At 35.9% G+C, this 234,540-nt stretch overlaps 10 protein-coding genes across 13 annotated transcripts; 4 read left to right on the top strand and 6 right to left on the bottom strand.

Annotated features, from left to right (window-relative positions):
- Positions 1–557: 557 nt before the first annotated feature.
- LOC140152643 (uncharacterized) lies at positions 558–13,249 on the bottom strand. 2 transcript variants are annotated; one of them, XM_072175068.1, is made up of 5 exons: positions 12,940–13,249; positions 10,644–10,742; positions 3,575–3,673; positions 3,009–3,110; positions 558–2,431 (listed from the first exon to the last, which is right to left on the bottom strand). In XM_072175068.1, the coding sequence occupies exons 1-5, from the start codon at positions 13,009–13,011 to the stop codon at positions 2,363–2,365; spliced, it is 441 nt and encodes a 146-aa protein (XP_072031169.1). In that variant the 5' UTR covers positions 13,012–13,249; the 3' UTR covers positions 558–2,362. The 2 variants fall into 2 exon arrangements, with proteins under 2 accessions (XP_072031169.1, XP_072031170.1); XM_072175069.1 differs by lacking the exon at positions 12,940–13,249 and adding an exon at positions 12,639–12,817.
- Positions 13,250–28,055: 14,806 nt separating this feature from the next.
- On the top strand, positions 28,056–63,941 carry LOC140152642 (reticulon-1-A-like). Of its 2 annotated transcripts, XM_072175066.1 has the most exons (8): positions 28,056–28,761; positions 32,017–32,052; positions 51,290–51,497; positions 52,215–52,353; positions 54,029–54,098; positions 54,823–54,869; positions 56,533–56,591; positions 58,526–63,941. In XM_072175066.1, exons 1-8 carry the CDS (start codon positions 28,242–28,244, stop codon positions 58,566–58,568), a joined length of 1,122 nt encoding a protein of 373 aa, XP_072031167.1. In that variant the 5' UTR covers positions 28,056–28,241; the 3' UTR covers positions 58,569–63,941. The 2 variants fall into 2 exon arrangements, with proteins under 2 accessions (XP_072031167.1, XP_072031168.1); XM_072175067.1 differs by lacking the exon at positions 32,017–32,052.
- Positions 63,942–67,305: 3,364 nt separating this feature from the next.
- On the top strand, positions 67,306–79,254 carry LOC140152640 (isoaspartyl peptidase/L-asparaginase-like). The gene is given in 8 exon segments (XM_072175063.1): positions 67,306–67,608; positions 68,808–69,031; positions 70,045–70,187; positions 74,970–75,136; positions 76,369–76,499; positions 76,845–76,880; positions 76,883–76,921; positions 77,765–79,254. Coding segments are annotated over 8 exon segments (984 nt in total). The 5' UTR covers positions 67,306–67,582; the 3' UTR covers positions 77,983–79,254.
- Positions 79,255–80,972: 1,718 nt separating this feature from the next.
- LOC140152641 (isoaspartyl peptidase/L-asparaginase-like) lies at positions 80,973–87,125 on the top strand. Its single transcript, XM_072175064.1, has 7 exons — positions 80,973–81,114; positions 81,866–82,085; positions 83,431–83,573; positions 84,032–84,153; positions 84,823–84,956; positions 85,469–85,579; positions 86,224–87,125. The coding sequence occupies exons 2-7, from the start codon at positions 81,872–81,874 to the stop codon at positions 86,445–86,447; spliced, it is 948 nt and encodes a 315-aa protein (XP_072031165.1). The 5' UTR covers positions 80,973–81,114; positions 81,866–81,871; the 3' UTR covers positions 86,448–87,125.
- A 4,493-nt stretch (positions 87,126–91,618) lies between these two features.
- Positions 91,619–98,593, bottom strand: LOC140152639 (isoaspartyl peptidase/L-asparaginase-like). The gene is made up of 6 exons (XM_072175062.1): positions 98,040–98,593; positions 97,607–97,749; positions 96,253–96,413; positions 95,232–95,371; positions 94,947–95,057; positions 91,619–92,607 (listed from the first exon to the last, which is right to left on the bottom strand). The coding sequence occupies exons 1-6, from the start codon at positions 98,242–98,244 to the stop codon at positions 92,390–92,392; spliced, it is 978 nt and encodes a 325-aa protein (XP_072031163.1). The 5' UTR covers positions 98,245–98,593; the 3' UTR covers positions 91,619–92,389.
- A 1,853-nt stretch (positions 98,594–100,446) lies between these two features.
- On the top strand, positions 100,447–110,565 carry LOC140152637 (putative hydroxypyruvate isomerase). The gene is made up of 8 exons (XM_072175061.1): positions 100,447–100,750; positions 101,736–101,844; positions 102,868–102,988; positions 103,498–103,576; positions 105,176–105,225; positions 105,681–105,750; positions 106,481–106,615; positions 108,206–110,565. Exons 1-8 carry the CDS (start codon positions 100,516–100,518, stop codon positions 108,247–108,249), a joined length of 843 nt encoding a protein of 280 aa, XP_072031162.1. The 5' UTR covers positions 100,447–100,515; the 3' UTR covers positions 108,250–110,565.
- A 10,723-nt stretch (positions 110,566–121,288) lies between these two features.
- On the bottom strand, positions 121,289–160,965 carry LOC140152636 (DNA-binding protein RFX2-like). The gene is given in 17 exon segments (XM_072175060.1): positions 121,289–128,071; positions 129,271–129,354; positions 129,646–129,794; positions 131,951–132,159; positions 132,709–132,858; positions 134,155–134,252; positions 134,947–135,110; positions 135,770–135,855; positions 136,817–137,057; positions 137,682–137,801; positions 138,329–138,456; positions 138,458–138,478; positions 138,480–138,512; positions 139,555–139,870; positions 141,731–141,893; positions 142,551–142,725; positions 160,813–160,965. Coding segments are annotated over 16 exon segments (2,157 nt in total). The 5' UTR covers positions 142,714–142,725; positions 160,813–160,965; the 3' UTR covers positions 121,289–128,039.
- A 19,213-nt stretch (positions 160,966–180,178) lies between these two features.
- On the bottom strand, positions 180,179–189,554 carry LOC140152635 (mechanosensory protein 2-like). The gene is given in 8 exon segments (XM_072175059.1): positions 180,179–180,750; positions 180,753–180,876; positions 183,623–183,701; positions 184,502–184,608; positions 185,294–185,446; positions 186,060–186,215; positions 186,752–186,876; positions 189,401–189,554. Coding segments are annotated over 8 exon segments (867 nt in total). The 5' UTR covers positions 189,459–189,554; the 3' UTR covers positions 180,179–180,685.
- A 2,655-nt stretch (positions 189,555–192,209) lies between these two features.
- Positions 192,210–206,542, bottom strand: LOC140152634 (band 7 protein AGAP004871-like). Its single transcript, XM_072175058.1, has 7 exons — positions 206,346–206,542; positions 203,092–203,231; positions 199,959–200,114; positions 198,623–198,775; positions 197,291–197,397; positions 195,302–195,380; positions 192,210–194,385 (listed from the first exon to the last, which is right to left on the bottom strand). Exons 1-7 carry the CDS (start codon positions 206,395–206,397, stop codon positions 194,179–194,181), a joined length of 894 nt encoding a protein of 297 aa, XP_072031159.1. The 5' UTR covers positions 206,398–206,542; the 3' UTR covers positions 192,210–194,178.
- Positions 206,543–213,619: 7,077 nt separating this feature from the next.
- On the bottom strand, positions 213,620–234,153 carry LOC140152632 (nucleoporin NDC1-like). 2 transcript variants are annotated; one of them, XM_072175055.1, is made up of 14 exons: positions 233,965–234,153; positions 225,781–225,901; positions 224,736–224,837; positions 222,230–222,462; positions 221,838–221,903; positions 221,542–221,650; positions 220,506–220,684; positions 219,680–219,854; positions 218,879–219,037; positions 218,108–218,326; positions 217,172–217,351; positions 216,459–216,559; positions 215,410–215,582; positions 213,620–214,624 (listed from the first exon to the last, which is right to left on the bottom strand). In XM_072175055.1, exons 1-14 carry the CDS (start codon positions 233,995–233,997, stop codon positions 214,561–214,563), a joined length of 1,914 nt encoding a protein of 637 aa, XP_072031156.1. In that variant the 5' UTR covers positions 233,998–234,153; the 3' UTR covers positions 213,620–214,560. The 2 variants fall into 2 exon arrangements, with proteins under 2 accessions (XP_072031156.1, XP_072031157.1); XM_072175056.1 differs by having other exon boundaries at positions 221,542–221,647.
- Between the last annotated feature and the right edge of the window lie 387 nt (positions 234,154–234,540).

Below are 234,540 nucleotides of genomic sequence, written 5' to 3'. Positions count from 1 at the left end.
GTTTCTTTTTTCCCTTTAGATAGCAAAACAACCATGGTTGGGTTAGGGTTTAATAAGAATAGTCAGCCGGGCTGAAGGAGATTAATATTGCTGATAAATCTAAAATCTCTGTTTTGATTGGTAATACTCAGATGATTGTACCAGGCAACCCACACTGCCCTTAAGCTTCCACAGGGAGTGTGAATTCCAAGTTACCTGAGAGAATTATTCCATTTGAAATCTACATCCCCTGTGCATGTCTTTCATAGGGGATGTTTGTATTTCAACTGGAAAAGCCCATTGAGAAAGAAAGAAAAACACCACTGTTATTTTGATATACTGCAAGTATTGTTACTGATATGGGGCTATTGTTGTCTGTTTTGAAACAAAACTAGGTATGTTTATAGTGCTGCCACTTCATCGATAATACCTCATGGACAGGTAGCGTTAATGATATTGTCCCTTTAAAACAAATACTGTATGAAAGCATGAAACTAGAATCGTGACTTTGTCAGCATTTACAGATGATCAAGAGCAACTGAGCATACAAGAAAAATCTATATCAATATTATCAAGTGATAGTTGCCTTCTGTTAAAAATACATGGGGTTTTAGTGTAAAACTTTAATTGTATTTAATCCATGCTTTCTTGGATATTAAACAATAAACATAAACATATAATATCACTTAAGGGGTACTACACCCCTGCCCAATTTTGTGCCTATTTTTGCATTTTTCTCAAAAATTATAGCGCATTGGTGACAAGTAAGATATGTATATTATAGGGCAAGGACTACAACTACTGCACTGGAAATTTATTTCAGCACAGACAACAGTTGTGGAGTTACGGTCAAAAATGAGGGAAAACCAATATTTGATCATTAAATCAATAACTACTTGCCTTGAGTTGCTGAATTTTCAGTGCAGTAGTTGTAGTCCTTGCCCGTATAATATACACATCTTACTTGTCACCTATGCGCTATAATTTTGAGAAAATGCAAAAATAGGCGCACAATTGGCAGGGGTGTAGTACCCCCTTAACAGTATTACAATATTAAATGATGAAACAGTGTAGTATTGGCTAAGGACAGAATCTATCTTTTTTCCAAGATCTAGAGACATGAAAAGCGAGGGTGTTAGTTAGCCACCCGTCCGGCGGCGTCCGCCCGTCATTTTGGACAGACAGTTTGCTACTGAGACAGGCAAACCAGCAGACAAAATCAATGGCTGCGACATATGCTTAATTCTACAAATAATGCTTGAATATTAAGCTCTGTGAACAATAAATGAATGCTATATCAATAGCTATATGAACTGACTGAACCCACAGAAGGGGCAGAGGTCTGGTTTATGTTTTCAGGGTCAAATTTTGGACTGGCAGTTTAGGTAAAAATACGGGCACTTGTCAAATGCTAGCTATTAGACCCTATGTACACTGAACCATACAACCTACATTTCCAGGGCCTCCCTCAGCCAGCCTAGACTCCTCTACTACTACAAAGACACTTGCTTCCGGTTCTATTCCTGGCAATTGTTCTCCTTGTGCCTGAAGCAAATTCATCATGTTCAATGCCAACTTTAATATATGGATATCAACCCTCCAACCTGTATTTTGAGAAACATTCATTCACACCATCACGTAGCCAATGTTTGGAAATAAAGTCCTGTATTCTGAGAGAATGTTTTCCCACAACCTTTGACTTTTATAAAGCAGGGTAGCACATTATACCATCTGCCCAGAAAACTGCCACCATGATGCCATTTGATGGGTTGTCAGGGATGCACATGGCAGCCATTTCATATCCCAGATAATGCATCTCTGACTTCCACACTCACAAGATACATTTTGTCATGCAATTGTAACAAAATAATATAGAATGTAATAGCTGCTTCATGCAAAATGCCTTCTTGATAAAACCACAAGCCACCATATTAAAGGTGGTGATTTCCTGCATCATACTCCTGGTGTTATCGTAACACATATTTGGATATGTGACCCAATCTGACCCAAATCAGGCCAAAGTTGGAAATTTTGAAAAAATTGAGTTACTATTAAATACATTAAATTTGCTCAGTACATACAATTACTGATGTTGAATCCCCAGGTCTCTTGAATACTTGGTGGCAAAGTTATGAACCTTTTATATGTTAATTTTCTTATGTTTTTTATTGTTTATTCTCACTTTTCAGGTTCATTATTTCCAACTTAACCAGATTGGACCAGCTCTGGTCACATATATAATATCAATTCAGGAAATGTTCATTGATGAAACACAAATGGCAGCTACCACGTGTGTACACAATGTCCTTGCAACGCAGTCACACAAACTTTCCATTTGTACCTAGTTATCTTATCAAATATTTGATAGTGTCATTTGTGTCAATCAAATTGTCATTTGTCTTAGTAAGCCGTGTTTATGATGAGCTGCGTGGTCTGTATAACACATGAAATGCTGCAAGGAAAAGAAAAAAGAGAATTAAACACATTTTTTGTCGAGCAAGTTTGATTTTTTTTTGTCTATTTGATTGAAGTTTGTTACAAGTGTGTAGCAACCATCAGAAATTAATCAATACAGTGAATAATTGAACTAATAAGGTAACTTAGGAACTTAAAGGAGGATTTCGTGATCCTAGCATCCTCTTTTTATGACATTTTTCAGTAGATATCCACAAAAAAAGCTTATTCCCAAAATTTCAGTTGATTCTGATTTTGCGTTTGTGAGTTATGCATGATTATGTGTATTACACTGCTCCATAGACAATGTGTTGTAATTTCGTTCTGGTATACCAGAACGAAATTCAAATTTCACGATATCTTTGATAAACGAATTAATCTGCAAGAAATATTTTGTACACAAACATTATGTAGCCAGAGGTTTCCAGTGATATAAAAATCTCAACTTTTTTTGAGAAAAGTGGGGGGGATGAGGCTGTGGATCACGAAATGCCCTTTTAAGCATATTTTGTTTCTGCTTCCCATATTTCTTAGGTATTTAACCAAATTTTAAGATTCTCTCACAACAAACTTACCACGTCTGTAGATCGTTTGTCTGCTTGTAATTCTACTAATTTCTGACATGTCTGCCAGTGTCTATTCTCAGCTGCACACATTAATGGAGTCATACCATCAAACTGCAGGAAAAATATATATAGGCAATTCAATTTTGTTTGGTATATTGTGAGGTTTGTGCCACAATTTCACCCAATAACCCCTTATTAAAGGCAGTGGCATAGCTTTCTTAGCCTTTTCTTTTTGACATGGGGGGGGGGGGGAGGAGTGGGGTTGGAAAATCTTAAAGTAAAGTGAATCTAGACCCCGGGATAATATGCAGGGTGTAAAATTAAAGACACATGGTATGTTTAGAATCGAAATACTTCAAAAGGTAAAGCATTTTATTCAGTGTTTAGTTGCAGAGTTGTGTAAAGTATTCAGCAACCCTCTAAAACTACGTAGGCCTAACTACCAAATTACCAAACACTTGATTTCTATCCAGTCCTGGTATAGAGTAGGCTGCACAGATTTACACCCATTCCTTGGACCCCCCCCCCCCCCTATACATCTGAAATAACATTAACAAGAGAATGTGAACACTTACCCGACCTCTTAAGTTGACATTGGCTTTATTCTGAATTAGGATTTCACATGTTGGAGTATGCCCATTGGCTGCTGCATAATGTAATGGAGCTTTCCCATTCTGTTGAAATAAGAAGACAGGAATTTAATTTCATCCAACTTTTTTTTTTCAAGAGCATTAATAGGCTGTACACAGCCAGGGAGCACAGCACCCTTGAAATAAATTGACAAAAAGATCCTTTTTAAGGAAATATGACAAATGTACCCATGAAGGTCCAAATTAAGACAAATTAACAACACTTTTTATGTAACTGTTCAAAGCAGAACATGAAAAAGTCAATTTTACCAAACATCGGGTAATTTTACAAAAAATATGGTTATTTTCAGAAATTAGCCAATGTGAGGTGAAATGTTGCTGAACATTGGGTAAAAGACCTTACCCAACCCATGAGGGTTGTTCATATGGTATCCAGCAGTCGAGTAAAATGACACGTTTATACACTTAGTAGTTAAAGGCTTAATGTACGATTTCCTTCAAATTTTAAATTTGTCATTATATACTCAAAATGCTGAAATAATACTAGTAATAATTATCGAGAATGGTTTCTGTCCATTTTGAGCTGAAATAACGAGGTAATGTGAAAGAAACACTGCTTGTTATTTTGGCCGTTTAACACGCAGTTCTATGGGAAGACATAAAGTCATAATTCTTAAAATTATGACTTTATGTCGAACTTTGCTCTGTTTACCTACAAACACAACACATTTGGCTGATTCCATTTAGGTGCAAGTTGTGACATGTGTAAACATTACAAATATGCCAAAAAATCAGATTTGAAAAAAATTAACCAAATTCATATTATAAGATCGTACATTATGACTTTAAATGCTGGGTACCATATAACAATCCTCATGGGTTATGTAAGGTTTTGTAATTAGGAAAAAGTGCCGTTTTACCCAACCACTGGGTATCACCACAAACAATCCTCATGACTTGGGTAAAATGTTTCCCAACATTGAGTAAATTGAAAATAACCCATTGTTGGGTAAAATGTTTTACCCAACATGTTTTTACCCAGTGTTATAAATAGCAAATGATTTTTACAACATTGGGTATAGATCGTTTGGACTCATCCTGTATTATTTTGAATACTGTGTTAAGACTAATGTGCCTGAACTTTCAGTTAGTCAAGAGCAAGAATATTCTGTACACAGACCCAGGATACACATATATACCACCACCCTAAAGGCCTTTTAAAATATACGATTTTTGTTAATTTTAATTGGTTTTTTCTTTGCCAAATATTATAAAATATTATTAATATTATTAACAATTATTGTCAAGAATGTTTTCTGGTAATTTTAAGCCAAAGTAATGAGGTGAAGTGAGCAAAAACTCACTATCTTAACTGTGGTGCTCTATATTTATGTTATCTTATTAGTATGACTTTAATTAAAACATGCTCTGTTGTATAAAAAAAAACACGATGTAATTGGCTGCATCCAATGTAAGTTGGGACATGTAAACATTACAAATATTCTAAAATATTTGAAAAGATCGAACATTATGAGGCCCCACATGTCACTAGGTGAAAATTGCCCAAAGTTGTCAAAAATTGTCAAAATAGTTAAAGTTACTCAAGTTTCACAAACTTGCTTAAAAATCGCGTAAATTTAATCAAAGCTTCACAAAGTTGCAGGTTCCATCGTCAAACGTGTAATTTAAATGGGATTATTTTGAAATTTTAAAACGCTTGAAATATCACAAACAAATAGGCATATGTTCAGCGGGATGTTCAGATGTTAATAAATAACATCAATACAAGCTAGAACCGTTGGGGTTCTATAATGAACCCCTACAAAACTAACCGAGTACATGCGTTTTTTTTTTTTTGGGGGGGGGTTTGGGGCGCCAAACGACCGTGAAAAAAATTGGGTCAACCTTTCCGGGCTGTTAAGGAAGGGGCGGCAAAATTGTTTCTTCTTCAGCCCCCGGGGTTGGGGCGGCCACGGTACGCCACTGGAGTATATGGAAAATGCCCGGGGAAAATGCCGCATAACGTATAAATCCGACCATCATGCCACTCTGAGAACTCGTCTCAGATGCCACTCGCCGCCTGCAAAGTTGCTTAATATTTTCTCCAAATTTCATAAAGTTGCTAAAACATATTCAAAATTGCCTGCAGTTGCTGAAAACACACTCAAAAGTTTTCAAAATTACTTAAAATTGCTCCACCCTGCGCACACCTGCGTAAAGTCAGCGCGGGTTGCACTATAGATATAAGTTGCCAAAAATCGCCTTCAGCTTTGGGCTATTTTACATTTCATGTTGTGAAATGTCAGACGTTTTTGGACAATTTGGACAACTTTGGGCAATTTCCCCTGTGACATTGTGGCTTTAAATGAAATGATAACTGTTACATTATAACAAAAGTTGTATGTACAGATTTTTTTACAGACGTTTACTGTATACAATATGGTATATGCTTAGGTCACATAAAGTAGGTGACATTTAGGCCCTATTTCATTCCCTACAATCCCATAGGGATGATGAGGTGACATTTACATTGTCTCCAACACGGAGGTATGCCAACTGAGAAAACTTATGGTCCATAAGGGAATAGTGACGTGAATCTATTCCTTGAAGCCTGATGTCATTAAGCCTAACAAGAACTGTCTTTAAAAAAGACAACGCGGATATAAGGAGCGTGGAATATAAGATGAATAGAACGGACTTATGTACTCCTGAATGCAACACTTATGATATTACCAGTGATGACACATGAACAGGGCTTGGAGGTCATTTTAACGCTTGAATCATATTAAAATATGATTCAAGCGTATCAACACTTTCTGACATACACTATAGGCTGGATTGACAAAAAGATCCTTTTTAAGGAAATATGACAAATGTACCCATGAAGGTCCAAATTAAGACAAATTAACAACACTTTTTATGTAACTGTTCAAAGCAGAACATGAAAAAGTCAATTTTACCAAACATCGGGTAATTTTACAAAAAATATGGTTATTTTCAGAAATTAGCCAATGTGAGGTGAAATGTTGCTGAACATTGGGTAAAAGACCTTACCCAACCCATGAGGGTTGTTCATATGGTATCCAGCAGTCGAGTAAAATGACACGTTTATACACTTAGTAGTTAAAGGCTTAAGGGGTCGAGCTGTATTGTCTCAAATATCTCCGAAATGGGAGAAAACTGCAATGTTTGCTGTGAAATTTTGCCTAGCAATATCTATCTCAGGTGCAAATTTAATGGTGCACATGAAAGATTGAAGTCTTTAGATTAATATTTTAGCAATCTTAATATTATTAGTTGATAGGAAATTCTTCAAATATGCCTGTACATATAACGACGCATAACAGCCCACGCAGTTTTTTATAGGTGAACTCTTTTCGAGCAGTCCGTGTTGGACGATGACCCTATCTTTTTGCTGAGGTATTTACAGGACCTTGAAATAAGAATTATGATAGATATTTGTGACTTCGGAATGCGACGAAGGCATGTTCGAAGCTCGTCAACATACAAACTTGTACCTGATTTTACAGTCTCGTCGACCACTGTCTGGCGCATGTTATTTTGTTACTCTAAATTCAACAAAATTCCATTTTTAGGCAAAAAGACTTCTGGAGATACCATCCTGCATGTCCGTGTTCGATTTATGGTAATACAATTAACCAATTTTGAAATATCAATATTTTCAGATTCACGGAAGCCATATTTTGTACATTTTCGACAGTAACGAGTTAACGCCAATTTTGGTAGGGGGCCTACAAGTTTGTCAGTTTTGCCGAAGTTATTTATCCGGTTAACTAACGAATATCAAGGTTCATAGGCGAGCTAATAGCGCTATGTTATTATATTACTTTTACTTACGATCTTCATAATGATTCCATTTGAGAACGAATATAACTCCTTATAGGTCTTCAACTTTGTCTTCACACGACTAGCCATATTTTATGGAGTGTTGCCAGGCAAGTCAAAAGCAAATTGGGACAAATCGGCACTAAATATGGCCCGTAACTACATCAACATATCACCCAAATGTCCATGTTATTTAGGGTACAATGTTAATGTAAATACATTGTAATATACAATTTTAAAACATTGTTGAAAATGTTCTAACATGCGTATGCGCGATTCTTTCTCCCGTTTGAGTTTTAATGTATACCTAGTATAAGATATTGACAGTCAATTCATAAGAAGCCCAAAGTTAATACTAACACTGCAGCGCTGGCAATACGACCAATTCTGTAAAACGATATGACAAGAATCGTTCCGCTTGATTTATCAGGTCTATAAAGGTGACAAAGGAACAGGTCTCTAGTTTGATTCCACAACCATTCAAACCGATCTCATGTTTTATTGTATTATCATGTATTAAAATGAGGATGGCTATGTCATAAATGGACCGGAACAATATAACCGTATACTACCACCTGTGTTGAAGGACAGTTCTGAGATACAGGGTGTTCCAGAATGATCTATACCGTGTTTGAAAAATTAATCAACAGTGTATTTAATTTTAGTACCGGTACATGGAATACAATAGAGAGCTTGCGAAATGACGTTACTTTAACTTTAACTTTAACGTCTAGAGGATTACAGAGGATTATGTATTCAAAACCACCTTGGTTTTGAATACATAATCCTCTATAATCCTCTAGACGTTAAAGTTAAAGTTAAAGTAACGTCATTTCGCAAGCTCTAATGACATAAATGTCACCTACTTATTGTGTTACTTTCATTTCAAAAACTTGATTCGTTTTGGCGTGATATTGATATTCTTAAAACTGGACAAAATTGCACGTGTGTAACTTACAGCACAGGCTTCATAAGCACCAGACATTGACCTGCTTTATCACTATCGCCCAGACGTAGACGTACTTTGCAATATAGTGTAGAAATCATTCAGTTGTCAAAGGAGATACACCAAATTTGGCACAAATGTAGAGCTTGAAACACTGAATAATTCTTAATATTGATTTAAGTGACCTTTTTCATGTGTTTTCAATATTAGTCCCGATATTTGTGCTGAATTTTAAAAAAAAATTTTACGATCAATTTTACGCCAAAAAATGTAATTCTTATAGAGGGTATAACTTGTTTAAGAAAAACTTGCTGCAAATGTAATCTTCACCTTTTCCTAGTTGTGTGTTTGCCAATAGGGACATAAATACATGCTGTGGCACAAGGACGAATCTTCTCTATAATATTTTTATAATAGGCCCCTAAATCAATCTCTGCCGGCATTTCAAATGATGAAACTCATACACCACAATCATTATTTTCGAAACTGCCGCCAAAGACGACACATGCAGTATTAGGTCAATCAAGCTTAACAAATCCTTTATACCATGCATGCTAGTAAACGATAGATCATAACAAAATTAGCTGCAAAACTTTTTCCAAATAACTTTGTGCTGAACGGTTACTTCATTATTTTCATAATAGATTGTATTGTCAAAACTTAAACTTCACCATTGTACGCAATATTCGGTAATTTATTTTAGAAACATTCGATCTTTAAAATCTTAAATTACCAAGAAAGCTAAATATATGTAATATTTAGAACTCAAAACAATACGACTGATAACAATGCTACCTACAAAATTCAACTTTCCCGGTATGGATCTTTCTGGGACACCCATGCAGCTTAAGATGACAGCGAGACAGGTTTCTCTAGATCGATTACACGGCCATTCATACCTATTACCTGTTTTAGGAACAAACCAAAAATCGATAACGTCTTATAAACGAAACCAGTTTCGTTTAAGGGGTAGGGGGTAAAAATACTCGATTACGTTTGTACAAAAACATCGGTCTGAAGAATGTGTCATTATTATTATTATGTCAAAATTTCCAACATTTCATTATTACGTTTCTGGCATGGAGGAGGGGTCGGCTGAGAAACGAAACTAGTTACGTTTATTGGACGGCATCGATCTTTTGGTTTGTTCCCTTATTGTAACCTTATAGAAGCCATACTTTTCACGCCGTACTGATTACCCTCTGTACGGAATGTTACATCACAATCTTGATCGACTTGACAACAGGCACACCCCGGTACAAATAATTGTAAATGGTGGAAAGTCGTATTTATGACAAAATGATTAAAAAGTGATACTTTTAGGTATTATTCTGTTAGTTTCTGTTTGGCAAATCATAAATACTCACGTGTTTTGGTCAAAATGGCAATAATCTTTTTTCTACCCCTACCCACCTGAAATAGCTAAACACAACCCTTAATGTACGATTTCACATTTTACATTTCATGTTGTGAAATGTCAGACGTTTTTGGACAATTTGGACAACTTTGGGCAATTTCCCCTGTGACATTGTGGCTTTAAATGAAATGATAACTGTTACATTATAACAAAAGTTGTATGTACAGATTTTTTTACAGTCGTTTACTGTATACAATATGGTATATGCTTAGGTCACATAAAGTAGGTGACATTTAGGCCCTATTTCATTCCCTACAATCCCATAGGGATGATGAGGTGACATTTACATTGTCTCCAACACGGAGGTATGCCAACTGAGAAAACTTATGGTCCATAAGGGAATAGTGACGTGAATCTATTCCTTGAAGCCTGATGTCATTAAGCCTAACAAGAACTGTCTTTAAAAAAGACAACGCGGATATAAGGAGCGTGGAATATAAGATGAATAGAACGGACTTATGTACTCCTGAATGCAACACTTATGATATTACCAGTGATGGCACATGAACAGGGCTTGGAGGTCATTTTAACGCTTGAATCATATTAAAATATGATTCAAGCGTATCAACACTTTCTGACATACACTATAGGCTGGATTTGCCAGTAGGCCCTATGTTGATTTCAGGCTTCACACCCAGTCAGTTTTCTTTTCGAGTCATGTACAAGTTGCTCCAAAGAGCCGGGCCGAAGAGTAGGCCTACTTTGAGTAATGCTCTCTATAGTTTTTCATTTTATCAGCCCTATCTCATTTCGGATAATTGAAGTACTGCGTGATTGAAATACTGCAGAAGTTCAAATAATCCTGAGAAAAAAATCCTATTTCAAATACATTATGTGACACTTACCCAATCGGTCCTATTAGGATCAACAGATGACTTGGATAACAATTTTTGACACTCTTTTGTATCCCCCTTTTTTGCATAATCAATTAACATGGTTGACATCTAGAGAACAAATCAAAGACAAAGAACACACATTATTAATAAGATTGAACTAACAAAATTCCATGAAATTCGGAGGAACAGTGGTCGTCACAGTAACCATAGAGTCCACTCAATATTCGAATACTTTAAACAATAACATATGAAAATGGCTATTATTCTCTTATATGCATCTACGCACAGTTTCCATCTCGATACACCCAAGTACACAGATATTTCCAAGCAGTTTGTGTTAGGCCTATATACTACACGGTTGAGTGCGTGGAATCATAAGAGCTGTGTGAGATTTAGTGGAAAATAGGCATGTGTGATTGGATTTTGTCAAAACCACAAGTGTTACCTAACACTTCCCCCTAAAAACACTTTTTTCATTAACGCAATTCAATGTTTATAGCAAGACGTATGTGGTAAATCTGTTGAAAACAACCTATCCAAGCACATTTTTTGACCAAAATGTAGGTTTTAAAAGTCCAAACCTCAAGCGTTTCTTACAATATTTTTCAAATGTTATGTCATTAAAATGGCATTTCGTGATCCGCAGCATCATCCCTCCACTTTTCTCAAAAAAAGTTGAGATTTTTATACCACTGGAAACTTCTGGCTACATAATGTTTATGTACACAAATTTCTTGCAGATTAATTCGTTTAGCAAAAATATCGTCAAATTTGAATTACGTTCTAGTACCAGAACGAAATTACTGTCTATGGAGATGTGTAATACACATAATCATGCATAATTCGCAAACGCAGAATCGGAATCAACTGAAATTTGGAAATAAGCTTTTTTCATGGATATCTACTGAAAAATGTCATAAAAAGAGGATGCTAGGATCACGAAATGCTCCTTTAAATAAAAGAGCACACTTATATTGTCCATATACGGTACTAGCTGCATTTCAATGAGCAATGGCCAAATCTTGTGCAAAAATTACTTTTTTCGCCTGTTTTGTCATAGTGCCTATACGCTTGTAAATTCAATGAACTATGACTTTGCTAAAGAGCGCTTTAGTTTCAAATTGATATGGTATCATGTATCTGACTTATTCGTGACCCAATATGTTTAATGTCATTTTTATTTTCTATAGCCGGAGAAGTCTCAGTTTCTAACGAATGTTTGTTGACGTAAACAGTATACACCATTGCATCGAGTATTTGGGGAATGGTACAAATTGCTACCAAAAAGATGCCCTGGATTGAATAACGAATGCATGTTGATGATGTTGAATGCATTTAACATCGAATAAAAAAAACCTGAACCAGCATAAAGCGAATAGGAGCATGAGATGAAATGGTGTCATTGGTATCATGAAGTCTTGAAAAGAGAGAGAGAGAGGAGATGAGAAATTGGAAAAAAGAGAGACAGCAAATTTAAGCGCGCTTCGCGTGAATTTGTTCCAATGTAAACCATATTTTGACCATTTAAGCTTCAATATGTTATATTTATACGTTTCATGATCCTTTCTTAGCTCATCAAGAAATTCGTGCCCCTGCATGGTTGCTCAAGTTCTGTATACGCGCCTGCACTTCACGCCCCATGCGCATGGCTTATGTAATAACTCTAGAAGCACAAGACCTATGGAAATTATAAATGCGACTGTTGGCTTCCTTGACTCATTTCTAGAACAATATAATTATGAAGTATACACTCATAGTTTTTAGTTGCATATTTATATGGCTAAAACTGGAAAAACATGGCACCTGCAACCACTCCAAAATTCGACCAATTTGTCATAATTTGTACACACACACCGTAATTTTTTGCCAGTCTTCAAGTAAATCGGTCCCGGAAAGTTTGTACTCGACGCGTCACTTTGCCGTTCGTTTCAGTTTGTTAAGGCTCAAACGATTGAATTTTAAACGTCTTTCAAATTTAACAAAATAAATGCAAACATATCTTACCTTTTCTGCCTTTTATCAATACTAAATACCGACTGTTTAAATAGTTTAGTCCCGACGCCGGCCGCTCGCTCCGTTCACAACTTCAGATATAATATGCTATACTCGCGCACTGCCTGTTTTTGCACTAGGCCTACAGTATGACTAGGCAATGTGAATGTGATTTATACCAAATCCGTTACTTAAATGGCATTATGTGGTGGTTTACCCGGAGGTTTACTAACTTGCTGGTTGAACTTTTGTACGATAAACTGCCTTCACCTAGAGGTCGAAGTGTAAAATTTATCATAATAAACTGACTTACCTTATATTTAGTATCCGACAGTATCGGATGAGCAGGCTCCTTATTTGGAATTTTCTTAACAATAGTATCCATCTTACAGTTTTATTTTAATTATCAGCGTGTGGTGCATCTGAATCGAAATTTTATACTCATGACTAGGTTTTGACTTCTATAATATGCCATCTGATTTGTGTATTTTATCGTGGTCAAAGTCCAAATCTGCCTGAGTTTATTCAGCAATTCCAGATCAGCTGAGCTGATTGAGTATTCATGCGCCTGTTCAATAATAAACCAACAGTCGAGTCAGAATAAAAGTTTGCACGAACTTGAGTTCAAGTTGAACTTTTATGAATTTAAGTGATGATGGAAATAGTTTCATAGTCTGTATTATTTACAGTTTTCATAACGTTGGTTGATGACGGATGGAGGGGGTGAACACAAAACGTTAAAGTTTAGTTCTCCAAAACAATACACACACAAAACCAAAAAAAAACCGTTTACAATAACACACAGAACAAAACAAAAAACCGTTTAAATGTCGAGTTATATTAGGTTACATATTCGGTTTTAATAACATTCAAAACATGTTTTCAAACTTGCACAAATGTTGCTTCAAAAGTTATTCACGATATCTAGGCCTAGTTGTTTTTTCATAACCAGGGTGCAATTCTTCACAAATTGGGTCAAAATCACCAAGAAGTCCTTAATAAAAACTTTTTTCTGCAGTCCGCGTCGTCATGTGGGTTGATTCGGTATGGTTACAGGTAACTATATGTAAACTTATAAACGGTTCAATTTGAGATAAATTTGCCTTTTTGGAACAGATAAAACAACATAATGCAAACTCCGTAGACAGGAAATAGTCAACGTTGCCATGACAGCCGAGTAATGGAATAACAACTTCCGATTGGTTGTTGTTGGAACTTTTATATTATATGACAACTCCTTCCGTCCACTCAAAACAATTTTTGATTGTAAAAATGTAAGCAACTACAAACTGCACGTGCCCCAATCAATTGCAAAAATTAGAGAATCCCATAGGAAAATTGCCGAAAAACGGTCAGTGCCCCCTCCCCCATTCATGGTCGGTGCCCCCCCCCCCTACCGCCCCCGCAATGTGATGACCCACGCTATACGCCATGGAGTAACCTACCAGTGGATGCGTAAGTATTAACATTTAGGGCGGAGGGGGAGTCGAGGGACGAGCTAACGCGCGTCAAATTTCAATTGGAGACCATTTTGACCAAAATAAGGGGACTAATTTGGCCTCACATCTTATGGGTGAGAAATTTAGGAACGGGCTTGCGAAATTTCCGGGAAGGCTCAGGGCCCCGTATCTTATGATGTAATAAATGAGAAGTCGAACACACTGTGTAGATGGGAACGGGCTCGGGAAATTCCCTGGATGGACCCTGTATCTCGCGGGTAATTTGGAGACTATCTATGTCAAAAAAAATTATGGCGAAAAAAAAAGACATGCCTTGTAAAGATTTGGGGCCTCCCGGAATTTCACGGGCCCCTGCTTAAATCCTCACCCGCGTATACGGGGCCTCTCTCAAGAATTTTCCGGGCTCATTACTAAATTTCTCACCCATAAGATATGGGGCCAAATTAATTCCTTGTAAGATATAGGGCCCTTCATGAATTTCCCGGGCCCCTGGTTAAATTCCTCACTCGTAAGATACGGGCACCTCTCAGGAATTTCCTGAGCCTTTTCCCACACACACTGTGGCCCAACTGTGACTCAGAGAGAAGTGGACCCAAATTACTTCCTCGTAAGATACGGGGCCCTCCCGGACCCATTCCTAAATTCATCACCCATAAGATATGGGGCCAAATTAATCCCTTGTAAGATATGGAGCCTTCCGGGCTCATCCTTTTGCCCGGGAACTTCCTCGCCCTTAAGATACGGGGTCTCTTTCGAGAATATCCCGATCCCATTCCTAAATTTCTCACTCATAAGATATGGGGCCAAATCAATTCCTCGTATAAGATATGGGCCCTCCAGGATTTTCCCGGGCTCCTGCTTAAATTCCTCATCCGTAATACATGCGCGTATTTTGGGGGGGGGGCTTTGGGGGCAAATTTTGTGAACAAATTGTACTATACATGAAAATGTTTTGCTTTTGGGGCGGTAGCGCCTATAAATCCTTTTTTTTTTTTTTTTTTTTTTTACTTTTTCAAACGACCGTAAAAAAATTGGGGCAACCTTTTCGAGGAAGGGGCGGCAAAATTGGATTTTCTTCAGCGCCCCCCCCCCCCCACACACGGGGAAGGGGCGGCCACGGTACACCACTGTAATACGGGTCCCCTCTCGGGAATTTCCCGAGCCCTTTGTGGCCCAACTTCTCAGAGAGAAGTGAACGCAAATTACTTCCCCGTATACCGGGCCCATTTCTACTCGCCCATAAGATACGGGGCCCCTCTGGGGGAATTTCCTGAACCCTCTCCCACACGCACAAAGTGTGGCCCAACTTCTCACAGAGAAGTTAACGCAAATTTATTCCACGTAAGATGATGGGCCCCTCCTCCCATCAAGGATATCCTGAGACTGTCCTCCCAAATACTGAAATACTTGCACACCCCGTGTGGCTCACTTGTAACCAGTGGCGTATAGATTTCTTTTTGACATTGCGGGGATGGGGTTGGAAACAATTTCGTGAAGTTTATGAATCCCGGGCGGGGGGGGGGGGGGGTCTTCGAAAAAAAACATTACGGGGATGTGCCACGCAGACAATCGGATGCTAACTTTATCTATGCCTACTTTTTGCTGTTTTTGCCACCCATCATCAGTATACCAATTTTTCACAAAATCCCCCAGGATCTACGCTTGTAACATGGAGGTTAACCTTAATTTACTTCCTGTGATATGGGTTCTCTCTTCTCAGAATTTCTCCGAGTCCATTTTCACGCACGGCTTAATCTTGACATAACATAAATGTATCGCCCGGCAAGCTACAGAACCCCTTTTCCATGGATTTCCTATCCATATACCCGAATGCTCCCGAGAAGTTGGTGTGAATTTTTAATTGCATCTACTTCCTTGGTCAGCAAGTGGCTCTCTCTTCCCGGTAATTTGCTCATGCCCAAAGCTCCCATTATGCATAATTTTTATTACAATTAACTTAAAACTAAATATGATTAACTGAAATTAATTAACTTTCTCAATGAGTGATATCTATAAGGCCAAAACTGCACAATTTTGCGCGCTTCACGCGCATTGGCCAATCAAATCTAGCAAAATTCACCTTCATTTTGTTCTAAACTAGTCTACGCGCTGCGCGCACAAATGTTCCAGTAATACCGGAACAATATATGTTCCCCCCTATTACTAGACTGGCCCCCAGTCTCGGTTCGGTTCCATCTTTGGATAATGTAACAATAAATAATTACATAATGCCCTATGAAAAAAAAGTCCTGTAACCCCCCCTTATTTTCTTCAATGCCAAAAACCCATTCCTCTTCATCCACAAATCGACGCCACTAATTACACCCACCACAGTCAACCATGCAGCAATATAGACCCTCCCTCGGGTCCGTGGAGAACGACTGGTAATGTATACAAGCATTAAAAATCAACCCAATAGCGCTCAATGGACTTTCGCGTTCACTTATAATACGAGTATATTTCTATATTGCATTGAAGAAAATAAGGGGGGGAGTTGGCATTTTTTTTCATAGGGCATTACGTAATTATTTATTGTTACATTATCCAGAGATGGAACCGAACCGAGACTGGGGTCGGAATCAGCGCTCAATGGACTTTCGCGTTCACTTATAATACGACTACGAGTATATTTCTATATTGCATTGAAGAAAATAAGGGGGGAGTTGGCATTTTTTTTCATAGGGCATTACGTAATTATTTATTGTTACATTATCCAGAGATGGAACCGAACCGAGACTGGGGTCAGTCTAGCAGCAATATAGAAATATACTCGTATTATACGTGAACGCGAAAGTCCATTGGGTTGATTTTTAATGCTATGTAATCTACATTACCAGTCGTTCTCCATGGACCCGAGGGAGGGTCTACCCTATTACTTGTGTGCTTCCTCTGCCACTGAATGTGTGTTGTGATGAAAATAAAACTGAAGCTGAACTGTACTACTACTACTCAAGGCCTCGCACTGCTCCTTGTCCATGGCCCCGAGACTCTTGCTATTATTATATACGCCCCTACATAAACCTAAAACCTAAGATGACTTCATCAATGAGTGCCATCTACCTAAGATGACTTCATCCATTATATTGCGCTATCAATATTAATAGCCACTATGGCTTCATCAATAAATGCTACTATCTTGACTAGACATGAGGAGGCCCTTCATCTATAAGCAATGAACGTTCACAACCTAAGATGACTTCCTCAATGAGCGATGTCTAGATCTATAAGATGACTTAATCAATTAGCGCTATCTACCTAAGATGACAAAATGAACACCATCAACCTAAGATGACCTCATCAATGCAATGAGTGCTATCTACCTAAGATTACTTCATCAATGCAATGAGTGCTATCTACCTAAGATGACTTCGTCAATGCAATGAGTGCTATCTACCTAAGATGACTTCATCAATGCAACGAGTGCAATCTACCTAAGATGAATTCATCAATGCAATGAGTGCTATCTACCTAAGATGACTTCGTCAATGCAATGCATTACTCGTTGACTGCCGAAAAAACGCCCAATAAAGACTTAGTCACCGGACCGCGTCGGCCAGTTAAAGTACATGCCCTATCACACCACTCCACACCATACATAAATTCTCCCAGTCACATTTCCCAAATATGAAATTAAAAAAGTCAAATTTTAATTTACTTCTTTTAAAGTTTGGCAGAGGCGGGGTTCGAACTCACGGCGCAACGCTTAGTACTCTATGAGCCTAGCGCCTTAGACCACTCGACCACTTGTCTTGTTGTTATTTAATTTGAAACTTATTTAAAAATATAATCGCTACCACGTGACAAGCAAAGACAGAAAACGTATTATATTTTGGAATTTTATCATTAATGTGTATTATAATAGAGCTACCATTATTTATATTGTTGAATTCTCAAGCGCATCATTTCGAATTGAGTTTTATTCCTAAAGCCCGATACTGACTCCACCTGTACATTTTAATTTCATCGCGGGATGCTGAGATGTTTGAAAAGCATCGCAGCATCGCATACCGCTGCGAAGTGGAGTCAGGATCGGGCTTAATTCGAACCACCAGCATCCATGGTTCGATGTAGAGAGTCTTTCCTATTCAGAGGAAATATTGCAATTACACACCTTATTGCCTTTTAACAATAACCAATGACACTAGCACGTAATTCCAGTCAAGCACCAATCTTTAATCCTATTGTTGAAGAGGATAATAAGCTTATACTTATGTATAGCATTCGTAAAAAAGCTTAAGTCTTTGTTTGCTTTGGTTAAGTCCTGTTCAAGTGGTGGATTAACCAACAATTAACAATGAGAGTACATTCCTGAACCTCGTTCAGTTGGCGATGATTTGAAGTGACCGCCAATTATGACCATTTGATATTTAATAGGGGCCTACCAGCAATGTGGAAAAAAAGAAATAATGTAGTGCCAAAATAATGTACCCTTTTACGGAAGGAGCAAAGTTTAACAAGTTACAACTCCGCTTCTGCAGTACGAATGTCAGCGGCGAATGTCAGGTTATTATTTCCCAGTCTTGAAACAAAATTGCAGGCAGAGGTGGGCATCGATCTCGGTACCTCCCGGTTAAAAAGCACTGTGCAAAACCACTAAGCCAACTAAATATCTGTCGTGAGATGCTTGACATTAATCTTTGATATTGCTGAATGGAACAAATCGCGGAATTAAATCAGTAATAAAAGAAGTAGATTCTTATTTAGCGGCCAAATTGGATAAAAGGGGAAATATTTGTCCCTGCTCTAAAGAAAATATAGGTTAGAAAATTATCAAATAAATTTAAATTAAAAATTGAGACTTTATATTTATTTATTTCACAAGGCGGCATTTTCATAGACAAACACTGTATACGCTAAAAACTTGACCCTCATTACTAGATGATGGCATAGCTCAGTGTTAGAGCATCAGACTTGTAATGTCAATATCGTTGGTTCGAATCCGCCTGCCAGCAATGGTTATTATGATTTTAATGCTACGCTACAATTTGTTCAATTTTTTTCATTTATTTATTTATTTATTCATTCATTCATTCATTCATACATTCATTCATTTATTTAAATAATTTGATATATTTGAAAGGGGTATTTGAGCAATTTGAAATTTTTACCCCCGTATAATCCTATGGGGTCATTTTGAACCCACCCTCCCAAATTGCCAAAACCTATGAGTTTAAATCATACATAATGATCAGTACGTCAATCATGAGTGAACACCGGTTGGTCACTGCATTTATTTGGGAATGGGTAGGCACTGCAGCTTGATTCACCATCCACAACATGATAATGTGTGCACATGCTACATTATATACACTTGTAGGCCTATGTTGTTGTTGGTGTATAAGTAATGGGCCTTGCAATTGAAATGCCTCAAGCTTTTAATCCGATATGCAGATTATCTATTTGTTTTCATGAATTGGAAGACATTCTTTGATGTATTACTGAGCTCAATGATCTGAAATTACTGGAGTGTGAGGTCAGCATAGTATTTTATTAACAGAAAGTATAGAGGCCCTGCATGAAATTATCGATTGGCTCCAAACAAAGGATTTGAGCTGGTGTCCTTCACCGTAGTTATGGCGGAGTGCAGTCCATTCAATCAAATGTTGTCATCAACCTATTTGATTGCAATCATGCTTTTGTTGAATGCATTTGAGTAGTCCGCCATATTTGCGGGATGATATGTCACATGCAACATGATGCAGTCATGTCTACAGTAGAATTCATCTCGACCTTTGCAGGACTTAACCCCATTAAAAGCTATTAAACCAAGATAACACTCATTGAAACAGCTCAACTGATTAAATCGGATCTTCTCTGGTTGTGCACAAGTGACTGTTTTCATGTGCGATATCGCAATAAAGCTGGTATTCATAGCTTCAGTTGGGTAACCGATTATAAAGGAAACGAAAGGAAACAATGTTATGTGTGGCTTTGTTCACGAAATCAGACAATGGCGTGCTTTTTGTAAACCAGCATTCTTGAAAATGAGCAACATAATGATTTTTGACTTAACACGGTTTGGAAATAATTTCTTCATATTTTTGGTGTTATCTGTCGTTTACATGTCCTTCCTAAAACACAAAAGTACGACCCTCTCCAAACACCTAAATTAGCTAAAAATTTAGGACATGTTACAAAACTATATTGTCTAGAATTTTAGAAGAGTACTTTTAATATTGGCCGGTTATTTTTTTTTCTTTTACGTTAACTAGGCAATGTACTATTACCTATAACATTAACTAAAACACCAAAGTACGAATATTTCCAAACATCTAAATTAGCTAAAATTTAGGACATGTTAAAAACTATATTTTCTAGAACTTTAGAAGAGTACTTTTAATATTGGCCGGTTATTTTTCACACAGCGACGTTAACTAGTCATATCCCCATACTGTTAACGTAGGGCTATTTGTAAAGGTCACGCGTCAATGGGAAAGAGCACTGTGTATTGTGTATAGGAAAACGGACAGTAACTGCAGTATGAGGCCTCTATTCTCCAAATTCATTTCCTAATGTATGTGAGAATGATACAATAATGACATGATGAACATAGTCATTGATGCATCAGTTTTAAAATAGACTAGGCGGTTACCATATTTGGCGGTTCTCGGCTGGGCGCGATTACCAGGCTGATGGTGACATGTCCATATGACAGTTTTTACAAATTTGACCTCAGATGACCCCTGGCGACCCCAAAATGACCTTCCAAAAATTTGGCTCTAAATGTTGACTGTACCCACCAAGTTTCATTCCCATACGACAGTTTTAGTAATTTGACCTCAGATGACCCCTGGGTGACCTTGGATGACCCCAAAATGATCTAAACTTATAACTCTAAATGTTGACTGTACCCACCAAGTTTCATGCCCATATATGAGTTTTTACTAATTTGACCTCAGATGACCCGTGGTGACCCTGGATGACCCCAAAATGACCTTCAAAAAATGTTGTTTTAAATGTTGACTGTACCTACCAAGTTTCATGCCCATACGACACTTTTTAGTAATTTGACCTCAGATGACCCCTGGGAGCGGACCCCGGTGTCAGATGACTTTAAAACGAACATAAACATCTTCTTGACAGGACAGAACTACACCCACCCACCGAGTTTGAGCCCCGTACGACCTAGTTTCATGCCCATATGACAGTTTTAGTCATTTTACCTCAAATGACCCCTGGGAGGGGCCCCGGGGTCGGATGACTTAACGAACATGAACATCTTCTTGCCAGGACAGAACTACACCCACCTACCCACCGAGTTTGAGTCCCGTAGGACCTAGTTTCATGCCCATATGGCAGTTTTTAGTCATTTGACCTCAAATGACCCCTTGGAGGGGGCCCCGGGGTCGGATGACTTAACGAACATAAACTTCTTCTTGCCAGGACAGAACTACACCCACCCACCGAGTTTGAGCCCCCTACGACCTACGACGGCCTCACATTAGCAGACACAGACAAAACCTAAATCTACAGAATATATCCATTACTCGTCTCGAAAGAGCTCAAAATAAATAACTTAGAAAATTTTCTTGATGTCCTTTAACATGTTTCCACAGTTAACCATCGTTAGCCATGGATATCTATGCTGTAGAACTGACCAGTGACTAAGTCCGATTTATTGGGACGTTTATCGACCATCAACGAGTAATGGAGTGCTATCTACCTAAGATGACTTCGTCAATGCAATGAGTGCTATCTACCTAAGATGACTTTGTCAATGCAATGAGTGCTATCTACCTAAGATGACTTTGTTAATGCAATGAGTGCTATCTACCTAAGATGACTTCATCAATGCAATGAGTGCTATCTACCTAAGATGACTTCATCAATGCAATGAGTGCTATCTACCTAAGATGACTTTGTCAATGCAATGAGTGCTATCTACCTAAGATGACTTCGTTAATGCAATGAGTGCTATCTACCTAAGATGACTTCATCAATGCAATGAGCGCTATCTACCTAAGATGACTTCATCAATGCAATGAGTTACCTTAGTGATAGATCTCATATAACTGGTGTAAATGGGTCAAAGTCTAATGACCAAAGAAGTTCTTGTGGAATTCCACAAGGCTCGATACTTGGGCCGTTATTGTTTATTTTATATGTCAATGAACTGCCTAAATATGTTAATGTAAAGGTGAGCATGTATGCTGACGATACAGCAATTTATTATTCTTCAAAAGATGTTAATGATATTGTTAGAATACTAAATAATGATTTAAATAATGTTGACAACTGGCTTGCAAGTAACAAATTGAGTCTTAATGTTGACAAAACCCACTTTATGTTAATTGGTACTCCACAAAAACTTGCAAATTTATGTAATGATGATCTTAATGTGAACATAAAAGGAACCCGTCTTCAAAGGGTTAATCATTGTAAACACCTTGGCATTGAAGTTGATGATAAACTGTTATGGAACAATCAGATTGACCAAGTGAGAAAGAAAGTTTTAACTGGTTTGTATTTTCTAAGGAGAGCCGCTAATTTTATCCCCAAACACCATCAGTGTCTACTTTATAAAAGCATTGTTGCCACTCACTTTGACTATTGCAATGTTGTTTGGGGAAGATGTAACAAAACCCTTAGTAATAAACTTCAAGTCTTACAAAACAGAGCAGCAAACATTATTACAGGTGTAAGTAGATATGAGTCAAGTACAGAAGCTTTAAATGTTTTAAACTGGAAAAGTCTTGAAGGAAAGTTATACATAAACAAAGCAGTTACAATGCATAAAATTGTAAACAATCAAGCACCAAAATATCTGTGCAATAGATTTGTTAAAAAAGAAACTTGTTATAACACCAGAAATAAAGATGTTTTTATCATGGATAAGCCAAATACTGAATATAAGAAGCGTAGCTTTAGTTATAGAGGTGCTCAACTGTGGAACTCGATTGATGACAATGCTAGAAGCATGTGCAATGTGAAACATTTTAAACAACTTATTTCTTAATATTTGTGAATAATTTATCATTTTGTATATTTTATATTGTTTAATATCTGTATTATTTATGTAATAGTGATCTTGATGATGTGTTTTAATAAGTTAAATTTAATTTGTATATAAATCGTATATGATGTATGGATCTTGGGTATGGATGATGTGTGTTGAGGGGATGAAAGGGTTTAACAATATGCTTGGTGAGTTGGGGTGTGCGTGTATGTAAGTGAGGGGTGAGTGGAGTGTATGTTGTTTCATGGTGGGAATATATATTTGTGCTTGTATGAAGATGAACGTATGTGCTATACTTTTATAGTATTTTATATTAATATGAAATTTCTGTATTTGTGCAATAGTGGGCCTGCAAATTATCACGATGTGTTTTAATAATTTATTTCCTAATAATATTTTTGAATAATTTATCATTTTGTATGTTTTTGTGCAATAGTGGTGTTGATGATGTATTTTAATAATTTAAATATAACTTGTACATAAATCATATTATAACGTTTTATTGTGAAAGATGTATGGAGGATGTGTGTTGAGAGGGTGAGAGAGGAGTGCATGTGAGAGTGTGACTGTATGAGGAAGAATGCAGGGTTACTATTTTATTTATTATATATATTTTGTCTTTTAGTAAAAGATCGTATTAATTCTAGTTTTTAGTCTATGTACACTAATATATTATATTTTAAATTAACTTGTGTTTGTTAGTAATATTTTTAATATCCACACGGACATGTGGAAGAACAATACTGTATTGAACATGTTTTTACCGTGTATAAATAAAGCTATTATTATTATTATTATTATTATAATGAGTGCTATCTACCTAAGATGACTTCATCAATGCAATGAGTGCTATCTACCTAAGATGACTTCGTCAATGCAATGAGTGCTATCTACCTAAGATGACTTCATCAGTGCAATGAGTGCTATCTACCTAAGATGACTTCGTCAATGCAATGAGTGCTATCTACCTAAGATGACTTCATCAGTGCAATGAGTGCTATCTACCTAAGATGAATTCATCAATGCAATGAGTGCTATCTACCTAAGATGACTTCGTCAATGCAATGAGTGCTATCTACCTAAGATGACTTCATCAATGCAATGAGTGCTATCTACCTAAGATGACTTCGTCAATGCAATGAGTGCTATCTACCTAAGATGACTCCGTCAATGCAATGAGTGCTATCTACCTAAGATGACTTCATCAGTGCAATGAGTGCTATCTACCTAAGATGAATTCATCAATGCAATGAGTGCTATCTACCTAAGATGACTTCGTCAATGCAATGAGTGCTATCTACCTAAGATGACTTCATCAATGCAATGAGTGCTATCTACCTAAGATGACTTCATCAATGCAATGAGTGCTATCTACCTAAGATGACTTCGTCAATGCAATGAGTGCTATCTACCTAAGATGACTTCATCAATGCAATGAGTGCTATCTACCTAAAATGACTTCGTTAATGCAATGAGTGCTATCTACCTAAGATGACTTCGTTAATGCAATGAGTGCTATCTACCTAAGATGACTTCGTCAATGCAATGACTGCTATCTACCTAAGATGACTTCATCAGTGCAATGAGTGCTATCTACCTAAGATGAATTCATCAATGCAATGAGTGCTATCTACCTAAGATGACTTCGTCAATGCAATGAGTGCTATCTACCTAAGATGACTTCATCAATGCAATGAGTGCTATCTACCTAAGATGACTTCGTCAATGCAATGAGTGCTATCTACCTAAGATGACTTCATCAATGCAATGAGTGCTATCTACCTAAGATGACTTCGTTAATGCAATGAGTGCTATCTACCTAAGATGACTTCGTTAATGCAATGAGTGCTATGTACCTAAGATGACTTCGTTAATGCAATGAGTGCTATCTACCTAAGATGACTTCATCAGTGCAATGAGTGCTATCTACCTAAGATGACTTCGTCAATGCAATGAGTGCTATCTACCTAAGATGACTTCATCAATGCAATGAGTGCTATCTACCTAAGATGACTTCGTCAATGCAATGAGTGCTATCTACCTAAGATGACTTCATCAATGCAATGAGTGCTATCTACCTAAAATGACTTCGTTAATGCAATGAGTGCTATCTACCTAAGATGACTTCGTTAATGCAATGAGTGCTATCTACCTAAGATGACTTCGTCAATGCAATGACTGCTATCTACCTAAGATGACTTCGTCAATGCCATGAGTGCTATCTACCTAAGATGACTTCGTCAATGCAATGAGTGCTATCTATACCTAAGATGACTCCGTCAATGCAATGAGTGCTATCTACCTAAGATGACTTCGTCAATGCAATGAGTGCTATCTACCTAAGATGACTTCATCAATGCAACGAGTGCAATCTACCTAAGATGAATTCATCAATGCAATGAGTGCTATCTACCTAAGATGACTTCGTCAATGCAATGAGTGCTATCTACCTAAGATGACTTCGTCAATTGCAATGAGTGCTATCTACCTAAGATGACTTTGTCAATGCAATGAGTGCTATCTACCTAAGATGACTTCGTTAATGCAATGAGTGCTATCTACCTAAGATGACTTCATCAATGCAATGAGTGCTATCTACCTAAGATGACTTCATCAATGCAATGAGTGCTATCTACCTAAGATGACTTCATCAATGCAATACGTACAATCTACCTAAGATGAATTCATCAATGCAATGAGTGCTATCTACCTAAGATGACTTCGTCAATGCAATGAGTGCTATCTACCTAAGATGACTTCATCAAGGCAATGAGTGCTATCTACCTAAGATGACTTCGTTAATGCAATGAGTGCTATCTACCTAAGATGACTTCGTTAATGCAATGCGTGCTATCTACCTAAGATGACTTCGTCAATGCAATGAGTGCTATCTACCTAAGATGACTTCGTCAATGCAATGAGTGCTATCTACCTAAGATGACTTCATCAATGCAATGAGTGCTATCTACCTAAGATGACTTCGTTAATGCAATGAGTGCTATCTACCTAAGATGACTTCGTTAATGCAATGCGTGCTATCTACCTAAGATGACTTCGTCAATGCAATGAGTGCTATCTACCTAAGATGACTTCGTCAATGCAATGAGTGCTATCTACCTAAGATGACTCCGTCAATGCAATGAGTGCTATCTACCTAAGATGACTTCGTCAATGCAATGAGTGCTATCTACCTAAGATGACTTCGTCAATGCAATGAGTGCTATCTACCTAAGATGACTTCGTCAATGCAATGAGTGCTATCTACCTAAGATGACTTCGTCAATGCAATGAGTGCTATCTACCTAAGATGACTTCGTCAATGCAATTAGTGCTATCTACCTAAGATGACTTCGTCAATGCAATTAGTGCTATCTACCTAAGATGACTTCGTCAATGCAATGAGTGTTATCTACCTAAGATGACTTCGTCAATGCAATGAGTGCTGTCTACCTAAGATGACTTCATCAATGCAACGAGTGCTATCTACCTAAGATGACTTCATCAGTGCAATGAGTGTTAACTACCTAATGGATGACCTCATCAATGCAATGAGTGCTATCTACCTAAGATGACTTCGTCAATGAGTGTCATCTCAAGATGATTTCATCCATTATATTGCGCGATCAATATTAATAGCCACTATGACTTCATCAATAAATGCAACTATCTTGACTAGACATGAGGGGGCCCTTCATCTTTAAGCAATGAATGTCCACAACCTAAGATGACTTCCTCAGTGAGTGATATCTATCAGATGACTTCGTCAATGAAGTGATTGAACTACAGGGTGTCAAAAAAAACCCAAAAAACAGAACCCTCATTGCACCCTCTTTTTCTCCAATTTTGAAAAAGTTGATTAAATATATTTTGGTATGTAAAGAAACCTTGAATCGTTAACCAAAACAAGTATTTCAATGTTTATTTTTCTAAGTTCCCTGAACTTGAATTCAGAAGTTGGCATTACTTACATCAACGCAACTACGCAACGACTTACATCAACTTTTTAAGGGGCTGTGCAATAATTATTTTCCCCCCCGGGGGGGTAAAATTTTCGAACGGCCCGCCAAAAATCGCTTGCCCCCCTCTCGGCCTGCCAATAATCGCTTGCCCCCCTCTCGGCCCGCCAAAAAATCTTTGCCCCCCCCCTTACACATGCCAAATTTTGGGATCCCAATTTTCAAACCTTAAATGGTCTAGATATATGTTGCGAGCGCAGCGAGCAGGAAAATTTGCATATTAAAGCGTTTCCGTACTGTTTTCCTAAGCCTTTTTATAGCATTTTATTTAAAAGGCGCCCCATGAATAATGTGCCAAAAATCGCTTGCCCCCCCCTCTCGGCCTGCCAAAAAGCGCTTGCCCCCCCCTTTCGGCTCGCCAAAAATTTCTTGCCCCCCCAATTTTACCCTCCCCAGGGCTCATAATTATTGCACAGCCCCTAAGTAATGCCAACAAAGTTGATTAGGCCTAGTTGACGGAACTTTTGAGCTTTTCAGCATTTTTAAGTTCGGATAACTAAAATGAATTTTGTTTTGGCAACTTTTACACTATTTTTGAGTTGTCCAAACTTACTCCTTTTGAATTGCGCCAACAAGGCGAACAAGTCATTTCTATGAGTGTACCGGCTCAGATCGGAGTGTTATCTATTTAAATAACTTCATCAGTTAGCGCTATCTACCTAAGATAACCGTGAGTGCTAAGAAAGATGAATTCGTCAATGAGTGCATGCCAGGCTATATTTATGACTTCGTCAAAATCGCGTAAATAAGATGATTTCAGCTATACGTTTTGCGATGACCATCAACCTCATTTATGAATATGAGTGCTGTCTAAAATGAGAAAGCCAACACGACCACCGAAAGAGATTTCTTGGTACCGTACTTGAACATGTGTTCATTGCCCAGACTGTTGAACTTGTTGTGTGGCAGATTGGAAACAGATCCTGATTCAGTCCCTGCAGTCCTTGGAAAAATGAAATAGCGCCCTCTTTTTGTGACCTGTGACCGGCAATCCCATTACGTCATTTTCCTCCGGTGTTGCAAGAAAGCTCGCCATTTTCAAGAGAATCTGTGGATTGTAAATCAGATTTCCAATGTTTAGATGATTTCTGCTGTGTGATCTTCATTCTGCACTGCAAATCTAGAGATACTTCAACTTGAAGAAGCAAGGAACACTAGTAATCGTATACAATAATAAGCAAATATGGCAGATTTGCAGGAGTTTGAGCCGGACACAACCCAAAATGATTATGATAATGATTTTGAAAGATTGGATGCCAATGATAGTGACAAGGCAATAGCAGGTGAGAATCCGGAGGAAGACCTGTATTCAGCAGACCCAGAGCCCCCTTCCCAACCCAGCATACCTACAGGAGATTTACTTGGTGGTTTTGGTATGGGTGAAGCACCACAAAGCGACCCTGTGCCCGATATGGGTGGTTTCGATTCTGGGTTTGGTGCCCCCATTCCCGAAGCAGAGCCTACGCCTGCATTCCCTGACAGTACAGAACCCGACTTGCCCGAGGGGGATTTGTTTGGAATAGGTATCAAATCCAGCAGTGAACCAGCCTATACAGAACCTGAACCAGCCCAACCAGAGCCAGAAGAACCTGCTGCCCCTGTGGCAGCTCCGCAACCCGAGCCCAGCATGCCCAGTGAGCCTGAGGCTGAGACGTCATCGGCACCTCAAGAATCTTCAGAGTCAGACACGACCCCAGCATTAGGTAAATTTATATTACTAGTGACAAAATTAAAACTAAACACTGAATTTGTTGTAAAATTATTAACACAATTTACAATCTGTCTGAACTACTGTGTCTCCTTTTCATGATTCATGATGCGAGCAAACACGAGCTTCTGATACTGTTTAAATTTCATTACAGTAACAGCAGCTCGCATTGCTTGTGAAGTTGTGACATACTTTCTAAACACTCATGATATCATGATTTTAACCAATTTGTTTTTTAATCGTATCGTACTAATTTTAACCCATTTTTGTTGAGAATTCTAATGTAGTGATAGCACTAGTAAACAATGTTACACAGCCCATAATCAAACCATTTTCAGACAACCAACCATCCAAACAACCATCCTCATGTCTTGTACAACATTTATACGCCTTGCTTGGGTCGTGTCTCTATAACCCCATATTTTTGTCATTGGGCAAGGATGGTGTACTAATGATGCATTGCAGTGATGTGTCTTCTACTGTGTTCAGATTGAATGGACAATTTTTTTCAGAAGACATCAACTGGGAAATTGCGAATACTGGAATTGATGCGAATCATGCTTCCTCATCATCAGGGCTGTAGTAAGGTTGATAATATTGGGGCGGCTATCAGTTTAACTTAAGAATTGGGGCATCAAAAGTTCTTGGACCGATGCTAAAATATGTTTATTTTTTTATTTTTTTAACAAATCCCCTGGACAAATTCATCAACATGTGGGATATGGCCATGCAGGGACTGCTTTTTGAGAATAGTTAGAGCAATAATTGCTCTCTACTGCTCTCCTTAAATCTGATATATATAGGAGAGTGATTTTTAACTTAGTTGACTATTCTCTCCTTATAAATGCTCTAGAAACAGGCTCTCTCCTTGAAGGCTCCAGAAAAGTTATTTAATGCTCTCCTGCAAATTCCAAAATTCTGACATTCACAATGTCTTTGGTTTGGGAAGTTGGTTCCACTGTGAAAATATATTTTTGGGAAAAGTGCATGCACTTTCTTTTAGTAAGTTGACATTCACATTCCAAAAGAAATAGGATATTATGGACAAGTAAATAGGGCAGTCAGAGCATACATTGTAGACTCTGAAAATGTCTGAAACTTGGAACTAGCCTGGTTTGACATTTTGAATTTTACATAATTTATCAAAAGATTTTTCAGATTGAAGAAACAGTAACATAAACAAGTTGAAGTTTTTCACATGACTAAACTACCAAGAGGATATTATGCACACTATAGGCCTACACACCTTCACTTGTTTGTTAACATTTTTGTCGCAATCATAATGGATAATGTACAAAAGTATGGTACCGTATGCCTACCTGCCAGTACCTGGGGCCCAATTCCTTCATTAGATAATGATCATGCATTCAGTCTGTCTGACATTTTCTTGCACTGAACTCTTGAAAATATAGAATTAGTTGAATTACTTTGCTTCATCTTGACATTGGTTCATGGTTATAAATTTCATAAACATGCTGCTAACACCATCTTGACATAATTGTCAAATCTATATCATTTCATCATACATGTCATAATATTTAGATGATTATGTAAGTAAAGCCAATTCTTCACTATTAAAATAGCACACCGCCACTAATGTGCCCAATACATACAGTAATTATAAGTCAGACCATGAACAGTAAGCCTACCATTCTTTTGAATGAAAATCTATTTATTATGATGAGAGCTATTGTATTCACTGACCCAAAAAATGCCATAAACCATCTCATTTTCAAGAGACCACATCCATACATGTATAATGAGGTATTAGTAATTCTGGACATAATAATAACCACTTCACAATCACATACACATGTATTTCAATTGATATTCTTAAACTTGAAGAGATACATGTAAGTGCCACACCCAGTCCAAAATCAATGTAACACATTGTTGAGTATGTTAGGAGCTATTTTGTACATGCAGGAGATGTACTACATACAATACATCTTCTCAAGTCATTCAAGTTCAAGCCATGAACAACAGGTCTATTTTATAGATACATCAAGTTGTCACTTACATAGTTCAAGCCATGAACAACTCAGATGTACCTAGAGTAGGGTTGCCAAACCCGCGATTTGGTAGCCCAATTGGGCGACTTTTGAAGATTTTTCCCGCGACTTCTGACAATTTCCTGTCCCATAGAAACCAATGGTTAAGAAAAAAATTGGGCGACTTTTCAACATTGGCTCCCGCGACTTCCAATAGTTTCATGTCCCATAGAAACCAATGGTAAAGTGAACAATTGGGCGACTTTTCGATTATTTGACCCGCGATTCGGGCTGAAATCTTTTTGCAACCCTGACCTAGAGTGGATCCAACCTATATTGGAGGTAATTTCAGATTGTTTTGCCTGTAGATTTAAGGGGGTACTACACCCCTCTATAAATTTGTGTATATTTTTGCATTTTTCTCAAAAACTAATCACACACTGGTAACAAAAGTTATGTATATTATTGGGGCAAGGAATCCAATTACTACACTGGAATTTCAGTGACCCAAGGCAAGTGGTTCGTTATTTATGATACGAAATAAGGTACCGCTATGATGTACCTCATTTCCTATCATATATACGGAACCGCTTGTCTTGAGTCACTGAAATTTCAGTGTAGTAATTGGATTCCTTGCCCCAATAATATATACATAACTTTTGTTACCAGTGTGTTATTATTTTTGAGAAAAATGCAAAAATAGTCTAAATTACCACAAGTGTAGTACCCCTTAAAATGTATAATTTTCCAGTTTTTTTTTTGTTTTGTTTTTTTTTGGTGTTTTAAGACTACATTGTATGAACAATGACTTGAATTTTGGCATATGTCTCAGCTGCCGCACACATTGTTATGCGCTGGTTTTTTTGCAGTGTGCATTAGTCTTAGAATTCAGAAATTGGCCAATTATTTTTTGGTCTTCTTGATTTGTGGTTTTTTTTACAAACATTTTATTATGAAAATATATTTTTAACACAAATTTATATAAGCTTGAAAGTTTGAATATCTCAAGCAAGCTCTCAAAACATTTGATAAGTTATTCAAAAGATATGACTTACAGTTTCTGTGAATGTTCAGTTATATTCAAATATCCCCTTATCTAAAGTTTGAATTAATGGCTTTATTTACACATTCATCAGTTTCATATAAATTGCATAATTCTCTGCTCTAACTATTATTATAGCAAGCAAACTGCATTATGTTACCGTTATTTAAGCAAGTTAACCCAAATTGTTCGTTTGCATGGTGTTTCTCCCTCACAGGTGCCTTGGTTGATTTCTCCAAGCTTGATCCGAGAGGTATAGTTTTAAGTTTCCATTTTATTTTCATGTCTGCTGCTACTGTCATATTTTTCTGCTGTGTTACACATTTTTCAACTTCGCTTTCAAGATAGTAGATAAGTCTTGTACATTTTGTATCTTGTAGCAAGCATATCACTCACTCATTCTTTAAGAAATTGACTTTTTGGCCCCATCTCAATTATGTATGTTTTTCCAAAGTGTGGACAGTCCTTGTGCTTTATGTTTGTAAAAAAGTGTGGTTTACATGTAGTTTTTAGGTTTTTTCCCCTTTTGTAATTATAGGAACCCCTTCTTTCTTAAAAAGAAATCATATTTTAAATCCATTGATTACTCAACGTCTATTTGGAGCCTCTATTTGGAGCCGAGTTTGTGTACATGTTTTGTGGGAAGGGGTATATGGTGTACCTGGTACATGTACATTGTATGTTGGTAAATGTGATGCGAAAATATCATGTCATGCCAATGTGTTGTGAATTTGTGGCTGTGTTTATTGTATTATGTACAATGCTTAAAATGTTTCAAAGAAAAATGAGAGGAACAAAGGAGTATAACATGTATGATCACCTAGATGCAGTTGGTCATTTTTGAAATAGATGGGGGCACCTGGGGCAAATGCTCATCAGTCTCAGATCATAAGCTATTTTCTAAAAGTTTTAGTACAACATCCTTGTGCGTGATGTAATGTGTTAGTGAACATCTGTCATTTTGGATTTTTTCGTTGAATAAGGACATTTTTAAGTAGCTAATGAATCCATGATATCACTTTGTTTCTGTTGATCAGCTCCCTTAAACATATTGTTTGGGCACCCTGATATTGCATTTTTTAGTTTGTCAATGAATTGTCCATAAATTAATTAATTGAAAAAGGTATTTTGAGGCTTGGCTCAAAATTTTACATCAATTATTTTAAACATTTTTTTTTATCTTAAAACTTAATAGTTTGTACACCTGCCAGGCTAATTACTTCTAGCTTAATTTGCATGCATGTTAAGTAGGCTAAAGTTTGTTCGGCTCATAATAGGGGGAAAATTAGACCCATAACATTTTAAAGAGAATAATTGTTGCCGATTATAAGCCGAACTAACTTAAAGTACAGTCAGCACAATAAATAAGGTAGCAGTTCATAAATCTTATCCTTAAGTTAATAAGTTAATAGCGAAGCTTAAAAGGGCATTTCATGATCCACAGCCTCATCCCCCCACTTTTCTAAAAAAAGTTGAGATTTTTATACCACTAGAACTCTCTGGCTACATAATATTTATGTACCAAATACATGTATTTCTTGCAGGTAAATTCGTTTAGCAAAAATATCGCCAAATTTGAATTTTTATTCTGGTATACCAGAACGAAATTACAACAGTAGCCTATGGAGCAGTGTAATACACATAATCATACATAACTCACAAACAGTGTTCGAAATAAGCACAAATCCTCTTGTCCTCTTGTCCAAAAATCACTGGGGACAACCAAATTGAGCTATGTACTTATCCCCTGGACAACCACTATATTTTACCTCCAAAAGTATGACACATTTTGGGGACAACCAAAATGTTTTGAGGACAAGCAAAATTTATGCTTTAGTTGTCCTCGGGACAACCTCCATATTTTCCTTATTTCGAACACTGCTCACAAACGCAAAATCGGAATCAACTGAAATTTTGGAAATAAGCTTTTGTCGTGGATATCTACTGAAAAATGATTTAATAAGAGGATGCTAGGATCACGAAATCCTCCTTTAAGTGAGGGTCAGTTCAAACAAAAATCAAGGGGATCATAATAATCCCCAATGAGATAAATGTACTGTTCCTCAGTACAAGGACATTCCTTGTATTCAGAATGCAATTTGATGTTTCTAATGTGCTCTCATGTCCCATAAAAAATACTGTGCTTGAACATTTGCATCACATTTTGTATGAGGGTTTGGGAGGATACAGTGCAATGAGCTGAAATCACAAGATTTAATATTCAAGGTTTTTTTTCTCCAAATTTGTGGCCTGCTTTGTACTTTTGGGATAAAGTTCTTCTCATTGGGGATTTTTCTGCCCATAAGACGGTTTGAGGATTTTCCATCCAGAGGGTCTCTGGCTAAGACAGTGCAGTCACTGATTATCTCAAATTAAAGAAAACATCCTTTCTGGCAATATGGTTACCTTGACTTTCACTTAGACTATCAGGTCATGACTATAAGGTCATGTTTCATGTGCTGCTACCTTATTATTAATATGCTGAATGTAGATAATAAATGAAAGTGGAATATGTTAGGCAAAAGACATAGATTTGTAGGAACACACAAAACAATTTTTAACATGCAGGAAGCTTCATGCTTAGTTTGGTGTAGTGTTAAATTTCATTACCGATAATTATGTTTCAACCATCTAGTAGTGTGTTAGGCTATCTTAATCAAATCATGTGTCTCAAAACTTGTGAGAAATTGAAAACATAATGCGGAATGCGGTGTTTTTTACTGTATTTTTTTTTTAATTAAAATTTTTTTATGTGTCAGTACAAGATTTCTGACTTGAAGCTTTTTGTGCAAAAAATATCCAATGTTGTAAATGTTGGAATAGCAGACAAAAAAGTCACTGCTACAAACTATTATTCTTCTCTTTTATTATTTTTGTGTCCAAAGTTTGCGAAAAAATCTAAAACTTTCATCAAATACGAATTTGAGTTTTATTTTTGCCTTTTTGTTTAAAAAAAGGCAATAATAAAAAAGATAAAAAAAAATCAATTTATGCACACCATTTTACTAACACGCGCGGCAGCTTTGAGACACAGGATTTAATTATGATGGCCTTAGATGATGTGCTGATTTACCTGTGCATTAATTGCTTGATGAACAGACTCCATCAACTCTTTTCAGATCAACTGGATCAATGAGTCACTGATCTGAGTGGTTGCTAATTATAGTAGTATTTGAACCAATCAAATAACACAAATTAGATTGCAATCGATAAGGCGGCATGTGCAGCTAAACAGCTCTCTTTAAATATTTTGAATGTTGTATTCTGAATTGAGTAAGGGATGAAATCAAAACTTGACCAGCGGTGGACCGCCGGTTTCGTCCGGTTCTGTTCGGTTTCTATTCCAAACAATGGAAACCGGGCGGAACCGGCAGCCAACCGCTGGTCGAGTTTTGATTTCATCTCTAAGTGTATATGGGTGAACAATATGGTGAACAGATTGATCAAGAAGGGGTTAGTATAAGGCCTACTAGATGCACTTCATGATTAGGTCATGGACCAACTAATTTATAATTTGGGCGCAAATTAACATTTGACAATGGGTAGAGAAATCTTAAATCCCCGTATTGTCGCAATGTGTTTGTAAGTTGGATTTTTTCCTATGATCATACGGGGATGTGCCATAAACAAAGGTAGCATTTTCGGCCTTTTGGTAACCAATGACCCTTTTCTAGGCCAATTTTGGTATGTGGAGGGGTTCTTTTTTCCAATTTTTCTCATTTTTTCCCCAAATATTGGGTCAGTCCATCTCAAATCACCTAATGGGTTGGCTGGTCATCCCCTCAGATTTTGTTTAAAATCACTTATATCATAGCTCTATGTGCCAAATGAACACATTTCAAACGGTAGGTCTCTACTCCTTGTCGTTTCCGAGAACCGGCCTATTAAAAATTGGGTCAGACCCCCCCTTTTTGCTCACGCGCGTCGCGACGTTAATTTTCTTCCGAGTTTAGACATCCATATCTTCCATAAGGGGTAAGCTACAGGGCTACAAAATTGGAATCTAGGGTGTCTTTGACCCAAATAACAAGATTCTGGACTCAAAAGAAATGTACCTCACCCCCATATGCTGATACAGACATCTAAAAAGGCATTTTCGTGATGACGCACATGACAAATTCCCATTTTTGACCCCCCCCCTCCTCTTCATACCAGATGCCAGACATCATCTATTTTGCCTTTTAGTAGGCAATATAGGTTCAGGTGTGACCCCCTATAGCAGGGTATACCACTCGTTGGCTTAATAACAATTTCACAGGGGCTCAAAGATGACTCCTCAGCCAAAAGGTTCGTGACCCCATTTGACCTTGTGGGAAATAATCCACCATAACCAAACTCACACAAATTCAAAATACTTGCATGATGTTCCTCTGTACCAGAAATCGTAGTGGTGTCAAGCCATCTTCATGGTTAAAAGAGTGTTTGAATCGCTCATTAAAATACACAGTAAATTGATGAACTGATGCATTCTGGGTATTAGAACATTAATGTCAATTACTGTGTATTTCAATGCGATCTCCAAACAGTCATTTAACCATGAAGATGGCTTGACACCACTAAGATATTTGGTACAGAGGAACATCATGCAAATGTTGTAAATATGTGTGAGTTTGGTTATGGTGGATTATTTCCCACAAGGTCAAATGGGGTCACGCAATGAGGGGGGTCTTTTGGCTGAGGAGTCATCTTTGAGCCCCTGTGAAATTTTTATTAAGCCAATGAGTGGACTACCCTGCTATAGGGGGTCACACCTGAACCTGTATTGCCTAGTAAAGGCAAACTAGATGATGTCTGACATCTAGTATGAAGAGGAGGGGGTGGGGGTCAAAAATGGGAATTTGTCATGTGCGTCAGCACGAACATATATTTTTAGATGTCTATATCAGCAAATGGGGGTGAGATAAAGTTTAAAGTCCAGAATCTGGTTATTTGGGTCAAAGACACCCTAAATTCCAATTTGTAGCCTGTAGCTTACCCCTAGGGGAAGATATGGATGTCTAAACTCGGAAGAAAATTAACGTCGCGACACGCGTGAGCAAAAAAGGGGGGTCTGACCCAATTTTCAATAGGCCGGTTCTCGGAAACGATAAGGAGTAGAGACCTACCGTTTGAAATGTGTTCATTTGGCACATTGGGCTATGATATAAGTGATTTTAAACAAAATCTGAGAGGGTGACCAGACAGCCTTTTGTGAAAACTAGGTGATTTGAGATGGACTGACCCTATTGTCCAATTTTGCCTCACTTATAGCCAAAATTGTGAAATTTTCTGCAAATTTTGGAAAAAAGTTGTTAAAACAATTTGTGTTAAATTTGGCCAAATATTCTGACTTCTGTTTACTGATGGGTCCACTTTAAAATTACCAGCGGCTCACCCCTACCCAAACCAAACCAAACTTGAGTACCTCCCGAGGTGAAGGCAGTTTAAATAGGGGGAGGGGGAGATTTTTGCTGGCCAAAACAGGTGGGGGAAAGCAATTTCTGTCAGGTCAAGAGGGTCCAAGCACTTTTTGAGGCACATTTAAAAGAAGTACATTCATGCCAAATGTTACAATGTAATAACAATTTTCAAATTTGGTTCCATAAAAAGTGGCATGCTGGGAGGAGCAAGCAAGTTTGGCACATAGGAAGATGGACAAGCAATTTTAGGCACGCCATTTGAAACTGTTACTCATTTTAGTGATTTTACTTTGCTCACGACAAGACCCCTTCACCCATGGACTTAGTTGATATTTTTTACCCAACAAAATTCACCATTATGAGTGTTAATTTTTAAGTAAAATTTAACGAAATTTGATGAAAAATTATTGTTTATAGAGCTCCCTAATAATTTAACTGAAATTTAACTTGGGAGAGTCCATGTACATGTATGTACCATGTGAACTGTAGTCTTAAATCTTGTTCTTGATTCTGGCTGAACCCAAGTATTAAATGTATACACACCATTACATGAACATAAAAGTAAATGTCATCACTTTCAATAGACCTGGGTGAGTACACAACTAATGCTTGTCTTTCAAATAAACTCATCTAGCAGATATTCAAAAACAACATATCTGATAACAATAAAAGTCAATGCCATTTCCCCAAATTGTTTTGAATTTCTGTGCCAAATAAGGAGTGATTCAGCCTATGTCATCGTGTTATGCTTTAAATACTAGTTGGATCAAGTCAAGTCCACCATTCTGACTAATCATGATACAGCAAACATGAAAAAGAAGAAAATCTGTATGAAACAACAGTCACTAAGATATTTTAATATTAAATTATTTATTCATTATTTAGCTGTTGATTTAATCTCATCAGAATGATGAGCTGGTGATTTTAGTCATTTAGACTCTGGATGAAGTCTAAGAGATAATGTGTACAGTTTCATTAAAATATTAATACCAAATCATACAGCTGAATTAATTTGTAATGATACGCACACACATCTAGTTTTAAACAAAAAGAAAATACATAATTTTGCTTTAACATTTCTTCAAAAATTTATATCTTTTTGTAAATTGTTTACATTTGAAAATGAATTACTTAGCCGTTGATTTCAAATTGAACCAGACTGATGAGTTAATAATATTAGTACCGTAATGGTCCGAGTATAGTCCCATGTTCGAGTATAATCCCACCCCCATTTTTGAAAAATTTCAGAAATTGTAAAAAAAAAAAAAATTTTTTTTTTTTTTTTTTTTTTTTTTTTTTTAAGTTTTTTTTTTCCGGTTTTGGAGTGTCCCTGGACCTAGACCTAGATGCTAGGATCATTCAGGGTTGACCTAAAAAAAAAAAAAAAAAAAAAAAAATTTCAAGATATTTTGTATTTTTAATATGAAAATTGATACTTTGTTTTCATGTCATACTCTATTAATGATTTCAAAATGCATTCAAATTCAATGCATTTTGAAATCATTAATAGAGTATGACATGAATACAAATTATCAATTTTCATATTAAAATACAAAATATCTTGAAATTTTTTTTTTTTTTTTTTTTTTAGGTCAACCATGAATGATCCTAGCATCTAGGTCTAGGTCCAGGGACACTCCAAACCGAAAAACTAAACTTTAAAAAAAATTGAAATTGAGTATAATCCCACCCCCAATTGTGAAAAATTTTCACATAAAAAACGGGTGGGACTATACTCGGACCAATACGGTAATTTATTTAGACCCTGAATGAATTAGGTTTGACTAGAGTTTCCAAACTCACATAGAATCAGCTGTAAGATAAATATATTAGAAATGATACTTAAATGCACATCCAGTTTTTTCAAAAACACCAATTTTTGGAAATTTCTTTAAATCTATACAAACAGCATCATAAGGTGTAAGTAATGATAAATTGTCAATGATACCAAGCATTATATTTCATATCTTGGATGTTAAAAACAAGTCAAGCATATGGTATTATTATAGGTGGCGATGCACACATCCATCCATCTCGCTGTGGGGAGTGTACACTGCTGTGTTGAACAGCCATCCAAGCAGGCAAAACTAGCAGCATCTGATTGTAGACATACTAGTCAGCCGTGCTGGCCAAGCCTTTTCTTAGCGCACATTTAAGCGCACACAGCAGCATCCCTGTACTAGTAGTACACTCCCTGCACTGTGAGTGAAGTGACTCACTCCATGTAGAAATGAGAGCTATATTAGTATGGCATTTTGTTTTACTATATTTTGTGATGTAATCAAATTTTTTAAGAGTGATGAAATACAAACATTGTACTTCTTCATTAAGAACAAAATGCAAAGATGAATATTTGGAAAAGAATTGTGTGACAGTCTGTGTTGCTGAAGTAAGTTGATGATGCATGTGAATTTATCTTGGTGGCCAAAATTACATGTTAATCCGGTAGTGAAATATTGATGGATAAAAGCGGTTGGCCAGCTGGAAAGAAGCGATTGTTTCTTGTAACAAAACGGTTTTTAGTTTTTAATGAACAGCTGATGAAATGGGAGCAAGTCAGTTAATCAGATACGATAACATCCTCTTCCGTATTTACCACTGAATCCGGAAGGTTGAAAACGACTTAACACGAGTAGATGGATGGATGAATGAGCCTCCTACTCCCATTGACGGTAATAAAAGCCAGGAATCCTATTTCATATTATACATTGCACCCCAGGCATGCTAGTTGTGTACAACACATCAAGAAGGATATAGACAAGCAAGACAAACTATAATTTTAATGTTGGGGCCTAGCTACACTGTATCTAAAGAACAGCTTGTGTTTTTGCTTTTCGTTCATGTATATGTGGGTACACGGAGCACTGCTGCACTCTGTTCCACAACTGTTATAGCGCAAAGATAAATTTAAGCAGGCAATTTATTTACACGTCCCTTGAAACAAAGTGATTTATTATAATATGAAGAGGCTTTTATCACAGATATCAATATTTCACTGCTGCAAGAATGTTGAAAACAATCTTCTGAAAGTAGAATTCTGAACTAAAGACCTCCCCTTCGTGTTCATAATTCTTGATTTGCGTGATTAACAAAAAAAATAATTACAATTTCTACAAGCTGTCATCAATGGAGCAAGTAATTCATTAAATATTTACCCGTGGGCTGGCAGGGTACTTAAGTAGGTCATATGTGTGTTTATTCTTATCCTATTCTGTATTGGTGTTTAATGTACATGATGTTCAGTAATGAGCTTAAATATTTCAAATGATGTACATAAATTTAGATGAGGTTATGATCTAGAAAACTTAATTAGGAGATAAAAGTTGAGAGTGATAAGATGTGATTGTGGCTCATCAATTGGTGGTAATTATGGACCCAATCAATGACCCATATTGCACTTCATGTGTAGCTACATTTAGATACATGGTTTGAGAATGAGCAGGGTACAGCAGCAAATCATACAGAAATGGGAGAGATACTATCTAGGTAAATGAAATATGATGAAAGATGCAGTTAGATGCTACAAATGTGCCATGGATACATGTTCAGTGTTAGGCTAGCAACTTGACATTTTTGGTGTTCATAATAATTCTAGCTTATAAATACATATCTTGAAACATTGATTACAAAATGTCTCATTGATTAGAAGAGTTACAGTCACATAAATCAGTACAGTACCATTGATTTCTTATCAATCTTGCTGTCGGTAATGTTAGCTACAGTTCACAGTCTCTGTGGCTAATTATGACTATTAATTTATCATGTTTACTCATAGAAAACTGCTTCATAAAAAGAAATAACGTTCAGGTCTGCCTCTTCGTTGGTGCATCAGTGGAGACAGTCTTAGCATTGAGATATAGTTATTACATTACAATGTACATTATTACACAATGTAGTTTTCCCTGATTTTGTATGTACTCGGCCTCAAATACCCATCATAGTTTAGCAACATGTGCTCATTGTGCTGTCACCACATAAAGGAACCTTAGTTCCTCCTCATTTATATAGCAATAGCAACAAAAAAGTAAAGTTGGAATAATACTTGTGCAGAACCTGTATTTTGAAATCAGAATTTGCACCAATTTAATCTAATATTGCAGGGCTTACATACCGCATAAGATCATTGCGATTTACAGAAATTAGTCTATTAATTACCAAAAGACTAATTTTTCAAATCCAATATTTGAATTGATACTGTGATATTATTTTTTATCAAAAGACAACTTTTTGCCATGAAGAAATTCAATGTTGCTAATTCACCAAAAGACCCTTTTAGTGAAATTTGTAAGAAGAAAGATTATCAAAATTGCAACAAGACAATTTCAAAATGGTAATCATGTAAGAGTGGGACAGTAAGACGTATAGGAATATGTTGTGCAAACTGTGTGGGTGGTGAAAAGATCACGGTGGCTCTCGATTAGACAGATAACACACAAGAAATAGAAATTGATGGACAGAATTAGTATAAGCTTCAACTGTTTACAATGGTAAGATATGCTAAATGTAAACATTTTGAAAGCATGTATATGCATATTTGGTAGAGCTTGTTTGGCCATCAGTTTGACATGCAAGCAATGTCTTCTCTCATTTTGAATTTGGAGAAATTAAGGGCATACTTAATGGAATACAACCTTAAAAGGGTTGCAGAAGGGTTGACAGGTGTACAAATACATTGCCTGGTGGGGAGGTGTAAAATGATTATTATATCAATTTCAACTACTGATTTTCAAAGGAATTTGAAAATCTTAAAATCCATATTAGGCATATTGATTTTTAGGATGTATATGATTAAAATAATTATTGGATTTTGTGGACATATTTTCAACACAAATGTTTGTAACATAAAAATGATGTGTGGATCGCAAAACGGGGAGAGAAAGAAAGAGAGAGAGAGAGAGAGAGAGAGGTGTGACAAGAGAGAATTGAATGATAGGATCATTGGAGAATACCCAGAAAAAAAGAAATAACAGATAACTGGCTGATTTACATAAATTTAAGCTTATCAAACAAACAAACAAACAAGTAAACAAAAGTTACAATAGTATTGATTAAAAAAGCAAATGGTGTAAGTCTTTCTGGTTTTTGTGCATATTGTAGACTTTTACTCATCCAGCAACCAGGTAATTATACAACATATTACAAATGGAGAGCAAAATTGAAATGCATGCGGAGTAGCAAAAATCACAGATTCAAAGAACCCGAGAGAATTGAGCTCTCAGCGACAAACATATTTTGCCAAGTAGCGCTATTCCATCTGAATGTGCTGCAGTTCTCTATCATCAAATTTTACAATGTTCAAGTCATGTTACAATTAAACAAGAATGTTTATAGAATATATTGGTTGGCAGTGCTAGTGCAACAGATGAAATGCAACTTAGTACATTGTATGATGTAACAGATTAAAGCTGTGTGTCTGCCTTGACATTGACCACGAATGCTTTATACTCTTATCAATGTGCAGGATATATTAATAGGCGTGCATATTGTGCGTACACATCCATATGTGTGTGCTCGCTAGATAGCTTGGTAGCTCATACGCCAGGTATACATACATGCTCAGACTTGCTATAATTGATGAGTGTGTGTGTGTGCACAGTATATTGATGTACATGCACAGGCAATGTCTTGAGTCCTAATGAATATTTGACGTTTTTGTTTTTATGGAAAAAAACAATGCGCTAGTAGGGGAAAATGTTGCCATATGATTACAAAATGACATTTTCGATGTACACAGTTATATTCTGATCACTCAGTCGCTATTTCTTTTAAAAGATGGTTTCCAATATTGCATTATTTTTATCGTTCCAAACACAGACATTATACTCATGCCACATTCCAGAAATTGGCTATTAATAGGCGGTATTTGAAATTAATGATCTGAGTGAATGTTATGTGGACAGGTGTTTGATGTCATTAGGAGATATGAAGCGATTCTATAGACTGTTGCTAACCACCTGTGTACAGTGGTTTTAAAACATTGTACAATTTAAACTCTGTGTTCATGATCAAATTTGACATGGATTAAGACACGCAATACATGAGAACCGCTTTACCATAAACCAAAAATTTGTTTAGTGGTAAGCAGGGTGGTAAGTTAATTGCTTTTACGTCTTTTGGCAGCAATCTTGAAATGTACATGTACCGGCCTACCTATTGAAAAACGTACATTGTATATACAACATTTAGATCAAGAATGGCAGGCCTACTTAATTGCCTGTCTGAGGTGATTTAGTCTAGTTTATAATTTTAATAATGTTCATGTTCAGTTAGGTGATTAGTCTAGTTTCAGCATAATGTTTATCATTTGAAAATTTTGCTACAAATACATTAAAACGTTCCCAAGCATACATGTAAGTAATTCTATTTTTTAGTAAATATATTAAAGCCATAATGCACAATTTCCATCAAATTTTAATGATGTTATTCTTTACCCACAATGCTGGGGGTGAAATAGAATTTTAATATTTAATAGTAAATAACTGTCAGGAAGGGTGGATAGGGTTCCTGCCCATTTTAAGCCCAAAGAATGAGGTATTGTGTGAGAAAACAAACTGCTTTCCGCTGTATGTATGTTGAAAATGTTGTTGTTATTGTTAACCTACATTTAATTGTACAAACACAACAAATTTGGCTTATCCATTTAGGTAGAAGTTGGGACATACATGTATGTAAACATTACAAATATAGCAACAACAAAAAATCAGGATTGAAAAAAAAGTAACCAATTTCATATTAGAAGATCTTACATTATGTCTTAAATCATTTGTTGTTGTCAACTCAGTGTAGCCATAATGTCATTTAAATGATTGATTAACCTTCCTTAATAAGGTGATACACTTATGTACTGAGAATGATATTTAAGACAATTAAGGTAAAATTTCACGATTATCTTGAGACATGTTAATGGTCCTAAGGCAGCATAAAATTACTTATTTGGTTCTTTTTCAGAGGGTTTTCATGAATCGCCCAGGATAGGTGTTTTTTTTTTTGCAATGCAAAAATGGCATTGCTAGCAGTTGTGTTCCTTACCAGTATTATCAAAATGATGTTGTTTGTTTTTTCATTTGTCATGTTGTTGGTGTGTGTGTTATTTGTTTGTGGTATGTGTGTTCAATGTTACTCTTTTACAAATAATTTTTGTCTTTCAGATGTGTAAAAAGATAAGTATATCATATTCAAACATAGTGTTAAATTTGGTAAATTGTGTAAAGAAATAATTGATGTTTTTAAATTTTGTAAAATCAATTTGTAAAATAACTCTGAGCTGCATAGTTTTGTAAAATTGACAAGAAGTGTTTTTAATGCATGAAATGTGTTATATTCAGATATTTTGCTCTATTCTTTGTTATTCTTCTGCCGCACACACAAATAAAACAGGAAATAAGGGTTGGTGAAAAATTTATCTGTGTTTTGAAATATTTTGCACCATAGATCTTCATGCACAACCAGTTTATAAATTAAATACAAGTTTTCAACAACTTGAAAAAGGCAAATTAATGTGTTATCGTTCATATGTAAATTTTACAAATAAAAATTGGACATTTCCAAATTCTACTGGTTTTACATGGAAAAATTATTATAAAGTTTTATTTTAACCATCAAATTACAGGGGTAAATATTATTTTCGTAAACATTTCGAGTCAGATGGACATTTTGGAATGGTGACACATTACAGTACATCAACCCTAGAATTAATTGAATTTTTAATTGATTGGAGTAATTACATCCAATGATTTGAATATTTACCCCTATCCACAATGATTTGAGAACCCATCAATTATTTTGCATATTAATGGTTCAGTTAACAAGAGTTTGTGTTATTTACTTCTATTTATTCACCCATCACATTATTGGAAAATATGGGCGTATCCAGAGGTGCAAACAAAAAATTCTTCAGAATGTCAGGATCTGGGGTCTCATAAACACATTTTCGTTCCAAGCAATGGGGTCAAGATAATGTCAATATGTAGTCTTCCTCTTTCCAAAGAATCACAATGGAAAAGAAAAAAAAAGACCTTCCAGGGACCTGCATGTAAAATCTACCAGTTTCTGGATACGACCCAAGAAAACATTCAGTGTGCTGCAATGATGCTAACCCCACCTTAGTTTACAGCAAGAAAACAATTAGTGAAGTGATCAAAATGTTCAGTTGAAAGTAGTGCATGTGTTGATATAGTCTCCTCCGCAGCCAGTTTGGTTACGCTCCCTCCACACAAACAGTCTGCCAATTGCCACTTATAACGCCGTTTCTGATTAGCTACACGATTGTAGCCGTAGAGCTGTACATACGGGAACTTGATTGACCTCAGTCAAGCTGGCGAGATGGCGGGTCAAACTTGCTCATGAATAATAAAGTAGCCGTCTAGCCGATCGACCAATTGAAAGCTTTGTTTGACGTCAAGCTGGGTGACGTCGGCAGAAAACCGTTAGCGAATCAAAAAGGACCAGTTCAAGTGATCATTGGCAGACTGTTTGTGTGGAGGGAGCGGAACCAAACTGGCTGCTGTGGAGACTAGTGTTGATAAATATATTGGTGTATTGATGTGATGTGTATTAATGGTAGATGTTTTCATAAAGTTATGTATAATAAATACAATGTTTTTGTTCAGTTCTAAAGGGCAATTTTGATTCTCAGTTCATTCCATGCTGTTGCCAAATTAGTTTGCTCTTTTCACCATTGATAAAATTATAACATGCAGACTTGACAGAAATCCATTTCTAGAGTTTTCCACGAAAGCATAGAAACTTGGTACATTCTTCCCATGAAGAATATGCCCTCAAGTTGCTTGGTTTGGGAGCAATTTTCTTTAAAAAATTATTTCAAGGAAATGTATCAAATTTACAAATACAGGATTGAAATTTGCGAAAAGTCAATGGTAACCAATAAATTTTGGAATGTTGCAAAATCCAAGCTCACACAGGTGAACAAGAACTTGAATGCCTGCATAGAACTACATGTATTTCATATTAATCCATTGGTGATAATGTGTTGTAGTGAAAGGTTTGTGTAGTCACTTAAGTGGATGTTGTGTTTTTGAGTCAAAATAGCATTTATGTGTTCTCTTGTGCCCAAAACGTGACATTGTTTACTTGGTTAACTTACTCACATTTGAAGTTTGTCAACACACTTACTGAAAACTGTAGTCAGGATGAGAGTCATTTTTCTCATTCTTGTTTTTAATAAATAAAATAGTAATGGAAACAATACATCATTATTCAGCATGTATAGAAGATAGAATAACTATTATAATGGGAAATGTGAATCCACTCATGGTAAATGAGGGGCATTTGCTAGGTTATCCTCCATCCCATTCATATAATGTACTACACATCATAGACCCATTGTACACAGACACTAGTGATGGGATCCTCATGACGGTCATCAATCACATCCTCCATGTTGATGCAATTACTGTGAAACAAAAAAACATATATATGCGGCGGCACTTTTGTAAGCATTAAAATTTGACAAGCATTAAAGCAGGGATTGAATGTTTCCAGTCAATGTAACTCTCCCTTTGAAGGTTTAGTTACGATAATACAGAGTACAGACACTGTGAAATTATGTGTGTGGCCTCTTTCACAAATATACACTTGTGAAAGTGAGCTTGCAGTGGAAATTAAATGTTTCACACTATGTAGAAATGAAAAGCCAACCTGACACTGATAGTGTTGCAAGTCGCAAACCAAAGCCATTAGAATTTACCTCCAACCGAGGTCCGCAGTGTCTGGTCACAGTGATAAATACTAGCTAGACTACCAGGTCACTCAGAGTATACATGATAAGTTAATAGGTATTAACTAAGCACTGTTTGCTATCTACTGAAGATAGCAGGTTCAAGGCAGGTTGTGAAGTGCTATCTACTGAAGACAGGTGCATGTGAGACCTATCCAGTGTTCAATATGAATGTTATTTCATGCATACTAGTATTGTTGTGGTTCATGATTTGTGACCCTCATACTTTCCTATCCTATAAATGACAGATGTACATGCACAGACACATTTAAACAGAAGTTCACACAATGTAATCAGCACATGTTCACCATGGCTGACAAATCTGGAACCAGTCGTAATATTGACAGCTATTTATTTTCAAGCATGGAATGTTGCACAGGATCTATCTTCAGTAGATAGCACAGTGATGTTTACCATATGAACTATGAATACTCATTGCTACTGTACAGACTATCATATTCATAAGCAACTCGATTGAATTACAACCCTTAAATTAGTTTACACAATTTATCAAGGATGTTTTTTAAGCAATGAAACATTTATTGCTTTCAATTTAAATTGCAAGTACATCGAAATATGTATTTTTGAGTGATGAAATCTTTCACTTAGTTAGTTTTGTGTTCTCCAGTATTTTTCAGTTAATCAATAATTGCTCAACCTATTTTTATAGCCTAAGTAAACATACATGCATATCATTAAAGCTTGATCGCATCCTTAAAATAAAATCGCAAAATAAGCCATGGAGAGAAAATTATTTCTCCCGGAGGCTACACAGCATCCTCCATATTAATAATGGAAGTAATCCAATTAATTATTTATGATTAAGCACAAAATGTGCAGCTGTAATGGTGGCATGATGGAGCTATTACTCTGGTTAATCATGACAAAATTAAATAGTAATGCTGCCTAGAATTGTAGCTACAGATAGCCCGAATTTTAGCTGAAATTAAACATGTATGACATAGCTATGGCACATTGTGCATGATGACCTCCCCATTTCAAATCCATAGTTCCATAATCCATAGGTTAGGAAAGCAGTACAAATTAATGTGAATTGGGAAAAAACAAATAAAATGGGTGAAAGCATTTTTGTTTTCTATGTCCAATCCATACTGCATTTTGATAGGTGCAACAAATTATCAATTTGGTCTCACTCCCACAGTTCTTAAAAACATTTCATGTCACCCAGGCATAATGACTGTGAGGATTTAATATGTACTACAATTGAAATCCATGCACCCATCTTCTCTGGGAAGACATGCAAACCACACTCCCTGCATGGAATATTAAGGTCATGTCTTCCATGGGATGAATGTGTAGCCCAATGTAGCAGCCATTTTAGTTTAGGCTCTGATGTAGATGTACTATGTGATTCATGACATTGTTATTGATCGCATCTTTGTATGATGGATATTGACCTATAGGCTATAATTGCATCATAACAGTGCGTGAATACATCACACAGTGAATAAGTAATTAGGTTGTTTCAAGTATTTAGGGATGAGTGAACTCAAGTAGGATGTTTGCATTATTTATTATGTGTGATAGTTTAATTTTGATATTAAGGTCAGGTCGACAGTACATGCTCATATGTTGGGGCACTGTTCTTTAACCTCAATATGCTTTTACAAGCAAAGAATGACCTTTGGATGTTTTGGGTACAAACTCTCATACTCCAAAATTTGAGGTCAAATGTGGAGAAATAATAATAGTTGAACACAGATAGTCTGCAAATAGACCGTTTGGCTTTTGGTATTAGATGTAGGTGGATAAATAACCACATATTTTTTTATCCCCCTGGCTTTACAAAGGGATTTGCAGGTTGTTCAAGTACTTGTAGAAGGACATGTTAATATACAATATACATAGAACACAAAGAAAGCAAACAAGCAAGCAAAATGCATACAATGTACATATAGATTTACAAGGTTGATCAAATAACATGTTAAGGGGGTACTACACCCCTCGATAAATATTGTGTCTATTTTTGCATTTTTCTCAAAAACTAATAACACAGTGGTAACAAAAGTTATGTATATTATAGGGGCAAGGAATCCAATTACTACACTGGAATTTCAGTGACCCAAGACAAGCGGTTTGTTATTTATGATCAGAAATAAGGTACCGCTAGGATGTACCTCGTTTCCTATCATATATACTGAACCGCTTGTCTTGAGTCACTGAAATTTCAGTGTAGTAATTGGATACCTTGCCCCAATAATATACATAACTTTTGTTACCAGTGTGTACTTAATTTCTAAGAAAAATGCAAAAATAGTCACAAATTTACCACATGGGTGTAGTGCCACCTTAAGGCTGTCCCAGCATAACTCATGTGGGCATTCAGACCTTAATCCTATCACTTCAATGTTAGTATTTTATAATACACTTCAAATAGAAAATTATAGGGACATGTTAATACATGGAACACAAAGAAAGAAAATAAGCGATAAAAATGCATATACATTGATCCACAAGTTTGATCAAATCATGTGCTGCTATCTACCTATTCCAACCATAGCTTGTCTCATGTGAACATTCAGATGCTTCAATCCTCTCTCTTGAATGTTAAATTCATACTTATAGAATTAAAATTATATTCACTGTTTATTGTTCCTTTCTTTAGTTCTATCATGTGTTTGCATTCACATTTGTACTTGTGATGTGTTTACTGTACTACATTAACTATAATCTATTCTCACTTTTTTAGTTCACATTTCTAGCAAATATTTTCCAATTCTATCAGCTGTTTGAAGTCACATTCATTGTGATATCATTTCACTATATAGTCATATTAATTATTCATATCCTACCAGACAATCCAGCATCTCATCTTACTGATATATGCAAATTATGCTACCTTGATATGCATGATAATTTCAAGTATTTTGAAGTGAAAAAGCAACAATCTCGATCATTCTTACACATTTTGTGCATGGTGTGTACCCACTGTTGATGATATTCGTGATAATAGATATTCCCAACTACCTGGAACCTAATAACATAAAATGTAGACCTTTCCCATGTTTCAAGATAGTTGCATGTTGTCATGCATATCATGAGCCCTCATCAGTTGTTTTCATTTTCACCTCATCAGTTCTGTTGTATGTACAAGATAGCATCAGACGTGAATATATTTAGATTGTGTTGATCTATCCAATTCAAGTATATGTACATTTATTTGACATTATTTTCTTTCTAACATACAACTATATCTGTAGTGATGAATAACTGCAACATACAATTCTTAAATAAATTCTGAAACCATTTTAACAGCAAAGCTGATAGAAAAGAAGTTTAGTATAGAAGTAGGATTTATCTTCATTGTGAGTTCTACAGCTTTCATTCTGTAATTAGCAATAAACAGATTAAATGTTACATATTACAATCTCTAGAGCTCCTAAAAATGTATGTTAAAGGGGCAATGCAGCAACATATGGAAGCAAAGCTCCTTAGTCCTTCAAGAAATACACATCTAGGTTATATAGGAAACCATATCAATAACAGGTATTGCGCACTGGCAAGTAGAAAACGTCACAGAAATTGGGGACTCCCCAGGGCTCTTAACAACGATCTAGACTAAATAACTTGAAGACATGCAAGTATCTTGAGATACATTATACGCTTGTAGCAAACAACTTGAGTAGATAGATAGTAGTGAATACTGTTTTGATGGTATGCGGGCACCTTGTGTGGATTAGCTAGCTTTAGTAGCTTAGGGTGTGCCTTTGTGATATGTAATATAGCTAGCTCAAACACAAGTTGCACGACCCAGTCACTTTTATCACCAATGATAATCTGCATATATATTCCTTTTGTTCTGTACACAGATGTCACAGATCAACTGACTACAAACCCAATCTTTAAATCATATCACTTCACTAACGATGCAATATTCATCAGTTATTAGCTCATCGCTTGTTTGTTATTGAAGCCACAGCCCTGTTAGGCGTACAAATTTGATTACAAAGCTCCAGAATACGTTAGACTTGGCATTATCAGGCGCTAATACTGATGTCACAGGAAGCTGCCAAATTGCATGTGTTCCGTCTCTAGCGGTCATGAACCGCTTTGCACGTGCAGACAATTGAATTTGGCTGTGGCGATGAAGGAAGTAAACAAAAAAATAAGACTACTAGTGTCACCTTTAGTATCTGTGATTGATAAAGAAAGATCTGAATCACTTTTTTGTGAGGGTACATTGTAGCTTGATGAATATTGTTTCAAGAATACCTTGTAAAGTGATATGACCAGCTTTGTTATAGGCTCTAATATCCCAGTCTGAATTTGTTTACTGTATATCACTTACTATCAAAAAGATTATCCAATATAATTTTCTTAACTTTCTCTTATAGTGGTGGACCTTCTGTACTGGCGAGATGTGAAGAAGTCTGGTGTAGTATTCGGTGGTATCCTGTTTGTCCTTATTGCGTTAAGCTTATGCTCGTTCATCAGTGTGGTGGCTTATTTACTCTTGGCGGCCATGACTGTTACCATTAGTTTCCGTGTTTACAAGTCTGTCATGCAAGCTGTGCAGAAAACGGGAGATGGCAATCCTTTCAAGTAAGATACATGTGGACTTGTCTGAATGTTAATTGAATATATAAAAAGCAAAGTGTTTCTTTGGGATCAAAACTCATTTAGATGGGATTTTAATATTGCAGCTACATGTAGGGTATCCCTTGTTCTTCAGTCTGGGTCTGAACAACAATGAAAATCATGCTACATGTATTACTAAGAGGCTAAGAGCCCAGAAAACGTCAGACGCAGGGGCCAAACATGGCTCTTGAATAGTTTGACTATTTCAATAATTTGGATATGTAATGATCCAAAATGTGCTACATGCAATTGTGTGGATTAAATGTTGTGCAGCAACAATGTTTAAAAAGAGAGAGTTAGACTTTGCACAAAATTTCATTTCAAGCATTTATCAAACAAGGAACCTTGCACTAATACTCAGGAGAGCATGAAACCAGTGAAATTTGTGAATGTGGTCACAGAAGAGGTTTCCCCTTGTTGCTTGTGATCGCATTACAATCCTATTAGGACATGAATAGTGTGTGTGTGTGTGTGTGTCTGCTTGATGTCAATACCATATTACGATTGATAGAAACAAACTCATCAACATGCCATATCCTGGTATCCATGCTTTTCGACTCAAGAATATTGAATCCATTGATCAGTTTTGAAGCCAAATGTTACTTCTGCTCAAACAGATTTTTTTTACCAACAAAATTGATAAGTCATTGTGCTAATGATGATGATTTGTTGTTTTGACAGAGCTTATTTGGACATGGATCTTACCCTTAACAAAGATCAAGTGGAATGCTACTCATCCAAGGCGGTGGAGAAGATCAATGCTCATTTGCGCTGTCTGCGACATCTGCTACTTGTGGAAGACTTGGTAGATTCTATCAAGGTGAGTAGAGGGTGAACAAACAGATATTTTCATAGGATATGACTTATCTTGACAATTGTAGAAAATGCCAGGTCTGGATAAGGTGGGGAATTTGGGAACCCCATTCCTGGGAAATGTTAAGAGTTTAGAGGGAAATACATTATAACAAACTGAATGGAAATCCTGTCTGCTCTAGAGGGAAATGTTGAGTTTATGTTGCTGGGATTTTTTTCCAGCCCTGGAAAATGCTAATAAGATTGGGATAATAATAGGTGCAAAGTGTATGATCCAACTAAGGAAAGATGCGGCCCTTAAAGCAGTGTGTTGGCTAGCCACCTGTCATTTTGGATGGGGAGGTCTCCCCTGTGATGGGAAAATTAACAGGTACTAAATTTTACATGTATGTGTACAAAAACAACTCTACATGTATGTATAGTTGTTGGTTTATTCAACTCAGAAATAGATCAGATTCCTAAATGAAGGTCATATAGCAACACATGTATATTTGATCTCATTGAGCCTCTAGAGAGCTACTGTAGCTTGTTTAATGTTGAATGTCAAACTTTAGGAGAACAATCAGTGCTGGCAAAATCTCAACTTGTTGCCAATTCATTGCCTATGCCCATTGATTGTTAATTGCAGAACATAATTAGTATCTTGAGTGCTAACAGAATTGTGAGACACATGGGATTAACCAGCTCACTTAAATCCACTTGTTTAGCACCCAATGCCCTTCATAATAATGTGCAAATGTCTAGTTTTGGTAGTCAAGATGGTTTCAGTTTCCCTGTTAAAAAATGAAGAAAAAAAAGAAATAGAAAGAAGAAAATGGTAATAATGGCTTTTGTTACTTCAAGCACAGAGTTATAGAACCTCATTAGTTTATTTCTATGCAATGTCACATGTAGCATTCATGTAATGCATTATTTTACTAGTGGGCATGTTGAGAGACCTTGAGATGGAAGAAGTTATCTGTCATTTGAAATAGGATGGGGGTTACATTATGCTTCTTGAACCCCAAGGAGGGTATTATGGTACAATGCATTATTCACTGCAATATATTGTATGTGAAATGATCCAACCAGGTTTAAGGTGGCAATTGTGAAATTGAATTACCGTATTCGTCCGAGTATAGTCCCACGTTCGAGTATAGTCGCACACGACCATTTTCGAAAAATTCCAGAAATTGTAAAAAAAAAAAATTCAATGCATTTTGATATCATTAATAGAGTATGACATGAATACAAATTATCAATTTTCATATTTAAAATACAAAATATCTTGAATTTTTTTTTTTTTTAGGTCAACCATGAATGACCCTAGCATTCAGGTCTAGGTCCAGGGACACTCCAAAACTGAAATAAATAACTTAATTTTTTTTTTTTTTTTTTTTTTTTTTTTTTTTTTTGAAATTCGAGTATTATCCCACCCCCCAATTGTGAAAAATGTCCACCTAAAAAACGGGTGGGACTATACTCGGACCAATACGGTACATGCAAAAATAGGTAGTAAAGCAATAAAATGCAGAAGAAAGTTGGTGATGATGATACCTTGCCTCCTTTGGCCAGGTTGGGTCAGATTGTGTCACATATGTTGTGTGCTATCCCACTAGAGTTGTAGAGATAATTACTAGCTCTACAACACTAATTATTCCAATCAGACATGTGTATAATTTGCTTTAATTTGTTTACTACAGTTTGCAGTTGTTTTGTGGTTGTTGACATACGTTGGTGCATGGTTTAATGGGCTTACACTCATCATTTTAGGTAAGTTAACAATGCATTCAGATCAGTCTAAATCAACTGGAAAAGAAGTTTTCATGCTTCACAAGCCCCAGGGTATAAATGTTCATGCTTTTCACGTTCTTCTAAGCTTGTACAAAATTTAGTATGTGAAACTGTTTCCGAAGTGTGTAGGTAATGTAGAAAACTTGAAATTATCAAAACTCAAAACAAGGCAAACCTTACAAACAATTAATCGTACATGTATCTATAAAATAATATGAAAATATATATGCAAGATATGGTTTAAAACAGAAACAAAAAATATTGATCAGTAAACTATTTCTCACATGATAAATTTGTTTAAAACATGTCAAGAGCATTTTGTTATTTCTAGAAAGGTTCCTTTGAACAGCTCTGACACATGCGAATGTAATTGAACGAAGACTCTGATATTAAAAATAGCCAATTCTAGGCTATAGTGAGATATATTTCTGGTATTAATTTTCATGATTTCTGCGGTTTTGAGCAATTTTGTGTTTTATATTTTATTTGTGGTTTCAAAGACATACTTTGAACCCTTCAGTGTAGTAATATTTCTGTAGCATTTTAATTTACTGCCATTAAAGTAACAACAACAGGAGTGAAAATATAGATACTGTAAATATTTCTAGCTATACGGTACATGTATGTAAAAAACACGTTATCAACTTCAGTTTGAATCAAACCTCGGAGGATAACAAAACTGTGTATCTGTTGTTTCTTGCAGCATTCATCTCACTATTCTCTTTCCCAATTGTCTATGAAAAATATCAGGTAAGTGGCTTGTATTCATGACAGTTTATTCACAAGGGTTGCAACTTAGTAGCCCAATTAGGTGACTTCCCCACATCTTTTGAACATTTTCAACATTGGGTCCTGTGAGTTCCGGTAATTTTCCTGTCCCATAGAAACCAATGATCAAAGCCATAGTGTGCAATTTCCATAAAAATAGATTTTTTGTCACAAATGTTAGGTTTTAGTATCAGAAGTAAATGTCTTCTGTTAATTTTGAGCGGAACAAACGAGGGGAAAAAACACCAAAAGGTATTAGGTTCCATCGCTTAACCTAATCCTATAATGTTGTCAATTTGTGTATGATCCATCTAGATCAGCTAAATAAACATCACATAGATTCACAAAAGGATGCTTAAATAAGATGTATAAGACACATAGCAAGAGATGCATAGTCAGGGGTTCACACGACTATAGACTAAGATTTTTCATGGTACTATAATATTATCAGTGTGTCTGACAGTTGGAGAAAAAACTCGGGAGATTCCCGACGTTTATATAAAAACTTAAATTTTAATCAAGCAAACAACACATATGTAATTGATGCACTTCAGGCTTAGTCTTGCACAGGGTGTTTAAGTACACCATTGGTATAATTTACAATAGGGCAAATCGCACATTGCTTTATGAGAAAACTTGGGTGACTTTTGAGTTAGTTGACCTATGATTAGGGCAGAAATTGTGGCAACCCCCCTGTTTACTCAAATAAAAACATAGGATATGATGAAGGAAATTGGTAAAAAATATCAAAATGGAGTAAAATTGGAATGATGCAAATTATGCTTAACATATCAAAGCTGCAAAACAGTAGGAGATAGTTGATGAAAAATGGATATAAAAAGGTGCTGGAAGGATTACCCCAAATTTGCTCATAAACATGACATGGAGAGTATAGGGAATAATGCACTCATCATTTATTGTTGATGAAAAATGGATATAAAAAGGTGCTGGAAGGATTACCCCAAATTTGCTCATAAACATGACATGGAGAGTATAGGGAATAATGCACTCATCATTTATTCCATCTGCTTCCCACCCACTCAATATACAGGTAGGACTAGACTAGAAAACTATAGATCTACTGAGCATTGAAATCTTACTGCAGGAAGGTTGAGATATTACTGATGAGAAGCTTAGCTAAGATAGGAATTGGATTCATGCATATTTGTCTTTACACAATAGATACAGACTTGTTGACTCTTATTGTGCCAATTTGACAGACATGGCCTATATATTTTATTGTGTCATCAGTGACGCATTTGGTTGAGCTGAGGGGTTTGCCCTGCCTGTCTCTAATGTTTCTATATTGAGCATCTGTTTGACAGCGTGGGTGTAACAGGGAATGTTGAAATCAGTATTATCTAGATACTACACATTTTGGGAAATCACGTTTTTGTATAAATTATGTGAAGCATGGAATTAAAATTTTCTTTACATTTGTAGAAATACCCAGGTGTGAAAGTAACATTTGACAGAAATCAGATTGGGGGAATGAGTGGAATAGGGAGCCTACATGGTTATAGTAATTTGTGATGAGCTTGTCACTATATTGAAAGTCTCGTACAGTGTATGTCAGTTGCCTTGTGTTGGAAGTTGATTCAATGCTAATTGTCTCATATCCTCTTGATAATATTTTGTTTGACAGACCCAGATTGATGAGGCAGTTGGTAAGGCACAGACACAAATCAATGAAAAAATGACTACGTAAGTAATAAAACCACAGCTTCCAGACAATGCATATATTGTCGGTGTTTTAGGGTAGAGAACTCAATAAGAAACCAACACACCGGTGCTTGAATGGAATGGTCATGACGAGGTTAGCTCAAGAGGAAGTCTAGCAGAGACATGTCACAATTAATCAGTTGTGTGCCTCACTAGGCTATTCAGTGTGGGAGAGGACCATCTGTGGGGAAAAACAATTTGTTTCTTGACATCATAGTAAGGCATGACAACATTCTTTCAAACAAACTGGCAAAACATTGATGGTCAATCTGCTTTTTGGGGCAGACTTGTTCCTGGAATTAAATTTCAGGGGAAAGTTTTAAAAGAAATACACCAATAAATATTTCTTTTTATTCGTTAGTTAAAAATATCTGGAGGCAATTGATAATAACTCCTGGTATGATGAGATTATTTCAGATTTAAATATTCCACCCAATGATCTGCTACAAAAGCACTAGATTGGGATGCCTAAACAGTTCAAGATTAAGAATGTCCACAGGGGTGCTAAAATGGGCTATTCCAGACACCCCCTATGGAAGACATGACCTCAATTGAGAATTTCAAATGAGGCTATCTGAATGGGTAATTCTATTTGAAATCTACACTCCCTGTATGGGAGATTAAAGTCAAGTCTTCCATAGGTGGTAAAATAAATACCCTTTATAACTCAAGATTTGTGGTTAACTTTTTGTGATGTGTTTACCTGATCACAAGTGAGTCAGCTTGGCTTGAATTGTTTTTAAAATAAATTGATATTGTTGTTAAATTCTCACCTCCTACTCTTAAAGCACCTGTGAAGTACGAGGCAACGGTTTATGTAGTAGACATGGTTACGCACTGATATAATCTGTAATTTACATGAATGACAGACAGGAGACTCCCTCTTGATGATTAAAATGGTATGAACTGAGTCTGCAGGATAGTTTTCTGTGTATATTTAACTCATTAGCCATGCATTCTTTCTTTTTAAAGAAATGGAAAGATAAATCTAGGGTAGTGGCAAAAAATAATGGCTTAAAATAAATAGGTATTACGACATGCAGGGTTGTAGCGAGCCAAATTTTAGTGCCGGCTAAAATTAAGAGAAAATTGAATCAGAATGCCAATTACTTGATGGTAATGGCATTTGACAGCTGTTTTGAGGACAATTTGTCATTTTTGTGCTGGTGGGCAAGACCCATAATTCCCTTGAGTGTCAGTCGGTCAGGCTGAGTACCGGTTACTGCCGACCAGCACCGACCACAGTTTTAATTGTTATAATGGAATAACTTGTTTTCCGATTTCCTACAGCAACATCAAATATCTTCTTTGAGTGTGACACCGTTTAAAAAACAAGATTTGGCAGTCTAATTTAAACCGGGTGCCCGGACATTATTGAGCCTATTGTAGAAATTTACTATAATTGAAGATTTTGATGTTTCAAATTTTGAACAATTAAAACAATAAATTTAATTAACTGCTCATTACATTTGAATTTGGTATGCCCTTTTAAAGTTGCAATATTATTACCTTTATGATTGCCTCATCTGAATACCAGTAATGGCCTGTCTAGACCATATTCAACTGATAGAGAATATATACATCACATGTAGATACTGGCTCTTGTGATACATTGGGGTTTTTTTTTTTTTTTAAACTCAATTTCATTGGAAATTTCTGAATGCTCAATACTTTTCCATTTGAAAATGAAACACTTACAGGGGAGTTGTGAGTTTGAATCATTAGGTCACATTTCAAGAAGGTCATAGCGGTCATTCCATCAAAGAAGGCTGTAGTTATAAAACAGCTGACAATTTTGGAAGTAGATATTTGCATTCAGATCAAATGTTTAAATTTGATATATATGGAATTATGGACTACCAATTGATACAGATGAATTTTCATACATTTTGTTCATTTTTGTTGACTACCTACAGTATCAAAACCAAGATCCCATGGCTCAAGAAGAAAGAGGACTAAAAACAACATGCAGCCGGCCACTCCCTGAATTTGCAGCTGGCTGATAACTCTACTACTGCTTCATTGCTCCAAGATGTTGGTTGGTTGGTTGGTGTGTGTATGTAATGTGTGGTCATCACTCTGTGCAAAGATTTAAAAAAAAAACTTCAGTCAGTCAAGTTCTGTCCACAAGCCATGATAAATAAAAATTGCTTAAAATATAAATGGAAACAAGATAACAATTTGTACATTCATTGATGTATTGACTTATGTATCTCTTCTTTTGGTCCAATGTGTTCTTTGAATCGGGAGTCTCGCATATTGTTGGATGATTGGTAAAGACGGTATAGACCGTTGGATGTTTATGGACCATTTTGGTGCAATATGTAATCCTGTTATGCATTGAATTCAATTTTGTACTTTTTCCTTTCTTTTTCGTAAGTTTTAATTAAAAACATTTAGTTACAAGTTTTGTGTCTGTATGTCTTCTGGACAGATTGCAAACATGAAATCAGTGTGATGAGGTTTAAACACAAACAAAAGAAAACTCAAGCCAAGATAGTGAGAGGATGGAATGAAAGGTTTGATTCCTTGTCAATGACAGCAATGTTGAACATGCATGATTATGAATAGAAAAGAACTGAAATATTTCCCAATGTTGAGCTGCTTGAAAGCGGAAGGTCCAGCATTAAATCCTTAATGTATTCTCTTATATTCTTGTCAATATAACTGCTACTCAAAGAGTTAAGCAATATACAGTACTGTTAACAAAATGATTAGCATCAAACTCTTTGTAACAGAAGAGGTTGGCTGATATCCAACATAGTTTGCAATCTGTCTGAGGACTTTAAAGAGGTGATGACTTTAAAAAGGTGATGACTTTTCTCAAGAGGTTTCTCAGCTTCCTGTTTTGACTTCAGAGTGCTCATCTCATTAAAAGGGCATTTCACACAGGGTAGAAAGATACATTGCCATCCTGGTTTTTCACGTAATTTATTATTACTGATGATAAACATGTCGGTGTGCTCCAGACCCCCATGGTATACATTGGCTATAGTGTTATTTGGTATTATCCCTATATGTGTGTCATTACGTTGGCAATCTTGTACATGTTATTCATAGTGCACTAACATACTCTGGTTGTTTGTGTCAGGTGGTGAAGGTGTGCATACAGTACAATGACTTTGTACAGTAGATATCATGTTGACTGATAATCAGTAATACTATGACAATCTAACAATGTATGACACATTGACACATTGATCTGAATAGCAGAGAGATTGGTCGGGTTTTTGCAGGTGCGATCTAACAAATGACGATTGTGGCAGAAAACCCATGTTTTCTAATAAGTTTTCAGGATACATGATTAACTGATGCAAAAAAGCTGTGGGTTTTCATTAGAGTCCATTCTTGAGAGAATTGCCATTCGTAAAAATTGTGCCATTTTATAGGAGTTTTACCAAGTTGTTTGTGCATATGCAAAAACATCTGAATTGCTGTAGCCTATGTTGCCAGGGTGGAAAATATAAAGAGAGCAGAATTACAGAATCCTGTATACAGACTTAAAGCTACACACATACATATACAAATATGGATGTGCAATGTTAATGTTTAGCTTTGATACAGGAATCCTTTTGTTATTATCAAAGTAGGAATACTTTTGTTATTTGTAATTTATTTGTACATTATCCAATTCATATTTGATTCATGCATAACAGGTTGTATTTTTAGGGCCGTATAAACTTAAAACTAACTTAACATAATACCATATCATAAAGTGTACCAAAAATACTGTATATTATTGACATGATAGTTATAGCGATTACAGGTCTTCAATATATCATTGAAGTTAATGAACGACAATGCCATTTTCTTACATTTTCTTTTTCATGCATTTATATATCATATAGTGGGAGGAAATATCCATGTTTAGTGCATGACACAGTAACCAGCATCAATGTTCATATAAGTGTATTATGCATTTTTTTCAATAAACATTGTTAAACTACCAAATCACATTATGTGTAATGTTATAAATAACCTTCTTTGCAGGAATATGATAAACAATTTGAAATGTTTTCTATATTTGCATATGTACCATACTTTTTAGAAATTAAACCAGAAAGATATGTTCCCAAGAACCTAATGTTGATACTATCCATGCAGGAATGAGGTTGTAAAGATTATTAACTAATAAGTAGGTGAAATCATTCCCTCTGTGAGCTCAAGTTATGAATATGAAGCCTTGGTTTCTACTCAGTCTCAACAAGCAGTGATGTCACTTTTCAGGAAATTAACTGATTTCAGGAAATTTTAAACAAATTTACTGATTTCAGGAAATTTTAAACAAATTTACTGATTTCAGGAAATTTTAAACAAATCCACTGATTTCAGGAAATTTTTGCTCTACCCTTCTTGTGCAAAAGGATAGGGAAAAGTGAATTTTCAGGATTTTTCAGGAATTTTTGACAACACCAAGTCCAAGTGGCATCTTTGACGAAGGGACAATCAAGTGGATTCATAGCTCAATTTCTATGACTCAAGTCCTTGGCAAAATGCCACAAAGTTGGTGTTAGACATACAAATGCCCCATGCTAACATCTTGTGGAGCACGACTGGGTATAACCCAATGAGTAGGACCCATCCACGTATTCAGTCAAAATCGGATGATCACAGTAAATGGCTATTTATTAGCAAACAACAGAGAATGATGAAAGCAACTATACTTGACCTGCCCAACTCACTTGGTAGTGCTTTAATGATGGTGTAGATCACATAGGCAACAGGTAGGGTGTTGTTAAGACTATGGCTTTTGGATTTGTATTTTAGAGAATGGCATGTGGATATGGGTACTTGAATATGGCATGACTACATCCCACAGAGCTGAAAATGGATTTTGTTTTGCATTTCTCTCTTTTGCTTTTAACGATCAAAATATTGATAAAATATTGACAAGGACCACAATTTAGGAAGCCTTCACCAATGAAAAGGTGATTAAAAAAGGAGGAAAGTAATTCTTCAGCTTTGAAAGTGAAGTCCCATTTTGGTGGGAATACTGTTGTTCTTATAGATGAAAATACACAGGATGGTGGTATACCCTGTTACTTGTTTTGAAGAAAAGCTAGTTAATAGCTAGCTAAAAAGTAAAGCAAGCACCAGCATCTTTGTTATTTTGCCAATAATTATGTAATAAGTCCCATTGTTTCTAGTCAAAACATATTTGCACATTCAAAAGAATAGCTTTCTGTTTACAAATAAGTTAATCAGGAACTTATTTTAGCTTATGTTTTGACAGGAAAACAGTGATCATTATTAAGGGGCCATTTCATCTTGAGTAAAACAAAGCCAATTTTGCCTATCCACAGTGAATTTGATAATAAGACGCCAATTTTTCTGCACGTAACCATGGAGACAGACTAGATGACAGCAACACATAGTCAGTATTATGGAGTCAGTTTAGTCATTAGTTGTCTAGTCATTAATCAATATTAGTCTAGTGATGTACATTTTATTGCACATAGCCTATCTTTTTGGTATGTTCATATTTGGTGAAAAATAATGCCTGTATAAAAGAAATTCTTTCCTTTTGATCTTTGAAACCAATTTGTTTTTGTTATAGTGTGACGCTGTAAGAAATTCTTGTATTATATATTGCACTTTTTTGTGAACTTGTATGGATGTACAGAACCAAGTTATATTGGAAAATGTGGCAGTATAAAAAATGTGTCAAAATATGATGTAATATGTACGTTTTTTTTGTTTACTTTACTTTGAGTCCAAAATTTGTATTTACAGAATGTTTGTGTGTAAAAGTGTGCTTATCTCAAAATCGGTTGTGTTTCTAGAGAGCTTACCATATCTTTTCAAAGAGATTAACTGGTAGCTTTCAATGTTATGGATTTCAGATTTGAGGCAAATTTTCTGCAAATCAAATTTGGTCTTTAAGTAATCAGTATCTACTCAGAATAATGAATGTTTGTTTGTTTGACGTAGTGTAATAACAGAATTTTTCAGATTGACCTAATCTTTGAATCTGACTGGGTTCGGTATACAACCAATGCAAAAGTCAAACATGAAAGTGGTGCTTTTCCGTAAATGGACGTAGACACATAGGTCTGAATTGTCATAGAAGAATGGGATTGTATGTCTCCACACTGTCAAGAAACCAACTTTGCCCTATTATAGGAAAAATAATATTATATATTTATTAATTCAGGATTAATTTCAAAGATTGTCAATACATTGCAAGTTCCCAAAACCATTTAAAGTCTCTGAACCCATCATTGCATTTTTTGCTGGATTTGGAGATTTGCTATGTGTTATGAGAATTTGCATGATATTTTAAATCATTGGGAAAATTGTACAGACTGTTTTTTTCCTTTCTTTTCTTTTTTTTTTTTTTTCCTTTCTTTTCTCTTTTTTTTTTTTTGGTGATCGGTAAACAAGTTTTCAGGTTGAGGTCACTTTTTAAAGTCGGGTGAAGGACTTTGCTCCCTGTAAGATGTAGATTTGACTAGTTTGTCACTAAATGGACCACCCTTGGGTATATGTCACCCCTTCACATGTTAAATCCGTGATAACAACTGCAGTGCAATCGTACAACTGAAATTTGTTTTCAAGTACTAATTGAATGGTTAATTTTGATAAAATGAATCATCTTAGATTCTGCAGTTTCCTGGTCTGCAAAGGGGATATTGCATATTCTACCTATCAACTCGCTAATTTTAAGTTTCATTCGTTAATAATTGCTGTATCGTTTATTTCTAAGTCTTTAAGATTCAGATGATGTATTATGTGTACATGTATGTGTGTATATCATGAACCATGAAAACCACCCCTGTTCATAATATTTTTTTTTCTGTTTTTTTGTTTGTTTTAAAAAAAAGTTCAGTAAATGAACTAAAAATACCAAAAATGATTACAAATACTGAATGTAAGTAGCGATAGGTGTAGCATGTAGTTGTAGTCAATGTTTTGTACATAAAGTAAAAACTTAATCAATAAAATAAAAGTTTTATAATTGGCCATTATTTCATATATAAATTGTGAATAAAGAGAGCATAATTGTGTGACTTTCAGTGGATTCATCCGTTGGACTTGAAAACTAAGATGACTTTCTTGCATCATCCTTCTATTGGAGGAAAATTGTAAGAATGACAGATAATTTTTAAGGAAACATATTCCTACCATCCACAGTCATTTGATATACCTTGTTCTATTAGGTCCCAGTTGAAAATGAAGTTCATATTATGGTCTCTTTAATTACAATTGTAACCCACCTTAATAAAAAATGTGCACTTAATGAAAAAGGGTGGGTTATTATATTCAGCAACTTTTTTTACTGTTTACATGCCAAACAAAATGAGACGGTAGCGGTGGTGGTGGATGGAAAAATATGATATTGCCATTGCTAAATGAGGTCTGTAAAATGCTTCACAAATTGCAAGAATGTGCATTGCACAGGTGGTGTATGTACACACATACTAATATAAAAGGTGCTTTTACTTACTGTAGAGTTTGTATCAGATAAAACAGTTCTAGTTATGGTCAGAATAAGCAAGAGGAACAATATTACAGAGCAGAATTTTGATGGGACAAAAGTTTTATCATGATTACCACTGGCCAGAGCAACATAAAAGCTGCTAAGTTTGGTGTCAAAATAGCAACCTAGCCAGTGATTATTACAAACTGTGCAAATGCCAAACTTCAGTTTTGAAGCAAATCTTGTGTATTTTTGAACATTTTTGTACTTAGCTGGTTCCGGCACATACCTTGACTTATACTTCTATCAAACCTAATGTACGATGTAAGCATGTGTATGTGGGTAGCACAGCAGTTGGAATCTAGACTGTTGGTACATTGTGCTTTTAAATAGGAGGTGCCTCACCTTGATTCTCTTCATGCCAAGAAGGTGTACATTGTAACATGTAAGCATCTTACCTTAAAGTATCAAACCAATGGGCCATTCCATTTGAAATACATACACCCTATATTGAAGACATGTCCTTAATCTCCACACAGGGAGTGTGAATTTCAAATGGGGTTACCTGAATGGGTGATTCCATTTGAAATATACACTCCCTGTGTGGGAGTCCATGTCTTCCATAGGGGTATGGAATTCAAATGGAATAGCACTTTTGTTGTCCAGTCCTTTCATGAGTTGTGTTCTTTGGATGCTCGAGCTACTTGTATACATACATACATACATAATGTATTATACAATGTAGGGGATGAAAATAACATTACATCAGTGACTGATAGAAGTATAGTCACAGTTGTAAGCTGCAGTAGTTCTATAATAGTACCCTAGCTTCAAGTCATTTATAAATTTGTATCGATGTCAAGTGTTGCAATATAACAATCTCATGATTGATACTTGGTTGTAATTTTACAAAACTAATGTTCAGCAGTTTTTGTGATTTTTTTTTGATTGCCAGGATTTCTAAGACTGTTTTTTTTGATTGACGAAAGGAGAAAGGATGTGAAAAGTATTTTAGACTTTGTCTTTGTAAATTTGAACAGTGAAGTAGTTTTGTATCTAAACAAATTAAAAAAATCATATGATTTTTTTGTGTTATGTTAAGTTATGCTGTACAGTAAAAGTTTTATTTTGAGAAAATGAAACAATTGTGTTGAAAATTTTGGAAAATTTTAAACTTTGGTTTGTTATGAATTGATACAATAATAATCATTTTGTGTAGTTAATTTGTATAATTATTCTATAAATCTTGCAGGTTGTATTTGATCAGATATCTGCCCAGTAATAAATGTTACTGTTGAAACTTAACTACACTTATTTTGTACTCTTATATTGTAATTCTTTGCTGATGTGAAATGTGTGGTATCAAGCTTATTCATATCTTAGCTTTTTAGGACATAGCATGCAACTACCATCACAAATGCTATTATCAATGCCAGCCAAAGAGATTAGACCTAAAGAGTACCAACTCAAACTTGTCCTCTGTGTAACGCTATGGTAAATCTGCAATGTTTGGTTTGTGGCTCATGAAATAATGCACTGCGGTGTTTTTCCGGCAAGAGCTCTAAATCTAACAATAATTTGCATTTTAAGCTTGAGCGTTTGCATGCTTTGTGTGCATTTTGGCACTTCAAGCAAAAATGCACTTTGAATCAATGTATGCTGGGTGCATAGCAAAATTATCTGAACTGGAGGTACACTATTATGCTCTCCATGAGTGACATGCAAACATGGCAGAATTGGTACCAACATAGTTAGAATTATTTGGTTGCTCAATGCTCCAGATCTTTGTAGTGTAAGTTCGATCTTTGGAATAACAGAGCGCGATATCAATTTCATGATGAAAATGCCTTTGGCATGAATTCTGGGGAGGTTGGCTCCGTAAAAACTTCCTGGGGTATGGATCTAGAATTTAATTGGTAACGTCTGTAGATTAAATTCAAGACATTTCTCTCTGTGGTGCATTTAAGAGTTGGATATAGAGGACGTTAAGCCATTGGTCCTTTGAACAGAAGAGCCGTACTTGTTCATTTAACTCTCGGTCAGTTTCCAGAAGAGAAGGGTGTTGAAATGGACCCCAAAGGAAATAGCTTCTTAAAAAGCTTTTTTTGGTTATCTAGGGTGGTCAAATCTGAACCAATTAAAAAATGTAGTGTGCAGAGGTACATCTTTGGCCCACTGTCGCTATTTCAATGTAACCACCCATAAAATCCCTCCTTTTTTTGATGCACCAAGCACTGAATAAGCGGTAATTTTCGAAATAATTTTATTTTCGTAAATATATGTTAGATTACAAAAATTTAACATGCAAATTTGAACTTTTGTCACATATCATAATAAAATTTTAAAGGCTTGAATTTCACAAAAATAATACCAATATGCTGAAAATCTCATACTCAAACATAAGAGTAGCGTAGGGGGACCTTGGATGAACGAAATACTCACACAGAAATCGGCCCAGTCAACTGCATTTTCTGCTAGCATGGTTGTTTTACACAGTGTTACTAAAATTGTAATTTCCGATACTCCTACATATCCTACAACATCGAGAGACCAACAAATATTTAGCTAAGAAAACAGAGAATACCATAGCGACTAAAAGAGAGTACTGTTCATTCGCCCCAAAGAATGAGAACATGACCACATGGATTCACGTCTGGGAGTCGGTCGCTCAACACACTTAACCTCTTTGATAATTCTGGCCTGGGAAAAACATTACCGAGGGACCAAGTGGTAAACAAAAACTACTTTCCGGTATATAATAAAGGAGTTCTGATAATTTTTTCTGTACTTATAAATAATCAGGTTATATTACACCCAACCAGGAAAAACATGAAATGCAAAATTATTGACGAAGATAAAGCCAGGACACCACTGTGTATATGCAGTTGTGTACAACTTCAATATGCAGATTTCATGCGGTGCTGGTCACCCGTAATGAAAGATGCGACTATTCTTGGGAATCAAACCTTAGACCCTCACTTGCCAAGCACCGGTAGCCAGCCACTGGTGCTTCGATGGCCCAGCCAATAAAAACATACATAGATACGACTTGTGGTGATCGCGTCATGGCTTCATGTGGGATGCATGCGCATAGATTGTCATTGTAGGATTCTGTAAGATTTTATGTGGTTGGGGTTTATGTTGGCCTTGTGCCATCTGGTCACTTTGGGAGAACAATGCCAGTGTATTGAAAATTTAACCTAGGTTAAATAAGAATGAAATAAATAACAGTGCCCTTTCACAACATTACGGTAATAAAAGATTTTGAACAAAAAATTCAAGACTTGCAACAAGTCTACCTGTTTTGGCTAGAAATGTGCTTGTTCCATATCTGGACACTTGCCAGAATAATAAGGTCATCATGCATCAAGTAGTTTTACATGAACCATTCCATGCATGAACTATTGTGAAACCAGCTGCTTAGTCAAGCATTTGTACCCACCATAACAAGCAAACTGCAACTGGCTTGCCCTAGCAGAAGGTAACAGCATATTTATATCAAAGCAACACTTCTGGTTGACATTTTGCAGGCTACACCATACTTCTGCAGTCTATGGCTGCAGCATTCAGGCTGATTCTGTAAGGTTTGTGTACTGTTCTATTACTCAATCAATTATTGGTAGATTAATTCATTAATCAAATAGCTTTAATTGAGCAATTAATCAATGACACATGCAAGTATAAGGTAATACAATTAATACTGATGGTGTAGTTCTGTTATTCAAGCAGGTACTAAAAATTAATTGTTTAAAATATTTAACATATATTTCAATTTTTGTAATTTCTTGTGTTTTTGAGTGATTTCTTTTCATTTGTAGTTTTTAGATAATAAATAAGAATTTAAAAATGGGAAACTGGCATAAAGTTGATCTTATGGTGATGACATGCATTAGGAAAAGGAAATTTACATACTATTTTGGGTTTTAGTGTTTGAAAAGTACATTGAGTATAAACCATGGCCATATTTCAAGTATGGGTTCATATACTGAGAAAAAGATAACATGTACATCAATTATTTTGTAAAATTTTGTTTGTACTAAATTGAAGCCCAAGTTTTAAAAAGGACAAAGTTTGATGTTCTTAACATTAAAGATTCTAAACAAAATAAAGTTGAATGTTTTGTAGAAAAAAACAAAGCAAAAAAAAAAAAAAAACCAAAAAAAACACCATTTGATTTGTAACAAATAACTTGAACTACAAATGTGTATGTGCACTCATGTGTGATGTCATGCGTCTACATTGTCTCATATGATTTTAATAGTTGACTGCAATACAAAAATGCTAGCCTTTATATCCATTAATTGTCAGAGTTATATATCAGACAGGGTTTTCTGGTCTGAATAATTTCCAAGATAGATATTACCATTGCCCATTTCCAGTAAATTCATAATTATTGTATGAAAGTTGACCCATGGGAGTAACCTTTATTTTTGTTCAGGTATTATTATCAATTGATAAACTTCCTGACTTGATCCACACTATGCTGTCAGGAAGAGATCAATGGTCTTTTGACCTATATACATATGTACTAGTATTTTGGACAATGGTCAAGGTCCAATGCTAATGAGAATTATTTTCCCAATGCTCTAATACAATATGGGATCTATTTCAGTCCATGTGCCACTTTGTTTATTGGACAAAAAGTCATGAATTTGTCTTTATTTGAATGTTTCGCATACATATTTTGTACAAAAAGGCAGAGAGTTTTATGAGCAGTTTGTAACATCTCATTCTGTAAGTGCATCTGTTTTACATTGTGTTTGTTAAAAACCCTGCAGACTACAAATGGCTGGATACCAGGAGGTAATTCCAACAGTCATTGTTCATGGTGGAGCCGGTTACATACCAGAAAAGGAAACCAAAGGACCAGGAGAATGGTATGAAGGAATTAAGATAGCAGTGAAAGCTGGATACCAGGCTCTATGTGGAGACACAGGGTCAGCATTAAATGCAGTAGAAGCTGCTGTCAGCTCAATGGAAGATTTTCATATATTCAATGCTGGTAAGCACAGTGGCTGGTAAGAGAGTGCTGAAAACACCTTAGCCTGGGGTCGATCCATTTTACTAAACTTTAAGAAGCTACGTAAGTCTTAAAATGATTTGCAATCGGTACCCTTTGTAAGTAAGTAACAGGGATTTACTACAGGGACCCTTCATAAAGCTATGACTAGTAAAATCCGTAACTTGTGAATGGTTACTTGAGGGGAAACGTTTAGTGAAATGGATCCCTGCATGGTCATTCTGAGGGAAAACTGTTACAAATATTTGCCGCAGGCTCCCAATTCAAACCATGCACAGTATCTATATATACTATGCTTTTTACGCACTAAACTGCATTTTTACATTGGATATGCAGAATGTGTCAAAAACACTTTGTGTCAAAGTCATGAATTTGAATTTACACAAGTAAAAAGGCAGTAGCTGGTATGTTATTTACATGTATTGTATTTTTACTTGGGAGGATATCTGGGGGCACTCAACTTAAGAAGTGATTGTTTTGTGCCTGTTATTAGGCCCCCTTTATGTAGTCAAATTTACATAATGACCCTTTTGTAAAGTTGTATTTTGATGACCCCTTTTTTCAGGTTTGGCTACCTCCCTTTTTTTTCTTGAATTTGATAATAAAAATGACATGAAATAAAACAAACTTTCTCTTATTTCGGCAAATTTGTATTTTACTCCATATTTGAAACAAACAACCTTTTTTTCTTCAAATTTTATACCCACATATATATATTGTACTTTTCAAATATACTTTGTATAAGTTCATACGTGCAAGTGTTGAGTTAGAAAGATTAAAACATTCAACTGCACCCCACTGAGTAAGGAACCAGTTGGTTCTGAAATTATTTGGGAAAATAACCTGGTGAGTGCAGTTGAATGTTTTAATCTACTTTAAAAAATATATAACTGAACCAAACGTTACAAAAACAGCATTTGGAAAAAATGTCCCCACTACTTAGTGCAGTGTCACTATTAAATTAAAATAATAAATATTTTGTTTTATTGCTCTAGGTAGAGGCAGCAATCTCACAGTAGATGGTGGAATAGAAATGGATGGATTCATTATGGAAGGCAAGGAATTCAGAACTGGTGCTGTGACATGTGTACAACATATCACCAATCCTGTCCAGTTAGCTAGAATGGTTATGGAAAAGGTATCACCATTTTGTTCACTTTATCAGAGTGACCTTAGCCTTAGTTCAAGATTTCATATGGTGGGTGTCCATATTCATTAATACAGCTACACAGCTCATTCTGACATACATTAGGCCAAAAAAAAAGTTGTTTGTTTGTCCTCGTCCGACTGACTGTCTCGGCAGTCCCGAGCGTAGAACTTTTTGAAAAAAGTTTTTTTTTTTACAATTTTCCGAAAATATCATGAAAATTTCAGCTGAAAAACTGAAGATATAAAAGAAATGTTATAAAATATACCATTTCATGCATGTTTCCCCTGTCCAGTCGTACTTGGCTGAGGGTTTGGATATTTTGTATCATTCTCATCGTCTACACAAGTTAAACACATTGAATTTAAAAATGCAGTATTTTAAGTCTGCCAAACATGTACATGTCTAATGAAGTATAGGGTTTATCCTGAACTTGTCTTTGGTGTAAATTCTGTGGTTGGTGAGTGTTTTACATACAAACAAGTACTTCACATCATACTTGAATTGGTACTTGGAAAAAGAAAGATATAAGAAAAAAACCTTGTCCCGACCAACCAAGCTTCTGAAAGTGATCTATGGACAAGCAAACAATTTATTCTTTTGGCCTTCCTTCGGTTATAATGTACACACAAATGCTTGATGAAAGGCTAGGGTGACCCATTCTCTGTTGGCTGTGTCATACAGGACTTTATGCATCTCAATGAACTGTAAGTTGCCTCAAATTTGAAAAAAATGACTGGTGCCTCATCAACCATGCCTGGTGTCCATCCGGTGCCCATCAAGTCAGATAACTCGTTGCCGTGCCACATGGTGTAGACCATCATACTATGACAGCCTGCATATATTTTTCGATGGCTCCGTGGCACCAAGACGACGTCATAAGATGTATGAATGATTGCATTTAGATAAACCCAGGTCTCAGTGGCACAAAGACGTATGTCCATTAGTCACCATGCATTTGTGTAGAGCTCAGCGACACATAGACTTAACTCCATTTTAGTAATTTAAGGAGATTTATAAGCATAAATGCTATTAAGTGCCAGCTTGTTAGCTAGCTATTAAGTTGTGTCAAAAGGTGTAAGTCCAAAATCAGGTGTGGCAACAAAGATGCCCTTCATATCAAAACTCTTCAAGTGACTAAGGCTATAAAAATAAAAGGTTTAGGTCAGAAATATTTGGTCAAAAAGCTATGCTTTATGCATTTTTATTTAATGTTTTTTTTTGGAAAAAAGATTTTTTTTTTTCCACTTTGCAGCCAAATTGTTGATTTTTAAAACTAATAAAAGGCCCATCGCATAGGGCTATGCGGCATATGCAATTTCACTAACCTATGCACGCGGGTCTCTGAGACAAACCTTTTATTTTTCATGGCCTAAAATAGAGAATAGAGTTATGTCAATTTAACTGCTCTGGCTAATGGAGAAACATCTTTTTGTCCCTGAATCCTTGCTATCTAGAGACAATAATTCATACTGTAACTAATAGGCATAAGTCTTTGTGCTGCTGAGCCCTAGGTATCTAGATGCAATCATTCATATGGCAGCTAATGGACATAAGTCCTTGTGCCGCTGAGCCCTAGGTATTTAGATACAATCATTCATATGGCAGCTAATGGACATAAGTCTTTGTGCCGCTGAGTACTAGGTACTAGTATCTAGATGCAATCATTCATATGGCAGCTAGTGGACATAAGTCTTTGTGCCGCTGAGCCCTAGGTATCTAGATGACATCATCATATGGCAGCTAATGGACATGAGTCTTTGTGCCGCTGAGCTCTAGGTATCTAGATGACATCATTCATATGGCATCCAATGAACATAAGTCTTCGTGCCGCTGAGCCTATATATCTAGATGCAATCATTCATATGGCAGCTAATGGACATAAGTCTTTGTGCCGCTGAGTCCTATATATCTAGATGCAATCATTCTTATGGCAGCTAATGGACATGAGTCTTTGTGCCGCTGAGCTCTAGGTATCTAGATGACATCATTCATATGGCATCCAATGAACATAAGTCTTCGTGCCGCTGAGCCTATATATCTAGATGCAATCATTCATATGGCAGCTAATGGACATAAGTCTTTGTGCTGCTGAGCCCTAGGTACTAGTATCTAGATGCAATCATTCATATGGCAGCTAGTGGACATAAGTCTTTGTGCCGCTGAGCCCTAGGTATATAGATGACATCATCATATGGCAGCTAATGGACATGAGTCTTTGTGCCGCTGAGCTCTAGGTATCTAGATAACACCATTCATATGGCATCTAATGGACATAAGTCTTCGTGCCGCTGAGTCCTATATATCTAGATGCAATCATTCTTATGGCAGCTAATGGACATGAGTCTTTGTGCCGCTGAGCCCTAGGTATATAGATGACATCATTCATATGGCATCCAATGAACATAAGTCTTCGTGCCGCTGAGCCTATATATCTAGATGCAATCATTCATATGGCAGCTAATGGACATAAGTCTTTGTGCTGCTGAGCCCTAGGTACTAGTATCTAGATGCAATCATTCATATGGCAGCTAATGGACATAAGTCTTTGTGCCGCTAAGTCCTAGGTATCTAGATGACATCATTCATATGGCAACTAATGGACATAAGTCTTTGTGATGCTGAGCCCTAGGTATCTAGATGCAATCATTCATATGGTAGCTAATGGACATAAGTCTTTGTGCTGAGTCCTATATATCTAGATGCAATCATTCATATGGCAGCTAATGGACATAAGTCTTTGTGCCGCTAAGTCCTAGGTATATCTAGATGACATCATTCATATGGCAACTAATGGACATAAGTCTTTGTGACGCTGAGCCCTAGGTATCTAGATGCAATCATTCATATGGTAGCTAATGGACATAAGTCTTTGTGCTGAGTCCTATATATCTAGATGCAATCATTCATATGGTAGCTAATGGACATAAGTATTTGTGCTGAGTCCTATATATCTAGATGCAATCATTCTTATGGCAGCTAATGGACATGAGTCTTTGTGCCGCTGAGCTCTAGGTATCTAGATGACATCATTCATATGGCATCCAATGAACATAAGTCTTCGTGCCGCTGAGCCTATATATCTAGATGCAATCATTCACATGGCAGCTAATGGACATAAGTCTTTGTGCTGCTGAGCCCTAGGTACTAGTATCAAGTCTTTGTCAAGTCTTTGTGCCGCTGAGTCCTAGGTATGTAGATGACATCATTCATATGGTAACTAATGGACATAAGTCTTTGTGACGCTGAGCCCTACGTATCTAGATGCAATCATTCATATGGCAGCTAATGGACGTAAGTCTTTGTGCCGCTGAGTCCTAGGTATCTAGATGCAATCATTCATATGGCAGCTAATGGACATGAGTCTTTGTGCCGCTGAGCTCTAGGTATCTAGAGGACATCATTCATATGGCATCTAATGGACATAAGTCTTCGTGCCGCTGAGTCCTATATATCTAGATGCAATCATTCATATGGCAGCTAATGGACATAAGTCTTTGTGCTGCTGAGCCCTAGGTACTAGTATCTAGATGCAATCATTCATATGGCAGCTAATGGACATAAATCTTTGTGCCACTGAGTCCTAGGTATCTAGATGCAATCATTCATATGGCAGCTAATGGACATAAGTCTTTGTGCCGCTGAGCCCTAGGTATCTAGATGCAATCATTCATATGGCAGCTAATGGACATGAGTCTTTGTGCCGCTGAGCTCTAGGTATCTAGATGACATCATTCATATGGCATCCAATGAACATAAGTCTTTGTGCTGCTGAGCCCTAGGTACTAGTATCTAGATGCAATCATTCATATGGCAGCTAGTGGACATAAGTCTTTGTGCCGCTGAGCCCTAGGTATCTAGATGACATCATTCATATGGCAGCTAATGGACATAAGTCTTTGTGCCGCTGAGTCCTATATATCTAGATGCAATCATTCATATGGCAGCTAATGGACATAAGTCTTTGTGCCGCTGAGCTCTAGGTATCTAGATGACATCATCATATGGCAGCTAATGAACATGAGTCTTTGTGCCGCTGAGCCCTAGGTATCTAGATGACATCATATGGCAGCTAATGGACATGAGTCTTTGTGCCACTGAGCTCTAGGTATCTAGATGACATCATTCATATGGCATCTAATGGACATAAGTCTTTGTGCCGCTGAGTCCTATATATCTAGATACAATCATTCATATGGCAGCTAATGGACATAAGTGTTTGTGCCGCTGAGCCCTAGGTATCTAGATGCAATCATTCATATGCCAACTAATGGACATAAGTCTTTGTGCCACTGAGTCCTAGGTATCTAGATAACATCATTCATATGGCAGCTAATGGACATAAGTCTTTGTGCCGCTGAGCCCTAGGTATCTAGATGCAATCATTTATATGGCAGCTAATGGACATAAGTCTTTGTGCCACTGAGTCCTAGGTATCTAGATTACATCATTCATATGGCAGCTAATGGACATAAGTCTTTGTGCCACTGAGTCCTAGGTATCTAGATTACATCATTCATATGGCAGCTAATGGACATAAGTCTTTGTGCCGCTGAGCCCTAGGTATCTAATTGCAATCATTCATATGGCAGCTAATGTACAAACATTTTTGTGCTGCTGTATCCTAGATATCTAAATGCAATCATTTATACAGCATCTAATGGAAATATGTCTCTGTGTCACTGAGCCATAGATTTAGCCTTTCATGAATTAGTTCACAGGCTAAATAATGGATTGTAGATACACTTCTATTAATTGTGCATATCATTTCAGACAGATCATATCTGTTTGGCAGGTCCAGGAGCTAACAAGTTTGCTAAACAAATGGGAGTTCCAGAAGTGTCAACAGAGTCTTTGACTGTAGAAAAGAGGAGGCAAATGTTGGAGGAATTCAAAACATTTCTACCTGCTGTAAAGAAAGAGTATAAAAAGGAAACCAGGTATGGAATGTTTGTGTATGTGTCATGTGGCTAATCTTGCAATAGATAATGAGATGTTTGTGTGCATAATTGATGTATCCTGGTACATTTAATCTTGTGAAAAGTAATGAAAATGATGCATTAAAAGATCCTTGCATGATAGTGTCCAGTGGACGGCGATATAAACACGGCGAAATTAAAAAGTTGCCACTAGTTCCATCCCCATTTAATCAGAGTCTGATGAGTTTATGGCAAAATAATTTATATAATAATTTTCTATATACTTTCCTTCGAAGGTTGATACCAAATTTGATATCAAAAGTCTAATCATTGTGAGCATTGTTTGGAATTTTGTGCAATTTTTAAAATGACAAATTACGATTTGACCACACAAAAGTATGGTATCAGCTTATTATGTGGCCTGAAGCAACCTGTACAGGAATCATTGTACACTTGCCTGCCCACAATTAAAAGATCAGGGTATTTGATTTGCATTTTGACATGCATGGGTAAACCTTTAATGATTAGACCTCTCAGATGCGTGTAGAAGTGTAGATGTTGATTAACGTAATTCTTAGCACTCATGCTTGAAGTTCCCTTGGATCGTGATGTCCAACAGTAGAGGCGCGTAGCCCTGACATCGAGGCGCGCAGCACAGAGGTGTGAAGAGGCACATAGCGCCGACATCGAGGCATGTTGTCGCACTCAGATTGCTTGTACATGGTATAGTCAGACCTCATAATTACTTGTGCTAGTATTGGGCAGTGGCAGAGGCTCTATACTAGAGCTACACTCACGCTAGCTCCACTGCGTGATACAACTCCCTATGTCATTTTAAAAATTGCATGAATTTCCAAACAATGGTTGCTATGCTCACAATGATTAAACTTTTGAAATCAAATTTAACCTTAGAAGGAAAGTGTATAGAAAATTATTATATAAATTATTTTGCCATAACTTATCAGACTCTGATTAAATGGGGATGGAACTAGTGGCAACTTTTTAATTTAGGTGTGTTTACTTCAGGCATGTTTTCTTGTGGGTCAGATGCTTCATATGACTTTTTTTTTGGTAGTTTAAATTTGTATTCTTTTAATATAACTGACATAAAGCAGGGCTTTTTATACCTTCAACTAAATCACGGTTACTGTATTCATTTGGGAGGGAGAAGCAAATGTGATACTCAGATACAATACAAGATGGCATTCAGCTTTCATACTATTTGCAATTTTTGCTGATTTGTTTTTCTACAGACTATCACTTGATGACCATGACACAGTTGGAGCTGTAGCCATTGATGCAGATGGCAATATAGCATGTGCTACATCTACTGGTGGTATTACAGCTAAACTTGAGGGTAGAGTGGGAGACTCACCTATGATTGGTAAGTAGCACATAGACCTAAAGTAATGTTAAAAGAAGGGGAATGGGAGCGAGAGGATGGAAGTGCAGCTTCAAAAGAATAGGAAATAAAGACGGTGAGGGAACTAAAGACTGAGAAGCAAGATAGTGAGCGAATTTAGATGTTGTGATATCAAATGTGATTTCTTATGCCATCGTGCTTACAAATGTACGCTGATCTAACTATTTTGAATAGTTAGACGAGCGTATGCACCAAGACATACTAAAAATCACAAGCTATCAAATAGCAGTCACTTTTTCTTATAGTTTATCTTCCTTTGATAGTAAATTAAGTAGACTTAACGTTTCATTATTATGATAATTTCAGGCTGTGGTGGATATTGTGACGATAATTATGGCGGAATTTCACATTGGCAAGAAATGTTATCTTCTACATGGAACAAGGTAAGCAATAAAGCATGAATATTTGTAAATTAAAAGTTACATATTTTCTGACAGGAATACATAATACAAGTTTTGACATTTTATTTTTTATATTTTTTAGCAGGCAAGTGTCAGCTTACATAAAAAAAAAATGTTGGTGATATTATAGTGCACTACACATGGAGTAGAGGAAGAGCTACCCAACTATAGTAAAAGTCAGATATAAAGAAACTAGTTCATGTCTGATGATCCTGTCAATCAAACTCCCCATGGCCCATGATTGGTTAGCAGTGCATAAAAGGGAAGTTGACTCATCTGGTGCTTTCATCAGAGAAAAGGAATCACAGAAAATGGCAGATGATATTCGAACTTTTACAAGGCAAAAAGCAACTTTTCTAGGCTTTGTTGACATGGTGCCTTTGGTAAAGACAGTTTCCTATTACTAAAACCTAACTTCTGACATGGATTGTATGTTTGAATGTGAAAAACTAACCGATAGAGCAAACTGTTTTTCCGCAGCTGTGTTCAGAAACTTCAATCATTATGAAAAATCATAAACAAACCATCTCAGAGTTTGATTGGCAGGTGACTTCAGATGTGTCTAATAAGTGTGTAGGTGTGCAGGCATGCGTGCATGTCATGAAACTTACCAATACATATCATTAATGATAAGTGAGTGTATGTTCACCCCTGACTGTCTTTGTGCTAAAACAATTCCAAATGTGTGAACCTCATAAATCATAAATGAAACTGGAATTTCAATTTTCGTTTATGTATAAAATATTGTGACAGTGATTTGAGGTACGTTTTTTCATGTCAGATTGGTCCACATTCAATGACACTTTTTCTTCTTGTTTTGTGCAGGTTTGTCAGCTCAAGCTGCAGCAGAGAAAGGTCTGCATTATATGGAAAACAAAATCCAGTCTCAAGGAGGAGTCATCGTACTGGATAGATACGGTGAAGTTGGCAAATATTGGACTACTGAGGGCATGCCATGGGCATACATGAGGAAGGGTGAACTGCATTATGGGTTGTTTGAGGGTGATGAATTTGTTGAGAAGATTGATGATATAAATATGTGATATTTTAATGTAAGCGCTTTGTTGGAAAGAGGAATGGTAAACCGTGTTAAAAAATGCAGATCTAGAGAAATTCACAATTTGATCCATTTGGGTGTTATAGATCGAGCCTATGGAAATGGCCCGGGGAAATGGACAATGAAACAAAAATTGCTAATTGATGATTGGACACAAGTCTTTGGTTGTAGGCATGAGAACATGCTGCATTTGTGGCAGTTACTCATGTGATGTGATCTGTGAAAAACCTTTATATGTTGCATTATCCTATTTTGTTTTATAAAGATAATAAAGGGTCTTGTTTTTTCAATACTTCTTTGCTCATAACTTTTGATGTTGAAGTGACAGGTACAAAATGAAAGCAGTACTAAAAAGAGTTCTAAATTTCCATGTTTTTTGTCTACAAAGCTCAAAAATTAAAAAACGTCACCATGTAAAGGGTTTTCACAGATCACATCACATTTTTAGTCAAACATCCCCTCACACTTTGCCCCTGCACACACACACCCCTTTTGCATATCAACTGGGGACACAGAACTGCCAACTATGGACACGCACAACAAAACAGTTTACGTCTCTAATATCTCTCAACTAACTGTAACCGGGGACAAAAATGGTGGAATTTCAAAAAAAATCTGACAAATTCTGTCATCCAGCTGGGGTCATCCCCGATTGTCAGAGGTGCCCAGTTGGTTGAAAAAAAAAAACACACTAAAAAGTCCCTGATTACCAGTAAAAACAAACGCCCTGTATACAGCATCAAAAATGGTATTGTGAAATATTTTTGGTAAAAATGAATGCAAATATTTTGTGAGCACTTAAATAACATGTTATAATGCTTTACAGCAAGTTTTTGAAAATATTGTTAAAGCGTTTTATACCCTTCATATGACCCGACATTTAAACATTTTTTGAAAAATGCTTTATATTTGTTGGGAAGGTACACAGTATTACATTATTTTATGTGGATGTTGCAATATTAAAATAAGAAAATAAATGTCTTTGTTCAAACTATGGTAGATGGGTTTGGTAAACAGCTTTTTAAGTTTTAAATTTCTCACAGTAAGCATGGTTTAAATTAAACTAGGTGTTATATTTTTATTATTAAAAAGTGTTGAATATCTTAAGTTAATTTATATACTTTTTTAAAAAGTGCCTGAAGCATTTCTCACAATATGCAATGAAATTCATAATATTCCAATTTTATTTTTAACCTGTTTGTTGTATTATTCATCATTCCATATGCAATATTTATATATTATGCCGAGTTATATTAAACTTGAATAAATTAAATGACCTACTGTGACAGCTGTTGTTTTAATTTTCTGTTCATATTTTGTTGATCTCTTTCCCAATGTAAATTTTCTACCTTGGCCAGGGTGTTGCACTTCATTCACAGTCTTTTTCTAGGTCTGTGCTTCATTTTACCTCAGGCTTGCAATGGTAGTGACGTTATTGTCTTTAGATCATTCTGGACAGGCCTACATGCAAGTGGATGGGAGGAATGGGTGGTTGGGTGGAAGCACCCTCCCCCCAAAAAATTGATTAAAAAAATCCAAAGGTGGGAGATAAATTGACAAAACAACCATTTTGTTGGTTAAATGCATTCTAAAATTAAAAACAGGGCTTCAAAATTAGCGATAGCGAACTTTAGAGATAGCGAACCTTAATTAATTAGTGATAGCGAACCTTAGGTATAGCGAACCTTAATTGCAATTAGTGATAGCGAACCTTAGAGATAGTGAACCTTCAATAAATTAGTGATAGCTGACCTTATTCAAAATTAGTGATAACGAACCTTATTTAAAATTAGTGATAGCGAGCCTTATTTAAAATTAGTGATATCGAACCGTAGAACTAGCGAACCTTATTCTGAATTAGTGATATTGAACCTTAGAAGTAGCGGGCCCTTTTTTAGGTATAGCGAACCTTTTTCTCTGTTAGAGATAGCGGGATTCTCATCTCCATAGACTTTACACATTAGTGATAGCGAACCTTAGAGATAGCGAACCTTGGAGATAGTGGTCCTCCTTAGAGATAGAGGGATGTTGCACCCCAAATAAATCATGAGCATGGGCCTGATACTGGAACATGTTGAAACAGGAGGGATGTACCTGTATTCTGTGTTGGGGGGGCAGGGAGGGGCACGTGCCCTGGAAGCCACCTTAAGTGGGGCACCGAATTAACCCATTCGGCAACAATTCTGCGCCCCCTCATGCGATGAAAGTCAAAATTTTGGCACTAATAGTCATTTGAGAGATCAATTGAAGACCAAAATTCAACTTCATTATAACCAAAATTAATTAGTGGTATTTGCTCCACACGCAATTGTTTCAAGAATTGGGGGGAGGGCGCAATTTATTTATCCTTGACCCTGGGAACCACAACATCTAGCTACGCCACTGTACGGAGGGACTGAAGCGGCTCACCACATACATAAATTTTTTTTTGGGGTGGGGCACGCTGGGGGGCACGACTAAATTTTGTACAATCTGTCTCCAAAGAGATCCAGTGAAAACCACTGAGGATGAAAGCATTTCAGGCAAATTAATTGACATGGCTTGTAGATGAAAACATTTCGAGCTGTTTCACACTGTGAATTGAGGTAACAATTAACACAAAGTGGAATCTGGGTGTGTGGATGGGATGATACATTTCAACAAGAAAATGGTGAATCCAAAGATTTGAGACTTAGTTGAACAAGTGCCCATTATTTTTTGCTATAATAAGTGCAACAAACATTTTAGTTCCAAATTTTTTTTTTAAACCTGTGTCATAATTTGTTTTTTGAATGAATAACAACAGTCAACATTGACAGCCACATTTCTTCTAAAACATTGCACTCCTCAAAGTCAGAACACTTCAAGGTCACATATAGTATAAGGTAAACCATCAAAATAACAAGGCTCCTTCTCAACTGAAGCCAGCTCTCCCTTTTAAAGGGAATTTTTATTATGATTTATTTGAGTACAGGCTGTGCATAGTAAGTATACACAAGACAAATATCCTGTGTGATCATGTTATGTTTGTGATAAGCTGCCTAGTGTTGCAAAGATAAGTACCCTCAGGGCAATCAAGCTGCTGAATCGACCTCTGATCATTGTTGATCGAGTCAGCAACAATACAACAATATACTACGTAGGTATCAGTTGACATTTTCAATTTTGCATGTTGCATGACATAAAAAATATAATGCTTCCAAGTTCCATCAAGACTAAGTTCCATCATAGACTTTATAATCTGTTGCAAAGTTCCTTTTATAAATGCGTTAACGATCACGTCTACGCGCGCGACGTCAAGCGTGCACATAGGAAGTTGTGGAAAATAATACGCGCTGGACGGTTAACAGTACGCTTAAAATTTGTAAAAGGAATTCTGCAAAAAATTGTAATTTACTATGTAGTGGAAGTACAATTTGTGTGATTGTCCTTGACTATGATTCCGTGCATGGTCATGAAAGGACTCAAAAGATAATATCTCAAGGTATTGTCTAAAACTGGTTCACAGAGGATGTATGATAAAAACTCAGTCTTCAAACTAGCATGGCACACAGATATATTTAGTGTGTCGATCGAGTTCTTCTGGTTGTATTTATGTTCAAGCTACATACTGTGTAGGACCTACATTTGTATGTTCCACACTAGTTAGTTGGCATTCAAGGTTACAATATCAGCTTATAAGTTATAAGCTCTTGAAATATAATCATGATGTACTTTAAATACATCAGTGGCACAGACACAAGATCAACCAGCTACAAACGCGGAGCAATTAGTTCAGGTTTAAAGACCCCATTTTTTAAGAACTCATGCAGTGTCAACTTTTTTTTCAACTTAGATCTGTCACCAAAAGACCTCAGTGTAACATTTTTTTTGACATTCTGATTCCGTAGATCCCAATGGCTGCACAAGAGAAAGTTATTCCGACAATCATTGTGCATGGTGGAGCTGGGAATATGCGCAAACATGAACAAGTTCTTGCTGAATACCTTAAAGGAATTAAGATAGCAGTGAAAGCTGGATACCAGGCTCTATGTGGAGGCACAGGGTCAGCATTAAATGCTGTAGAAGCTGCTGTCAGCTCAATGGAAGATTTTCATATATTCAATACTGGTAAAATATGAAAGGGAAGGCGAGGAAAGGGAAGGGATACTAAGCTCTATGGAGACTCAGTGCCAGCATTAGGCACTTGAAACTTGATATCGAGTTTAGCGTCCCTTTTTTTTCAGCTCATAATGAGGCAACTATTTCATTATTCATTATTTTCAAAGTTTCCTTATACGTGGCCTGTTACCAATGGTTATACACTTTTGTTCATTCTATTTGGGTCCCAAATGTCCCAAATGTCACGAATACACATAAACGTAACTTATAAAAGTATAATTATCTAGCTTTTTGTTTAAATCAAGTAAGTTTTAAAACAAACTCAACATGCACAATGTATTCACAATGTACTAACCTCTGTATACATTTGAGGGGGAAATGGGGGGAGGGGGGGGGGGGTGACTCATTTATACAAAAATAACTTTTATAGTAGAGCTCCTATCTTAAATTATAAACATAAACAATGTAAATGGCTAGGCTAAGTTCTCCTCTAGTCTACCCTGGTATCCCAAAGGTATAATTGAAATAATTGGATAGAGCAAGGGTCAAAAATCTGTATATTTTTAATGCTCAAATATTTAGATGAATTCTTCCACTAGTTGTTAAGGTTTTCTATAGTTTTTGAAGGGGTTTAAAAATTGTGCACAACAAATTTTCTTTCTGGTTTAGTAGTAGTTTGCACAATAATGAATTATTTTCAGATTTCACATCTCAAATGCGGCACAAAATTCATAACGCGGGCGGGGGACGCTAAACTCGGAATCAAGTTTCAAGTGCCTTAGATGCTGTCAACTGAATTTGTGTATATTCAATACTGTTAAGATATCATGGACTGGGGGAAAGGGAAAGAAATGGAAGCGACTGGGCTGGACTCTGTGGAGACTCCGGGTCAGTTTATGCTGAGAAGCTGCTGTCAGTTCAATGGAAGATTTTCATATATTCAGTGCTGGTATGATTACATTCTAAAGCACTAATCCAGCTTGCAATGTGGGGGGGGGGGGGCAGTCGGCCAAAATTGTCAAAAAGTGGCTGAAAAGAACAAAAAATGGGTCATCTGTGGAAACGTACACATCCCCCGGATTGATGCCTGTGTAAGGTTATTGAAATTGACAGTTGACAAAGGCTCCTATTCCATGATTCCTGACACAGGGCAGAGCTGTAGACAATGGCTGAGAAAAGCACAAGGAATGGTTGCACCTATCTATATTATGCAATTAAACATTCGCCCAGGAATTACACATGTCATGAACAATTGAAAATATCAACATGGGGGATCCTTCCCCCAAACCCTCACTCTATTGTATATGAAACCTCTCATTCTTATAATCCCTGTTGTAAATACTTTGATATGCAGGTAGAGGTAGCAATCTCACAGTAGATGGTGAAATAGAAATGGATGGATTCATTATGGAAGGCAAGGAATTCAGAACTGGTGCTGTAACATGTGTACAACATATCACCAATCCTGTACAGTTAGCTAGAATGGTTATGGAAAAGGTATATATATTTCATCCATCATGAGAAGATATTTTCCCATACCAAAAGGTGACCCATATTGTAGCATATTATCATGTAGGGCATGCAGGACATTTGACCTCATATGTTAATCTATTAAATGGAAATGTGAAAATATATGTTGAAATTGGAGGAAACTTGCACTTATAAGGTCAACAAAAATTGTTTGATAATTGTCACTAGATCCCCTTTAATGGGTATCATTGGTCAGATTAAAAAAAATTACATATATGTTTTTAAAGGTGTATATGCCTGATTAGCTTATAAATAACGAGAAAAAACTGTTTGTGGAAGATTAGGGTCGGTATTCTGTTGTACAGTAAAACTAAAAGATTTGTCCAGATTTTCCATATTGGGGTCGGTGGGATGAGGACTATCAAACAATATTTTGTTGGGCCTATCTGCTCACATTACAGACAGATTATGATGATCTTTTTCAGACAGATCATATCTGTTTGGCAGGCCCAGGAGCTAACAAGTTTGCCAAGTTGATGGGAGTTCCAGAAGTGTCAACAGAGTCATTGATTGTAGAAAGAAGGAGAAAAATGTTGGAGGAAAAAAGGTATGACACGAATATAAACATTTATAGGTACAAAGTATATTTAAGTAAAGTATTCAGGCCTTAGGGACATGCAAATTGACTGCTTAGTGCCAAGTGCTGCCATGTGTAGATGAACTTGCCAAATGTTCAACTGTTGTAGGCTGGATTGGTTGGGCCAAACCTCTTGGTAAGGGGTCAGAGATGTTCTGAAGAATGTCTTGTTAATTTTCTAGTGCAGATACTATGGTATTCATAGCAACTTATATTTTGCAGTTGCCAACTTTGTATCTCCAGGAGGGAAGCTACTTGGTTGAATGTATTTGCTATCTCAGTCAGAGTATCAAGGGTCAGAGTTTGAGCGGTTGCCATCTCGATTTGAGTTTGGTCTATCCGATTCAAGTGAGTGTTTGTGTTTGTGCTGCTACCATCTGTGTCTGGGTTTGGCTTAACAAAGAACAGGCGGACCTTGCCTATCTGCTAAGGTAAAAGGTTTGGTTACATGATTTAAGGCTGTGCCCAATGAAATGTGCACTGACATCACTGCCACTTAAGGGTGAAAAATGGTAGAGAGTGCCTTGTGGACAAAGTTTATGCCCATCTTCATGCTACAGTAATCAAGGAAGTTGCCCAAATACCCAACAAGATTACATTCATCTTCAATACTTCATGCAATATCTGTCTTAAATGCAGGTCTTTTAATCCTGATACCTATGATACTGTTGGAGCTGTTGCCATTGATGCAGATGGCAATATAGCATGTGCTATGTCAACTGGTGGCATAACAGCTCAAATGGAAGGTAGAGTAGGAGACGCACCTCTCATAGGTAAATACATCTATAAAATATTATTCCAAGTCATATTGTAGTGATTGTCAAGCAAGCATACAGATGTTGATATTTACAATGGAAAGGTGCACCAAATCAGTTCTCTATATGAATTAGCATTTCACATCTTCTCCCAATGGCAGACATGACAGTCTTTGACAGAGTTAATATTGCAGGAAAACAGAGAAGAAACAAACCCACAGAGTATTCTCAAACTGCCTTTCAATTAAAATAACAGTGAAAAAAGGTCGGGACGATGCAGGTTTGCTGGCTGGCAAATGCCATTATATTTAGTTAATGTACCTTTAACATAACAAATTGTCCCCATGCACCAAAGCAAAACATATCTTTAATGTGTCACTTTATTTATTAATTTTTTTGGCTAACCATGCATGTGGCCATTTTGTCAGAAAAATCTTGTACATGTCAGTGTTTTTCCTACATTTTAGCATCCCTTGATAGTGAGAATTAGGCTTCAACTTTGTGTTTCACTTCCATTGTAATTACTGCAGGTTGTGGCGGATATTGTGACAATGATTATGGTGGAGTATCAACTACAGGGGATGGAGAAGCTATAGCAAAAGTCACGTTAGCAAGAAACATTATCTTCTACATGGAACAAGGTAGCGATGAATCAATCTTAATTGTGTTCAAGTTGTGAGAAAAATGTCAATATCACAGAATATTCCATGTGCAGTTACATGACAAGTGTCATATGAAATCCAGTAAAAGTAGGCTAAACATTGCATAGTGTGCAAAAGTTTCTGGCAGAGAAGTACGACAGTTGTTTACATTTTGAGAGTGTGCAAAGCGTAAACACAGAAGTTGGTTTTTGATTTTCCGATTCAATCATCTGACAATCATAACAACCAATAATGTGATTGGCCTATTACGCATCAAAACATTGGTCGGCATAGAGTGGCGCTCTTGAAGGGACCACAAAGCTCCACGTATGTCGCTCATTAACAGGGTCAATCAGAACAAAAGACTGCAGTACTTCTCTGGAAGCTAATTAAAAGTAAATTACAGCTTCAAGCCTCTAGCTTAGCGGTACAAAGATGCAAGTCCATTAGCAGTGCTGTATACACAATTGCATCTAGATAGCCAGGGCTCAGTGGCACAAAGCCATATCTCCAAAGCCCCCTCTATGCAGATGTAATCATTCACACTGTATCTAATGGCCATGTCTTTGTGCTGCTGAGCTATCAGTTGAGCAAAGGGATAAATTATGTCATGCACTGAAATAATTTCATCTTGTCTTACACAGGTTTGTCAGCTCAAGCTGCGGCAGAGAAAGGTCTGCATTATATGGAAAACAAAATCCAATCTCATCCGGCTCAAGGAGGAGTGATTGTACTGGATAAATATGGCCACATTGGCATGTATATGACTACTCAGGGTATGTCATGGGCATACATACAGAAGGATCAACTGCATTATGGGTTGTTGAAGGGTGAAGAGTTTGTTGAGAAGACCGATGATAGTATGTGATTTGTCAGTCTGTATACTATGTTGCAGGAGTACTGATAAAGACAACTCATGGCAACTAATATACCTGCATAAAAGCGTGCAGAGTAATGCATACCCTGTGTATTAGCAATGGCTGCAGACATTGATTTTGTTGCCAATTCATCAAGTTCTTGGTGCTGACATTGGATTTGAGAGCAGAAATATCTAGTAGTGATGCCACTATGTAAATTTCTGGGGTATGTGTGCTGAATATACCTTATTGGACTTTAGTCAAGTCTTTACCTAAACTTCAAACTTTCTGGAGGAAACTTTGAAGTAAAAATAAAATAAAATTGTTATGAATATAAAGAATTCTTTTGTCTGTACAGCAAAGAATCATCCAGTAATTTGTCACTAGATGGTCTTGTAACAGTTGCACCCCTCAAATATATCAGTTGAAATTTATTATCAATTTATAAATTAGGCATTCCTGACTGTCAGTAGGGCTTTGTTTGTCTCTGTCCAATAGACACTTTGGATCAATCAAGTTAAGTGCAAATTGTTCTGTTTTTATTCTCTGTGCGCAAAAATGTTAAAGGAAAGGTCACAATGGAAAATAAAAACTCTGGAAAATACATACTGTTTAAAATTGTATCAAATTTATAGATATTGAAATGTCACACACTATTAAAATAAAAGCAATTATTGTTATTGAACTTACATGATATTAACATTGTCTTAATTACAACCACTGCATAACCTGCAGGTTTTACACATATTAATTGCTATATTTTTACACTAAAAGTAGACTGTCCCACAGTCTCGGTTCTATCTCTGGGTAAATACTTAAGAGCTAAACCCACCTTCCCCACATCACTCCACAGATAATACCTACACACCACTGCATAGTACAAAATTAGCAAAATTGTGTTATCACAACTGTAACCCCCAACTATCAGCAACAAAGTTATATATATATAGTCTGTATACCTTCCTCGAGTCAGTAAAGTAAAATCAAATTTTGAGATTTTCTCAAAAACTGAAAACGTTTGCAGGAATCTGTTATGCTAGTTGGATTTCTTGCATCATTTCCTTTCTGAAAATGTATACTTTTATATACTTCTCATCATTACATTAAGAGATACATTAAAAAACAATATCAGAATTACTGACTCGAGGAAGGTATACAGACTAGACTGTAGTATTCCTTGAACACTATAGTCCATCAACCCAGAAGTACAAAGTAAATAGACCTCTGAAACTGAAGGTATGAGAAAATTTTTTTCAGTGCAATGCGTGTGTAAATGTTTCTTTGGCGCGCCAACTGTTGCGCGATTTGTACTTGCTGAGCACACCACGCTCTTTATGCATCACGTTTTTTAAACACACAGTGCGTGTGACGCAAAGCATCAACCCCCAATGCCACAGATTTGGTTTATACTTCTAGGTTGAAGCAGTATAGTTCTGTGTTGATGATAACTCAATTATTCTACAGATATACTCTCCACCGAGACTGTTTGATTTTGTTAAAAAAATCCCTTCCAAATAATTTTCAAACAATGGCAACTTGGCAAGTGCATAATATGCATTGTCATTTTGCTGTTGCAGTAGTTGTTATCAATAGAAAGCTGTCATTAATCAGTGAAAGCCTCTTCAAATATTGCCTTGCTTGCTGAGAGCTGCATTGATTGGTTAGGCTAAGTAGCCGCTTACACAAATGGCAAGGTAGTGAAAATATGGACATGATATATAGAAAAACTCGCCAGACTCAAGATCGCTAAAAGAGAACTTCCCATAAACTTATGGGAAGTGGAAGGGAAAATGTCTTGAGTTGAAGGCTTTGTATTTTGGGTGGATTAATAATGGTATAGTTTACATTACCAGTCGTTATCCATGGTCCCAAAGGAAGGTCTACACAAAAAGTGGAATGTTCAGCTGCCAGTACAGCAATGGAATATTTTTCACAAACATAAATTTGGAAAACATAATTATGAGCATTATAGAATTGCAGTTTTCACACACATAATGTTTGGAAACAAAAACACTATTAAAAAAATGGTAGCTTTTCCACACAATCTTGCACAAATTAGCAAAGATAATGGATTTATTCACCTGAAATACACCATTTTGGTAATTTTCAAAAGCCTTTTGGATTAAAACAGAGAGTATGTCATCATTGATGCACAAATGTTCACTGCCCACTCCAGACCAGTCAAATGTGTGTGGTGATGATGTGTGCATTAATATGGCATATTCTCTGTTTCAGGATAATATACATGTACCATGATATTAGCAATGTCTTAATTACAACCACTGCATAAGGAAGTCCGTAGTTTTTACACATACTTGCTATATTAATTTTTACACTAAAAGCAAAATTTTCAGCTGCCAGAGAATTGCATAAGATAATTGCAATTGAATATTTTTACAAAAACAGATTTGGAAAATTTCACAAACATTATTATTGGTTTTCTATTGAAAATGGGATATTCTAGCTGAAATCCATACACCTCATAAATAAGACATGTCCTTAATCTTCCACACAGGTAGTGTAATTTTCAAGTGGGGTTACTTGAGTGTGTGCTTCACTCCCTGTGTGGGAGATTAAGGTCATGTCTTCCATTGGGGATATATCATTATATGGATTTCAACTGGAATAGGCCAAAACCAAGCAACCATGTTAAATAAGCTAATAATTACAGTTTTCATACACAAATACAATTATTTCACCATTTTCCCAGTCTACTCTGCATAATTTGTATACTAAATTTGTTTAAATAAGTAAATAAATGCAATTTTCATTCACACACAGACTTGGACTTTTATTTAAAAAAAATGATAGTTTTTCCACACACAATCTGCAGAAAAGAGCAAAGATAATGGATTCATTCACCACTTTGGTATCTTCCAAAAGCCTTTTGGATTGAAACCGAGAGTAAGTCATCACCGATGCACAAATTGACATGCTGGGGGCATATACTCTCTGAAGTTCAGGATATATAGCTTAATGTACATGTACCCTGATATTAGCATCGTCTTAATTATAAACCACTGCATAAGGAAGTCTGCAAAAACTGCAGCTCATAATTGTGATAAGTAGAATGTTCAGCTGCCAGAGCAAATTATTATTTTTCACAACACAAAATTTGGAAAATAGAGGTACAGCAAACACAATTTCACACATTATATTTGGATCTCCTATAAATGGTAAATACCAAGCAACTATGTTAAAGCCATCATGTGTGATTTGCTCCACAGCAGCACCCTCAATATGTTTTGAATTTCTACTTTTTGCACCATTGTAATTGCCATTGCATTGATGTATATACATAAATGCCCTGTGAAAGACCCAAGCCTGAAGTGCTTTAATTACAGTAAAATATAATTTATGATAAAACCGGGTATCTCTGGTTTTATTCTGAGCTCACTGATCGAGTGCTGAATAACCACATCACGTGTGTGTGTGTACATCGAATCATTGAATCAATGATGTATAGTATACACTCTATGCATATCGCTATTCATCTTACCTCTTGTTTGTACATCACATCAGCTGCGTGTAGCTCTGCCAATAATCATGATAATAATACGATTGGCAAGATTATACACACATTGTAAGCAATACAATAAACAATAAACGGAATTTATATAGCGCCTTAGCATAAGTATGAATAAAGCACTGTCCGTCTTGACGTATAGGCCTAATCTGTGTGCATATCGAAATTCGTCTTATGTCTTATTTGTTCGTCCTAGCTGTGTAAAACTATTCCAATATTCATGACAATAATACGTTCAGTAAACCGATACACACATATTTTAGGTGCTGGAATGAAATAGCAATTTTCTTCATTTTACCTCATTTGTTTGACTCAAAATAAAAGGGGAAAATGTGATCAGTAGCTATCAGTGAAAACTAACATTTAAATAGAATCTATTCTTTATGCAAATCACACATTATTGCTTTAAATAAGCTATTGCAGTTTTCATACACAAACTTTGAAAATATAGAGCAAATTGTTAAAGACATTAATTTCATCAGTTTCACACACATTAAATTTGTAGTTTAGTTGGATACAGTATAGTTTACAGTTATTAAAATGAAACACAATTATTAAAAAGGCAATTGTTAATGAAGTTTGAAATAATAAAAATCAAAGACAGTTTAAAGGAGCATTTCATGATCCTAGCATCCTCATTTTATGGCATGTTTCTGTAGATATCCACTAAAAAAACTTATTCCCAAAAATTTCAGTTGTTTCTGATTTTGTGAGTTGTGCATGATTAGGCCAATGTGTATTACAGAACATACAAATTTGACAATATTTTTGCCAAGCGAATGAATCTACAAGAATTTTTTTGCACTCAAACATTATGTAGCTGGAGGTTTCCTATGGTATAAAAATTTCAACTTTTTTTAAACAACAGGGGGATGAGGTTGTGAATAATGAAATGCCCCTTTAATGAACATGTATCTTAATATTAGCATCGTCTTAATTACATCCACCACCCAAAAGTAAGTCTGCAGGTTTTACACAGAATTGCTATACTATATCGTTAAGTACCCCCTTAAAGTATTAGAATATTTAGCTGCCAGAGAATTAAATAACATAGCAACTGAATATTTTTTACAAACAAAAATTAGGGAAATAGCAGTAAAACAAAGACAATTTCACACACATTATTATTTGTGACGTGTCATGTCAAAAGGAGACACTTTTGGGTAGGTTATCAATTTTGAGGTTTTTACATATCTTAAATATAGAGATATTTTGCGCCACAACGCCATTTTTTTCCAATGAAATCGGACATTCCTAAGTGAAGATATTGAGTTCCTATAAGTTATGGTATTATGAAATTGAGATATCGACCTTTAAAAATATTATTGACAATGTTGAGAGTAGGAATTACCTTGAAAAATGTCTCAAAAAATACAAGATGCCAGTTATATTCCGGTCTGAAACTATCGGACAATAATTTTAACATTAATAACATCACAAATTCGCAACAAACCAAAATTGTGAAAAAATCACCTGGGCAGATTTTTGGCTATTTCTCCATTTACGATCCTGCCCAAAAGTTTGACATGTCACACATCACATTTGTTTCCTAATGGTAAATACCAAGCAACCATGTTAAATAACAGTTTTCACATTACATTTGTATACTAAATTTGGAAAACAGAAGCCAGCAAAAACTTTCTCAGTGTTTAAATATATAAATGCAGTTCTAATACACATACAGACTTGGACATTTATTTAAGTATAATTTAACTGAAGTTTTGACACACATTGTTATTAAAAAAACAGAATAGAATAAAAAAGTACACATGCCCCCCCCCCCATGTTTGTGTGTCGCTCATGGAGGCTGCTGTTCGCTTAGCACTCAGCAAACTGTGATTGAAAGTGCATAGTTGTTTGCATTTTCATGTAACACATTGTGTCAAAAATGTGTGCTATGCGCTGTACGTGCAAACCTATGAAATACTCAAGCTAAAAGATGCAAATTATTTTTTGATTTCAGGCGCTTGCCAAAAATGCTGGCAATATATAAGTGGCCATGAGCGATAAACCAATATGGAGCGGATTTGACATAGTGTTACGTATGGTGCAATTTTGAGTCGGTTATCTTTGAGTATAATATAATTTGGTAATTCCTGAATGGGATGTATCAAACAGGTGAATTGATTTGTTTTACTGTTAAACAGATAAATGAAGTTAGTGTCACACAAAATTTACATCACAAGTAAATAATTCTGGCTAAGAGAGGTAGTGGTTGGAATGAAAGAGCACCTTCTTAGTTTCAATTCATAACTGTCACATTGCATTATATTTCAAGTTATGTTAACAATGTTCAACAAATAATTGCAATGAAAATAAGAAAATATAAAACATTCAATCAAAAATGTTTTCTTACTTTGTAATCCTTACACTAAACACCTGATGTGTAGTTTATTCTGGAATGTCAGACAAACCATAGCAACTAGATCAACTAGCCTCTGTCAACAGTTTTCCTGTCAATGTTTCCTTGGGATTTATACCATAATTAAGTATTCCATCTTTAGCTGATGCCCATGCCATCCTTTCTGTAGTAAAATGGTAGCCAATATCACCATGGTTACTCACCACTACTACCCCTCCTGCTCCAGCCAATCGTTCTGTCATATAGTCCAATGATTTCTCAGCAGCTGCCTGACTGGACATACCTGAAATTAAAACAAAGAATTATTGGCTAGATGATAAGTTGCCTATTCCACTGTAGAGCCACCAATATTCAAAAGGAGGCAGTAATTAAGCTGCATTTATATACTCCATCGCTGAGTGATGAGGGATTGGTTTCTAGCAAATGAGGTAGCACACTTTTTGTTACATTGGGAAAAGCGTGCTTCCTCATTGGTCAATCGCTCATCACTCAGCGACGGAGTATAAATTTGGCTTTAGTTATTATATTGAATGGTCTTTAGGTTGATGGTGGATTTTATTACTCCCAAGGCATCCTCTGTACATACTCGGACCTGGGTCTAGTACTCTGGAATATCAGGCATAGTGTCCTCAGAGTAGTGGCTTCAGGAATTAGTACATCCAAGGTTCCAGTTCACCTTGGGAGAGAGTTTTAACCATTTCCCTCATGAGCAAACAATATTGCAAATACAACATCCACAATCTCTTTGACTGACCATCATTTGATGTGCATAGTAAATACTCAGCGGCAGAAAGACCTATCTCCTATACTCCATTAGCTGTTGTATGAATGATTGCATGGAAATTGTCCAGGGCTCAGGGGTACAAAAATGTACCATATTTGTTCTATTAACCACCCATGCCCCTATAAGTGCCTTTACAACAAGCAAACTGATATTAGTTTACATGTATTAACTGCCCATGCAAATCTTAATCATGGTCTGAAACATACGACACACTGATAATGATGGATATGTTTTGTTGGCTTAAACAATGTAAAAAATAAACACCCACCAAAATGACTTTGTTAAGCACTCTGGCCAGTTAATGGAATGAATATGGTATGTCCAATTCCATGTCATTGCAATGTCCATGCATTTATGTAGAAGTCAGAGCACAACAACATAACTCCATTTTTGATGAAATGAGATTTTTGATGTTAAAGTTCACTAGTTTAGTATCAGATTGTTTGTTAGAACTGCAGTCTGCAAGTGCAAAATTACACAACCAACAAAGACTGATCTCCATGTTGTATTGGTTCTCATCATCCCAATATCTTACAACTCCGCAAATGTCTACAATGGAGTTACATCTTTGTGCCGCTGAACCTACAGTTGAGGGACATAGATCTTTGTGCTACAATTAAGGGACATAGACCTTTGTGCTGTAGCTAATGGACATACGTCTTTGTGCCGCTGAGCCTTACCCAAATTTTCTGTAGGTAATGAACATAAATCTGTGCTGTTGAGACCTAATTGTTGAACTGCTAATGGAGATATTATATTTCTGCTGTGGCTGTTTTTCTTGGAAAAGGCTAGAAAAACATCAGAGCTAACAACATAGGCTGATGACGAGGAAGTTCCTCAAAAGCGCTCCCGGTAAGCAAAATAAACGAGTAGTGTTGAAGTTTAATTTAATTTACTTTCATTTTATTACCACTATGTATGAATATGCAATTCTATAATGTATATTATAGTGCTTTGTTGCAGGATAAATTTGAAAGGTTTTCTAGTTTGACTCTCCATCAATTGACAAGGAGAACTTATTATGTGACCAGGGGTCAATGTAAATGTTTGTGGTCAAAATATACAATGGTGCTAAATTGAAGTTTCTTTTTATCTTGTGTAATAATATATAGGCTATACTAAAGTAGAGATATTACAGCTTTGTGCAAAATGTCTTTAATATATAGTTCTCAGCTATGTTAACACATCTATATGCTACTAACAAAGGTGCAATAAACTGAATTTTGATGAATTGTACAATTTTCTGAATGAGCAAATTGCTGAATGGCCCTTTTAAGCATTTTTTCTTCATAAACAGCAATTGCCTGATGGAATTAAAACCTTAGCACCTCCTACATGGGTTCTTGATTTCAGATGGGTGGAGATGGGTGGCTGAGGTTTTAAACAAAGGACCCTAAATATACCAATGGTCTAGATTCTGAATTGATTTTTGATCGAAAGTGTATAGTTTCTTTTGCATAGATGTCTGTATCTTTTTCAATAACTGATGTGCATGTTTTAGTGTATTTTGTTATTTAAATATGTTTCTTTTACGTCAATGGGGTTGTCATAGACCCATTTTAAAGTTATATACATGTAGTTCACTATTGGGGAATTAGCCAGGGGCTTGTTGAATATGTTTGAGCTTTTTCCTGCTTTTTGTGTGTTTGCTTGTCTGGATTATCAATAAATCAAATCAAAAGAAATTGTCAATTTTTCTTCCCGCTTGAGGAATCTTTGTAAAAGCACCTTCAAGTTGTCCAAACTAATTTTGTGCAATTTGAACCCATTGTAATTATACCTGAGAGCCTTCTTAGTGGCACATCCATGTAGAATCCACTGCCAAGCTTTCAGCTTACCTTGTTGCATGTTGTACAAGACATCTCTGGCTAAGGTGACCTTCATAATGGATTCCCCATGTCCAGTGGTTGATACTGCTCCCACTGCATTATCACAATATGCCCCACACCCTGTATAGGCAAAGTAAATTGCAATATCTGGTCATATACATGATTGAGAGAGTATGTCCCTTCATCACGGTTGATAATTTTGCCCCCCTCCCATATCATGCATATCTTTTTGTCAGGTGGCATGGGTATATCCCAAGGAATGATACAATATTATATTTGTTTTTTAATCTTTACCTATAATAGGACTATCACCAACCCTTCCAACCATCTTGGCTGTGATTCCTCCTGTTGATGTTGCACATGCTACATTGCCATGTATATCAACTGCTACTGCTCCTACTGTATCATGACCATATGTGTTGTTATTATCAGCCCTGTAATGAATAGGAATATTGCATGGAAGATCAGGAACAGCATAGTGGTACTACTGGTGTGTTCGCCCTACAGTTGGTAGGACTTTAAGGCATACAGGTGTATACTGCATATATGATAGGTGAAATGAACAGAATTTATTTTTCTGTGATCCTGATTTTGGAGAAAGAAGTTTTTTTGGGGTATCACCACCTCGTATTGCTCTTAGCAGGGGTGTGCCTAAGGAAGGACATGACATCCATTTACAAATCATGGCCACTCTGCAGACCTTGGTTTTCAATTGCCGTAAGTGATGTATGGATACATCCCTGATAAGGAATGAAAGGATAAAGCAAATTCTTTCACTAAATAACAAGGTTTTTGATAACCAAATGATGAACAGTTACTGTATAAGTGGCCTGGTAATTTTGGTGGCCTGGTAATTTTTGTGAGGGTTTTATTCTTCATGCAAATACAAGCGTTAATCATACAACAATGTATTTATCATTAGAGCTTACATCAGATTATTGAGCCACACATCAACCCATGTTTTGCAACTTTGCTTTCCTTAAACCCAGGGGATGCCTGACTTTACAGATGAGTGGACCTATTGTGTCACATGATTTACATTCAGGATGCCCTCTTTCACACATCCAAGGGTTCACACATGCTAGACCACATAAAATCTTTTCAAAACCCAACTTGCAAAACCTTTCTTGTTCTGATTTTATGACATTATGTAGCTTGTATTACCTTGTAAATTTGATCAAATTGTTGGTATTATTTGCTTTTGAAAATGAAAAGTTAATGAAATATCTCAGACCAACAGAGTGTATGATGTACCAAATATAAACACATGTTAACTCATCTATATAATGTTGCACTAGTACTGTTTCCAACATACCCGTTACTGGACAAGTCTTCCACTGTAAGTTTAAAATTCTGATAGTGTTCCCATGCCTTGATATTTTCCTGTGTTACGAGCTCTTCCTTTGGCACCTGAGAGATCCCCATCTTACTGGCAAACAGATTAGCGCCCTCTCCAACTAACATCACATGGTCTGTCTGAAAGAAAAAGTAGCACAGAAATGGGCCATTTCAGTTTAAATACATAAACCCCATGGAAGACATGACCATTTAATATCTCCTACACAAAGAGTGCAGATTTCAAATGGAGGTGCCCATTACAGAGCTGTCAACTTTTTGAAATTGCTTGGCGCTAGATACTTTCACACAGAGGCATACCAGGATAGAATTGTTGTTTGCCGACTACAATTGTTAATTTTTGACCCATCATTATTTGAGCCTGGGTACTCCATAATATAAAAAGTGTGTGTGTAAGGGGGGGGGGGGAGGCAACAATTTATTTTGAAGATGCATGAGATTTTGTAAGATTTTACTACCTTGGTGTGAGATTTACTACCATGGCATGAGATTTACTACCATGGCGTGAGAAGTACCCTGAATGTGTGAGAGTTGACAGCCCTGCCCATTTAGATAACTCCAGTTTAAATTCACACTCCCTGTGTGGGAGTTCAGTGATTTCAGTTCATTCAGTGATTTGCTCATCCAAACAATCGTAAAAATCATCAAGATTCAGATTTTGGTATCTTTGTCATTGTCATAGATGTGCTAACATATAGCCTGCTGGTGGTTCAGCTGAAAGCTGTTTATTTTAAGACAAAATAAGGCATTTACTTGAATCTGTAATTTATATACTGACAGTATATAAATTAGCTACAAATATTTGAATGGGGCTTCAACTTTGTCATACTGCTGTTTTCTTCATTTCATTGCTAAAATTTCATATCAAAAATACCAAATGACAATTTGAATGACTTATCTTTCACTTTTAAAACAGTTTTATTTTTTTAATACTTTTGCTAGGATCACTGAATGGGACTTTAAGGTCATGTCTTCCATAGGAGGTGTATGCAACTGGAATAACCAAAATTTGATGAAATTAAATTAACTAATTTTCAATTATTTCTATTCAAAATTACAGAAACTTTGCCCAATTCTGGAATATTTGGAAGAATCTGCACTTTTTGATTTTTGAAAAAGTTTGAAATAAAACAGATTGCTAACAGACTCTCACATTCAGGTAACCCGATTTGAAATTCACATACCCTATGTGGAAGATTAAGACTATGACTTCCATAGGGGGTGTATGGATAGCCCAATGCTGGATCAGATCTGATTAAAAAAAACCAAAGTCATTACAATAATGTTAAAATATTACCACCACCAGATCTGACCTTATCCATCACCATCCTTGCCAAGTTTATTGGATTACGGATGTTTTTGACTCCTGCTACTGCTCCTGCTTTGAGATGTTGGCCTTCCATGATAATAGCATCCATTTCTACATCACCTGCAACATTCAGTACTGACCCTGTACCTGTTAGTTGAAATAAACAAAAGAAGGACATGTATAATGACTAATCGTAATTAAAATAGGTATAATCATTTTATAGGCATGAATGCACATACTGAATTTTGTTAATTGCAACTCTCAGAAAAACACATTTAAATAGTATAAGGGAACAAACAAAAAGACGAATTTATGAACTAACCCAATTTCATTGGTGAGGGAGTAAATATGTGAAGTTGTTTTCCTAAGGGGTAGGCATTTATACCAAACTAGTTACATTGATAGGGCTTCATCATCTATCGCTCCCTAAAACTTACCAGCATCCAATGCAGGATCATCCTCCAAAACTCTGACTGCTGCTTGTACTGCATCCAGCGCTGAGCCACCTTCCCCTACAAGAATCTGGTATCCAGCTCTTGCTGCATTCTGAACACCTACACAGCTAGCTTCAAGGAGTGACTCAGGAATAGCCCAGGCACCTCCATGGATTACTATTGTTGGGGTTATAGTGCTGCAGTTCATTTTGGTTGATTGATGCTAACGATGGCTGTGGAGTGCCTGGGATCTACAGTTCACATTTGACGATATTGCTAAACCTAGTGATTAAACTGAAATAAATCAATTAAAAGCAATTTAAAATATTGAAATAAAAGGGCTCAGCGATTTGCTCATTCAAACATTCTTAACCAAAATTCAGTTCTTTGCACCTTGTGTTACTAGCATAGAGGTGCTAACATATGACCTGCTAGTTCAGCTGACAGCTACTGAAGGCGAAATAGGACATTTTAGTTGTCAATACTGCTGTTTTCCTCATGACAAATAAAAAAAAAAAAATGAATTGAATCCTCTATTGTTTTGACTACCAGTACTAAATAGTGATGCCGGTTCGAATCCTGCTTCTGCTTTGAGCCAAATATTCTTTGCTCTCCTTTTTCACAATTATAATATGACTAGATTTTGCGGTTCTCGGGTTGGGCGGTTCTCGTGATAGGCCTATCTCTAATTACCCAACACCCGTTACCCATAATACTTGTCCTGACCTTTCAAACTACTACGATATACGATATTACACAACTTAATCAACTCTGTTTTGTAGCTGTCTCTCATAATCTGAAAACCCAGCGTTCGCCTCTTCCAAGCCCTGTCCTTTAACCACATTGGAGGACCCAAAAATACACCGAAATTCTAGTAGTGTCTGGATGTAGGCCGTCAATTCAATCAGGAGAAATGTGAACGCAAACGGGTTATATAGGCCTTAATTACCATAACTGATGATTTTTATGTTAATCATGTCTTGAAAATAGGCCTATTGGTCCGATGAGATGCACCTGTTAGTTACACTGTAATGCTTTCCGATGCATGATGAGGTACTCTGCACACACCAGCCCTCGAATTAAGGATCTGAAGGGCACGGCAACTTTTTAGGGCAAGTTGAAAATTGCCTTGGATTTTCACTGAAAAGGCAAGGCATCACGGCAGTTTGTAATATTTCAAGAGGGCATCATGGCAACTGTTGGAAATTTGAGAAGGGCACCAAGGCAATTTCTCAAAAGTGAAGAAGACACACACAAACATAGATAGATGATCTTATAATGAAGGGTCAGGGCTGGGACACCGACGGCAACTTCATTAGAGGGCACGGCAAGTGACTGCCTTGGGTAAAGGACATATTTTGAGGGCATTACGGCAGTGGGGATGGGCACCACGGCAAAATGCCATGGGTGCCGTGGGTTAATTCGAGGGTTGGCGAACACTCCAGTTGATACTCCGCGATAGCACACCGCGAGCACGTGATATCGCACCCATAGACATACCACCTTGTTTGTGGATCGCACCTGCGATAGCAAACCGCGAACATGCGTAATCGCACCCATAGACAATACCACCTTGTTTGTGGATCGCACCCGCGATAGCACACCGCAAGCATGCGTAATCGCACTGCGCGAACGCGATATCGAGGCTAGAAATCTTTGCATTCAAAATCTAGTCGGATTTGCTGATGCACCATGTAAAGCATTGGAAGCTCAGAAGTAAACACAGCCAATCACAATGGGCAATCGCATCAAAAATATTACTAAAATTGCACTTCAAACAAACTTTAGACTGTTTAAAATCTAGGCAAATTTTACTCAAAAGATCAAAAGATACACTCATCAAAGTATATAACTTTCATCCAAATTTCAACATTAACAGAATCCGTTGCAAAAAACGTCAACATTGTCCAACCGATATACTCTAGCATCGAATGTGTAACTATCGGATGCAAATTTGAAACTATAGAGTTCTCGATTGAATTGTAATTTACTTATATCGCAGAAAGACTGCTTTGTGAACTCATGTGTATTAAACTTATGTCTTTGTTACCCTGTCATCAGGGGTGCCCCTGAAATAATAGGCGATATGTCCAACCTACTACTATATAGCTTATTTATAAATTATATAATATTTACTAATATAGCTTGAATATGATTTAGCATTTTATTTTAGCTTTTATTTATTTTTGAGTTAACTTTTTTTTTACCACTAACACTGTCATTGGCTGCCATTGCAGAGATGCTCCAATATTGGAATAAAGTGTTTTTATACTTTCATTTCTGTGCAATATCCACAATCCCGGTCCAAAAACAGAAACAGTGCAGAGTACAAAATGAAAGTGCAAAATAAATTGAAAAGTTGGAATTTCCCGGAAATGCATTTGCTATTTACAGCCAGTCTCCCACTTTACTCGACCTTTGACCGCAAATATCAGCTGGCCAGAGCAATTAGCAACAAGCAAGACAGCTTTGGAAACCAATGTTTCAGGTTATAAGAAGGAATATTTCAGACTTAAAAATGCCTTTAAAATTTGCGGCCAATATTTCTATGATGTTTCCTGAGGTCAGCAATTTGCTAGACAGATATGGAGCCGCCAAACAAGCGGGGTTTGAAGCTGTTGAGGTTGCATGGCCTTATGACTTCCCTGTTGATGAAGTTGTTGCTGCGAAAGAAAAACACCAAATGCATCAAGTTTTACTGAATACTTATGGTGGTAAGATTAATGTTGAAAATGAGGAGTACATATTTTTAACTTAAGCTTTATTCTGAAAAAAAAATCACTAGACCAGTTTTGAATTGATCTATTAATTGAATGCTGATGACGGACAAATGTAACTAGTTAAGCTATAAATACATTGCGACAAATCTATTATTATCCATGAGATTTCAAAGCTTTATGTGCGACATGATGATACTGAGTTACTGTGTGGATAGACCAATAGAAGCACATTAATAGTGGAAGTCTGTAAATCAGCATCAATTTTAAAATGCATTTTTCTCTGTGAAATAAGTTTAAGGGGGTACTACACCCCTGCCCAATTTTGTGCCTATTTTTGCATTTTTCTCACGAATTATAGCGCATTGGTGACAAGTAAGATATGTATATTATAGGGGCAAGGACTACAACTACTGCACTGGAAATTTTATTTCAGCACAGACAATACAGTCAAAAATGAGGGAAAACCAATATTTGATCAATAAATCAATAACTACTTGCCTTGAGTTGCTGAATTTTCAGTGCAGTAGTTGTAGTCCTTGCCCCTGTAATATACATATCTTATTTGTCACCAATACGCTATAATTTGTGAGAAAAATGCATAAAATTGGCCAGGGGTGTAGTACCCCCTTAATGTTACCGAAATTTATTTTGTGACATACCAGTCATGTCAGTGTCTTCAGGAGCAAATTTTGCTTATTTTTAATAGATTAACACTTCTCCGACGTGTCTTTTGAGCAACTTTGTTTACTTCCAAATTTCCATTGCTTTACACGGTATCACACCTCACTGATTCTGATGCAATTTGAGATATAGCTGACAGCTTGATCGCCGATTATCAGTGCCTACATTGAGGATAGACTTCTTGATCAAGTACGTGTTACCAATTACCGCGTATACCGTACATGATGTAGCTAACTTGATGTAGCTAACTTTGGTTTGTTTTCTAATATTAATTTTTGTACACTACTATTGATTCCAGGGAATAAGCCAGGTGATATAGGCCTTGCTGCATTACCTGACCGACACGACGAGTTCAAAGAGAGTCTGGAGCGTTCCATTAAATATTGTAAAGCACTCAAGTGTCCAAGGTATAGTATGTGATATAATACTGTGATCATAATGAATTTGAAATATGGGCAAAAGAATTCAAGTGTATTATTATGTGGTTTCAGCAACAACAACAAAAGAAGAGCTCAAATAAGGCATGCAGGCATCTAGCAGAAAGCACCATAAAACATGATCCATCCAGTGTAATCTGGTGTCCAATATCTTGATGCTTTGTTTCTGTCGGTTTCTAAAAGAGTTTTTGTGTACAAAAGTTCATGTTTCCTTGTCCCCACCCAAGTGACAAAGTTAATTTAATGGTAATGGTTAAATGATGAATTAGTGCATACTTATACGTACCTTATATGTAAATCACATCACCATTTAAAAAATTGACTTTCACAGAATTGTTATCACTGGAGTCAGTAAATCATGGAAAAAGTGGAGATTTTGTAAGTCCATGTCAACCTACAGGAATTTATATAAAACAACCCAGCAGGAATGAGTACACTACACAAGATAACCATTTTTTTAATCTGTATCTGTATCTGTAGCAATACTGCTCAACGCTTCAGGTGAAGCCAGACGAACAGGAAATGGTTGTGCACATGCGGAATGCTATTTATTGTAGTTGCTTTAGGTGGTTGGTTGCTTGATTCTTGAATTCTTTTGAGTCTTGTATCGTGGTGATGTGGTAGGGTAGTTTGTTCCAGTCTTGTACTGTCCTTGGCCAGAACGAGTACTTGTAGCAGTCCTTATTTGCTGTTATAATTTGATATGAGTTCTGATGGGAGTGCCTAGAAGGACGTTGGACCGGCAGCCCAAAACAACCCAAAAGAGTAGAAACTGTTACAGCAATGACAGATCTCAAAATTAAAAAATCTCTTGCAAGTAACACATTTCCACATTTAATATAGATACATTTCCAATTATAAGTAGAGTATGCATACAATCAATTGTTTTCTGTTGAGATGTAACACACCAACCTCAAAATTATTCATTTTTGATGAAAGTTAATTTATAAAAAAAAATTATTATCAATATAAAAAAACACAATTTATTCACAGGTTACACATAATGACTGGGAGAATTCCAGAATGCAGCGAACAAGACAGAACAGCACTTGTGGCAAAAATGGAGAAAACTTTTGTTGAAAATTTGAAACATGCTGCAGACAGACTGAAACAGGTAAGGGTCAAAAAGTCTCCGGTCTAGGAATTGGGTGAGAAAGAATGCATTCTTGCAGAGATTCGCAAGTCACCTTGTCTTCCACAGAGTGAATAACAATTGATACAAGTGTTGATCTCACACTGGGTGAAATGTTAAAAGCTCTGAAGGTGGTGATCTATCAAAGCAGACTGCACAAAAGAAACAATTTTAAGCCATTATTGCACGCATTGTTCAGGAAGTGTTATAAACAGGGCCGTAGTAAGCGGGGCGGCCAGGGATGCCATGGCCGCCCCATTTTTTTGAGAAATTTGCTATGTTTTTCTTTATATCTTTATTTCAATTTGGGCATATATTTGTGTTTTGGCCGCTCCACATTTATGATGGCCGCCCCACATTTTTCAACCTTGCTACGGCCCTGGTTATAAAATCGTATCTTAAATGAATTTTATGTGTGTTGACCCTCATTTCCCACCCATCATCATATTCAAATGGTATACACTTTACCTTCCCATTTTAATTACTTGCAGGAAAACATCCTCGGCTTGATAGAACCTCTGAATACAAAGGTCAGTGTACCTGGCTATTTTCTTGACAATCAATACAAAGGTTAGTTTCCATATTTGTACACTATAGTCTGCATGGTTTATACATTTGTCTTCAAATAGAAGTGATTGCTTACCTGTGGAATTCAAATGAACAAAATGAATGCTAATGAATAAAGTGCACAATAGTGTCAAAATATTTAATGTTTCCTTTCTTTTCAGTTCTTAAAAACCCTAGTTCATCATGCTGCTGTCTTCATGACCCCATTTTCCCTGAATTCCTGCCAAAAGTCTAAATCTGAAGCAGCAATTGTTTGTGGAAATGAATTTTTAACTCCACAATTTGCTTTATTTCAAGTTGCGAATACATTTATGCTTAGCACCATTTGTTTAAGCCTCAAATTTCTAATAAGCTTGCATTCAAAATCAGGTATAGTTCTTCAAACCCACTGTAACACTCCAAGTATTAGATCAAGTCATTAGACATGCATATTGGCGCTTAGGCTGATGAAAGTCAATTCCGAGTTTATCGTCCCTTTTTTTTCCAGGTTGGTGAGGTGACTTTTTCATTTTTCATTATTTCATCAGATTTCATTATTGACCTAAAATGTGTGTCGATTTAAAGCCACACTCATACATGTTATTTATAAGCATGTTTTTATATGGGTAGGGACTAGAAAAGTTAGAAGAGGGCATGGTTTTGCTTCCAAGTTATGAATTTATATGTTTTACAAACAAAAATATATGTTTCCAATTGCTAAAAGTGGTGAAAACACTGATACTTTGAAAATAATGAATTATTTTGGCATTTTTGAAAATTTGACGCGGGTGTTTTTGGTTACCAAAAAGTGACGCGGGCGGGGGACGATAAACTCGGAATTGACTTTCATCAGCCTTATCAGTTTGTGAACACCCTAACTGAACACCCCTACCCAGATGGAATTTGAATGCTACTCTATTGGAACTATGCATCACAGTCTGTATTTGTCCAATTTGAGAATCTCAGTACTTTAATAAACTTAATCTTGATCTTCTTAAGTGTGACACTAGAGCGTTAACCCCCCACTCCACCACATATTTTACTCACTATTACAGGGAAATTGTAGGGCTGAAATGTGTTCTGTTTAGATGTTATGAACGAAAAAGTGATAACCTTATACCACTCATAATGTGAAACACTTGTTTGCTTCTGATATCAAAACTGCTAGTACAATTTAACTCAAAACTTGGGAATCAGATTATTATGGTACAGGCCTCAATGTGAGGTACAAAACACAATATGAAAAAATCTGACCATGCACCTTTATAAATAAGTATCAGATTTCAATCAAGTCAAAATATGTAGTTTTATTTGTTGCTGAGGCTAAATATCTGTTTATCTTTGGGTGTTGCGTGCATCATTCTTTAAGGTCTCATATTGAAATACCCTATCACGTTTTCACACAGAAAGAAGGCAGGATTCCCCTCGCTAAGTGCGCGCCTCAGGAAAGCTCGGTCATAAAACGGATGGATTATATGCATCAGTGATACACCCTGCCCAGGATTTTAACAAAGAAGGCTAGCACAGGAAAGCTGCAGGATGGCGCACACCTTCCTGTGTAAGGGAATTTCAATATGAGCCCTAATAATTCCTTACCTAAATTGTTCTTTCTTTTCTTTTAAGCTGTTGAGTTTATTCAGAGAGTAGGCAGTGATAACATCAAGCTGCAAATGGTAAGACTTCTTTTTACATTGACTTATTTCCTAAAAAGGCTCATTGTTGGAAATATGAAACTTTCCCCAATTTATGAAGATGACATTGTTTTCCTAATATGTGACATGATCTGCTCCATGGGGGGCCAAAGGAGGTATTTTTGAAAATTGAGTTACCGTACTGTAATTATTACTTTATACAAACAATAGGCTATCATTTACTGAAAACACCAAAGGTCTAGTATACTTGGTTCTTAAGTTCTGAGGTTTTGTGATGTTTATTTTCCTATGTATTTTATTGTTTCTTAGTCCATATTTTTGCCTTTATCTCAATTTAAAATTTGCCGCCTTTGGCCCCATGGACCAGATTGTGTCACATATAGGACCCATTGCTGGAAATTAGAAACTTATTTTGAGATTTTCAGTTCTCCGCTTTCTAAAAATAATGTGAGATTATGTGTGTTTTGATTTTACAGGATCTGTTTCATGTTCAAGTCATGCATGGCAATATCTCTAACATAATGAAAGAATTATGGCCATACGTAGGTAAGTGTGTGTCAGTCATACATGCATTTATTGGTCTCTTCCAATTTGGCATGTACATGCAGTACATCTTGGTTCCTTTGGTTATTATTCGCCATAGAAGTGATATTGTAACAGGATTTAATACCATAGCAATAGGTGAAAGCAATTTTTGAATATATCGCCCTACACAAGTACGTTCACATGGTACCTCTGCATTGAACTATAGAAAAACAGGGATAAAGACCTGGATCGAAATTCTATAGAATATTCATATCATGCTGATCACTGTACACCTGTAAGATTAGTATCTTTGAAAAGAGTGGTATTGTATTCAGTCTATGATTGCAGACATGCACAGATGATGATAGTGCAACCTGCTTATAGTGCACTGCAGGGGGATATATTCAATAATTGTTTTCACCTACTTTCATGTGAATAGCACATAATTGTGTGAAAAGATTGCCATACATGCATGTCATAAGTTAGTGTTGATGACAATTTTACTATAAAAACAAGCCAAAATTGCTATTTCTTTTTTGTGTATGAATTAGATTAAAAATGGCTGCGTATCACTTGTTACTGGTGAAATGAGACAAATTAATTACAAGCTCAAATTATGTTGAGTGTTAATGCTTGTCTAATTCAATAGTCTGTGTATCAACATCAGACTCAGAGTGTGTGCACATTGATTCGCTAATTTCTCTCCAAAAAGGCTATTTTAACATTATAAATAATCTAATTTGTCTTTCAGGTCATATACAGTTTGCTCAGTGTCCAAGTAGACATGAACCAAGCTTTGAAGGAGAGTTGAATTTTGATTACATTTTTTCTTACATTGAGAGTCTAGGCTATGATGGTTGGGTAGGAGCTGAATATAAACCTTCTGGTTAGTAATACTAAAATACTTTCAAAATTGTTAAGATCTGTTGTTTCTGAGAGTTGAGCAAGAAATTGATCTCTATATTCTTCCTTATTGCATAGCATTATATGGTTACTGTAAAAGTGGACATTTTTGCGCTACATCATTATTTACGCATTCCAAGCAAGTACCTTGTAAAAAGCGTCACACACATTTATTCCCTTTGTGTATTCGCTGGTGTAGTGCACATTAGAATATGACCATTGCTAGGTCAACTGGCTCACACTTTCTTTGTTACGAACCACTGATCGAAATGATCACAACACAAAGTCTATGGCATATCGTAATTTGGAACAGGTGTATCAGAGCTCAGGCTTGAACCCGTAACCAATGGTTACTAACGTGCACTACGTCAGCGAATATATGTCAATGTAAATTTAAAAATATGTGAAAATAGGAGTACCCAGAAATTTAGATCCCGGGGTGCGCTTGGCAAGAATAAAATAGGCTGATTTTGCATGTTTTGGGCACCCTCTGCACTCGCCTTGATATGCCCCTGCAGTTCATAATCAGCAAAGCACAAAAATTTAACCAAATTGTACGTTTTACTTTTACAGTATATGCTATTGCTCACAACTTGCAAAGTGTTTTTAGTCACCTCTTCTTGCCACATTAATTACTCGCATTTTACATTGGTCTCTTCATTCAGTTTTGTAGTACAGCTATATTTTCTCCTAAGATTGAGGACTAGGCATAACACAAATTGATGGTGGCTCAGCGGTAGAAAGACGTATATCCATTATAGCCTGTGATGTGCATGAGTTCCCTAAAAGCACAAGTGTTAGAGTAACTCATGCTTATCATAGGTAATCATTCACACAACAGCTGTTGGATATACATCCTTCTGCCACAGTTATCAATATTAAGGGTAGACGAGGTATTGTTGGTCGAAGCAACCTAAAAATCGATTTTCATTATCTAGATCAATATATTATTGAAAATTAACACCTTGATGTTTTGCAAAAGTTCATTCTACAAATCGTATACTTTGCAAACTTGCTTAATTTATTGTTGTTAATGAGTTATGTACATTTTACAAAAGTGTTGTTGTTTCAGCCCTCTTTACAACGTAACTCAAGAACCGCAGCACCTATAAAAGTATATCTGTGATATTTTAATTCTTCTACACGCTTCGCTATGAATTGAGCAATGCAGTTTTTGCCAAAGCTCACTACCATTCATAAGGTACTGTGAACTACCAAATCACAACAGTTTAAAATAATTAATAAACTTAATGATAAGTAACAATGAAGGAATGATCATCACCATCAAATATTTCTGGAATTTTCAGTGTATGCTGGAAACCTTCAGTGTCATTTTAGGTTGTCTGGCACATGTTTGTTTTGGTTCTCCCATGAAAATGAATGCTGTTCTTGAGTGTCATATGCCAGTTTAGAGAGTGTATTTATAAGTTAATGTTAAAACTTCATGAATCTACATCCCTTTCAACCAAGATAGTCGTAATACTGCAGTAACTTGAAAGTACACATTGCATGAAGTTACGCTATTTATGCAAGATGTAACAATTTAACTTGGTAACTTTTTTTTCTTCAACAGATTCTTCAAAAGAGACATTCAAGTGGCTTCAGAGATACAAATAACATCTTGGAATAGATTCAAAAAGTCTAATGTTCATCAGCAGCTCAGAACAACCAAAATTTGATAGCAGGCAATCAAAAACACTAACATGTCAGCCTGATATATTTTTAAATGACTTGTATGATTAAATTTGTGCAATCTGATATTCCTACATGAACTATTAGAGAAATACTGTAAGGGGGTGAATAAATATGTTGGGCTATTGTTCACAATTGCAAATTTTTTTATATATATATATATATATATATATATATATAATACTAGCGGGAGGCCTGCGCGGGAGTAAACGGGAGCGACCACTAAAACGGGAAGTATCACTGAACAGTTGAATATTATGGCGATTTTTTGTGCAGTTTTTCCACTTCCTCTTTTTCTTCTGCCAATATGTGACATGATCAAGGGGAATGAGTCACATGTCGACTAGGCTGGTCGAAAATGAGTTTACATTTGTTTCTAAAGAGGACATTTAGAGCTTTCAGAAACTGAAAACCCCATGTTGGCTTTTCTTTGCAAAGTTACATCAATTTATCAATCGCTGAAAACAATATAAAACAAGGATTTTAACTTTCTTTGCCAATATCTTAAAATCAATATTAGCGACATCCGACTCATTTCCCTTGATCGTGTCACATATCTTTTTCCTGTATATGGGCATTTCTGATACCGTACGCAGTGGCAGATTCGAATCACACGTGCTAACCTAATCCTAATCTCGCGGGGCGTAGAATGGCAATTTGTCCTTACGCCGACAACCCAACCGGGTAAACGCACTAATTCGAATCTGCCACTGCAAAATCCAGCATGGCGTTATTCTTAACTTGAGAGAAGAGACACAGTATATACAGTAGTAGACACTGTACTGCTCTGGTTCTTTACTAAATCTCATCCACAGGTTAATTTAGGGAAATTATGTTGCACAGAACAATCACATAATATAATTGACTGGGAAGGGGCCAAAATCTCACATACAGATTTATGCAAACAAACAAGGTAGATTAGAGAAGTCATTCAAATCAAAGGTAGAGGAAACGGTTATCGATCTTAATGACGCAACTTGTATACTACTGTATTCGTTCCAATAAGGGCTCATGCCCCAATAAGCGCCCACCCAGGGTATTTTCAATTTGCTAAAGGGTACCATTAATGTTAAAGTGACAGATAGATGTCGATACAGTGAAATAGCTGCAATACATTTTCTGCATCAGAAAAGCTACTAGAACCAAACGTCTCAGGACTCTTTTATAACATACGTAAATTTGTCTCTAATAAACGCCCCTTATGAAAAAATTAGATACATGAGGTAAAAAAATAAGCGCCCACCCAAAATGACTTTGTTAAGCACCCTGGGCACTTATTGGAATGAATACGGTACTAATGAAGCAACATAGTAAATCTTGATACTAAATGGGATAGTAGGAGACCCAATAGAGGCCCTGCATGCTTTTATCGATTGGCTCCAAACAAAGGATTTGAACTGGTGTCCTTCACCGTAATCATGGCGCAGTGCAGTGCATTCAATCAAATATTGTCATCAAGTGCATCAACCTAAATTATTTGATCGTAGTGCATTCCCTGGACCAAAACAAGCATATTTAAAGCACTGTACTTTAAATATGCTTTCTAAACAACACTCCAATGTGCGACATTTGGAACAATGATAAAGTACCTTTAAAGTACAAATAAAGCACAATGACTAGAAAAGTACATTTAAAGCATACTGAAAAAAGCACATTTAAAGTACTGTACTTTAATTGTACTTTATACCAAACAAGCATATTTAAAGTACTGTGCTTTAATTATACTTTATACCAAAACAAGTATATTTAAAGCACTGTGCTTTAAATATGCTTTCCAAACAACATTCTAATGTGCGACATTTGGAACGACAATAAAGTACCTTTAAAGTACAGATAAAGCACAATGACTAGAAAAGTACATTTAAAGCATACTGAAAAAAGCATATTTAAGGTAATACAGTATTTTAAAGTGTTGCGATTTGGTAGTTCACAACATCTTGCGAATGGTAATGAGCTTTGGCAAAATTGCATTGCTCATTTTCTTGCGAGCGTGTAGAAGAATTCAAATATCACAGAAATAATTTTGTAGGTCCTGTGGTTCTTGAGTTACGTTGTAAAGAGGACTGAAACAACAACACTTTTGTAAAATGTACATAACTCATTAACAACAATAAATTAAGCAAGTTTTCAAATTATATAATTTGTAGAATGAACTTTTGCAAAACATCAAGGTGTTATTTGTCAATAATTTATTGATCTAGAGAATGAAAATCGATTTTTTTGTTATTGCTTCGACCAACAACACTTCGTCTACCCTTAAAGTACTGTGCTTAACGAGGTTCCATACCATATACCAGTACCGTAAGCTTATCAAAGTATTGGTAACACAAGTATGTTCACATGCAAGCATACATTACCAGTAACCATCTCCTGTAATCAAGCCTGTATTTGTAAGTCCATTAAGTCCTTCATTTTATATAAATATGAACAGTTTTATACATCCATTGCAATATGCAACCTTAGCACAAGATGGCCGTTGTTATTTTTCAAATCTAGAAGAATAGTCATGTGACTTGTATATGTAAACATCACATGACCATGATGACCACATTAAAGTACATTTAAAGTACACTGAAAAGCACATTTTAAGTACTCTTACATTGCTGACAATACCAGGGAAAACCAATCCAGGTAAAGTATACATAAAGTACTGAAAAAGTATATTTAAAGTACACACTGATGTTCAAAATTTGGTTAAGTCCAAAATAAGCACAATTAAAGTATACTCACTGACACTGGGAAAAAACTAAGTCCAAATAAAGTATAGTTAAAGGGACCATTGAAAGAAAATATGATTTGGTATCAAAATAAAGCCCATAAAATATAGAATCAATATCTAAAACAATTGAAGAACTAACTATTTTAGAAATAAAAATACAATGAAAACAACATACTCGATTTACCCCCTTCCGACGCTACATCGCTGCGTCATTTATCAAAACTAGAAAATTGGGCGCTTCCTGATGACGTCATTGTGGTTACGCGTTTTGTGTTGCGTTGACATTTTTTGCCGGGATAATTTGACAACAGCAATCGCGATCTAAATATATGCAATAATCATGGTAATACAACCACTTATAATTATTTAAAGGTCAAGTAAAAACAAAATTCCAGTTGATTGTCCACATGTTATCAAAAAGAGGAAGTGGAGGGCCTTTTTATTTATCATTTATTAGTTATTTTTTACAATGCAAATGGATCATTTAGGCCTATGTATTATTCCCGGACATTATTACTAGTTGTGTAATTTGTAGAGGAGGATGATTGATAGGATTGAGGCTCTTGTTATTTGATGGTTCTCTGAGAGAATGATTAAAACAAAGCCTCTCAATTGAAATGCTTATTGGACAGAAGCAAATCTAAACTAGTGACAATATTATTAACTTTTGAAACATTTAAAAAAGAAGTTTTCCTTATATGATAAAGAAAATAGCATTAAACATTTCAGACTCCCTCAATTGCAATGCCATGCGAAAGGAAGCGGGCGGAGACGATAAATTGTTTTTTTTTATCATCATCAAGCATATGTAGCTTCCTATTTTACTTATTCATAAATTCAACCCCCCGGTCAACATGACCAAGATCCCGATGACTTTATGTAGGCCCTACATGGCATCTATAAAACCATAAAACTAATTATGAGTAGGCCTATGCCTATAGGCCTATGATATAGTGACGATGTTGAGGGAATATCGCCAAGATTTGTCGCAACACATAAATTGCAGATGATGTGCGGTAGCGAGCACCTCCCATGGGTATTATTATTATAGGCCTATATATTTTTTCCAGAGGACCTACCTTGAAAAATATTCAAGAGATGATTATTTTTACCAAAACCTGACAATTGGTATAAAAAAGCTTTTTCTTCCATAAGTTAACTTTCAAAAGTGCTTATTTTCATACCCAAAACAATGCAAAATAGGCCTAGGTCCTTTTATTTTGCAAATTCATTCCCCTATAGGCCTACCATGTGTTATACGGAGACTTGCCAATATTCGAGCTGTTGGCACTGGGTCAGTAGCTGAACGGCAGATGAAGAAGTTGGTTCAGAAGAACATGACATGCAAGCTGTTCTTGAAATAAATTACGAGGAGCGCCTATAATAAACATGTATACATAGGCCTTCAAAAAGCCTATATGCTACAAACATCAATGGGAAATATTAGGCCTACACTTATTTTAATCCATGGATGGTTAGGACCGGGGTAGGCCTAGGCTATGCGAAATTGATGTCAGTCATTTCTAAAAACGAAATATCCAGCCAGGCACGCTGTATTTTACAAGATTTACCCAATCACCATAAACTTTGTAACTGTGGCCTACCTTTGATAAAACGCTCGGACACTTTGCACTTTCAAGTATCAGTGGGAGTTGAAATTGGATTAGGTCTATAAGCATTTCCATATAAACGTAAACTAAAGGCTGACAGTAAATATTGTTCATATGATTGTTTGGAGTGGCCTTTATATGTTCCTCTCGTGGTTCTTTATCTTCAAATTTGTTTCTCATTTTTCATAGGCTTTTAAAAATAAATAAAAATAAATTTCGGCTTTTATATAATAACGGCTTTTCCCAGATCTCGGAGGGTTCAAAGCGCTGTAATTTCGCTGCCATGGTACTGCCACAATCAGATCGCATCATCTAGGCTGGATGCTGCCGAACCTGTCGCATTTGGATTGTAACATCCACCAATTATCTTTTCAGCTCCCCCCATTTCATTGGGTGAAGGAAGTTTTTGATAACCAAACAACTAATCACCGATTTTTGAGAAGCAGGAGGAAACTGGAGATCCCGAAGAAAACCTGCGGGATCGAGATAAACCAAGTTCACATGAGTCTTTGGGCCGCGCGCCAGGGGCTTAAAGTTGAACCCGGGACCTCAGTAGTGGTGCAAGGCGAGGCAACAACCGCGCCAACTCGCTCTCCCGAGCCTGACTTTTGTTTTGAACCTGGTCCCATAAGTATGTCTCTGCACGGAGCGACCGTTTAGAAACAAGCAACACACTTGAATCACTCATAATTCAGCTTCCAAACTTGAGTCAGGATCGGCTCACGTTTTAGGCCAGGCAGTTAAGGCCGTATAAAATTAATGTTTTGGTTCTTGTCCCCTCCCTCCTCAATTTCTGGGATTTGTCAGATTTTTTAATTTTTTTTTATAGATTTTTCAATCATTTTAGACTTTGGAATGATTTATGAATTTTTCATACATAGGCCTATAAATAAGTTTATTAGAGAACAAGGACAACTTCCAAGTCTTTTTGTGGTAGGGCCTACTCTAGGGGGTTTATCCCTCAGAATCTCACATTTGAAAAAAAGTGCGTCATCGTTTCCTCGAGCACTGTTGGAAAAGACCGAAAACTGCAGACAATGCTGATTTTACACTGAAAAAAAAAGAAATTAAGTCGCATGTCATGGGCTAACCCGAAACATCATCTTTCCTATCCTCACCAGATATTTCAGAGGAAGTAAAGAGTTGCTATATCAGAATGCCTCAGTCTGATACTCTCTTGCAAACGCCGAGCAGCTAGCACTGACAGCTTTGACTTTGTCAATATGAAGGCCTAGGCCTAACTTACTTATGTTTCCCCGTTGTTGGCCAATTTTGTAGGCCTAGCTAGAATTTATATAGGCCTATCATAGAAGTCATTGTAGCTTTGTAATTTATATTATAATATCCTTTTCAATACACTTGTTAGGCCTAAAAGGCACATAAAAGTTCATTGCTGTAAACACGTTCAATGCGTTGGTTTAGACCAAGTCTGGACTATGCAGTGTTGCCATGCAGCGGAAAGGATAACCACTTTGACGTCACAGGGGTTGCCACGTGTCTCTGCATATATGAATTGGGCGGAACGACGCGACATTGGGCGCTTTGTCTTTATTTGCTGATTTGGGGGGTAAAACATATGTTATTAGCTTTATTTTGATACTAAATATGTTTTTCTTTCAATGGTCCCTTTAAAGCACAAAAATTTCCCATATTTATCAAAATATTCATAAAGTATAATTAAAGTCATATAAGGCCCTTCGCACTTGATTATTAGTTTCCTGTTTAAGATTTTGAAAAAGGGACGAGGTGACTTTTAATTATTAATTATCTTTTATTTTCTTTATTTGGTTTGAACTATTACAAGCACCTATCGACTCGTTTTGACAAGGACGTGCATTTAATTATTTCACAACAATATTTGATTTTATAAATAAGTGAAGGTGGAGTTGTACTCTTTGTTCATTCATCATTATTGTTGATATTATTAAAGTCAGAAAATGTCAAGTAGAAGTAGTTGAAAGTTATTTTAAAGGAGAAAATTGGAAATAAAAATAAAATAACTAATTATTTTGAGATTTTCAATTTTGGACGCGGGCGGTAAACAGGAAACTAATAATCAAGTGCGAAGGGCCTAAAGCACATTTAAAGTACCTTTAAAGTACACAGTTTTTCCAGGATATGAAAAATAAGCACATTTAAAGTACACTTTATATGTACTAATTAACAGAAAGTACAGTTAAAGTATCCATAAAGTACAGATAAAGTACATTTCTAATGTGCTTTATTTGGTCCAGGGTTTGTTATGTGTGTGAGACAAACTCTCGCGGTAGATTGCAATCATGCTTTTCTTGAATGCATTTGAGAAGTCCGCCATATTTATGGTATGATACCTCATATGCGCAACTTCTATTAGTCTTTTCGAGATATGGCGTACACAATAGGAGGGCAGTCTTCAATATGGGTAAAACCTGACATATTCAAAAGACTTGAGGGTTCATACCACTAAATCCGTGTGTGAAGTGGTTTCCGGTAAAAGTTTATCACGACTATAGTCCCAACTTTGCATAAAAAATGTGCAAAATCGGTACAATATTAACAATTTTAGTGTTGCAAATTGTGTTTTGCTAGAACTTGTGAATGTGATCTCTACTATTAATTTGAACAGAAAACGCGAAAATTTGAGTGATGTTTACGATGATGAGCGCATGAACACACGAGGTCAAAACGCGGTTAGCAGTCAGACGTAAACACGGGAAAATCGGGTCTTTTTTATATAGCGCTATTTTTCTCAAAAAGTAGACCTAAAATATGGTGTCATTTTCAGATATGTTATGCAGAATTTTGTTTTGATTAAAATGATATCAAATATATATTTCAAAGTAAGACGTAACTCGACTTATAGCCTAAAACGTGACCCCTGTTTTGCACGTAAAGTCTATGGAAAGCTATTTGGTGGCATGTACCCTTGACCCATTTCGTGCAGCGCCATCCTATTGTGTCCGCCATATCTCTAAAAGGCTAATTGACAGCCTAATCACCCCACTTTATCCCATAAAAAATGTTTGCATCAGGTGAAGTATCATTTATTTGTTCTATGTTCTAATGGAAGTTTAGGCCTACAGTTTGATCAGCTCGTAATTGGTGGGCCTTATAACATCACAGATTAATATAAATACATTTGTATTGACCAGAAGCATCGCAAATCTTTAATTCGCACAATATAGAGCAGACAGGTTAACTATTAACTATATCACTATTAGCATGGGTTTACTTTTCAGCGTAGTGGTAAAAGCCTAACAATTCCTGCCGATTACGAGCTGGTCAAACTCGAGAACAGTTGGTTATGGAGCATGGTATGAAAACATGTTAGTTGTATGTATGGTGCACCACAGTGGAAGTCATGTACTGTTCTATGGACCACTTTGATACACGTCATATTAATTTTGTGTATAGGCCCTATGGAGTAAACTTAACCAGAACAGTATATAACAATTGAAATGGCAGAGTGCACACATGTTGGTTCTAAGTGGCAGAGGGACAGGTCTGTAGTTTCAATTCCTACCACCCAATTTATTTAATTATCATGCAAGTTACCCTGTGGTACCTTATGGAGGGCAGAATTTAATTTAAATGACATATTCCATAGGGTCTATAGATTCCAAACCTCTGGAGCAATGTATAACTCTAATTTTATAGAGAATGGGTTATTCCAGCTGAGATTTTGGAAATATCTTCAACAGGGGGAGTATGTTTTTCAAATGTAATTGGTCAGAGTTAATCTTTCTGAAACCCAAACTCATCCTGTATTATGGCTTTACCTATATCTTCCACAACTGGAATGAGTATTTCCAATGGAAGTTACCCAATTGTCTATTCTAATCAAAACTTATACTCCCTCTGTGGAAGACTTCAGCTAAATCTTCCAAAGGGGTAGTGTGGATTTTAAATGGAATAGCCCAATGTTTGGTTGATAAGGCTCAATGTGAGATACATGTACATTTCATGCCTTGAACAGTGTAGATCCTAACTCGCATACTTTATATCTGACACAATCTGGTCCACGGAGGTCAAAGGCAGCAAATTTGAAATTGACAAAGGCAAAATATGAAGTAAAAACAATAAAATAAGTAAGAAAATAGACATCGCAAAACTTTGAAAGTTTGGAAGTGAACCAAGTATGCTAAACCTTAGCTTACTGTTTGAAAGTAATAGTTATAGTAACTCAATTTTCAAAAATGCCACCTTTGGCTTCCATGGACCAGATTGTGTCATGGCATGTATTTTGTGAACAATGTCTGTGAAATGGAAATATGTATGTATCTTGACCATTCATGAAAGTTCATCTGTGTTGGTATAAATCATGATTTTGATTTAAACTTTTGATCCAAACACAAGGAATTAATTCCTACCTCGGAATTTTCAGATGGTACTCCATCTTTCATCAGCGAGAGAGTGACTGTATCAGGTCTTTTTGACCTTTGACCTGATAACAGACTCGTAGACTCCTGAGAGTTTGAACCGGCCCCCGTCTTTGTTGAGAGATGGTTGGTTGGCTTTGATGTGAACTGCTTCCTTGACTCAACGTTGGAACCACCTGCTGTCCCTATCGAGTATGTGAACTTTATCCAAGTCCACAAAATGTCCAGGAGACTCGATGTGAATGTGGTTAGAGACCTCTGATGCTGTACTGCTGGGCCTCCTATGTTATCAGGTCAAAGGTCAAAAAGATCACGACCTGATACAGTCACTCTCTCGCTGATGAAAGATGGAGTACCATCTGAAAATTCCGAGGTAGGAATTAATTAGAGAATAACGATAGGAATTTTTTTATTTTGCCTATCCTCTACCGTGTGATAGGCGACAGGCAGGTCCAATATTTTGAGTAGTGGATGCGGCGCAGCCGTATCCACTACGATAAAAATATTGGACCTGCCTGTCGCTCATCATAGGTAGATGATAGGCAAAATAAAAATTCCTATCGTTTATTCTCATTCTTAGTCAGTTAAATATTATTTTAATAACTGTAAACAATTTTTTAAAGCAAAAACTAAGTTACCGTCATAAAAACTCCCTCATTATAAAATGAACGAAACTTGTTTACAACTTTACGTATTCTGTTGCGCGTACTGCTAAGCTGCGTCGCAGTATTCCGCACTAATCTACGCATCCAGCGCGATACATACGCCGCACCTCTACACGCGTGTTACGGATTATCAAGACGCATGATGACGTGGGGTCGTCTCACGGCCTGATAGACGGCACCCAAAATCATGCGATTGTCCAATCAGAAATGTGTCTATGAACTAGACCACTCCCACTGACTAAGAATTCCTTGTGTTTGGATCAAAAGTCAGTATCTTGATCATGTTACAGTACTTTGTATTTCAGAACAATAAATGTGATTTGGATATCATCCATACAACGAATTCTAAAATTAAACAATGTGGTTCTATATTTCTATCCTATTGAATAACAAGCTTGCAATACAGTAGTAAATAAAGACAGACACAGACAATGAATGCCAGTATATTCTGTTTATTTCTAAATAAATTTACATGTCAATGCAAAATAAAACTCATTCATTTGCCTTTTGACGAGTATAGATAACTTATCTTGACAACCAATCTTACAATAATACAACTGGTATTTCAAGACACAAAGGCTTAGTCAAATCAATGAAGTTTTATTGGCACTTAAGGCAAAAACTATCAAGTTTTGAGAGTTTCATTAGAATAAAACCTCCCCGTAAGTATTATAGTAAGAAACTTGACATGGGTATGTTCTTGCAAACGGTATGTATACGGTGGTGGTTAAATATATAGTACAACACAACACAGCAAAACTATATCACACAAGATCATTTCTCTCAAAATATGGAGTTGGTATGCATCCATAGCAAGTGTCTAACACACACTCTTTAATTGACACTATGCAACTTATCTTTGTAAATACTATGAATTTGTATTAAATCAACATTGGGCTATTCTAATTGAAACCACAAACCCCTTATGGAAGGCAGAACACAGAGGTAGTGTAGATTTCAAATGGAATCACCTATTCAGAAAACCCCATTTGAAATTCACACTCCCTGTGTGGGAGATTAAGGTCATGTCTTCCATAGGGGTGGGCGGATTTCAACTGGAATAGCTCAGTTTCAGTATGGGCTCATGGTAAATTGAGCTTTGAATGAGTTTCAAATGTGACAGATATATAAAATTCAAGGTCCCAATTGGCAGCTCTCCAGTACATATCTCACTAGGGAACGACTATGCTTCCAATGGTCCATTAGCTGCTGTCCATGATTGCCTGTGATATGCATGTATGTTTTCATGAATGGCGCATGCATTAAGCTGAATTTATATTTGATCGCCGCACGATTGCGATGCACGGCTTGTGGAAAGCGATGGGCAATCACCAAATTTTGAGATGCATAGCTTGTCGCTTTTGCATTTATACTAATCACTGCGATAGTGATTGCAGACGACAATTTAAAATATTTTAATAAATGCCACAAAATACACAAGTGGATATTCATACGTAGTGGTAGATAAAATGAATAAAGACTTACAAAATACATCTATTGCTTTGAATTAATTCATCACCGAAAGTTAACAATCGAGAAAGAAAAATTAATCGGTTGATGCATTCACATGTCAAGCAATATTGCTCAAAAGTTTTCTTCAACTCGCGAAAGTGACATGATTTTTGCCTCAGTAATTGGTATAGATCGATTGGCTTGACGCTCTTAAACCGGAAGTAAACACTGAACATGCTTGAGAATTATTTTTCTGCAAAAGCGATCAAGTATAAATTCAACTTTATGCATATAACAGGCAGCTAGTGGGCACTCTCTTGCTTGTGTTGAGAGTACCCAGCGTAGACACAGAAGTGGGTGTCCAACTGGCCAATTCAATGGGATAACAAGTGTCACAATCATTAAAACAGACCAGTAATCTGAAGTGTCACAAATGTCCCTCATTAACAGGGTGTGCATCAATCAGAGCAAGAGACTGATGTTCTCTGGATGCTAGTTAACACAACTTTCTGCTGTTGGGCCATGAAATGAAATTTGCTCATGACAATAAACCTGATAATTTTGACTCCAATTTTGTCAATTTGTTCCAATTCCAGCATAAAATCTGTTATACACTTAAGGGATCTAAAATGAGCGTTTATTGCGTTTCGACAGTATTTTTGTGGGACATGAGAGCACCTCAGACCTATCGATTGCATTCTGAATCTGAAGCATGTCTTTCTGATATCAAATAATTTTCATTTTTGAAAATCACAATATAATACAAATTTTATGACAAATTATAAAAATTGATATTTTTCAAATTTTTGATATATAACAGTCCTAAAGTAAATTATATAAATCTAATGATATATTCTTAAAGTGTATGTAGTAGGGAGGAAAAGCCGACGGTCAATTGAAAATTTTGACCCTTCATATTGAAGATATGGATTTTTTCCCAAAAAGACAAAATTTTATTTGGTGTTTTGGGAAAAAAAATCCATATCTTCAATACGAAAGGTCAAAATTTTCAATTGATCGTCGGCTTTTCATTCCACCTATATACACTTTAAGTATAAATCATCAGATTTATAAAGTTTACTTCAAGTACTGTTAAATATCAAAAATATCAATTTTAATGATTTGCCATAAAATGTGTATTAAATTGCTAATTTCAAAAATCAAAATTATTTGATATCAGAATAACATTCTTCGTATTCAGAATGCAATTCGATATGTCTGATGTGCTCTAATGTCCCAAAATAAATACTGTCCAAACGTTCATACCCCACCCCTTAATCTAAACACAATTGTGGGGTGCATCATCATGTGATGACCTTGAGTCCTTGACCCCCATTCAAATCATCTGAAAATGTATATAAAGAGCTAGTAATAAATTGATTGCCTTCTTGGCTAATTTCTGTCAAAATACTACTTTGAACCAACTTTTCTCACTTCTTAAATATAGTGTGATAAAAATATTCTCTCTGTGCTCTCTATTTTATATTAATATAAGATATGCCAGAATTTGAAGTCCAAGATGATTATAAAATATAATATTTTGCAATGCAAGTAAAAGAGTCAGTGTCATTCATCACATGGATACTTTGTGTATGTTACAGACTACATTAAATGATTGATTTCTATTTTACCAACTTGAGATCAGACCACTTTGGTAATCAGCAAACTCTTGAGTTGAAAAATGTGTCACCACATGGCTAATGCTAACGTTCCACTATAAAGCAGGTTCGAATTCATTAAAGGGATTCCAAGAATTATCGAATGAATAGGTCTATTATTACCAATGTTTTGGTGACACACATAGTATTGCTTTCATGTAAGCATAATGTAAAATTAGCCTTGTGTAAAGACTGGGATTATTCAGCATACAGAATACAGCTGTCCAATCTCTCAATGAAGTCTTGACATTAGGCTAATTTCAAGTATACTAACATGAAGGACAGACCCAGATTTTTCATATGAATGACTCATTTACTTGCATGCTTCATTAAGAAAGGTGTGCAGCAGTTTAGTAAATACATGGTATATATAGATCACATGGGTCAGAAGAAAAAGAAACCAAAAGAAACTTTCCCATGGTTGAATTGCACATTGTATATAAACCCATGTGATAATCAAACTTGTCAAGAAAAGTGCTCACTGCTGAGTACACACAAAGTGTTTGAAATTCTAAAAAAGTGCCAAGACATAGTATATTTTTATAATCCAACATTTGGTGTGATAAATTTACAAGAAAATGACACACAATAGGTCTTATTTTTTACATTTGTCAATAAATGATAATGAAATGAAACACTGAAACAAAGTGGATATTATTACAGGAGTTGTATACATGTAATGTAAAAAAACAAACAATATTATTGTCATCAGTAACATTAATATCAGATGGTAGTCACTCTTTGCCCACCAAAAATGTATGAATGACAATCACATTACAAATATTGAGGTGTTTTCAAACTATAAATCAATTTTGCAATATTGCATCTGCAACCAAGCATTTCCAATCATGGTCTGTGATACACCTAATAGTTAGTCCCACCTAAGTGGCAAAATACAGCAAAAAGGTATATGTGTTCACAGACTTGACACAGGATTTAAGTACATTTGAAAGTCCTTGAAACATCTGATCCATAAATGACCTGCTCTCACAGTTGACAAAATAACTTTCCGAGATATTCCAGATTTGAAATCCTTATTTTATACCCTTTACAATCATACCAAAACATGTTAGGATGGCTCCTTGCTTTGGTCTTCAAAAATCAATATTTGCTCCAGAATTTCTTTTGTTTCCATTGATTTTTTACAAGATCTATAAGTGCCCTGGTGACTTTATGCTCATTTTGTTGGAGCAGGTAAATGCCGTGCTTTATTGGTGATGATCTTTTCAAAATATTCACATTATACCAAATTACTGTTAACCTTTGATGAGCGATACTGTGTTGATGCAAGCATACTACTGTGTTGGAGCAACACATACAGTGCAAAAGTTCACTCACAAATTTCCACTCGGCAACAACAGATCGCCTCTGTAGCCAATCAAATACAAGTGTTTCAATGCAGTAAATTATGTAATGTACACTTAAAATATGCTCTCATCAAAGGTTTACAGGAGAACAGAGAAAGATTATAAGTATTTGAGCCCTGAGGGATTTATTTGTAAGACACCAAAAATCTCCCCACTGATTTGGCAGCTCTCATTCTGCTTCTGCTTCTTTCAAGTTGCATGTGACTATGTAAAGAGAAAAGAAACTCAAGTCCTATCTCCTTGCACTACCAATTGCAGCACTATTTTCAAATTGGTGAATGTTTACACAGGGAAATAACTATTATAGCAATCATCTTAGCAATGTCTTTGTCACCATACTTGTTTAGATAGGAAACCAGTCAATATCCCATGGTATTAGAACAAGCACATTTCTTACTCATCTGTGCATAATACAAACAGTATCAAAATCTGTAGTAAAATAAGTGACTTGTGAATTTATATCATACACCAAAATAATCAAATGCTCAAAAAATTCAGTTGTGCAATTTTTCAGAATGGATTATTTATATATATTCAAAACATTTATCACATATACAGGGTGTACAAAAACAATTCAACACTACATTTATTATAATTCTCTATAGATAGAAAGTCCTTGATGAAACACAAACGTACAGCTTCTTGTACAAATCAAGTAAAGAAATTCACAGCATACCAGTAAACAGTCCAATTTCATTCTAAAATATTGAAGAAACACACAAAAATGATAAATGATTGTCTCACACACACATTTTCGACACAATAAAGGGCATCATGCACACCACAGATGTAGATAAAGCAATTATCAATATTTATATTATCGACTAAAAGGTCTGCTCTACAGACAAAACCATGATTTCAGTTTGTGATACCCAAAGGCTTTCCAAAATTGTGGAGCCATGTCAATAACATGTATATACATAACACAAGTTTTTCTTGAATGCATGAACAGCATATAGAAGTTATATACATTGGTCCTATATTAAATTAATTTAAGCTTGAAATGTTTTCAGTGAACAAACCAGGACCCAATACTAAATGAATAACTTTGGTAGAATATAAGTAGAAGGCAAATGAAAGTAGATTTTATCATATGCTCAGGTGTGCAACACACAGAATCTTGGGACAACTATCCAGTTAACACGATAGCAATTGCTTTATTCCGTGTGGTAGTAACTGGATTTTTGACCAAGATTCTGCTTGCAACACACACAAACATAATATTTGGATCTGTCAATTGAATGCAACTACATTTTAGGCAATGCTTATGAGATTCCCACATACTTAATCATGTCTATGTACTAACAAAAAATATGAGTTGCTCCGTTGCACTAGGATTTCATGAATCAAATTTGTCTGTTAGGCTGCGATCACATAGAAGTATACGGTATTCAACCAGGCTGAGATCACATAGTATACTCCTATGTGAACTCAGCCTGATCGAATGAGCGTATTTCGTATAGCGAATACCGTATACTTCTATGTGATCGCAGCCTTACGGTTTCAATATTAAGTGAAGGAGCAGTTCATCAGGACCGAGGTTAATTTCAATATATTTAAATTCATTAAAAGAGTATGTTGTGATACCAGCATCCTCTTTATTATACCCAAAATTTCAGTTGATTCCGATTTTGCGAGTTATGCATGATTATGTATATTATAATGTGTTTTAATTTCGTTTTGGTGTACCAGAATGTAATTCAAATTTCACGATATCTTTGCTAAACAAATTAATCTGCAAAAATTTTTTTGTACACAGACATTATGTAGCCAGAGGTTTCAGTGGTATAAAAATCTCAACTTTTTTTGAGTAAAGTGGGGGAATGATGCTGTGGATCACAAAATGCCTAAGAGGCAACACAGTTAGATCTAAATGTTGAACTACTTAACACAAGTATTAATAATATGCAACCAAAAATAATATAAAGCTTTTCACTCTGGAGCTTTCCAACATAGAGGGTTAATAAGTAAGTGTTGGAGAAATCAACACAAAATTCATGTTCTACTCTGATCAGCTCGTAATAGGGTTGGACACACAGTACTACGTGAAGTGACGCACGCTTTTGTGAATTTATGGGGGCATAAATTGGGACTTCACTTCACGCAGTAACAAAAAGCGAATAATTCTCGCCTATTACGAGCTGATCTTTGTATAGTATTAAACAACAAAAGAAAACCCTCAGAAAACTGAAATGTCTGCTGACAATTTTTCATCTTTATTGCAATACCATGTGATGATAAAAATATTTAACTAGTGTAAATTTAATCAGAGGATTTCAATTCAGTTTTCCTGGACTGACAAAGCATTAACACAGGGAGAAACCTTAAGCATTCCATCCAGGTATATGGTTTAACAGATTGGGTTAATGGATCTGAGTTTGGCAGAGGAACAAACATTATGACATTGTAGTAATTTTACTCAGCGAGTCAATGACATCATTTAGCATTTCAACAGACGCAGCTTGAAAACATGAGCTTTTGCTCAAATCGATGGCGTATGCACATAATTTTATGAGTTTTAAGACAATGCATAAATGTGCACCTGAAATGGCTGCCTCAAACATCCAATTCCAGTTCTCTGCCCCACCCTTATGTCATTTACTCTCTGAAGAAATTTTTCACACCAGCCTCCAAGAAAAGGTTCATAATGTGTTTCATACCATATTAAATTGAGTTGACAGTCACTCAAATATTAGAATTTATTTCTACATAGTTGAATTAGGCAAAATAAAACCTGAAAATCTTAATGGAGAAATATAATGCATGCATGTCAATATAGAAAATAAATCAATACAACAGCAACATTTTAAGAAAGGCAACTCTGGTGAAGATTCTTCTTGTAAAGTACAACTGTACACTACTCAAACTTTGCTGCTGAATAATTGGTTAGAATTATCACAAAATTGGTTGGTCACTGTGTCCTAAATTTACACAGGACTCTTTTAAACCATCTAAGTCACATTTTTTAACATGAAAGACAATTATTATGGAGACAGAAAATGAAAATAGGATAACATAAATGCTAAGTGTCTGCTGTACTACAAGTAATAAATTATGAACCAATGCTGATGTCTGCACAAGTAAGATTTATAGACAGGCCTCAAAATAAGGTGAGTCCCCGCAGGGACCCAAATGACTGTAAAGATATGTTTGGGCCCCTGGATTTCTCACAGGGCGATAAACTTTATTGTATGCAACATGCCTATGCCCGGAGAGTACACAAAGAATGTTGGCTTATTTTGAGGCCTGTTTGAAGGATTACATAAATTATGGCATCTCAAAAAAACAATTTCACATCACAAGATACTAAAACGGCACGGTATACATAGGATGAAACTACAGGATTCACAACAATACACACATCATCACATATTCATAAAAGTCCTACAAGTATACAAATGTTGTTATTACTTATATACCATCATCTTAATAAACACAATCTTTTTCACTTGAAATATTTACTAAATCATGAAGTCTATTTGTGGTTTAAGAAATGTTACATTTTCGTTGCAGAAAACAAAACAATAATTTTTCAGCATCAGTTTCCTAAAAATATTTCCTTCATTTGAAGTCTAGAATTTTAAGCTACTGGTGAGACTGATTTCACAGTTTGAAATTCAAATAATACTGGTTTCACATTTTGCTTGTGCTGCTTTGGTCATAATTAGTAAAAGCATACACATATTCCATACTTATTTTGAACAATACCTTCACTGAAAGCCACAAAATACTTCTGAAAAAGAGGTAACTTTCCGAGTTTATTTGTAACAGGCATTAATTTATTACTGAGAGCAGGGTCTAGACTCATTTTTTCAGCATAGTTATACTACCAACATAATATTAATTCACAAGAAATTTAAAACCAGTATCACTTTGGGGAAAAAAGAGAGAAAAAAAGTTAACAGAAAATTCTATATGCAAGTTCTATGTTATGTTCCTCATATTACAGTTAAGCATCAAAATTATGCAGTGTGACATGATGTGGTCATATAATTTGCCCAGCACAACTGACATGCTGCCAGCATAATTATGCACTTTTATACCCCCAATTTGCAATAAAACAAAAAATTTGTTGGTAGCAACACAGTGGCGTAGTGATTTTTCCAAATTTTCTGTTTCACATAGTGACGCGAATGTATGTTTTCCTCTAAAAGTTATTTCTTTTTAACTATTAACGATACAGTTTAACCTTAAACTTCAATTTGAAATGGAATCGGGTTACTGAGCGATAAAAGTAGAGGAGTCTTGACTCAGTTATTATTAGTAGCATATCTTTCAAACACATTGTCAGAAACATATTTTGTCCTTCACGTACGCCAATATGTGTTGCAACTGACGAAATATGTAAGTTGAGACCTCCAAAAATAAGAAAAAAATAATTCCAACATTTTTCTATCACAGAATTCATTTGGTAAAACAAAGCATGCTAATGTGCTATCGCCAACTCTCAGCAACAGGCATTATAAAGTGCCCTCAAAAAGAAACACCTTGCATATTCTCCATGCTTTGTCTGGTAACTACTGTACTAACTGTTGTAAACAAATACAAACTTGGAAAAGAACAGTGCAAGTAAAATATTAAGTAGGCAAGTGGACTTCTAAGTGGGACACTGATTGATGCATTTTCTGCAACCTACATGGTGTCCACATCGATATGGATGTCAGAGATGCACATAACTTATGCAAAGCATGTATGTTGCGACAATTTGTCACACCAAGCCTGTCTCGTTTTTTTATGACTTGTACATTATCTATCCATCACACAAAACCTTTTCACTCAGATAACGTTATATACCAACAGCACACTTCAAAACATGCCATTTTCCTTTCTAGCAAAATATATTGTCAACATGCACATTTCATATATTGGTTCATCCTTTTACAGATATATATTAACTACAATCCTTGTTTCAGATTTATCTTGTTTGTAAAGCCCAAAAACTTAAATGGCACTTTGACCTACCTCCAAATTCAACCACCGCCTACTATGAGATGCATATATGCTGCGAAAAAGGACACCCATACTCGCCAACGGAGGGAGGCATGCACACATGGACCCCTAGAATTTCTGTAGCCCCTTTTGCCAATTCTAAGCGGAGGACTAACACCCAAATGAACGCATGGAACTTGCCCATCATAGAACATGTCCATTCAAAGGCAGGATGAATTGGATGCATTAACCAATCTCATCCCCAACAAAGCCTAGCTCCTAAAGACAACTACAAGGCATTTAAATATTCACTGCATTAATCTGTTGCGCTAGACTACTTCTTTACGTAGACATTGCACACACTATTGGAATGTACTTCTGACGGCTACTTTTAAGTGCCATATCATTTTAAAAGTATTCACAACCACATGACAACTCACTTACATTTTACAAATTAAGTTATAAACAGTCCTGTAAGTGAAATTGTCTTACATGCTAGATGCTCATCCACACATTTTATAAATATCTAGAAAGTGGTGAGAAATTATGAAATGAACATATATCTAAGTTAACAGTATCTATCAAATCTACTTGCATAATTAAAGGTCGATGTGGCAAAACCGCCTATTTCTACATTAAGGCATTTGTTATGTGAAACACTTTCAAAACGATCTGGCACCATTTTTACATTATCATCCTACCAGGTTAATTTGAGACATTTTCAAAACATAATAATTTCTAAAACTTTCACATCTGCTTTTTTCATGGAGTTAGCTGGAAAACACCACATGTTTTAGTTGGTAACTACTGCTGTGACAATTTTGGTGGGTGTTGTCGAGTTGTTTGCTGCAGTGTCAATGCTGAGTTTAGGAGTCAGTGTTGTTATTGAGTTAGTTGTCCCATTGGTGGTGGTCGATGCTGCCAGTGTTAATGTGTTTGCGTTTGAAGCACTGCTATTCAATAGTCTCTCTCCCTACCATCCACTTTATCTGAAAAGGAAGAACAAAAGGGATAATTTTCCATGATAACATAACACATGTTTCTATTAAACTTAATATGGACTCATACACAGTGGCATGTATAGGTCACATGCATAAAAGTATTATATCTTTTTACACTTCAAATAAATCAAATGAAATTGATTGAAAAAGTCTAGTAAATGTCTTTCCCTTCAGTGTAAAGTACAGTGTTATGTGTAAAGGTAAACAAGAGCTGTCAAATGGGAAAGGAAGTCTCTACTGCCAAACTTGTGTTAACGCTTTGCGGCATGTGCAATTTACTGAAATACGGGCTGTATTTTATCACAAGAAATCCTTTATAAAGAGGGACAACAGCGTTATTTTTTCATTAAAAAAAAAATTCCAGCAATATATATGGACAAAAAAAAAAAAAGTGGAAAAAGGGCAATTTTTAAAGCGGGTGGTAACCTGAGACAAATGGTTTTTTCCCTTTAGCCTAACAAGACAAACATTTTGAAACCATTCAATCAAGTTTTACCCGACTATTTTGAAAGGAACAAACTTTACCCCAACTGAATTTTTACTTTTGTATGCTAATGTATTCAAATTTCTAAAACAAAAGTATTTCAGTGTTATGTGATCTGATAAGAACTCATTTTTAAATCAAATCATTTACAACTCTGTTTTCTTAATCTACAGACACATTTAAAAGGGAGGGATTCTCTATTGTTAAAATTATGCTTGTATGAAAATATTGAGGATTTAAAGCCATATTATAACATTTCTTTAAAAATAGAATTTAGTATTTATTTTCTATAAAATGTTAGCTTTTACTGTCAGATATGTCCCCTTTTAATTTTGAGCCGAACAAGTGAGGTAAAGCAAAGAAAATTGGAATTTACTACGGCGCCAATGCATGTTACTCCGGCGGTTGTAATACAGTACGATCCTCTGGCGTGCGTGTGTGTCCCACACGCCGTGTACGCACCCCTGTGTTATGAACAACACATACGCGTTCAACTAATATTTCTATCGTAATAATAAAACGACGGTTCCGGCGGTTTATTCAATATCACAGATTTTGACAAAACTAGCACCTAAAGTCTTGATTTTTGCAGAGAATCTTTGTTTACTAAAGTACATTACAATCGTGTAAAAACCTGAATTAAAATTTTTTTGAGGGCGTTCTTCTCAGCAAATGTTATAATATAGCTTTAAGGTACACCTACCGTTGGTCGATGCTGCCAGTGTTAATGTGTTTGCATTTGAAGCACTGCTATTCATAAGCCTCTCTCCTCTACCATCCACTTTATCTGATTAGGAAAAACAAAAAGGGATTATTTTCTATTGATAACATACAACATATTTTTCTACTCAACTGATAGGAATTCATCTTTAACTCAACTCATTTATTTACAGGGGCATTGAAAAGGGAGGTGATTCTAAAATTATGCTTGTATGAATTAATCAAGCAAGGCCTACCAAACATCAAAATTGACTTGTGAACCTACTGATGGAAATTTTTGTATTATTGTGTGGTATTGAATAAAAAGGTCAGTCAGAGATATTGTTTGCAAATACTAGACTGAAATATGTGTACCTACCCATAACAGCAATAGGTGTTTCCCCTGTGGCTGATGCTACCCTGTGTTCAATCAAGTAGAACATGTATTCATCATACAACAACCTAATGAGATGAAAGGATCCAAAACTAGCTGCACTCCTCAATGTCAAGTCACGAATTACCATTGAACTGAAATGACAAGTAAAATGGTTGTAAGTACATCTCAGAAAGAATATTTTTTACACATGGCAGTCAAGTTTGGGTACAATTTTACCAACTTTCTAATTTATCAAAGATTGATCAGTAAACAACTCCTTTGTTGTCTCCGTCTCTCCTCTGTTCCTGCTGTAGCTCATATCCCGCTTTCCCATCCCCTATCCCTCTTTATCTGTCCCTCTGGCCTTCTTCCCCATCAACTGCTAACAAATATGTGAATGTGAAAAAACACAAAATGTAAATTGATTTTTAAAAAGTCAGTATAATCGGGCATAGTAGGTTCTATGCAAAAAAATAAAAATAAATAACGGCTATACATTTTTATTTTTGCCATATGTTTGCAAAGCTTGATGTTTTGCGGATTGTTAAATAATATTGCCAACCCTTGGCTCTCATGCACTCTCCTTATTTATTTTGCTATTCCCGTGTTTATTCCCGGCTTCTTTACTCAACATGCATGCCCAATTTTCATTTTATTATGATGCAATTAATGCAGACCAGTGTGTAGACATGCGCAAAATCCAATGCAACCCGCGGTCATTGCCAACACGCTCAACAGACACCTGCAACCAGTGATGCTTAAGATATACGCGATAATTTAGGCTGTTTTTGATCATTTTTGGACTTAAAAATCGCTGAGATTGAAAAAAATGAAGTGAATATGCACTATATGCAGCTACACCACATTTCGCCATAATGCATTTTAGAAACGCTTGCTGTGAGAATAAGAAAAATTTTAATTTTAATTATTGCACAGGTCACGGCGACCATGTGACCTTTCCGGAAAAAGCCGAGTGGCAGGTTTTTCAAATAAATATTTTCTGTGTAAAAACTGTACCATCAGATAGGTAATGGAATATATGAATATTAACTGTACATCTATCACAAAAATTTTTGATAACAACTTGCGTCACAATTGATCTAGTATAGAAGATAGAGAATTTATTTCAATCTTATATACGCCATTTTTTTTTTGGAATTAAGTGAAAATTAATTCTGTAAAAACTAATTATTTCATGTAATTTTCACATTAGACCCGACAAAAGATTACCGTTTTGTTGTTAAGATAATCTAATCTTTTGATTTCGTAAATAAAATTAGGGGTCTAATGTGGATTTAGGATGCAAACTGGAACAATCCAATACCTTGTCAAAAACATTTGCTTCAAAATGGAGTTCGGATGCACTTCGTAATACAACTTCCGCCACTGCGGCAAACCACATGCACAGCAGAGCACGTGGCCGATATCAAAATTGATTTTATGTATTGTGTATGTATATATAACCCTCGTATTAATTGTCTCTATGCGCTTGAGAATTCAATAATATAAATAATGGTAGCTTTATTATAATACACATTAATGTTTTAAGCAGATAAAATTCCAAAATATGATGTAGTAATGAAGTTGCGATTTATTAATATTATATGTTTAAATTTTCATGATGACACTATCAAGTCCTTCGTGGTCGAGCGGTCCAAGGCGCTGGTCATATGGTATACGTGATAGCGGCGCAATGCAGCGTGGGTTCGAGCCCCGCCTCTGCCTATAAATTAAATTTCCTTCTTTTTTAAATTTCATATTATGTTAGGGAAATGTAGCTGGGAGAATGTATGTATGGCGAAGAGTGGTGTGATATGCAGCGGAACTCTGTGTATGATTTGCTTCGCAAAAATGCAATTTGCAAATGCATTACCATCATTTGAGTTTTTATCACGAAAGGTTTTCCAACTCGGTAATTTATTATAGATGTTGCACATGGTAACAACAACAACAACAACAACAACAACAACAACAACAACAACAACAACAACAACAACAACAAAATCACATTTGTTTTCAAACCACTCGTGAGACAAACCTTTTTTTTTTGGCCTTATTTTGAAATTTTAAAACGCTTGAAATATCACAAACAAATAGGCCTATGTTAATAAATAATGTAAATACAAGCTAAAACCGTTGGGGTTCGATAATGAACCCCACAAAACTAACCGAGTATATGGAAAATGCCATACGGCCGGGCGGTTTCACAAGTTGCCGGCTCTATCATGCCACTCGCCACCTGCTTGCTGCCCAATATAATTACACTGCCCTCTATAATACATTTTTAAAATTCTTTTCTTGCTCTTACCTATAAAATGACCATTTTAGAAGAAATTGCCTCGCAGCCTTGGCAAAGTTGGGCGAGTTTTCGTGCGGCTTGAGAATCTGATTAACCACTCCTTCTAACCAGCTAGCCCACTCTTCTAGGGAGTTCTGCTGTTGCAACGTTCTTTTGAAGTCTTGCTCTAATTTCTGTACAACTTTGTCCTCACACTGGCACACCCATGATGCTTGCTCCTAAATAAGGTCAAGAACAAAATTGTGTTAGCAACTTAACTGTTTCTATGTAACTTCTTAATACCACACATACAAATTGTGCGACATCTAAGTTCATATCATATTTAAATAAACTGACTCTGGTCATGTTGGACATATTCATTACCCCCTCCCCAAGAAAATAACAGCCCCGTCAGTCAGACCACCGCTTCCGGTTTCAATTGAGCTTGTTGTTCTATGAACATAGCATGTATCAATTTAGAAAACACGAAAATACCAAACCATTTTTATATTCCTGCGTAATTATGTGAGATAAACTGTATTAACATAAATTTAAATGCCAGATTCATTTATAATATTGTTCACACTATATTGTTTAAAACTTAACTATCCATTTATCCATGAAAGTTGATAAATAGTGTTATTCATTTCCCCAAGAATGCTACCTTATTGCACATCATGTATCAGCACCAAGACAAATTGGGACAGTTGAGGTTTAACACCCATTCACATGGAATCATTGGAAAGTTTGATGACATGCACGCACACCTGCATGTACACACAACCCACCTGCACATTAGCAAAGTCTACTCTGTTGAGATCGCTCAGCATCTGGTTGATTTGTGATGTGTTTTGAAGCACAGCTCTTGCAGCCTGTGCCAAGTGATTCAGAGAGGTATACCGACGCAGAGTCTGCGCAAATGCCGTCACTGCTCCAATCTACAAAGTGAAACATTTAAATGAATGTGTTTTTAGAACACAAGCACAATCCTTGCATTTGATCTGAAATGTTAACAGCTAAACTTCGGCACCTACGCCACATTTAATTTACTCACTTGACCTTTTTCAATCTACAAGTAGAAGGATTTAATATTTAAGAGTATATTTTAAGAACATGAACCCCTTACATTCTAAGTCAGACTAACAGAAATATGACAGTGCCTTTAATAGTAATAATAATAATATGGAGGCGCTTTTAAGTGCATAAACAAAACATGTCTCTATGCCCTTTACAAACAAGAAAATAAATGCTATCTTAAACTACAAACTTACACTACAAACAATAAATACATATTAAATGACATTTGAAATAAATAAGTGAGTTTTGAGTTGCGATTTGAATGAGTTCAGAGAATGTGCTTGCCGAATATGAATTGGTAACTTATTCCATAGTGTGGGAGCGGCAACTGAGAAGGCACGCTTAGCATAAGAAGTTGAAAATCTTGGTGAAACAAGTTGGTGTTGTGAACTAGAACGAAGTGACCGAGGTGGATTGTAAAAGAAACAAGTTCAGCAATATATTCCGGTGACTGACGATTGACGGCTTTGTGTGTAAGAAGTAGAATCTTGTAAATGATGCGTTTGTGGATAGGCAACCAATGAAGTTGTTCTAAGACCCCTTAAATATGATCAGATTTCTTTGTTCTGGTGATGAGACGCGCAGCAGTGTTTTGGATTCGTTGAAGTTTGTCAATCTGAGCACAAGGTAAGCCATAAAGAAGTGAGTTGCAGTTGTCAAGATGAGATGTTATAAAGGCATGGACAAGTCGTTCAGTTTGGGTATTGTCAAGATATTTCCTTATTTGGCTGATCTTCCAGATGGCATAAGTTGCAGTACGACAAATGTTTGTAATATGATTGTTCAGAGAGAGTTTATCATCCACAAGGATGCCCAGATCACGAGCCTCAGGTGAGGGTTCAATGAGTGATGTACCAATTACCACATGAAATTAAGTTAATTTGAAATTGTCAATCTTATCAGCACAAATTCCTAACATCACAAATTAATATCGAATAGTACCTCCACCAAGTCTAAATCGAACAACCTACCCATATATCATATTTTAGGCACATATATTTTGTCATGATTTATAATGATGATGATAGATTTGATGTACACAAGACGTCTTCTTACAAAGGATTTCTCACCGAGTTATGGATACATGTATTATATTTGATTTTTTAAATTTTACAAACTTGTACTATTCATGCTGAAATCATTTGAGATACACATACCTTTATACCCATCATTGCTGGTGGTATACCATTCATGCTGTTCTTCAGCCATCCCTCTAGACTCTTGGCAAAGTTTCGAATTGCTTGAGTCAAGGCACCTGAAAGGATTGACACAATCAAATATATGTTATGGCAGTAATTTCATGTCATAGCATAATAAATGCCATAACAGACACATCATGGTATAATATAACAATTACAATAAATGCAACATCTGTAATTCATCATCTCAAAAGCAAAATTTTACTAAACTACAAAACTGTATACATTAATTAGGTAGGTTGAAATAAAAGTATGCGTTCTGTAGCAAGTATATTTCTCATTTTGGGTTAACAAATCACACAAAAAAATGCATAAAATGCCAATAATAATCTTTTTTTCAAAGCATATTCTCATGTTGTGACAAGTGAGACAAAATCAATGAAACTTGCTCAAAATCAACCTTCAGTTTTCCTGATAGTTTTAATTATCACATTTAACTCGATTGATTTGATCAATATTTGACCATTAATCCTAACAGAACCAAATCCAAAATAGAATAACACTTCATATGCACCTTGGTCTTGATAGACATTTGAATACTGTCATCACCCCCTCATTCATTGCTAAGGCCACATTATGTTGCAATGTCAACAACTTCCTCAGGAACAACAATCATCTAGCCATTACAAAATTGCCATTTCCTCCCATTCCGGGTATCATACGTGTTGCCCTTGCACACAGCAAAATTATTATTCTCCTTTTTATACCATCTCAAATTCAATGAATGAGTGTTAAAATCTAGGTACTTACTTGGAATAGGTCTGAGTACATCTGGTATAAGTACCTCCACCAACCCCTGGTACAACACATGGTCATAACTCTTAATGTATTCCTGTATATCTTTACACTGGCACATCAATATTAACTTTTCCTTAGGTAGTTTCTCTTCCAGGTTATTATCATTCATTCTGTAACTATAAAAAAAAATCACATAATTATAACTTATAAGCAATACCAAAACTTGTCAGTCTGCACTCTTGAGTGATGTAACCATAGCAACATGTTGATTATTGCCATGGTAACGGTACTATCAAGAACTGCAAGCAGCTGGTTTTTGCTAAGGCAGGAAGGGGAGGTGTCTGTTGATTTAGGAAGCTAATCTGCTATTCAGTTGTGATCAGGAAAGCTGGTTGAGTAGAATGAAATGCTTTGAATTCATTTAATAGTGACAGGCCAAATTTAAAGAAATATAATTTCAACTCAAAGGTGTGTTTAAACTAGGTCTGCAGGATTTGTCACCATCATGTAAATATAACATTTCCTCTTTATCCCACTTCCTTTTCAAGGCCCAATTACTTGAAATGTGCATTATATACATATAAATTGAAAGCTAAAACATCTATATATATCCATATATTCACAAATTTCTTCACTTAAACATTTAATAATTATTACAAACTTATCCTAAACATGGTGGCATTTTTTTCACAACCTGTTGAAGGTTGAGATAATCTTACCTGCAATTAAATTCACATGGAACATTATCTTGTTACAAAGTTTTAGCAATTTCAGAGGTTTTAGATTTTTTCTCCTCCAAGTTTGAATTTCTAAGAAAATGGACATCAATACTCACTCTTCATCTGGTTGATTTCTCCAAAATGTTTGCCATAATGATTCAATCAATGCAAATTGTAGATTCACTACTACATCCAATACAGACTGAAGAAGATAAGAGAAAATAAAACTCAATGTCATTCACAAGTAATTTGATCTCACTACTTAAAGCTGTGTGGTCCAATTGTAATACACAATGCTTTTTACCTCACATTTATATTGCAAATTTCAAGTTAAAATGCTCTGGTGGTTTGGATTCTAGAAGCAAAAATGCATGACTTTCGGGGCGTTTTGTTCATACCCAAATTAAACACATTTCGTGCCTAAAATTTCATTGGGGAGTATTAAAATAATATGAGCTATTGAGCTTTCACCTGATACCTACATCTGCATTTTGAAGGTGGTTAAGTGGGGGATGGGGCTGTAAATCAACCAACCTTCAATTTAACCCCATACATTTCAGATGTATTTAATGTCACAATATTTTTGGAATTATGCAATTTGGATTTGAAAGCATTAGGCTATGAAAAAAACCCTGTTCTATGGGCGGACAGACCTTACGGTTGGTCATGCTTTTTTTGCAAATTACCCCAAAAATTACCAAAATCTGTAAATATTTTGCAATTTAGGGAAATATAAAAAAAAAAATTGTTCTTTTTTTGTTCCTGATATTCTGATATTTTCGAAATTTGGGTCAGCATTCATTTGAACAGGAAAAATTTGTTTACCCAATTCTGGTAAATTCTGGGTCGGTCGGGCCCATAGAACAGGGTTTTCTTTTTTCATCACCTTATGGACGTATTATTAATATCATTTGCTCAATTTCTCAAACTTGTACACTTCAGGGCACATTGGAAATTTCTCTCATATATTGCACTTATTTCTACGCTACCAAAATACCCCTTTATACTCTGCAATAACAAAAGTATGCGCCAACAGAAATAATGAATACTAGAAGAAAAGTCTTTTGTATTTTCTTATACTTTTGTATTAGTGAAGAGAAGAAAGAAATCCTGAAATCAAGATTAATTCATAAAACTGACCACTAGTGCCCTACCCGACCTACCTCGCAATGTTCTCTGTACATGGACTCAAATTCATTGACATCATTCTGCGTCAATCCATCCGGCAGTGGAATATCTCCTATTTTGATTTCGTCAAAGGCTGGCAAGGCCTGTGCGGCATCCCCTAGAAACTGCTGGTGTTGCTGCGTTTGACTCTGCTGCTCTCCGCCACTGCCTTGCTGACCACCGCCTCCTATGCCATCAGCTGCTTCCATTTTACCACTAACTGGGTTAGACTTGAATCTATTGAGATAAATGAGTGGTGTATCAAATTAACGGCTCAAAAGTGACATATCTTATGGAGGAGTTTCATTTTCTTCAGCAAATGTATTCTTTTGCAAAAATATCAGAACCCCACTCAATGGGTTAGACTTCAATCTATTGGCATAAAAGTAATTTGAGCTTACTGCTCATTCATGATCTAAGTATCTTTTCATGTAGATGATTTGAACTTACTTCATTTCCTTCAAAATACATTCTTTTGCCAAAGGGTCAAGGGTCATTCAAAAAGTTATGCCTCAAGCATTTATGTAACTTTGCATGATTAGAAATACCAGCATCACCTTTTTCTTTTATTTAATGATTGATTCTTTCTTTTCTTTTTTGAAAGTAACAGATTCTTTTCATTTTTGCAAGTAACTCAAAATAGTATTTGGTACACAGGAAACGGTTCAAAAAGCTAAATTTTTAATGAAAACATGAATGTGTCCCATCCTTATATTTTAAGATCTAGATAGTAGATACAAGTTTTTCTTTCTTTTTACAATGCTAAAAGAAAGTGGGCAGTATGGCTATCATTAATAACAGTAGTTTTCTTATCAACCTGCCTTTTATCATGAACTCATTGATTTGAAAAGTTCACTGTACCTTTTTGCTGAATTGATGGGTTGCTGCCTCATTGCTGTATGGCAACCATCATCTTGATACTGATTCAGTATTGAGCCACTCTTTATTCTAATACCATAGTAATGGTACTTAGAATTACCCCTGGAAAAAAAAAGTAGCAAAACCAATACATTACAACATCTGACATAATTGGTTTCCATCTATAAACACTGTTGAAAAAATGTCAATCTCAAGTTGGTTAATTGCTCATGAATACAAGGTTTACAAAGCATTTGTGACATTTTAGGATATATCAAAATTTAGTTTTTAATCGATTGAATTTGAAAACTTATCATGCTGATCACCATATCCTATATCAACCATGTAAATAAATGATCAAACTAGTGAAACCATTGGGGATTCCCCGAGGAAACAACAATAATGACGTTCTCTATATCATGCTATTCCTTATAATCTTGGCAAAGGCAATCTGCAAAAGTCCCGACTGGATTAAAACAGCCCGTTTCCTATAAGTTTTCATAGCAAATAGCAGCGACTTCATTTTTCCCACGCAAAGTTGTTATTTTGAAACACAAAATCATGATGGTGCTAAAACAGCAATAAAATATTTTGGTGACCCGAACATCCCGTTACAAATACACATATACCTCACCTGTAAGATTTCTTACCTTGTTCCCAGTCTTCTAGTCCTCAATCCCAGAAACACAGATCTTATGAGTTTACCAAAAGATGCTGCATTCACTGGATCCAGCTTGTGCTCATTGCAGTGTCGCAGATAATGATTATACAGCGTACTCGCGTGGTAAACTCACCCCTTCGGGCGGTCTCGTAATTGTCCAGCAGCCATTGAACCTGTGCAGCCAACGAGTTCAATGCAAATGAATCCGAGGTCAAACAAAAATTGCCCTGCTCTGTATTTTGCAACTAGCAAACATCAACTGACGCCATTGTCGTAAATTATCGCGGAAGATCAAATGTATGTAAAACAATAACTACTACTGGACCTTTTTCGAAATACCTTTTCAAGTGAAGATAATTTGGAGCCCATTTTCTACTAAAATTGAAAATTATAATTATTCCCATTCAAATCTAAAAACAAAATTTTTTCCACCTAAATCATTCAAAACACAACCCTTATTAATTTTATCAGGTGAAATTTCTGTCAACCGAAGAAGAAACTTTGCAACCATCTTCTTGTCAATGACCTAACCAAACAGAACCAGTTGTAATATCATTGTCCAAAACAAACTAACAATACCCAGAAGTGGTATTAAACAAATACATTACCCACTTACCAACCATTAAATGAACAAATATTGGCCACTGATCTTTCATGCAATTGGCAAAACACAGAGCATGCAACTGACACATTGGATACAAGCTAGATCTACATAATTACTACACACTGCAAACAGAAGCAAAGCAACAATCACACAGGATTTTAAGGTATACATAAAAGCAGGGAATATTATATTTCTTATATTAACTTGAACTTACTGCAGGGAAGCAGGGAACAATTAACATGCACCTATTTACTACAAATAAGCAATTACTTTCTATGTATACAAACAAAATATCAACATGCAAATACTACACAAAATGGCCTTATATCAATTTAAAAAATCGGATGAATGAAATCTGGTCTTTGGCATTGTTTCCTCATCACATCAATAGGCATTTCAAAACATTATTATTATTGAGCTGGCCATGTCAGATGGATTCCATACATGTTTAATGATCAAAATAATATCTTTACCTTTTTGGAAGTATCAAACACCCCCCATTTGCTCATTAGCAAACAGTAAAAAGCAGGCAATCCTTTCTACTTATTGAGGCTAAGCTGAAAACATTGAGAATACTGGCAGCCCAACACTGTTCAGTTTTTTATACTTACTGTTGCAGGAGATGCCCTAGTTGTGTGTGTAACCGGAAGGCCTTCCCCATCCATCATATGCCCCTGTAAGACATAGGTCCCTCCTGGTTGAGCTACCAACTGTGAACTTCCTATCACTGTGCCACCTCCGATGAGTGCGCCTGCACCTCCGACAAGGGTACCCAAGTTGCTGCCCACTGACGCCACTGAACCAAGGGTCTGTAAGTTGCTCGATGTCATGAGCCCTTGTCCTGCACTGGAGGTGTAGTATGTAGAGGAGATGGGTGTTGGCTGTGCATACATGGTGGTCCCCTCACTGTAAGGATAGTTGTTGGCCCTGATTTGTCAAGAATTGTGGCATTGGTTTGGTGCCAGTGTGGAGTGGTAGAAGTGGATTGAAGATGGTGGGTATTTTGTGGTAGGAGTTGTGGTATCAGTAAGTAGCATCATCACCGGTGTTCAGGATATTTATTGGAGAGAGAAATGTCAATGGAAAAGTGGAAAGAGCAAGGTGTGGTTATGGTTAGTAGTATGGTAAAATGGACCCTACACCAGGCAGGAAGAGGGTGGAGTTACTATACAATGTTTGGTGCTAGCTAGCTGGGTAAATTGGGGACCCACTTTATCGATATTCAGATTGCAATACAACAGAGCATGTTTGAGTTTATTACAGAGTTTAAGCTTCCATCTTCATTGAATCATTTCAGTTGCTTATTATAATTATTACCGTTTTCCTTTTCATTTGCAACATTTCTTTGCCTAAAATGACCATTATGACAGATGGGCAACTTGTATGCAACTTTGCTACCAGAGGTGTAGCATCACAAGTTATAAAATAGGTTAACATTCCCTGCTTAAATGACCAATATGAATGACAGATGGGTTACTTATGCAACTTTGTGACCCGAGGTGTAGCATCATGAACCAAAATAGGTATCAAGTAGGTTAACAATAGTATTATTGTGCATTTGGTGTGTTACTGTTATTTTCAGCATATACAAGGGAGTGTAGCATGTGAGCATTACATGAGACAGGTGTGGCACAGTGAAGGTTTTTTCCCCCTTCTTGTGTTGGGTGTCAATAGATCAATACTTGGTGCTATACAGAGTTATCACATGGATATTTTGAAATGGCTGTAACCTGTTAACATGAAACATGTGCAAGTGGAATGTTCTTATGCAGGTGACATCTCAATTTATTCTTAATTACAATTTAACTATTTCTTTTTTACAAATAGTGAATGATATATATAGATCAAGGTAGCATGTGTTGAGTTACTTTAATATGATGGCACTTGTTGTTAAGTTGTCTTGCGATCAAGCACTTTTTAGGTTGTTTGAAATCAAAACGATTGTCTTTTTTTTGTTGTTGAAAATATGCTCAGTCAGTGCCTAAATTGAATGTGTTACACATGCTACCTTTTTGAACAGAGCTATGTGAGCACATCATACCATAATGCACACGCAATACATGTATGAGAATCATGCATTTTCACATACATGAAACAAAACAGAGGCACAGCATCTACACAAACGGTCATCTACTGAATCAATTTGGGACATTTTGTTTACAAGATTGGACAGCCACTTAACTAAATCACAAAATCTGTTTGTTTTGTTTTGCCTCCCCCACTCAAAATTTATAATAAAATGATAAAGATCTGCCATTTTGAAGCCCAGAACCATTTACAAGTCAAAACTATGAGAAAAAGAAACTTAAAGGCAAACTGAAAGTGTACCAAAAAAAAAAAAAAAGAGGAAACACAAATAGCACAAACTCAAATGGGCAGATGAGGATTTAGATCACTTGTTGAACATTTGTACCACTTGTTTATGAATTTTTCAAAGTGCAGTTTGCACAAGTTTGCTCATTTTTCTGATTTCAATACTGCTTCAAATATTTGTTTTTTTTGGAAAGTAATTTCATGTTTTCTTGAAATGAAAATGATATTTAATGTCCAAAAAACTTCCATTTTAGTTATAAAAAAAGAGCAATATTATATATTTCGCAATAAAAAGTTTGTGCTAAAATTGAATTGGTCATAATTTTTGTAGGCAATATCCATAATTATGGCTACACAATCAAACAACTACAAACTAAAAAAGGCACAGCACAGCAAGCAATAAATTCATCTTGAGTCTGAACGTCGCTTCTTTTTGTTTTTCTAAGGAGTGCAGGATGACAATAATGAGCTCACATAGCGCCGTTAGCATAGATGGTACTGGTATGGTCGCCTCCATCTACGTACTGCACATGGCCCTGGTAAACGGCCGTCTGAGGGCCGCCTTGCCCCGTGGTCTGCAGCGTGAGTGTGGTGGTGGGCCTCGATGAATCTTTAAGTGCGTTGCTCGGTTGGGCTGCTATGTGAGGAAAAAGAATTCAAGAGAATGTTACTTATACATTTATCAGTTGACTATTCATATTTCCAGAAAATAATTATTAAGTGGAAAGGTAAAGCACCAATCGTAAGTAGGCAACTACGGTACCATATATTCGAAAAAACAAAACAAAAACAAGATGAAAGAGCAGTTTCTGTGGAGAAAACACATACATACACCTTGAATGTAAGGATACATGATCAGATAGATAAGTCCTCTCATCAGTTTGTAATTTGCAATATATATTATTATTAACATTTTAATTATTACCAATTCTGGTAATTCTATGTTAGTTACACAACCTTAAATTGTTGTTTTGTTGATCCATTTCTTACTAGTTATTAAAGTCATCCTAGGCGGGCCATGGTGGAACGTACTGTTGCGTACATGTAACATACTAAGCGTGTATGCAGTGTAAGGCACTTGCATGCAATCTTCGGGACCGCGTCATAAGCCTGCATGTTTATCCAGGAGCTACAAGAGTGCCGTGTGTTCCACTTTGGCGAAATTTTATTCGAAATATATGTACCTATCTAGATGTGTCATGTATGCTAAGGCCAGTGAGGAATTAATTAATTCACTTGATGGAAAAGTTAAGATTTCTATTAAAAATCTTCATGTATATTCCGCTACACTTACTTGCCACTTGTACAAACTGTTGCACTGGTTGCAGAGTATGTGCCTGTTGTGGCTGTGCGATGATGGTTTGTGGTTGAAGGGTTGTGCTGGTTGTGTGCTGCTGCTGATCCTGCTGTGATTGTGATACGGTTATTGCCTGCATTTCGTAAGTCTGTGTTGCCATACTACATCAACACTGCAAGGGAGAAGAAAAATAGTGATACCATCTATATTTAATGATTGATGATTTCACAACATAGTGATCGCTATGTAACATATTCACAATTAACATTGGGTAACGTTAACACTCAGAACATCCACTTTACCCTTAAAGCTATTGAGCTAAAGCAAGGGGACAAGAATATCCCTCAAGCCAATCCATAAAATGTGGTCCCTTGCATGACTCTGGCAAAAATATCAATGGGAGAAAATCACTCACAAGGCAAGGGATAATAAAACATCGAACAGCATCTTACTATAAATAGGGGAATGTTGCGACTGACTGACTATGTGGGTGAGTACATCAAAGGCTCCGTCAGTGTCGATCCAAATGTCACCAAATTCATACGGGAGATCGAGGAATATTTTTCCTAATAATCAGACTCTTTATATTATATTATAAATAGATACCAACTTTTGACCCATTTATAGAACAAGTTTGAAAGTCTTGATGTTATCATTTTACTGAATGACCTTTGGTATTTTCATTTTTACCTGAGGTGATTCACGCTAACTTATAATAGAAAGCTGCAATGAGGTAGCATGACAAAAATATTACGCATGTCAAAAATCAACGCATTCTCCAAGGTAAATGATGTCATCAAATGCAAAACAAAATAGCCAAGATTAACTGGCACAATGCCAGAGAAATCTCAGTATTGACAAATCTGGCCAGAGGATGCCCCAGTTTGTATGCAATTTGAATTTTTTTTAAAAATCAAAGTTGTGCGTCCTTTTTAATCAAAGTTGTGTGTCCTTTCTTCTGGAAATGAAACTGCTGACAAGATTCTTTTTGAATTGTCATCAAATGACTTTACTGGGGCATCAGCCAAAAATATCACTCCTTTCAAGGTTTATCTATTTTGTGCGAGCCCACCAGTGTCGTAGACTTTTGTAATTGAGGGGGCAGTTATAGGAATCATCTGCCAAGGGATATCAACGGATCAACTAATATTGGGGCATGAAAGAAGCGGGACCCCCCCCCATGAGATGACCGTTTGTACTTGTTTCAATGGTGGATCAGTATTTTGACTCTCACTTGCCCCCCTCCCCCATGTTCGCAAATTATCCAAAAGAAAGCCCTTACCACCGGTGACTACATGTACTTGTTTCAGAGAACATATTTGGACATGTGAAAATACTTAGTTCTCTGGTTTAATTTGTTCATATTTGGACATGGGTTTCAAGTTCTGTCATTTGCTTACACAATGCAGAATACATCAATGGAAAGTTTGTATTTAGTATTTCTGTCACACACATGTTTAAAATATGTCAATACTATATTAATAATTGTATTGTTGAGTGCATGCTGATAAGGTTTCCTGCATGGTTCTCAACAAGTATGTTTGGGGATGATACATGTGCAGTGATAAAACATCCATTATGACATGCTCTGGTGGTGTCTGCAATGCCCTAGCTTTTTATATTGGCAGGATCCTATATCATGCCAGGAAATGTGTTCATGTATATAATTACAGCTGCAGTGACTGGCCGAGGTGTGCATCTATTAAATCTGTATATTGGGTTGTCTCTACTTTCGAGGGTTCAAGGAAATGACAGACCATAGAGGTTACATTATTGTGAAACTTTGCAATTTGTAGATATAACTTTCTCTTTGCATACAATGTGTTGCATTTCCTTTGACGTTTTAAAATAAGAGTATCGGAATAGATACATTTGGAAATATTCTGAATATATATATCATTATAGACATAACATTAAGCCATTTTATCATTCCATTTAAGCAATGTACGTATGTAAAGAATTTCATGCCTGAATCTCATAATTTACTGCTTGTTACTTGAGAAATCTTACTATAAATAAATATAAAGTTGTACGCGAGTTTGTATGTCCATAGAAAGGCTCTGTCAGTCTGGATCCAAATATCTCTAAATTCATACAGGAGATTGAGGAATCTTTAAAATATGTTTGGTTGAAAACGGTCAAGAATTGGGTTTCAAAATCAGTGAAAATATGGTTAAAACCAGGGTTTTTAGAATCAAATTGGCTGCCAACCAAACGTATCATCGCAACCGGCAACAGCATATTGGCGCTGCATGTGTCATGCACACTACGTCATTCGCACGTAAACAACACAGAGCCAAGAGACCAGTGGACATGATAATACGGAAAGGAAAAAGAGAGGACAAAAAGGAACATGGACAGGGGTCACGAGTACGGGGTTATGATAACGGGTGAACACATCCGCAGACACGCTATAGTATGAGTGGCATACAGGGTCTAATTCTGCATAAAACCGGGCAACGTTATTTCTATAGATCTGCTGCGCATTCAAATTGCATTGTATTGCAACGTAATTTCATTTGTGTCCAGAGTGTCTATGCTAATTATGTTTACACAACATGAACTCACGTGTTTTCAAGCAAATTCGCCGATAATAGGTTATCAAAAGCGATCGGAATGTTACAAAAGTACAGATCGCATTCAGCTTAATTCATATGAGATGATCTTTGGAAAAATACGGCATAATTTGTCTTGGTGTTTTGCGGAATGCCATGCAGTAAAATATTAATACGTGGCGGCAATTCATGATTGACAACTAACAATCGGCGTGTCCTTCGTATCCTCCACTGTCAATTTCTTATCCACTCACTAATCCTCACAAAAGCTTTGTGTTGATTACGTAATATGTGGAGGCAAATTGCAATAAGTACAATGAAATAATGAGTAGAGGCGGGCTCCGAGGCGGGTTTCTTCTTCATCTTACGTAACAGTATTGTTCTCCAAAAAACCCGGAAGCTTGTCGTTTGGAGCTCTAGCTGAAATACAGCAAGATAATGTAAGATAGTAAATGTAAACCTGTATTTTAGCTAGAGTATCTCGAGCTAATGAGTGGGCGTTGTAAATATGGGAAAAATATGTGTGTCAGTGTGTTTGTTAAAAAGTATGAAGCGGTATACTATAAATAAACTAGAGTTACGTGGTTCGTAATTAAGGTGGCACCACACAAAAGTGTGTAAATAACAAAGGTTTGTAGTAGGCCTATACTGTAAATAATGTGCAATATGCTCATTCATATTCATAAATATGCAAATGACACGACACAAAACTATACAGCACATCAGGCCACCATATATACAATAACTAGTTTGAAGTTAATGAAAATGTAAGCCTGCAAAATATGCAAATAAGCTCATTAATATTCATAAATATGCAAATAACATGAAACAAAACTATGTTAGTACATCGTGCTACCATGATATCTACCAAGTTTGAAGTTGATCAGTCTTTGCGATAAAGCTGCAGAGTGGATTAATGAAAATGTAGGTAAGATATGCAAATCCGCTCATTAAAATTCATAAATATGCAAATAACATGACACAAAACTACTATACAGCACATCAGGGCACCATATGCAACCCCATACCAAGTTTGAAGTTGTCAGTCTTTGATATATCCTATAGATCACCATAACAAGTTGATTGGTTATTGCGTTGGAGCTGCACAGTTGATTGATGAATTTGCTTCTGCCCGGACAGCCAAATAAAAAACAAACCACCAGGCAACCATTTGGATGACAACATAAGCCCCATATTATGTGTGGGCCAAAAAGGAAACAAATGAGGACAAAAAAAAGTTGGAACAAAAGAAAAGAAAGAAACTAATCAGGAAATAAATGTAAGAAAAAAAATTAAGCAAAAATAAGAAACTAATCCAGAAATATAAGAAAAAAAAGGAAAATAAAATGAGATGGAAATGAGAGATTGTAAGCTAAGCAGCAAATAATAACTCATACAGATCTCCAGATAATCTGTGCACAAGGTTATTTTGCATGATATGCATAAATTATGCAAATTAGGTACTTAATTAGTAATTACCATATTTTGCGACAAAAACATGCTAAAATTTGGAGACCGCCAATTGCCACCCATCCACCAAAAGATAAGCTAAAAAGGAAATGTAAGGAGGGACAGATTTAGATTTATAAATTTACAATGATTCTACCTGTTCAGTGAACGCTCCATTTACTCATCTTTTGCGCGGTTCCTCGCTAATTGTACAAAATAATTTTGTTTTCCAATTTTTTTTTAAATGATGGCAGCACTTGTTGTTAGGTCCAGGGACTCTCCAAATTTTTGAAAATCGTAGTGCGTTTTTGGCCTCCAAAATCGCGTATTCTTAGCAGTCATAAATTTAACTATACCCTTCAGCACAGACACATGGTGTCAAAAAAGACACCCTTATTTGCTATATAATCAATTGATGATTTTGAGACCCTTACCACAGACCCGTGTTGCAGTAGAAAAAAGGACCCTTATTCTGTGTTTTTGTTCACACGCATGCTTACAACTTTTTATGTGAGTGGCCCCCTTGGGGCCAGTGGTCAGCGAATTCCTGTTAAGTTTGCCGCTTCTTGTGGATTCAGGTGCATAGCACACTATATATAAATCACTGTTTTTTTATGTGGTATAGAAATTATCATTGTTGCATTTTGGTGTTTACTTTTTAGGAATCGGTTAGCAACATTTGCACAGTATTTTTTGTATGACTTTAGCACATCAAATTGCATTCTGAATATGTCCTTCGCATAATTTTGATTTCTTGAAATACACAATATAAGGCAAAAAAAAAAAAAAAGGTTTGTCTCAAAGCTCGCGCTTTGCGAAATAAAAAAAAAAAAAGAAATGCGAAAATTCTGTGAAAATCAGATTTTTTTTCTCAAAATACCATAAAAAAACTCCGGAAAAAAAAAAAAAAAATCGCATTTCGCATTTGTTTTCAAACCACTCGTGGGCTTTGTATGGCAAATTATTAAAAATTGGTATTTTTAACAGTCCTCAAAGTAAACTTTATAAATCTTATGATATGTACACGGTACTTTAAAGTGTATGTAGCTGGGACGTTAAGTTATAACCATTATTTAAAAATTTTGACCTTTCATATTGGATACACATTTTTCCCCCAAAAAGGCCTAATATTTTTAGGACATTCCTCGTATTTAGAATGCAATTTGGGAATTTGGTGTGTCTGATGGGCTCTCATGTCCCACAAAAAACACCATGCAAACGTTGCTATCCGATCCCTTAAATACAAAGTCATAAAGTATGATTTCCATCAAATTTTAAGTGTGTTATTCTTTACTCAAAATTGTAGACCTGACAAACAGAACAAATTAAATTGATTCCATTTAGGTGTGAGTTGGGACATGTGTACAATGTAAACATTACAAAAATTAGCACACAAAAATTGGGTTAGAAAAAAAAAATCAACCAATTTGTCAGTCGTAACACATAGTGCCATTACGTGAAGGACAAAATATAGTATTTTAACAGAGACGATACTCCTCCACTGTTATCTCTCAGTGGCCTAATTCCATTTGAAATGGAATGGTTCAATAGTCAAAAAGGAATAACTATTATAGGATACAGCTAGCTCTAAACTTTTACGCCACTATGTAAAACGGAAAATTTGGAAAAATCACTCTGCGCCACTATGTGTGGTGACCGACGAATTTCATATTTATGGCTTTAAATTGGGCCAGGGGTATTTGATTCAAGCCATGCAGCCTTTTGAGTACTTCCTCATGTCCGTTGTTGCCGATGTATTTTAAATTGAATGAGTAAAGTTAAATGACTGAACGAATGTATATTCAGGCCATGTACACAGTATTATGAATTTGAAATTGACCTGCTGCTTTTCTGTACCATGTAATATTCTCAATACACATCTGCCAGTAACAGGCTTATTTAAATTGTTACTGAACTTTGTCCTGGGGAGAATGGAATGCAGCAAATGGCAATGTACATATCGACGGTTGAGAACCAGAAAACCGTAAGGGTAGACGAGGTATATATTATTGAAAAATAGCACTTTGATGTTTTGCAAAAGTTCACAAATCATACTTTGAAAATTTGCTTGATTTATTGAACATTGTGAATTAGATATGTTTTACAATTTAGTGTTGTTGTTTCAGCCCTCTTTACAACAGAACTCAAGAACCAAGTATATCTGTGAAATTTGAATTCTTCTACACACTCGCTATGCATTAAAGCCTTAATGTACGATCTTTTTAAATTTTTAGATTTTTCTTTTTTTCTTCTAAAATGATAATATGCAATCATTATGAAAGTTCCCAATAAATGGACGCGAAAAACATTGGGAATTTGCAAAGAAACAACATCATAAACTTCACCTCTATCACTCGAAACATCTCGCACTATTTGGATTAGGACAGCGAGTGCGGCCTCAGAGTTAGTCTCCTCTGCAGTTAAAGTTTGAGTTACGCTCCCTCCACATGTGGAGGGGCGTAATCAAGCTAAGTTTTGTATGAGACTACGGTTTGCGATCGTGGCCGACATAAAGTCATAAATCTAAAAAATTATGACTTTATGTCGGACCAACAGAAAATCGTCCCGTTTTACTACAAATAGGACAAATTTGACAATTTGCTCATAGATTTAAGTTAGAACATGTGTAAGTATTGGCCATGCGTTTTGAGTTGGGCCGGTAATGTGTTACATGTTTTCGCGAGATGAAAATTGCATGTTTTTCGTTTAGATATGAATTGTCTTTCACATATTATACTCAACATATATATAAAAGTATACATTTTCTGGCTGCAAATGAACCAAGGAATCCAAAAATGCACTTTAAAATGACATAGGGTGTAACACTAAGGAGTAATAAACTGAAAATACCAAATATTTTAGGGAAAAACAGTAAAATTTGACAAATTAAAACAAAAAAGTTAGCTTCACCCCACATATTTAAAAGTTCCATATTTGAATTCCTCTCAGTCAGAGCTTTAAATATATATATAACATCATAGGGTTCAATAAAATTAAAATGATTTTGCGCCAGCCTCTTTCAAGGCATATTTTCCCATTGACTTCAATGTGTAACCCGAGCGGAAAATAAAATATGCAAAATTTCTTCTCAAAGCAAATTAAATTATCTGGAATATGATTGTATGGTGTTATAGTATGCAGTTTAAAGTGAATTGTAAAAATGTGAAAAAAGAAATGGACCTCTTGTATCATATGACCCCTGGGGGTCACTTTTATTAAATTTGCTCCTCCTGATCCTCCTCCACCCCACACATTATGCTAATTAGATGCAAATTATTCAAATGTTAATAACTTTTTACAACTTTTTTAAGGTTTACTGTATTGGTCTTATCACAAGCTTTAATTTCACACCAAATTTAACTACATAGGCTGCATATTAACTGAGAAAATTAAAAAGATGAACCCTAAAATGTCGCGCGCATGTAACATCTCCACCTATTTACTGGCCCAACTCAAAACGCATGGCCTATTACAAATATGCCAAAAAATCGGTTTTGAAAAAAATAAAGGTAAATTTTGAAAAAAGATCGTACATTATGACTTTAATCAACGCAATTTTTGCCAAAGCTCACTACCGTTCGCAAGATGCTGTAAACTACCAAATCGGAACATTTAAAAATAGTTGCTAACCTTAAAACTCATAATGAGCATGTTTCATTTTTCATTGCGAGTTATCATGGTTATAGCTTTCTGGTTCTCAACCCTTGATACCAATGTTACATGACAACTCTCTCTCTCTTGTGCATTACATCCAATTAGAAATAAATTATTGCTTTGTGCATGTAGTGTCTATCTGCTGTTTTATCAAGAGAAACTTTCAGTGAATCTCTTTACCCAAGGCTAAATTGACCCATATGCCCGGGCAGAGTGCATGTATATTATCTACATATTGATTAATATCTGTACTACCACCATATATTGACCTTTCTGTTTGTTCGGTTCAAATGTAATATAACCGTGCTCTAAATATTTATTGACAAACAGAAGCGTCTGGATCACGAATTGAAGTAATTTTTGAAAAGCCCTATGACTGTGATCAGGAAAAAGAAGAGACAAATCATATTTGTTTTCTGTCCCTATTTATTTACTTAAATTTCTCTTGCACTTGGGAGAGCAGGAATCAGGATCATATCACCACAAAAGTTTTGTCAATTTTTAGCTGGGAAGCATTTCACTCTACAGCAGATGCCAAAATACATTGGAAACAAACAAGAAATCACCTCATTTATGCAGCTCATGAAACCAAAAATAAAACCAAGGTTTTGAACACTAGACAGACAGTATTTAAAAAGAGGCTGCAATTCACCTTTCAAAAATATTTTAAAAGGCTCACGATATATTCACAAATTTAAGTTGCTGCAAAAATGAAGTGTTCATCAGGTGCTGCATACTGATTGATGCACTGTGTTCTTCAAATTGTGTGCACAGTTGTGGTCATATTCATACAAAGAGGTACGGTACTATAAATAATAACCAACTTGCGACACTATATAAAATACACTTGGAATTGAGCACAAAAAGTACTTGGGAGCAAATTAATATAAGTATAATCCACTGGCGGATACCAAATTTATATTTCAATTTCAAACTGAAATGAACCAATTGTGTGCAGTTTTGTTTATATCAAGATACACAGCGTGATCATTACTTCGAGACAAACACTCATGCAAATACAATACACTTGGGGTTGAGAACAATTATGAAGTACTGGGGGCAAATTTACTAAAGAACAAGATGTAGCTAGTTTACTAAAATCACGGATTCCCTAATCCCTTCTTGCATGGAGTGAATATCTTCACTGGAGGTCGGTGACTCGGTATGCATTTATGCCTGCAATTGAAGGAAACAAAACTCATCCTGGGTAAAGACAATATTTTTGTACAACTGATTTATTTGCCTATTTATTAGACCTACAAAAACACAAAAAATTTCTAGAGACAAAGTAAAAAGTAAAATAACACAGCATGACAGGCTTAACATTGAGTTTTTACAAATGCAATGTGTACATAATCAGTAGGTGATCATGCCATGACCAATCAACATTCAAACAAGCATTTATAATAATATCGAGGGGTGAGAGCCAGAAAGCCTCAAGTCACAATCACTTGCTCTCACAAAATGAACATAAGTCGCCAGGGCACTACAGTCAACAGAGATGCCACTCAGTTTCACTAAAAACAGGTTTGAAAATGATGAGAAAAACCTAAAAAAGCATGTAAATGCAGGCCAAAAAGCCCCAAAAGAAGAGCTGCTCATAGTGAGTTACGGCTTTCTGGTTCTGAACCCTCGATATTGAATCTTAAAATTTGAAACATTGTACTTTTTTTTATCAAGCATGATCTTCAGCTTTAACAGAGAAATTTCCCAAAATGTCATTTGATTGTGATACATTATGAGCACAATTAAAAAAATCAATTTACAAATTACAGAAATTATTCTTTAACCTCACTTTGAAGGACCATGGCCAATAAGATAAATCAGGGACATTTTGCCCTCTCATTGGATATCACATTGCAATATTGATTTTCTTGATCCTTGTGGTTTCAAGAGAGCCTTCGCAATATGCAAATTGTGTATGCACAACCTCAAACCATGCACAAGCACAATTTTTATTAATTGTATTTCACATGGCAGCACACCACAGGAAAGAATAATCCATACATAGAGGTTTTTTTTATTATCCACTACCATGTCTGGATGCAGGTGTATGTTCATTCACAACCAGCAACAAGTCATCACCAGGGAAGTTGTGTGTAAACAAACTGGGTTGCCACAGCAATACAACTGCTTTTTAATAATTTAGAAACCTCCATTATGAGGCAGCCTGAGCCCAGTACAATTGAAATTCACAATATGGGCTACAATTTTATTCCATCTCAATGACTTTGCTTGAATTGGCTAATTTGACATGCCACCAGTGAGCGTGATGCATGACTAGAAAATAAAATGAACTAAACCATGCATCTGATGCTTAAGGGCAGAGTAATGGGAGAGAACATGGACCTTTTCGAGCTTCATTATTTCTGAATTGTATGTCCAAAGTATATAAAACTATACATTTTTGGAAAGGAAATGAGTCAAGGAATCCCGTCAGATTTGTTCAAAAAAGTTTTTGAATAAATCAAAAAATTCACTTTTTTACCCCAATTTTTTTGTGACAACTTAGAAAAAATTCCGTTCGGAGTAAAAAAAATTCAGTTAGCTTTTCATGAAGAAGAGACATGAACTTAGGGAAGGTTTTTTTATTTTTTTGAAATTTGTCTCTTTTTTCGAAATATTGAAAAACACATGTGAAAAAAGCCATTTTGTCACTCTATTAAGCTAAAAATTGCACATAATGGTGTATATTTTTGTTTAAAACAAATATTTTGAAAAATGAAAAAACCTTCCCTAGACTTTGATGTACTCTAAAGGATAGTGCAAAAAGTTTACCCTTTGCTTGCATATTTTTCTAGTTATCTTGTCACAAAAATCGCGCAATATTGTCAAAAGTGAACTCTGAGAAATCGACGTTTTAGTAAAAAAATGTCAAAATTATGCACAAAACGTCCTTAAATTTTAAAACGGTAAGACTTTCACACTTGTAAAAGCTGTATCTGGTGCATGGTCTAAATATGTATCTTTTTGCACCAATGAATCTATAATCTCTGCTTTCAGTACGCCAAAATTCAAATAATTAAAAAATCTAAGTGCCATTTTGACTGCAAATTTTTGTTTTGTTTACACCAATTTTGCTGGCGTTAACAACATACCGAATGCGCCTTGACTGCGTTGGACATACGCAGCAGAGTTGCGCTTGGCGATCACGCGACACGAATCGTAGCGTAATCACAATATTTCGTGATTAGCGCATTTCTGACTCATTATTTCCGCCAATTTACTAAGCTGTCTTGAGCCATGTGACTTTTTAGAGTTGAAAAGAGTGAAATAAATCAAGCAAAAATACGAATAAATATTAGTAAGTTGTATTTTATCAGTTTCAAGTGAAAGAATACATCTTAGTGTTGATAAATATCAAAAAATCTCAAATTCGGCCGTGGACGAATGTGTCTTCCATTACTCTGGCCTTAAGTAAGTTAAGTAGTACTACATTTTATTACAAATTTAAATAGGAAATCAAAATTAAGCAACAGTTGTTGACCAGGGCTAAAAGAAATGATATCATGCATGTATGTATATTATTATGCGGCTATCATCCGCTCAGAAAAAATGCCCATCTAGAGTATTATAGCCTATGTATATTACTCATTTTATAGGGGCTTAGAAAATAGGCAAAAAAAAATTGTTTGATTTTCCACCAACGGGTAGAGTCGGTCCAACTCTGTCGTTATCTTGTTTTAATGTGGTATGATATACCGGCCTAATTTATTGCCCAGCCCGATATAGGTGCGAATTGGGATATTTCTCTACTATATCATACTTGCCAACATTGTAAAAATAAAAATCTGTACAGGGTGCGCGCGAAGCACGCGCTCACGGTAACAGCGCATACTTGCCAACTGTTACTTTGGAACTAAGGTTGGTGTCTAATTAGAGTGAAGCGAGAAGCGAAACAAAACTTTGGAAAAAAGAAGAAGTCATAGACCCTAAATTACTTGTTATTCAAGGTTGGAAACAAATTTTTAAAAAATTTTTAAAAAGTTTTTGGCAACTTTAGAGAACCACTGGACCTATTCTTAAGTGCTAGGATCATTCACAGGTAATTTGGAAAAAAGAAAAAAAAACGAAAAAAAAGAGAGGAAGAGAAGAGAGAGGGAGGGGAGAGAGGGGGCAAAGTAGGATTGATTGTGAGTATACATAGGCCTATAATGGTTATTTTTAAGCATATAGGCCTTATACTGCACATGATTTTAAAGCAATAGACCGAGAAGATTGTGTTAACACAATATTATTATCCGGGATTATTATGCGTAATGCAGGCACGAATAAGGGGGACGCCCCTCCTTCTCCCAAAAAAGAGAAAAGAAAGGGAGAAGGAAAGAAAGAAAGGAGAAAAAGAGAGGTTACAATGCACGTAAAAGTTAAATTGCCCATATAGTGACTACAAAGCACAGTCAGGTCGATCGGAAGTATAATTTGGGCCTATAGGCCTGTGATTATTTTAGGCATTGCTGAATATGTTGAAGGCGGATCCTTGGCCCAAAAGCAAGTGACAATTATTTATACTGCGGGCTCGGGGTCCGTCACAATTTGTCACCAAAGTCAATATCATACCTGCCAGCATTGTAAAAATAAAAATCTGTACAGGGTGCGGTCACCCGTAATGGCGCATACTTGCCAACCTTTGGAACTAAGGTCGGTGTCTAATTAGAGTGAAGCGAGAAGCGACACAAAACTTTGGAAAAAAGAAGTTATAGACCCTAAATTACTTGTTATTCAAGGTTGGATTTTTTTTTTTTTTCTGAATTAAATTTTTTTTTTCTAATTTAAAAAAAATAATTTCAAAGTTTTTGGCAACTTTAGAGAACCACTGGACCTATTCTGAAGTGCTAAGATCATTCACAGGTAATTTGAAGGAAAAAAAAATTACGAAAAAATTACAGTTTGTTATCCTTAATATGTAAACCATTAACTAGTGACAGTGTTTACCTCTACATGTATCACATATTATAGATGCATTGGTTTTCCATGCATTTATAATATGTGCTACATGACGAGGTAAATATTGGTTAATGGTTTGCATATAAAAATAACAAACTGTAATTTGTTCGTAATTTTTTCCAATTAAAAAAAAAAATTAAATGTGAATGATCCTAGCACTTCAGAATAGGTCCAGTGGTTCTCAAAGTCGCCAAAAACTTTGAAAAAAAAAAAAAAAAAAAAAAAAAAAAAAAAAAAAAACATTTTTTTGATTTTCCAAATTTTTGTGACCTTTGACCTCAAAAATCGGAACGAATCCGATTAAATCAGAACGGTTGGCAGGCATGCAATATGCTCGACATAAATATGATCAATCCATGCATGCTTCATGCTTTAGGAATTGCGAGTCTCAAGTCTTATAAAGTGTCAGTGGACCAGTGCACGTTCACGTTCAGATCCCGGGAGATGGGGGATCCCCAATATTTTACCAGGGGGATGGTCCATACAATCATCCCCTCCCCCAATATTGATGCCTGTATGTGGGTTTCTGACCAAATTAACCTCATATTAATTTGACCATTTTAGCTCCAAAAGTGACAATTTTGTGCGCTCCGCACGCATCACTTTTATGTGAATTTATTCCACTTTTGCACCATAATAATAGCTTCATTGCGGCAAAAATTTTCTCGCGCAAAATTTCCCAATTTCCAAACACCCCCCTGCATATGCATAAACAACTGGCCGTTTTCGCTTCTGTATTTAGACACCCTTAGGCCTCATGCTATCTGACAGTAATAGTAAATAACAATAATAGTGTCAAAATCCCCCACCAAATGGCTTCAATTGGGTCTTATTTATAAAGCAATAATTCAATTACAGCGAAAGTTGTCATGTCGTTGAATTAGTAGCGTTTTGGGACACTCATATTTTGACTTTGCAAAAAAGATATTATACTGAAAAGTACTAACTGGGGTGACTTTTACCCAGAAAAACATAATCTGGCCTCAAAAACATTGTATCTTATCTACTAAAGAAGTTATGGGTCTTTCAAAACCTCTTTTCGTTTCGTTTTTGACAAATAAATTTTCACAAAACGAAACAAGGTTTTGTTGAGAGACCCTTAAATTTTTAAGTAGATAAGATACACTATTTCTGAGGCCAGATTATATTTTTCTGGGTAAAAGTTACCCCAGTTAGTACTTTTCAGCATAATATCATTTTTCAAAGTCAAAATATGAGTGTCCCAAAACGCTACTAATTCAACGACATGACTCGAGAGAGCAAAAAGTGGGGGTCTGGGCCAAATTTTGACAAGCTATATCTCCCAAACCGCTTGGAGTTGAGCATTAATTTTTTCCATGTGTTCATTATGCTCATAGAGGTATGCAAGAAATGATTTTCAGCAAAATTTAAGGGGATGACCACTGACCAACCAACCCTTTTTGTTGATGTGGCTGGAATGACTCCTATGTAAGTAGGCAAGCCTAACTGATATTTTTAATGTAAAGTCATCAAGACCCCAAGCCACTATTTCTCAGAAATGTTGTCCAAGAACATATTTTCAACATACCTAAAGTTGATGGTGGGGCAAAATGTCTGACACATTTTTTACGCTGATCCCCCTAAATTTCAAATTGATGCCACGGGAAAACGAAATAGCGTATGAAGCTCAAATTTTCAGGATTTTACTTTCTCATCAATATCTACCAACACACAGAAAAAGAAAAAAATTGAAGAGGTGCTGCGGTGCACATCCCAGGAGTTGACATGGAATGACTCAGCTAGCATTTTAAACATAAACTAACTGCACATCAACAAAAATTTAACATTTCTACTATAAGTATAAATCGGTTAACCATAAATATAAAGGTATACTGTAAAAAAAAAAAAAAAAATTATTTGGTTAAAAAAACAAACTTTTGGTGCCCAAAATGAATCAACAATGGTTGATTTAACAAATGCTGGACCTTGAAATTATAGGTTTTCCCAGAGTATTTTGCACTTGTGTCATTGATTTTCGTACACCAGACATTTCAATTTTGTCCAGAAAAATCTTCAGAAAACCTATACCATCAATTTCGCTATTGTGCTATAATTAGATTTCAATATTGTAGCATTATTTCATGTTTGTCATTGATTTTTGTCAAATTGCAGGTCAAATTTGTCTGAAAATACGTAACGATCCCTTTCGCAAAAGCAAATTCGTCATTGAAATTCATTATCGTTTCATTTAATTTCATCTCATAGGCTTAAGGCCTATGCAATATATTATAATTAATCGTGCGTTCATTCTTGGGGTTTCGTTTCGGTATGTTTTTGTTTCATATTTTTTTTATACATAGTATGTATATTGTTATCTATTAGGCTATGCTTAAGGGCTGGGGTATGAACGTTTGGACAGTATTTATTTTGGGACATTAGAGCACATCAGACATATCGAATTGCATTCAGAATACGAAAAATGGCATTCTGATATCAAATAATTTTGATTTTTTGAAATTCGCAATTTAATACACATTTTATGGCAAATCATTAAAAATTGATATTTTTGATATTTAACAGTAGGCCTACTTGAAGTAAACTTTATAAATCTGATGATTTATACTTAAAGTGTATGCAGGTGGGATGAAAAGCCGACGATCAATTGAAAATTTTGACCTTTCGTATTGTAGATATGGATTTTTTTCTCCCAAAACACCAAACAAAAATAAGGAAAAAAAAAAAAAAAATCCATATCTTCAATATGAAAGGTCAAAATGTTCAATTGACCGTCGGCTTTTCCTCCCTGCTACATACACTTTAAGAATATATCATTAGATTTATATAATTTACCGAGGACTGTTATATATCAAAAATTTGAAAAATATCAAATTTTTATAATTTGTCATAAAATCTGTATTATATTGTGATTTTCAAAAAATGAAAATTATTTGATATCAGAAAGACATGCTTTCGTATTCAGAATGCAATTCGATAGGTCTGAGGTGCTCTCATGTCCCACAGAAAATACTGTCGAAACGCAATAAACGCTCATTTTAGATCCCTAATAAAAGCTCATTTTTTAGGCTATAATTTCTTTTTTACTTTTTTAATCCAATAAATTGTTACAAAGTTTAAACATGTTATTGCACATACCTATGAAGACAAACCAGCAACAAACAAAGCCAAAATGGATGACAAGAGCAACCATGAAAGCAGTCAGGAAAAAGAAGAAAGCATGGCAGAAATTCAAGACAACCAAAAGTGAAACAGACAAAGAGCATTACCGAGATTGTGAGAAGGCAGCGAAGAAGAAAATACGTGAAGCAAAGTACAAGTATGAGAAAAGTATCGCTGACTCAATCAAAGAAAATCCCAAGGGATTTTATGCATACACCAGATCTAAAAGAAAAGTGAAAGACACTGTTGGTCCATTGAAGAATAAAGACGGAGATGTAATACCACCAGGCAAAGAAACGGCCGAAGAACTTAACAATTTCTTCACATCAGTATTCACAGAAGAAGGTGACGAGCCACCAGAAGCGCCAAGAATGTTCAATGGTGAAGAAAGTGAAATACTCAGAACTATGACAATTGAACCAGAACAAGTTGAAAAACATTTGCTTGGGCTAAACCCCAGCAAAGCCGCAGGACCAGACAACGCTTCCCCAAGGCTGTTACGAGAACTTGCAAGCGAGCTAGCAGAACCGTTAGCAATAATCTTCAACCTCTCCCTCAAAGAAGGTTACGTACCAGAAGAATGGAGAATGGCAAATGTAACACCTGTGTACAAGAAGGGGCCAAGATCATCAGCTGGAAATTACAGACCGATTAGTCTCACATCAGTAGTCTGCAAAACAATGGAGAAACTAATCAAAGACCAAGTAACTACCCATCTTGACAAACATAACCTCATCAGAGACACTCAACATGGCTTTATGAAAGGCAGATCTTGTACTACAAACCTACTAATGCACTTAGAAACGGTAACAAAGCATATTGCTGAAGAGCACCCTGTTGACGTCATCTACTTAGACCTGCAAAAAGCCTTCGACAAAGTACCACACAAAAGACTGTTGCAAAAACTAAAAGCTCACGGCATAGAAGGCCAAGTACTGAGATGGATACAAGCGTGGCTAGCTGATAGAAAACAGAGGGTAGTAGTTCAGGGAGCAAAATCCAAGACAAGTGATGTGTCAAGTTCAGTTGTACAGGGATCCGTCCTAGGCCCACTCTGCTTCCTCATATTCATGAATGACTTGGAAATAAACATCATCTCAGAGATCAGTAAATTTGCAGACGACACAAAGATGACAAGCAAGGTTGGCTCAGATGTAGAGATCCAGAAACTGCAAGATGACTTAGACAAGCTCATGGACTGGTCTGACAAGTGGAAAATGAGCTTTAATGTAGACAAGTGCTCAGTCATGCACATTGGACACAACAATCCACAACACCAGTACCAAATGAAGAATAAAGCGTTAGCAAGTACAACAGAAGAAAAAGACTTGGGCGTCTGGACGGAAAATACACTTAAAGTAGGGAAGCAGGTAGCGGAAGCAACAAAGAAGGCGAACAGAACACTAGGGATGGTAAAAAGAACATTCAAGTACAGGAGCAAGAGAATTGTTTTACAGCTTTACAAGTCCCTCATCAGACCACATTTAGATTACAGTATACAAGCCTGGCGACCATACCAACAGAAAGACATCAAGCTGCTTGAAGGTGTGCAGAGAAGAGCGACAAAGATAATACCAGAATTGAAATCCAAACCATATCATGAAAGACTAAAGGAACTGAATCTTATGACACTAGAAGATAGAAGGAGGAGAGCAGACTTGATCCAAAGCGTACAGAATATTCACAGGAATTGACAACATAAAACCGACAGACATGTTCCAACTAGCAGAATACCAAGGTACAAGAGGCCACCCAATGAAACTTCAAAAACAACACATGAGAGTAGATACAAGACGATATTTCTACAGCCAACGAGTTATAACAGACTGGAATAGGCTACCTAATTCTACAGTGTTAGCTCCAACCATCAACGACTTCAAAAGCAAACTCCAAACCTTTTTGGGTTACTAAGGGCGAAAAGCCCACTCACCCAAGCCACATTATGACCCTCCCCTCCCCTAAAAAGGATCTCGCGACCAAGTGAGAAGAGGGAGGAATGGTGTGGCACTTCATGTAAGTCATGTAAGTCATGTACATGGATGGTGCATGGTCATGTTGGTAGGCCCTCGCCATCCCATTTCTGTATTGTGGACACGTATTTCCACAACAGAACCATCGTGGACAACATCATCATCATATCATGACACGCGTTTTGAGTGATTAAAAATAAAATCCATTGATAAAAACCGCTGATTTTTAAGGTAAAATAAACCGATAAAGAGGCTAACTTCTATCTACTACACAAGATACAAAAGAAGAGAACGTTTCGGTCTTCCAACTTCCGTAGCCAGCTACTGAGATTTTCAAGCAATAAAAATACAATGCGGATGTGGGAAAACAAGCACAACATTCCCACAACGCCATTTTTGGAACTCCAACCCAATTTGAAGAGGTCTTATTTGCCGTTTTTTCGAAAAAGAATTGATAATCTATGGCAATTTGGAACATCGCTTATCTCAGTATCTGCTATACAGAAGTGCCGATTCGCCTCTTGCATATCAAAAGGAAAAAATTACCTTGTAGTTGGCGGGTAACAGTCGCCAGGACTACGGTGACTATGGCGTTTATTCTCAAGGCAACAGTTGCTAATCCTCGTCACTGTACATCTTCATATATTTCTCCGCGCAAATCAGTGAAGTCCTTATTTTTCACTATTTGTGAGTTAAGTATGCACGCTTTTTTGTTCAAAATAACTTATATCTAAATAATTATATGCTATCTTATCATTTACTTTTAGTTTTCATCACATATTTATGGCGCTACTGAGCAAAATTCATGCAATAGTCCGTTGCCAAGAGGATGTATATTTGCTGTAATGCGGTCACACAAGCGGAAAACGACAAGTGAGCTGCGTTGCACGACAACCGCGTCGGCCATATTGGATTGGTTGCTAAGCCCGCCCCTTTTCGCTCCAATTGGGTGTTTTCTTGTGTCTTGTGATACTTTTACACCCAATTTGCAACATTCACAAAACCGTCACGTGAATAGAAAGACTCCAGGATTTCGGGTGATTCTGGTGCAATCTCGGGTGCAATGCTCCCAGAGATGTCAACAAGTCATTTTTTGCAAATTGCAAGTCAAGTCCTAGACTATGCCATAGTCGATTTTTGATAAATAAAACATGTTTATATATAAATCATGATGAAAGCATTCAGTTGAACTCGAAATTATACTGATATTTATTGGCCTACATCAAAATACTAGTAGGCCTAGGCCCTATAAAATTTGTATGAAAAAGTTTATAAATTATATTAGTAAAAGTAAAGTATAGGCCTAGCTACGTAGGCTTAGGCTAAGTAAAAAATAAAACATGTTTCACGTCCGGGTTTTCGAAAAAAAAGGAGGAGGAGGGGGCTTTTTATTTTCTATTTTTTATCGCAAAATTGGTGTAAATACCCATACTTAGAGCTGTTTTAGCGTATAGGCCTACAATAATACCTGGAAAAAGAAGGAGGCCCTTTTTTATTTGTTGTTCTGAGAGTTAGGCCTACACCCCCTCCAATGATCACAAAACCTTCCTAAAATGTTTCTTTTATCTTAACAAGGCTATAGAAAGCATTCCAACTTCCTAGACATATTTTTTGAAAAGTTATAGGCTAACTGAATTTCAAAAAATAAAAATATATTTGAGGAAACCTCAAAAAAGGAAGCGGGAGGGGACGTGAAACATGTTTATTTTTTTATTTTGCCTTATATTATTGAATGCAACATCATAATGTCATTTATATAAGCACTTCAATACTGAACAATTCTGATTTTAGAACTACCAGTTTATTAATCGCAAGCTAACAAACAGAGGGAGTAGGCCTACGGTGACTGAAAAAATGATCAGTTGTGAAAATCTATCAATTGTGCACAAATTAATAAAATCGGAGTTTTAAGCTTAAATTCAATATACAGAGTATGCACAATGGCAAGTGGACTAGGCCTACCCGAAAAGGTTGACCCAATTTTTTTTGGTGGTTTGAAAAAGTGAAGACAAAAAAAAAAAAAAAAAAAAATAGGAGGATTTTAGGCGCTAGCGCCCTAAAAGCAATGTATAACCTAAAGTCTTATTCAGATTTCATTTGACAGCTTAAAGTCATAATGTACGATCTTTTTTCAGAATTTACCTTTATTTTTTTCAAAACCGATATTTTGGCATATTTGTAATACTTACACATGTTATAACTTAAATCTATGAGGAAACTGTCAAATTCGTCCTATTTGTAGTAAAACGGGACGATTCTGTTGGTCCGACATAAAGTCATAATTTTTTTAGATTATGACTTTATGTCGGCCACGATCGCAATCCTTAATGACCTGCCGACCTACCTTAGTTACGCTCCCTCCCCACGCGGAGGGAGCGTAACCAAACTGGCCGCGTAGGAGACTAATTCTGAGGCCGCACTCGCTGTCCTGATCCAAATAGTGCGATATGTTTCGAGTGATAGAGGTGAAGTTTATGATGTTGTTTCTTTGCAAATTCCCAATGTTTTTCGCGTCCAAATGTATTGGGAACTTTCATAATGATTGCATATTATCATTTTAGAAGAAAAAAAGAAAAATCTAAAAATTTAAAAAGATCGTACATTAAGGCTTTAACCATCGCGTATACGCGCGCGACGTCAAGCGTGCATGTACATTGGACCTTGTGCATGATAATACGCGCTGGACGGCTAGCAGTAGCCTACGCTTAATTTGTAAAAGGGAATCTGAATAAGACTTTAGTACCATTTTTTCTACTTTTTCAAAATTTTCCGCCCCTTTTTCTTTACTAATTTTTTTTGCCGCCCCTTTTTCTTTTTAAATTTTCATCGTCAACCGTGTAATTGAATGGGATTATTTTGAAATTTTAAAACGCTTGAAATATCACAAAAAAATAGGCCTATGTTGAATATAAATTAGGGGTTCATTCATATATTTTCATGACTAAACGGTTGTTTATGCCCGAGGGGCCGCTTGCGGCCCGAGGGCATAAACAACCGTTTAGTCATGAAAATAGGCCTATATGAATGAACCCCGTTCATACATACTAGAACATTAAATGATTCTTATTTCATCAAAATAATAACAAAAAATTACAATTAGGCCCCCTAACATCATTAAAAATTGTGATTTTCCTTCATTTTCCTACCCGGCGATCGCCCATCCGGGACGCTTAATTTCTTTCTGCAACCATAATGGGCCGCAATATATCACTAACCGCATAGTCCGAGGCAAGGTTCATTATTGTCAGGGTTAAGGTCTTAGGGTTAGGGTTAGGGTAAGGGTTAGGGGTTAGGGTTAGTGGTTAGGGTTAGGGTTAGGGTTAGGGTTAGGGTTAGGGTTAGGGTAGGGGTTAGGGTTAGGGTTAGGGTTAGGGTTAGGGTTAGGGTTAGTGTTAGGGTTAGGGTTAGGGTTAGGGATTAGGGTTAGGATTATATTCGTATTTATTAGTACTAATATACTAGTAATAGTATATTGTGTGTATGCACTTTATTCCGTAATCAATAAGTATCATAAACAAACACCTTTCTGGCACAACGAATCATAGCACAGTCGTGTAGGCATTAGACTATGGATACATAGATTGTGGGTTCGAACCCCAGGTAAAACGTTGTAGAATTTTAATTCTATCGATTTCTTTTTATTTTATTAAGGGCTGGGGTATGAACGTTTGGACAGTATTTATTTTGGGACATTAGAGCACATCAGACATATCGAATTGCATTCTGAATACGAAGAATGTCCTTCTGATATCAAATAATTTTGATTTTTGAAATTGCAATTTAATACACATTTTATGGCAAATCATTAAAAATTGATATTTTTGATATTTAACAGTACTCGAAGTAAACTTTACAAATCTGATGATTTATGCTTAAAGTGTATGTAGGTGGGATGAAAAGCCGACGATCAATTGAAAATTTTGACCTTTCGTATTGGAGATATGGATTTTTTTCCCAAAACACAAAAAAAAAAAAAGGTCTTTTGGGAAAAAATCCATATCTTCAATATGAAAGGTCAAAATTTTCAATTGACCGTCGGCTTTTCCTCCCAGCTACATACACTTTAAGAATATATCATTAGATTTATATAATTTACTTCGAGGACTGTTATATGTCAAAAATTTGAAAAATATTAAATTTTTATAATTTGTCATAAAATTTGTATTATAGGCCTATTGTGATTTTCAAAAAATGAAAATTATTTGATATCAGAAAGACATGCTTCGTATTCAGAATGCAATTCGATAGGTCTGAGGTGCTCTCATGTCCCTCAAAAAATACTATCGAAACGCAATAAACGCTCATTCTAGATCCCTTAAGGGGTACTACACCCATTGATTTTGTTTTGAATTTTTTTGCATTTTGTGAAGAAATTACAAAAAAAATTGGACAAAGTGGTATGCAAAATGAAGGGGCAAATCTTCTCGTTTTATTGGTGGTATCGGTATCAATGTAGCTTACATGCTTTTACAGATAGAAGCCAAAAGGAGGTACATCACTGATGATTTAAATTCACTTCATTTTGGAAAGCTTACTATCAACGGATTTCGTTAAAATTTTGGATATGTGTTGCTAACACATTAGGGAAATAAAGTTGATATGTAAAATGGGAATAAGTGGTTCCTGATTTCTTTTATGACTTCATGAACTTGGTGCTCCACAACTATCAAAAAAGGAACTGGTTAAAATGCTTCTATTTTCAATGTTGAGCTATATTTTGTATTTTTAACTTGCGACATTATTGCACTGAAACTTAATTAAGCCATAGGTAACAGGTTACAACAACCATACTACAGCAATGATGAAAAAATTGTATTTCTTGTCACCTATACAACCATATTGGGTAGTTTTCCGTAAGCTTAACGTTTGTGATTTTGGTAACTATTTTATATTTATTTGTGAAATCCGTCTCAACTAGGCATTCTAAATTGTACTCACCATTTACATCCCAAGGTATATTAGTATATCCACCATGCACTTCTCGATATATATCCAGTTAAAGACAGAATATCAAAATTATGCCTCATATGATATCACAGACTCTCACATGTGTATTCAAAATTGATGCTTAAATTTGACCTGAACCAATTGACCTATAACCTGACATACGGTGACCTAATAGCCTTTTCTTCTCCTAACAACTAATTACTATGCATCCATTGTATAAGTGTTTATTTAATTTATTCAGTGTTATATCATGGTAGGTATTTTGCATGCACCACTATAGATTTTCTATAGAGAGTATAACAAAGGATTTAATGTATTCTATTCATGTACCCTACTTGAACATTTTGAAAAGAATAAATTATGGTTTGTTATGAAACACAGATCTGAGTTACTAGGTTACAGTAAACAAAAAATATATAGGGCTAAAAATGACTTACTAAAATGGTTGAAAGTCACTTTATATGTAGATATATTTTATAAGTTCAGGACATGAGGTGATAAACATATATATGTACTTAATAAATTTGCAAGAAAAAAAAGAAGAGGGGTACTGATGAAAATCGGGGTATTATATCGCCTTAAGTAAGAAGAAATAATAATGGTAATAAACTCGTGTTATATCTAGCCTCATAGGCCTATAATTACATGTATGTACTATGTGTTATCGCATTGCGGCCCATTATGGTTGCAGAAAGAAATAACGCATCCGGGACACCGGGCATAAACGCTGTTTATGCCCGGCTCTCGACCAATCACGCGCGCCGTTACATAGCGTGTATGTATGAATACAAGCTAAAACCGTTGGGGTTCGATAATGAACCCCACAAAACTAACCGACTATATTGGAAAATGCCATAGGCCTACGGCCGGGCGGTTTCACAAGTTGCCGGCTCGATCATGTCATCCGCCGCGCGCCTGGGTCAAATAGGCCCTATTCTCTTCTAGTTATAGGCCTACAGTTATAGGGCCTATATATATATATAGTTGAGAACGTTCCTGCAATCGTATTGGTTCTTACCCGTGTGATATGACACGATATCACACGGGTCAGCGCGTGCGAATCGACGCGATACGCGTACTCACTATTTGAACCAATCGGAGGCGCACTGCAACAACGGGACTGATCGATTTTAAGCCCTAGGTAATTCCTTGTAAAATGTAGAATTTAATTTTATTAAAATTTGTAATAGGCCTACTTATGATATTTTTGTTTGAATTGAAGTATTTAAGAATGAGAATAAAGGTATTGTTTTTAGCCGCTGTCGTGCATTCTATCGTCTCATATAACACGGGCGACATCATTTTTTTTTGACGTAAAACAACTCGGCTCAGCTCCGCCTCGTTGTTTTACTTAAAATAATGATGTCGCCCGTGTTATATGAGACGATAGATGCACTAAGCGGCTAAAAACAATACCTTTATTCTCTAAATATTGTTTTTAGTAGGCCCTATTTCATATTTGGTGTCAATTTGTTAAGATATATATTTGGAAGAAATAATAGTCGCTCACAGAGTCGCTCATGTCCAATTTCCTTGAAATTTACGAAAACATCAGGATTTTTGACCAAAAATGAGCACTTTTTTACATTTTTTTTTCCAGAAAAAATAAGAATCGCTATTTGTGAGCATAGATTGTGTGCTTGATTAACTTTGCAAGGGGTCAAATGTCACAAAAAACAACAACTTGCCCATGTTCAGCGAAGATCAATTTTTTTTTTCCTTCATGGAATGTAATAGGCCTACTCTGACCAAAGTTGCCCCATATGCGGGGTAACTTTGGTCAGGCTATTTTTTAACCCCTAGGGCACTTACAAAATCATTAAAAAGTATTTTCAACTTCAAGGTGTAGAAGGGAACCCTAATGTCATTAAAAAAAAAGAGATAATTAGAAATAGAATTAGTTTTGTTTGGAAGCAGTACGTGGTTTAAAAACTCTGAAAAGTGCCCAAAGTTACCCCCATTTTACGGTAGCCTTTATTAGCCTATGTGTAGGCTTACCGGGGTGGTAGAGTGAGGGAGCGGGGGTGGCAGCGGGTAGATGGGGTGCGAATTTTGGCACATCACCTAGGCCTAGTGAAATATGAGGTCATAATTTCATTAGCCTAAAGGCCAATTCATTATTTTGGAAAATTTCATTATTTTAGTGTCAAAACTTTCATAGCCTATGGCTATTGGGGACTAGTAGGGCAAATTGGCCCACTTCGGGGCCCACTTAAGGGGCAAAATGGTCCTAAATACCAGACATGATGCAGTCATGTCTACAGTAGAATTCATCTCGACCTTTGCAGGACTTAACCCCATTAAAAGCTATTAAACCAAGATAACACTCATTGAAACAGCTCAACTGATTAAATCGGATCTTCTCTGGTTGTGCACAAGTGACTGTTTTCATGTGCGATATCGCAATAAAGCTGGTATTCATAGCTTCAGTTGGGTAACCGATTATAAAGGAAACGAAAGGAAACAATGTTATGTGTGGCTTTGTTCACGAAATCAGACAATGTCGTGCTTTTTGTAAACCAGCATTCTTGAAAATGAGCAACATAATGATTTTGGACTTAACACGGTTTGGAAATAATTTCTTCATATTTTTGGTGTTATCTCTCGTTTACATGTCCTTCCTAAAACACAAAAGTACGACCCTCTCCAAACACCTAAATTAGCTAAAAATTTAGGACATGTTACAAAACTATATTGTCTAGAATTTTAGAAGAGTACTTTTAATATTGGCCGGTTATTTTTCACACAGCGACGTTAACTAGGCAATGTACTATTACCTATAACATTAACTAAAACACCAAAGTACGAATATTTCCAAACATCTAAATTAGCTAAAAATTTAGGACATGTTAAAAACTATATTTTCTAGAACTTTAGAAGAGTACTTTTAATATTGGCCGGTTATTTTTCACACAGCGACGTTAACTAGTCATATCCCCATACTGTTAACGTAGGGCTATTTAAGGTCACGCGTCAATGGGAAAGAGCCCCAGAGCACTGTGTATTGTGTATAGGAAAACGGACAGTAACTGCAGTATGACAAGTGGCCACTACAAAACAAAATGTATATCACCAAGAGTCTAGACTTACGTGTCACAAAAAATGGTGCCCGTCGGCCTCCGGCTTCATTATTTTTAAGGCGTCCCATTTTACCCCATGCGAAATTGTTGCTGTAAAGAAGCGGGGTATGATGGGACAGCTGGGTAAAATGGGACGCCATTGATTTACTATGGGATTTTTTTGTGTGTCAGTTCTTGAGAACTGACACCTTCAAATACATGTTTGACGATCATGTGACAAATCGAATCTGTGACGTCAATATTGATATCGATATCAATTAGGCTGTTCCATTTAAATTGCATACCCATTGGACCCTTTGCACTTGATTTTTAGTTTCCTGTTTGCCGCGCGCGTCCTAAATTGGTACCGCGTGAAATAATTCATTATTTGTTTAGCTTTAATTATTTGGTTTAATCCGCTGAAAAATCAACATTTCCTTGTGTACTTATTATACTTATAGTCCATGATTTGATCCTGATTTGCATTGTCGTATTAATAGAGTAGGCCTACCGAAGTGATGACGTCACAGAAAACCTTTTTGCATTTCAGCGTTTTGAATACCATATATCGGTGGAGCATGATGAAAAACATCCACAGTCCAAATTTGGTGGGAATCGGATCATGAGGGCCCGAGATATGGCCGCATGCAGGGGCGGCGCCAGGGTATTTTGATAGGGGGGGCAAAACAATTTTGGAAATTTGCTATGCGGCGCGCTTGCGCGACGCAGGGGGGTGTCTGAGGGGGGATGTGGCCCCCTCAGAATTTGGAAAATTTTCAAAATGAAAGCACAAATGAAGCCATTTGATGCACCATTTTCACCCCTTTTTCACCCCTAACCGCATATTTTTATGGATTTCATTCACGGGCCCGACTTTCAGGCCGCTGGTTTTAGGCATGGACCTACTCAATAGTAAATCCAGCACCTTTTGGCAAAAAAATAAGTTCATGGTACAAATGTGCGCGAAGTGAAATATGGTGGAAATGTTAAATAAAGTCACGCGAAGCGCGAAAAAATTGGCACTTTTTAGGCTAAAATTGCCAAATATGAGGTTACTTTAGTCAGAAACCAGGAGCGTGGGAAGGTGCCCCCTATGATCACTAAAAGCCGAAAAGGTCCACTTTGCGAGCGTAGCGAGCGAAAAAAATGCTTTTTTAGTCAGAAAAAGACAAAAATTGCCCATTCGCGAGTGTAGCGAGCGAAAAATTAGGTTCTTTATGCTTTCTTGGTCAAAAAGTTGTGTAATATCGGACTGAAAGTAAACTTATTTATAATGATTAATTGCTGCATGACACAGACTTGCATGTGTTGCCCCACCAGGAAAGTGACGTAGCCAGGATTTTTCCAAAGTAGTTGGGAAAAAAGGCAAGAGAGACCATGCGACTTTTATGGGGGAAAATTTGCCGAAAATGGGCCCAAAATATATAAACCAACAACTTTAAAACCGCGTAGGTCAGCATTCCACAAGGGGCAAGATCCGAAGGGGGAGTTTCCTCCTTCTAGCCATGGCCAGGGAGGGGAATTGCTCCTTTTCTTCTTCCTCCCTCTCTTTTTCTCCCCTCCCGTTTCTCTCTCCTTCTTCTTTTCTCTTTTTCCTTCCTTTTACCTCTTTTTTGAAAATCATAGGGGGGGCAATTGCCCCCCTTGCCCCCCCTGTGGCGCCGCCCCTGGCCGCATGAATACCTAATTAGCCCCATTGAAATCAGTGTAAATTGGCCTGGTTCTGGCATGCCATATATATCATTATGGCATATATGGCATGCCATATATGGCATATTATTGCATGCCACATATCATATGATCCGATTCCCACCAAATTTGGACTGTGGATGTTTTTCATCATGTTCTACTGAAACATGGTCATGAAAATGCTGAAATTTTATGACGTCACACTTACAACAGTGGTGTTACTATTGTTTAACTAAATGAAGCATACTTTTGCTTTTATCTTTCTTTGTCCTTTATTAATTAGAAATTAGGTGATTTAATTAATATAATTCTTTGTTTCAGCGACCCTGGGGTAAACAGACAAACAAAAACATGGGTCAAAATCCTTCAATTTCTGTGAAAATGGAACAAAAAGTACCCAAAATCCCTACATTTTATATCTCCCTGTGTTATAGACAAATTTTATACGTCACATTTAAGGGATCTAAAATGAGCGTTTATTGCATTTCGACAGTATTTTTTGTGGGACATGAGAGCACCTCAGACCTATCGAATTGCATTCTGAATACGAAGCATGTCTTTCTGATATCAAATAATTTTCATTTTTGAAAATCACAATATAGGCCTAATACAAATTTTATGACAAATTATAAAAATTTGATATTTTTCAAAATTTTGATATATAACAGTCCTCGAAGTAAACTATATAAATCTAATGATATATTCTTAAAGTGTATGTAGCAGGGAGGAAAAGCCGACGGTCAATTGAAAATTTTGACCTTTCATATTGAAGATATGGATTTTTTCCCAAAAAGACCTAATTTTTTTGGGTGTTTTGGGGGAAAAAATCCATATCTTCAATACGAAAGGTCAAAATTTTCAATTGATCGTCGGCTTTTCATCCCACCTACATACACTTTAAGTATAAATCATCAGATTTATAAAGTTTACTTCAAGTACTGTTAAATATCAAAAATATCAATTTTAATGATTTGCCATAAAATGTGTATTAAATTGCGAATTTCAAAAAATCAAAATTATTTGATATCAGAATGACATTCTTCGTATTCAGAATGCAATTCGATATGTCTGATGTGCTCTAATGTCCCAAAATAAATACTGTCCAAACGTTCATACCCCAGCCCTTAAAATGACATATAAATTGCCTTATGCTATAATGGGGTCTTATACATTTGTATTGTGTGAGCTTTGTTTCTAAATGCCTTTGGCTTCCAGGTTAGTTTCTCGAGCTGGTGAGGGGTATTGGGGGTGTAACTTGGTAGGGTGGTGGTAGGGTGGCTGCCCTCAGACTTGATGCAATTTTTGGCGCAAAATATGCAAATTAGGTAGCTAATTTGCATATTTAACTTAAAAAAATTGTTTTTGGTGGTTTTTTTGCCATTTCGAAGAACTGGTGAGGCGTATAGGAATGTAACTTGATGAGGTTGTGGTAAGCGGCAGTCGTAAGATCCGATGCGATTTTTGTCGCAAGATATGCAAATTAGTCACCACATTTGCCTATTTTTTTATTTTTCGAAATGCTTTTGGCCATTTTTCGGAACTGATAGAAATGTAACTTGGTGGGGTGATGGTTAAGAGCAGTCTTAAGATCAGATGCTATTACCTTTAAAAACGTAAGTTGGTAGGGTGGTGGTAAAGGGGCCACGTGATTTTTGTCGCAAAATATTCAAATTAGCCACCTCATTTGCATATTTATTTATTTTTAACAAGGCTTTTTGCCATTTTTTAGAACTGGTGAGGCGTATAGAGATGTAACTTGGTGGGATGGTGGTATAGGGGCAGTCTTAAGATCCCATGTAATTTTTGTCGCAAAATATTCCAATTAACCACCTTGCATATTGTTTGATTTTTCAAAACACTTTTTGCCATTTTTCGGAACTGGTGAGGTTTATAGATATGTAACTTGGTGGGATGGTGGTAAGGGGCAGTCTTAAGATCCCATGTAATTTTTGTCGCAAAATATTCCAATTAACTACCTCTTTTGCATATTGTTTGATTTTTCAAAACGCTTTTTGCCATTTTTCGGAACTGGTGAGGTTTATAGAGATGTAACTTGGTGGGATGGTGGTAAGGGGCAGTCTTAAGATCCCATGTGATTTTTGTCGCAAAATATGCAAATTAGCTACCTCATTTGCATATTTTTTATTTAAAAAACGTTTTTAGCTAGAATATACTGCGCCAAAACACGTATGTAAGTGTATAATTATTTAATGATAAATGAACTATACCACTAAATGTTCCTGTCAGTGCTGTCCCCAGTGCAAAACTTCTCATGCAATTCCATCTTTAACATTACATTCAAATAATAATTACATTGTAAATTGGAACTGACACCAATTTTTTTCAGGAATATCTTGTTTTGTTGGGGCAAGATGGGACAGTGCGAGTTAGCACACAGTAAATCAAGGCGCGGCGTCCCATTTTACCCCCAATTTGGCACATTTCTAAAAGGTGCTTTAGAAGTTATTTTTTAATTTGACAAACACTAATCCGGGCCAATGATTCAGATTACAGGATTCAGATATTTAGCCTCAAGTCGTGACCTTTGCTTACACATGAAAAGAAAAATGGAAGATTTATTTTGATGTTTAAGGCTTACGGCCCTCAGAAGTTCCTGTTTAATGAAGAATGGTACTCTTAATTGGTTGGAAATATAAATAGACATTATATCAAAGTTCCTTTGTTGCAAAAAAGGTATAAAAGTATTTCCGAAATCACTGTCCCATTTTACCATGTGTCACATTTCAGCCCAGTCTACCCTACCTATATTGTATTCTCACCCAATGGCCCCATATTTTTTACATTTTGCTCTCACCGAATGCCAAAAATCATGCTCTCACCCAATGACCCCATATTTTTTACATTTTGCTCTCACCGAATGCCTATAATGTAGTTTCTAGTTGGTTACATGCATAAAATGGTGTTGTTGATTTTTTCAGTTCAGTTTGAGTTTGGTTTTGAGGCTGCAAAATCAGTGTTTCAAAATTAAACACTTTTCTAAAAACAATTTTGCCTTCACTTTGTCAACACGTAGAAGCTAAACATTGGTCGGTGTTCAATCAGTGCTAAACATCTGACACACAGTGTCACTCGCCCCGATATGGCAGAAATCGCCATGGTAGGTTGAATCCACCGCCACGTACGTATGGCCATTTTGTTCCGACCTGTTTAATAGTTTTGAGACGCATAATGGGCCGAAGGACATCTGACTAAGGCTACTGACAATAGCCCGGTGACTGACCTCGCTGTGTGTGAGTGAGCATGGTACGCCATGGGTCATCTGCTTTTAGACTACCTGCATACATATATTCAAGTGCAAGGAACCACATCTGGTTTCTATAGACGAAATCAATTACGGGAGATATTCATCATTTTCTACCCCGGTATCCAAAGATTTTCATCTGAATATCAAAATGACTGACATCAAAAAGAGATTCGATGAAATGTAAAGGTGTAGTAACAATTTTGGCATGGACTGTCTGGTTAGGCAAAGTACGGTAAGTTGAGCTGTATCTCTGCTGTAAAATTTATTAGCCAGGCGATGTCGGTGTGTGACATCCATAAAATCATAACGTTGCCTTCACTTTCTAATCACTGTTTTTGCAGTATAAAAAACTGGATGAAATTTTGGTTTATCATTGATATAGTGAAAGCAAAAGTGAGTAAAAAATATTATTACGGCGGGGTAGAAGTGGCCGGCTGAAAAGTTTATTTTGTATTAAATTCCATGGACTTTTCAGTGCAGTGGAAAGTCTTTTTGGTGGTCTGCACCCAATAGTAACGTATGCGTTTATGCGCCATCTTACTTTTAAATACAAATTGTATAGCATGAAAAATATTATCAAAGGATGGCGCTATACAGCGTGCATTCGGATTAAGTTTCTATTATTTTAATGAACAAGATAATAATGTTAAGATTAAACTAGAGAAGTAGGCCTACAGTAGTAAGAATTTTTTTTTTCGATCTTTTGCTATCTCATGATAACCACACAAATCAACAACATTTTACGTATATATGATGTTTTATACAGAGAAAATGAATTGGTCAATTGACAAATAAAAATACACATTGGTTTATTGAAACACCAGTCACATCATGTTTATAATCTTGATAAAGTTTTATTTGTCAGTTTCAATTTCCATGACAAATATTTTTTGTCTTTCAGAAGTGGTCTAATTTGACAAACTTTTGAAAAGATTCCCCAAAATATTATTTTGTTCTACCATACAATTGCTATATACTGGAAATGTAAAATACATTTATCATGCAACATAATTAAAAGGGCATTTCGTGATCCACAGCATCATCCCCCACTTTTCTCAAAAAAAGTTGAGATTTTTATATCACTTGAAACCTCTGGCTACATAATGTTCATGTACAAAAAATTCTTGCAAATTAAGGGATCCAAAATGAGCGTTTTATTGCGTTTCGACAGTATTTTTTGTGGGACATGAGAGCACCTCAGACCTATCGAATTGCATTCTGAATACGAAGCATCATGTCTTTCTGATATCAAATAATTTTAATTTTTTGAAAATCACAATATAATACAAATTTTATGACAAATTATAAAAATTTGATATTTTTCAATTTTTTGATATATAACAGTCTTCGAAGTAAATTATATAAATCTAATGATATATTCTTAAAGTGTATGTATATAGTAGCACGGAGGAAAAGCCGACGGTCAATTGAACATTTTGACCTTTCATATTGAAGATATGGATTTTTTTCCAAAAGACCTAATTTTTTTTGGTGTTTTGGGAAAAAAATCCATATCTTCAATACGAAAGGTCAAAATTTTCAATTGATCGTCGGCTTTTCATCCCACCTACATACACTTTAAGTATAAATCATCAGATTTATAAAGTTTACTTCAAGTACTGTTAAATATCAAAAATATCAATTTTTAATGATTTGCCATAAAATGTGTATTAAATTGCGAATTTCAAAAATCAAAATTATTTGATATCAGAATGACATTCTTCGTATTCAGAATGCAATTCGATATGTCTGATGTGCTCTAATGTCCCAAAATAAATACTGTCCAAACGTTCATACCCCAGCCCTTAATACGTTTAGCAAAGATATCGTGAAATTTGAATTTCGTTCTGGTGTACCAGAACGAAATTACAACACATTGTCTATGGAGCAGTGTAATACCACATACACATAATAATGCATAACTCGCAAACGCAAAATCGGAATCAACTGAAATTTTGGGAATAAGCGTTTTTCGTGGATATCTACTGAAACATGTCATAACAAGAATTTGTCTTTAAAAAAGACAAGTTCACGGATCAGGTGTATAATACATGTACTTTGAGCTACTTTGGTCTAACATTTAATATTCATATCTAACCTACTCTGCACTTATTCGACAACTTATAAGTGATATGAGGCTTAAGGGGTTGTTTGGAATGACAGGTGGTGAGTCAGGGGTCAAAAACAAAATTTTTACCTTTTTGACCTCAGCACATGTGTATGTATGATCTGCCATACAAAAATTTAAAAAACAATACCTCAAAGTATCATTTTTTAATGTTTTTTGTCATAATCACGCTTTTCTACAAATTTCATCTAGCTTCATCTGTTTGTACCGGGGCGTGTCTGTTGCCAGGTAGGCCTACATGACAGCATAGACACACGTTACAACCTTGAATAATAATACAGAATTGTGACGTTATATTCTTCTTAACCTATCTTAGAACTGCCTATTATTTCAATTGTTATACTGTTCTGGTTGGTTTATTGCATATACTGTATAGAAATTATGCAATATGACGTCGAGCATGACAGAGTCATCTTCATTCAAATAAAATTCAGGTACCCGTAAGGTACCACGGAGCAATTCGCACGATAATACAATAAAACAGATGAAAGGTATGAATGGTTGTGGAATCGAATTGCAGACCTGTCCCTCTGTCACCTTAGAACTGCATCTCGTAGGCAATGGTAGGTAATAAACCAACCGGAACGGGATAACAATTGAAATAACAGCATGTCTTGGTCTCAATTCAAGATGTGCAATTTGGACACACATGGGTGACCGGACAGCGTTAATCTGCATTTTTGGGAAATCATTTATTGGGGAGTTGTGAGTTAGTTTGCAGAGTTTTGCACGTTTTTAGACGTAACATGATGATGCATGTATGGGTGGGGGCTTGTGTTAGGATGTGGTTTATGTATGATGTAGGCTTTGTGTGATAGCACCTGTGCGAAGTTGAGGACTTATTTCATTTATTATTAATTTTCTAATAGACAGACACGTATAGCAGAAACAGTTTCACCTTAATTTACTGGTCTTCCACATGATAGTTATTTATAACAGGAATGTACAACATTTAACACCATAATGTGAAATTCTTGTCAAATTTGAATCTTGAAAGATGATGAAATAATATACGTAATAACATTTAAAGACGAAATGATGAGGTAAATGAAATAAATAATTAATTTAATTAATTAATTAATTAATTAATTAATTAATTAATTAATTAATTAATTAATTAATTAATAATTAATAAATAAATAAATAAATAAATAAATAAATAAATAAATAAATAAATAAATAAATAAAAATTCATCCGTTATCCTCTATAAAAACAGCAACTTTATTTGAGTCAATAAGGTGCCATGGGGCACGTGTAAAATTCACAAATATGTAAAAAAAAAGGTTTGGGAAATATCAACGTTAAAATTTCACGTTGAAACGTCGTCACTTTATGCCTTCCAAATAATGTACATTTTCCTGCTTTTTGCCCTTAACTGGTGGCATTATTTTCATAAAGTCATTGAGGTTAAATGTTTCAGTTAATTAAACATTCATGCAATATGAAGGTCTTTCTTTTTGTGCACAATTAGGATAAAACTTAATTAATATTCAAGACAGTGGTAAGTTATGGGTTACACGCCGATATTCTTGAGGTCATTAGTCCAAAACCCAGTAATTTTGTTCTATACCCTAAACTTCACTAACTTATAACCTAAGCTTTAATCCTAAACCTAAACCTAGCCCTATAACCCCAAACCTTAACCCATGACTCTCTGAATCCTAACTCTCACTTCTAACTCCTCACCACGCAACCCTTAATACACACACACACACCCCCCCTCCCCACACCTCACATACCGCGTAGCACCCACATCCACACACCCACACGCCATCGACCATGTCGACTTCAAACATATCCCCATATCCCAAAGACCTCACTCCGCTCTAACTCCTATTCTACCATATAATAACTCGTCATTAAAAAACTCAAACAAAATTTACATGCTGCTGGAATATGATTTTTAGCTGTTGTTTTGTTGCTCCTCGTACTCGTTGGCTGATTTATACTTCAAGTGACAGAAGTCGTGAATTATGGAGGGTTTCATTGAACTTCTACCAGCAAAATATGGAATAATACTAACACAAGACACCAATCGAGATGATGATACCAGCCATAATGGAAGGCTTGTATTTGACTAGTCCGAATAATCAGACCCAGAACAAAATATTAATTTCTGACATGATCGTGTACTGGGTCTGAACTGTTGCCATATGAAATCTTGATGGCAAATTGGACAATAGAAGCACATGGTTCTACGTGACAGCTTTTAATCCCTATTCAGGTTACGTGAATCACGCTATTGTGGACCATCCTTCTGATACTTGAGTGTTTGGACAAGCGGAACGGTTTTTTGTCTACCTCTCTGTTTGTAAACAAACCAGGAGGTCGAAATCGTCCTCCTCGCCGAATACGAAAGTCAGCGTAATAGTACGGCACTGGTATTTGACCTTCTTATGAATCCAATTTCGTGGCGAGAAGTTATCAAGGTAATGTATATTTCAAGAAATTTGGGTTCAAAAATTCCGTATCAGCTCGTATCATCAATTCCGTAAATATGGCGTATAGAGGCACAACTTGACAATAAACTGAACTATTTAAACGTAAAGGACGCACTGGATACACATAAATTTGTGTTTCCTTGCTGGCGGAATAGTTGTAAAACTCTTTTTTTTTTTTTTATTTGCACAATTTATGAATTATGATTGGCAAAATAGCGAAAGGAAATCGACTTTTCCAACCATGTAAAACTACACTGGGTCGTTGACATGGTCGACATACATTAAGGCATATGCATGTTCCTAAAGTAGGAGGTAAGTACTATAATTAATTGTTTAAAGTACTCAACATACCAGCAAAAAGTCATAGGGTCATCAGAGTACAGGGACTTTGTGAAATACTGGGTACAAAAAAAAAGTGCGTGAGCCGATATGCAACATCAAATATAAAAGCCGATTTACATAATTTCCCATGACCTTACAGAAGTGATCATGCTCAAATATAAAACTATAGAGTTTGGTCCTTGATATGCACCATCAATTGTGTACTTCTGATCAATATTGCTAGGCAAACAATCACAGCAAACATGCCAAAATCCTCCCATTTCTCCTCCATTTACAAACAAATAAACCCATCCCTTAATAATGATACCTGCGTCTTGACTCTGGAAAACAATATTTTTTAAAAACCTCATTTTGCATTTAGTTTTTTAAGCCCCCTCGGGAGCCACCTAGAGGATCTCATTTTGCATTTAGGTTTTTATTGCGTTGCAAAGTAGCAAAACTTTCTTTATATAGGGCCCAATTTGTGCCTGAAAAGGGCTATCCCCTCTTACAACCTATCAACAGGTCTGATTTCTATAATGAGGTGTCACCGGGTTTGCAAGAGATAATAATACCAAATCTAAACACCATGAAATTCACCACATCACGACCAAGCTCACATTGGGCGCCCCATTCCTTTTTTAAAGGAATTTTTATGGCAGGGTCATGGTCCAGCTTTTATGAACACCAATATTATACAGGTTTATACACATGGGTTATTACAAGAGTCAATAAACATTCAATTAACTATAGATAATGGACTTAGTTTTGTGCAATGTATTATATTGAACTTTTTCTGAAGTAAATCGCCTGCTGCATAGTTTTCTAATTACAGATGATAGGTACCTGCAGGTAATATGGGACCATTAAGGACGTTTAGCTTATTTGCATAAAAACTAAAGAAGATATGCCCACAAGAGATTGTTATGATGAACAACCTGTCCTTTAAGATTAATAAAACAGGCAATGTTACCTTGTTTTTATGTTTGTTTGGACGCTATGACGTCAAAATGACGTCATCGTCAAGTGTCCATATTACCTGCATGTGCAGGTAATATGGGACACTGTGTTATCTCTATGGTGAAAATCAAAAAGTTCAGAAAATCACTCTTTTGTTCTAAAAACATTTTTGTTACATGATTTTGAATGTTAAATGCAAATTACTACAAGAAAATTCAATTTTCTAAATAGTTTTGCTTTTCGCATTGACAATGCACACAATTTCCTATGTGTCCCATATTACCTGCACCCATTCAGTTGAAAATCAGAGAAAATAATCATTTATAAAAGGAAAGTGCCACTTGTCAGTGGAATTTTACCTGCTGATAAGCTTAACCCATCACCTAAAGATCATAAAAAATGAAAAATGCCCCCTCAGTACCAGAGTTTTTGGATACACAATCATAAAATGTGACGTCATTGATTTTATATCAGGCCAAAAAAACGACATAATTTTTTGGGCAATTTCACTCTTTTGGGCATTGATTTACAAGAGTTTGATACACAGACTCCAAAACTGCATTTCTAGAAGCACAATTGATGTCTCTAAACACTTAATAAATCAACTTAAAGTGTTTACCTTCTCTAAGCTACTTTTTGTTAAAATGAAAACAGGTGTCCCATATTACCTGCTGTCCCATATTACCTGCACCTACCCCTATGTTTACTTTGTGATTAGGCCTGACCATGAAATGGTAGTTTTGATTAACCAATCAGTTATGTGTATTGTCAGCATGTGATGGCTATAAGCCAATTGAATAAAAAAAGGCTAAAAAATTCCTCCACTTAACAGACTCTTTCCCGGCTTTAAGGCTAATTAGTAAGTTGTCTATGTGGGGCAAGATTAGATAAAGGCATACAAACTAGGGTATGAGATATTAGGAATTATTTCCTAGCCTCTTAACCACACTGGTGGGCTATATAGCTATTCATGAGTCGACACAGGATATGTAAGAGATAAACTGTGCATATGAGATGTGGGTGCAAGTGGCATCATTTCACTGCCGTGAAAAAAGAGGATGCTAGGATCACGAAATACTCGTCATGTAGGCCCCATGCAGTGGCGTAACTAGGGGGGGGGGGGGGCAACATGCCCCGGGCGCTACCGTTAGGGGGGCGCCAAATTGACCAATTCAGCCAGGGCCAGCATCGATTCTGCGCCCCTCCAAGTGATGAAAGTCAAAATTTTCGCGCGCTTCGCGCGCATTTCAACACAAAATCAATTGAAAGAACATTTTAAGACCGATATTCAACTTCTAGTAACCAAAATTAATTAGTGGTAGGCCTTATTTGTCCAAAATTTCTCGCGCTCCGCGCGCAATTCTTTCAAGAATTAACTGAAATTCTGGGGGAGGGTAGGGGCGCCAATTTTGTTTATTGCCCCGGGCGCTACCGACCCTAGTTACGCCACTGGCCCCATGGTATAAAAGGACTTGCATAATACGAGGAACAATCAAGAAATTCGTAGAAAAAGATCGAGAATTAATTTATAGACCTATATAACTAAATTCCAATAATAATAATAGTATCAGTATAAAATGAAATATTTCAACAATACAGTTAAAGTTATCAAGACTTCTGAATTAGACCAGCAAATATATCAATGGGCAGAGGAAATATGATGGTAGAATTCTCTCTTCCGAAATAGCACGGAGTGTTTGGAGATATCTGAGTTGCAAAGCTGATGGTGATTCGGACATGATATCGGCAGCTTCCTTGAGAGCACGAGACGCGTTCTGTTCTCCTTCTGCGGAGATGACCTGTAAGATTAATATAACACATGTAAAAACAGATTAAACCGGCCTCGACCAATAAGAAGACGAGGTGGTTGGAAGTTTTCGTTGAACATAATCGATATAACTGCAGCGGTGTGTGCGCAGGATTGATGTATAGATCAATATTGGTTTCACAATTTTTAAAACTCCCAGGGTCTATGGGGCCAAGAAGTCTCCAAAACCTCATGGATTTTAGTTTTTTTTAACCTTAAATCATGTGGCCGTTTTTAGGGGTAAAGTGGTAAAGCTTATGCTCTAAGTTTAATGCATTGTTTCATCTTAATGATCTTATCAGAAAACTGACATGAACACTGACTACTCTAGTTCCCCGAATGAACATTACCCCCGACTGATCATTACCCCCGACTGATAGGTTAAGGGATGGGGTATGAACGTTTGGACAGTATTTATTGTGGGACATTAGAGCACATCAGACCAGTAGCGTAGCCAGCGGTGGGGCAGGTGGGGCAGAGTGCCCCCTGACAAAAAAATGAAAGAAAAAAGTGCCACTATGACAAAAAAATGAGAACATCAGGAAGGCAAAGGAAAAGAAAAGGGCAAGGAGCCCAGTCTAGCAAAATTCAGGGCCAAAATAGTGTAAAATACAAAAAATGTCCGCGCGTCAGCCGGATAATGGGCGAAAATAGTGTAAAATACCATTTTTCGCGCTGTGCGCGCACATCATCCCAATAAAGCTTTTTTCGTCTGTGCCCCGAAATTTTATTTTGCCCCCCCCCCGACCAAGAAAGCTGGCTACGCCCCTGCATCAGACATATCGAATTGCATTCTGAATACGAAGAATGTCCTTCTGATATCAAATAATTTTGATTTTTTGAAATTCGCAATGTAATACACATTTTATGGCAAATCATTAAAAATTGATATTTTTTATATTTAACAGTACTCGAAGTAAACTTTATAAATCTGATGATTTATACTTAAAGTGTATGTAGGTGGGATGAAAAGCCGACGATCAATTGAAAAATTTTGACCTTACGTATTGAAGATATGGATTTTTTCCCCAAAACACACAAAAAATAGGTCTTTTGGGAAAAAAAATCCATATCTTCAATATGAAAGGTCAAAATTTTCAATTGATCGTCGGCTTTTCCTCCCAGCTACATACACTTTAAGAATATATCATTCGATTTACAAAATTTACTTCGAGGACTGTTATATATCAAAAATGTGACATGATCAAGGGAAATGAGCCGGATGTCGCTAATATTGATTTTGAGATATTGGCAAAGAAAGTGTTAAAATTCTTTTGTTTTATATTGTTTTCAGCGATTGATAAATTGACATAACTTCACAAAGAAAAGTCATATCAACATGGGGTTTTCAGTTTCTGAAAGCTCTAAATGTCCTCTTTAGAAACATGTGTAAAACTCATTTTCGACCAGGGCCGACATGTGACTCATTCCCCTTGATCATGTCACAAATGTGAAAAATATCAAATTTTGATAATTTGTCATAAAGTTTGTATTATATCGTCATTTCAAAAAATGAAAATTATTTGATATCAGAAAGACATTCTTCGTATTCAGAATGCAATTCGATATGTTTGATGTGCTCTCATGTCCCACAAAAAATACTGTCGAAATGCTCAAAACGCTCATTCCAGATCCCTTAAACTGGGCTGTGCCCCTATAGCTGCATGCGCACGCCACCGATTAACCGCATTTTAAAACTTTTACCAATACCGACAGAAACCAAATTTTCGCTCAAATCGAAAAATCGATATGGAGAAAACAAATTGGTATCGGAACAACTGTCCGAATTTCAATCATCATCATCGCGACCCTTAACTTCCCCTCCATGACCATGATGACTTGTGATCTTGAGGTACATTCTCCGATAAAGTGTTCAACTTTCAAAATGCCAAATCTGTGTCGCCCGTAGTCTTAAGTCGTAGACTAGTCGTATTCAGACTTGTTTCGTCAGAAAGAAATGACTTTTATTAATATAACTTTTCATGTCGCCAGCCAAGGAGCGTTCCGTATAATGTGTCCCTGCTCGTTAAACATGCGCGTATAAAAAGGAACATCGGCTGACGACGAGGAAGTTCCTCGAAAGAGCTCCCGGTAAGCGAAAATAAACAAGTAGTGTTGAAGTTTAATTTAATTTACTTTCATCACAACACAGGTTATTAAAGTTTTCCAACAGGTCTTTGAGTCTATGTCGCCAATATAGTTAACAGATACGTTACCATATTTCTTATGGATAACAAACTGTGAAAATAATTGGCTAGATGAATGTTATCATATATATGTGATGTATCAAGCAGACTCTATATTATATATGTGGTACATAAAACAATGGTTTAAAAGGGGAAAAAATCAGGTCTAATAATGGCAAAAAGTCCTGAGGTTACGTTCATGTCGTCACAGATACGTTACCTAAATTCTACTCCCCTCGGAAAAAAACGCTGTGATAAATGAAGCCAAATACCATACCAGACTTTAGTACATTGAGTGATGACTGATCAAGTATGGGTATTAAGTCGGTTATTTTTTACACTTGCACGATTAAGACAAAGGTGGGCCCACAGATACGTTACCCACAAGTAATATTGCTAAAAAATTAAGTATTGTTGAAAAATCACTTATGCATTATTGTTTCGTGTTCTGAAACTATTAAAGTTAACGATTCTGAATAATTGTCATGAATTCTTCGAGACCAAACTTGAACACTGGCAAATTTAAATGCGCAAAGTGGATCATGGACTCACCTTTGCTCTGGCTTCTCTGGAAGCTTCAGCTTCAGCCGCCATGGCACGCTGCAGTTGCTGTGGTAGGCTCACGTCTTTCCTGCATGGAATGAGAAGAAACACACAAAACTAGCATACCCAGCCAACACAAAACGTTTTTAAAAATGTTTCAAACAGGTACGGGTTTTGGTTTTTGTAAAAACGTTTTAATACCATTAAATGTCGGGTTATATACAGGTCATGGAACGTTTTGTATGAAAACACACTACAACAACATTGTTAAAATGTTGTCAAAATATAATTATAAAATGTTGTTTTGCAAACATTGTTTGCCAAATATTTTGGCAATAATTAGAATATTTGCACTGCAGTAACTTATATAACCCGACATTTAAACGTTTTCTGCCAACATTTTCTAACCTCCTGCAAATATAATTTGTCAAAAACGTTGTTTTTTTGTTTGCTGGGATAACTTGAGACGTCCGTCTACGTTTATACAATGGCATATGAGAAGGGGTCGTATCATAAGACACCAGAACCAAATTTGTTCGATCTTTGGACCAACCGTCGATGCTGCTTCGATGTTTGTAATCAGAATTACATAACTGGAAAATTTGGTTTGGTGAATATCATTACATGCACAGATTCATATGTAATTACAATTAACAGTAGTCAATTTATTGATTTTATAAATAATAAGGATCGACCAAGCAGCGATGGTCGACTGATCGCAAGATCGAACTTATTTGGTTTTACAAGAATAGTGAAACCAAACATAATGTTATGTACCTAATTCTCAGAGATTCGTATCAGCTTCTCTTATTAAACTTTTGTATCTCTATGATCTCTCTTTATATCTTTCCTGAATGTCTCTTATGATTGGTATATAGGCCTACTTACATTTCCACACGTTCTACTTTTACACCCCACGGATCCGTTGCATTATCTAGCGTTTCCTGCAACTCGGCGCTCAAAGAATCTCGGTGGCTTAACATTTCAGCCAATGTCTAAAAGTGTGAAAAAGAAAGAGACTTGAGCATCCACTGGATACTTTTATTTAAATGGCAAAACTCAAATAGCCTTGATTCAAGGCGTCGGGCTATTTTTCTCTCTCACCCTCTTCTTTAAAAATGTTTTAGTTACACCATGGTCTATAAAATAGCTCTACTACTGAAATATTGCGTGTTGTTTTGGCTTTTCAAACTTTGCAAGACCGCTACCGAATGTAGATGTGACCTGCACTTAATTTGCACCACAGGTACACTGAACATGTGCAGACCCAGCATATAGATTCCTCGCCTCAATCCAATACACCCACACACATCATGTAGGCCTACATATGGTTGCATACAGACATTATAGACTAGTTAACGCCTTGGCAAGTTAATGAGAAAAAATCTACTCCCTATTATGTTTATAGTCTATGAACATTTTTTGTATTCCTTCCAAATTGGAGGAGCCAGTCAGAAACTGTTGCTGTGCTAGTCACTGATTTCTGGCCACTGATTTCTGGCCATTTTGTACTGTTTCCACCATATCATCCAACCGGCATGTTTTAGCGCACTGTGGAATTGTGGGCATTTTGGACAAGTTTGATATTCATTTTCATGTATAGCCTACTTGTTGAGTGTATATGCAATTATAATCACCATATGATCATAAATCATGATCATCTATATAGGCCTATCATACCTTTGTCCCAAGAATGTTACGCAAAGTGGTTTGAGCCAACAATCTGGTGGAATCATGGTAATTGGCCACGTTGACGACGGATGCTATTGGGTTGAAGACTGAGAAGTACACAATAGCATTGACGGTAACCGTAACACTATCCTTAGACAACACCTTGAAAACAAAAAAAATGTTGTTCAAAATATCTTGCGAGAAGGCGAGACTCCATGCAAGTTCAGTAAAGTTGCATGCATATAGTGTTAAAATGTATAGGTCTATTATAATACGTTCCGGCTACCTCGTGACATCACGCTGGACAAATTCCATTCACTGAGATTAGGAGGAGAAAGTAGAGAAACTCACTGATGAGCAATTGGAATATGGCTGCTGGGTATGGACTGCTGCCTGCTGAAATGTTCATTCATTTAGTGAACTTTTAACATGATAATCACAATGCTATCTTCAGTAGATAGCAGTTATCAGTTATACACAATGATTCTGCTTGAAAAAAAAAAAAAATAACCAGCGTTCTTGATCAAACTATATCTTCAGTAGATAGCAGATATAATACACAATGATTCTGCTTGAAAAAAACCCCATCCATCGTTCTTGCTCAAACTATGCTCAAATGAAAATAATCTGAAATTGAGACACATGTATAGATCCTTTAGATTTCACACCACCAAAGAGAAATATGGTTAATGAGTGCCCTTAATATACTGCCTGTTAACGATTCAAGTTTGACTATACCCGGGAGGGAGTCTGACTAGACATCATCTATTCATACCTCTTGTGGTGGAACATCAAATGCAATGGTTCTTTGATCAACTACTATGATCGAATCGAGACAAGGCAAGATGAAGAACAAACCCGGTCCTTTGGCACCACCTGGTAAAAGTCGACCCATCCGAAATATAACTGCACGTTCGTACTCCTGGACTATCTGTAAAAGTAAAAGATAACCATTGCACGAATTGCTTTATACATTGATATCATTTTTTCAGCAAATCACTGAGGGAACATCGCCTAATTAATGTTCCTCCTTTGTATCGTTTAACGATTGAGAACTTAACCCATGAAGACAAATCAGTCAATAAAACTGGACTGATTTGTCCCCATACGCGTATGGGGGTGATATACGTAAAGATGGAAGTATTAGAGTCCGAAAGAGCAATCAGTTGGTGGAATTTAGCGATGGTTGAACCTGGGACCTCCGATTGCAGTTGCAAGTGTTTGCATTGACTATCTATGCAAGCTTATGCAGAAAGGGTGGGATAAAGGGTATATAGTACTTTAATTAGCATTGGGAAAATTTGATCCTGGGGGTTTTATCTTATATACTTCTCTTTTGTTTTAGACAATGTGGTTTTATACCATTGTTACATACAGATGAATCAAATGTATCAAGCATTATGCATTTACTATAATTATTATTACTGGAGGCCTTTTAAATGATCATTATTATACATGTAAATGTACCTTGATTGCGTAACAGAGAGAAAATGGGAAGGTAAAGATGAGAAGTATCCAGGAAAACACTATCATGACATAGACACATACACCATAAGATTCACCGTCTTCAGTGGCTTGCTGCTCTCTACTTGCTGCAATTGTCAATATTATACCAAGTCATTAAAAAAACTACTTTGACATGTTTGAGTGGCCACAATACATTTAATGTGAACGTTTGGATACTTTTGTTAGCTGCCGTTGATGATACCACACTTACTCGTGTAAAACGAAATCGGAATGATCGAGAAATTCATAATTGAATGGAATTTGATTCAAATTCAAACAAATATATACGCGGTGGCAATTTTATAACTCGCGAGTCTTATTTCATTTCCATGGCAACCGACCCGATATTTAAAAAAAATTCTCATTTTTATTCAAAACTGTCACATTTTAACTAGCTATTTCTTTGAAACTAAACATGCTAAATGAATTAAAAACTTCATATTTGGTATGGACGATGACCGGGATACTTAATATATAACATGTCTATATAATTATGCCGTTTTACAGAGTATACATTTTAGTAATATTACCAAAAGTAATTACAAAATTATATAATTTTGCATTGAACATGCTGAATCATCGGCAATTTCCATAGTTAACAAGGAAAACGGTTAATCTCATTTATCGTAGTTTACTTCTCTTTTCTCGGATTTCATTCATTCATTCATTCATTCATGTTTTGATTTATACCCATGACTTATCTTATTTATCGTAGTTTACTTCTGTTTTCTCTGATTTCTGCCCACGACTTATCTTATTTATCGTAGTTTACTTCTGTTTTCTCGGATTTCTGCCCATGACTCATCTCATTTATCGTATAGTTTACTTCTCTTTTCTCGCATCTTATCTCATTTATCGTAGCTTATACTTCTGTTTTCTCGGATCCCTAATTGAAGCCATTTGGTTTTGGCAATAAAATTTTAGTTTGAAAAAACCGAAAACTTGTATGACGGCCCACGAAGCCTTTCGTGCACAAGATGTCCCTCTTATAGGCCGCTAAATTGTGTTAAACATAAAGTGCTGGGTGTCGAAAGCAGAAGCGAAAACGGCGCCTATTTATCCACTATACGTAGCTAGGAGGGTGTCTGAGAATTCAGAAGTAAAATGAAGGTCCGAAAAACCGTCCGATTGACACAATTTGGTGCATAATTTTTACACTATTTATATCATTGCTTTAAACATGTTAAACAAAAGAAGGGCCCTAACTCAATTTGAAAAATGTTAAATGTGGTCCACTGGTCTAGTACTTCTGACACATTATAAGAATTGAGACTCGCGATTACTAACGCATGCATATGGATTGATGGTGACAAAATGTGATGAGCCCTGCATATCAGCGGGCCCCAGTAATTTCCACAGGCCTTTGGGCCAAGAATCCACCTACAAGCAATGCCTATGAATAATCACAGGCCTATATTAATTATTATACTCACGATCGACCCGACAATTAAATAAATAAATAATAAATACATTTTGGATTTATAAAGCGCCTTTCTCCAGATCTTAGAGGACTCAAAGCGCTGTAATTTCGCTGCAATGGTGAATCATCACAATCAGATCGCATCAACTAGGTTGCTGCCGAACGGCGCACACCTATCCGCATTTGGATTGTAACATCCACCAATTATCTGTGCAGCTCCCCAAATTCCATTGGGTGAAGGAAGTTTTTGATAACCAAACAACTAATCACCGATTTTTGCGATACAGGAGGAAACCGGAGATCCCGGAGAAAACCTGCGAGAGCGAGCATGGAATCGGGATAAACCAAGTGCACATGAGTCCTTGGGCCGCGCCGGGGCTTGAACCCGGGACCTCAGTGGTGCAAAGCGAGGGAATTACCGCTGCGCTAACTCGCCCTCCCATAATTACCACAGTTACCTGCAATTATATTACCTTTCTCTCCTCTTTTTCTCCCTTTCTCTTCTGTTTTTCTCTCTCCTTTTTTTTTTTCTCCTTCCCCCTTTCTCTTCTCTCCTCTCCTTTTTTCTTGGGGGGGGGGGGCCAATCCGCACCTGATTTGGCGCCCTATATATATGTGCATTATTTTTTACGGGAGGGGGGACAATGTCAAAACTTTCGTTTCGATATATAGACTTCGCTTAGGCTCAAGAACCGCAAGACCTATGTGAAAATATAAATGTGATTATTGGCTTCTTGACTTATGTATAGGCCTACCATATAAGATTAACGTATTAATAATTAAAGAGGTACAGTTCTTTAGATACATGGCTAATAATGGAAAAAATATGGCTCCTCCCACTCGCCTTAAAGCCATAATGTACATTCTTATTTTGTTGATAACTGTCACGAAAAGTTTCTGTCCATTTTTTAAGCCGAAATAACAAGGTATAAAGTGAAACCCCTGGCTATTTTGGCTGTTCAACGCGGAGTTCTATGTGACATTATGTCGGAATGGCTCTGTTTACCTGACAAACACAATATTTTGGCCGATTCAATTTAGGCTGAAGTTGGGACGTAACATTTCAATTATACCAAAAAATCAGGTTTCCAAAAAGTTAACCAATTTCATATTATAAGATCACATTCAAAATTATAAATCTCATTTTGTACTTAAATATATAAGCTGTAATAGTAATACTTTTGCCTTACCTCTTCTGTCCGTTTCTTCCATTTTCAAGTCTATTTCAGAATGTGCCACCTGATCCATATAAGTATAGGCCCTATACCTGTGCTGTCTAATTATACCAGACGGCAAATCGAGCAAGCGTCCGACAGTTGTGCGTCTTGGTGTGGTTATGTTGTATAGCAGAGAACCCGGATTTTACCTGGATTTTCCCTCGTTCGTGACGTTCCATTAAGTTGAACGTGACACGTGGCTCGTCAATGTCGAGTTATCAACAGGAAACGATGAGAACCTGTAGCTACCACATACCCTAAAAGTTTACAGTGACATTATTATCATATGCACCAATGTTACAATTTACCAATGACATCGCCTGAAGTTGGCCTGGCCAACTTTGTTTCACCTGTATCACTCATTCCGGACAAATGTTTTTGCTCTGTGATATCAAAAGCAGAAATAGAGCGAGTAATAATATTCATAATTGCCCATGTTTCAAGTAATAAAGACACATCAATGATCGATTCTGTACAATTACGACTTTTATTATAAAATACACTCATTTACAGTTAAACAAAATATTATGAGTCCGTTATATGGTATATAAATGTACCAAATAGTGGAACGAGTTTCTATTTTGCCCAACACTATGAACTTTATAATTGTATTTGTAAAACAGGAGAGGATTAAATATACATTTAGGATGAACCTACAATATACCATTTAGTGTTAGGATGAACCTACAATACCAGTTAGTGTTAGGATGAACCTACATTGCCAGTTATTTTTGATAACACACACCCCCTTGTACTAGCATATATTATTTTGTATTATCATATCAGTTTAGTTTTTTCACTTTTTGAATCCACCAACCAAAATCTTGCATATTAAATTCGACAGAAAAAACGTGTATTCCACTATAAATGATACGAACATGAAAGACAAAACAATAAAGGTATATCACATCTTTGGTACAACACCAGAGGATGATTTAAGCACTTCCCAGCAAGTCTTGCGGTTAGCACAGCTGTGTGAGTGAACATGACACCACTGCCCGCCCACTGCATACACAAGTGCATGGTGAAATTTGAATTTTGACAGATATATTTACAATAAAAACTCCTTCAAAAGGTTGGTCGATTTCACATTTTATGTTATCTACAGAAGGTGTGAATTATCCTTCATGCATACATCACTTTAGATCTGAAATCGACCAAGTAATAATGACACACGGGCAATTCTAAAACAACATCTTTTGCACAGAGTTCAATGGGATTTGAAAAGTAAAGTGGCAGTTGAAACTCTAGTGATAACACTTTTACAGTGCATGATGGGGCTTCCTTAAATCATCCTCTGGTACAACACGTTAACATGTACAATAAACCATCCGCATTTTTAACCAATTATGTTTTCCATATTGCCTTACATTTTGGCTAAACTGCAAAAGAACTGTTACGTAGTAATTAAACATTGGTCATCTCGTGATGAGGCACTATACCAAGATTGCCAAAATTCAATATCACCTAAAACAACAGATTCTTTGTTACCATGGTTACTGTTATTTATTTGTGATGCAAGCAAGCAATTACATGAGGACTACACGGTGAAGTCAATTGTCAGATTTTTTGCATCAGGATAATCAGCTTTAACTCGGCCTAAATAGTAACTACAAAACGCTACAAAAATGTGACATAGGCCTATATGAAAGGTGAGTTATAGCTGAAAACATTGGTATGTGTAAAACAACAAAGAACATACGGTTAGCTCATAACTAAAATAACCAAAAAAAAAAAAAAAACCCAAAAACCCTACTTGGGCAACCATGTCTTAATTTTGCTTATAATGTAGAAGGAATACGGTATAAATGTCACCATTTTTCATTAATTAATAGCCTACAATTATGATTATCGTAAATTTGATACTTTAGGCCTAGGGCCTATGCTATATTTTTTTTACAAAATTAGGTTTCATACAAATACTTGTGCATAATAGTAATATTATAATACGTCACATTCCCATCACGTTTCACACGGGTTGGGGTAACATCCTGTTGCCCTATATAAGAATTTAAAGATGAACAAAATGTATACAGCAATAATTGTTTGGGATTAAAAAATATTATTACCCAATGAAACAAAGCACAATCCTAATCATTTATTAGGACATGTAACTGACAATAGAAGCCAAATCAATATTTTAGCATTTTGTGTGGAAAACGGCACCCCCCCTAAAATTAACTGGTATATAAACAGGATAATATTTTTAATAAAAAAATGTTTTGTACTATTCTGGAATCAGGAGTATGGACGCACGTATATACAGACCTACCACATGGTAGAAAATTACAGTTCAAACTTGCCATGAAATAATTGATTTCTCTGTCTGTGACTTGATTTAAGTTAACATCGAGTTGTGAGAGTTATTAATCATATCTGCTTTGGCCAATGTATACTTACCTCGAGTTATCTCTAATTGCGAGAGTCATATCTGCTTTGGCCAATGTCTACTTAACTTTGAGTTATCTTAAAAATAATTGTGATACTTATTAATCATATCATCTTTGGCCAACGTATACGTAACTTTAAGTTATCTCTTTGGATTGTAGCTATACTCACTTTAGAATATTATCAAATATTTAAATAATATTGAATGGCTTTGAGTGTGATACAAGATTATATTGCACTTAATACATCACACGAAAATAAGCCATTCAATATTATAGTATTAATTATTATTTATATAATCAGACTAACTTGGTAAAAATATATTGAGTATGACCTATTGTAAAGTTGATCAGCGAAGTGTATGCTCCTGTACATACGGTACGTTTTTAAAAAAAAATATTGCAGTCATCCGGGTACTTCGAAAAAACTACTACATGATACGAGGATTGTACCATTTGGAACAGCTGATCTAAATAATCTTCTCTTGTATAATACATCAATAGGAATTTATAATGGATACAAACAATACAAAACCAAAATTTATATTATAACGCTAATACTGAATATCATAAAGATAATTATGATGTACAGGATTGAACAGAGGAGTGAAAATATACATAAATCATGAAAATAGCATTATCATACTCGCAAAATACACAGGTCAAGGCACTTTCAGGTACATCAAAAGTGTTTGACTGAATTGAATCAGGTAAATACAACGACTCCTATAGGTATATTATCATCATGCATATCGCCGAAAAGCACAATTATCGTTACTTCGTTAGAAAGAAAATACTATTATAGGCATTGAATACAACAGAATCTTTCTAAATGGTATGCACATCTTCTAAATTAAATTAAACGATTGATAAGAAAACAACTTTGCATACCCTGAGAAAACGTATTTGAGATGAACCCAATATATAATTGCGAGTTGTTAGTAGATCGAGTTGACAACCATACCTGTTGAAAATATACGATGCAATTATGCATATTTTTTATATTAATGTCCGAATCAACTGAAATGTTGGAAAAAGATGTGGATATCTATTGCACCATACCCTTAAAGAGTAGGATGCCAGAGTCACAAAATGCCCATTAAAGCTAGCTAATTAAAGATCTAAAAAGGAACAAAACAAACTTAACAGCAGCACATATTTTAGTCAAGCCTGAACATTTTCTAGTCAATGTTCCTGTTCTTTATATACACTGTAAAAAGTATGTGTTGTAATTTTACGGAAACTTCCGGGAAAAAAGTTGGCGGAACTGTTCTGCCAACAAAAAAAAATCTGTAAAACTAAGAATTTCTACATTCTTATGGAAAGTTGCAGTAGTTTTGTTGGTAACTTTATTGCAGGCAACTACCGTAAAATAAATCACAGCACTTTGTTTTACAGTGATAGATGAATAATTTACTAAAGATCTTTATCATAACTTGACTATTAATTATAATTCGAGACCAAGTTAGAAAGACAAGTTTGCGTATGAAGTCCTGTCAACTAGACTCCGAAAATGCAGTACTGGCTAGTCAACAACCAATCACACCGCGCATTTGCCCTGATGTCAGACGCAAACTAATTTTGTCTTTGATTATAAACTACACCTATTCAATAAAAGTTTTCCTTGCATGTCAGTGGTTCTGTCCTATCTGATGGAAATAGCATCACAGGTAAACAATATTAATTGAAATATTAATTTAAGTGAAACTTAATACTATTCACGAGTATTATACGTGAATATTTTTGGGAGTTGTAACATAATTCATAACCATCACACACACTATACTCCATATAAACCGGGAACACAAACGTAGCACTGCCAAGTCTCGATTCCTTATTCCTATTCACTTATAGAATGACCTTTGGATGGGTACAAAAACTAATACTCCACAAGTTGAGGTTGTATTTTCAGCTACTATATGCTTGTTGAATGGGGGTTAATGAAGTACACCATTTGGAAATGAATCAATTATATTACTCATTAATATTACAAAGGTTTATCGTCTGTGTTACCTGATCGATACTGTGCACCAATGTTTCTCATTTAGGCCTACATTTCTTTTTGTTCGGTAATAATTATCAAAATTATGAACCAATATTTCGAAAGATTTGAACTTAATCCAAAAGGACTCGCATGGTTAGTGAGTAATTCGTTTTGGGAATAATCTAAAAAGATTTGATTTTAAAATGATTAAAATCTTTAAGATTAGAATTTGAAATCTAAAACTGGTTTGTTCACTAACCCCAATTCCTTGGGATTTAATTCAAATCTTTTGAAATGAGATCAGAAAGCACCTACAGGAATACCGGACGCTGATACCGCCCAGAGTGAACCTCTTTTCAAACATTTCAGATAGTTCTGCATTACATTTTAGTTCCACCTTTCCCTCCGGCAAACCCAGATAGCATATCAATGGGCAGAGGGAATATGATGGTGGAGTTCTTCTCCGCTGAGATGGTGTTGAGAGTTTGAAGATATCGGAGCTGCAAAGCTGACGGTGATTCAGAGATGATGTCGGCAGCTTCTTTGAGAGCACGAGACGCGTTCTGTTCTCCTTCTGCGGCGATGACCTGATGAGGGAAAGGGTAAGATATATTATAATACAAATATGTACTGTTTAGTGGTATAAACGTAAAATACGAAAATCAGTGTAACTTTATCGTATCTTATCAGGCATGCAATAGAAAATTAAGGTGCAAGCCCCCATATATATACAGTGACCCTAATTATTACCCTAACACCAAAACCCTATATATAAGTTCCATAAACTCTTGTGGCGGCAGTCGTAATTAACTTAGCCAAAAGAGTACTTCTACTGTTGTGCCTCAAGAAATGTAAATTCTGAGGTCGTCCAAAAATGAGAGTATTTACCATAAACCAAAATTGTTCTGTTAGCATGGCTTGATCGTCTATGAAGTGTCTCTCGATATTATTAGTAGGGGAGAGCGGGGAGTGTTCGTCCTTTTTTTTTCTGACCAACCTAGCGATGTCAATTTTAAGGTTAGGGAGAACCTGATTAGCCCACGTGAAAGCCCTATGTCTTGGTTTATATATACGACCACAATCTCAGAACTATCTAGGCTTTACAATATTAACAGGATAGAGCAAACAAACAATTTTTGCAAAGTGGCGGACTTGCCCCATGATGTGACAGGTTCGCCCACATGGCGGGGTAAGTTCAAAAAAGGTTAAAATATTGCACAACAATATATTCAATGCAAACATTTAGCAAGATTATACAGGGCATTCATTCTCTTCTGGTGAGTTATTAAATATATTCAAGGGGTCGGGATCAGGGAACAATTTGGGTCCGTACAAATTGATGAGGGCCCATACAATTTTAGACCTACTGACCCAATGGCCCTTGAACATTTTGGCTAATTTCCAACACTGATAATTTGCAGATCTTACAATTCAAACATCTATATACGATAAATATTAAATACGATATAGGATTTGGATGACAGACTTTTACTAAGAACTTACCTTAGCACGGGCCTCTCTGGATGCTTCTGCTTCAGCCGCCATTGCACGTTGCAGTTGAAGTGGTAAACGGACATCCTTACTGTTATATATCAAAAACATTAAATAGATTTAATAATAATTAATACATGTAATATATAAAACAAGATAAGCAAGGAAATATGTTATCTTCTCTGTACCACTGTATTTACATATGACGTGAGGATATTTTGAGGTTATTTTGATTTTCTTGTGCAATGTCTGTACATAAACAACTCAAGAGACAATTTTGAAACATTCCTGTATTTATAGCAACGAAGCATTACAGAGATGTTGTATTGATTACTTCATCTACTTTTGTAATATATATGCATGCAGATTTTGACGTCAGTAGAAACATTAATACTCTTAGACAGGGATGTTTTTCGTTTGGATTTCGCAAAAGAAATAAGGATAAACGTTTATACATCAGGTATTTTATTTCTATACTATTCTGATGGCCCTTTCAAAAATGGACACAATATTCAATATTCAATATGATGTGTAAAGACATTCCCATAACCCAATGGGGTTTCTGACCTTGGTATGTCTGGCTTTTGTACACATGTGGTACAGTTGACCATACCTTGCATTGGGATTGTGTGCAAATATCTGGTGTTTTCATCCTTTTATTTAACATTCAAAATATTAAGACTTATGAATAAAATTAATGTAGTCGAACATTAAGAATGTTTTCTATAAGAAAATCCAATTTAATTTGATAAGTCTCAACTATTAGCTCGCTGGCTGCAATTTTAAAATTACCATTTTGTGTGTGTGGTAATGGGGACTTTGCCTTAATAAGATTAGGTTATATTGATCAAATTTCCCAATCATATTGCATTGTATAGCAATGCCTTTAAGCCTCCTCTGGGAAAATATCAAATAGCAATGGACTTCGACCATCCTTATACTTTTAGTATTATACCCTTCGCCGTAACGGCATTCCAACTCCGGTTTACGATTATATTCAGAACCTCTACTCCCGCTTGCAAGGGTGCGTTAACTTGAGACAAAACATTGGACTTAGGAGTCATTCAATTTTTAATAAGAGGGGTGTTTTTCAAGGAGACCCCGAGTCCTATCATCTTTCTATGGTCTTCAAACCTATCATTCAACATTAAAACTCAAAGAACAGTTTGGTTATGATCTCAATGGAGTCTATCACATCACAATCCCATTTGCGGATGGCTTTTGTGTAATCACCCAGGGGTAATCACTTCTGACAAACGTAAACATCAAAAACGTATGAATAACACAATCCATGAATCTGCAACTGAAACCTGTGCAAAACTATTTCAATAATTAAGTGGCGTTCTTTGTGAATTGAATTTCAGTCTTGGTCAGGATGTCCTGAAGACCGTCAAAGATGCGCCCGAGAAGTTTTTAGGTTGCCAAATAACAATCAAAGACAAAACCCAGGACACTCTTGATCTCATATCAGCTAAGCTCTCTGAGCAGATCAGAAATATTAAAAATACGGCCATTAGAGATGAATACAAGCTCAAAATCTATATTTAATCCCATCTCAATCCATGTCCATGAAATCATAAACTCGCACCTTTTAGACCATCTCCACACAATCAAATCGTTTCTTGGTCTCTCCTCCCTTGGCATTATTCATATCGCAGTGCTCTTCCGTTCAGCTATTGATTTCCTTCCAACGTTCACTATTAAGCTTTGGATTGGCAGGGGGAGGACCCTCTAACACTATAGTGATCACTGGGGTAAAGATATATGCGGACCTATCTGGGTGGGCCATTGGCGGAGGTACATTCCTCTCAATATTCTCACCACCAGTTAACGCCCTGATTTAGTTACCATAAATAACACCACCACGCCCATTCAGGTCGCACTCACCATTCCTTTTGTGTGAATGATAAAGTGCATAGTAGAAAAAAATGAGAGGTATGGATCTTTAATGACAAGAAGACCTTTTGAAAATTACACCTTACATTAACATAATTTTCTTACATTTCAACACGTTCTACTTTAACTCCCCATGGGTCGGTACCCGTATCCAAAGATTCCTGCATTTCTGCGCTTACTGAATCACGGTGACTCAACATCTCTGCCAAGGTCTGTGAATAATTAAATAAATAAATAAATACATAAGAACAAAGAAAAAAGAAACTGTTTCTAATGAAAAGATACAAACAGACTTTCGACATAAATTTAATTGAAACTTGCAATTGTCAACGCCAAACACAAGCTTTCTCATGGTGTCCACTGATGTATGTTTAATGCAATCGCCCGTTTAGTTGGATGAAAAACACAAAGCATTATGATAACGCAGGTCCATTGCAACAACTTTGGAAACCATTACGTCATCGAAAATGTGAGTTTTGTCGAATATTCAAAGTATATTCTATGCGACTGTTGAAATATTTTTACATTATATAACAAACAATGAATCCTCATAACAATCTTTGCTAAGTAAAGTACCATTCTTGTTAACTACCCATATGCAATGTATACTTTTAAGTATATTCAGAAATAGTTCGATTTCCTTGCATTGTTTTAATACATTCACACTGAGTAGAAATGTACTCACACCTGAGCAGAGCTATAAATGGTGAAAAATAATGAGCATTTAAAAATGAAATTGATGAAGAACAGTAGAAAATAAGAAGTGACTGGTTAGTAAGTAATCCTATTTTGAATTTAAATTTGAATAATTATAAAGAACGTGTTTCTTAAATAGTTTAATTTTAAATCAGTTAGATTTAATTTTAAATATCTATATTTAATGTTAATTCGTTTAGATTTCATTAAACATCTTTTAAGATTTAAGTCTCTATGATTTAATTAAAAAAATAGATTTATTATTACATCTTTTTTATTTAATTTTAAATTTTCTATCTTTAATTATATCTAATTTGAAATCTTACATTTAATTTGAATATTTTTAACTTAATTTGAAATCTGAAATGTTTCATATTATATTTTAAATATTCAATTAATTTTAAACAAAGTTTTAAATCAAATTTCAAATTAAATATTTAATTTGTAATCTTTCAGATTCAATTTGAATCTTTTATTTAGCTTTTAATCTTTCTTTTTTAATAATTCTGATTTAAATCCAAATCTAAAATCGGATTACTCACCACAATGTCCTTTACCATTTATTTAAAATCATGTGAATTAAGCGTTGTGTGTTACGTGCACTTTCAAAATTTGATGCCTTGTAAAATATTTAATTTTACATAAATGCTTTTATAAAGATTTAATGTATACTGTTTAATTAATATGATGTCCATTATAGCAACGTATGTAATTGTTTTATGCCTGTAACATTGTCCATACCTTTGTTCCGAGGATATTACGCAGGGTCGTAGCGGCCAATAAGCGGGTAGATGCCTGATAATTCTGTACGTTTATAACTGACATTACCGGGTTGAAGACTCTGAAATAGACTACTGCATCGACTGTTACCGTAACGCTGTCCTTAGACAAAACCTGAGGAAATTAGACAGAATACTATGTTATATTATCTTATTATGACCATATCTACTATTTTCATGTTATGATACATTACATATTTTTGAAAGAATTATGGCTTATATAAAATCAAAAATGTACATTATAGCAATAAAGCAACGCTCTTTGCACAAAATATGCATGATTGCTCAGTTGATCAATAGAGACTCGTTGCATTTAGGGGGCCTATTTGAACAAAATCTATCTAAGTATGTATCCTATAGACATTGAACATAATTACCGATTACACAGAGAAAATCAAATGGCAGATTCTGGGGGCAGATTTTGCCTTTATTTGATTACTGGATTGTGTCTGTGGCCTGATGGCAAAGGTCTATTAAATGGTATTATATATAGGCGGGTAATAAAAGCCTTGTTGTATGTATGTATGTATGTAGTGAGTTTCAAAACTATTATAACTTCAAATTTGAATAAGTCCACATTACTATTTATCTTGGCCGTTTAACAGTTTAATTAACTGTGGTCCTTGATCTATGCGAGGTCTAATAATATAAACTAGAGGCTATACCTCCTTCAACTCATTTGCATAATTTTGGATACCAGTAGGCCTATTCTGGTTTGTTGGACCTTCTAATCAGCATAGTTTTGGATACCTCCATATTTGGTATTACGTAATTAATTATTTCGTCAATACGAAACATAACGAACATTTACACTTTTCTTTTCACAATAATAAAAATACCATATAGCTGACGTGTTAGTCCAATATGATAGGAAAATATTTCTGCCGATGACCCCATGTTCACATTGGCTAAAGAAGCTGTATTTTCGGTGGAAAGGGGCTGGTACTTGTCTGCCATTTTGTTCCTCAGATGACTTAACCTTTTGGGGTCATTTAGTAGACTTGTTTACCAGTCGTTTTTGTTATCCTCACTACAGTTCGCACATTGAAAAGTGAACTTGAACGTACGTGGTGCGAAAATTCTTGTCGTACAGTTTTTGGTTTATTAACCTGATTAATATTCATATTTCAGCTGGCCTGGTTACGTTTGTCAGCCATGCATCAGTATACATATCACCAACTAGCTTTACAAAAGATCTTTGGTTAAGGCTTGAAATTGAAACAATGCGAATTCGAAAATTGTAACAAAACAAAAATGAATCATCTCTATAAAATAGATATAATTTAATAGTAACAAACCTCTTGTGGCGGCACATCGAAAGAAATGGTCCTCTGGTCCACAACTTTGATCTCATCAAGGCAAGGCAGAATAAAGAAGAGACCCGGTCCTTTGGCACCTCCAGGAGCTAATCGACCCATACGGAATATTACCGCACGTTCATATTCTTGTACAATCTGTTAAAACGAGAAAATAATAGCAACTTTAAAATCTCCCTTCATATTCCTATACCGCCTATATATAGATACATTTAAATATATTAAAGCAAAATGTATGCCTGATATTCCGAGAGTGGGTCTAACTTAAGCCGGTACTAAATTTGCACCAGTTAAACCTGACTTAGGCCCCCTATAAAAAGACCCCGGTACTTAGACCCGACTTAGACCGAAGCTTGACTAATTACTATAGACCTGGGTTTAACTTAAACCAAAGTTAGACCCGCTTTCGGAATATCAGCCTATAGTATCAACATCGGATGATCGGCTTTCACACCCAGCCTTTCATGACAATTTCAAAATAATATGGAATTGGTGGGGACCTATTTTAGTTTACTTCCTTTTGTAAACAAAATACGAGAGAAAAAAGTTATGTTTTTGTTTAAAAAAAAATCCTGGTGTTAAAATTAGGCATGAAATTGTGTCTTTAATTTTATAGATTTTTATAGGCCTCAACTTCGCTCATGAGCTTTTGGAATCAAGATTTTAGCGTTTCAAACTAATATAGTTAATTAGTTCGCTACAGAAAGATTTTCCCCACCTTTATATAAGGCACATCGTGTGGGTCTACTATATTATAGTTTTGGCAGAATATCCGTTTTGATTTCACCTTTTTTCACCTGCGACTGCTAATGTCCAACCCAATACTTCATTTCTAATATATAACCAGCAGAAATAATCGATACTCCTACTGTGGTTTGCAAAATTATTCATCCATGGGTACATTCGCGAGTTGATTTGGACAAAATTGGTAGTCGGAATTGAAAAATGTTGCAATAAAAACCGAAATTCTGACAAAACTATGACATATATCATGCGCTTTAGAAAGTTGGAAAATATATTTCATTAGCAAATTATGTTACTTTGAAAAGCAAAAACGTTGACCCCCCCCCCCAAAGCTCATGGGGCAAGTTGAAGCCTGTGAAAATCGAAAATCTTACACTACTGAAGCCTAAATTTCACACCTAAGTTGAACACCAGGGTTTGAAAAAATTATACAGTACCAAGCATTATATTTTTTTAAAAACATTTACCGAAAAAATGAAAATTATTGCTTTTCATTCGACCGAGAAAATTAATTATGATGGAGTGATATAGGCCTAAGGTGTAACTGAAAATTTTGCCAATTTCAACACCAAATCAAGGGTCTATGACCGAATTCGATCGTTTCCAGTGCCTAATTATAAAGTGACCGAGTGCATGGGTCTTGTATTTAACAGTAATAGCCATCGACTGACTAGCGTTCTGAGTGTGTGATAGCCATCATATCAGTTATAAAAAGAAATGTCTTTAAAAAGACAATGCCACGGATGAAGACCATGTTTCTACATGCAATTCTCAATTTTGGCTGCGGGAGGGAAACAGTAAATTCAAAATCAATTGTGAAGGGCCTAAAACTATTTTGTCCATTTGATATCATTCAAAGATCATTGGATTTTATTTATGAGACGTATAATACCACTCATATGCCTACATAGTAAATACTAGGTCTATGACATCCCTGGGTATACATCTCTATGCTGTTAAGGGGGTACTACACCCCTGTGGTAAATTTGTGACAATTTGTGCATTTTTCTCAAAAATTAATAACAAACTGGCAACAAAACTTATGTATATTATTGGGGCAAGGAATCCAATTACTACACTGAAATTTCAATGACTCAAGATAAGCGGTTCAGTATATATGATAGAAAATGAGGTACATCCTAGCGGTACCTTATTTCTTATCATAAATAACAAACCACTTGTCTTGGGTCACTGAAATTCCAGTGTAGTAATTGGATTCCTTGCCCTTATAATATGCGTAACTTTTGTTACCACTGTGTTATTAGTTTTTGAGAAAGATGCAAAAATAGACACACATTTATCGAGGGGTGTAGTACCCCCTTAACTATATGATTTAATGATATTAATAGTGAAACACGATGCATGGCCTAAAATAATATAACATTATTTATTTAATCTATTTAGATCATGTCATGGTTGTAATGGATTTCGTATTCAACATCATACATAATAAATCACTTCAGTAATTTATTTTCCACAAGAAGATACGGTAATAGCTCATCTGCACGTATTTTGTATTTAAAATATGTGCTGAGCTTCAAATAATGTATGTATTACACTTATGAACGAAAAAAAAGTTCAGAAGACTCATGAGGGAGAAACCAATCTGACCAATCGAAATTAGAAACAAATGAATGAACAGTTTAATTTTCGATTGCAGTCTTTACACATGCAGATTATAATACAAGAATAATTATAGACCGAAAGTCAATGCTATAAAGCAAAATGGGCCATTCAATCAAGATTTAAAATTGTGCGGTGCATGGTATATCAATTACCGTGACTATTAACGTTGGGCTTTCCAATATTAATAAAGAATAGATTCACAACTGAGTAGGGGCCTATCAATTTCAAAAAAGATTATGATTCTAGCATAACATCATGTGCTTGTGACGTGTGTGGTTGAGTGCTGGATTTCCATAACAATTTACCATTTTGGCATAGATCTTCAAAAAAAGAGCGTTTTTTGAAGATCTATTATATGCGTTTGGTGAATTTATAGCCGAGCATCAGTTCGGGAAAATAATTTGATTTTTAATTTGTATAGAGCCTATCTTCTAATCTTGAGCTTAATATATTGGGTATACATTTGAACAATTTGCCCATGCATGAAACGTGGACTGACACCCCCTTACAGTCTACGGGTCTTTACATCGTGCCTTGACACAAATGATGATAAATGTGTGTGACATTTTAGTGGAGAGCCGGCTCAAGCCATTAAAATAAAGGTAGGCCTATATAACGTTCGGTCTTAACGTGCTTAATTAAACATGGAAAAGCTTTTAGTCATTTCTCATTATACAAATACAAAAAGGATACTACAAAATAGGCATTTGTGACCATAATTATTAATATACTATAGTAATTATACCTTAATAGCAGCACAAAGACAAAACGGGAATGTCAAGAACATAAGGATCCAAGAGAAGAAAATAAGAAGATATCCGCAGCATGTGGTACAGCCTCCAGTGTCTTCCTCTTCTGAATTTGGCACATGATACCCTGATGGAGCTGAAAGAAAGACGAGGTTTATATAGAAACACTAAATTATTTGGGATATCAGTATTAGAATTTGGCACACTGACTCTTGAAATCATGCGTATATAGACTCGGGGGGGTGGTATTGTAGGAGCCTACAAGGGAAACGGACAGTCGGATTTTTAAAAAAGACTGTGGTATATACACCTAATATAGGCCTACCCAGACTTATAAATCTATTTCGATATTACATAACAAAGTAATATTATTAATTAATTGAAGTAAAAAAAAATCAAATAAATAAATAAATAAATAATCGTCATCATAATCACCATCTTCTTCCCAGCAAACAAAAACACTTTTCGAAAACATTCGTAAAAGGTTAGAAAAGGTAAACAGAAAACGTTCAAATGTCAGGTTATATAACTTAAAAGGGCACGTTTTAACAACATAACGTTTTACCATGTTTAAAACGTTTTATATAGGCCTATAACAATATTCCAAAAACAGCTTTAAAAACTTGCCGCAAAATATTCCAAGATAATATTATTTAAGTGTAAAAATTTTTTTGCAAAACTATTTTAATTTGTCTTTAAATATAACATTTTGGTAAGACTTTAGCTATGTTGTTGCAATTGCAGTATTCGGTACAATTCATAGCCCAAACATTTTTGTTACTAAAATGATTTGACCAAAACCAAAAAACTCAAGTTCCGAAAGGTTTTTGTGTTTGATGTGCTCCTCCTCGGCATACTTTAATAGATCTGTATCATCGCTTAATGAGGCATAAATCAAACTGCATCTCATCAGCAATTAACTCCCAACCTATGACTTAGTTTACACTTGAACAACGGTCTCACATTTAATTATTATGCATAATTAGTTTTCAATTTGCGGAAGCACGCACAGCTATTATAGCCTAAGCAGATGAAGCAATTTATTATGCTATACACATCACGATGTCAAATTGTAAAGTAATATCTTGAATCAACAAACTATTATTTTTATTTGGCATAGGAATCATAGCCCAACCACAGTTCTTTTGTTTGTAATATCAACTACGATCAAACAATAAACATGTTCAATTTTTTCTTTAAATCATGAACATTAAGAATAAAATGGACGAGTAAAATTCATAATACATATTTTGACCTGATATTTGTACCAGGTATTTGAATGGACAATTTATAAACACTGCAAACAATATTTTAAACAACCCATGTTAAACAACTTGTTACATGTTGTTTATGGCCTAAACATGGCATTAATCATGTTAATAGTTGTTAACAATATTTTTACTGAGAATTATGTATATAAATAAAATCATAATAAAACAAACTCTCCCCCCCCCATTTGTCCCTTAACTGTAAATTGAAATTCACTAATACCCTGTTGGGTCCAACTTTTTTGCTTGTATTATTTCAAAAATCAAATCTTCAGTCTTTATCATAGTGGTCAGCGGTACATAGGGATACGTTTAAGAAATCCAAACTTTAAGCATCAAGAAATATAGTATTTGTCAGTTTTACATCAGAGATGTTGAAGACCCTCTCTACACAGTGTAGAAACATCACAAGGAGAATGCTGCTCAATATAATAATTCCAAATTACTGGTGAATCCAAATCATGTAAATTAAGATATTTTGCAGAGCAATATTTTGACCACTTTTGCATTAGTTAAGGGGGTACTACACCCCTGGCCAATTTTGTGCCTATTTTTGCATTTTTTCTCAAAAATTATAGCGCATTGGTGACAAGTAAAATATGTATATTATAGGGGCAAGGACTGCAACTACTGCGCTGAAAATTCAGCAATTCAAGGCAAGTAGTTATTGATTTATTGATCAAATAGTGGTTTTCCCTCATTTTTGACTGTAACTCCACAACTGTTGTCTGTGCTGAAATAAAATTTCCAGTGCAGTAGTTGTAGTCCTTGCCCCTATAATAGGCCCTTTACTTGTTATCAATGCGCTATAATTTTTGAGAAAAATGCAAAAATAGGCACACATTTGTGCAGGGGTGTAGTACCCCCTTAAGTAAATTACTCCCATGAAGATTGCAGGTTTTGCCTACTCAGGCAAAGATCAGGTCAATGGTCTGGTCCTCAATTTTGGTATGTATATATGTATAGTACAATGGGATTAAAATCATCCACCCATGCCCAAACCCTGGTACAATGGGATTAAAACCATCAATGCAGGCCCAAACTGTGGAGATAGTTCCTCAGCTACATCTTTGGAGCCCAAAATGATCCCACATATATTGTGATGCTCTTTATTTGTGGAACAATGTCAATAGAGCGCCCCTGTAACTCAGTATCTAATAATGACGATACCGACTGAGTATACAGTTACTGGAACTATATCTCTGAGCTTCTCTGGGGACACATAATATAACCATGATAACAAACCTGTATATCTTTTCTCAAATCTTAATGCATTTTACGACATAAATATGAATATTAAAAGCCCCGGAATATAAGCCTATATGTTGATACGCTAAAATAAATCAAATCAACAACATTATTATTATCCATATTATTTATTGTTCATTATTAATTTATGCTGGACAAGAAAACTAAAAGTCCTATGTAGATTTTCACTGTGACCTATTTGGCTCACGAGCTATATATTTGGGAAATAGGGAAAACGGTAACAAAATGTCAAATTCAACAGTGTATATTGTCATTTTGCATGGGACAAAATCACATTATGCCTACATAAAAACACAATATCTTCAATTATATAATGTCCCTTCAAAATGACAAGATTGTTTAAATTTCATGTTTAATTTGTCACTGTTTTCATATTTACCTATTTGCAAAGCTAGCTTGGCATATAGGTCACCAAATAGTAGTCCGAATAATCAGATTCAGACCCAGAACAAAATATTAATTTCTGACATGACAATGCACAAGGTTTTTTTCTCATTCAGCCCATAGTGAAAACGTGTAAAACCAAGCATGAATACCAAGCGTGTCGTGTGTTAAAATGCATATAACAAAACAACACTGAACTGAGCATGGTTTCAAATTATAAAACGCTAATCCCGCACCACTGCTATCTAAAGCGCTGGTATCCATTTTGGTTCTATATATAGCACATCATTATAAATCAGTACAAAAACGACATGCAAAATATAGCTCACCGCCGTGTCCGCCCTGCTCCATTTTCAGTACTTCTCGATCTGACGATGCCATTTTGCTCTTTAGTTCAATACGACTCTCGTCTAATTACTACAGATGATCACACTATAAATTGCAAGCTCTGGTCTGCTACACGTACATGATGTGCAACGTCTTTTATCTAGTGGTATCTCTTGTGACATACGTTCATTCCGACGACGTCAGTGTCATGTGCTTGGATTGAGTCTACCTGCATTTTTTACGTGGGCGTGTATTTACCTATGACATAATGGACTGTTTTGGACTTCACACAAGTCCTGCGAATACTAGTATTTGGCACATAATACCTAATCCCCGACTTTATCTCTACTACTACTAGTACTAGAATGAGATGGTATTAAAATAATAATAATAATAATCATTAATATGTACAGGATTATAAGAATAATAATACTAGCTGCAATAAAAAGTAATAATCGGATAAGGCCCTTCACATTATAAAATTCTTAGTTTACTGTTCACCGCCCGCGTCCAAAATTGCAAATTATTTAATTATTTTGGATTTTCTTCTTTATGACTTTTACTTGCTACTTTCTAACATGAATCATATCAACAATATAAATGATGAATAAACAAACAGCATAACTGCACCTTATACTATGTGTAAAAGTAAGCATATTAATATAATAAAATAATTAATGCCGACTCCCGTCAAAACGGGTTGATAATTGGTTGTGAGAACTAAATACTAAATAAAGAAAATCAATAGATAATTAATAATTAAGTCACCTCGTCCTATTTTTAAAATCATGAACAGTAAACTCAGAATCAATTGTGAAGGGCCTAATGCCAAAAATTACTTAAGTTTGATGATCATTTTGGATTTATGCAAATTAGGCGCTGTTCCAATTTTGGAGACTTGATGATTATTTTCTTTAATTGGGCCTATACTTTCCGAAATGAATGGTGATTTTCGTTTATATACTATTCTTAAATGAATGGTGATTAAATGGTTTGTTGCAATTAGTGGTGGGTTAAGCCCTGATTTTCCCTGCCTACACATATCAGAACCCGGGGTCAGCTTCAGAAGCATTTATTGCGCTACAAGAGCGCAGCGCATACGATTTTAAAATGACACCAGAAAATGGCAAATGATAAAACCAGAAAATTTAAATAAAAAGAACTTAATTATGTGCAAACATTTTGCTCCTTATGGGAGGGGGTCAAAAAGTTTTCAACTGATTATGACTAGAAATAGTACAAAATAGATTTTATTTTATCGATGCTACTAACATAGTCTAATAAATAACCATCTAGGATGCAACTTGTCTCACCACCTTCACTAATTAAAATCAATGATATTTGTTAAGTCAGAATGGGAATCGCAAAATGATTTTATAAATATAAACAGTAGTCAGGGGGCCAGAGTGCCTGACAAAAAATAAAAGAGAACTAATGAAAGACAAATCGAGAAGGCAAAGGAAAGGGGGTCGAGGTTAGGAGGCCTTCCACCAAAATTCGGTCATGGGCCAAAATAACATACACAATTTTTGCGAGCGCACATCAGCATTTTCGGAAGCTCAAAGGGTATAGTATATCTATGTCAAAATAAAATGATGTAACCGGCAATTTTACAAGAAAGTCCCTGATAAACAAGTCTTTAGCATTCAAAATCTTGAGTATGTGCCCTGAGACTTGCTCTCAAAAATTGTGTATTTCTAAAGGGGGGTCAAATAAGTTTCAGGTTCTCTGGAGGGGGTTAAAAAAAACTCCAAAAATTTCCAAGTGCCCAGCCCCCCCAACAAAGTATTTCTGAACGCTCCCTAATAAACAAACAAAAACATTTCATTAACCTGATGTTTACTTGTCGCTTCATCGCTTGCACGGGTTCGTTTCGTCTGGATTATTTGTTTGATAGAGGTCACATGTTTCTGTGACTGAAGTGTATGACGAGACTTTCTGAAAGGATCATTCAAACAAGAATTTGTCTTTAAAAAGACTAAGTTCACGGATCAGATGTATAGTACTTTGAGCTACTTCGGTCCAGGCTTCGGTCTAACTTTCAATATTCTATTTTATTAACCTAATCTGCACTGATTTGACAATAAATAAGTAATTTGAGGTATAAATGATACTTGCATCTTGACTATGGAAAATAATTTTCAAAAAACCATATTTGCATTTCACGGGTTTTTAAGCCACGTACAGGAAACAAATTTGGCTATTACTACAAAGAAAATGACATCAATATGTCCATTGTATCAGCCCATTAGATGCTATTTCCCGCTTTTAAAAGAAGTTTTATTTGGAAGCAAATAGCCTTACGTATTTCAGGAACACTGCATGTTGGCAGTATCTCAAATTATTTTGTTGAATAGTTACAATACAGATGCTAGAACACAAATATGCAATTTTCATCAATTTAGGGTAAGTTGCTATGGTGGACCGAAAAAAATTGGCATGGAAAATCAAATTTGACGCTTTTCTCAAAAACCTGCTCATTTTTGCAGGAATCCACCATGCTAGTTGGATTCCTTGCATCATTTCCTTTCTGCAAATGTATACTTTTATATACTTATCATCATTACTTTTAAAGATGATACAATACAAAACAATGTCTAAAATTTCCCACTTTGAGTGATCCTGCGTGCCGGTGGTACTACACCCACTTGATAAATTTAGACTATTTTGCATTTTTCTCAAAATAATAACACACTGGTAAGAAAAGTTATGTATATTATAGGGGCAAGGAATCCAGTTACTACACTGGAATTTCAGTGACTCAAGACAAGCGGTACGTTATTTATGATAAGAAAAGAGGTACTGCTAGAAAGTACCTCATTTCTTAACATATATAATGAACCACTTGTCTTGAATCACTGAAATTTCAGTGAAATAATTGGATTCCTTGCTCCTATAATATACATATAACTTTTATTACCAGTGTGTAGTTATTTTTTGACAAAAATGCAAAATTAGTCACAGAATTGATCAGGGGTGTAGTACCAAATTAAGGCTAATCCGTAACTATGTCCCTATTTTAAGCAATGGATGCATCTTGACATGGAAATAAGGTGAACAATTTGTTAAAAACCTTGTATATACTTACAAAATACAAAAACTGTACATACGACTTATTTGATTTTAATTTATGAACCGATTAATACAACTTGAACCAACAAGTGCTCATCAGATCGATGTCAACAACCTATGGAAAAGGGTCAAATATGAAGGATATTATGAACATGTATCGGTTTTGTTGGGCAAAATTATACATGACACCCAGTAAAACTGTACTATCTGCAAGCATTAGATATTGATTAAATTATTTGAACAGAAATAAAGCAATCTAATCATTTTCAGAAAAAATCTTAATGATTTCCACAGGCCTAATGTTTGCAATCTTTTTATCAAAATTTTAATTAAATAATTTTCATTTTGTAGCATAAATTTAAGAGTAATTAAATCATGGGTAATTTCAATTTCCTGGCACATAAGATAACAGAGGTGTGACTTTGGTGTGTATTTTACCATGAATCCCCGAATATTTTTTCAACAATACCCACCCGACTTGTGACTTGACACACTCTGTCTCTATCTGACCCAATCGACCCTCCCTGACACTTCTTGACCAAACCTGACACACTATAACCCACCATGACACCCAACATCCCAGCAAACACAAAAATGTTTTTAAAACGTCACAAACGCATTATGGTTTTGGTCAAAACGTTTTAAACATCATAACCTTTAAATGTCGGGTTATATAAAGGCCAGGAAAACATTTCAAAAAACGTTTTTATAGGAAACAACCCAACAAAATTTTACAAATGTTGTCAACATGTTACCACAAGATATTCTTGGCAAACATTTGTGCAAACTATTTTGTCAATGCTTAATAACAATATGTTAGAATGTTTTGCAGCAAGTTCTCAAAAAATGTTTTCTCAATAAAACATTTTATACCCTTCATAAACGAACATTTTTAAAATTTTCTGTTAAACGTTGTCAGTGTTTCTGAAGTTAACACCACTTGACCCATCCCGATGCCACTTGACCTACCCTGACACCACTTGACCCATCCTAATATCCCTGACCCACCCTTGACCCATTCTGACACCACTTGACCCACCTGACACCCTGATTTCATATCATTACATATTTACTATGCCTGTTCTGCTCTGATGAAGGCCTATGTTTGTAACATCTACCCAGCAAACACAAAACTTTGGTCTCACCCATCCTCCACCCCTGGATATCTGTGGTTAAATACTACTATAATGGTTTGTGGGTTGCGACAAATAAGTCGGGACAAAAAAATTGGGTCGCTTATAAAAAAAGTTTGGGAAACACTGCCTTATAATATTTGTTACCAGCCTTGTATTGAGTACAAGGTTCTTTCAAAGGTTTGTTGAATCGCTACAGATTGCTACTGATAATACACCGTTACACATGTCAATACACTTTTAATTGATATAACTATTTTCAATGCTTAAACCTAAGCAACACTTGTACAATTGGAATTTTTGCACTAAATTTATTTGCAGCTACTGCAAAACAACAACAAAAAGAAGAAAAACAACAAAACATGCAAATATATTTAAGTTTTTAATTTATGATTTGTTCATATTATGTATAGGCCTATAGACCTTTTCCCCTTCATGCACTATTCCAGGGGGGTATGAGTGTCGCAAAACACATCTGTTCCCCGGGGAGTACAGAGTTATGATCATTACATTCGGGAATAGACATTTCGACTGGTGCCGTCATCACAAAAAAGTAATAGTGGATAATGGCACACGATCTGGCACAGTGATATACAGCCGGTGTCTGTTTCACTTTGTTTCAGAGATGAAAATAAAACGTAAACAATAATCTCGTACACAGATGTTCTGCATCATTCCGTAACTGCATCACTCGTGTATTCAATAATTACATAATTAGTAACATCGACAGCCTTTACGATAATCCGCATATATGGAATCAGTATGCCCATATTAAGACAAAATAATTGCAAAAGACCATCGGATGCACACGATCTATGAGGTTAATTGACTACGTCATACCCCCTGGAATAGTGCATTGTGGGATAGAGGGGGAAAAGGTCAATAAAGTAGTTCAAACTCAGCAAAGTGCTAACACTTTTACAGTACATAGTCGCTTCGCCAAAACGGTTGCCGAAAACAGCTGTGTACTGTGTATATGAAAAAGGCTCACATATATTTTCAATATCGATGAACATTAAAAAGTAGAAATGAGACACGATCTGGTGCATGGGGGCCAAAGGAGGCATTTTTGAAAATAGAGTTACTGTAATTAGTACATTATACATACAATAGGCTATCATTTACTGAAAACACCGAAGGTCTAGCATACTTGGTCCTAAAGTTATGAAGTTTTTTGATGTCTGTTTTCTTATGTATTTTATTGTTTTTATTTTTACCTTTATCTCACTTTCAAATTTGCCGCCTTAGGCCCCCATGGACCAGATCATGTCACAAATGATCTCATTATGAGTCTTACATTTTAATGTTTAATATTAATAGCAACTATAAATTGTTATACTATTCAGTAAATTTTTTCAGCGGTGGCCTGTGCTATTCTGATTATAGTGTAAAAAGAAGAGCTCACGCAATGTTACACAGCTTGACCAGCTTAATGAGGTGCCGATGTGATGATGATGTGATTCAATTAGCCAATCAGAACCCCACTTCGGGTATACGCCTATAAACTGTGCCAAATTGGCAGACCACTGAAGATTGAAGAGCCGTGCTGACTATTATACCACATCACCAGTGAGGCACAAGAAGTTTTCCAAAATGAGTGCAATATGTATTTAAGGTTCACAATTGACTGACAGGCATGACCTAGCAAGCATCATTCCATACGTCCGGAACATAATGGGACTAGTAATAGTACACTTCATAAACCACTTCACTATGCACACTCCTGAGATTAATGCATATATCGTTAGACCTACTATAGGTCCCCTTTACCATGGAAATAGTAGATATACTATGGCCTCAGAAAACCAATAACATCTGAGAACTGTGCTGTGCGTTTCCTGGGTAGGTTGGCTTTCGATGATATTGGTTTTTCAGGGGCCACGGTAAAAGAGACCTATCTAGTACATGTCTAATGAATTGCAAGGTGATGTTTACTAGGGTTACAAGACAAAGTTAACTAGAGCCGTACTCGCAATATATTAGCAGTAGTTGCAACTATGACCTTCTGGTATTCAATTATCTACATTGTGTCCTCAAAGAGATTGCATGTGGTAAATATTTACATAAATGTGTCGAAATTTACCCTGCCAGTCTTTTTCATACCTTTGTGTTTATTCATGCATTCTCACCACATTTTACCTTGGCTTTCATTCAGACAGTTGTCATAGTCATGACTAGTCAACTACTAAGACAAGCTGAAGTTGTGCAACCATAATATTTACCAGACATGTGAATTTCACTGAGGTGTACGTATACTATAGGCCCTAATTGATAGATATTGATCGATATATCATAATCTGTTCGCAAAATGCGGAATTTAGAACCATTGGAAGCCATTATTTCGAGGGAAATTCCAGGTTGCCGATTTTTTTTCTGAATAAGCAAGCAGCTTATTTAAGATAAAATACTGAAGGGCAATTAAAAGTTGGGGTAAAAACACTCATTATGCAAACCTTTACTGGGTGAGGTGTGCATAAATACCATGTGGGATGACCTATCCATAATTTGGATGGGACACAGGTGACAGGTTCATTTCAGTCTTTTGAGGCTACTTGGCTCAAATCTCCTAAAAATGATAATGTTACCAAATTACTTAGTCTTAAAAGTACTTCCCACAGTCCACTGTAAAACTGCCATCAACAGAGTTTAAACTGCCACTGAAGCTTGCATACATCAAGGGTGTGAGTGATGCAGATAAAAAGTCTGAAAACAAGTATGAAAATTCTGAAATTTGTTAAGCTCCTATACTTTTGTACAGAGCAAGTGCAGAAAGAGCTGAAAATCAAAATAAAAAGTCTTAATTCAGATTTAAATTTAGACTCTCACACCCGTTACATAGAGAAACTGCAGCTCAAAATTTGACCAGACAAACCAATATAATGCTCAAGTGGCCTTGGCCTGTTTGCACACAACATTGGGCTGACTACATTGTTTATGAGGTGGGTGTGGTTTATGAGGTGGGTGTTAGGAAGTGCTTTTAATCATCCTATGCAATGTCACTATGAAATAAAGCCTCCGCTTAACCTTCACTAGGAAAGATTACATTTTATGTGTATCTCTCTCACTTTTGATCCTTTTTCCCCTTCTAAACATTTCCACATCATTTATAATGATGTGTTATAGCTAGAAATTGAGAGTTATCCATGATTTGAATAAAATTGTCCATCCAAATTAGCCATCAGCAGCCTACTATTATAGTTCCATGAATTAATTACATGATACTATAAATTTAATCATATGACCATTAGGCTCCCACAATATCATCTAACTTATCAAAGCATTCTAGAACTGACTGTCCCAACAATCCAAACAAACTTTTCAGTTTTTGTGTAAACCTTATTCTGTCAAAAAAAATAATTGTCTGACACAAACAAGCAATAATAGTAAATATGTATCAGAGCAGTTGTAAAATTGCAGTGCCTGAGAAATATGCACTGGCTGGACTACAGCAGTGCAGAAGCGAAGCTTGGGCCTAAGCATTTAAAGCTTCAACATATCACATTCTTTTCATGTTTATTTATTTGCAAAGTAGGATATTGTTGACAAGTATTAAAAAAAAAAAAAGCGCAGTGATTTATAGTGCGCTACGCACAGGCACAACGCCTAGACGTTGATCCACAAGCCTCAGCACACTTTACAGCACCATGTTGTGCCGCCCAGTCCAATTAGTGAACTGTAGCAACTTGAATGAGAATTTATGAATGTTGGCATGCTGGCCACTTTTAAGAAATGGAAAAAAAAAACACCAAAAAATCAAGCAATCTTTTTTTTTTTGGCCTTAGTTAGCAATCTGTTCTACCCTTTATTTGAATAAAATTGTTACAACCACTACAAATATAATTATCCTCTGTCAAAGGTCTTAATGTCCCCTCTCCAAAATGATGGTTGGGCAGTTGACTAGCTAGCACACCTGTGTACCTGTCCACATTTGGCTAACTGGATCACAAAAACTTGTATCAAAAATAAATATTTGTCAAAGTTCAGCTTCTGTTCTCTGCTGAGTAGCACCTGTTCATTGTTTATATTCCATAAAATCAAGGAGTCGTCTCTTGTATTCTGGTGCTGCAGATACATTCCTGAAAACAAGACAAAGTATACTAATATTAGTAAAGCAGACAATATTAAATTTGATGGAGTCCAACAGTAAATTAACAAAGTTTGCACTTGCTCTGGTCTTCTACTTACCTTATGGCCAAAAAAATAGTTTCCCCCTTCCCCCCCGACTCAAACTAAAATAAGTTTGAGATGCTCATAACTTTCAAATCATACATTCTTATAAACACAATGAAATCTTTTCACTAATTTCAAGTGTTATTGTCACTAATTCTTCTAAGTATTTTTGTAAAAAAAAGGGGGGGGGGGGGGGAAATTGGACAATTTATCCACGACAAATGCGCACAACAAAACGAATACACACGGCAGCTTTGAGACATACAATTTTTGTTTTCTTTGGCCTAAACAGTTTCAAAATTGATATTTCACCAATTTCTTACAGGTCCACAAAGGATTTAATTTTTGGCACAAATTGTTTTGTGAATTTCTCAAATAATGTGTCATTTTTCTCAAATGTCCAAATTGTAATGTTATGCATTGTCTTCTTTCCAATTATTTATATTTTTATACAGTCAACTTTAAAAAGATGAAAATTACCCAAATAGTCTGAATTTGGAGATTTCTCTACTGAATCACTTCATGCATGTTATAAAACAGTATAGATGTGTGAAGACACTGCAAGATGTCAACAATTTTGGAAAAAAAATCATATTTCTGTAATTTTTCACATTAGGTTCGGTCAGATGAGTACAAGCAAAATATTTTTTTGGTCATAGTTAAAATGGTTGCAACTACAACTAGAACTTACCTTAAGTTTGGTCCAAAAGTAGCAACCACTCGGTGGAGAGATGTCTTAACGGTTGATTTAAGGTCTAGTCTTAACCCATCATCTGGGTGTACTGGTGCAGCTTTAAGTGGACGGAAATCACTCAGGTTCTTTTTGCTCACTGACGTAGGCAGCTTGAAATGTTTATCCACCGCCTTGATGATGGAAATGATACAAAAAAGAAATCATTGTAAGAGTTCACTGATGGTTACAGATGAAATGATTGACATCCTTCTAATATGTGTATTTAATACATAGCAACTTTGAAAAAGGTATATTTGCTTTAAATATATTTGCATAAGACAGGGGTGCAAATCATTTTCTCTTTAAAGCCACTTTCAGCTTTACATACCAATTTATTGGATAAAAGAATAAGATTGGAAGAACAAGGTAATACTATTATTGGTGGCATAGTCAGGTTTTGAGAATTGGGGTGGGGGAGTGCACTCAAACTTGTTCTTGTCAAAGCATGTCACGCCACTGACCCCTACCCCACACTTCAAAATGTGCACAAAGTGGGTTAAAATTAGGTCAATTTTTGACCGAAACAGGCTAAAAGGAAGAAGCACATCGTAGATTTTAGCCAATTTTGGTAATATGGATTGACCCGGTCCGGGACCATCATGTCAGGGCTACAACTTTCACAGAACTCCTCCACTGTAAATACAATAGCCTTACTTTAACATAACATTGTTGAAGTACTTTAACAGCAAAACGTGTACTTCCCTATTCTTTATTGATTTCCGTACGGAATACAGTAAATACGGTACTAGCTACAATTGGACCTGAATTTTTCTAATTTAGTATTTAGCCACCACTTAAGAACTATGTGATCCACTACTGCAAAGAACTTTGATCCCACGGAGTGAGAGAGCATCCAAATGCTACAGGAAATGCAATGGAGTAGAATACTTCTGATCAAGCCATCAGCATGGAGGGCAAAACTCAACTTGCAAGTAAAATTTCTGAATTTGTCAAATACAAATATGCAATATTGTGCGTGCCAAAATCTTCATTTTGAATAAACTTACAATTTGTAGAGCTAGCATTGTTGTCATAATATCGGATAGTGATCCCTGTACAACACCGTATGTATCCTCATGGTAAGAAGCGGCTACAAATGATGAGAGCGCTGGAACATACAAAACGATGATATCATGAAATGGTAAACTTGGTTGATTAGAGTAGACTATGCCACAGTTGATTTTTGAGAAATAAAAAATAGGTTATTTATCCTGATGAACATTTTAATCTTTACATGATAAAAGATGTAACAAATAGTCACTACAAATCTAGGCATAAAAGTACTTTGTTCCATGCCCTGCCATACTTGCAGATCCGATGTGGAAAATCTATTACTTTGGCAAGTGGACTATTATAATAGAGAAGTCTATTGGTTGATTGCTTGTACAAACTTTAACCCCCCCCAAAAAAAAAAAGTTTGTGAGGCATGTGAAGGTACAGGAAGCCATATTGGTTCTGCTATATAATGACAATGAGGACTGGACTCATTTCTGAAAAGGAGTCTGTACAAATTTACAATGTATATTATCAAAATCCAAATAAATACATAGTCCATTTGGCTTCTTCTAGGCAGTGACATCCATACTTTGTCACCATTATTTCTTGCATGTAAAGATGCACACACCAGTTCTTGGGGTCAATGCATGCGATTTAATAATACTGTGCCACTGGAACATGCACTGATGCCTCATGGATGCCAAATTGACTGCAGCAATCTTACCTTCTAGTGCCCAAATATGGAGTTGTGCATCAGTGAAGAGACTTCTGTTGACAGCTTCTGGAAGAGGTTTTAGTAGGTACTCCATAACACGCCATTGTTTGATTCTGTATTCCAGATGCCAATTAGCCCAAAATGGAGCAGGTCTGGATGGATAGCGTGATTGGTAAGGAGTTTGCTTTTCTAAAATGTAAAAAACACAAGGTGACAAAAGATGTTCTGCAGGCCAGAATGGCCCATATTTTGTGTTCCTGGGATATTTTATTTTGCTGTAAAATTTGTCATATTTGGGCAAATTTTTTAATGGATTTGAACTGAAAAAAAGAGTATAAGTGAATCAAGTGAAAAGTATTTTTTTATAGATTTTGTTGATTGTTTAGGGTTATCAACTTTTTTTAACTTTTCAATTTCAAACTCTAATGGTGACCCGCAGGTCAAATTGCCAGAATTTACATTAAACACACTTGAACAGACACAATGCAATTTTGCAGGCAGCAGCTTAATCAGCGGTTCAGCACCAATATGGCAACATTGAAACAAACAACTATACAAACATCTAAACCCACCCAAGAGTGTACCTATTGAATTTTTGACATATATTTTTGTTGTTGCTTTTTTACCCAACCAAGTTTCATATTCAATATTAACTTGGCATCTTGGCTGCAGAGTGGACTAATAAAACCTTTACCCCGATATGCAAATTAGTTAATTAATAAGCATAAATATGCAAATAATTTGACCCAAAGTTATACAGCACCAGCATTTACCATGCTCTACCAACTTTCAAATTAATTTGTGTTTCTCCTACAATGGACACACAACAACCACCTACATGAAACATACGCCCTATGCATACAAGGTATTGTTGTGACTGGTACCAAAATTACAATTTTTTTTTTTTTGCGGGATACTAAATATTTTTAGAAGAAAACTATTCACCTTTTTCCTCACGTAATCTAGCATGTGATCTGTGATGTACTGATGGGCTAGCTGCCCAAGACAATTCTGCTGGTTGCTGTCCTAAAGTTGAATCTAGGTGGCGCTGTCTTGCGGTAGGCATTTCAAATACAGATGAAGTATAAGGAGAATAGGGAGTACCAACAGGGGCGGGTATGTATGGTTCTGACTTGCCTGCTGCCATGTAGCCTCTTTTTGGATCTGGGATGACAAAAAATAAATCAAACAATTAAGAACTCGCAAAATTATAATTTTTAGTGTGATATTCCAAAACCACAAGGCCTCATCACACTAAATACATTGTAGATGACCACTGTGGTCAAGTGACTTCATTAACGATTAAGTCATATTCATTGATCTACAGCCCATACCCCACTTTAACACTGGAACAAGAGCTAATGGAACTGCTTGACGATGCTGCAATTTATCTTGAATTAACAATTCCTTTTCACATTCAACCTTGTGACCATTTTCTTGTCAGATATAATGTACTTTATGTGTTTATTATTGTGTTAATTTCAGGATAAATCTTGCAAAATTCCATGCATAATTAATATGAATAACTAAACTTGAATGTAGCAATAAGAGAAAAACGGGATCAGTTCATTGGTGTCATCTCACTCTCTCATAGTAACCGAAGAATGTCAGCCTTAAGCTTATATTGTATTCATATATAAAGTCAGGTGACATCCTATTTTAACAACCTAGTCTGTCCCCGGTGTATTTGCCATAAATATCCCTTCTCATACTCACCCAACTGCACATCACTTTTATCACCTTCTGAAGATGCCCGTTTATTTTGAGCCATGCCGTTGGTGACCATTTCTTCATGAGTCATAAGTCTACTTGTTAGACTCTCAATCATAGCAAGGCACTCTGTGCAAATGCGATTCCAATTGTTAGGATGGCCACCTGTGGTAAACATTGTGAAAAATTGACAAAATCACTGAGTATGTGATTGATAACAACATGATACAATACACAGACAAACCTGGACACTAGGTCAAGAGTTAGATTCAGTGGACTGTGGATTCACTTGAAAGATATAACATATTGCATGACAAACATGAACACACAATAGAGGTACTGCTTATGCTGTATTATATTGTAAACATGGCATAATACTGAAATGCTTTCAACATAACTAGATGCATGGTATCAGAAAACAATATTCCCATTCAGTTATTGCCTCTATATTGTACCACTACCTAGAGGATGTTGAATGTTCCACACAACATTGAATAATTGACTTGATCACTGTGGTATAGCACACCTGTTCGAATTCTTTATTACAAGTCAATCGTTAAGTGAAGGAATAACCTCTATAAAAATATGCAAAACCTGTGGTATCAGCATATTTCATGAGGCCATCTTCAAATAATAATATTGTTAATATTATGTTATTGTATTACACACAATAATTTCTGTCAACATCTACTCTCACACCTTTCTGAGTGTAGTGACATTCACATGTTATATGCTGTATGATTTTACTCTAACAAAATGTTTTTACTGCTTATTAAAAGTAACTTCCGAACAGATGAAGAAACCTACCAGGTTGACTGAGAGAGTAGACTTCCTTTCTGCGACCATCTGAATACTCGGCTAAAGCTGCTACATCTTGGAACGCCAGATACTGCACTAGAGGTTGCTGCTTCTCACCCAAGGCTTTATACAGACATGTATCGCTGGCTTCAGTGAATGAGGTCTCAATGGCAAATCTGTACACCTGCAAATAAGATTACAGAGCATGACAATGTGAGATTTTCTGTTCAAAATATTTTGCCTCACTGTAAATAGCAATCACAAGTCAAATTGACCATAATACCTCATGATTATTACATAAATCATTGCAAATAACTATTTTCTTAAGTGTGAATGATCATCCACACTCAGCCGATATTGACTGCAGTGGTTATGTTAACAGTGGTTTCAAATTTGATAGCTCAATTTGTGCAAGAATAAAAGTATTACATACCTTTAACCTACCAATTGCAGAGTTTATGAGCACATGTGGGATTATCCCAAAAATGTAAAAAAAAACGTTTTTGATCAGCAACTTTTGACAGCAAATTTGACAGACTGATTTGTGCAAGAATAAATTATTACATACATTTAACCTTGTATACTTTTAGCCTACCAATTGCAGAGTTTATGAGCACATGTGGGATTGTCCCCAAAATGTCAAAATCTGAATTTTGGCAAGGGTTTGATCAACAAAATGTTGATTGTCCCTTTGACACTGCGAACTGAGGTAATAATTAGTAGATGTTTTAACTTAAAGGAAAAGATTTTGAGTTATAAAAATTTCTAAGAATTTAATCTAACCACCAACATGAAATCTGTGCATGTGCCGATGAGGGTTAACTATTTTGTTTACCTCTGTGTTGAAAATCTTGAAGAGAAACAGAGACAACCCCCACACATGGTATAACAGTGTTCCAGTAAGCCATGTGCTCCAAAACAGATGCAAGTTGAAAAGCCCTCTCAGAGAGTTAACTGCTAATTGTGGCGGGTGTAGATCCAAGTTGTATAGCAGCCAAGTCTTTGGGATGGTACCTGAGGATGAAGATCGGCAATGCTGGTTAATTTAGAATTGGTTTTACTTCCCATTTAAAGGAGTGTTTCGTGATCCTAGCATCCTCTTTTTATGACATTTTTCAGTAAATATCCACGAAAAAAGCCTATTCCCAAAATTTCAGTTGATTCCGATTTTTGCGTTTGCGAGTTATGCATGATTATGTGTATTACACTGCTCCATAGACAATGCGTTGAAGCTGTTGTAATTTCGTTCTGGTGCACCAGAACGAAATTCAAATTTCAGGATATCTTTGCAAAACGAATTAATCTGCAAGAAATATTTTGTACATAAACATTATGTAGCCAGAGGTTTCCAGTGATATAAAAATCTCAACTTTTTTTGAGAAAAGTGGGGTGATGAGGCTGTGGATCACGAAATGCCCCTTTAAGGTTAATCTGAACACTTGCTAATGATAAAAATATCTTGTCATAAAAAAGAAAATACATGCTTGATTGATAAATTTAAAAAGAATACAGATTTATCCAAGAATTCCTGTGCAATAAATAATATCGCAGCTTTTTTTTTAAAAATACACACATACTACACTAGCTTCCAGAGAAGAATGGCACTCTCTTGCTTGTGGTGAGCACACACAGCGTAAACATGGAAGTGGGGTTCTGAATGGCTGGTTTAATAATAACTTAAGGCAGGTAATCTGATTGGCCAATTATGCAACAAGGAAGCATTTGGCACAGAGCAGTGCTCATGAAGGGAACATAAATCCCTGCGTATGTTGGTTTAACAGGAAGCGTTCATCGATCAGAGCAAGAGAGTGCTATGCTTCTCTGGAAGCTAGTGTAGTAACTCAATTTCAAACTTATTAAGCACAGCTTACCAAAAATGAAGTAAATCAGATAGAAGTATGCTGTGGTCTTTAATGTTCCCAGGGCACTGTTGTACAGACTCCATGATAAATAACCTTTGACCTGGAAGAACTTCAACTGCTACAACAGTAGGATTCAAAATAGAATAACAGTGGTGTGTCAAATACATTTCAGATAATTGTCCACAATAATGTCAAGATCTCAGTCACACAGAACAGACATTTAGTCAGCTGCTACATAGTAGAATAACATAAGTTTAAATAGTTCAATACATGCATGATCACGACTGGAAAGGAAACAGTCTTACCTGTATAGCTGGGAATTCAAAGCAATTAGACCCTTGTAAGAAATAATTGACACCATACAGGACACCCTGAGAAGGAAAACAACAACAAAACAAAAATAAAACATGATCTTGGGTTTCTAACATCACTTTTATAAAAAAAAATCTGGACAAAGTGATGATACTTTTATGTCTAGATCTGTAGACTTTAATATAGAGCAACACAACAGTACATATATGTACATTAATGAAAGTGTTAGTAAGCAAAATTTATCTAATACATGCGCTGATGCGCATGTGTGTGATCAAGTGTTCACTTCTAGATAATATTGAAGTGCCATATCAAAACTTCAATATGATTTTCTGACAATAAACAACCAAGCAAGCAACATTGCAAAAAGGAACAAGTATCTTACCATATACATGCCATACAAAACCAAGAACAGGTGCTCTTCAGCAAGGCACTCCTTGAAGCCTTCCTCTTCTTCACAGATGGTAACCAAGGTGCCATATTGGCCCCCGACAAGACCGGTACAACATGATGCAAAGAAACCAGCCAATACAACATGGAACACAATGTAGAGAAAACGACTGGGACAGATCACATTCCAGATGATGGAGAGACGATTCAGGTGGACCACTGGTTTAACTGTAGAGGTAATTATTGATCACATTAATGTGCTCATTTAAAATATTTGGTAATATTACAAATTCATATGGTAATATTACAAATTCATGTGTTAGCATAATAGACCATCTTCAGCAAATTGTTATTGAATATTGTGTATTTAATAACTGCTGCTCAGTAAGAATGTGCACATTGGTGTGACGTAGTAAGCATTAAATCCCTAAGGCTTTTAGGATTTGGGATTTTTTGAAAACACACTTCTGGTTGACAACTGCATTCTGCACATGACATAGATCTACATAGTGAATCCACTGTGCACTGTGACCAAAGGTCATCAATTTGCTTGTGGATGTCTGGTCTTGAAACCCTAGAAATTGGTCTACTTTTGATTTGACACACTTCTAACCTTTGTTTCATTTATTGGTTTAAAACTGGTTGAACTTTATTTGAAGCCTTCTTAGTCTTTTCACATGTTGCTTTTAAGTTGCACTATACTGTGCCCCAAAAGTATCTGAACAAAAGCCATACCTTAAAGACACTAAATCTAAATTGCAAACTGAAGTAGTCTACATACTTTGATACCTTATTCGGCACAATGTGATTTTATTTATTTATTTCCATTAAGGGGGAATAATACCCTGATTTTCATCAGTACCCTCTTCTTTTTTTTCTTGCAAATTTATGAAGTACATAAATATGTTCATCACCTCATGTCCTGAACTTATAAAATATATCTACATACAAAGTGCTTTTAAACCATTTTAGTAAGTCATTTTAGCCCTTGTATCCTAGTAACTCAGATGTGTGTTTCATAACAAACCATAATTTATTCTATTCAACATGTTCAAGTAGAGTACATGAATAGAATACATTAAATCCTTTGTTATAGTATACTCTCTATAGAAAATCTAGTGGTGCATGCAAAATGTAACACTGAATAAATTAAATAAACACTTACACAATGGATGCATAGTCATAATAGTCAATTTAATACTATCATGTGTTGTTAGGAGAAGAAAAGGCTATTAGGTCACCGTATGTCAGGTTATAGGTCAATTGGTTCAGGTCAAATTTAAGCATCAATTTTGAATACAAATGTGAGAGTCTGTGATATCATCATGAGGCATAATTTTGATAGTCTGCCTTTAACTGAATATATATCGAGAAGTGCAAGGTGGATATACTAATATACCTTGGGATGTAAATGGTGAGTACAATTTAGAATGCCTAGTTGAGATGGATTTCACAAATAAATATAAAATATTTACCAAAATCACAAAAGTTAAGCTTACGGAAAACTACTCAATATGGTGGTATAGGTGACAAGAAATACAATTTTTTCAACATTGCTGTAGTATGGTTGTGGTAACCTGTTACCTATGGCTTAATTAAGTTTCAGTGAAATAATGTCGCAAGTTAAAAATACAAAATATAGCTCAACATTGAAAATAGAAGCATTTTAACCAGTTCCTTTTTTGATAGTTGTGGAGCACCAAGTTCATGAAGTCATAAAAGAAATCAGGAACCACTTATTCCCATTTTACATATCAACTTTATTTCCCTAATGTGTTAGCAACACATATCCAAAATTTTAACGAAATCCGTTGATAGTAAGCTTTCCAAAATGAAGTGAATTTAAATCATCAGTGATGTACCACCTTTTGGCTTCTACCTTTAAAAGCATTTAAGCTACATTGATACCGATGCCACCAATTGATCGAGAAGATTTGCCCCTTCATTTTGCATACCATTTTGTCCAATTTTTTTTGTAATTTCTTCACAAAATGCAAAAAATGCCAAAAAAATCAATGGGTGTAGTACCCCCTTAAGCTTTACTCATTGACAAATGGTTGAATTTTCAAAATTTAAGATTTTCCTCCTTCAAGTCGATTTCTGCTACCTTTTGTTACGGGTCCAACAAATTTAAGCCTAACAGATGAACGCTCACTCCGCTGTGATCAATATCTACCTGCTTTGAGGGAAAAATCAATGCAAATTGTTGTCACTTTCGAAAAGTTCTGTTTTATTCAAATTGCTATAAATTCTCTACCAATTTTGAAATTTAGTTTTAAATAGTGACTGTCTGTGGTGTAAGAAATAGCTTTTATTTAAGTGTTCAGATACTTTTTGGGTGCAGTATATAACAGTTACACACTTTTGTACTGGTAATGTCATCAATTGAGGGGCTCACTGATACCACACTATGCTGTAGTTCCATTGTGTAATTAGCAACAGATCAATTTCGGACATTGATCAAGGTCCCATGGCCCATGCTCTCACCAAACCAAACTTACCTTGATAAAACACAGCATTGGAACATGCCTGAATACAGATTACTAATCCCAATAGACATGAGTAGCCAATTCCCTTTAAGGAAAATATCACACCCAACCAGTCTGAAAATAAAAAGGTAAAATATAATTCAAATGTTTGATTAAGAAAACACAGTACTCATGTAAATAAAAGGATTTAAAACCTGTATATTTGAAATCAACATGCAACTATATGACCGCATGATTACAAATAATTCTTGAAGATTGGGATTTAACTTTCAAGTTGAATTGGAAACATTTAGTGTGAATTGTACTGGCAGAGTGAGGTATAAGTAGATTTCCCACTAAAAAAAGAAAAACTAAACCCACTAATCACTCTGAACTAATTATCTCCTGTTGATCCCCTATTTGAAATAGGATATGAATGTGTGTAACAAACTACATAATTTAACATTATTATTATAAATATTATTATTTTTAATTTTTTATAATCATTAATGTGGTTTAGCATTGGGGTGGGGTTATGAAATTTACATTGCTGAGAACTGGCATTTTCGTCCCCTACACCACCACCCATTGACATGAAAGTGACTGCATTAAAAAAATGTATAATCATGTATTCTAAACTTCTGATAGTATACAATGTACAATATACATATTTTAATTGTTTACTTTTTATTTTAAATTCAGTTAGGACAAGGAGTCACAGAGCAGTCTTGTGCTATTTTTGGACCAGTATACTGAAGTGGAACAACAAATGTAATACATACTGCACTGTGCTTGCTTAAATATTTAGGGGTCCTGCGGACTCTTGCATCAGAAAAGTTACGATTCCTTGCTTACTTTTGGGGGTATTTGAAGCGAGGACCCTCCTTATTTCCTTATTAAATCAAAGTATACCCTGAAAATAGAAGAGTTTTTAACAACTATTTCTGAAAATAAATGTAGTACCGGTACTTGTTAACTTTTCAATGCTGTCATGCCTCTTAAGTCTAAAAAGTGTCACACAAAAAATCCATCCGTGGACAAGCATCGCTTTCTGGGAGTATAAAGACTGAAGACTTACCAGTTATCCATTGGTATGGATGCAGTAGGTTGGCAGTAATGAGGAGTAGGTAGAGTGAAACGGCAACAGGCTGTAAGAGAACTGACCAGGCAACACTTGCGCCTGTTCTCCAGCAAAACACCTGTCGTAACAAAGAGAATATGAAAGAGAGCATGACTATGGGTAAAAATGTCTGTCAGTCTGTTTAAAAAAAAAAAAAAATGTGTGTCCAATTGTCAAAAACAATTAAATGAAAGAGTTTAGAAGTAGAACCAAATGCTTATTAAAAGACAATCTACGAGGATCATTTAAAAAGTTCGTCTGGGATATTTAGACATTTGGAGGGAAATTAAGTTAAAGAAGACCTGCTAAACAACTATTTAAAAGGGCATTTCTTGATCCACAGCCTCATCCCCCCACTTTTCTCATAAAAAGTTGAGATTTTTATACCACTGGAAACCTCTGGCTATATAAATGTACCAAAAATTTCTTGCAGATTAATTCGTTTAGTGAAAATATTGTCAAATTTGAATTTTGTTCTGGTGTACCACAATGAACTTACAACAGTGGCCTATGGAGCAGTATAATTTACACATAATCATGATAATCGTGCATAACTGGCAAATAGTTCGCAACGCAAACTTTAAAAACCAGGCAAAACAGACACATCATTTATCGGTATGACATTTTCGTATTGGTGCTGCCCTGTTTAACATGGCTGTGTACTCTAGACATTGTTTCTTTCGCGAAATTGAGCTTTTTTGAAATGTATTTACTTTGTTATGTTTTTTATAAATACATGGAAAGAAAATCCAGATTTGTTAACTCTAAACTGCTCTATTTGATGGATTTTATTTCACTATTTCACTCGTTTCCGCAATTTTAAAGGAAAGAAAATCTTTGTTGTACCATCGGGGTACACGCGCGCAACAACGCATAGCGTTTTGTAGTCACGCAATTTGTTAACGCACAGATACGCTACGCATACCCAACGCTTATCTGCATGCGCGGCGCATCTTATGGAAGCACCACAGAAGCACTGATTTTACAAAAACATAGCGGTCAAATGGCTCCATTTTAGCTGATAAAATGTGAATTTTTTTAAGTTCTTTCCCCGATTTAAACATCAAGATATAAATAGATTTCGCCCAAACTTCTCAAGGGGCTGTAGATTTACCCGATGCAGGCATTGAGTTTTGCAAAGTGACAGGTGTGCTGTAAATCGCACGCCTGGATAACCCGAGGTGTGCTCTTAGGTGTGCTGCAAATCGCACACCTAAATAAATCAAGGTGTGCTTTTTTCAAAACTGGTGTATGACTATGATTTCATTTTCAGTTAAAACTTAGCAATATTGTGACTACATGTACTTTTTTTAATTGGCCACGGTTAAGCTCTGGGGTAATGAACGGTGCATTCTGCAAAGATGTCTTTTAGCTGTAAATTTGCTTTGGTGATAACTTTGCTTGTATCATTCGTGGTTAATTAAAAAAATACAATAACAAGAAAAAATTATTTTACAAGTTGGTATGCACAAAGGGCAAAGTTGTATTGTGTTCATATCACAATCTACCGTAATTTTTTTAATTTTGTTTTTTACATTTTTATATTCCCCTGGATTTAGAATGTCCCTGGACCTTGGACTAATTGCTAGTGTCATTTGTAATTAATTTAATAAAAATACAAAAAATTACAAAAGATTTAAAAAATTATAAATTCTTGTTTAAAATAGGCAAATTGTAACTTATGTTCACATAATAATCTATGAATGATTTTCAAATGCATTTGTTTTGTATGCTTCTTTACATCATAAATAGGTTGCAATGTGAACATCAATTATAAATTTGCCTATTTTGAACATGAATTAATAATTTTTTAAATCTTTTGTAATTTTTTTTTTTATTTCTAAAAATTTTTCAGGGACATTCTTAAGTTCCAGGGACATTCTAAATCCAAAAAGAAAACTTAAAAAAAAAAAAAAAAATTTTTTTTTTTTTTTTTTTTAAGCGTAGGCGCATGAAAATCGCACCCTCGGCGCATTTTCAGGCGTGCGGCGCGTGCGAATCGCACTCGCACGCCTTAAAACTCAATGCCTGCCGATGTTCAGTGAACATTGTTCACGTAATGTAACGTAGAAAAAACGAGAAATGCCGCATTCTCCTGTGAGCTTTGATCAAAGTGCAAAATGTGACCACTTTAAACTAAAACGGCCTTTATTTCAATGTTCATTTTCTCGGTAAAATGACGCTTTAGGTGCACAATAACTCAATAAATACAGCATATATTTAGAATTTTAAAAAGTTCATTTTGATGCCTTATATGGTCAATACCTCAAAAAATAAGGCCAATATCAAAAAACTAAAAAAAAGTTTTTGTAATGGTGCCTCAAGACTAAGAAAAAAACAAAACAAACATTTTTGGAAAGAGTGTTTTTTTGTTGATGTACCTGGTACCGAACAAAAATTGCCAAAAATAAACTTTTTTGTGATTTTCATCATAATTGTTGCTTTTACACCGAATCTGTATTTATATTGAGATTCATTGATGTCTTGCCTTTATAAAAATGTATACTTTTATATATCTTGCATGAATAATTGCAAAGTTATGGCACTTTGAGAGTACACAGCCTCTGTTTGCACTGAAGTGCCATCTCAGTTTGGGTGCGCTGATTTGGATCATGTGCTGATGAATTTTTATGTATACTGGATAAAATGGAGTATTAATTACAATTTCAAGCATAGGAGTTTAGGCAAGAAGTACTAGAAGCTGTGTGATGACAAACATGCAACTATTTAATAGGTATGAAAGGTGAATTCAAATTTGCCATCAAACAGCATCATTTTATCAAATTAAAGCCCTTGAGTAAAGAAAGCCAAAACTGAAAACCGTTTTGTCATTATAGCACTTTCCGAAGCAACGTTACATCTTGTCAAAGATTGACAAACAAAACAGCAGAGTCTCATGATAGTGCAGCTTTTCTATGTGGAACTGCTATCACAATCCCTCTAAAATTCCATGTGCAATTGTCTCATCACAAAAATAAATCATATATTTCGGTCAAGTGAAGTATAGACAACATATTCATGTAGGTTTCCTTAACAAATATTTTCTTTTAAATTTCTATGTACATGTATATGTATTGTGTTTGAGCCCCGATTTCAGTGGTTTAGGCCAATTTGGTTGCGAATTTCTGACCCTGCAATGATTTTAAGGGGGTACTACATCCATGTGGTAAATTTGTGATTATTTTTTGCATTTTTCTCAAAAAATAATTACACACTGGTAACAAAAGTTATGTATATTATTGGGGCAAGGAATCCAATTACTACACTGAAATTTCAGTGAAGCAAGACAAGCAGTTCAGTATATATATGATAGGAAACGAGGTACATCCTAGCGGTACCTTATTTCTGATCATAAATAACAAACCGCTTGTCTTGGGTCACTGAAATTCCAGTGTAGTAATTGGATTCCTTGCCCCTATATAAATAGACATAACTTTTGTTACCACTGTGTTATTAGTTTTTGAGAAAAATGCAAAAATAGACACAAATTTATCGTGGGGTGTAGTACCCCCTTAATACAATAATTTAGTCAAAACCTGTCAAAGACCAAGAATGGCTTCAACAGTCTGTGGGCCGTTTTTTTCGCAAATTTTAAGCTTTTTCAACTAAAATTTTACACAATAATAGTGATCAATAAAATGGTCCACCAAATGGCCAAGTTCAATTGGGTCTTCATTTTCCAAAAGTTCAAGAAATTTTGGGAATTATTATTATAATTATAACTAGCTTTTTCGTGGATATCATATCAGCCTCATATCTACTGAAAAATGTCATAAAAAGAGCATGCTAGGATCAGGAAATCCTCCTTTCACTTTTATTTTCTCTTATTTGTGTTTCGTCACATGACTATTTCATGATTTTATCATGTTTATCACATGCAGATCATGGTAATCCATGTATTCCAGCCGTTCAAGGTACCTATGAATAATTAAGCAGATGACGTATTTACCAACTCTGAGGACTTAGTGTTTCGTCTGTTTTGACGAATACAACTATGTTTGAATGTCAATCCAAAGATAATATTCAATTTATTATTTACTTATTATTATTATTATTATTATTATTATTATTATTATTATTATTATTATTATTGTTGTTGTTGTTTTAAATAAATATCTTCTATCAGGGCAGCCAGCATCCCACATGGGGGGGGGGGGGTATAGTTAAAAGGAGCAGGGGTTTTGTCACTGAACTCAACTCAATCAGTTAATTAACCTAATCAGTTTATTAATCTAATCAAGTAATCAATCAATATCTATGATATCCATGAATGCTGACGATGCTTATGCTTATGATGCTCAGTGCTGATGATGATGCTGTTGATGCTGCTGCTGATGACGCTACTGATGATGATGCTGATGATGCTAATGCTGATGATGCTGCTGATGATGCAGATGTTGATGCTGCTGCTGATAATGATGTTGATGCTGCTGATGATGCTGCTGCTGACGATGCAGATGCTGATGATGATGCTGATGATGATGATGTTGATGATGCGACTGATGATGATGCTGATGATGATGCTGATGATGATGATGCTGCTGATGATGCTGCTACTGATGATGCTGCTACTGATGATGCTGATACTGATGCTGCTGCTGACGATGCTGCTGCTGACGATGCTGCTGCTGATGATGCTGCTGCTGATGATGATGTTGCTGCTGATAATGATGTTGATACTGGTGATGCTGCTGCTGCTGACAATGCAGGTGCTGATGGTGCTGCTGATGATGATGCTGATGATGTTGATGATGATGATGTTGATGATGCGACTGATGATGATGCTGCTGCAGATGATGCTGCTGCTGATGATGCTGATACTGCTCATAATGCTGCTGCTGACGATGATGATGTTGATGCTGCTGCTGCTGATGATGATGCTGATACTGCTGCTGATGCTGCTGCTGACGATGCAGATGCCGATGATGCTGATGATGTTAATGATGATGTTGATGATGATGATGCTGCTGATGATGCTATTGGCGATGCTGATGCTGCTGCTGCTGCTGATGTTGATAATGTTGCTGCTGCTGCTGCTGATGATGATGATGATGCTGATGATGCTGCTGAAGATGATGCTGATAATGATGCTGCTGATGATGATGCAGATGTTGATGATGCTGATGATGATGTTGATGATGATGATGCTGCTGATGATGACTGATGATGTTGCTGATACTGATGATGCTGCTGCTGATGTTGATGCTGCTGCTGATGATGATGCTGATACTGATGACGCTGATGATGCTGCTGCTGCTGACGATGTAGATGCTGATGCTGATGATGATGATGATGCTGATGATGCTGCTGCTGATGATGATACTGATGATGTTGATGATGATGATGTTGATGATGCTGCTGATGATGACTGATGATGACAATGATGCCTCGGATGATGACTTGCATGATGATGATGCATGATGACCGTAGCATGATGATGACATGTATGATCAGTAGTTGTATCATCACCATCATCAGCAGCAGCAGGATCATCATCAGCAGCATCATCAGCATCAGTAGGCCTATCAACAGTAGCAGTATCAGCATCATCAACAGCATCATCATCAGCATCATAATCAGCATCATCATCAGCAGCAGCATCACCATCATCTGCATCATCAGCATCATAATCAGCATCATAATCAGCATCATCATCAGCAGCAGCATCACCATCATCTGCATCAGAATCATCATCATCAGCAGCAGCATCATCATCAGCATCATCATCATCAGCATCATCATCATTAGCATCATCAGCATCATTATCATATATGGCATCATCAGCATTATCATCATCAACAGCAGCATCATCAGCAGCATTATCAGCATTATTATCGGCATCAGAATCATCATCATCATCATTAGCATAATCAGCATCAGCACCATCATCAACAGCATCATCATCAGCAGCATCGTCATCATCAGCATCATCATCAGCATCTACATCGTCAGCAGCAGCATCATCGTCAGCGTCATCAGTATCAGCATCATCATCAGCAGCATCATCAACATCAGCAGCAGCATCAGTATCAGCATCATCAGCAACAGCATCATCATCAGCAGCAGCAGCATCAGCATCGTCAGCAGCATCATCATCAGCATTATCAGTATCAGAATCATTATCAGCAGCAGCATCAACATCATCAGCAGCAGCATCATCAGCATTAGTATTGTCAGCAGCATCATCGGCATCAGCAGCATCATCATCAGCAGCAGCATCCTCAGTAGCATCATCAACAGTATCATCATCGTCAACAGCATCATCAGCAGCATCATCAACAGCAGCATCATCAGCAGCATCATCAGCATTATTATCGGCATCAGAATCATCATCATCATCATTAGCATAATCAGCATCAGCACCATCAACATCATCATCACCAGCATCAGCAGCATCGTCATCATCAGCATCATCATCAGCATCTACATCGTCAGCAGCAGCATCATCGTCAGCGTCATCAGTATCAGCATCATCATCAGCAGCATCATCAACATCAGCAGCAGCATCGTCAGCAGCAGCATCAGTATCAGCATCATCAGCAACAGCATCATCATCAGCAGCAGCATCAGTATCGTCAGCAGCATCATCATCATCAGCATTATCAGTATCAGAATCATTATCAGCAGCAGCATCAACATCAGCAGCAGCATCATCATCAGCATTAGTATTGTCAGCAGCATCATCGGCATCAGCAGCATCATCATCAGCAGCAGCATCCTCAGTAGCATCATCAACAGTATCATCATATCGTCAACAGCATCATCAGCAGCATCATTATCAGCAGCATCATAAGCATCAGCATCGTCAGCAGCATCATCAACAGCATCACCATCAGCATCAACATCAGCAGCATCATCATCAGCAGCAGCATCAGCATCATCAGTCATCATCAGCAGCATCAACATCATCAACATCATCATTAGCATCATCAACATCTGCATCATCATCATCAGCAGCAGCAGCAGCAGCATCATCAGTATCAGCAGCATCATCAGCATCATCATCAGCAGCATCATCAGCAGCAGCAACATTATCATCAGCAGCATCAGCATTGCCAATAGCATCTGCAGCAGCATCATCATCATCTACATCATCATCAACATCATCAGCAGCATCTGCATCGTCAGCAACATCATCAGCAGCAGCATCATCAGCAGCAGCAGTATGAGCATCATCATCATCAGCAGCATCAACATCATCAGCAGCATCATCAGCAGCATCATCTGCAGCAGCATCATCATCAGTCGCATCATCATCAGCATCAGCAGCATCATCAGCAGCATCTGCATCGTCAGCAGCAGCATCATCAGCAGCAGCATCATCATTATCAACATCATTATCAGCAGCAGCATCAACATCATCAGCAACAGCAGCATCAGCATCATCATCATCATCAGCATCATCATCAGTCTCATCATCATCAGCAGCAGCATCATCAGGATCTGCATCGTCAGCAGCAGCATCATCAGCAGCATCATTAGTATCAACATCATTATCAGCAGCAGCATCAACATCATCATCAGCATCATCATCAGCATCATCATCAGCAGCATCATCATCAGCAGCATCATCATCAGCAGCATCATCATCAGCAGCATCATCATCAGCAGCATCATAAGCATCAGCATCGTCAGCAGCATGATCATCATCAGCAACGTCAGCATTCATGGATATCGTAGATATTGATTACTTGATAATGATGTAAATAATATTTATGATAATAGTAATAATAATAGGCCTAATAATAATAATACCGGTAATAATAATAATAGGCCTACAATAATAATAATAATAATAATAATAATAATAATAATAATAATAATAATAATAATAATAATAATAATAATAAATGATAAGAGCAGTAGTAATAATAATGATAAGAGCAGTAGTAATAATAAACAATAAATTGAATAATTATTATATTTGGATTGACATTCAAACTTAGTGTATTCGTCGAAACAGACGAAACACTACGTCCTCAGAGTTGGTAAATACGTCATCTGCTTAATTATTCATAGGTACCTTGAACGGCTGGAATACATGGATTACCACGTCATTGCACGCAATTCGCCTGCATGGCTTCCGAATTTGGAAGACAATCAATGTGCAACTTGCTACTTTTCACATGCGAGTTTACTTACATCTCTCATGTACCAATGGTTAATTTGTCTCATCTCGAGTAATAAGCTAGTCTTTATCTACATAGATCTTCAACACCTTCGACAAAATGCCACTGTTTAATGGACAATGAAGGGTTTTCTTTCACAACTTTTCTCTCCGTGAAAAATGAAATCCCCGCTTCAGATTTGGTTGGGCGGTATTCACTACTTGGCAATTGTGATTTAGTGATGAGCAATCAGGTATAAACTTATAAACAATCAGGTGAAATCAGGGCATGGCATCCTAGTATTACGTAACAAACCGGAAGATGTAGTTTAAGTCTAGACAATAGGCGGATTAGCGGCCATTTTGTCTTCTACATGATTTTATTCACGTGTCCTTATACTTTAGTACACAAGTATATAGTTAACAGGTTTACAATTTTAAAATTAGGCCTAGGCCTATATTTTGTGTATACAATATATTCTGTAGTGAATCGATCAAATGACGGTGATTGTTCAGGTAGGCCTATTATATGCTTGATAGAATTAAATTGTCTGACCAGCTAGTATTCTCCTCCGCTGTCATTGTGATTCCAGTCACTCCACGTACCGTGT

Source organism: Amphiura filiformis, chromosome 5, assembly GCF_039555335.1.
Source record: "Amphiura filiformis chromosome 5, Afil_fr2py, whole genome shotgun sequence".
Lineage (NCBI taxonomy): Eukaryota > Metazoa > Echinodermata > Ophiuroidea > Amphilepidida > Amphiuridae > Amphiura > Amphiura filiformis.
This window is presented reverse-complemented; position numbering and strand designations above follow the sequence as displayed.

Bases quoted from the DNA above. Each gene is read 5' to 3' on its own strand.
- LOC140152634 (XM_072175058.1), bottom strand. From the start codon at position 206,397: ATGGCATCGTCAGATCGAGAAGTACTGAAAATGGAGCAGGGCGGACAC. The intron at 203,232-206,345 runs GTGAGCTATATT...TCTTTCTTTCAG, and splicing joins GGAGCAGGGCGGACACGGCG to CTCCATCAGGGTATCATGTG. The intron at 195,381-197,290 runs GTAAGAAAATTA...GATATATAACAG, and splicing joins AAAGTAGAACGTGTTGAAAT to TAAGGATGTCCGTTTACCAC.
- LOC140152632 (XM_072175055.1), bottom strand. From the start codon at position 233,997: ATGAGACAAATTAACCATTGGTACATGAGAGAT. The intron at 219,038-219,679 runs GTAGGTTTCTTC...TGTTTACCACAG, and splicing joins CTACTCTCTCAGTCAACCTG to GTGGCCATCCTAACAATTGG. The intron at 218,327-218,878 runs GTGAGTATGAGA...TTGTCATCCCAG, and splicing joins TAAAAGTGATGTGCAGTTGG to ATCCAAAAAGAGGCTACATG.
- LOC140152643 (XM_072175068.1), bottom strand. From the start codon at position 13,011: ATGGATACTATTGTTAAGAAAATTCCAAATAAGGAGCCTGCTCATCCG. The intron at 10,743-12,939 runs GTAAGTCAGTTT...TTTGTTCTCTAG, and splicing joins TGTCGGATACTAAATATAAG to ATGTCAACCATGTTAATTGA. The intron at 2,432-3,008 runs GTAAGTTTGTTG...TTTTCCTTGCAG, and splicing joins ACAAACGATCTACAGACGTG to CATTTCATGTGTTATACAGA.
- LOC140152642 (XM_072175066.1), top strand. From the start codon at position 28,242: ATGGCAGATTTGCAGGAGTTTGAGCCGGACACAACCCAAAATGATTAT. The intron at 28,762-32,016 runs GTAAATTTATAT...TCTCCCTCACAG, and splicing joins AGACACGACCCCAGCATTAG to GTGCCTTGGTTGATTTCTCC. The intron at 56,592-58,525 runs GTAAGTAATAAA...GACTACCTACAG, and splicing joins ATCAATGAAAAAATGACTAC to TATCAAAACCAAGATCCCAT.
- LOC140152639 (XM_072175062.1), bottom strand. From the start codon at position 98,244: ATGAACTGCAGCACTATAACCCCAACAATAGTAATCCATGGAGGTGCC. The intron at 96,414-97,606 runs GTCAGATCTGGT...TTTTTCTTTCAG, and splicing joins CAAGGATGGTGATGGATAAG to ACAGACCATGTGATGTTAGT. The intron at 92,608-94,946 runs GTAAGCTGAAAG...TTTTAATTTCAG, and splicing joins CTTGTACAACATGCAACAAG to GTATGTCCAGTCAGGCAGCT.
- LOC140152641 (XM_072175064.1), top strand. From the start codon at position 81,872: ATGGCTGCACAAGAGAAAGTTATTCCGACAATCATTGTGCATGGTGGA. The intron at 82,086-83,430 runs GTAAAATATGAA...TTTGATATGCAG, and splicing joins TTTTCATATATTCAATACTG to GTAGAGGTAGCAATCTCACA. The intron at 84,154-84,822 runs GTATGACACGAA...TCTTAAATGCAG, and splicing joins AAAATGTTGGAGGAAAAAAG to GTCTTTTAATCCTGATACCT.
- LOC140152637 (XM_072175061.1), top strand. From the start codon at position 100,516: ATGTTTCAGGTTATAAGAAGGAATATTTCAGACTTAAAAATGCCTTTA. The intron at 100,751-101,735 runs GTAAGATTAATG...TATTGATTCCAG, and splicing joins TTTACTGAATACTTATGGTG to GGAATAAGCCAGGTGATATA. The intron at 103,577-105,175 runs GTTAGTTTCCAT...TTTTCTTTTAAG, and splicing joins TCTTGACAATCAATACAAAG to CTGTTGAGTTTATTCAGAGA.